The 214,279-nt window shown below is 35.9% G+C and overlaps 2 protein-coding genes across 2 annotated transcripts; one reads left to right on the top strand and one right to left on the bottom strand.

Moving 5' to 3' along the window:
* Positions 1-17,820: 17,820 nt before the first annotated feature.
* On the bottom strand, positions 17,821-201,791 carry LOC149781449 (DIS3-like exonuclease 2). Its single transcript, XM_089935531.1, has 26 exons — positions 200,795-201,791; positions 187,889-188,227; positions 185,585-185,908; positions 180,444-180,806; positions 177,332-177,345; positions 174,081-174,149; positions 171,997-172,050; positions 164,174-164,275; positions 162,513-163,046; positions 157,338-157,485; positions 150,662-150,752; positions 136,935-137,034; positions 127,319-127,472; positions 115,521-115,633; positions 106,313-106,420; positions 91,159-91,227; positions 82,147-82,254; positions 81,617-81,753; positions 76,172-76,295; positions 70,014-70,073; positions 65,718-65,807; positions 58,761-58,908; positions 37,771-37,901; positions 33,861-33,965; positions 31,367-31,528; positions 17,821-24,058 (listed from the first exon to the last, which is right to left on the bottom strand). Exons 2-26 carry the CDS (start codon positions 188,217-188,219, stop codon positions 24,020-24,022), a joined length of 3,678 nt encoding a protein of 1,225 aa, XP_089791657.1. The 5' UTR covers positions 188,220-188,227; positions 200,795-201,791; the 3' UTR covers positions 17,821-24,019.
* A 1,552-nt stretch (positions 201,792-203,343) lies between these two features.
* LOC149781448 (zinc finger BED domain-containing protein 5-like) lies at positions 203,344-204,957 on the top strand. The gene has a single exon (XM_089934963.1). It carries the CDS (start codon positions 203,344-203,346, stop codon positions 204,955-204,957), a length of 1,614 nt encoding a protein of 537 aa, XP_089791089.1.
* The last annotated feature ends 9,322 nt before the right edge of the window (positions 204,958-214,279 follow it).

Genomic DNA, 214,279 nt, shown 5'->3' with positions numbered 1-214,279 from the left:
AAATTGTTGATCTCTGTGGACATATGCAAAATGGCACAGAATGTGTAAAGAAAAGAGAACACCTGGGTTTATAATAAAAAATAGCAGGTTGGTATGAATTTGTTTTCGATGCTGCATGCTGCTTTCATTGTGACATCACAGCATCCAAAAATGTCCACATGATTTAGCATTGATTTTGCTAAACAATATTTCTTGGGGCATGTAAATAATGACCTTCCAATGGAATGTATCATGAGGATCCAAATAAACTGAATAATTGGAATTTAAAAGTATTTGTAATTAAATTCTTACAGACGACACCCATTGCTGAAGTAGTCGCTTCTTAATGCCTATATAAATGTAGCAAAAGGCAACACATCTGCCATCTGTCATTGTTTTTATATTTCCTTGCCAGCTTAAGTTGTGTGAACATAGCATGATTCATTGTATGATTGGCATAAACAATGGTGAAAGTTTTACTTGAGCTCTCCTGACCATAAGGCCTGCATCCAGCAGGCATTATCTGGCATTTGTCTATGTTGCTATTTTAAAAGTTTTTGAATAACCGCTAGGCAAATATCAATAGAGTTTGGTATCAATATTCATGGGGACATGCTCTACCAAAATAGTTTGCAGTGACTCAGCTCACAGCGATGTTGCATGCAAAACAACCAAAATGGAAATTCTATTTTCAACTTCTTGTCCAGAATGACTTTGTCAGTTTTGACCAATCTTCATACAAATGTTTGTTTTGGACATGCTGTACTAAAAGTATATTCAGCGTGACTCCCATAAAAACTTTGGCAACTGAATATAGCTTAAGTACAGCATGTCCAAAACAAACATTTCTACCAGGTTTGATAAAAACTGACAAAGCTATTCTGGACAAGAGTTGAAAACAGAATTTCCATTTTTCTAACCCTACAACAATACTAAAATCAGAAAGTAAACCACAACAAAAAGTAAACCACAATAAAATTTGTCTGCAATTAGTTTCAACCCCAAGAAAGATCACTGTGAATGCCTTAGCACTTCCATTCCCACCAAAGAAACTTGTATGAGTGGACACTGGCATTACTGTACCATATATACAAGTGTTAATTACCGTCATTAAATTAAAAGGAGGAATGAAATAACAAACCATGTGCCCTCAAAAACTAACTCTGAATAAATGTTATTTAAACAATGTTAAATGCCTTTCAAGTTGATGATTAGGAAATAAGGATATAAAACATGGGGCAAAATAGTTGCCACATGTACAGTAGCTAGAGACTGTGTATTTATGGACCACTAGTTATAACAATATAGGGCATCATTTATTTGCCAATCAATTCCAGATGGTTACATAACACACACTGTAGAATATGGTTTCTTTGAATTATGTCGGAGGGCCAGTCTTTTTCGCAAGATAATTGTAATGATTAGGATTAACTGTTAATTAGTCACACTGGCTTTCTTGTTTTCTTAAGACTAACCTTTAGCTATTGTGCAGTTTGGCCACAGCTGACCAGATTATGAAAAGAGGGCACATCCTGGGTTAAATAATGCACATCCCAGGGAGAAACAGCATATCCTTTGAGAATTTCATGCATATTGGACCCTGAAGATCAGTCAATATTTAGTGAAAATGATGCTTAAAATGCTGTGAAAAATCTCTTTGATGTTTGGTCCCAATCTCCCTATTTTTTATTATTTATACCTGGCTTTGAAAAGTTGACAGGTATGAAACTGGCCTGGCAATTCTAGAGAAGAAAAACAAAAATTGGTTTTACACTCTGTTGCTAATGAAGCCACATCCTTGCTAAGGGAGCCATCCCAGGGGAAGTTTTGATAAAGCATGTCCTAACAAATATTCTTACCAAGTGGTATCAAAATTAGTTCAGCTGTTGTAGAGAAGAAGTCATTAATAAGAAGTCACAGCATATAGATGTCCCAACTTCCTAGCCTTCCTCACAGAGTTTGTTCTGGGTCTAACAGACCTGTATCACAAGGTTTGGGACAGGATGATGATATTGTTGCAACTCTATGGTCTTAAACTAAGTAACAGAAAAGAGCAAAATCCAACAAGTTTTGTCAAAATTAAACAGTTTATTTCCCAAGAATACAAAGTGATAAAAGAACTTACATGATTGTGAATAAAATCCCAAATAGTCATACAAGTTTTATCAAAAGTACAGATGTTTGTGGTTCCAATTAAATTCCACTGGTATCCCAAACAAGTTCCAATATTGAAGGTGTTGATGCGTTGGTAGTCTTGAATATGCTTTCGTGCTTGTATAATGGATTGTGGCGATGTGCTAAGAGTCTTTTGATGTATCACAATAATAAAATTTAAAAAATGTTCTTGTCTGAATTAACTATAACTTCAAAATAATGTTTCTGTCCAAAATATGATGAGCACTTTGTATTTCTAGTGAATAAGAATTCAAATTAATAATGCCACCCAAATGGAAAACTTAACACAGCAATAAGACTGATTCTACTTCAAGATGTTAATGCAAGAATATGTAATTTCTCAAGTAAACAGCATTATACAAAAAGCCAAGACATAAAATTAGAAACAGAATGAGGGTCAAAAGTTTATATCTAGAAAATTCTATGTTGTCAGCAAGATAAGGTATTAAAGATCATGGCAAACATTGGGTACACCAGGTTTTTCCATGGGGAATTCCAATGTCCTAGACTGATATTAAGATAAACATGTTTACCTCCATTGATAATGATCCCAATATTTAACCTATACTCACAGATAAATATTAGCTATGTATTATGTTGTTTACAAAATGTCCCTAGTCAGGTGCACAGTGATCTTTATTTTGGACTAAGGTCACTTACAAATGACAAATATAATGTAATCATGGAGAAAAAAAAGCCAACAAACATTACTAATTAAATATACATAACAATATGGCCTTGTCCATCATAGTAGATTCTCAGGGATTTCATCATGAGAAGTGTGCTCACCCTCTACTCCTAGGAACTCCAAATCCTTCCCACCAAGTGTCTCGGCTGATTGAAGAGGAATATACTTGGTCTATTGACAAGGTTGTTAATGAAGCCCAACTCCCTCTCTTTTGTATACTCTAAGCCTTCAGGCATTGGTGACAAAAATTATCTCCAGTTTACAATGCCGTTCAGGGACAATGCTCTGACCAGATTTGCTCTTGCTTCTCACTCATCTATGGTCAGAAAACTTGCTCATAGGTTGGGTGTTGAGATAAAATAAGTAACAGAAAGAAGCAAAACCAACAAACCTTGGAAAACCTAACAATTTACTTAAAAGTTATAAAATGAAAATATAAGAAGAACTTAGTATTTTGAGTCCAAAATAATCCTAACAAATTCTGTTCAAGTCCAGAAGAACTGAATATTCTGAATGAATTTCAGATCCTTGAATGTACGTATCAGAATGGCATTGTCCAGAATGTCTTTGAAAAATTCACGATAGTCTCAGAAAATCTAGTAGTGAGCAATTTGGAATTCCAATGAATAATCCTATCAAACTTCTCTCAAATTATCTAAACACAGCATTAAACATATCTGCAGACCGATTTTAACATATGAAGGAAGAATCCAAAACAGGACGAATCCAGTGTAGGAATCAATTAATTGCTCAGCTTTCTCCTAATATACATCTCTAAGTGTTACAACTATATGTTGTAAAATACTCCATGTGACAGACTCTATTTATCAATATAATATTTCACAATACCTATTCATGTGACCTAACCCATCTATTGGGAAATAACTTAATTATTGGAGGAACCTACCTGACCTCACCAGCCATTGAGAAATTACCCCAAACTTGTCAACAGGTTTTTCTTATTAGAATAGAAACCTGACATCTATTCACAGATTCTATGCAGTCTACAGGCTTTGTAATGTCTTAAAATAGAATCTATTCCCACATGCAAAATTAGCTGTGTAATGTCTTCTTTATAGATAATCACTACAAATCAGAGTCAGGAAAAAAATTACACATAATACAGATACGGTCATGTAAAAAACTAAAAAGCTATTGATGTACATAACATGGGGAAAAGATAATACATGTATTTGGTGAGTCAGGAAAAGGGATGGTCAGTCCCCTTTGACACCCTGAGACCAATGGTCTTGGCATCCAGCAATAGGATTCATTCCCCTTCCTGACCTGTTAACATCCTTCCCCATGAACACCAAGCTTTGCAAGTGTTGATTTTGTCGGGGTCCATTGCTTGCCTCTGTGAAATCCTTAGAGGTTTTAGAGTCAAATGCCATATCCACAGTGACTATGCCATCATGAACTGTTATGTTCTCAGCAGTTTTCTGAAGGAAAACTTCTCAGTTGTCACTCTACAAGAGTTGTTTTAGTGTGTGACATGTGACAAACTGTTGGTCAGTTTGACTCAGTTAGGACTTATTCCCAACCTAGAAAAATCAGATCTCATTCTTTCTCAGGATTTCGTATACGTAGGAATTAATTCCCCTACCTTTCAGGATCAGATTCGTGTTTCCCTGGAAAGGATAGATACAGTCTTGGATTTGTTGAGAGCTTTTGGGAACCTTGAACGCTGCCGCAGACCTGGTATACCTGGAGAGACTACATGTACTTCCTCTTTAGTCACTCCTGTTGGTGGTCTGGAAACTACGCAGAGATTCGCTGTCAGATCGAGGATCTCTAGCGTCAAATTCTCTATACCACCTCATGTGTTGGTAAAGTCAAGAAGATTTCAGATAGTTCCTCTTCATGCCACCAAATCCCATGCCTCTCTGTATACTGACACCTCAAAATATAACTGTCACAGAAAAGTCTCCTACACATTAGGTTTGGAAATCGACCACGATGTTCTTAGTACTGAAAGAGTGCATAGATCATGTCGAGGGCCATTACATCATGGTCTCCTCAGGCAACACATTGTGGCAGCATACATCAGACGACAAGGAGGCATTCATGCTCCATCTTTCTGCATGGAAGTTCAAAAAACTCTTCGCTGGGCAGAGTTAGTAAGGAATTGCTCTCCGAGTTCATCACATTCATGCGAAGAAAAACTTCATTGGGGACAGTTTGTTCAAGACCAGCAATGTAGTTCTTAAAGAATGGTCTCTGCATCAATCACTTGCAGAATTCCTGTTCAGTATATGGGAGGCTACTTTAGTGGACTTGTTTGTAATGAAACTCAAAAGAAAAAACTGCCCATTTTATGTCTCTCCAACCCAGACTATAAGACTTGGCAGTAGGTGCCTTCAGCCTTAGGTGTGGTATTGGCTGTTCGTTTACACATTCCCGCCCTTCAGGTATTTTTCGCAGGTACTGACAGTACCCCTGTAGCATCGATGGTCTTGGTTCAGTTTCCTCCCTGACTGGCTGATAGACCAACTCGGAGTATTTCCTCAGTCAAAGAGTCTACTGTTGCAACACATGGGGAGCTTATCGGTCCCTCACTAATAATGATGATAATAATAATAATAATAATAATAAAGACTATTTAGAGAAGGTAACTCAGTTACAGAACCAATCTACCTTGAGGCCTTATATCTTTTATGTACAATATATACAGTATATACAACATGGTGTGAATAATCTGGCTTGACACTTAGTAATTAAGTGATTAAAAATTAAAGTATCAAGCCTGGAACATATGCACAGGCATCTGTGAACACATAAACATATATAAAATATCATCCTACATTGAAAAACTCGACTGTGAAAATGATGCAAAATGAGAGAGGCCTTTCATTCATGAGAATTCAAAATCACAAAGGTAGGCCTTTCATTCATGAGAATTCAAAATCACAAAGGTAGGCCTTTCATTCATGAGAATTCAAAATCACAAAGGTAGGCCTTTCACTACTTATTATACCTATCTGAATCATTTATTACTGAAGGACATTATAAAGGCTTAGGTTTTGGTCTTAATGAAATCAAAACTGAGGTGTTATTCTTCTGTGTCGAATAGTTGTGAGACATTAGTGACCCAGACTGTTGCCGTATTACATGTACATCAGTTGGGTGCCTGAACTATAAGGTGAGCAATTTAATTTTTTACTTCTATGCAGCCCATCAGCCTCCTTCTCTCCCAGATGGCATATAAAAGTATGATGTCACTATTGCGCATGGCTGAGAAAGTGACTCAGACTGGACCAATTTACATTGTTCCAGAATTTTCTAGAATGGAAGGATGGTACATCTTGGGGTGAGGATGTTTCCTCCATTGCATGAAGAAGAAGCTACACAAGCCCCACCCCTAAGAATGAACTACATTTTCTTCAGAAGAAGAAAAACAGCTGAGCCAGTTTTGGCCAAACATAGTAGGAACTTTTATTAAAGTTACAATTGTGTTTGGAGTGGCTCCCCTCACTACACTGTGGCTTCCTTTGCAGTCATATAGAAAACCTAATTTTCAACTTATATTGAACAGATGAGATAATTTTTTTATTTGTTAACATATTCTCTTTTTAAAATGATGCTGCGGGTGGCTTCTTTAAGAAATGACATGGCTTCCAAAGCAACCACTTGGAAAATAGTTTAAACTTCTTTTCAGAAAATCTGAAATATATATTTTCTTCAAACTTGGTAGAAATGTTTGCTAGGAGATGCTTTATCAAACTTAAGATCATTATGGTTCCATTAGCTGCAGTGTAGCTTCCTTCACACTCATATAAAATATACATTTTGACTTATATATATATATATAAAATAGCAGAACCAATTTTGATCACACTTGGTAGGAATATTTGTTCGCATTCTCTACAAAAATTTTATTTTTAGGATATGTTCCATCTAAAAGTATGACCAACATGGCTCTCTTAGTGGTGGTGTTACTTCCATAAGATAAATAGAACTTCTTCCTCAGAACAGCCTCGCCAGTTTTAATCAAACTTAATGTTTCTTAGGACATGCTCTATACAATTTTTGCCTGGGTTAGCTCCCCCAGTAACAATGGGATAACTTTATTCAAAATGGTGGATTATTACTCTTCGATTACCAAAAGAACACGCAATAGTATGTGTGCATTGTTGCGAAGATAGCGAAACTGCTGCAGAATCACACCTGACTGCTCCACTGATAGATACAAATTAATGAAGGTAGCAGTACTAATATTGGTAGTGGATGGCAGACTGCACTCCTTAGGAAAAAAGAATGCTCAGGTAGCTGGTATTAATATTTAAAATTTTGAAAAGTTTATCCGTTAATATATACACATTCATAATGACAGATGAACACCAAGCATGTCTTATGCTATTAAATTGAGGAACCCAAAGTCCCCTTTGACCTTTCCAAAACAAAGATCTTGATTGTATTATCATCTTCATGAAGCCAAGAAGGCATTTAAAGTTAAAAGCATCAAACCTGTCTTTAGCACATTTTGTATACAAGATAATGACCCTCTTGGACTCGGTGACCTTAACATTATGCCTAGATAAGAAATCAGAGGCAGTCTCTGGGGTTTGAAAAGCCAAATGAATGACCTACATTTAATTCAAATGATTTTTAGTTTCAGGTTTGCGTTCTTATCTAGTTGTATATAAGTACTACAGAAATGTTTAAAGGGAACTAACTCCTTGTATGTAACATCTCAATCTAACATTTCAGATCATTTGCCCAGAAGATCTAAGTCATTTTTTATGTAGAAACCAGAGAAAACAATATTTGTAACAAGACAGATTTGCAATAACTAGTCCTTACATAAAATTAAAAACTTCACACACACACACACACATAATAGTCACATGTCCTCATGCAAAACACACAAATACACTGCCTTTCTATGATGATTTATAATAAATGAATCATTAGGAATGATTTAAGGAGGAGCTACAACTATACTGACCGACACTCGACTGAGAAGAAAAGAAATTCATAAAATGTCTTTTTTATACATATAAATACAGTAAGCCTCCCCCTTTAAAATATTAAAGCTCAGCATTGCAAAAAGCAAGAAAATTAAATTAAGGATCAGATTACAGAATAAAAATACATTAAATAGTCAAAGTCACTCGCCTGTCAATTCATTCAAATTGCTTTTGTTTTTTATCACTTCGCAGTATTTTCTGCTGGTTTGGCTTTCGAGCAATGTTCTTAGTGCCATTTGAAACATAGAATTGCCCAGTGGTTGAAACTGTTTCTGTTATGTCTTGCATTTTGTTCTTCCAATTCTTAAGGAATTTCAGGAAAATTTCTTTACTGTTTTTTCTCAGTTTAACAATGCCATATTATGCTGTTGCTGCAATATGTGGGATAATTTCGGTGCAAACAGTAGACCTAATTGCTTTCACCATGTATATAGTGTTCATCTGAAATCTATGAACTGGAGTTCTACTGCTTGAAATAATAACTGAACCAGCACTGGGTATGCCGTGGCTTCCAGACACGTTTTTTTATGTACTCTGTGCATCTGTACATTGCACCCGAGACAAATTTGGGAAGGATATCTCCATAGCTCTGGTTAGGGCAGGTTCTTTTTATCTGTAGAAAATGACACATGCTTGTCTTATTTTGACACTTATGATGTTCTCAAGTTTGGCTGCAATTTGGGATAGTAATGTTCTTTATTGTCTCATACCTTGCACCTTTGTGCAAAAGCATGGGCCAAAAAATTGGATGTTCATTGGTGTATTTCCTTGTGATAATCAAATTTTCTGTATACAATTGCTGTGAGATTATTTGTCCATGTTTTATTTCTCCAATGATGTAAGTCTGTTATTTGGCTGTTGGTATATAATATGATGGGTGGCACTTTTTCTGTCTTGTATTAATCACTTTAGAAACGTATACTTCCCACACATACCAGTTATCTCTAACATCTTGTCAGCAATATTTCTTGAATAAGTGTTTTGCTTTTGCTATTTTCAGAAAAAATATTCTCAATACGTTTTTTCCTTGCTTGTTGTAAGTTCCATGGTCCATTTAAAGAGTCATCTCATTTTAATTTGTAATAAACTTTTCAAGGTTTTGAGTAGAGCAGTCTATCTGGTATTTTATCCATCAGTTTACTATTTGTTCTCATGTATGACCGATTCATATATGTTTTAAAAAAAACAAACAACACTATCTAAATGTTGTGAATAAACTACTACCCGATGACCCATGCCTGTTACTGACATTGGAAACTGGTGTAAAAAAATGCACATCTTCAGATCGATTTGAGTAACATTAAATACTTCAGGTTTGTGGTGGTTTGCAGTAAATACATGGACCAACCATCACCAGCTGAACTTTGGCATGTGTATCTGTTTGCAAGACCAGTTCACTGGTCAGTTATAACAGTGCATCCCTTGTGCACATCATCACATATTACAATGGCTTGTAGCCACAGTATATGCAAATAGTATAGGATGACACACTAGCTAAATAATGCTGATATCAACAGCAACATTTTCAATCAGCACATTGGGAAAGCCCAGGTCAAGTCAGTGATAGGGCTAGCAAATTTGTAACATGTCATCGAAACTCATGAATTCATTAATGTGTGATTACAAGGATAATAATGTGCATATTTTGTTTCATCACAATTAGCCTTGGATTTCCAAGAAATTCAAAACAGAAGAAAAATGGCCTCTTTGTGATGTGTTTATGAAATTTAATTGTGATTCTTATTCAGGAGAATATAGCAAAAGATCTGTCATCATTCCAGGCACATGGAAAATGAGCTTGTGCTAAATGACCTAGCATTTTGGTGTGATGAGCACAGAGTACAAATTTAGGGACTTGTATGAAGACAAACCTTAAGACTAATAATAATAATAATAATAATGACCTTATTTAAAGAGGGTAACACAATTAGCTAAAAACTAATCTACCTTGAGGCCCTCATACAAAGGAATTCATTTATTTAAGCTGCATCCCTGAAGCCACTGGATATATTGGGCTTGGAAGAAGGAAATAGAGTGGACATTTCTAATCTCAACTGGAATACTATTCCAGAGCAGAGTTCCAGAGTATTGGAAACTTTTTTTAAATAACTCCTTATTTGGTTTGGGAATTTTATACTGTTAGGTAGACATAGATCGCAGGTGGGGAGTATTACCAGGTAGCCTGTACTTGAATAGTGATTGTAAATATTCAGGAGCACTATTCTGAGATATGCTGTACATTAATTTGGCTTTTCTCAAACAGATTCAGTCCTTAATAGGTAATATTTTTAACCTACCAGCTAAACTTTCCTTGCTTTCTTTCTGGATTGATATTAGCCCAAATGCTCTTTTTTGAAGATGTGCCAGCTTTGCTATGTTTTTATCATTTGAATTACCCCATACTGTACTACAGTAGTCCAAACAGGGTTGTATGTAACTGTTATAAAATAGTTTCCTGTGCCTTTCAGGGAGAAAATGTCTTATCCTACTGAGAAGCCATAAACTTGAATTGACTTTTTTACTGGTATGTTTGATATGTTCAGTCCATGATAGGTTATTATCTACCAGAACACCAAGTAGCCTATCATGACAGACTATTTGCAGATTTGTATCCTTCCATGTCAGACATAGTTCATCACTATCAAGATTTGTCCTTCTTTGCCGTGTTGAGATAAGTAATATTTTAGTTTTACCAGTATTTACCACCATGCCATTACATGTGCACCAGTTTTCCAGTTTGTTTAGTGCACTCTGTAAAGAAATTTCGAGCTCATGCTTTGTGTTTTGGATGTCTGACAATGTTGTGTCATCTGCATAGAGATCTGTAGATGATATTGAGTCTCTTAGTAAAAGTGGTAGGTCATTAATAAATAAAATGAATAGTAGTGGACCTAGAATTGAGCCTTGTGGTACTCCATATCTAATTGTTTCAGGTTCAGACAGAACATTATTTATGTAAACATGTTGTGTTCTCTCATTTAAGTACAAGTAAACCATCTAATTGTTCTTTCATCACACTGGTAGATTTTCAGTTTCTTCAAAAGGATTTCATGATCCACCATGTCAAAAGCTTTCCTGAAATCTACAAATACAGTTCCTATTATTCTACCTTGGTCAAGTGCTTGAAGCCATTTATCAGTTAGGGAGATCAAGGCAGTCTCACAGGAATGGTTCTGTCTAAAGCCTGATTGATTAGGGTGTAACAGCAAGTGTTTGGTTAAATATGACATGAATGAGTCATGGACATGTTTTTCAATCAATTTTGACAAGTTTGGTAGTATTGAAATTGGTCGGTAGTTATCAGCATCATCCTTAGAACCAAATTTGTGAATAGGAGTTACTTTTGCAGTTTTCCATATTTTGGGGACAGATGAGGTTGCAATACTTAAATTAATTATGAATGTTATGCTATCTACAATAGCAAAGGCAGAAGATTTAATGAGTCGTGGACCAATCTGATCAAGTCCTGTAGCTTTCTTGGTATCAAGTTCACTGAGACATTTTTTAACAAAGTTTTTTGACACTGGTGGGATAGAGAAACATACCTCCTTTGAGATTTTACTGCTGCAGAACTTTTTCAGTTCATTAAAGTTGTTTTCTATCACTGGCTCTTTTAACTTTGTGGTAATGTTGATGAAAAAATCATTGAAAACATTTGCAATGTCAGTTTCATCAGTGACTATGGTGTCATTTACCAGAAGTGAGTGAATTTTATTTGTCTGTTTTTTGTGCATTCCTCCAGTGAGTTCACTGAAGACTTTCCAAATGGAGTTTGTGTTGCTCTTTTTGTTTTCAAGCAATGATTGATAATAAGTTTTTTTAGCTTTTTTGATCATACTTGTTATTTTATTTCTCCATACTTTATATTGTGCATGGTTTTCCATAGCCTTGAATTTGTCTCATGTTTTCATAGCATCTAGGATTTCAGTAGTAAGCCAATTAGGTTGAATATCAGTCTTTACTCGATGTACTTTCAGTGGTGCATGCTTAGATACTACATCCATAAATAAGTCAGTCCACACCCTCATGGCTTCATCTATGTCATCCAAATTTTGGATCATAGTCCATGGAACTTTATATAGGTCATTGAGAAATTGTTCTTCATTCAAAGTTTTGAATGATCTGTAAGTGATCGTTTTATGTGTATTTTTCTTATTTTTCTTGCATTTAACCATTCTTGTCAAAAAAGTAGGATAGTGGTCACTAAGACCAACATTCGGTACATTAACACAAGCCACATTGTCTGGTAGGTTAGTATAAATGTGATCAATAAGAGTGCTTGATTTTTTCTGTTACCCTTGTAGGCTCATTTACCAGCTGGTCTAGGCCTAATGATTCAATAAATTCCATCCAGTTGTTCCTTATTTGAGTATTGAGAAGGTCCTTATTTATATCTCTGAGTATATATGTTTCTTTCTCCTGTGCTAGAACATTTTCTATTTGTTTCAAAAAGTTATCATTCCAAAATGCTTTGGAGGAAGGAGGTCTATAAATGAAACCAGCTAGGAAAGATTTTGCATTATTTTGAAAAATTTCCACCCAGATACTCTCAATTTCATGTGACTCAAAGTCAAGTCGCCTTTTTACATTTACATCTTCCCTAATGTATACAACAAGCCCCCCCCCCCCCCCCCCCGCTGTCTCTCTGTCCCTATGAAATGGTTTATTGTAGCCTTGACAGTGAAATAGATCATCATTGTGGTTAGCATTTAATTTGGTTTCAGTGAGTCCTAAAACATGTATATTATTTTCCATGGAAGACAACATTAACTTAATCTGGTCTATCTTTCCCACTATACCTTGTACATTTAAGTGACCTATGTTAAAACCTTTTGTATTTAGTTTCATATCAATTACATGTATGTCATCATGCAATGGGGTACTCACTGAGATTGTCTCCATACTACTTTTATCATTCTGACATCCTATTTCTATATTTAAATGTTCATATATATTAGCATCTTCAAAGTCACACACAAACCCTGAAAATCCATTTACATTTGCATCTACAATAGTGTCCATTGAATAGTTAAGAGTCAAGAGTCCCACTGGGTACATTTAGTTTTTTTGTAAATGAAGCATTGGCATTCTCCTCTTTGCCAGCTTCCTAATATGTATACATTGATGAACAAAGTCTTTGTTTGTGTCCATATTTATGGCACCTAAAACACTCGATCTGTTTGCCATGACGGCATACCTGTGTCATGTGCCCAGTTTCTCCACAGCTGAGACAACACTCTTCATTAAAGTGCTTGAAAATAGGGGCATACATGTTAATATTTCTCAGTAGCTGAGAGGTTCCTTTTCTGCTTAGATGAATTTTGTCTCTGTGGTAGAGACTAAGGTTGACATCCTGATTCTGAATGAAGAAAGATTTGTATTGTGGAATGTACTGTAGGTTGAAATCTTCACATAAGTCAATTATCAGATCATTTATTTCTTTGGCCTTGGTGTCCACACGAGGAGGTAGTCCCGATATCATTAATTTACATGTATTTGGGCTGCAATATCTAGCAGCATACAATAAACTTTCAAAATCTGTTTTGAGTTGATTTAGTGACCTTCCCTCACAAGCATCATTTCCACCTACTAAAATAATAATTTGTTTGTATTTGGTTAGGTCACTGTTCATTATTCTGTCAGTGATGTTGTTGATTAGCCTTTTGATATACAATTAATGTATATACACAGCTCATGGGGACTGTCAAGGACTATCTCTTTTTTGACCATGTTTTGCATGGAGTAGCTATAACAATTTGTGTGCATTAATGCACCTATGGCAAAGGGTGCTGAGGTTAAGCAGGAGTCTACTGAACAGGAATTCTGCTAGGTCATCTAGAGATAGCTTGTCACATATAAAGACCATGATAAATTTACGCAGTGGTGGCATACTGAATGTGGATGAAATTCTTTGCCTTAAGCACAGCAAAATAACCACTATACTGCCTGCAACATCATAATACCTTGAGCCTATGCAACCTCCAAAGAAAGGCTGCATCTCTTTGTCTATTGGAATGACAGGAACAGTAAGAACAACTGCCAGCACAAGAGTGAGTGTCAGGCCAACAGAAATCAAGTTTAGCTAATGAAGATGTGCATAAAGAGTGAGGCAACATTTAATAAATGACATTTACTAATTTAAATAAATGAATGTATGTTTGTGCATGTATATGTGTGCATGTGTATTTGTGATCAGTGAAGTTGATGTAAGAACATCAACAGTACATTTTCTTAACACACAGAATGCCATCCATTTAGAAGTAGCTTTTTCCAGATTTTGAAGCCTTTGGGAGGTAATGTATGTACTACAGTATATCCATTTAGGACTAACCGCATACAGTGAAAAGTGTTTTAGTGAAAATCCCATTTCGCTAGTATCACCATTTCAAGAAAAAAAGTGATAGCAATCAAAGTGGCCACCATTGACCAACCATTTTAATCTGGGACTAACTATATGCCATACAAAGGTTTTAGTGAAAACCCCATATCTCTAGGATCATCAGGTCAAGTTACATTTTCAATATTGCTATCATGCCAGCCATATTAAGTTTTAAGTTCAATTTTCAATATTGCTATCATGCCAGCCATATTAAGTTTTAAATTCAATTTTCAATATGCTATCATGCCAGCCATATTAAGTTTTAAGTTCAATTTTCAATATGCTATCATGCCAGCCATATTAAGTTTTAAGTTCAATTTTCAATATTGCTATCATGCCAGCCATATTAAGTTTTAAGTTCAATTTTCAATATTGCTATCATGCCAGCCATATTAAATTTTAAGTTCAATTTTCAATATGCTATCATACCAGCCATATTAAGTTTTAAGTTCAATTTTCAATATGCTATCATGCCAGCCATATTAAGTTTTAAGTTCAATTTTCAATATGCTATCATGCCAGCCATATTGTGCATGTCATTGTCATAAGGAATCAACTACATATTGAAAGTCTTTAATTGAAATCATCATGTAACTGTGACTATAAAATTATGCAGGATCTTCAAAATGACCAATGAAATTGGAAGTCTAATTAGCATGATTTACTTTAGGACTAAGTAAACATTTTAGGAAGTCATACTGGGTGTCTGAGAGATAATAGTTTAAATTAAGACCAACTTGATATCATTAAACATCTTTCAGTGTAAACCTCATGTCAGGACGAGTAAAGTTAGCAGAATTTTCAAGATGGCTGCCATATTGGATGTCTCATGGGCACCATTTTCATATAGGACAAACTAGAAATCATGAGAAATATTTTAGTGAAAGCCACTCTTTAACAGTACAAGTTTTATATTTATTCCTTTGCAAATACTTGCTAATTAATACTTTGACACTCACATGTTTTATAGATACATCATAAATAATTATTAAAAAACAATGGAGTAATTTTAATTGGGAATGAATATAACATTATTTTCACTGGATACTTGATTGCATGATGATTGTTGTACAACATGGCCAAGCTAAGTGCATATGATAATGGCTTTTTTGTGTTTGAGCTCATACACCTGAAGAGCTTATGCAATAGTCTCTTTTCCGTTGTCAATCTGTCACCCATCATTTGTCCATTAGCCCAATTTTGTTATTGCCACTAATTCTCCTAAACTACTGGGACAAATGAAAATGTAGACACACATTCATCCCATGGTCCAAAATGAAAATGTAGACACACATTCATCTCATGGTCCAAAATGAAAATGGTGCTGCTTGGAACCCAGTATGGTGGAGACAGTGGCCATGAACATTTTGTTATCGATACTCATCCTGAAGAGAAGGTTCTACCAACTTTTGGGTCTTCATCAGACATCTAACTTGTACCAAATGAAAATGTTGCCAGTTTGATGTCTTTGATCATTTTGAAAATCCTACAATCACTACAGCTCATTAACTGATTGTCATATTGACATGGGGTTTTCACCAAAAGATTTCATACAATGTCTCATCAGTCCTTACTGAAAATGGTGCAAATCAGAGGTCCATTATGAGTAATTATATGTGGCTCTTGAGGGTCAAATATGTAACTGGGGGGGACAGGTGAAACTGTCCATAGGTTTAACAATGAGGTTACATTGTACATTGTTACATAATAAGAAGTCATTGACCTCAAATGGCACACATACTATACATACTATCCTACATGGCACACATACCATACATACTATCCTACATGGCACACATGCTATACATACTATCCTACATGGCACACATACCATACATACTATCCTACATGGCACACATACCATACATACTATCCTACATGGCACACATGCTATACATACTATCCTACATGGCACACATACCATACATACTATCCTACATGGCACACATACCATACATACTATCCTACATGGCACACATGCTATACATACTATCCTACATGGCACACATACCATACATACTATCCTACATGGCACACATGCTATACATACTATCCTACATGGCACACATGCTATACATACTATCCTACATGGCACACATACTATACATACTATCCTACATGGCACACATACTATACATACTATCCTACATGACACACATACTATACATACTATCGTACATGGCACACATACTATACATACTATCCTACATGGTACACATACTATACATACTATGCCACATGTCACACATACTATACATACTATCGTACATGGCACACATACTATACATACTATCCTACATGCTGTGTGTTGTTCTTTTACTGCCTAGCAGTTAATACTGGATATATTAAATTGTGTGATACAAAAACCTGACATGTTACTGAGTGAAAAAGCCACAAGTGAAAATATATTGCTTTGGTACCACAAGATGAAACATATCCGGTCTTTTACGAAGTAAAAGAAAATATTTTTATTATATATCAAACTTTGCTACATGATTGAAGCTAAGTATATTAAGTTAACTCTTCAGCACCCCACTCTGCATCATAGCTGCTAAATAAGCAACTCTTATCTGGCGATTTACTATCCAAATTTGGATATTGTCCCTTTGCCAACCTTCTCAAAGGTCATGTCTGTATGTTAAGATTACCAAAATAGTATCAAACACTTGGCTCCATTCCTTCATTTATTACCACTCCAGTGGCATAGTGGTTAGAGCATCTGCCTCAGATGTGGGAGGCGCGTGTTCTGACCTGGGCTGAGTCATACCAAAGACTTATAAAAATAGTACTAACAGCTGCCTCGCTAGGCACTCAGCATTAAGAGGTTAGTGTTAGGACTGGTTGGCCTGGTGTCAGGATAATGTGACTGGGTGGGACATGATGCTACATGTCTGCAGCACAATGCCTCAGTGCAGACATCACCACACTGCAGACATTGCATGTAGTGTTATGACTGAATTGTTTTTAAAGCTTTGTTAAAATCAAAGTTACACACACATACACACACTTCTACATTTATTTTTATGACTCACTATTTTAATATATCTCTTGATTGTTGCTTAAACTATTTTAATTCTTTGTAACCAGAATATGTTAACATGTATTTTTACATAAAATAAAATTGACAATGTATATTGGAGCATTTATGTTGTCAAATTTGGAGGTGCATAATTTTGCATGATGTTAAGCTCTTTAGTTTGGGAAGTAAGTAAATCCTGCATATAGTCTTCAATCCCATAATGCCTAAATAGAAGTTATCAGTTTAAAGAAACACTGGAACTTGTGAAGTTTGTACAACACACCACTTTTCGTAAATTCACCTCATTTTCATAGATAGGCTGATCATATAAATATCAGTAACTTAATAAAGTTGTAGGATGTTAAAATAAAATTTTGTAAATTAAATGATCTTAAAACAGAGATACAGTTTATGACACCAAAACCAGCTTATTTTTCAAATAGGTTTCTGGGATTTAATGTATATAGGAAATGAAAGGAGCAACACAAGCAAGATATTTACGTATCATAGCACATAAAATATTAGATAACACTGAAATAGAATCAACTCAAAAAGTAAATATCAGATGTATTACTATCTGGATTTTATATCAATTACAACAAAAACTCCACAGTTTGAAATAAATTTATTTTATCACTGCAGATGATGTTTTAATAAATGATGGTATGAAAACAATATTCACTGAGGATTGTGGAGTTATTACTTGATGTGGTTGTTGTTGTTGTAGGGTTTAACGCCATTTTTCAGCACAAGATAGGCCATATATGGCGGCCAGTATAACTGGTGGAGGAAGAACCCTGGAAAACCCAGGAAAGAACCACCAACCCACGAGAAACTACTGGCAGGCTTTCCCACGTACCCACGCTAGCCGAGCCTTGGACTCGAACATACGCAGACAGAGGTGAGATGGCAGTGATCCGGAACGGTGAGCGCTTTAGACCACTCGGCCACTCGGGGCCCCTACTTGATGTGGTACATTTTATGTTATAAAAACATTTTACAGTTTATGTTATTGTCAAACACCAACCAATTTATCAGTATATGTATTTCAAATTTAATATAATATAATAAATAAATGTTCATATATGTTGTAGATACATATGAAGAATTACATGATTGTTTAACATAATTAAATGCAGCATATAGAAAATGATATAAATTATATAGTAACATAAATAAATCAATTACAATAACAACTGGATTAATTGGTTTCTTACTGACATTAAGTGCGATACCAACCATACTAGTATTTGTAGCAATTACTGCAATTACCAATCATACCAGTGTTTGTAGCAATTACTGCAGTTACCAATCATACCAGTGTGTGTAGCAATTATTGCAATTACTATTCATACCAGTGTTTGTTGCAACTACTGGAATTTTACCAGAGATATCAAACACAATATCATAAATCAAATCATGCAATAAAGCAATATGGCTGAAAGCATACTTTTTATTTTTTTAAACATATGTGAAAGCAAACTATAAATCAGATTTCAATTATTATTTAAAAAATACTTTTGATAAAATAAAAGTTCATCAAACTACTGAAATTTATGTTGAACCATTGGAAATGTATCTTAAAAAATAGAAATTAGTGGTATCAAGAAATTAATCCAATACAGTAAAATATCAGTACATGTATACATATATAAAGGAAATATTACATTTTGATGTTAAAAAATATGAAGAAACCAAACTTCATTTCCATTACCTGATATTATCTCATTATTGGAAGAACAGGTAAGGGAAGACAAATCTATTACTAAATCTATTACTCAAACCATACTTTAACATTGATAAAATTGTAATATATACCATTAATAATGCCATTTCTTTTTAATCTAAATTGTTTATTTTCAAATATGTGTGGTAGACAGCACTTTTGTCCTTCCACCAGTAGCATCACATGTATGTGACTATCTCAGCTTTTTACCACTCTGTAAGTTGTATTTCTGATAAGATTTGGCTTATTTGCTTCATTCCTTAAGACCTTCAACAAGTCTGATACTGAGTGGGATACACATATACTAATGGAGTGGTCATGCATCTAATTTTCTGAGCTTGTTTTCACTATGGAAATCACATTTCTGATACGATTTTGATCAAATTTGGAATTTATACATATATCATCAAGCCCCTGTACAAGTTTAAGAATGAGTGAGAGCCACTCATATTATTGAGTTGACTTTGCATCTGATTGGCTGTGTTTGTTACTACTCCAGAACAGGCAGTGATCAAACATGAACTATTGTCTTATATCCCCATTATCATGGATGGGTTTGATAACTGAAGATCCACACATACTAAGTTATAGATATTGCATCTGACTGGCTGAATTTGTTATAAATCTGAAAGACATATTTTATTCAGTTTTGACCATGTTTGGAATATATGCTTCTATCATCAAGGGAGCTGTGTTAGCTCAGTTGGTAGAGCATTGGATTCATAATCCAAGGGTCTTGGGTTCAATACCCCATCCAGACAAGCCCTGTTGGCTGCCTCTGTTTGTCCTTGGGAAAGGCACTTAGTTCCCATTTCCTTATCATGATAGAGCCAATAATAGTTAAAAGTGCCATTTCAACTAACAAAACAAATTTATTATCATGATCTTGGAGTGTTTCAATAATGAGCTATAGTGATGCAGATTAGTGAGGAGATCTTGCATCTAATTGACTGGGCTTCTTGTCACTCTTGAAGCCATCTTTGATCTGATGGATGTCTTCAGACTGTACAAATTAATAATGTCTTCCTTGAAAGAATTTTTATCAGGATATAGTAAAATGGGCAAAATTAACACAAGGTTTGCAAGAGTTTACATAGAATATATTCTTACACTACTGAATAAGCCGCTTAATAAGATTGTCATTTGTTAAATTATATAAAACACGTGAACTATATTTGACCCACCTATGCCTGTTGTTTTGTCTACAGGTGAACATTTTTGTCTTAAACTAATATTGGTTATATCAGTGTCAGCAATTTGATAAGTTGTAAAATGTGATTTTCCCAGTTTTCAACAATTTTATTCATACCTGTAACCTGACATTGATATTCTGGATGATAAGCAAGCCAATTTTATTCATACCTGTAACTTGTCAGCTATTTTGGATGATAAACAAGCCAATTTTATTCACACCTGTAACTTGTCAGCTATTTTGGATGATAAACGAGCCATTCTTATATACATCTATTCAGTGTATGTAATATCTTAGGTAATCACACATTTCTCTCAGGACATATCTCCCTAAGTCCACCATCTTAACACATGGTGTTGAATTAGAATCTTGATGGTGCAAGATCAGTCAGAATATTTTAGACTTGTCCTAATACATTAATTTGTCACTGTATGGATAGTCATATTTTGGACTTGTCCTAATACATTCATCTGTCACTGTATGGATGGATAGTCATATTTTGGACTTGTCCTAATGCATTCATTTGCCACTGTATGGATAGTCATATTTTGGACTTGTCCTAATGCATTCATCTGTCAATGTATGGATGGATAGTCATATTTTGGACTTGTCCTAATGCATTCATTTGTTGCTGTGTGGATAGTCATATTTTGGACTTGTCCTAATGAATTCATTTGTTGCTGTATGGATAGTCCTATTTTGGACTTGTCCTAATGCATTCATCTCTCACTGTATGGATGGATAGTCATATTTTGGACTTGTCCTAATGCATTCATTTGTTGCTGTGTGGATAGTCATATTTTGGACTTGTCCTAATGAATTCATTTTGTTGCTGTATGGATAATCTTTGATTTCATAATTATAGAGTTGCAGCATGGCTGCTGTATTACAGTATAAAGTAAACACTTGTTGATACTGAATCTGAATGTGGTATTATTGGAAATAAAAAAAAAACAATGAGCTTAACTTCTGCCAAATTTGGAAATTAAATAGGCCTAAGGATTAGATGAAATAAGGCCACCAGCAATAGCCAAGAGTTAACATTTGCAACCAAATTTTAAGAAAAGCACAGCACCAGGGTCATACTAATACACAAACAGCTGTTGTGTATTTGATGAAGCAGAAACGTTACAGTCATGCTAAATAATTTGAAGACACAGAGCAGCTCACTCAGTTTTTGTTCCTCCACCCATCCTGGTGGGTCATTTAATTGCTCCCATACTTGTTTCACTTTAAAGCACTTCACCCACAGCGATTCCATGGGCACATACTGTGCACCTGTTGTGCCTCCACTGTGGAGAGTTTGGGAGTCATCAGTAGTTAATAGACAAATAGTCAATACATGAAAATCACCCATGGACAGATTGAGATTTATGTGAGTCAGAATTTAATATGTAATGAAGCATTGTCTTTACGTGAATTAGTTTTAATAAAAAATTCATCTGCTGACAGAGCATGTCATAGGAAACATTTGTACCAAGTTTGATTAAAATTAGTTAAGCTTTTCCTCTAAAGAAATTGGAAATATTTTCTGTATGATTATTATCAAAGTGGTACCATTGTTAGAGGATCCACCCACAACATTATTTTTGGTAGAAAATATGCTAACAAACAATCCTACCAAGTGTGATAAAAAGTTGGCTCACCTGTACAATAGAAAAAGTTGAAAATTACATTTTCCATATGGTTGCAAAAGAAGTGACACTGTTACTATGGAAGCCACCCAAGACATAATTTTAACTGAGCTGTTTTAAGAGACAATTCTCCAAGTTGTACCCAGAGCTGACTCATTTGTTATTCTGGATCAAATAGAAATAGGTTTTCCATATGATAGGCCATGTCCTATGAACATTTTTACTAAGCTTCATCCAAACTGGCACAGCCTTTCTTGAGATAAATCAAAAATAGGTTTTACACTCTGTTGCTAATGAAGCCACACAATTGCTAAGGGAGCCATCCCAGGGGAAGTTTTGATAAAGCATGTCCTAACAAATATTCCTAGGATCAAAATTAGATGCTGTTGTAGAGAAATTGATATAGATTTTCCAAATGGAGATTTTTTTTTTATTTCATTCGACTTTATTTATACATGTATGCATGTATGACAAATTTAAAACAGTTGTCCAGGTAACTACCTCCTCCCTTCATACATGTGTTAAAACTGGATAATTTTCAAACCTGTTTATTTTTAAACTTGTGAGTATTACATGCACTGATTTTGCTATGCACTTCTTGCTGGTAAATTTATCATGACATTTTTCAAGCTTCTATAAATATGTTTCCTAACCAAAGTCTACAAAAGTAAATTAAGAAGCTCATGAATCATGAAAGAAAAGAGGGACTGCAAAAAAGGCAGGTTTAAAAATGGATGGTAGTAGATTATAGGTAAATGAAGTTGTACAAATCACTAAATTAGGAACTTAGCAATCATAAGAAGAATTAATGTTATGTTTCACACTTCATTTTCTTTTTAGCACATATATGAGCATAGTTTTTAAAGATAAATACAGTAAGGCCCATTTGCATGTCATATTTCATTTTCTTGTTAACACATATATTCATTTAGTTTTGAAATGTAAATATAAGTGTGTCATTGTGCATTTATTTTTGCATAACACATGTTATTCCAATTGTCCTATAATGAAACTTGTTATTTACAGTGTGTTCAAGCTGCACTTCCTTGACAAAAACACAAATTCTGTTAGAAACTAATAGTGAACACATCACAGAATAATACAGTAGCCATCTATATCAAATATTTTTTCATAAAAAAGGCCAATCTATACGGTCTAAAAAATTTCCTTTAGGTGTTGTCCATAGAACATCAGGAAATGAGGACTTAATATCTAAATAGGATGCCAAGCAACCATTTTTTACCAGTAATTTGTATTGGGCATTGTCTAAAACCATGATTACATTATATCTGTCTTTCCTTGTGAATGATGTACCCATGCAAGCCAACAACTAATGGCATTTAATTCAGAGACTTCAAAATTATTTACCAAACAATGCATGGCACCACCATTAGCAGAAAAAAAACATTCTCTACAAGCTACAACAACAGATATGATTACAACAAGAGTGAGAATACTTCAACTTAAAGCCAACAAAAATCAAAATTAAACCATCAACAAAAGAAAGAAATATTATGATTGAATCCATTATAACTGATTCAAAATGATAATCTCCATCAAGAAAATTTAAAAAGTGTCAATTTTTAAAATTTTACAAAATTGTTTGCTATATACATCTGAAAGGTAAAATACACCACAAAGTATTCACTTATGAAAAAGAATATAAGGATATAATCTTATCAAATCTCAAAGGTATGCCCACACACACACACACACACACACACACACCAGTAAGTAAAACAAAAATAACTATTTTAATATAAGCTGCAGCCTATTTATAACATTTTTTTAAAGGTATCATTTGCTAAAGTAAATTATCTTATTGATAATCTTTTAATCTCAGATGTTAGAAAAGCAGTCTTTTTGTTTAATAAAGAACTGAGAAACTATATTAACCAATATGCTAAAAATAATTAATTAAAATTCATCATTGTTCTTAAGATTGAAGCTATGTAGGGTGAACGATATCAAGGAACCAAGTGATAATTATGTCAGACATAACATTACTTTTTTTAAGAACATCATTTGCATTTTAGATAGACCTTTCTCATGTCATTACCAAATGTATGAAATTTATATGGCTTTAATGGTATTATCATCTCCCTCTTTATAGGTAAACTAAATTTGTAATGATCAAACCCCAATATGACTTTCTCTGTCTATTTTTAAGTCTTATCCAGATTTGTCCCTTGTTCATTTCTGGAATTAGCATATCAACATATATATGGCATCTTCCATCTTCAGACTTTATACTGTATTATGGTTCTCTTGTATCTTGTGGATGCTTTATTACAGCCTGGAAAAGAATACAACCTCATTCAAGCACAGTCTGAACAGAACAAAACAGAATTTTATTGATTTAAAACATGCAAACAAGCACATAGTATATAACACACAATTGATAAACAATGCACTGTTGCATAAATGAATGAACAATGGCGATAAAAACCTATGCTCATTAATCCTGAGAGAGAGAGAGAGAGTGAGAGAGAGCACAACTGAAATTTAGTGTATATTCACCATAAGTAAAAAGCCAAGCCATGTATCTTCATATCCAAATATATTTCTAAATTGTATAGAAATGTTTGTACTCTCTAATTTTGTATGAAATCTGTCCTCTAGTTTGGTACATACCATGTCCTCTGACTATGTTCTCTACTTTATGATACATGATGTCCTCTAATTTTTTAAAACTGTCCTCTAATCTGTTATACACTATGTCATATAAATCCTGGTACAGTGAACTTATTTTCTTATTACAATTAAGGACATCTTAGAAACCTGAGAGAATGGTGGCTATATTTAAGATCATTTCTACACTAGAAAAATAATTATAAAAAGTGTACTGCTAATGGTGCATTACACACATGACCTAAAGTGTACTGCTAATGCTGCATTACACACATGACCTAAAGTGTACTGCTAATGGTGCATTACACACATGACCTAAAGTGTACTGCTAATGGTGCATTACACACATGACCTAAAGTGTACTGCTAATGCTGCATTACACACATGACCTAAAGTGTACTGCTAATGTTGCATTACACACATGACCTAAAGTGTACTGCTAATGGTGCATTACACACATGACCTAAGTGTACTGCTAATGCTGCATTACACACATGACCTAAAGTGTACTGCTAATGGTGCATTACACACATGACCTAAAGTGTACTGCTAATGGTGCATTATACACATGACCTATATTCAATAGTCCTCTGATGTTACTGTGCAGAAACCATTTTTTTGTTTCAGTCACTTTGACCTTTAACCTTCTGACACCACAATCAAAAGCCTTCTTCCTTACTCCAAGTGCAAGTCATCCACAATGTCTGGTTGAGGTAAGTCATGGAGAACTAACTTCATTATTCTCTTTCAAGATTTCATGCCAAATTTAATTGAAATCCAACAAATCATGGAATGCTGTGAAAACTTAAGTTGGGATGACTGGCTATCTCAGGCCATAACTGTGTAGATGATGTCATAGAATGCCAGAAATTTAACTCATACTTGGTCTACTGAATATAAAGTTGCATCCCAAATTGGTTAAAATCCAAAACTCCAAAGTTATGTTCTAGAACCAATTGTTTGGCAGATAGAAAATCAATGGGCATAGTAACTCTTCCAAACAAGGTCATGGAATGCTGGAAATCTAAACTTGCTCAAGATCGCATCAATACCAATACAGATGAATGCCAAATTTGCTGAAATTCAAAAATCTTTGGTAAAGTTATGCAGCAAAAAAGGTCTGGACAATGGGAAGCACAACTCTTGTGGATAATATCATGGTATGCTGAAAAATGAACTTATAAAGCAGCATACCAATTTTATTTCTAAATCCAATAAGCTATATTATATTCCTCAGTCATTATAAAATAAGCAGAGACTTGTTTGAGAGATTTTGTTTTCTATGTGTGTCAATCCTGATTAAACTGACCCTGAATCCCTTAGGGAATTTATCCCTATTACAACTGTTGACAGGATTTCTGCCCAGCCATATATTCAGCTCATGTACAGCCTATATTCACTTAAAAGAAAACTGCCAAAGAAAAGAATATTTTTCGAAGTAGCTTTTACATTTCACAGGTTGTCTCCAGCTGATGTAACACTGCAACAGCCTGCATTAATTACTCATTGCAGGCTTTCTGTGTTTTTTTTAGACCAGGTACATGTCAGATTTCACTTCAGTGAATCAGAATAAAGCATTATGATCTACAAAAGTTGAACAGCTACCTAAACTGTATTTATGGAACAAAGAAGAATGCTAATTTTAAAGTAAATTTTATGTTTCTCTGAGAATACTTACTCAATCCAATTAACATGAGGATATATGCCTACTACCACCTCCCACATCCAGCTCTACTAAAGACAAAAATTGTCTTTTCCCATCTATTTCATTTAGACAAACAGCAATAACTCTTGTCCATTACCTCCCTTTGCCACCACCACATTTTCACCAGATTTTAAGCTGAGCAGTGATAGTGAACATGGATGCTAACATGGCAGGGTGATTGGGAGGGGAATTAAGTAATGTGATTTGGTAAGTAATCATGTAGAAACATAATTTACTTAACAATTAGCTTTCTCCTTCAAATAAATTCCCCAATCACATTAATGTTAGGAGAATAGGTAATAGGAGAAGAGAATGCTGAGCATCCAACCTGTATGTACATCAGGTATCCTTCTTTGGAATTATGGCTGGAAGATAAGCCTTTTTCCTAACACAGCCTAAGACTTCATAATTGTGACATCTATTCAGTTCAGAAGATGACTATCAAAATCTTCTTACCTGCAAAATTTCACTGGGGAATCCAACTAAGCTAATAGACTGTGTTGACTATTAATTGGGTCTGGTGGTCAGTTCTCTGAGATTAAAAACTGAGAAGGTTGACTCTGCATGCCAGTGAACTGCTTATTCTATGACTTGCATCTAAACACTGCATTTGAAAATTGTAGCTTGCAGACAGTGCTCTAACCTCATGGTCTGAAATCTTCATGAGGCAACACTGACCCTGTGATATCTCAGAGTATATTGAGCATATAACACATCTCAGCCATGAAGACAGGGCTTGTGTGGTTTTATCCAACTTTCAGCTTTCACTGGAAGAAGAGCTGTTGGTGCATGCCAAGACTTTCCTTGATGTGTTTCAAGTAGTGTTTGAGATCACAAACAAGGTCTTACATGGCTGCTGCTCTCGATTTGTCTATGGAGGAGAGTAAATGTATGACAATTCTTTGATTGCTGATTGATGGTAACCTATTCTTGGCAACAAATCCTAGTTGTATCAATGGGACGACTGAGTCATCTGATCTGAACTGAAGATCAACTGAAGGGGTATGTAGTTCACTCAACCTGCATGCCAACAATAAGGCTATCAAAACATGATTATTAGCTTAAGCAAAATGTGAGCTAAAGGCTTGAAGTTATTTCAATTGAGCCATGTTAGCAGCAGGATAGTTTCCATTTGGGGAAATAGGGTCAGTGATTTTGGTTGCTGCATATCATAATGTCTGAAAGTGTCAGACATTATTGAGTGGTAACCTTTGACCAGTAATTGGAGCCTAGCTTTTCTCCTCAAAAGGCCAGAGTAAAAAGTCAGCCAGTTAGGTAAATGAGGCACGCAAAGTGAATTATCCTATTGATTTGACACAATTCTTTGAATACCTGCAATTTTCCCTCACAACCCTTCAGATTGGAAGGTCTTGCTGCGTATGAAAATCTCTCCACAACAGAAGGTTTAAATTGATGAAGGTCACATTTGTCCCACTTCACAAGAAAGCCTAGATGATGTAAAAGTGAAAGGAGATCACTACTACCCCGGAGTAGAATTAAATTTACCATACATTTTGGAGGATGTCATCCAAATATGCTGTCATTGTTGAAGATGAAGTCAAATGGAACAGATGCAATTCATAATCTTAATAAAACCCCAAGGGCAGATCTTGAGGTTAAAGGGTAGGACTTTGAACTGACAAACAATGTTGCGGCAAGCAAATATTTCATCCTTTCCATAATAGTACGCTGATTTGGAGTCAGTTTGTTGTAATGACTTTATTGTGAGTCTTGGTCTGGGTCAGCCTACATTTCTGGGTATATCATTTCAGGAGGTAAAGATGGCAATATCCTGTCATCTTTAGCTAGTTCACTCGTTCTGCTTAGAGGAAACACAGTGAATGTTAGGATGGCTGGATCAGTTGGTAGCAAGTGATTCACTTGAACAGATGGTTGGAGTACTGGGCAAAGGAAAATTAGGCATCGATGCTGGCTGTAAAAATCTGGTATGGTATTAACCATTACCAGCATTGTCAAAGGCTGGTCTGGATGGATGGATTTCCCAGCAAAATCCCTGTTATAAAAAGAATGTTGCCAAAGGTGCAGCAGGACAGATGGATCGATCATTAAGATCCCCATAAATTATACATGGCTGGGCTAGTCTATCAATCCATTCCTCCCTTGAAAATGGCTGGCCAGCCTGTAAGACTGGCTGGCCAATATAGCTGGATGTCTGGGAGCCAGTCGATTCTGTAATGACCTCAAGCATCTGGACTTACAGGTTCTAAGGTCATAGTTAAACATGTGGGGAGTCTTAGACACACTGGGCTACCTAAAATTGGGAAACCATTCACCCAAAGCATCAGAAATTCCTGTTGGAGAAAAGGAAGGAAAAGAGGAAAGCTTTGCCCTGAAGTTAGTAATTGTGTCGTCATCTCCTGTACCAGATGATGCATCTTATCAATGGTAGATGGATGTAACCCATCAGATTCAATTTTCTCCATTTCTGTTTATATCCCTATAGCTTCTTGATGTTACAATTTTAGTGGTGGTGGGGGGACCCAGGTCCCCCATAAGGCTCACAAGAGATGTTTATTTAGGGTAGAGACTTAAAACTTAACCCCTCTTGTGAGATTTGGTTCTTTTATCATTCCCTTTGGTTGCTTTTTGTAACAACACTGACTAGGTCCTACACATACTGAAAGTTAGGGAAGTGCATCTTGTGCAATCCTGTCATGGTTGTCCTCACTGGCCTTGAATTCTTTACATATAGTGCATTTGGTTGCTGGTTCAGATTGAAACAACACAAAATTAAAGAAAAGTAGCACAAAATAGTATAAGAATCAATTCAGTATGTAAATAATATTCAACTGTAACACACCAGTTACTAACATGGTACAGTAAAAATTACATTGACACGCTAAGTCATGCACAATAGCATTTTGGTATAGTGAGTCTAAAAGACTAAATCCAAATTCATCCAAACTGCAGGAGAAAATATAAAAGTAACGTATACTGCCTGTGTATAATGATTAAGGAGCATAATACTTCCAAATTTGCCAGTAGTTTGTGATAGAAATGTAGAATATTGGCTTGGATATCAGGGGGTAATTTCATGTGTGTATCAACACATTAGTATACCTTAAAAACTGACAACACCTGGCAGTAGCAAGGGAGGTAATGAGCAAGAGTTGTTGTCCTTTATCTATATGAAACATACTGAAAAAGATGATTTTTGTCTTTTATTAGGGCTGGATTTAGGAGGTGGTAGGTTTATATCCTAATGTTAATGCTATTGGGGAACATATCTGAAGGATACAAATCAAACTTATGAATTTCATCCAAGCATAGTAAAATACTGGATGAGAAGTAAAAGAGAGAAAGAGTGTGTGTATGATTTGGATTTTAAATGTAGCTTTAACAATTTTCAGTCATATTGCTACGATGTCTGCAGTGTGGCAGTTTATTGTGATGTCTAGCACTGGGGCATCATGCCGCAGACATGTAGCATGATGTCCCACCCAGTCACATTATCCTGACACCAGGCCGACCAGTCCTAACACTAATCTCTTAATGCTGAGCGCCAAGCAAGGCAGCTGTTAGTACCATTTTTGTAAGTCTATGATATGACTCGGCTGGGGATCAAACCCATGACATCCCGCATCTGAGGCGGACACTCTAACCACTAGGCCGCTGGAGTGGTGAGAGAGAGAAAGAGAGAGTTAGTTGTAAAAGATGAAATTGCTTAAAACTGTTATTTAAAGAAAACTAATTGTTAAATTAAACTATCAAGAAACAACAAAGTGCACACATGGCTGGTATAGTCAAATTGAACCACAGACATTTATACATAAATACACAATTTCAATCATCTTGGTTATTTATTCAATAGCAATTTTCCAATCTGTGCATGGGCAGAAAATCAGCTTTACTAATATACACATGTCCCAGACTAAGTCCCCATCTTAGCTGATGACTATTTCAATTACTCCATGTACTAGTATGTCACTGAGAAATACATTCCTGACCACCCTCAAGGTCACACTCCCCAGTAATACACTGGTCATCTATACTATATGTAATGTTCTATAAACAGAAAATAAAAGTTGATACATAATCTAATCGAGTAAATTTGCAGTAAAATAAATTTGAAATTAAAAAAATGAGATTGATGGTATTCAAGGTTCGGGTTGACATAGAATATGATTTTCCAGTATACATTACTCTATCATATTTGCTGTATGCTCATTGTTATGAATCTATGGTCTTAAACTAAGTAACAGAAAAAAGCAAAATCAACAAGTTTAGTCAAATCAACAAATATTTAGTTTAGTAAAATCAACAAATATTTTATTTCTCTATGTTATAAAGATAAACTTTAAGAGGGACTTACAGTTTTGTGAATTAAATCCCAAATAATCTTAAATGTTCTATCAAAAGTTCAAAAATTAAGAATAGTCCAAATGGATTCCAATATTTTTGTGCTGATTTTCTAATGTCTTGAATCTGATGATGTACCAATAATCTTGATATATCACAATGATATAATCCAGAATGACTTTGAATGAATTCACAATAATCCTAAAGTAAAGTTTTTAGTCCAAAATGCACTCTTTGCAATTCCAATGAATAATTTAAATCAATGATTCCTCTCAAATCTCTTTTCTGAACACAACAGTAAATGACTCCACAGACTAAACATAAAACAAAAATGAATAATTGTTCATTTCATCCTATATATATACTAATTTCACTTGACCAAAGACAATAAAATTCACAGGATGTGGTTCATTTTAAATGAAAAATTCCATCAAATAGTAAAGAAGTTCACTTCAAGAACAAAAAAGTTTGTACATAAGGTTAGCCCTTGAAGTCAAATCAAAGTAAACATTTTAAAAAGGACAAAAGCCAGGTATGCCAGAACCTGACCTCAATTACAGACAAAAGTCAAGCACAGAGTATCCATTAAATATATATTTGTTAACCAAATATGCTTCTTCTTTACATAAAGCCATTATTATTATCATTATTATTATTATTATTATCGTCAAATAATCAACATAAAGCTTTTCATGAGTATCTTTTGCTGATGTTTGACCAGTGTTTGGTTAACTTGAAAAGTGTCCATTAGGCATGGTCTTGAATGATCATATCATCAGATCAGCATATTCAAAGCATATTTCCAATCCACATAAATCATGTGATAAATTGAATAACAAAATTACACTTGTTTCTCAAACTTCATTACCTAGTGGCCACCCTCCTAGAATAAGATGCCATTAGGATAAATTATGTAACAAACATAAAACTTTCTACAAATAAGCTTACCATCCACTGTAATGGCACTTCTCCACTCAGAAGGACACAGTCTACAAGGGAGAAAATCTTTATATCCTGAACTAATTCTGTCCCATCGGCCTCTGCCTTCCAGGTCAAGGTCAACTTTGGTACTTTCTTGTATGTGTATGAAGAGTGCTTCAGAGGAAGTTTCTAAAAATTTAGACAAGTGTTGACTAAAAATGACTAAACAGTACACTATGCCTCACCTGTAACTGACAATATAATTAAAAGACTATAGTGTTTGTACTGTTGAATACTGTGGGCAAAACTGGTACAACAAGGTGAGCTTGCTAAGGTGAGATCAAATATCCAACAGAACAATAACCATATTCCCCCACTTATTAATTGTAAATGGCATTTAAATTGTTTTTCACACAATTAAAGTGAATACAAATACACTTAAAGATAAATCTTGTGCTAATTATTTTTATGAATGTATATCACTTAAATACATAGCATAACAGGACATGATTTTATATACTGTGACATAATGATACATAGCAATAAATTTACTGGGTACCCAATAAGTACATGACAACATCCAGTAAGTTGAATTTTACTGGATCATCCCACACAATGCATTTGCATAGAAAGTCAGGTGATAAGTATATAATTGACCTTATTCACATCTTGCAGGCGAAACTTTCAATACAAGATTAATAACACATACACAGATAATACTCTTTGTCATCACTGGTTATGGCTTCACATTTCAACTGTATCTATGAATAAATCACATTATTAAAATTACAATTTGTGTTCTGCTTAACTTTAATTATTTTACAATTAGTAAATTGAACTGAGTTTTCTTCTATTGATACATAATTTACATTATATCAGAAAACATCAACTATGGATCTCTGTTTCAATGAAGTGAAACATTGACTTGGCAAACATTACTTTAAATTTTTTGGGGTGTCTCTGACACTTAAACTTTTCTTTTCTTTCCCTAAACATTTTATTCGCTACAATGAAGTAACACTGAATCAGCATGTTCATATGTTTTGTGGACAATACTAAATGCTGGCTGATTCAGACCATGCCTGAGTTAATTGGACCTTGGCTAATTCAGTCCAAATTATGGGCTGATTCGGACCAAATTACAGACTGATTCGGACCAAATTATGGGCTGATTCGGACCAAATTACAGGCTGATTTGGACCAAATTACAGGCTGATTCGGACAAAATTACAGGCTGATTCAGACCAAATTATGGGCTGATTTGGACCAAATTCTGATTTGGACCATGTGAAATATTAAACAAAAACAATGGAACACACAAACCTGATTTACTTTAGTAGTTTGCTGTTTTCACAAGCATAGTAAGAGAATGTAAAAGGTTGAAAATTTACATTAGACTGTGATTAGCAAACATCCAAATATTTATAAGCTATTGCATTTCAATTTTTTAACCAAACTAAATTTCCAATGTTTCCATAACAATTTATTTAAAGTCATATATTTTTTCCTTAAAAATTTTCAGATTTAAGAATCTGTTGAAAGTGAGGTTGGAAGTAAAGTTAAGTAAACTAAAAAAAACAAGCTTTAAATTTTCTTACAACTTGCCTTCGGGGCCCCGAGTGGCCGAGTGGTCTAAAGCGCTCTCCGTTACGGATCACTGCCATCTCACCTCTGTCTGCGTGGGTTCGAGTCTAGGATTCAGCCAATGTGGGCATGTGAGAAAGCTTGCCAGTAGCTTCTCGTGGGTCGGTGGTTCTTCCCGGGGTTTTCCCGGGTTCTTCCTCCACCATTAATACTGGCCGCCATGCATAGCCTATCGTGTGCTGAAATATGGCGTTAAACCCAACAACAACAACTACAACTTGCCTTCAGTGCAGTTTTTCCATCTGCAATATTCATTTTACCTCTGATATGTGATGTGGGGAATTTTATGATGCCTAAGACAGTGGAAAAATAATAAAAATCCATCAAGAATGTCAAAGGTTATTACAGTCATATTAAACTTAGTCAAGACCATGATTCTCACTGCCTAAAATATAAATTTTGCCCCCTTTATTGTTTATATTTTCATCAAAATCAACACCCACATCACTGCCACCACCTGCCACTTCCATGCTGTCCATCATGTTGATCTCCACATATTAATACTGTTTGAAATCAAAATTTTAAATAATTAGTTATTATCAATGCTATTCATTTTGACAAAGCAAAGCTAACAATCCCCATTTTCTAAAATGTCAATTTTTCACATGAACCATACAGAAAACTTTGATGACAACCAATTTGATGTTTTTGCACCAGTGGAATCATTGATATCTATCTGGCACGTATGCTAAAGATGGCAAAATAAAAATGGATTCTACAATATAAAATTTTCCCACCAGAGTGTGAAAACTTACTTCATGAAAACCTTGAACATGCAAATGTTACTGATAAATATATTACCAGTGCCATTGACAGGTCAGAAATGAGACACCTTTATCTCACAATGTTCATGTGGGTAAGAATAAAGCTATCTTACATCGAGGTAAACTCGTTTGTTGACACCCAGATTGAGGACAAACACATCAAAAGCTTTGTCAAGTACTCTTATCACCATTCCTTTTTCTTCCAATGGACCCGCCATCTGTTAATAAACACATGAACATTTAGTAGAAAAGGAGTGGCAGTAGTAATGCTTTTCCTTGTTTAAAATGATCACATACTTTTAAGGTTTAGTCATCATTTGTAAAGGTATTGTGCTGACATGCAGTTAAACCCTACACACACATATACATATATATATATATACACCATGCAAACATTTCATTTTCAAACAAAAAGTAAGATATCTAGTACCTGTAACAGTAAAATCTGTATTGAGAGAGACCATCCCAACTACCCCACCCCAAAAAAATGGTCACTCAATACAGGTGGTCTCTCATAACTGATCAGTGTAGCAGGGCCAGTTTTCAAGGTTGAAATTCAATTGGGTTTAGAAAGAAAAATATATAATTACTGTACGTGTAATTTATTCTTTATTGATATTCCTTGCTAAAATATTAAATGCATTTATAAAAAAAATTGTATAAATCAATAAATATACACTGATATTAAACAATTATAGTTTTGTTTTGAGTTTATAAGCAGTATATTGGTGAACATCATAACCCTATACAAGAACAAGGGCAACAGATTCGACTGCAACAACTACAGGGGCATATCACTTCTCAGCATCGTTTTCGCATGCGTCATCCTGAACAGACTGCAGATGCTTGCTGACAGAATTTACCCAGAGTTGCAGTGCGGGTTCCATGCAGAGAGGTCCACAATCGACGTGATCTTCTCTGTCAGGCAACTGCAGGAAAAATGCAGAGAACAACACAGACCCCTCTTCCTGGCCTTTACAGACCTCACCAAGGCATTCAATCTGGTCAGCAGAGATGGACTCTTCACAATCCTGGCAAAAATTTGTTGCCCTCCAAAGCTGCTAAGCATGATCCATTCCTTCCACAATGACATGAAAGGCACAGTACAGTACAATGGCTCAACTTCCGACCCCTTTGACATCCACAGTGGAATTAAACAGGGCTGTGTCCTTGCCCCCATGCTCTTCAGCATCTTCTTCGCAGTCCTGCTCAAGCACGCCTTTGGGACATCCACAGAAGCAATTGACCTGCACACATGATCAAACGGCAGACTGTTCAACCTGGCACGACTGAAGGCAAAGAGCAAAGTGCATGAAGTAACCATCAGGGACATGCTCTTCGCAGACGATGTTGCTTTGCCACCCACACAGAAGCTGAGCTTCAGCACCTGATGGCCCGCTTTGCTAAAGCATGTGATGAGTTTGGGTTAACCATAAACCTAAAGAAAACAAACGTGATGGTTCAGGACACGGACCCCCCAAGCATCTTCATCAACAACTACGAACTTGAGGTGGTGAGTCAGTTCATGTACCTCAGCTCTACCATCACCAACAACCTCTCGCTTGATGCTGAGCTCAACAAGCAGATTGGAAAGGCATCAACAACTCTCTCCAGGTTGTCGCAGAGAGTGTAGAACAACAGCATGCTGACCCTGAACACTAAGATCACCGTGTACCATGCCTGCGTGCTAAGCACTCTCATATACACCAGGGAAACCTGGACTCTGTAAGCCTCACAAGAGAAAAGACTGAGCGCCTTTCTCATGCGATGCCTCCGATGCATACTCGGGATCACCTGGAGTGATCGAGTAACAAACAACAAGGTGCTTGAGCATGCCAAGATTCCCAGCATGATCACACTCCTCCGCCAACATCGCATCAGATGGCTGGGCCATGTACGTCGGATGGATGACGGACGGATCCCCAAAGACATTCTTTATTCAGAACTCACCTCTGACAAAAGGTCGATTGGACGGCCACATCTCTGCTTCAAGGATGTCTGCAAGCATGACATGAAAGCCCTTGATATCGATGTCAACACCTGGGAAGAGCTCGGTCTAGACAGATCAAGCTGGCGACATGTTCTGATCACTGGTCTGAAAGCCAGAGAGGACAAGCTACGCTTGCTAGCTGATGAAAGATGATCACAGAGGAAGAAGAAGCAGCTCCAACCAATGCCAGATGCAACCTTCAAGTGCAGCAAGTGCAGCAGGGACTGCCACTCCCACATTGGACTACATAGCCACAGCAGACACTGCACAACCACCAACCGGGACATCTCTCATGGGCGCAGTTGCATCGTCTCTCGAGACTAACAGATGCCAACACATTGGTGAATGACTTGCAAAGTTAACTACTGATGTAAGGTAACTCTTACTATCCTGTCTTTAATTGTAAGCTGTGATAAAACTTGCTAAAAATAATTGTTTTGGAGCCAAAGCTAAAAGTCACTCAAAACATAAATAATGCATGGGATCAAATCAGTAAATGAAAACAATGTAACATATACACTAAGGTGAACATAAAATAAACTATGACCAGGGTATTCTAAGTGTTGCATGTTGGTTTCAACAATAACAACATTGCTAAAGCACTAAAGAAAGCATCCACCTTTTCATTAATTACAGAATTAACACATCCAGAAAACACAAATAGCTTATCAAGAGAAACAAAGACAGATGCCTAACTCACCCTGATTATTATGTATTATAACTCTAAATCAAAAGACAAATTTAATGTTGTACCCACCAGGCTACTGTAAAATGGGCGACAGCGAAAATTAGCAGGGTTAGAAGATCTGTCACATGACATCAGATTGTATTTTCACATCACATAAACAAACAGTATGAACCACTGACCAATATTCATCAATTATTCCATCCCTTAAAAAAGAATTGCTTATCATAATATAAATTTTGATGACTACATCACTATGATGACAGTTTTTGACACATATATTTAAGTCTTGTTTACAGTCTATAATATATACAACTCTACCTGTTACATATAAGGAAGCCAGTAACCAGACTCAACTTTTTCCAACAATCTGAACGACCCAGTGATCATGGTTACCAAGCATTAGATAAAATAACCCAGAAATCATGGTTACCAAGGATTAAATAGAATGACCCAGAGATCATGGTTACCAAGGATGAAGTAAAATTACCCAGAGATCATGGTTACCAAGGATGAAGCAAAATGACCCAGAGATCATGGTTACCAAGGATTAAATAGAATGGCCCAGAGATCATGGTTACCAAGGATGAAGCAAAATGACCCAGATATCATGGTTACTAAGAATTAAGTAGAATGGCCCAGAGATCATGGTTACCACAGAATTAAATAAAATGACCCAAGGATCATGGTTACCAAAGATTAATAAAATGACCCAGTGATCATGGTTATCAAGAATTAAATAAAATGACCCTGAGATCATGGTTGATGAATATTGGTCAGTGGTTCATACTGTTTGTTTATGTGCTGTGAAAATACAATCTGATGTCATGTGACATATCATGGTTAAATAAAATAACCTGGAGATCGTGGTTACCAAGCATTAAATAAAATGACCCAGAGATCATGGTTCCCAAGGATTAAATAAAACTGAACCTGTGATCATGGTTACCAAGCATTTAAAAAAATGACCCATATATCATGGTTACCAGGGATTAAATAAAGATCTGTAGTGTTTATACCTGTTTTTTTTATATCATCCTTCATAGCAGTGTTGAAACATATTTTACCTCAAAATTGTGGTCACTGGTCACATTTAGCATATGGTCACCTATGTCAGCACACTTATATAGCAAAGTCAATCCATGCATTGGGGTGTAAGTGACAGGTGATTACTCATACCAGAGGTCACACAAATTAGGTTTTTCTGCATTAATATCATTCAAGTTATAAAAAAATACAAGACTTTGGGACCTAAGATTTACTGTTGATCAATTTAATTACAATTCTTTTCTCTCAGATGAATAAAATACACACTTTCAAAATTGTTAAGTTTTCTAATCTGTCTTACCTTTACAAAAACTGCAAAGTAAAGCTCTGAGCTGAGATCTTGAACACGTTTGGATGCCTGCTTCCTGTCATTGCAGTGATCTGCCTGCTTCTGGATGAACTCAGGTGTCTTGTTTGGCTCATGACAGTAATCTACAAGAAAGTAAATTATACAACAGTGGTCTGATTGCTTCAGGATGATATCAGGTGTCAGTCTTGTTTGGCTCATGACAGTGATCTACAAGAAAGTAATCAATATGACAGTGACCTGATTGGTCCTGAATGAAATCAGATGTCTTCCTTGGCTCATTACATTAATCTACATGACAGTGTTTTGTTTGCTTCTGAATGAAATGGTGATCAACAAGCAAATAAATATGATGACAGTGATCTGTCTGCTTCTGCTTGAAATTTGCGCCTTGTCAACGTTAATCTACAACGATAAGCAAATTTTTTTTAATGGGGTTTAAAGCCATTTTCAGAACATGTTAGGCTATACATGGCAACCAGTTTATTGGTGAAGGAAAAAACTTGGAAGACCCAATGAAAAAGCACTGATCCACAGGAAGTTACAGGCAAGCTTGATTACATACCCATGCTGGTTGAATTCACAAGGATAGAGGTGAGTTGTGTGAAGTGTGAATGAACTTTAAAGACAAGTTCCTCTGACCATTCAACCACCCATCCCCATGTGTGGTATTCTGCATTGTAAACTGCCCCAGCAGTTGATAGATTTGTATGTATTTAGCATGGTCTGAGAGTAAAATTCACTGCAAAGGCAAGTTGGGGGTGGGGGTGATGTCAAAGATTACAACCAATGATACTGTTTAAATCCATGTTTAAAGTGTGTACTACTAAATAATAAGGAAAGATATATCATAACACATTTTATTAAATTTACATATCAGAAGGAGAACTGGGAATGACAGACTTTATTATTTTCTCTTTAACTTATCACGATCACATGTCACTTGTTGACGCAATGTTACACTCAACTGGGACTTAATACCTTTTACAAAATATAAGATGGTGATGTGGAGTTGACAACAGTTTCATTACACGAGTGTTTGGATTGACTATAAAAATATGGAGTTGACTACAGGTAAACAGTCTACATGTTGACCAGTTTCATTACACGAGTGTTTGGATTGACTATAAAAATATGGAGTTGACTACAGGGTAAACAGTCTACATGTCGACCATTAAGTTTCATTACACGAGTGTTTGGGTTGACTATAAAAATATGGAGTTGACTACAGGGTAAACAGTCTACTTGGCTAGTTTCTTTACAAAATTGGGTGTTTGGATTAGCAGCAGAGGGGGCGAATCCGACATTTTGTCCAATCGTCATTTGGCTTAATTAATACTTTCTGCAACTCAACGATCTAGTGTCGTCAGCACCCGGTAAAAAAAAAACGACGTCGTCATCGGGGGATCGTCCAATCGTCATTTGGTTTAATTAATACCTTCTGCGCGCCGATCCCAGCGTCGTCAGCGTCCGGTAAACACATCGATGACCGCGTCGATGTCATCGCCCCCTCTGCTGCTAAGTGGCTATTTACAATGAAAATTATTTACAACTAACCGAATATTTGGTCAAGTCCGATACGATATCGTGTCCGAGGATCATGTAAATTTATCGTTACGAATCCATGTGGGGTCGACTGAGAATGACTAAAAAAGTTTCGAAAACCATTAAAGTCCATGTCACCGCCGCACCATGTCTGCCAAATATTTCGTAGCGTGTGTGTATCAACGCCATTGAATACAGCAAGAATATTACAGTTATCTCTGATTACTTTTGGAATCTGAGTGTATCGTTGAGTGACATATATCACGTCAGTGTTTTTATGCCTGCCTCTGGAAAATATCCTAGCTGGGATTTTTTGATTGTCTAACATAACATCATCATACACGACTAAATTGTTAACGTCGCCATCAATATCATCGATACCTGGTGCATCATTGATATCTGTAATAAACTCGATGACATTTTTTTTAGCGATCACTGATGCATTCTCGTTGAAATCTTTCAACACCTCGTAGCATCGTTGATCATCTACGCTAGGAGCAACCAAATACAACTTATCCCACTTCATCCATCTCATTATTAAATTGAGTAACAATTGCGTCTTGCCAGATCCAGATGGTCCGATGATAATCATCCGGATCGAGTTTGGTAACGCTGCAACATGCTTAACTGGTTCTCTTGTTTTAGTCGCCGAAAAATCAATTATATTCATATCTCTATACATAAATTATGGATCTATATTGTGTGAAGTGTAGAGTACGTACTGGCACAAATGATATGACAACCGCTACAACAAGAAATAACAGATCGGCCCTTACTGGTAAGTGTGTACAATGCGGTACAAAGAAATTTAGATTTATTTCTATTAGACCCGGAGATGTTTTAAAAAAAAGCGAGGAGGTGACATCGCAGCCAAGTTATCAAAACTCCCCGGAACCCCGTGGGCAAAGTATCCAGGAGAAAAGCACCTCCCAGGATATAGCTACTGTGGCCCCGGAACACGATTAGATATCAGACTCGATGATCAAAATCAACCCAAACCCGGTGAGTATCCAATAAACGCTATCGATAAGGCGTGTCATGCTCATGATGTTGCTTACAAAAGTAGCGATCTGCAACAGCGTCATATCGCGGACGTAAAATTAATTCACGCGTTAAATGCTATTCCTGATAAATCCGTCAAAGAAAAATTGGCCTCATGGTTGGTAAAATCGGCTATGAAAGGTAAATTAATGATTGGAAGCGGGGCTTCTCGCGCTGGTAATTGAATACGCTAGCGTTTATAATAACAACATGGAATCCATCTATTATTCTCCGAGAGGATACTGGAGGGGGAAGGCCGCAATTGGTAAGCTTGCAAGCGCTGCAAAGGTAACAAAGGCCACTGCAGCTAATTGGTTATCCAAACAGGCTATATGGCAAATTTATCTACCACCGCCTAAACAAATCAACTTCTCGCGCTTTGATGTCAGCGTACCCAATGAAGTTCATCAGGCTGATATACTATTTTTGCCGCATGACAACGGTTACAAATACGCGCTAACCGTAGTTGATGTTGCGAGTCGATACAAACAAGCGGAGCCATTAAAAACAAAGTCAGCAACTGAAGTAGCCGCTGCGTTTGAAAGAATTTATCGAAGAGGTCCTCTGCGCTGGCCAAATCTATTACAAGTTGATCCCGGTAGTGAATTTCGCGGCGCTGTTTTATCAACGCTGAAACATCATAGCGTCGCGATACGACGAGGTCATACTGCGCTACATCGTGATCAGGCAATTGTTGAACGATTCAATTGGACTCTTGCTGAACGGTTATTTGGGTATCAATACGCGAAGGAATTCATCCAAGAAAAACGATCTCGTGAATGGGTCAAAAGGTTGCCAGGCGTAATTGCAGCGTTAAATAACGAGATTACCCGAGCAATCAACATGAAGCCCAGCGACGCGATTAAATACGAGTATATACCCGGAAGATCAAAAATAGATAGCGTTTCCAAGCCGATTCTCGGCGATGTTACCGTGAGATATCTGTATGAACCAGGAGAGCTTGAAGGCGGTAAAAAAAGAGCTACTGATCCTATTTGGAGTGTTACCACACATAACATATCAACGATAACACGATCAACTGGTAGACCACCGATCTATAGACTGGATTCAACTGCCCCACAGCGGGGGTTTACACGCGAGCAACTACAAGTGATACCTGACGATACTCAATTACCCCCGCGTGGTCTTAACTAGCGCCGTTGCGTCTATTGCACTCAAGACAGGTCAACCTCACATTGTTTTTGACATGACCGAGACTGTTATCGATCCTGTCCACGGTAAATTGGCGAGTGTCTTTATCCGAATAACGCCAGCGCATTACGCAATTACAACTCGCGCAGTGATTATTCTGTTGTTGTCGTAACGCAATTATTAATTCGGCATCAATATCAAAACGCCGCTGTTTTTTTTTATCCTGTTGGCGGTAACCCGAGAGTTTTCTATCAATGACGCTTGCATCGATGACTCCGTCACTGGCTTCGTCACTGACTCCGTCAATAACAATTCTTCGAAGCTGATTTATCCTTCGTACTCGGGACACTGCAAGATAGACTAGATTTGACCATTCGATGCGATTATCAACCATCCAAACAATTGTGTTCGTGATAGTCAGCCCCTGCGAGGAATGTATTGTTGTTGCGTATCCTAGCGTCCACGGGGATTTATCAGCACGTAGCGCGTCCTCGACGACGCTGATATCAACGAGCACGATATCATTCAGCACGAGAACTTGTTTTTTTGTCCCTGACGCTGTCGGGCCCGGGATTTCAACTTCAATGTTCTGCCGCCGTGTATCCGCGGGTCTATAACATAACGGCACTGGGCGCGTTGGAAACTTTTCCTTATGCAACGTAAACAACTTCCGCTGAAGTGTGTCTCTGACTATCTTTCTACTCGCTACAATCAAATCGTTTGGTCTCCATGTTTCCCAGAATTCATTTAACGGCGTTTCCGGAATCACCTCGCGGATTATTTCACATTGAATTCTATCCGGCTGTAATCTGATTAATTTTTTAACCTCGCGCAGTTGTTCATCAAGTGCCCGGTAATCAGTATCGGTTTCTTCATAATAGTCCACAAACCCGCTCAACCAATCATGTGGACCCTCGCCGACAAATGGTGGTGGTTGGCCATGATCCCCACACATGATTACCGCTGTATTCGCGAGCAGCAACCAATCAAGAAACATTCGTAAAACATCTAACGAAACAGTACATATCTCATCCCAGATGATAACCTCAGGAATAAATTTTTCGCCCATTCGATCAGGAGTCCACTCACCACCGCTGTATCGAAAAAAGCTGTGATAAGTAACGGTGTCAACATTTCGTTGTTTTATCTCTCGCGCTAGTCTATGGGTCGGTGTAAGCACGATTATACTTGCCCGCGTTCGAAATAATTCAATTGCCCGAGTCGTCTTTCCTGACCCGCCACAGCCGCTTAAATAAACTGTTTTGTGCCTACAAATTGGATCAGAACACGGTGGTGCATTAGACCATTCTGACAATTTATCACCGCTTAAGTAATTGTTCTCAACGGTGACATCTGCTGACGGGGAATAATCGCGTCGTATTTCATTTTTAATTCTCCATGTACCCCAACTCTCGTCCGGACTAGTAAACTCGGCTACGTTTTCCTTATACTTCGCGTCTATGTAAAATGAATCAACGGCTACTCTAACCGCGGTGTCGGGAAATCTATTTATCATCGAGAATAAATTGATAGCGGCGTAACCCAGCATAGATGCCCTCAAATGCGGGTATGCCGGGCTGTCTCCATCGCTGTAGGTAACAACTGTGCCCAACTTTGTTCCATTGGACAAGAAAACTGTTTTGCAGTTCACGTATTTATTTTTCGCCACTGCGTCCTTGATTACGAAATCATATTCTGCGTCATCTATAATCAGCCGTGAGCAATATCGTTTGTAGTCGCAGTTTTTTCCACCTTGTGTGAACTTACCGATTATTCTTCTACCGAGATCTTTTGCCTCTCTGTTTCGTTGGTTGAATATCCTCCTGGACCATTCGACGATATATTCCTCGTCGGCATCAATCTGTTTTCTGGATTCGTCAATTATGCTATCTAGACGCTCCGGTTCTGGTAACCAGACTTCAGTCTGCGCCCGGTATGATATAATTGCGTCACTGACAATCAACGATACAAGCATGCTACAATCAATCATATACCGTAGCAGCGCTATTGGCAGCCACTTCTTTTCAGACATGTGTCTACCGATCCAAATATAGCAACAGCGATGAAGTCCTGCTGCGAATTCAAATGATACTATGCGAGCGAATCCGGTTAAATCAAAATCAGGCAGTGGTCCATTAATAGCAACACGAGTCATTTCATGTCTGGGGTGTCCAAATCGTTTGAAATACTCAGCGGCGGATCCATACCCGAGTAAACTCGCTGGATAACAGGCAACCATATCAACGGAAATCATAGCGTCGCGGTTGTATTCAGTGTTCCATAGTCCACCGTGATAATACTCCAAACAACTGGATTGTACATCCGGTAGAAATTCCTTGCGCGTTGGTCTCCACGCATTTTTCTTTGCTGCAACATGAGCCGCAACCGATGGAATCGTAAAACAATTTGTTAGCAGTTGTTCATCATGCTCTTCAAATTCCATGGCGGTTTTTTTCATCTTGTTGTGAAATGCTTCAGTGCGATATAATTCACCGTTTGGTCTTACAAACTGATCAAAGGTATCCGCATCGTTTTCAGCGCTGCGAAGTAACCACACTGATACAGGGTCGTTTTTACACAAACAAGCAATAGCATCAAATAGTTTCCTCTCCGCGAGAAAACTATCCTGTATAAATTCCTCGGGTATATACTTTACTGTTCTATCCCGTGGAAATATTGTGATCGCGGGCGTCCATGCGTGTTCGTTATGATCAATAATTTTGATTGGGGCCCCATTTGATTTATACTTCGATTCGTATAATACTTCACCGGTTATCGTTGTAACGGTTATTGGAAATCTCAACGATGTTTCTAATCTCGCTATGTCGCTGATGGTTGCTCCACGCTCTTTTACGGTTAGTTCCCACTGGTTGATTTTGCTACGTCGTAAATCAGTCAATTTGTTTCCTCGACATGCATTTGTAAAATGCTCTATTATTCGTTCTGCTACACAATTTATCCCCGTTGACTGTTTCATTGGTTTCAGTTTTCCGATATCAGGTTTCTTATTTAACGGGTATATTCCATAAACAACTGCTGTTTCAAGATACGCTCGTTCATAGTATGGTCTGTCAATTCCGGTTAACAACCCCGGCTTGGAGTCGCGGCTAACAATGACTGATTTCTTGTCGCTGAGAACTGGTTCAAATTTATCACGTATGATCCAATCACCTGATTCCACCCGGACAATGAATTTTACTCTAAAGAAATACTTGCTGGAGCCAAGTTGTGACATTATCGTTGCTGCGCGGTTGTCGTTCATGGTAGCATCAACAACGCCATCAATTCGAAATGTTGACCAACTGTGAGATGCCCCATCACGCTTGAATTCATTGATACAATCGCGTATTTTATTTAACAGGGTTCTATCGTTTATTAACGCTTTTGGTGCGTCCTTGAGGACTCTATCGAGATTAAACCTAATATTTTTCCAGGGCTTAATTGCTGCTAATCTCTCGAACTCATCCATATAATTAAAACAAGTATTTAAATGAAAGAATATAGTATAATGAATAAATGCAAATGGTTGATGATTGGGTCGACAACCCCGTGCAATAAATCATGTAGAGGCGAATTCTGCGGGTATCATTTACAAAGCGTTCGTAATGGTTCTCTTGGCCCCCTCCCGTGCTTGGTTTGCCACGTTGGTGTAAGAGGAAAATCGCAGTTGTGTATTAATTGCGGCGGAAAGCGATACAGGGAACTAAAACGCTATTATGACAAGCGAATTAAAAACGCCGTCATTGACCCCACCGCCTATTTCGTCATCAAAACTCCTCAAGACTACGTTGAAAGGTTCATAATTAAACCAAATAATAAATTAGACAAGTAGTATTATTATACAAATGGACCAAGAATTTCAGCCGCATCCCCTGCTCGTCAATTACGAGGCATCTCGAGACGGTGTTGTTAGAAATTGCAGGCTGAAGAAGCCGGTTGGTACCGTAAATAATCAGGGGTATTTGATGTTTAGTGCCGGAGGGAAGAAGTACTATGTTCATAGGATAGTATTTGAAGCATCGAGAATGGGCTTGTGATTGATCATATTAATAATAATAAGACTGATAATTCTCTTATAAACTTGCAAGCTATCTCGCAAAGTCAAAATACCAAAAAAGGCCAAACTGGTAAATACTCAAAGAAAGCAAAACCCGTAAAGTCATTTGATACAACAACTCACGAGGAAAAAATATTTCAGTCGATGAATGAGGCAGGAAAATATTTCGACATTTGTAGAGCCTCGATACGATTTGTTGCAGAAGGAATACAGAATTCAGCGATCTCAAAAAAGACCGGACGCAAAATTCGATTTTCGTATATAGATATGAAGTCACCGTGACAAGGTCACCGGCGCCTATGGCGCTGACGAAGTCGCCATGACAGTGCGAACGGTATCCTACGGTTAACACACCTCGGGGTTGATACACGGGGGTTTCATTTTTTTATTATTTAAAAACAAGATGTTTTATAAGAATATGAATATCGAAGACATCAATAATATATTAGCCGAGATTTCAAAATTGAAAAATCAAGGAATTGAATTATCTGATAGTCTCGACAGCGAAAAAATATTATCCGATTATGAGATTATTAACGAACAATCGAAACGGGGGCGTTTTACCCTGGCCCGCGAGTATTTTTTTATAAAACGATTACAACATACGATTAATGAAAACTTGTACCACAATGACGCAAATGCATTCATTGGACTATTTACTGCCGTTGAAATAATACGAAAAAAACTTGGACGTGTTTATGAACGACGCCGGGAGATTTCTAGTAAGATCAAAAACATTAGAAGGATTATAGACGGAGCCCCCGATGGCACACTGGGCGGGAAATTAGAAATTGCGGAGCAATTGCAATAATGGTAGGCGAATCACTTACTACTCGGCTAGCCAGAGAGCGGCTAGCAGCGCTTAAAAAGTTCATACCGTTACGAGACAGGGTCCGAGAACAACTTCAAACGCGGCAGCAACTACAAACTGATTTTGCTGTTGGAAGCGAACAACTCTTTGCCCCGGTAACTAAAGCGACCAAAGATGTTACGGCGGCAACAGAACGGGCAATATATGGAGATATTCCTAAGGAAGGCGAACGGAAAGAGGCGCCTCTTCTTCCTGTACTTGAAAAGATAGCAGCAGAGACAGAACAAACACAGCAACGGATAAAACAACTTTCCAGTGATATAAAAACCCAACGAGAGTATGAACGATTAGCTGATATTGATGATTCTGAACAGGGTGATGTTGGTGAACTTCAAAAATTTCCACTCAAAGAGGGATTTCCTTTGTAGATAAACTCACTGAAATGGCTATAACACAAATAAAACGACCTCAATTACTGAAATCCGACGATTATAGGGTTTTTGGTAATTTTGCCGCTCAAAGCTATCATTCAAGAAAAGACTTTTTAAAAGACGAGTATAAAAACAGTAATATAAAACGAGATGACTGGGTTAATTGGTTGTATAAAACGAATAAAGGGATTGATCGCTTGGATACAAAAGAACTGGGATATAAAGAATTTAAAAAAGGAATTGATGATTATGATATACGACAACAACAAGAACAGCGAAAAGGAGAAGTCCAAGAAAAACGTCAAAAAAAAGCTGGTTCTAAAAAAACAAGCGGAGAGGGGTATCCAAGTGGTAGTGGTCTAGTTGAAAACGCTAGTGTTACCTGTCCTGGTAGTGTTCTCAGTGATATATCACGGCTGGAAGTACTAATCGGAGGAAAACGAGCCGGAAATAACTCTCCGGAAATAATCAATGAGGCCGCTGATATTTGCAAGCGTTTATTTGCGGGCGGTATTATGGACATTAATGCATATCGAACGCTCATAGACGAGTTAGTGGATGATAAAAAAAATTATAAAATTATAAAATTGTCGTTTTTGTTAATTTTTGTTAATTTTTGGTCGATTTTTGTCAATTTTTGGTCGTTTTTTGTCGATTTTTACGGGTGAAAACCCCAGGAAATCATTTAGAGAAAATCGATGTTTTTCACCAAAAACCGGTAAAAACGACCAAAAATTGACAAAAAACGACAAAAAATCGACCAAAAACCGGAAAAAACCCGGATTTTTATCGAGGGTGAAAACCCCAGGAAATCATTTAGAGAAAATCGATGTTTTTGACAAAATTTATGATTCGGTGGTGGGGAGGGGGGGTTGATCAATCACTAATTGGAAAACTGGTGTTTTTATAATAAAGATGATCATACACTACAACCACGATAAACCAGTACTCGTCTACGTGGTAAACTCGCGATTGCCTGTTTACCGCGCGTACTATGGAGATGGTCTCGGTAGCACCATTGCGGGGTTATTTACAAGAATGGCTCCAAAAGTAGCGCCGTTAGCAAAACAATTAGGAATGAAGGCTATTGATGTTATTCGTGATAAGGGAATTGATGTTGCCGGAAAGGCGCTTTCAGCCGCGCGGGACAAACTAATGTCGTTGGTGAGATCCAAGGGATTTTTAAAAAGAAAACAGATGCCATCAATGACAGTGATGCCTGCAAATGTCAGTAAAGTAATAAATAACGCCGTGGAAGAAAAACTAGAGTCGTTGGCGGCGACGACTCCGCCAATGGCGACTTCGCCATCCGCCGATGCGGCAACCAACGCGCTCATGAACGCGATAGCGGGAAGTGGCCTTAAACAGAATTCAAAGAATTTACGACGAAAAAATCGCAATTGAAAACACCGACATGAATAATAATAAAATGTTTGCGCGAACCGCTGATCCCGCGTTTGATATGGATGCCCCAGTGCGCAGGGATGATTCTGTCCGTGATTATCAATTTTATTCTTATTATGCAGCGCAACCTGACCTACGATCGCGAATTGAACTTCAAGTCCAAGATACCAGTAAATATTTTTTGCCGTGTGAAGCGTTTATCGAAATTGAGGGAGAACTCGTGACAAATGCCGCCGATAATGCACCGTACGCAGACGACCCTCGTGTTCGAGTTGGTTTTGTCAACAACGGTATCATGGCGTTATTTGAGAGCGCCAGATATCTTATTGACGGGCGAGAAATTGAATCAATAGAACGCGAGGTTGATGTTGCAACGACGATAATTGGGTTAGCGAGATACTCGGATGATTATACAAGATCGGCGGGCCCATCTATGATGTTCGCAAAGGATACCACTAATAACGCTGATCATCTTCAGTACGTTAACGTGCTGACGGCAAGAGATAACGCAGTTGACCCACAGGCTGAAGCAGCCAATCCAGACCGCAGGGCAAGATCAGGCGCTGATTTCACTATTATAAAAAGTCTTAACGATAATTACAATCTAGGATTCGCAGCACGAGTAGCAATGTTGCAAAGACCACGCCGACAGTTTTCATGCGCGATTCCACTCCATCACATATTTGGATTCTGCAGAAATGTCAGAAAAGTTATCTATGGGGCTAAGCATACAATCGCGCTGACGCGAAGGGGCGATGATAACAATGCAATATGGCGTGCTGTTGGCGTCGCTGCCGGTAAAGTCATTTTAACTAAAATGGCATTGTGGATGCCGGTGCTGACTCCATCAGTTACCACGGAAGCACGATTGTTATCATTTATGGAACAGGGGGGAAAATCGTTGTTGAGTTGGCTAGCGGTAACAACTGATGCTAAAGAGGATAATGTCGCTGATACGTTTACATGGCACTTGGCGTCAAAACAGGGTGTTTCAGCCCCGCGTCATATATTCATAGCGCTACAGAATAGGGAACGATTGGGTAATCAAGAACGCAGCCATATGATATTTGATGAAGAATAAAAAGGGTGTTCAAATAGATTTCTCGGCCGCAGCGATTAAAAACATGGAAAAGACCGGCGGGATATTTCCGCTGTTAGCTGCGATTCCGGCATTGATTGCCGCGGCCGCACCAGCAGTGGCTAAGGCGGCGGCGTTGGGGGCCGTTGGTACCGCGGCGGGGATGGCATTAAAGAAGGCAACCGGGAAAGGCTATAAAAAAAACGACCCGTAGCCGGAAAGGGTCTAAGACTACCGGGAACCCCGTATTCATGGTACTCGGGAAAGGGTCTAAGACTACCGGGAACCGTTTATTAACTCCTATGTCTAATTTTGATTTAATAGACGCCGCAAACGCGTTAGCGATAAAAAACTTCAGAGGTGTTTTTATGAGGGATCAATTGCCGGCGGCACCAAGGAATATTGAAACCGGCATAATTAACCTCGATGGGTCCTCCGGAGCGGGAACTCATTGGGTTGCGTACGCGATTGATCCGCGTGCGATCGTCTATTTTGATTCATACGGGTTAGCCCCGCCGAACGAGTTCATGCGGTATATCCGGGCGTGTTCAGCCCGGGCGTGTTCAGCCCGGGTTTTTTATTCCACGCTGCCAACACAACAATTAAGTGACCCACCGATATGTGGCCGTGAGGTATTGAACGTACTCGTGGCGATTTCATCATCGCGAAAACCACCTCATGTGGTTGTAAACGAATACACTAGTGGGGTCGTAGAGGCCCGGCGGGTTAATTAGAAACACCGTTTTTTTTTACAATAATAATGATTGATATCTGGGGACGACCGGTTTCGGCGCTGAAAAAGTCCACGGAAACGCCCGCCACCGATGACATAAAAAAACTAATCGAGGATGAAATCGCTGATACGTTGAACCTAACAAGTGTTGACCCAGGTGAAATAGTCGTATTTCAAGACCGCCAGGGTAAATTGAAATCCAGTAATGTGTCGCTGGATGACGTTTTAATACGACAGCGTAATGCCGCCGAGGACACTATCGCGTTGTATACCAGCGACGGACGACTCAAACCGGGTGAACATCTATCGACGATAACATTAGTCAAAGACGGTTTTATAAGGTTGGATAAATCGGTGACCGAACTTGACGCGCAGGTGAAAAAATCTGCCACCGGGGTGAAAAAATCTGTCACCGATATACAACTCACTGCCGCTAGTTTTTTTTGGGACCCCGACGGTAACCGAACCGAATCTTGCAACAATAAAAAATACTATTTTGGAGTTTACGACGCTGTCGGGCCAATTTACCTCGTTACGAAAAAATGTTAACAGGATCGATGACAACTTTGATAAATTCCTTGGTAAAAAAAATACCAAACCGGATGAGATTACAATAACTATAAATGATATCACTGCGTATAGACAGGAAATAGAAACAATCAAAACTGATGTTGCAACGAACAAAAGGAGTGTAGACGTGCATGAACGGGAAATAGAAATAATCGGCGCTAATGTTGCAACGATCATAAATAATGTAGACTCGCATGGACGGAAAATAGAAACAATCAAAACTGATGTTACAATGATCATAAATAATATGAGCGCGCACACACAGGACATAATAACAATCAAAACTGATGTTGCAGCGGTCAAAAAGGGTGTAGACGCGCATACACAGGAAATAGGAACAATCAAAACTGATATTGAAGCGAACAAAAAAAATATAGACGCGTATTGGCGGGGAATAGGAATAATCAAAACTGATGTTGCAGCGAACAAAAAAGGCATAGACGTGCATACATATGAAATAGGAACAATCAAACTTGATGTTGCAGCAAACAAAAAAAGTATGACCGAGAATACACGGGAAATAGAAACAATCAAAACTAATGTTGCAGCGAACAAGAATAATATAGACGCGAATTGGCGGGAAGTAGGAATAGTTATAACTGATGTTGAAGCGATTAAAGACAGACTACCGAGAATGACAGAGCAACTCGAAAAAATAAAAATCCCTCATGAGAACACCATCAACACAGTATACACGATTCGGCATGGATCATTCGATTGGACTCCTACACAGAATACAGTAAATATTACCGCAACTGTTAAGGGCATTTATCGATTGACACTGGTTTCAATGATGCAGTTTAATATATTATCGTCGAGTTCATCCGGGTTTAACAATACAATATCAACAATCATTGACAAGGATGCAACTGAACGGTTTACAATTTATGCCGTTGATAGAAATTTAGCCGGGGCAAACATCACATGGTATGTGGAATTTGTAGCGGATCTAAGTAATTAAAAACACTAGCTCTTTTAAAATAAAATGACCACCAGGGTAATTGAATCAGAGGTATCACCGACGTCACATCAATATCGATTCGATACCGCAAAAGAATTCTCCGCGAATTTGAAAACGCTTTCCGAACAATACCGCGCAAAAATAAAAAAATACCGCCGAAAAATAACCGCCATCGACGCGGTCGTGTACTCGGTGTCGGGTATAGTAGCCGGTACCGGTGTTATTTTATCCACGGTGACCACGATAGCCCCGATCGCTGTTCCAATCGCTATCTCTGCGATGACAACAATTGCTGGAGTCGCCAACGCAATCACTAGGAAGATATCATCGTGTTTTCAGAAAAAACTCAACGAGTATACAGTAAAACATCAAATAGTATCCGACGCGTACTCGAAATTATCCGGGTTGATCTCGTTGTCGATTGATAATTTGTTCGTATCCGATGTTGAATTCTCCACGATGGTCCAGTTGTATAGCTCCGCGATGTCAAAAATCGAGGATTTTCAACTGGAAGCCGGAACCACTTCAATGGGTTCTGGTTGTTGAAATTAGACACTAAAGACAACGAATAATAATAATGTCGCTGAACCCCGAAGGGTTTCAATTACTTCAGCGGATCGCGGAGAATACCACTCCGGTACAAACAAGTATGATATCGATAACGTCAACGAAACCCGAATTCAGTGTGAACTTTCCATCACCGGTTCCAGTGAAGGAAATAGCGCTGGCAAAATTGCGAATATATCACAGTTGGCCTAATATCCGAGCGGACGCATTTAACGGACAACAACCTAATAACTCGCTGGTTTTTGCATGGACAAATAAGCCCGATGGGACCCCAGACTGGAAGGAGGTTACAATACCAACTGGGTCATACCAAATAGAACAAATCAATAAAGAATTTCAACGCAGGATAAAATCGATCACAGGAAAGGAATCAAAAATCGCTATTACGGTTCATGAACCGACGTTATCGTCGACGATTGAAATAAGCACACCGGGGTATATGGTTGATATTTATGGTAGTTCAATAAGAACCATACTAGGATGGCCTAAGAATCCACCTCATGAAACCCCCACGGACTTGCACACGAATGCGCAATCGTATCATGAGATTACCCCCCGGTATCGAACTGATTGGTCTATTATAAAAGGCGCGTTATTACCCAGTAGGTTTATATTTCAAGACAGGAATACCATGCAATGGCATTTTCCGTATAAGGAAACTCCTAAATTATCCGCCCTGGCCACAGTTGGTTTAAATGATATCACTGATGCGTTTGCCGAGATTAATCGTATTTGCCAATCACAACTAGAACAACTACGGGAAACAAAAGCACGAAAACACGTTGAGGTGTTAAATCAACTTATATCAGACATGGAATATATCAATGAACGAATCGTCGGGACAATATCCGCTAACAGCGATGATAATAAACAAAAATTCCTAACCGAGTATAATATCACAGAAGCCGATTTACCCAATTTCAAGTTTCCAGGATACAACGCGCCAGAACTAAGAAAGTCTCTTAATGATTTTCTCAGTCCATCAACTTATATCCTCAGACACGATAACGGAGAGGATGGTAGGCATATTGCTCCATACAACGTAAATATTGCATCGGTGATAGCGATCAATCTAGTGTGTGATGCTATCGAAGGGAGTTACCAGGTGGATACCAAGCAATCAAATCAAGCTCAACAGGGATATATCCTTTATTCATTTTCACCAACAGCCCCTCCGGGATTTTTAATCGTTGAGAGTCCAATTAATCCCGTCTATATGCGATGCCATAATCGGTTTTTAACGAGAATTAATTTTAGACTTACCGATCAGTAAAATAACCTAATTGATCTACAAGAGGAGGAGTTAGTGATCACTCTGTTTGTAAAATCATAGCAGCAGAGGGGGCGATGACATCGACGCGGTCGTCGATGTGTTTACCGGACGCTGACGACGCTGAGATCGGCGCGCAGAAGGTATTAATTAAACCAAATGACGATTGGACGATCCCCCGACGACGACGTCGTTTTTTTTTTACCGGGCGCTGACGACACTAGATCGTTGAGTTGCAGAAAGTATTAATTAAGCCAAATGACGATTGGACAAAATGTCGGATTCGCCCCCTCTGCTGCTGGATTGACTGTACAAATATTGAGTTGCAGACTACAGGGTATACAGTCTACATGACCAGCTTCATTACATGAGTGTTTAGACTGGCTATACAAATATGGAGTTGACTACTTGGTAAACAGTCTACTTGGCCAGTTTCATTACATGGGTGCATAGCTGGATTGACTATCCCTTTACCTCATAGAGCATAGTTACAAAGTGCAGTGCACTATAAATAGAACACCTGTTACCTATTCGACTCCATACGCATAGGCCTGCCTCTTAACTGTTAAGCATTGTAGTGTATAATGTTACGTTTAACAGCAATTTTAACCATTTTACATATTTGGTACACATTTATTATGTGTGGAAAAATTTAAGAGTAAAGTCCAATTGTTATAGCTGTGTAATTATTTTTCATGGAAGAATTTTTTATGTGCTTTAAAATCTTGAGAGAACTTGTTCACTGTCATGTCAGTGAGACCATGTGACCAACAGTAGCTGCCATTTCTCATACTTGAAATTTACAAGTTTTTTTGTCTGCGTCTACATCACTAAGTCATCTGAATTTGATAATTTATAAAAACTAATTGCTGTGTACATCAATATCAGAGCCTTTACCTAAGTTAATGAAGCTTTCATAGTTGTGATTCTAATCATGAAAACTTCGTAAATACTGAATGAAATCCACGACCTCCATTTTGGACAGTGTAAATTATGAACCAGTTACTTTAAATAGCAGATATTGACCAGAGCATAAACAGTGACCACGTGATCTGAATGTAATTGTCATTCGCAGATATAAATGTAGTATTTAATAGGGGGGTTTTCCCCGAAGGTGGTGCTATGAAAACCGGCTTAAAATGGCTGATGTTTACAGCAGACGCTTCCATGCAAATGGAGTAGACACATCAAAAGGCGCTTTCATCAAATGGAGTAGAGGTGTCCAAAGGCACTTGCATGAGGTAAAGGGCTATACAAATATGGAGTTGACTACAGGGTAAAGTCTACTTGACCAGTTTCATTACATGGGTGTTTGGATTGACTATACAAAAATGGAGTTGACTACAGGGTATACATTCTACGTCATCAGTTTCATTACATGAGTGTTTGGATCGACTATACATATGGACTATACATATATGGAGTTGACTACAGGGTAAACAGTCTACATGTCAACCAGTTTCATTACACGAGTCTTGGGATTGACTATAAAAATATGGAGTTGACTAAATGGTAAACGGTCTACTTGGCCAGTTTCATTACATGGGTGTTTGGAATAATGACTGTACAAATATGGAGTTGAGTAAATGGTAAACAGTTTACTTGACCAGTTTCATTACATGAGTGTCTGGATTGACAATACAAATATGTTTATGAAAAGTAAACACATGATCCAAATAGCAATTGCACATCAACTTACTGAGGAGTTCCACATCATCCTTCAAACATTCTGGCAAAAAATCCATAAATTTAACTCACAATTACTTGTAATATATCTCAATAACATAATTTTTCATGACTTCGCTGAAAATGCACTATTTTCTCCTGACTTTGATCAATATTTGCAAACTAAAGGGTTTTTCCAGTCAGGAATGAACCTATTCTTTCTCCTTGGATTTTTCCCTACATACCAGTAGCAGTAATCTACATGACCAGAATCTGATTGGAAGAAATCTACCACACAGTAACCTACATGACCAAAATCTGATTGGAAGAAATCTACCACACAGTAACCTACATGACCAAAATCTGATTGGAAAAAATCTACCACAGAGTAACCTACATGATCAAAGTCTGATTGGAAGAAATCAACCACACAGTAACCCACATGACCAAAATCTGATTGGAAGAAATCTACCACACAGTAACCTACATGACCAAAGTCTGATTGGAAGACATCTATCACACAGTAACCTACATGATCAAAATCTGATTGGAAGAAATCTACCACACAGTAACCTACATGACCAAAATCTGATTGGAAGAAATCTACCACACAGTAACCTTCATGACCAAAATCTGATTGGAAGAAATCTACCACAGTGTAACCAACATAACCAAAATCTGATTGGAAGAAATCTACCACACAGTAACCCACATGACCAAAGTCTGATTGGAAGAAATCTACCATACAGTGATCTACATGAAACTTAACATTTAGGTAGTAGTCATAATGAAAGAGTTATTATTTAGCATGAGTAATCTAACAGATGAGATTCCATAAAGGAGTATTCTATATAAATTTAATCAAGGAACTCAGCAAATATTTATCAGTTCAAAATCATGAAAAGTTACCAATGGTTGAAACTCCATATATCTCATCTAAATTCAAAAAGTCTTTTTAACAATGTACAATCTGCATATCACCCTTACTACAGTACTGAAACTACTCTTCTAAAAGTAGTTAATGACATTCTCTCTGCGTTGGATAGTGGAAAGATTACAGTCCTCACCCTCCTTGATTTGTCTGCAGCATTTGACACAATAGACCATGATATATTACTTCACTGTCTCCAGCATGTATTTGGCATTCATGATACAGCCTTACTGTGGTTCAAGTCCTACTTGGTCAACAGGACACAGATTGTGTCTGCAAATGGAATACACTCCAGCCCAGTGATCTATGTTGTGGTGTTCCACAGGGGTCTGTTGTTGGACCTGTTCTCTTCATTCTGTACACTCAGTCACTCTCAAGTGTCATAGATCATCATCCTGTGGCTCACCAACTGTACGCTGATGACACCCAAATATACAAATCTAGCCACCCAACTGAAGTTGATGCTACCATCCAAGGTGTAGAGAGGTGCATTTCTGATGTGAAATCATGGATGACATGTAACAAGCTGCAGATGAATGATGATAAAATTAAGGCCATTCTGATCACAACACAAAGACTTTCTCATTCACATCCTTTACCTCAAACAATAAATATCAGCAACACCAACATTAAATTCACACAATCAGTATGAAACCTAGGTGTTACTCTGGACAGTACTCTCACATTGCACCAACATGTCATGAACATATGTAAGGCTGCATATCTTGAGCTGAGACACATCAGCTCAATTCGCAAATATCTTTCAGTTGATGCCACTAAAACACTTGTGTGTTCATTAGTACTTTCAAGACTGGACTATTGTAACTCAATTCTGTCTGGTTCATCTCAATATCTGCTCCAGAAACTTCAAAAAGTTCAAAACACAGCTGTTCAGATCATACTTAGAGTACCACGATCAGAGCACACATCCCCGCTGCTCTGTACCATACACTGGCTATCCATTCAATCCAGAATCAAACACAAAATTTGTTCTCTGTGCTACATTTCACTGTCGGACTCTAGTCCAACATACCTATCCGACCTCACCCATGTGTACACACCAGCAAGATACTTATGCTCCTCTTCTGACAATCGTACGCTCATTATTCCCACTATGAAAACAAAGTCATATGGACAGCATTCTTTTGCATACCAGGGCCCAGCAATGTGGAATGAATTGCCCACTTAACTTAGACACAAAGACACAGTGATCACATTCAAGAATGCTCTCAAAACTCACTTATTTCGACTGCAAGAACAAACTTAAAGACTGAATAATGTTTCCTACCTTAAATATTCTCAGCATGTTTTTTAATGTTTTCTAATTTCATGGTGTTTCTTTTTGTAATCATAGCATTATATGTTTTTTATCTTATAGGTGTTGTCTAATATTGTAAAGCGCTTAGAGCTTCTAAAGATTAGGTGCTATACAAAGTCCTCATTATTATTATTATTATTATTATTATTATACTGTAATTAAATAAAAAAGAACAAAGGGACAAAGGTTATTCAAAATACTGTGTCTTGTGTTATGTATATATAATTTATATTGTGTGCCTAACTTTTGTATATGACTGTATGTTGTAAACAGAATGTTTACATAGCAAGAGTTCAAAGTCTTTTTTACAGTTAGACTTGGATTTTCCATCGGAAATCTTCAGATTCTGTTGTTATCATAAGGTCAAGCAAAAATGTGTATACATAGGGATTTTATAAAGAAATAATTCATTCTGTGTCAAAACAGTCTGCCAGATATAAATTGAGATGAATTATTTATTTAAAATATTCACTGGAATTACTAAATTACTCACTGACTTTTGGATTAATACATTACGTTAGATTTTTATGAACTCATTCAAAGATAAAGATGTGTTATATCAGAACATTTAGGACTACTGGAATTCATTCAGAACAATCCATATTATTGGACTTGTGACAGGACATTTAGGACTACTGGAATTCATTCAGAACAATCCATATTATTGGACTTGTGACAAGACATTTAGGACTACTGGAATTCATTCAGAACAATCCATATTATTGGACTTGTGACAGGACATTTAGGACTACTGGAATTCATTCAGAACAATCCATATTATTGGACTTGGGACAGGACATTTAGGATTACTGGAATTCATTCAGAACAATCCATATTATTGGACTTGGGACAGGACATTTAGGACTACTGGAATTCATTCAGAACAATCCATATTATTGGACTTGTGACAGGACATTTAGGACTACTGGAATTCATTCTGAACAATCCATATTATTGGACTTGTGATGGGACATTTAGGACTATTTGGAATTTATTTCACAATGTTGATTTTACTTGAATTGTGGTTTCATTTTCTTTCTGTTTTAAATATTTTAGGACCTAGAGTTGTAACGCTTGAACCAGGAACCATGCTACACTCCACTCCAAGACTTTCCAGTAATATTAAACACTGAGCCCACTCCAAGGCTTTCAAATACAGAAAGTGTAAAACATTTATTCAGAATATATGTACATGTATTTGATAAACAAAAATTTAAAAATAAAGATACAGTTTTATAGTTTTACCTCCAACCTGCATATAGATTATAACCAGTTGTTACTGGTATATACTTTATAAAATATATTCTGGCTTTATCAGTTACTCGGATATGGATAATTGCATTGATATTAAACTGTAAATTAATATTTTTTCACAATAAACTGAGCTTTGTTCTGTGTAAAAGACTTCTGGACAAGCAACACATTAAGTGTAACAATAGTCTAACCTTACCTAGAGCTGCAGCTAAAAGTCTGTGCACAAGGATGTCTGGATAACGTCTGATAGGGCTGGTGAAGTGTGTATACAATGGAACATTCAAGGCATAGTGATGGTACAGGTTTTCATCATCCAAACTTCCAGCACAAAAATACTTCGCATTCTAAAAAGGCATCACATGGTTGAAACAGCTGTTGCAAGGCAATATTCACAAAGTCTGTGAAATAATTGCTGATTAAATTAGGTTAATTCAATAGTCATATCTGACTACATAAGAACAAGAATACCAAGACTTACACCATTGTCTGCCTGCCCCATGTTTTACAGTCCTCTATGTGGCTACTAAGAGGGCATGCTTGAGTCTGACCAAAGGGTTTCAATGACCTGAACTTTAGGTCAAGTTATGTGGTCTTACAGTTCAGAAACAATTTATTTTCTGATTAGTATTGCTATGACTATGACATCAACCTTATATCCCAGAATCAATAGATTTCTCTATTGTGCTCAAAGAAGGCCATCTGCAATGTTTTGTTAACTAACTTACTCTAAAACAGACATTATTCTGCAAAAAGACAGGTTTCATTGAACAAAAATTAACCTAACCTTGATTTTTATAACCCCAAAATCAATAGTCCTCTTACGTACCTTATGTGCTAGTCCTCCACAAATGTAGGTCATGTGCATAGTCTATGCAAAAGCATTTTCTCTACTGGATGCAGTGACTGTGACCTTTGATTCCTAAAATCAATTTCAGGCTTCTTTCATACACAATGTGCAAGTCATCCACAAACTTCAGTGAATGTACTTCACAGATCTAGAAATCTTTCTATAGAAATAATTTTTCTTTTTGTTGCATTGACTTTGAATGTTGACCTTTTGACTTCAAAATCAATAGGATTCTTCCTTACCAAAAGTGCAAGCAATCCATAAAATTTGTGACGTGGACACAAGTTTTCTTCTTTCATTCACATGACCTTGACTTTGTATTTTTTAAATCCCAAATGGAAGCTGTCCACAAAGTTTGGTCTGGCTCCATGATATGGAACTAATGTTATTGTGTGAAATTTGTTTAAATCTTTCAATCACTGTAATCTTTAGTTTTGACCTCTTGGTGCAACTTTAATAGGCTTCTTCACCACCTCATTGCAAACCATCAACCTAGTTTGGTCTGGATATGTGAAAGTAGAACCAATGGTAATGTTATTTTGCAGAATCATTTCTCTTCTTTCATTCATGTCAGCCTTGACCTCTGGCCCCAAAACTGATAGACTTTATCCTTATCTCAAGGGCATCTACAAAATTATTTCAGGTATAGAACTAAAGTTAGTATGCGAAAAACCATTTTCCTTCTTTTAGTAACAATGACCATGATCTTCAATCCTTTGGCCAAATCATTTGGATTCTTCCTTACCCAAGTGCAAGCCATGCATTAACTTTGGTAACTGCAGATGGTGCAGAACTTAAATTAATGCACAAAAACAAAACTGATAACTGATGAACATCACATTATAACATACTCAACCAAACAGCATGTTTTCTAGAATGTAATCAACTATTAGATAGCTTACCTCTATGAGTAGTCTCCAGTACAACCATTAATTGTATCAAACAGAAATAATACCATACAAAAATGTATCCACACATTGAAGTCTAGACTGTTTTTCTAACTTTGTGTGCCTTTATATCTCTGCATTGTAAATTGACACTATATTGCATGCATTGTGCTAACATGACACACACACACACACACACTGGGCATACAATACATAAAACAACAAAAAGTACAAACCATCATTTTTTTAAATATCAAAGTAGAGGTAGGATAAAGATTATTATAAACAAAATGAATTTTGGGTGACTGCCAGTATTACACCACACCACAGATACCAGATTTTACAGGGTGAAAGTCATAGGCTTTGTGTGACTGCCAGTGTTACACCACACCACAGATACCAGATTTTACAGGGTGAACGTCATAGGCCTTGGGTGACTGCCAGTATTACACCACACCACACATGCCAGATTTTACAGGGCGGAAGTCATAGGCTTTGGGTGACTGCCAGTATTACACCACACCACAGATGCCAGATTTTACAGGGTGAACGTCATAGGCTTTGGGTGACTGCCAGTATTACACCACACCACAGATGCCAGATTTTACAGGGTGGAAGTCATAAGCTTTGGGTGACTGCCAGTATTACACCACACCACACATGCCAGATTTTACAGGGTGGACGTCATAGGCTTTGGGTGACTGCCAGTATTACACCACACCACACATGCCAGATTTTACAGGGTGGACATCATAGGCTTTGGGTGACTGCCAGTATTACACCACACCACAGATGCCATATTTTACAGGGTGGAAGTCATAAGCTTTGGGTGACTGCCAGTATTACACCACACCACACATGCCAGATTTTACAGGGTGGACGTTATAGGCTTTGGGTGACTGCCAGTATTACACCACACCACACATGCCAGATTTTACAAGGTGAACGTCATAGGCTTTGGGTGACTGCCAGTATTACACCACACCACAGATGCCAGATTTTACAGGGTGAACGTCATAGGCTTTGGGTGACTGCCAGTATTACACCACACCACACATGCCAGATTTTACAGGGTGGACGTCATAGGCTTTGGGTGACTGCCAGTATTACACCACACCACAGATGCCAGATTTTACAGGGTGAACGTCATAGGCTGTGGGTGACTGCCAGTATTACACCACACCACAGATGCCAGATTTTACAGGGTGGAAGTCATAGGCTTTGGGTGACTGATAGTATTACACCACACCACAGATGCCAGATTTTACAGGGTGAACGTCATAGGCTTTGGGTGACTGCCAGTATTACACCACACCACAGATGCCAGATTTTACAGGGTGGAAGTCATAGGCTTTGGGTGACTGCTAGTATTACACCACACCACAGATGCCAGATTTTACAGGGTGAACGTCATAGGCTTTGGGTGACTGCCAGTATTACACCACACCACACATGTCAGATTTTACAGGGTGGAAGTCAAAGGCTTTGGGTTACTGCTAGTATTACACCACACCACACATGCCAGATTTTACAGGGTGAATGTCATAGGCTTTGGGTGACTGCCAGTATTACACCACACCACACATGCCAGATTTTACAGTGTGGAAGTCATAGGCTTTGGGTGACTGCTAGTATTACACCACACCACAGATGCCAGATTTTACAGGGTGAACGTCATAGGCTTTGAGTGACTGCCAGTATTACACCACACCACAGATGCCAGAATTTACAGGGTGGAAGTCATAGGCTTTGGGTGACTGCTAGTATTAAACCACACCACACATGCCAGATTTTACAGGGTGAACGTTATAGGCTTTGGGTGACTGCCAGTATTACACCACACCACACATGCCAGATTTTACAGGGTGGAAGTCAAAGGCTTTGGGTGACTGCTAGTATTACACCACACCACAGATGCCAGATTTTACAGGGTGAACGTCATAGGCTTTGGGTGACTGCCAGTATTACACCACACCACAGATGCCAGATTTTACAGGGTGGAAGTCATAGGCTTTGGGTGACTGCTAGTATTAAACCACACCACACATGCCAGATTTTACAGGGTGAATGTTATAGGCTTTGGGTGACTGCCAGTATTACACCACACCACAGATGCCAGATTTTACAGGGTGGAAGTCATAGGCTTTGGGTGACTGATAGTATTACACCACACCACAGATGCCAGATTTTACAGGGTGAACGTCATAGGCTTTGGGTGACTGCCAGTATTACACCACACCACACATGCCAGATTTTACAGGGTGGAAGTCATAGGCTTTGGGTGACTGCTAGTATTACACCACACCACAGATGCCAGATTTTACAGGGTGAACGTCATAGGCTTTGGGTGACTGCCAGTATTACACCACACCACACATGTCAGATTTTACAGGGTGGAAGTCAAAGGCTTTGGGTTACTGCTAGTATTACACCACACCACACATGCCAGATTTTACAGGGTGAACGTCATAGGCTTTGGGTGACTGCCAGTATTACACCACACCACACATGCCAGATTTTACAGGGTGGAAGTCATAGGCTTTGGGTGACTGCTAGTATTACACCACACCACACATGCCAGATTTTACAGGGTGAACGTCATAGGCTTTGGGTGACTGCCAGTATTACACCACACCACAGATGCCAGATTTTACAGGGTGGAAGTCATAGGCTTTGGGTGACTGCTAGTATTAAACCACACCACACATGCCAGATTTTACAGGGTGAACGTTATAGGCTTTGGGTGACTGCCAGTATTACACCACACCACACATGCCAGATTTTACAGGGTGGACGTCATAGGCTTTGGGTGACTGCTAGTATTACACCACACCACAGATGCCAGATTTTACAGGGTGGACGTCATAGGCTTTGGGTGACTGCCAGTATTACACCACACCACAGATGCCAGATTTTACAGGGTGGAAGTCATAGGCTTTGGGTGACTGCCAGTATTACACCACACCACAGATGCCAGATTTTACAGGGTGGACGTCATAGGCTTTGGGTGACTGCCAGTATTACACCACACCACATATGCCAGATTTTACAGGGTGAACATCATAGGCTTTGGGTGACTGCCAGTATTACACCACACCACACATGCCAGATTTTACAGGGTGAACGTTATAGGCTTTGGGTGACTGCCAGTATTACACCACACCACAGATGCCAGATTTTACAGGGTGGAAGTCATAGGCTTTGGGTGACTGCTAGTATTACACCACACCACAGATGCCAGATTTTACAGGGTGAACGTCATAGGCTTTGGGTGACTGCCAGTATTACACCACACCACACATGCCAGATTTTACAGGGTGAACGTTATAGGCTTTGGGTGACTGCCAGTATTACACCACACCACATATGCCAGATTTTACAGGGTGAACGTCATAGGCTTTGGGTGACTGCCAGTATTACACCACACCACACATGCCAGATTTTACAGGGTGAACGTTATAGGCTTTGGGTGACTGCCAGTATTACACCACACCACAGATGCCAGATTTTACAGGGTGGAAGTCATAGGCTTTGGGTGACTGCTAGTATTACACCACACCACAGATGCCAGATTTTACAGGGTGAACGTCATAGGCTTTGGGTGACTGCCAGTATTACACCACACCACAGATGCCAGATTTTACAGGGTGAACGTCATAGGCTTTGGGTGACTGCCAGTATTACACCACACCACACATGCCAGATTTTACAGGGTGAACGTTATAGGCTTTGGGTGACTGCCAGTATTACACCACACCACATATGCCAGATTTTACAGGGTGAACGTCATAGGCTTTGGGTGACTGCCAGTATTACAGGTACAGTTCATAGTTTTATTTAGCTTGATTAGCCACTACATCTGAGATCAGTCCACTCATCTAATAGTGTCTTTAGATCATGATGTCAGTTTGTATGTGCCATGACATTATATCAGTACCATTTATTAGAGAGTACAATGACATCGAGCTGTTCAATTTATATTTGATTTATTATCCTTAATAATGACATGATCTACACCAGCCAGTTCAAAATATTTGTTAAATGAAGCCCATTGCTTGCCTGACAAAATTAGACACTGACCAGTTCTTCATACAAAAGTGTTCCTGAAAAAGCTCCACTGAACAACATTATTCCTAATGCACTCGCCATAACTATATATAGTTAACAACTAGCTGTAAAACAAGGCAATGACAGAGTGTGAGCTGCATAATTTTTAAAGCCATACCTATAAAGCAAATAAATGGATAAAACTAGGGCATGGGCCGGATCCAGCCGGCATGCTGTTTTTGGCCCATCCCTGGTGTTAACTATCAGGATATACAGTAGAGTAGTTAACATATCAAGTTTGACACTGAATAAACATGGTTGGCCTTTAAATAATATTATGCTGTACAAAGCATGGTGGAAGAATATATGTCAACACAAATACTTAACCTATCTTATTAAAACATAAAATATAGGTCACAGTGACCTTCTTTGGTTGGAATGAAAAAGTACTAGCAGAGATGCATCCTTGTCATGATTTTAATCATGAACATCACCCAATAAATGAACTTTAAACACAAAGTCAATGAAGCATGAAATATAGTTCCCAGAGAACAATTTTGCAATAAGCATGGCACAATCCTGAAGATGTACTGCTTTGCAAGATGTCCTGATTATAGGTATGTTATTATTCAAAAAGCATGCCAGAAACTAATGCGGTCATGATCTCAATGTCACCAAAGCCATTAAAAGATATTACAGAGGTAATGATTATAGGTGTGTCACTGGATAGTTATACATGAGAACTAAGCAGGACTGTTTACTATTAATGGATATATATCATTGCTATAAAGAAAAGTATCTCTCTACCTCTCTGTCTTCTACTGTTTTTCTTTGCTAAGATTGCTAAACATTGTTTTTGAAAATATCAGGGGTGGGGTTGGTTGGTTAAAAAGTAGTTTTACATCTGACATATCATGTTATGGCAGATATAACTGTTTAGAGGTGAGCTAAAAATCTCATTTACAGATGACTTATTTACATTTCTAATGTGAATATTTACATTGCTGCATCTCTCATCTAAAACTTAATATCTGCACTAGGGTGAATATATAGGGAAATTTTGCTGGGTTCCAAGTCTGGGTACCTGGCTGGGTCAGTTTTTAATGGGTTGGGATTCTCCACTCCCATTTTGTCCAGTTTACCCCCCCCCCACCTCACCCTTATTTTTGTCCACCAAAAATCAAGGTGTTTTTTTTATTACTGCTAGGGATGGGGGACCAACAAGGGAAGATTACATTTTTATCTTAAAACCTGGCCAGACCAGGTATTTCTAGTAAATACAAACCTGGTCTGGTCTGGGTGATCAGGAAGAGTACTCAACCATCCCTAATCTGCATTAATGAACCTATAAGATATGAGTTGTTCCTTTTACCTGCATTGGTTTAGCACAAAGTGAAACCATAACCTGCATGCGTGCCACTGAGAACTCATCATCTGGGTTGGAATAGCTCCAAAGTGTTCGCTGAAATTCAAATAAATACCAGAAATTACTCTGTAAATCATGCAATTGCAATGTATGTGTGAGTGTGTGATTTGGATTTTTAATGTAGCTTTAAAAACATTTCAGTCATATTGCTACAATGTCTGCAGTGTGGCAGCTTATAGTGATGTCTATCACTGGGGCATGTAACATGATGTCCCACACAGTCAAATTATCCTGACACCAGGCCGACCAGTCCTAACACTAACCTCTTAAAGTCAGGTAGCCGTTAGTACCATTTTTATAAGTCTTTGGTATGACTCAGCTGGGGATCGAACCCATGACCTCCCGCATCTGATGTGGAAGCTCTAACCACTAGGCCACTAGAGCAGTCAAATTGCAATGTATAAAATAAATCTCAAGAAATTTTAAGTATGAGAAAACAAGTGTTTTACAAAATGTCTCACTTGTGAATGAAAACAAACAATGCAGCAAATATAACTTTCAAAACCTTTATACAGGACCTGAATATTGCTGATGTAGCAGATATGACCATCACAATTTTTAACACAGAACCTGAAAATTGCTGATGTAGTAGATATTACTTTTAAATATTTGAACACAGGACCTAGAATACTACTGATGTAGCAGATATGATCTTCAAACACTTGAACATAGGACCAGAATATTGCTCATATAACCAGGCTTCATTCCAGAAATTGACAAACTAGGCTCCAACCTCCCTTTCTGGGTAAAGAGTGGTGCCATTAAGAAGGAAAGAGGGGTCACAAAGTTCTTACCTAGTTGATTGGCTGTTTTATTTTTACCTAGAGTCTAGGATTTTCATCTGATAAATTGGATTCCATGGAGTTCAAACAAAAACAATTAATCATACGTTCTCAGTTAATTCTAATTCCAGAAATTTATAACTCATTTACAGTAACAGACACAGTTCATATCCCTGAAGAGCAGTACTAACTCAAGTTGAGAACATTCTTCTGTCCTTCTATCCTGCAATGCTTTGGTGCACTTTCAAATTGGACAATATAATAATAATAATAATAATAATAATAATAATAATAATAATAATTTTTACAACTGCATGTGTACATATATAAAATGCAACATTTTTACAAGATGAGATGTCTGACTAGACAACAACAAAAAAATGCTGTTAAAAACTAAATAATTGATCTCCTGCTACAATAAAATAAACACAAGGCTTTTAAGATGAGTACATACAGGATTCATAAAAATAGTAGTAGCAAACGTGTAAAACATAACAGGTGAGTACATGGTATGACAAAGTTTTAAGGAGTAGTAGTTCTGAATTAAACAAAATCAAATAAATGATGGTTTCTGTAGATGTTGACTAAGAAGCCTTTTGAAAGCTTGGCATGAGTCAGCTGACTTTATATAAGGTGGTATGGAATTTTATAGTTTGGCTCCAGAAAAAGCAAACTTTTTTTATAAAACTTTGGATAAACTGTTGTTTGATATGGATCTTTGCTCATACATGTGTATAGTTTTGACAAATTTAAAGTTACATTTAAGATAACCCTTTTGAAGCTGAGTTCTCTGTGGAAATGGAAGCCTCTTAGTAGTGTAAGAAGATTTGTTTATGGTGTATCTAAATCAGCATCAAGAATAACTCTAGCTGTTCCTTTTTGTATAACTTTAAACAAGATCTGAATATTGCTGATGCAGCAGTTATGACTTTAAACATGACCTGAATACTGCTGATGCAGCTTTTTAAACAAGACCTGAATATTGCTGATGCAGCAGGTATGACTTTAAATATGACCTGAATATTGCTGATGCTGCAAGGTGAAAATGCACGATATTTTGTAATATACATGTATCACTGAAATGATTTCACATAAGTTGATTGTTACATGTTTAAATTTGCATTTTTTATATGTTCTGGCTTCCTGTATTAGGGGACAAAATTTTCAACTTGCATCTCCTGAAATAACAGTGTAATTGCTAAATATCTCCATGCAGGAATGGTAATTTAGTGAACCTATGATAAATGATGAAATACAAGTAAACCTTTTGTTGGCATTGGCAATTTTCCTTCTAACATTTCCATCAGATTTTTTAGACATTTAACTTTTATTATCAATAAAGTTTAATACTTTAATTTGATTATTATTACTACAAAGAAAGTTTCACCAAAAGGTGGAAGGAACACTTCTCCAACGTACTGAACATGCCCTCCACCGTAGACTCTGCAGTGTCAGATGCAATTGTCCTGAAGCCAACTATCTTGGACCTGGACTTGCCCCCTACCACAAAAGAAGTTGAGTGAGCCATCAAAATGATCAGTTCTGTTAAGGCACCAGGCATGGATGGAATTCCTGTTGAACACTTCAAAGCAGCTGGTCCTAAGGTGCTTGAGGCACTGCACAGCATCCTGATCAGCATTTGGGAGGAGGAGTCCATGCACAGGAGTTCAAAGATGCAATGATTGTCACCTTATACAAAAACAAAAGGAAAAAAGCTGACTGCAGCAACTATCAAGGCATATCACTCCTTTCAATTGCAAGCAAGAAGCCATACTGCCAGAGACCCAATGTGGCTTCAGACCATCTGGTCAGTAATGTCTTGGAAGCTATACTGCCAGAGGCCCAGTGTGGCTTCAGACCATCTGGTCAGTAATGTCTTGGAAACTATACTGCCAGAGGCCCAGTGTGGCTTCAGACCATCTGGTCAGTAATGTCTTGGAAACTATACTGCTGGAGGCCCAGTGTGGCTTCAGACCATCTGGTCAGTAATGTCTTGGAAACTATACTGCTGGAGGCCCAGTGTGGCTTCAAAAGTGCACTGAATAATACATGAACTTCTATGGTGTCTTCATAGACCTCATAAAGGCCTTTGATACAGTTAACAAAGATGTACTATGGGTCATCTTAGCACGACTTGGTTGCCCTAGGAAGTTCATTAAGATGATCCGACTTTTCCATGACAACATTATGGGACTCATTCTCTACAACAGGATGTCTCTAAGCCATTCAACATTTCTAATGGCATGAAGCAGGATTGTGTTCTCACCCCAGTGTTAAACCTATTCTTCGCATGTGTCCTGAACCATGCTACATGTGATCTCCAGAAAGGAGTGTTCATAAAGTACAGACTATATGGCTCTCTCTTTGACCTTCACAGACTGAATGCCTACTCCAAAACAATGGAGAAACTTATTATTCTTGAAGCACTTTTTGCAGATGACTGTGCTTTCATGGCACACATGGAAGCAGATCATTGTTACTCACTTTGTGGAAGCCTTGAGACTATTTGGACTCAATATCAGTCTGAACAAGACAGAGGTACTTCACCAACCTGTCCCAAGCACTATAGCTCTCCCCCAATTGTGTCTATCAAAGACATCCAGCTGAAAGATGTCAATCACTTCAAGTACATAGGAAGCATCATATCTTCTGATGGATCGCTAGACAAAAAGATAATGGCATGCATCAGTCAATCACTAGGATGTCTCTGCTCTCGCATGTTGAGTCACAGGAATATCAAGATAAAGGTATATAAAGCAGTTGCTCCTATATGGATGTGAGACCTGGACAACATACAAGAAGCAATTCAAAAAGTTTGAGTGCTTCCACATGAGAGCCCTGCACTGAATTATGGGCGTCAGATGGCAAAACAGAGTGACGGACCTAGAAGTGCTGGATAGAGCAGGCTTAACCAGTATCAAAGCGATGGTTATCAGAGCCTAACTCCGGTGGACAGGTCATGTCATCTGTATGGAGGAGTCTCGAATTCCACATCAGATTTTGCATGGAGCTCTATCTAGTGGACACAGAAAAATTGGTCGCCCAAAGAAAAAATTCAAAGACTCCATCAAGGATAGCCTGAGATGTTGCTCAATATCTTTGACAAACCTTGAGTCCTGCACCAAGGATAAACCTGGCTGGTGTGCAAATGTTAGTAATGGGTGCAAAACCTTTGAGGATGCCCGCAGAACAAAAGTTGATGACACCAGGGAACGCAGGAGGGCCTCAATGTCAAGAAATAACCCATGTCTCCATTGTGCACACTGCTCCAGGACATGCACATCTCGTATTGGACTCATCAGCCACATGAGGACCCATCAGCAAAGAGCAGCAAAGGATTGACTTCATCAAGCCCCAATGGCCAATCAGCAAACATTACAAAGAAATAAGAGGTGTCTGTGTGTATTATAATACAGAAGCCTTGGTTTAACTCTATTTCTATGTAATAATGACAATTTACCTGCAGATCTCTTGCACTGCTTATATCGATGGGGACTCCAAGATTTTCACATAATTCTCTCTGAAAAGAAAAAGTTATAAAACAATGAATAAGAAATTTTTAAGAAACTGGAAAAGTAGAAAAAAAAACATTACTGATTAATTGTTTTATGCTTATGTTATTTTTGTTTTATGATAATAAAAAAAACAACCAAAATATTTGACTCCATGCAATATAGTGGGAGTCAAAAGGGTGAAATTTGATCTTTAAGGCTTCTTTAAGTTTAATGGGCAGACATGGAAAATAACTACATTTTATTGCCCTATCTAAATGGGCATTAGACTGAAAGTAAAGAATGGAGGAGGGAGGGGACATCATTAGTGATTTTGACCTTGAAGATAAAACATTGACTGTAATGCATAAGATATCATAAAAATGAGAAAATGTATCATTGGGTCATCTCTGTACCTCAAACAGTATTAGTGTAATAAGGTCAAAATAAAAGATATCTTAAAATATTGGCCTCTGATCTTGACAATAAAGACATGATATGCAGCACATCTTTTACTGATGATATATAAATATGCCAAGTTTCATCCAATTGTTTTAAAGAGATTCAAGTTAGAAAACACAATGGAAAATGGGATTGAAACTTAAAATGCTGGCCTTGACCTTGAAGACCTGACTCTCAGTGTGGAACACAATGCACCTTCCAGTAATGATGTATAGTTTAAACAAGTTTCATGTTTTCATCTCAAGTGGCTCTGAACGTAAAGTGGGGAAAGTAAAGTGTAATGGAAAATGTACCACATTACACCTTGACATTGACCTTCAGCATGGTTTCTGACAAACTTTATAATGATGTCATACAGTATAATACAGAACATACTGTAAGTTGTATCCCTTAATCTCAACCAGCTCTAGAGTGGAAAGGAAACATAACATTTTTAGTCATGATCTTGGCCTTGAAGATGGAAATGCCAAACTGGTTTAAACATTCCTTTAATAATGATATATCAGTGAACCAATTTTAACATCTTAATCTCACAAGGCCATAAAGTTATAGCCTGAAAGTGAAAGTGTAATGGAAAACTTAAAATACTGAGATGTGATCTTGATCTTCAATAAAGAATTTGAAAGTAGAATTGCCTGACATACCTTTTCATGATGATTCATAAGTATACAAAGTCACACCCCTTAATCTCAACTAGCTCTCAAGTTACAGAGTGGAAAAAGTGTGTTGGAAACTTGAAACCTTGACCATGAATATAGGTCCCCCAATGTGGTATGAAACACATTTTTTGCAAAAAGGTGGGGGACAACAAATTAAAGTGACAAATCAATAAACCCCTCGTGCAAAGTATCAAAGTATTAGACAGGTAATTTTAAATTAAATTTTCCTGTGCAACATTAATGCATAATAAAGAATTATTTTCCTCACATTCCTGAATGAAATATTTGGATCAAATACAAAATGGCATGTTGTCAGTACTGATACAACTTTCAAACAATAAATTGCCCACTGAAAGTTTCCTCACCTTATGACTGTCCAAGTAATTAGGTTTCCATGGAAAAATTCAGCAGTATAAGCAGTCCATTAATCATATATTAGCAGTAGAAGCAGTCAGTCAATCATATATTATCAGTATAAGCAGTCAGTCAATCATATATTAGCAGTATAAGCAGTCAGTCAGTCATATATTAGCTGTATAAGCAGTCAGTCAATCATATATTAGCAGTATAAGCAGTCAGTCAATCATATATTAGCTGTATAAGCAGTCAGTCAATCATATATTAGCAGTATAAGCAGTCAGTCAATCATATATTAGCAGTAAAAGCAGTCAGTCAATCATATATTAGCTGTATAAGCAGTCAGTCAATCATATATTAGCAGTATAAGCAGTCAGTCAATCATATATTAGCAGTAAAAGCAGTCAGTCAATCATATATTAGCTGTATAAGCAGCCAGTCAATCATATATTAGCAGTATAAGCAGTCAGTCAATCATATATTAGCAGTATAAGCAGTCAGTCAATCATATATTAGCTGTATATGCAGTCCATGAATCATATATTAGAAACAGGAGTACCATGAATTGCACATTATACACCTACACTTTTTTCAATAGTTCTTTATGTGTAGGTACTAGTAGGATGTGACTGACTCAGAAGAGTATTGAGAAATGGGTCTCATTGACCTAGACCTTTGGTAAAGGTATGCAGACTTCATTGAAACTTACTGTGCAGAATTATTTACTTTTATAGACATATTATTATAATGACATCTGACCACCCAATCCATGGGTTTCTTTATTACCTTACTGGTAAGTGTAAGCCATCCACAAAATTTGATCAAGGAGCATAAGCTACAGTATATGAAAAACCCATTTTTCATTGAGCCAGAAAGACTCTGACCCCTGACTCTTCCACCAAATTCAACAGGCATCTTCCAAAATTGAAGTGCAAGCTCTCCACAAAATTTTGGAAAAGGTACATACCTTGACTAAAGTTATCATGTGAAAACCAAGTTTATTTTGCAGTCATAGTGACATTCCACTTTGACATGTTGACAAAATAAATTGATATGATTCTATTTTTCCCCAAAACTACAAAACCTCCGGTGAAAGTACATGGTCATCAAATGAAATTTTTTGAAGAAAAAAGATCATTTCTTTCAGTGACAGTGACCTTGATCTTCGACCCCCAAATGAATAGCCTTCTTCCCCACCCTGCAAGTCATGCACAAAGTCATGTAACTGTGGATGGTGGAGAACTTGAGTTATTGTGCAAGAAAATGTTTCTTCTTTAAGTTGGAGTGGCTTTGACCATTGCTTTTTGATCTCTAAATTGATAGGGCGCTTTACTATCCCAAGTATAAGCCATCCATTAAGTCTGGTAAGTGACTTTATTTATTCTTGATGGGCTGTTGGGCCAAAGGCTCATCTCACACAGGGTAAAGATGCATTAAGATATATTGCAGTCATATTGTGTAAAATACATGAACTGCATAAGTTACAGACTGGAGATAATACCCAATAGATTTTAAAATATGGCAAGCTGTTTATAAAACTACATTATTTTGGATTAATACAAATGCTGTATTTTGTCTTTAAAAGCAGCAATGGCTATGCCTCATTTCCTATCTTTATTTTAAAAACCACTGTATGTAAAGCTCTTTTAAATATTCGAGTTTTAGGACACCTGCCTACCTCCTACAACTGAACAACTCAATAACTGCCTGTGTTCATTGCTCGACAAACATGCCCCAGCCACCAAGTGCAGAGTATCAATTCAAAAGTGTTCTCCTTGGTATAGCAGTGTTAGGGACCAGCTTTGCATGGCTAAAAGAGACTGCCGCAAAGCTGAGAGGCTCTGGCTTTCCAGCAGACTCACTATTCATAAGCAAATCTATGAAGCCGCTAAGAAGAACGTCACATAGTCCATGCAGCGAAATCAGCCCACTACACTACTAAGATCATGGGAAGTTCCAGCTGCAAAGAGTTCTTCAAGACTACTAACAAGCTAATGTCAAGGAACAAATGCACACCACTTCCAACTACCTTCTCTCCAGCTGACCTTCCTGACCTGTTTACAAATTTCTTCCGTGACAAAGTACACACCATTAAAGATATTAGAGATAAGCTTGACAACACAATTTCAATTGACTCATTGTCACCATACAGTTGGAATACAAAATTTCAGTGGCATGGCAACCATTAACAGCATTTGAACCTGTCACTATGGATTTAGTATGTACAATCATGATAAAGAGTGCACCAAAGTCATGTGAACGTAATCCAATTCCAACAACACTGCTGCTTGAGTGCTTAGATCCAGTATTGCCTTCACTAACTGATGTTATTAATACCTCTCTCTCATCCGGGGAATTCCCATCATTTTTCAAACTGCCATTGTTAAGCCCCTGCTGAAGAAACCAACACTCAACCATAATAATTTAAAGAACTACCACCCAGTTTCTAATTTCCCATTCATATCAAAAATCTTAGAAAAGGTTGTTCTATCCCAGTTTGTATCTCATGTGAATTCAAACAGTCTTTATAGCCATGTACAATCTGCATATCGCCCTTGCCACAGTACTAAAACTACTCTTCTAAAAGTAGTTAATGACATTCTCTCTGCGTTGGATAGCAGAAAGATTACAGGCCTCATCCTCCTTGATTTGTCTGCAGCATTTGACACAATAGACCATGATATATTACTTCACTGTCTCCAGCATGTATTTGGCATTCATGATACAGCCTTACTGTGGTTCAAGTCCTACTTGGTCAACAGGACACAAATTGTGTCTGCAAATGGAACACACTCCAGCCCAGTGATGTATGCTGTGGTGTTCCACTGGGGTCTGTTCTTGGACCTGTTTTCTTCATTCTGTACACTCATTCGCTCTCAAGTGTCATAGATCATCATCCAGTGTCTCACCAACTGTATGCTAATGACACCCAAATATGCAAATCTAGCCACCCAACTGAAGTTGATGCTACCATCCAAGGTGTAGAGAGGTGCATTTCTGACGTGAAATCATGGATGACATGTAACAAGCTGACAACATATTGACAACATTCTTTTGCATACCAGGGCCCAGCAGCATGGAATGAATTGCCCACTGAATTTAGACACAAAGGCACAGTGATCCCATTCAAGAGTGCTCTTAAAACTCACTTATTTCAACTGCAAGAACAAACATAAAGACCTAATCATTTTCCCTACCTTAAATATTTTCAGCATGTTTCTTTGTTTTTTTTAATCTCATGGTGTTTGTTTTTTTGTAATAATATCACCATATGTGTTTTTTGTTAGAAGTGTTGTCTAATGTTGTAAAGTGCTTAGAGCTTCTAAAGATTAGGTGCTATACAAAGTCCTCATCATTATTATTATTATTATTTTAGGAGAAAAGCAAGAATAAATTATGAATTTTCAAAACTGGAGTAAAAGTATTCAGTGAATCTGGTGCCAAGTTCTTTGAACTTTGTATCTATCTGCATATATAAAAGTTGAAAATTCTGATAATGTCACTGTAATTAAATTTTTGTAAATTTGGCCTTTAAATATTTCCCAGCTACCCTAAAATTGATCTCAGCAATGTGGGAGCTCTGATCATATATGTACAAATTTAGAGACTGAAGTTTGCTTTTTCCCCTGTCTAGTACATAGTGTACAAAAATTATTTGTGTGCTCCTATACATCGCATACTCTTGCTGTATGATAGCTATGCCCCTGTTCAAGGGAGCAAGTACACAAGTTATTATGTGGAAACATTTTCCTTCTTTCAATCCCTGCGACTTTTAACTTAGAACTTTTAATTAAAAAGTTAGTCTTAAATACAAGCAGCTTACAAACTTTAGTCAAGACATGTGGTACAGAACTAATGTTTTACAGAAATAGTTTTTCCTTCCTTAACTGTCTGTGCCCTTGACCTTTTCTTTCTTTCCTTGATAAGCAAGCTGTGCACAAAGGTTGTTAAAACAGACCTAAAGATATTATACAATTTTCACTATGACCATGCCTAATCATCTTTTCCAAAATCATTTGATGTCTTTTCTTGAAATATCCCAAACAAAACACATTTACAAAGTTTGGTTCATGTATATGGTACCGTGTGGAAATATTATACCATTTTCAGTTTCAGTATCATTGTCATTTGACCTTTTCAGCTCAATTATGACAGGTTTCTTTCTTACCCCAAATATAAGCTACTTACAAGTTGGTAATAAAAGATGGTGTAGAACTTTTTGGAAACAAAATACAAAACAGATGGGTGAAGATCATAACATAATATTTCACTTTCATGCCTAAAATAACTGCCTTTGATGGAGGATTTCAAGATAAATAGTTCCTTCTAATGTGTAATTGTAATCATGGATTAACATAAAATATCCACACTCTTGGATTATTCTTTGATATATCAATAATCTTGGTTTCTCCACTGATGTGTCCACAACTATGATGAAAATTTCACATAACATAAAAGAACTGTACGTGTGGCCATCCTACTCAAGTGATTCTCCCTATTTTCATAGTACTTTTTAAGAGACGTCACACTCACACACACACACACACACACACACACACATGATTCAACATCTTCATTTTACTTTGACACATACTAAAAATATGGCCCTGAGTAGGTACTGCATATTGCCAGTGCATGGCAAGCCTTACCAAATCTTCAGCCATTTTGGACTTGGGTGGAGGGTGTTGTCGCAGGAGGGCTTTTTCAGGATATGCAGAATTGATTTTGTGGGCAACAGCCATATTGGCCAGCAGCATAAACTCTTCTATCAACCTGAAATAATTAATTTTACCTGTCTCGTTAACTTGTATAGAAAATGAAACCATTCATTTGGATGCTATAGTATAAATATTAACCATTATAAAAGTGTCTCTTTAGGAGGGGAATCATTAATTTGAGTAAACAAATTTCAACAATAAAAAATATCTTCTTAACTTGTATAGAAAATTAATTTTTTATACTACAGTAAAAAAAATCACCATTACAAATGTGTGTGTGGATGTGGCTGGGTAGTGCAATGGTCAGAACATATGGTGTGTGTCACTGCTGGCAAAAGATCCATATCGCAAACCAGCACATGTGAGACTCGTAAGTGGGATGCTCTACATCTTCACTAGCCATGATTTTAAAAAGTTAACTTTCTACACTTTGGTGGATCAATCCAACATTTCAGTGCTTCGGGTCAAAGAATTTAAGTGCATGCAGGGGCAAAGTCACCGCATCCAATCAAAATCAGGTTGTAAAAATTGAACAGTGTTCCTCCATGTTTGAGACAAGGGATGCACACAGATGGAATAGACTCATAAATAAGTGATTTTCCACTGCTGGTCCATGTTTGCACAAATACATCCTTTCCCTAAAATACACCTATATTGGTACGTAGTCAGGCTTTCAATATTAAACTTAAGAGTAACCTTTTGAAGTTGATTGCCTCCACCATTTTTGGCCGATGTAGAATGCACCACTGTTATATGCTATTGGTTAGTATTGGCATTAATGGAGGCAACTCATAAATGCATTAGATTTACTATTGCAAAGCACTGATATATCAGATTGATCTGCCAAGATGCAGAAAGGTTAACATAGTAGCTCATGAAGATGGAAGCTCTGTAGTAATCCTCTAACCTTAAAACCATATCACACATCTGTACTATCAAACCATATCACACATCTGTTCTATCAAACCATATAACATTAAATAATATTTATTTGTAACTTTTCAAGACTTGTCAGGTCTAGGACTTTATTTTATTATAAACTGAACAATACTGTTTTACTTTACTTTGCCTACACAAGAACATTTATGTGTAAATGGTATATAATGATAAATGTAGTTAGACTGCATTTAGGTTCAACTTGTTAAAACTTTGGGCTATGTGAACACTTTCTTCTAGAATAGGGGTGCTCTCTGTTGATTATGAAAAAACTTACTGGAAATGAATACTGTATTGCAAAATTAAATCATTAAGCCATAATCTTCATGTAAGTTTTGACATTAAGCTTTAACCTATAGGTAATGTCTTGACAAACCAAAATGTAATGTCCTGGCATTAAGCTATCACCTATACACAATGTCCTGACATTATGATGTCACCAATATGTAATGTCCTAACATTAAGATGTCACCTATAAGTATTATCCTGATATTACACTGTTACCTATATGTATTGTACTGACATTAAGATGTCACCTATACATAATGTCTTGACATTAGAATGTCATCTGTATGTATTGTCCTGACATTTTATGGTCATATTACACTGTCACCTATATGAATTGTACTGACATTAAGATGTCACCTATACATAATACCTTGACATTAGAATGTCATCTGTATGTATTGTCCTGACATTTTATGGTCATATTACACTGTCACCTGTATGTATTGTACTGACATTAAGATGTCACCTATACATAATGTCTTGACATTAGAATGTCATCTGTATGTATTGTCCTGACATTTTACAGTCATATTACACTGTCACCTATATGTATTATCCTGACATTACACTGTCACCTATATGTACATGTATTGTACTGACATTAAGATGTCACCTATACATAATACCTTGACATTAGAATGTCATCTGTATGTATTGTCCTGACATTTTACACTCATATTACACTGTCACCTATATGTATTGTACTGACATTAAGATGTCACCTATACATAATGTCTTGACATTAGAATGTCATCTGTATGTATTGTCCTGACATTTTATAGTCATATTACACTGTCACCTATATGTATTATCCTGACATTACACTGTCACCTATATGTATTGTACTGACATTAAGGTGTCACCTATACATAATACCTTGACATTAGAATGTCATCTGTATGTATTGTCCTGACATTTTACACTCATATTACACTGTCACCTATATGTATTGTACTGACATTAAGATGTCACCTATACATAATGTCTTGACATTAGAATGTCATCTGTATGTATTGTCCTGACATTTTATAGTCATATTACACTGTCACCTATATGTATTATCCTGACATTACACTGTCACCTATATGTATTGTACTGACATTAAGGTGTCACCTATACATAATACCTTGACATTAGAATGTCATCTGTATATATTGTCCTGACATTTTACACTCATATTACACTGTCACCTATATGCATTATCCTGACATTACACTGTCACCTATATGTATTATCCTGACATTACACTGTCACCTATATGTATTATCCTGAAACACTGTCACCTATATGTATTATCCTGACCATACACTGTCACCAATATGTATTATCCCGATATTACACTATAACCTGTATAAAATGTTCTGACATAAATATATCACCTATATATATTGTCCTGACATTTAGATGCCACCTATATGTATTGAGCTGACATTAATGTCACCTATATGTATTGTCTTGACATTACATTGTCACCTATACATAATATCTTGACATTATACTTTCATCTATATGTATTATCCTGACCATACTCTATCACCTGTATGTATTGTACTGACATTAAGAAGTCACCTATGTATATTGTAACGACATTACACTGTCACCTATATGTATTATTCTGACATTACACTGTCACCTACATGTATTATCCTGACATTACACTGTCACCTATATGTATTATCCTGACATTACACTATCACCTGTATAAAATGTTCTGACATAAATATATCACCTATATGTATTGTCCTGACATTTAGATGCCACCTATATGTATTGAGCTGACATTAATGTCACCTATATGTATTGTCTTGACATTACATTGTCACCTATACATAATGTCCTGACATTATGCTTTCACCTATATGTATTGTCCTGACATTAAGATGTTACCTATATGTATTGACATGACATTATGCTGTATTGTCCTGGCATTACACTGTCACCTATATGTATTGATCTGACATTATGCTGTCACCAATATGTATTGTCCTGACATTATGCTGTCACCTATATGTATTGACCTGACATTAAGATGTAACCTATATGTATTGACCTGACATTAAGATGTCACCTATATGTATAGTCTTGACATTATGCTGTCACCTATATGTGATGTCATGATATTAAAATGTCACCTATATATATTGTCCTGACATTACACTGTCATCTACACATGATGTCCTGACATAAAGATGTCACCTATATGTATTGTCCTGACATAAGATGTCATCTGTATGTATTGTCCTGACATAAAGATGTCACCTATATACATTGTCCTGACATTACTCTTTCACCTATATGTATTGTCCTGACATTAAAATGTCACCTATACATAATGTCTTGACATTAGAATGTCATCTGTATGTATTGTCCTGACATTACACTGTCACCTATTTGTATTGTCTTGGCATTAAGATGCCACCTATATGTATTTTCCTGACATTACACTGTCACCTATACATAATGTACTGACAGTATGCTTTCACCTATATGCATTGTCCTGACATTACAGTCACCTATACATAATGTCCTGACATTAAGATGTCACCTATATGTAATGTCCTGACATTAGAATGGCATGTGTATGTATTGTCCTGACATTACACTGTGACCTATATGTATTATCCTCACATTACACTGACACCTACACATAATGTTCTGACATTAAGATGTCATCTATATGTATTGTCCTGACATTACTCTTTCACCTATATGTATTGTCTGGACATAATTATGTCACCTATATGTTTAATAGTTCTCAATGTAGGGCATGGTTGACTCTAGAGATCACTAATCAATGGATCTCAGAGACCTTGACCTTTGGTCAAGGTACATGATTTTCACCTAAAAGTACTGGAAAGAAAATATTATTTTCTTATTAGATGTCCCATCACCATGACAACTTACCTCAAGACCACATAAAAGATAAGTTTCTTATTAGCCTGAATGCAAACCATGCACAAACTTTGGTTAGGGACTTTATTCTAGAATAAAAATGTATTCTGCAAAACCATTTCATTGAGTCACAATAACCTTGACCTTCCACCCAAAAATCAATACACCTCTTCCATGCCTCAGATTGTAAGCCTTCCACAAAAACTGGTCAAGGTGTGTTGTTAAAAGTGAAGTTATTATGAAGTAAAATATATTTTCTTCTTTTAGTCACTGTACCCTCGACCCTTTCAACCCAAAATCACTAGGCTTCTTTTTTTACCCAATCCACAAACTTTGGTGAAAGTACATTGTCAAGAACTCAAATTTTGGTTCAAAAACAATATTTCTTCCTTAGTCAGTGACCTTCACCTTTGACATTTTTCATCCCCAAATGGATAGGCTTTGTCCTTACCCTAAGTGCAAAACTGATCCAGGACTGTGATGCAGAACCAATGTTCTTGTCTAGAAACTATTTTCTCCTTTCAATGACAGTGAGCTTGATCTTTGACCTATTAACCCCAAATCAATAGACTTTATCCTTACTCCAAGTGCTAAAGAACATAAGTTATCCTGTAGAAAAGGAAAATTTCATGTGTAGACAGTCATAGTTCAATTGTGCCTAATCTCAGCCTGACACCTGATTTATAAACTTCAGAAAAGGTCAGCAAGCACTATTTAAGATGTATTTATTGATTATTCATCAAAACACAAGTCAGTTCTTGAATGCAAATGTCTACAAGGAGCTGCACCAGAGTATCCACAGGATTTATTCAGGCCTTTTTAAATACATTACAAGATGAGATCAACATCACATGGAAACCTTTATCCACCAAGACTAAGAACGGCACGATTTAAGAAATGATTCCAATACTCTGGTACAGTTTTTGTGAAACAAGCTTCCACTGCATTTAGTATCTAAGAAGAGATATCTGATGTATGTTTGTGTTACCAATACATTATAGTAATTTATAATACTAAAGATATGTGAAAATAATAGTAATTATAATTATCATATGTACACTGTTATACTTTCCTCTCAAGTGGACTTCAAGGAAGTTTAGCCCTTGACTAAACAAGTCACCCTCTATAAGAAAATTATTATTATTATTAGTATTATTTATTATTTGTTTTACAGCCACTGTGCATAAAAAGTTGCAATATACAGTGATTCAATTTCCAGGCCTCCTAGCTTGTAAGATCCTAAATCTGTGACTGGTATACCTGTTACTGTCTTTCTTCTGGTAAACCCAGTAACCATTTGGAAGACCAGTCTGTGCATCCAGGCTGTACTGAAGCTTGACCTGGTCCAGTTCTAAAGCACCACTGTCAAACCTCTTCTTCCTCAGTTTCTTAGCAATCTGTAAATAAATAAATAAATAAATAAATAAATAAAATAAAATTGGTTAAACTCAACAACAATAACTGTTTCCTTTATCATTGACCCCAAACCATTAGTGACATGGGTAAAAGTGGAGGTTTCCAATTCTGAGATATCCAGTTATTACTGTACAGTAAATACAATTAAACATCACAAATCTCAGCCTAAGTTAGGCCTCAGATTGGAATGTATAGGAACCACAGCCAAGGTGTACATCAAAGACTGCTACACTGCTATATGGTATTAATAATTAAAACAAAAATATTCTACTTTCAATTTAATACAAAATGATATGGCTATGGCCACATAAGCCAGTAGTGGCCTTGCTATATGAGGTACTTAATGATAAAAATATTAAAAACTACATACAAACCTTGTCTAATATCAAGACTCTGTCCTTGATGTCCTGTACAGAAAACCCCTCTGTAATGGGAGGTAAGAAATCTCTTGTCCAATCCCTCTTTGGCGCCTCTATGAATCCCTGAGTAAAAAAATAATTTTAACAAAATCAGACTTAAATATCTAACAAGAGTATAATAACTGGCAAATTATATGCCACCCCAAGAAATACCCACATTTCCATAATGCTGGTATCATACTATTTTGACTCTTTCTTTTGGTCCCCTATTTTCTGGTCCCCTTTTTACTTGATATAATCATTTGTTTCATTAAAAGTTTTTCCATAAAGCAATTCAGGAAACAAACTTTTAAAAAAAAACTATCTCGCTGCTTAGTGGTCCAAGATCAATATCTTAACCAACATCATTGTCACTATGGGTATTTTGTTTATGTTTCAATCTAAATGGGACATTATTTAGCAAGATGACCACCATATTAGCATGCACAAGTTTATAGCTTTAGATGAAAGAAGTCTTAGAGTTCATCATCTTTGATAAGCTTTGAATATTTCCATAAATTTTCAAGACTTTGGGAGTTAAATCATTTGAACCTATTCACATAAGGGTCACACCACTTGTCCATTTTCTTTTGTTAACATTTTTTGAGAAATATTAAAACTAGACATAAAAGATATGGGATGCAGATGACACAACTTTTACCTATTATGTATGTGTGATTCAAAGAACCTCACACCTTCAATGAAAAGGGGCCTTTTTAGGAAATGTAAAAGGTCAGTGACCAGGCTGGTTCTTTACAATACAAATTCCCATATGGTGAAATGCAAACAAACTAACAGTATTGAGGATTGAATGTTGACAATCTGGTTAGAAATTATAAATTAATGAGTGAAATTACTAAGTTTTGTGCATTTTTAAAATACCCTTTGTGTTTTTCATTATAGCAATGTGGATACAAATTGCTGAAGGTGTATACTAAAGCTCTCATCATAGTCGATGTAGGTGTATACTAAATCTCTCATTATAGTCGATGTAGGTGTATACTAAATCTCTCATTATTGTTGATGTAGGTGTATACTAAATCTCTCATTATTGTCAATGTAGGTGTATACTAAATCTCTTATTATTGTTGATGTAGGTGTATACTAAATCTCTCATTATTGTCAATGTATGTGTATACTAAATCTCTCAGTATTGTTGATGTAGGTGTATACTAAATCTCTCATTATTGTCAATGTAGGTGTATACTTAATCTCTCATTTTTTTTATGTAGGTGTATACTAAATCTCTCATTATTGTTTATGTAGGTGTATAGTAAATCTCTCATTATAGTCGATGTAGGTGTATACTAAATCTCTCATTATAGTCGATGTAGGTGTATACTAAATCTCTCATTATAGTTGATGTAGGTGTATACTAAATCTCTCAATATTGTTAATGTGGGTGTATACTAAATCTCTCATTATTGTCAGTGTAGGTGTATACTAAATCTCTTATTATTGTCAATGTAGGTGTATACTAAATCTCTCTTTATAGTCGATGTAGGTGTATAGTAAATCTCTCATTATTCTCAATGTAGGTGTATACTAAATCTCTTATTATTGTTGATGTAGGTGTATACTAAATCTCTCAATATAGTCATTGTAGGTGTATACTAAATCTCTCTTTATTGTTGATGTAGGTGTATACTAAATCTCTCATTATTGTTGATGTAGGTGTATACTAAAAATCTTTCATTATTGTCAATGTAGGTGTATACTAAATCTCTCATTATTGTTGATGTAGGTGTATACTAAATCTCTCATTATTGTTGATGTAGGTGTATACTAAATCTCTCATTATTGTTGATGTAGGTGTATACTAAAAATCTTTCATTATTGTTGATGTAGGTGTATACTAAATCTCTCATTATTGTCAGTGTAGGTGTATACTAAATGTCTCTTTATTGTTGATGTAGGTGTATAGTAAATCTCTCATTATTGTTGATGTAGGTGTATACTAAATCTCTCATTATTGTCAATGTAGGTGTATACTAAATCTCTCTTTATAGTCGATGTAGGTGTATAGTGAATCTCTCATTATTGTCAATGTAGGTGTATATTAAATCTCATTATTGTTGATGTAGGTGTATACTAAATCTCTCATTATTGTCAATGTGGGTGTATACTAAATCTCATTATTGCTGATGTAGGTGTATACTAAATCTCTCATTATTGTCAATGTAGGTGTATACTAAATCTCTCTTTATTGTCAATGTAGGTGTATACTAAATCTCTCATTATTGTCAATGTAGGTGTATACTAAATCTCATTATTGTTGATGTAGGTGTATACTAAATCTCTCATTATTGTCAATGTGGGTTTATACTAAATCTCATTATTGTTGATGTAGGTGTATACTAAATCTCTCATTATTGTCAATGTGGGTGTATACTAAATCTCATTATTGTTGATGTAGGTGAATACTAAATCTCTCAATATAGTCATTGTAGGTGTATACTAAATCTCTCATTATTGTCAATGTAGGTGTATACTAAATCTCTCATTATTGTCAATGTAGGTGTATACTAAATCTCTCATTATTGTCAATGTAGGTGTATACTAAATCTCATTATTGTTGATGTAGGTGTATACTAAATCTCTCATTATTGTCAATGTGGGTGTATACTAAATCTCATTATTGTTGATGTAGGTGTATACTAAATCTCTCATTATTGTCAATGTAGGTGTATACTAAATCTCATTATTGTTGATGTAGGTGTATACTAAATCTCTCATTATTGTCAATGTGGGTGTATACTAAATCTCATTATTGTTGATGTAGGTGTATACTAAATCTCTCATTATTGTCAATGTAGGTGTATACTAAATCTCATTATTGTTGATGTAGGTGTATACTAAATCTCTCATTATTGTCAATGTGGGTGTATACTAAATCTCATTATTGTTGATGTAGGTGTATACTAAATCTCTCATTATTGTCAATGTAGGTGTATACTAAATCTCATTATTGTTGATGTAGGTGTATACTAAATCTCTCATTATTGTCAATGTGGGTGTATACTAAATCTCATTATTGTTGATGTAGGTGTATACTAAATCTCTCATTATTGTCAATGTAGGTGTATACTAAATCTCTCTTTATTGTTGATGTAGGTGTATACTAAATCTCTCATTATTGTTGATGTAGGTGTATACTAAAAATCTTTCATTATTGTCAATGTAGGCATATACTAAACTTCTCATTATTGTTGATGTAGGTGTATACTAAAAATCTTTCATTATTGTTGATGTAGGTGTATACTAAATCTCTCATTATTGTCAATGTGGGTGTATACTAAATCTCATTATTGTTGATGTAGGTGTATACTAAATCTCTCATTATTGTCAGTGTAGGTGTATACTAAATGTCTCTTTATTGTTGATGTAGGTGTATAGTAAATCTCTCATTATTGTTGATGTAGGTGTATACTAAATCTCTCATTATTGTCAATGTAGGTGTATACTAAATCTCTCTTTATAGTCGATGTAGGTGTATACTAAATCTCTCATTATTGTCAATGTAGGTGTATACTAAATCTCTCATTATTGACAATGTAGGTGTATACTAAATCTCTCTTTATAGTCGATGTAGGTGTGTACTAAATCTCTCATTGTTGATGTAGGTGTATACTAAATCTCTCATTATTGTTGATGTAGGTGTACACTAAATCTCTCATTATTGTTGATGAAGGTGTATACTAAATCTCTCATTATTGTCAATGTAGGTGTATACTAAATCTCTCATTATTGTTGATGTAGGTGTATACTAAATCTCTCATTATTGTTGATGTAGGTGTATACTAAATCTCTCATTATTGTTGATGTAGGTGTATACTAAATCTCTCATTATTGTCAATGTGGGTGTATACTAAATCTCATTATTGTTGATGTAGGTGTATACTAAATCTCTCATTATTGTTGATGTAGGTGTATACTAAATCTCTCATTATTGTCAATGTAGGTGTATACTTAATCTCTCATTATTGTCAATGTAGGTGTATACTAAATCTCTCATTATTGTCAATGTGGGTGTATACTAAATCTCATTATTGTTGATGTAGGTGTATACTAAATCTCTCATTATTGTCAGTGTAGGTGTATACTAAATGTCTCTTTATTGTTGATGTAGGTGTATAGTAAATCTCTCATTATTGTTGATGTAGGTGTATACTAAATCTCTCATTATTGTTGATGTAGGTGTAAACTAAAAATCTTTCATTATTGTCAATGTAGGTGTATACTAAATCTCTCATTATTGTCAATGTGGGTGTATACTAAATCTCATTATTGTCGATGTAGGTGTATACTAAATGTCTCTTTATTGTTGATGTAGGTGTATAGTAAATCTCTCATTATTGTTGATGTAGGTGTATACTAAATCTCTCATTATTGTTGATGTAGGTGTATACTAAATCTCTCATTATTGTTGATGTAGGTGTATACTAAATCTCTCATTATTGTCAATGTGGGTGTATACTAAATCTCTCATTATTGTTGATGTAGGTGTATACTAAATCTCTCATTATTGTCAATGTAGGTGTATACTAAATCTCTCTTTATAGTTGATGTAGGTGTGTACTAAATCTCTCATTGTTGATGTAGGTGTATACTAAATCTCTCATTATTGTTGATGTAGGTGTACACTAAATCTCTCATTATTGTTGATGAAGGTGTATACTAAATCTCTCAATATTGTTAATGTGGGCGTATACTAAATCTCTCATTATTGTTGATGTAGTTGAAGAAATGAGTCTGCAATGTTATCTAAGCAAGAAAGGGAAACTTGATCAAGCTTTTACAAATAAATCTAATGAACCCATTTCAAAGAAAAATAAAGAGTATAACAAGACACAACAGATAAAGCTAACACTATATGCCCCTCCAAAGATATGATGGGATGGACTGGTACATAATGCTATATTCCCCCTGTAAGGGCATGACAGAAAATGGACAGATACAGGTAACATTATATGCCCCCCCACCTCTAAAGACATGACAGTAATTGACAGATACAGGTAACACTATATGCCTCCCCTTCTAAAGACATGACAGCAAAATGGACAGATCAGGTAATATTGTATGCCTCCCCTCTAAAGGCATGACAGGAAATGAACAGATCAGGTAACATTATATGCCTCTCTAAAGACATGACAGTAATTGACAAATACAGATAACACTATATGTCTCCTCTTCTAAAGACATGACAGGAAATAGACACATCAGGTAATATGCCTCCCCCTCTAAAGGCATGACAGGAAATGAACAGATCAGGTAATATTATATGCCTCTCTAAAGACATGACAGTAATTGACAAATACAGATAACACTATATGTCTCCTCTTCTAAAGGCATGACAGGAAATGAACAGATCAGGTAACATTATATGCCTCTCTAAAGACATGACAGTAATTGACAAATACAGATAACACTATATGTCTCCTCTTCTAAAGACATGACAGGAAATGAACAGATCAGGTAATATTATATGCCTTTCTAAAGACATGACAGTAATTGACAGATACAGATAACACTATATGCCTCCCCCTCTAAAGACATGACAGGAAATGGACAGATCAGGTAATATTGTATGCCTCCCCCTCTAAAGGCATGACAGGAAATGAACAGATCAGGTAATATTATATGCCTCTCTAAAGACATGACAGTAATTGACAAATACAGATAACACTATATGTCTCCTCTTCTAAAGGCATGACAGGAAATGAACAGATCAGGTAACATTATATGCCTCTCTAAAGACATGACAGTAATTGACAAATACAGATAACACTATATGTCTCCTCTTCTAAAGACATGACAGGAAATGAACAGATCAGGTAATATTATATGCCTTTCTAAAGACATGACAGTAATTGACAGATACAGATAACACTATATGCCTCCCCCTCTAAAGACATGACAGGAAATGGACAGATCAGGTAATATTGTATGCCTCCCCCTCTAAAGGCATGACAGGAAATGAACAGATCAGGTAACATTATATGCCTCTCTAAAGACATGACAGTAATGGACAGATACAGGTAACATTATATCCTGCCATCCAAGATAAAGTTCATGAAGTGGAACAACCCAGTATACTTAAATCAGAGAGATTCTTAAGATGCATGTTGATGAACAAAGGTTATTACATATCACTGCCTTTCATGAGAATGTTTAAGCCCTCTGTATTAAAGATTACTGACAATTTTGTGAACAGTGGCAACAGTTCTTTGATGGTGGATTTTACTCCATGTATAAATTTCACTTGTCAGAATAGTGTTCAAGTGTAATTCATTTCTGAAGGCAATTCATGAAGCAATTAACTATTAGCAAGGCAAGCAAAACCCAGCAAAAGTAAACTTCACAACTTCTGTTTGATAGAGTTTTATTTTATGAAGCACACCAGCAAGTGGGGGTGGAGTATATAATTCTTTGCACACATTGCAAACAAAATATTAACATACACCATTTCTGTGTATACAGTAATTGTGGAAATAATAGAACCAACTATATGCAACATATTTAATATACTGAACTGAACATTCAGATTAGTTTTTTAAAACTATTATTCATTATCTTAATCTTGTTAAAATAATAACTATTAATTGACCCATGCCTTTCAGGATGATTTTAGGCATGAAATGGATTGACTGAAAGACAAAAACAAGCACATACTCATGTCTGCACAGCTGTTGATAACACATTAACACCCATACTGGACAGAGGCATTTATTACAACCTGTAAAGCACCAATTAAACTTTAAAATATTATGCCCGTCCCCATTCCCACAATGAGATAAATGTGATGCATATTCATTTTTCTATAAAGACAAGCATACATCATTATCAGACTACATCAGATACAGTTTTGGCAATGACAGTTTTATGGTCATCCAGAACAACTTGGTTCATTCTGACCAGGATTCACCCAGCATTATTGTCAAATCCCCTGTTGAGAGTAGCAGATCAGGTAACATTTTATTCCCCCTCCAAAGACATGACAGGAAATGGACAGATCATGTAATGCTATTTGTCCCTTCCAATGATGTGACAATTAATAGATACTGGTAATACTATATACCCCTTCCAAAAAGACATGACAGAAAATTGACAGATACAGGTAACACTATATGCCCCCTCCAAAGACAAGACAGGAAATGGACAGGTACAAGTAAAGCTTTATGCCACATCCAAGGACTGGACAGGAAAAGGACATGATAAAAATATCCTCTCAAATTAAAACTGAACAAACACTGCTTCCACATCAGGTGTTAAAATAGGAATAAATAATTCTGATGTAAACAACCTAAATATATAAATCTAAGACACAATAAGAGGACCACAATGCGGATCAAAAGTTCATTTCCAGAACATTCTAAGTTATAAATAAAATCAGGTCTTTCACTTAAATTTTGGTAAAAAACATGGCACACATCAGGAAGACCAGGAATTCCCAAGGGGAAAACCAATATCCTGAACTCAAATCCAAACAAACATGTTTACCTACAAATAATTATCTTAAAATATAATCCACAATCATAGATAGAAATTAGCAATGTAATATGTTGTTTGCAAAATAAAGACATTAGGTAGGCCCAAACTCCTACCCTCAATTATAGTCAAAGGTCAATCACTCAATACAAAGGCCCAAACTCCTACCCTCAGTTATGGACAAAGGTCAATCACTCAATACAAATTAAATATACATAACATTAGTCACTGTTGTCATGTTGAAAAATGTTGCAATATTTGTATTGTGCAGGGAGAGGGCTAATTTCAGTTGTTAGAACTTGTGTCCAATCCCACTGTATCATACTGTGACAGTTAAATATGTTTAAACCAAAGACATGACAGGAAATGGACAGATTAGGTAACACTATATGCCCCTCCTAAAGCAAGCCAAGAAATGGACAGGTCAGCTAACACTATATGCGATCTCCAAAGACATGCTAGGAAATGGACAGGTGTGGTAATATTACATGCCCCCTCCAAAGACATGATAGGAAATGGACAGGTGGGGTAATGCTATATGCCCTCTCCAAAGACATGATAGGAAATGGACAGGGGAGGTAATACTATATGCCCTTTCCAAAGACATGATAGGAAATGGGCAGGTGAGGTAATACTATATGCCCTCTTGAAAGACATGATAGGAAATGGGTAGGTGAGGTAATACTATATGCCCTCTCCAAAGACATGATAGGAAATGGGCAGGTGAGGTAATACTATATGCCCTCTCCAAAGACATGATAGGAAATGGGCAGGTGAGGTAATACTATATGCCCTCTCCAAAGACATGATAGGAAATGGACAGGTGAGGTAATACTATATGCCCCCTCCAAAGACATGATAGGAAATGGACAGGTGAGGTAATACTATATGCCCTCCCTCCAAAGACATGACAAGTGCATCAAACAATTAATGTAACTGGGGGAAATGTTTTTGTAGTGATAATACAACACTTACCATTAAGACATGTAGAAATGTTCTGAATGATTTTAGGTGGAAACATGCATATGGGTTGTGCAATGTTTTCAAAAATAATATACAGTAAAAAATTTCCACATCAAAATCATCAATTCATATGTTTAGAATAACTGTTTATAAATCATCAGTGAACACCCCCCATTGGTGGTGATTGCAAGGGAGGTAACTCATAAAAGTAGCCCTTCATGAGCAGACATTGGCAGGAGATTCAAAATCGACAAAACATTTGGCGTCAATAGTTACTCCTATAAACATCTTGATTTAATTATATTGTTTTAATAGGAAAACACTTCTGAAATACATCAGAAAATATTATTCCACTTTGTTTTGTAAACTGCTTATGACAAGGACATGAAATACTATCCTATGTCCTGTGATTTTTCCACCAGCCCTCCATTCTTGTACCATGCACTATTTTATAAATTAAGGTAATACTGACCAGATGTCCATCTACAAAACAAAAGTTTAAAAATATATTTATTCCATTTCTGTGAAGTCTCTAACCTGAGCATGATCATAACTCAGCTTAACACAGGACCGTATGACAGATCTACCAAACCACTCTTCTTTTATCTGAAAAATTAAACAATAAAAGCCTGTGACAAAAACTAAAAAGTTTCACAACCTTAAATTTCTGCAAATATATTAAAGAATTATTGAATTGGAAAAAGAATTCATTCATGGTAATGACTATGAAAGAAAATATTATTCAGTGCATCAACCAGTATTAAAATGATTTTGTCATGCATGTACTACATTAATTAAATTTGGTGAAAGTTTAATGAGACTCATTTACATTGGGACTATATTTCAGACTTTTTTTCATACAATCTTAACATCATGAAATTATGCAAAATGACATGTCCAATATTTTACTTTTGATCTGAACATCCATTCCACAGACACAGAGGTAACCTAGTGCCTGTCAGGATAATTGCGGCCAAGTTTCTGAGTACTGTATTTAAATTTTTGTAAAAAGGACATTTTTGCATTACCAATTGGCAAAACAATCTAAAACATACAATAATTATAGATAGACCTGCTAACACTAAAATGACTTTCCCAGAAAGGCAATGTTATGTATATCTATATTTTTTTGTAACTCTTGGTACATTATTACAATTAATTTTGTTAATTTTTATTCATTGCCTTATTATTAAGATTATTATTAGTAACTGTCAACATATATGTCAGCATCTATTTATAGATCCTAATGGCACCTTTGAATTAATTTCTCATTGGCTGATGCAGTTCAGATGAATTCAGTAACATCCCAATGGTTGGGCTAGGTTACATCATAAGCTAGTTCAAAGCAAAATGAGTAGGAAAATCTGTCAAGTGGGGTATTTTGTGAAATATATTCACAGTTGAAGGTGTAAATAAGGAAAGAGCTGAGCAATCAGATTCATTCTGATTTTGGAGTCATCCTCATTCTTGTGTTCCTGTTGTAAGTCTACAGACATGTTTTATGTTGTACTGTACTTAGATATTATTTGAGAGGAGAAACATTTGTTTGGACTGTTCAGTGGAAATAGAAAGTGCTCATTATTTGGACTATATTGTTATTCTGGAACAGTTGTGAATTATTCATAGGAGTTCTGGACAATGCAATCTTGACAACATCAAAATTTTTGGTGGACCAGTACATTTCCGGTTTTGAAATTTATACCAAACTTTTAATTTATTTGGGCTTTCATTGAACTTTGTCAAGATTATTTTTGGATTCACTTCATAATACTTTAAGTTCCTCTCACATTTTCATTTTGAACTTTGATAATTAATTTATTTGTTAAGCTTTACAAAACATGCTGGTTTTGCTTCTTTCTGTTCCTTAGTTTGACACCTCAGAGTCTTAACAGGCAGTCAATACTGTTCTGAAAGTTATAATGACCATTTTTCAGTCAAGTGTAATGAAACATCATATACCGCTACTGTTGACTTGGAAAAATTGCATTTGAAAAGTTCAGACAGTGTGGTTTGATACAGTGAACTAAATCATGATTCAGCCTAAAAGTTGAGACAGTGTGGTTTGATACAGTGAACTAAATCATGATTCAACCTAAATGTTGAAACAGTACCCTTCAGCCGCAATGTTCTCCAGTTCAATCAGTGAAAAACTGAACACCAGTGTGGTGATTAACTTAAACTTGTTGAATAACTTTATAATCAATGAATACAATACCTAAGGTTCTAATGCAAGATGGCCCCTAGAGGAGACTGGGATGTGATGGACATAAATAAAATCATACATTGACTTGTAGGTGACTGGAATCCTAAGATAGTGCACAACTATTCAATTGTTTTGGATGGTTTGGGCTAAATGATGCATCATCTGCATGGAAAGAAGGACACTGTTCATTTCTCCCAGTGGAGTAGAAAAGCTAGTGAAGAACTAAAAATGCCATCATAAATGAAGTCTGGTCCTTTGGCTATATAGAAACTAAAACATGCAGTCTTCTAAACTCAAAATTAGACATAACAGCAATAATTACTATGATAGTGTCTAACAGTACTACCATTAGGCTTTGAAAGGATATGACTTATGTGCGAATCAAAACAGAAAACACATGAATGCGTGCATAAATTCAGTGTTATCAATGTGGTAGCTTTGGCCAGAAAGTCTTAAGCTCATGAAATTCTCAATGGATAGGGTGATAGCATCACAACAGTACCACAAGATGACCACTATCAAGTACTGTCATGTGCATTCCATTCAAAAATGGTTGTTATCCTCTAGATAATGGACATGTTTTGAATGTGGTAACTTATTAATTACTTGCATGTTTAAGTACTATTTGTTTTTCAACACCATGAAACTTCTGTATCTGTGATTACAACAACACTCAAACCATCTCAAAACAAACTATTAGTACATGTAGTTAAACACCAATCAAACTATCTCTATGCAAACTTCTGTATTAGTGATTACAACACCACTAAAACTGTAACTGTATAAACTTTCTGTAAGTATCTGCATGCTTCAAATAACTGTACAAATATATCATACATACATCTCCTTGAGTACCTTGGTAGTCAGGTTTGTAGTAAGAAGGGTCAAGATCTTCATACTGGACACTCATATGGACCGCCATGATAATAAGCATGTATGGACAGACATGATAATAAGCATGTATGGACAGACATGATAATAAACATGTATGGACAGACATGATAATAAACATGTATGGATAGCCATGATAATAAACATGTATGGACAGCCATGATAATAAACATGTATGGACAGTCATGATAATAAACATGTATGGACATTCATGATAATAAACATGTATGGACAGCCATGATAATAAACATGTATGGACAGCCATGATAATAAACATGTATGGACAGTCATGATAATAAACATGCATGGACATTCATGATAATAAACATGTATGGACAGCCATGATAATAAACATGTATGGACAGACATGATAATAAACATGTATGGACAGACATGATAATAAACATGTATGGATAGCCATGATAATAAACATGTATGGATAGCCATGATAATAAACATGTATGGACATTCATGATAATAAACATGTATGGACATTCATGATAATAAACATGTATGGACAGCCATGATAATAAACATGTATGGACATTCATGATAATAAACATGTATGGACAGTCATGATAATAAACATGTATGGATAGCCATGATAATAAGCATGTATGGACAGTCATGATAATAAACATGTATGGACATTCATGATAATAAACATGTATGGACAGCCATGATAATAAACATGTATGGACAGACATGGTAATAAACATGTATGGACAGACATGATAATAAACATGTATGGATAGCCATGATAATAAACATGTATGGATAGCCATGATAATAAACATGTATGGACATTCATGATAATAAACATGTATGGACATTCATGATAATAAACATGTATGGACAGCCATGATAATAAACATGTATGGACAGACATGATAATAAACATGTATGGACAGTCATGATAATAAACATGTATGGACATTCATGATAATAAACATGTATGGACATTCATGATAATAAACATGTATGGACAGCCATGATAATAAACATGTATGGACAGCCATGATAATAAGCATGTATGGACAGCCATGATAATAAGCATGTATGGATAGCCATGATAATAAACATGTATGGATAGCCATGATAATAAACATGTATGGACAGCCATGATAATAAGCATGTATGGACAGCCATGATAATAAGCATGTATGGATAGCCATGATAATAAACATGTATGGATAGCCATGATAATAAACATGTATGGACAGCCATGATAATAAACAAGTATGGACAGCCATGATAATAAACATGTATGGACAGATATGATAATAAACATGACCAGCTAAGATTAATTTTCATCAAATGATGATAATGTACATGATAATGGTTTAGGACAAACAAAACTGAATGAAAATGATTGACTTATTACTGATGGCTGTGCCATTCCTATTAGAAGCCACTGAGGTTCCAAATTTAGATTATATCATACATCAATGTTCTTATGATTATGTACTGATGCATCCTGCAAATATTATTATGGCCATTCAAGTTGATAACCTAGGTTGCAATATATCCTTTTCTGCCAAAAAAGAACACTAGCATGATAATGTTTCAGTGTTCTGCATTTGTTTTGCTTTTTTCTGTAAACATGTTACTCTGACAAAAAATACCTCTATTCTAATTATCTTATGGTCATGGTGTGGCTCCCAAAATTTCATATATTCATTCACACATAAAAAAATATTTTTTGGTCCAAGTACGTGAAATAGTGTATAATAAATTTATTATCATTTTGGGGAAGAGATCATATATGAATCTGAATATAATACGATCATGCACAAGTATTTTTCTTGTACAGGGAATTTTTTATTTTTTTAAGTACAAGAAATAGTGTGTAAAATGTTTATTATCATTTTGAGGAAGAGTTAGCGTATGAATTTTAATATAATATGATCATGGCATAGCTTCTGAAATTTAACAATTTCACCAGGTTCTTGAAGTGTTATGCCAAAATAAACATAATCAGAAATGTTACTTATAACTGTTCCATGAGTAAAGTCAGTAAGTCGCCTTTGTGATTGTCTTCAATTAATTCTGTATACAATCGTTGCTCAAACAATAGCTGATAGTGTTTCTTCTTTTTTAACTGCATACACAACCAAGCAGCATACAATGTGGTGGTTGATAAAAGATTCTTACAATTTAATAAACATCAAAAAATGACAGCCGCCAACATCTTTGTTGGGCTTGGCGATGTTATTAGACGCAAACAGTTGACCAGTAAATAATGTCCACTTTCTTAGCTGGAAATTGAAATGATATGAAATTGTAAATGCATTCAGCTTATAAAATTTATAAAAGTGACTCGTGACCATTGCAGGCCTACTGCACTTTAGTCATCTGCTTTTACATGGGTATGGTGTTTGTTTATGAACTTGTTATTAATTTCCTATTTTTCAAAAAAATATTTTACCATTATGAAAAAGCAAGTTCAGAAATGCAAGTTGTTCTCTGCACTTTGCACAATGATTAGCATAGTAGTTTTCACATGTTTCTTTCGATATTCACAAAATCTGAAGTAAAAGTTATATCTAAATTGTTTTACCACAATTATCACATTATAGCTTGGTTTCACTGTACTTCTATGTTAGAGATTTTAAACCCTTATCAGAAATTATATAAATCCAGTTTGTTTTACTGGAAAAGAGGAAAACAAGGATAATAACCTTCATATACAACTTGCACACAATGGGGTCCACAAACATGGACCGCACTATAAGCGAGGCGCAAGTTACCAAGGGACCTCCAGAATTTTTAAAAATTCACTTTGACATCGAGAAAACTGTGGGGGGGGGGGAGAGAGCGGTGTTAGGGAACTGGACTGTTTATTGACTGAATCCTCATTTTACAACCAAGGTGATAATAATTTTGAATAATGTGCTTTTTCTAATGAAGTTGTTCGTTATTCTGTTTAATTAACATTTGTTTTCAAAATGTCCAACATACAAAGATCGTTCCAACTGGTTTCAACAACCATCAAGTGAATGCTTGCAAAATATGTGTATTATGTCATTGCTTTTTGTTTTCTTGATGAGTCTGGTTTCCATAGTGGTGTTTAATATTATCCTGCCAAATCATGGGTCCACAGAGCAGGGAACTAGACTAACTGTTGTATATATATTTATATTTCTCCCTTGATAACTTACACACTGTGGGATCCACAAACATAGTCCACACTATAAGTGAGGATGCAACCTATCGAGGGACCTCCAAAAATAGAAAAAAATCTGCTTATATAATGAGAAAACTGGGGGGGGGGGCAATAGGGAACTGGGCTGTTTAATGATTGAATCCTCCTCTTACAATCACATTGGTAATATAATTTAATAATGCACTTTTTCTAATGAAGTTGTTTGTTATTCTGAATAAATAACATTTATTTTCAAAATTTAAAACATGTGAAAGGTCGTTCCAACTGGTTTCAACCACCATCACGTGTACATGAAACATGTGTATTATGTCACTGCTGTTTGTTTCGTTGATTGGTCTGGTTCTCGGAGTGGTATTAAATAGTATACTAGTAAGTTGGGAGTCGAAGTAGCCAGAAACTAGACTATCTGTTTTTATACCACCAAACAAGAATACTTTTTTTCAAAACCTGCCCACATTTATTTCATGAGACAATTGCCTAAGTTAAACTCATTAAAATGAGCGATACATCAAAGTTTCTGTTACCAATTTTGACTGAGATTTTCTTCAAGTTCAACAAATAGGGATCACTTTTGGGGGTATTTTCTGTTTAAAAAATGGGATCCATGCCTGACCCAACGTTATAAGCGGGTTCATGAGTGATCAGGGTGTGAGTTATCGAGGGAGTTTGTATATTTCAACACTTTATATTACACAAGTTAATCCACTTTGGTGGGATAGTAATTGATGTGCATGACTGCTCTGTCTCTCTTGTATGCTCTCTGTGGTAAATATAAAGCTCAATGAAATGCTGTTGAACATTGATTTTAAATTTTTCAGAGTTAATTAATTCCACCAAGTGTTTCAAGATGAAGGGTTGTTTTTCTTCACCATTACTTTTAACAAGCTGTGGCTTGCATTCCTTAGGAAACTGCTTCATAGTGAGTTGTGAAGCATCTCTGCTTTTTTGTTACTGCTTATTAATAACACCTTCAGATGCCAACCATATGAGAAAACCTGTTTTGGCCTTGACATAATGATAAAAAATATCAGAACAAATAATTCAGGACTCTATTCTTATTCCTTGTATTTTTTTTATCCTACTGCTCAGGCAACAGACCAGAAGTGATGGCATCATCTGTATGTCATCTGCCAATTAACACAATGTATTAGTATTACTCCTAAACAACTGGAAGATTTGCATTGAAATATTATACAATCTAAACCTTAAACACAGAGTTATTTCAGAAAATGTTTCCATAATATCTAGTTCACTCATTTGGAATTCTAAAAGGAATAAGGGAAAATTCAACAACAAACTCAATTCACTATTATCTGATAAATTGGACGAAAAGTTTAACTTCCTGGTTGGTACTTGACTTTCGTTTTTGTTGCTTAGCTATGATGTATAAATAATGTGGTCATGTATAAATATAATGAAAATTATTTTATTTGGTTTATCACCATATACAAAAAATACATGATACTATTTAATATGAAATATGCTTTCCCTTTAGCTACATCAAATGCATGTGAAAGAGGTGCTCAATAATTATATGAGTACTTGTATAAATATGCAAATAAAGGTGGGCCACAAGGTAGATTAGTTCCATAAAACTAACTGTGCCACCTTCTATGAAGAAAAGCTGTTATTGTTACATGTATTATCAGTTCAATTTCAGAAACTGCAGTTCTAAACCCATGAAGGCTCAGCTAGGTAATCTTATGCCTTTCTAAATTCAGGTTGCAGCAGCTATGATCTTTTCTGCCATGAGCAGTACTGAAATTGACACAACACAATGTCCAATCAATGAAACTGTCATCTTTCCTGCCATAAGCAGTACTAAAACTGACACATGATGTAACTGTCATCTTTTCTGCCATGAGCAGTTCTAAAATTGACACAACACAATGTCCAATCAATGTAACTGTTATCTTTTCTGCCATGAGCAGTACTAAAATTGACACAACACAATGTCCAATTAATGTAACTGTCATCTTTCCTGCCATAAGCAGTACTGAAACATACACATGATGTCCAATCAATATAACTGTCATCTTTCCTGCCATAAGCAGTACTGAAACATACACATGATGTCCAGTCAATGTAACTGTCATCTTTCCTGCCATAAGCAGTACTAAAATTGACACAAGATGTAACTGTCGTCTTTTCTGCCATAAGCAGTACTAAAATTGACACAGCACAATGTCCAATCAATGTAACTGTCATCTTTCCTGCCATAAGCAGTACTGAAATTGACACAACACGCTGTCCAATCAATGTAACTGTCATCTTTCCTGCCATAAGCTGTACTGAAACTGACACATGATGTCCAATAAATGTAACTGTCATCTTTTCTGCCATAAGCAATACTGAAATTGACATATGATGTCCAATAAAGGTATTAACTGACACCTATTCTGTCTTTTCTCCAAGCATGTACAAGTATCTGAATATTTTTTCCTACTCTGTACCGAATGTTTTAAACTTTTCAAGAGACTGACCTGTCCACTTCACCTTCAATGTGTTTTTGTTTGCTTTACCATGTTTAAAGTTAGTCTCATTCCCTGACCAACTCCAGTAAGTCAAAATCCTGGATCCAGACCAAACCTAGACAAGCTAATATCCAGACTGGATTGCAAATATTGCATTTTCACATTCTGTCAGTACTAGGCTCTGAAAACTGTGTGTCCCAAGATAAGAATTAAAGAGTTTCTACAAGGAACTGAAGATCTATTGTCTGAAAAGAACTTCCAATAATCTAAGATAGGTGTGTTTAAGGGTGTACTTTTATTCTTTGCAACTGCTGTGTATTGAAACAATTTCTCATATTCTTGACGAACTCCAACATACCAGGTCTTTAAAAAAAATATTTTCCTACATTTCTGATTTAACAAGTTTACAAAATACCTGTAAATGAAGTACAACATTCTTTGTCATGGCCTTGGACTATGGATAGAAAATTACTGGAATTATCTCAGACAATCTCAAGAGCTACTCATATGCTAAGTTTGGATAATTCTATAATTTGAAAAAGAATAAAGTCATTGAGGTAGCATCAATCAAGGTATTCTTCTAATATATCCACAAATTGGGCTGGATAAAAATTCATTTACATGTCTTTGTGTTATCATGTTTACATGTCAGTACAACATAAATGCCAAGTCCAAGACCTTTGACCTTAAAATTAATGTCAGACTGCTATCAACATGTTTACTGGAATGAACTAAATGCTATGCAAAGTCTGGTGAAAATGAACTTGTATATGTCTTACTGTGTTCTTAAACTCAATATAATGCACTTGTATATATATGTGTCACTGTGTTCTTAAACTCAATACAATGCACTTGTATATATATGTATCACTGTGTTCTTAAACTCAATACAATGCATCTCTATATATATATATATATATATATATATATATATATATATATATATATATATATATATATATATGTGTGTGTGTGTGTGTGTGTGTGTGTCACTGTGTTCTTAAACTCATTACCATGCACTTGTATATATATGTCACTGTGTTCTTAAACTTAATACAATGCACTTGTATATATATGTGTCACTGTGTTCTTAAACTCAATACAATGCATCTGTATATATATATATATATATATATATATATATATATATATATATATATATATATATATATATATATATATGTGTGTGTGTGTGTGTGTGTGTGTGTGACTGTGTTCTTAAACTCAGTACAATGCTCTTGTATATATATATATATATATATATATATATATATATATATATATATATATATATAAGCATCACTGTGTTCTTAAACTGAATACAATGCTTCTGTATATATATATATATATATATATATATATATATATATATATATATATATGTGTGTGTCACTGTGTTCTTAAACTCAATATAATGCACTTGTATATATATATATATGTGTCACTGTGTTCTTAAACTCATTACAATGCACTTGTATATATATGTGTCACTGTGGTCTTAAACTCAATATAATGGACTTGTATACATATGTGTCACTGTGTTCTTAAACTCAATACAATGCATCTGTATATATATATATATATATATATATATATATATATATATATATATATATATATATATATATATATATGTGTGTGTGTGTGTGTGTGTGTGTCACTGTGTTCTTAAACTCAATACAATATATATATATGCATCACTGTGTTCTTAAACTCAGTACAATGCACTTGTATATACGTGTGTCACTGTGTTCATAAGATCAATACAATGCACCTGCATATGTATATGTTACTATATTCATAAACTCCATAAAGTAAGTTGAAGAAACAACCTCTAACTTGGCACCAAGATCAATTAAATTTGGTTTTCAAATCCTCTTCATGAAAGTGGATATACATTGGTTGTGAGATCTGCACTATTTTCATTCAGAAACAAGATTTTCCAGATGGCCACTGTGTTGCCATATTGGAGGTCAGATGAGAACAATTAATTACATATTGTTATAGTTCAGCTCCAGAGTTTTGAAACATCTAAGAAAATTGGGAAGGCACTGGGCAAAGCTGTATCTCTACAACTCTCACCATATTGAGAGAGTTAACATACACAGCAATGAACTGTATATACCAAAAACTCGTCAGAGTATTTCAAAAATTGTTTTGATTAAATCAATACAGTTTTATGGAAGAATTTGCATCAAATATCTAATGTTTCATCTTAAAAATTATACCTTGGCAAATATTTTAATGAGCAATCCTGATTTTACAACTGCATAACATTGTACACATATTTATGTAATGAAAGTATTTTATTTATAATCTGTATTAGGTTTATATTATATTTGTATTATTTAATGCAGTAGATATTAACCTTGAAGATTTCTTACTAACTGAATCAATATTTGTTTTAACTGCAGGGCCATAATGTAAACTAGTGGTTAGCTAATTATGTAAACTAGGACAACTAAAGAATATTAGTTGTAATATTATTGTTCTTTATATTATTATTATTATTATTATTATTATACATGTCTTTTCTCAACCTGAATTGACATTTATTTTTATTTCTATCAGGTAAACCATGTGATGACTGAAAATGATTGCTTCTGTGAAATTTACTTGAAATAGCATAAGGAACATTAACTATGCATGTATATGAAATAGAGATATTAAATTTCACAGTACAGATATTACTATTTGCTGAAAGTGTCTTTAAAAATATATTACAATATTTTAAAAAAGCATAATATGCTCAGTTTTAACTATTTATCACTAAGTTCAGTAAGTGAATACAGCCATGCAGAGCTAGCAATCTTCAGTAAGCTTCACATCAGAGGTAAGGCACTTCTCTATACTCTAACCCAAATCTGTATATTAAAATTTAAAAATGAACTAGGCTGTATAAACCTCCCCTAGGATAAACATACTTTGTTTCTGATAACAAGGATTACCAGTGAGGAAAATATGGAATACCTTTTCTATAAGTTCTGAACCCTGTACAAATATGCAAAACTCCAAAGTGGAACCTTTTGTGCTTTACTGAGAAGAAAAATAAAAGCATGACATTGGCTTAACCTTCTACTAACCTACATGAGTAAATACTCCTACTGTAAGTGTAATTGCATTTGTTTTCTATGCCAGTTATGTTGAGGCCATTGACATACTTGCAACTGGTAAATTCTGCAAAGCAATAGTAGCGTAATATGTTACTGCAATTCAAATGTTTCAGGGTGGGATAAAACTGAAATTAGTTATGTAATACTTATGTAATCACCACTGGGAATGTGTTCTCAATTCAGGCCCTCCAATTGGTGGAGTAAAGATTTAGCTTGGGCTGGGGACTAGGAGTCCCAGAAAAGGAAAAATGATGCAATAATTGTAGAAGGTAATTATTGCATTACTGAAATTAGTTTTACATCCCCACCCCCATCTCACCCCAAGTACATTTTGTATCATATATATTTTTTTCTCACTTGCAAAGTATATGCAAGACATGAGTGTCACTGTCCCTATGGCATAGGGCTCAACATTAAGCTCTTGCAATTTAGCTCTGTTTCTTGGACACTGTGTGATGGGTGTATTCAGATTGGAGTATACTGTGTTCATTATGGACAAAAGTATGTCACAATGACCAATCATTTCATGCTCCAATAGTTATGTGTTTGCATTTAGCAGTTTCTCTGGCAGTGTTGTATCAAACCTACCATTCTCATTATGGGGGTTTCTCAGACATTAGAGGGGCGGAGAGAAGCATCACTGCAAATGGCACTCTAGTGCACCAAAGATTGAAGGCAGAAGGAAGAGAAGGAGGTGTAAGACCACCAGAAGGTGGTTCTCATAACTTCATTCAAAGCAAAAACAAGAAGCTGAATCATTTTTATCACTTTTCCATGGACATGACATGAAACTTGCTACTTCTTTTCACTGACACTCAAGACAGCTGGAAAACAGTCTTATAGGTAAGGTTCTCAAAGGAAGCTTTACTCAAAGGTTCATAAGGAGGTTTTGACAATGCCCAAAGAATACATAGCAGATTCCATTTAGGCATTAGTGAGTGAGATAGTGGTCTCTAAAACTCAAACAGAGGAGATCAGACAGAGAAGGGTCTGACCCATTAGCAGAATCTCCAGAGAACTGAAGAGTGTCATGAAGGGATATCCTATAGCCCTTAAAAATGGTCACAGATCATTTTTTTCTTTAAAAAAATAGACAAAAGTCTGCAACTGCATTTAAAGGGGAATAGCTAGGATCAATGTGTTTCTTACTGCACCAATCATATAAGATTTTCCACTTTACATTGTAAACCATGGAAGTAGAAAGCCTCTAATCTTAAATGCTGAGTTGGTATCCTGTCTCAAAATTGGCCCTGGCTGATCAATCACTTGAGAGGAATCAAGCATGATGGTGCAGAATATGTGGGCTATTGTAGATAAAAAACCTGTGCTACAATAGCAGGTCACTTATCTATGGTAATCTCCTCAGGCTTGTCCACAAACAGGTCAAGTAGGTGGTCAGTTTTGGAGGAAATAACTCTCTGAGGAGGTTCTGACTTCCACATGCAAACAGAAAGAATATAGGTAATTCCCTGACACTGTAGGTACACCACTACTGACATGTTGTTCAAGGCAACCAGAACAGAATGATGTCTTATAAAGCTGACACATAGGCATGGAACACTGAATTTCCAAGATGTTTATATGAAGGATCACTTCTTCCTGAGAACAGCATCCCTGAAGAACAATGCCCTCTGGCTCCAGGTGGGTACCCGATCTGGAATCTGATGCATTTGTGCACAGAATGGAGCTGGTACAGAGGTGTGCATTGGAATTCTAGTCAGAAACTAGTCCTGATCTAGTCACTGACACATGTGCTAAAAACAGCCAGGTCAGAGGGGAATCTGAGTTGATAACAGGTCTTTGTGAAGTCTCAAGTTTATTAGAAGAGATAAAATTTGTTTAGTCCTGTCCAGAGGAACATAAACCCTCCCAAGGAAGGAAATTCATTTCCACAAGATGAATTCCTGGAAAGGAATGAGTTCTGATGTCTCTAGGTTGGGATAAGACTGAGACAAATCAGAGTGAACCAACAGAAGGACAGGTCCTTCCTATGTGTCAACCAGTCATCAAAATATTAGTGGATAGGGATTATTAAAGACCTCAAGTGGGCTGCTACTATTCCTATCACCCTTGTAAATGCTTTGGAGGTGACATGGCTGAACAGAAGAGCTTAAAACTGAAATATCTCATGGTTGAGACAAAGCTGGAGGTATCTTCTGTGTGGTGAGGAGATGGTCTTGTAAAGGTACTGGAGACCACTGGGTCTAGGGTCTCATTCCCTCATTTCTGATCAAGGTGGTAGTCCCCAGCTTGAAGCATTCTTTCCAAAGAACTCTATTCAAGGTAAAAAGGTTCATGGGAAGTCAAGACTTTCCACTTTTTTCAACATCGGATAGTTCAGGGAATAGAAAGTTGGAATTTGGTTGCTTTCCATCCTCTCATCTATGCCACTCCACATAATGGTGTGTACCTCTTCTCTTATTTCAGTCAGCTTAGACAGATGGAAGAAAATGGAGGTCTGTGATAGGGGAGACTGTTCCTGGAAATGAAGGCAATATCAGTTCTTTAAAGTGGTACCAAGCTGCACATTGTCCATGATGCCAGACCTAACCCCTAAAAAGAGGGTTTGATGTGCACCTAAGTCTAATATGTATGAAGGGACATCTACATGACAAGTCTAATATGTGTATGAAGGGACATCTAGATGACAAGTCTAATATGTGTAGTGTATAAAGGGACATCTATATGACAAGTCTAATATGTGTAGTGTATGAAGGGACATATAGATGACATGTCTAATACGTTTATGAAAAGACATCTAGATGACAAGTCTAATATGTTTATATGAAAATACATCTAGATGACAAGTCTAATACGTGTAGTGTATGCAGGGACATCTCGATGACAAGTCTAATATGTGAATGAAGTTTCATTTACATATTTTTAACAAATTGTGAGTTTTTCTCTAAAAACAAAACGTGTGAATAATGAATCAATGGATGAACAGTAAAATGGATAAAAATATTGAAATAAGAACTGTGAATTGCAAGAGGTACATCATAAAGAACTGTGAATTGCAAGAGGTACATCATAAGAACTGTGAATTGCAAGAGGTACATCATAAGAACTGTGAATTGAAAGAGGTACATCATAAGAACTGTGAATTGCAAGAGGTACATCACAAGAACTGTGAATTGCAAGAGGTACATCACAAGAACTGTGAATTGCAAGAGGTACATCACAAGAACTGTGAATTGCAAGAGGTACATCACAAGAACTGTGAATTGCAAGAGGTACATCACAAGAACTGGTGTAATATGTTTGTCAAGCTTCAAAGAGATATCTTGAATGGCAAAGAGCATAAGAGTTATGCTTCAGAAACATGGACTCACTGACAGACAGATGGACAGACAGAACCCATGCATGTATACTCAGGTTGACTTGTAGACCAGGGAAAAAGAGAAAACATGTTCCTTAGGAGTTCTGGCATGTTTGCCAATATGCTAAATAATGCAGCTGTCAGCAGACTTAAAGATACTTGTGTCTTTGATCTGGAGGTTTACAAATTTGCTGTTTTGAGATTCCTATTCCATCATTTAGAATAATTTAACAGTATCTGAATAACTCTTAACACATCAATATCATTGACTAGCTCAAGAGGCCACCAAAATGTTTCCCTTAACCGTTTTATTCCCCTTATTTTACAAATGTAACAAGTCTGGACAGGAAGCAAGATTAAAGATCTGATTTTATTAAAAGTTACTAAGTGCAAATAAGCACCTCTCTATACTATACTGTGCAGCTTCCTGAATCTGAAAAGTGAAATGCTGTCACTTAAAACATACAAACACAAAGTCAACATCATATGCTATCACTGACATAAAGAAATCTGAAATTCAATTACCTCTCCATCATCTGTCATTTTCCAAACCACCGAGAAAGTTAATCTGTCTTCATCAGGATTCAAACTACAGAGCTGTTCACAAAGTAGTCTAGGTAGCATAGGAATCACCTAAAAAAAAGTGGTAAAGTCATAGGGTATGAGAGAACATACATTTGCTTTAGGGTATCTCTGATAGACCTAAAAATTTACATGGTGTTGAGAAAGTGACTGTGACTAAGTGCTCTTATTAATAAGTGTTCTGTGGATCCAAGATGACTGTCAGTATATGCAATACACCTTTATCAGGCATTTGGTGAAAATCGCATGTATTGAACATGATAATTAGTAACAAGATGTTCAAAATGTTCATTGTCACAGCCATCTTTGAGGACAAAAATTTTAAAGGCCATCTACCACATAAACCATTTTATAGTTGAAATCTACTGCTTTAGAAATAAAAGATTTAAAAAAATAATTTGTAAGCATTCTATACCCACATTAACAGAAGCCAGCAACAACCAGTCTGTTCGGGACCAGAAATGTTATACCTGTGCAATTATGTTTCGTTGAGTAATTGGGCTAACATGTGTATGCAATGATATTTGGCTGTTAATTGAGCTAACATGTGTATATACAATGAGCTTTTAAATGATTGCTTTACTGTTGTAATCTGGATAGTTGATTTAGACCAAATGCAGAATGTTGAATGAGGTGTTAATGTTGTATGTTGTATGAGGTGTTAATGTTGTATGAGGTGTTAATGTTGTATGTTGTATGAGGTGTTAATGTTGTATGAGGTGTTGTGTTGTATGTTGTATGAGGTGTTAATGTTGTATGAGGTGTTGTGTTGTATGTTGTATGAGGTGTTGATGTTGTATGAGGTGTTGTGTTGTATGTTGTATGAGGTATTAATGTTGTATGAGGTGTTAATGTTGTATGTTGTATGAGGTATTAATGTTGTATGAAGTGTTACAAGTAATAAAGGGATTCAATTGATGACTTTCAAGTCGCTGAATAGCCAACTTTTGTCACAGGTAAGATGGAGAGACTGACAAAAATAGGATTTTGGCAGAAACACATGAGTTAGTATTTTGAGTTTTGTGAGTTGTTATTGATTTTTTTCAAGATCTTTTTAGGGCAGCTCATATATTTTTTGTTTAGTTCAAAGCAAGTTCTGAAATAAGTGCTTCCTCCCAATACTAAAAAAAGTACTGGCAAAGAAATATGAAACTCAGGAATACATGTAAGTCCAACTCAAGAACTTCCTCCTCAATTAATACAAAGTGATTGAAGGGAATCTGGACCAGAGAACTATTGAGAGCAAGTACGAAGCTTAATAATCACAATGAATGTCATTAGTGGTCACCAGTCTGTGATCTTCATGATGAAGAAAACTAGAAATGCTTGTGTATTTTATAAAATAACAATTTGTAATGAACAATACAACTCATCCATTTTATTTAATTAACAATACATTGTCTGGTATTACTGTAACATTTTCCATTAGAATCTGATTCATGTTCAAAACTTACCGTTTTATTATAGAATAATGAGAATTCATATTATGTCAAAAAATCCATGTTTTTATTCAATCCCCTTAAAACACATAAATTTTTATGTCAATAAAAATATACATGCCACGTCACATGAAAAACACAATTTTGGATACCCTAACCAACCTCACATGGTATATTTTATAAAAACACAATTTTCAGGAATCTTAGCAAAAACAAGAAAACACTATCTTTCTTGACCACTGTCTTATATGCATGTAATCAGTAGTATTTAGAAGAACAGCAAAAAACGCTCAAAGCTCAGATAAACCTATCCTGAGGGCATGCAGCTGATACAAGGCAATTAAAAGTTAAGGTGGTCAGAGATAACTATCATCTTTTAGAAATTATTTAATTGGCTGACAATAAGTAGGGTCATGCGTCATGTCAAATTCTGATGCATGCAAGATCATTTAGCTACTTTGCATAGGACCAAAGTCATCCAAAGAATAGATATTATTGCAAATTACTTTGGTGAATGATAATGTTAAAGATAACTTTAATAAAGTTTGTTATCAGTTTCTTTGAAGTCAGATCTTTACCTATTATATAAAGTGCAAACATGATTATTTCAATTTTTGAAATAGTGTTCAAATGTGATTCATTTTAAAGGGTGTGATTCTTGAAGCAATATACATGTACTATCTCCAAAGACCAGCAAATATAAATTTCAAAACTCCAGGTTGACAGAGTTTTAAATTGTCATGCACAACGGCAAGGAGGAACACTTAATTCCTTTCACTGTGATACTGCAAACATATCAACAAGAAGTATACAACATCTGTCAAAATTGGACCACCACCTGTAATAGCAATTTGACATGCTGAATTGAACATTCTCTTAATTATTATTCATTATCTTTAAGACCCAATATGCTATCTCCATGATGATTTTTTAGCCATGAAATATTATCTTTAAGACCCAATATACTATCTCCATGATGATTTTTTAGCCATGAAATATTATCTTTAAAACCCAATATGCTATCTCCATGATGATTTTTTAGCCATGAAATATTATCTTTAAGACCCAATATACTATCTCCATGATGATTTTTTAGCCATGAAATAGACTTATTGAAAGACAATAAAAACCACACACGTACATACTTTGAAGAAAAAAAGACAAGTTAATTGTTTTATTCAGATTTGAACTTCCAATCATTTTCCAAAGGCTTATATGAAAAGATAGCTTATTCTCAATTGGACAATATCACATTTTTGGGTTAAGTGCACTGATGCCCCCCACCCCCACTTCAAAACACCTTTTGAGTCACAAATCCCCCAACACTGACTGGGGATAAGGCAGGAATTAATCCAACCTGGTTTCATTCTATTTCAATATCAAGTCTGAAAATTTAAATGGATATATAGGATTCATCAGTGTTGATATGTAATTAATACGTGTCCATGCCAGTCTTCACCACATTATGTCTATCTAAATATCTGTCTATCTAACCAGGACATCATTTAGAGTGATATTTTCTCGGACTGTGAACATAAATGATAACTGCAACAACATGATTATTTTATAATATTGACAGAAACTTACAAAAATGCAGGACAAAGAAAGTCCATATTTCCTGAAAATCCTGTTTTAAATAAACTGGGTTTGAACTGAATGTGTCAACTTCATGGCATAGAGATTAAGGTCAGATGTTTATACCAGTAAACTATTATGATTTTGGTATAATTCATTTACATTGAATTATGTCTCAACTTGTATATAAATCATACTTATTGATAAAAAATAAAATGAAATAAAGCAATACAAAACTGTGTTTGTCTTTTTTACTTGACATCATAAATCAGTTGAGCTTATGGGATGGACTGTTGTCCATCACTGGTCTTCCAACATCCATCCATAAGCATACGTTTGTTATCTCTACTCCTTCTAAACTACAAAAAAGGAACATACATGCACATTCATTCTCAGGTTGGTCCTCAGAACCATGGTAATGAAGCTGGTAGAGTGTTGGAAAACATAATCATAGGGTTAGAGGCAAGCTTGGGTCAGCAGCCTTGGTGAGTCTTTGGGAAGGAACTTAGCTCCCATTTCCTCAGCATGACATAGCCATGTTAAAAATGCTGTTAAACAAACTACCAAACAGAACTAGCTGGTTCTAAATGTAAATGGTGCTTCTCAGACATCCAACATCACCACGGCAGCCATCTTGAAAATATTGTTAATGCAACTTATCCAGAATGAATGGCCATATCAATATGGGATTTTCACTAGAAGACTTCTAATGATCTCTAATTTGTCATGCCAGAAAGAGTGCTGATATGATGAACATCTTGAAAATCTTGTTATTTCTTCTGAATGGACAGTCACCTCAATGAGGCATTTTCAACAGAAGACTTCTTACAATGTCTAGTTGGTCCTAATTGAATATGTTCCATTCAGACCTTCAACATGCCCACCATAGTGGCCATCTTGAACATCTTACTGCTACTCCTCCTGAATGGATAGTTATGTCAGCATGGGGTTTAAATACATTTTATGAAGTCTACATGGTCCTAATGAAACTGGTACTGCTTTGACATCCAATATGGACAACACAGCAGCCATCTTGAAAATGTTGTTATTGCTACTCATCCTTTGCAGAAAGTCATTTCAGAATGGGGTTTTCACCAGAAGACTTCTTATAGTGTCTACTTAGTCTTAACCTTTTACCACATTGCATCTCTTACTATGTAAGCTGTCAAAATACATGTGCCAGAGTCAACTATTTATGTGCCAAAGCCAAAAAGTGTTACATAAATGACTCTGTGAATAGTTCTGTCTATAATGTCAAATTGGTGTACTATATGTTAAGTTCCAAAAATGTTACCATTTTATCTTTATTATATATATTTGTCATGATCTGTAGACAGATTTAAGAGTAAAGTCTGACATATTTGTATGATTACTTTTGACTGAAAAATTTGTTATATGCTTAAAATATTTTGAGAACATGGTCAGGTCAGTGAGCTCAACCTCAAAATCGTTGCTTCATTGTCTATGTCTGTATCACTAAATAACCTGAATTTCATAAACTATGAAAAATCAGTGTTGCATACATCAATGTTGGAGTCAACTTACTGAAACCTTCTTAGACATTATTCAAATGATCCAAACTCAGCTGAATGAAATACATGGCCTCCATTTTGGAAAATAAAGAATCCGACCCAGTTACTTAAACAACAGACAATGATTATATCTTAAATAGCAACCACATGATGTGACAAAATGGTCATTTACCTCAATGCCTGTAGTATATTAGGGGACTTCCCCATAGGTAGTGCTGTGTAAACCATCTCAAAATGGCTGAAGTTTACTGATCATGTTGACAATGTGTTTCTATGCAGATGGCATATTTGCCTCTAAATACAACTGTATGCAAATTCAACAATGGCATCAAAAAGCTCTTCCATTGGAATGCAGTAAAGACGTCTAAAAGCTCATCCATTGGAATGCAGTAAAGACATGTAAAAGCTCATCCATTAGAATGCAGTAAAGACATGTAAAAGCTTTTCAATTGGAATGCAGTAAAAACAACTAAAAGCTCTTCCATTGGAATGCAGTAAAAACATCTAAAAGCTCTTCCACTGGAATGCAGTAAGGACATCTAAAAGCTCTTCCACTGGAATGCAGTAAAGACATCTAAAAGCTCTTCCATTAGAATGCAGTAAAGACATCTAAAAGCTCTTCCATTGGAATGCAGTAAAGACATCTAAAAGCTCATCCATTAGAATGCAGTAAAGACATCTAAAAGCTCTTCCATTAGAATGCAGTAAAGACATCTAAAAGCTCATTCATTGGAATGCAGTAAAGACATCTAAAAGCTCATCCATTGGAATGCAGTAAAGACATCTAAAAGCTCTTCCACTGGAATGCAGTAAGGACATCTAAAAGCTCTTTCATTAGAATGCAGCAAAGACATCTAAAAGCTCTTCCATTGGAATGCAGTAAAAACATCTAAAATTCTTCCATTGGAATGCAGTAAAGACATCTAAAAGCTCTTCCATTGGAATGCAGTAAAGACATCTATAAGCTCTTCCATTAGAATGCAGTAAGGACATCTAAAAGCTCTTCCATTGGAATGCAGTAAAGACATCTAAAAGCTCTTCCATTAGAATGCAGTAAAGACATCTTAAAGCTCTTCCAGTGGAATGCAGTAAGGACATCTAAAAGCTCTTCCATTGGAATGCAGTAAAGACATCTAAAAGCTCTTCAATTATAATGCAGTAAAGACATCTAAAAGCTCTTCCATTAGAATGCAGTAAGGACATCTAAAAGCTCTTCCACTGGAATGCAGTAAAGACATCTGAAAGCTCTTCCACTGGAATGCAGTAAAGACATCTAAAAGATCTTCCATTGGAATGCAGTAAAGACATCTAAAAGCTCTTCCATTAGAATGCAGTAAAGACATCTAAAAGCTCTTCCATTGGAATGCAGTAAAGACATCTAAAAGCTCTTCCATTAGAATGCAGTAAAGACATCTAAAAGCTCTTCCATTAGAATGCAGTAAAGACATCTAAAAGCTCTTCCATTGGAATGCACTAAAGACGTCTAAAAGCTCTTCCATTAGAATGCAGTAAAGACATCTAAAAGCTCTTCCACTGGAATGCAGTAAAGACGTCTAAAAGCTCTTCCACTGGAATGCAGAAAAGACATCCAAAAGCTCATCCATTGGAATGCAGTAAAGACATCTAAAAGCTTGTACACTGGAATGCAGTAAAGACATCTAAAAGCTCTTCCATTAGAATGCAGTAAAGACATCTAAAAGCTCATTCACTGGAATGCAGTAAAGACATCTAAAAGCTCTTCCATTGGAATACAGTAAAGACATCTAAAAGCTCATCCATTGGAATGCAGTAAAGACATCTAAAAGTTCGTCCATTGGAATGCAGTAAAGACATCTCAAAGCTCATCCATTAGAATGCAGTAAAGACATCTAAAAGCTCTTCCATTAGAATGCAGTAAAGACATCTAAACGCTCATTCATTGGAATGCAGTAAGGACATCTAAAAGCTCTTCCATTAGAATGCAGTAAAGACATCTAAAAGCTCTTCCAGTGGGATGCAGTAAGGACATCTAAAAGCTCTTCCAGTGGAATGCAGTAAGGACATCTAAAAGCTCATCCATTGGAATGCAGTAAAGACATCTAAAAGCTCTTCCATTGGAATGCAGTAAAGACATCTAAAAGCTCTTCCATTGGAATGCAGTAAAGACATCTAAAAGCTCTTCCATTAGAATGCAGTAAAGACATCTAAAAGCTCATCCATTGGAATGCAGTAAAGACATCTAAAAGCTCATCCATTGGAATGCAGTAAAGACATCTAAAAGCTCTTCCATTAGAATGCAGTAAAGACATCTTAAAGCTCTTCCAGTGGAATGCAGTAAAGACATCTAAAAGCTCTTCCATTATCATGCAGTAAAGACATATAAAAGCTCTTCCATTAGAATGCAGTAAGGACATCTAAAAGCTCTTCCATTGGAATGCAGTAAAGACATCTGAAAGTTCTTCCACTGGAATGCAGTAAAGACATCTGAAAGCTCTTCCATTAGAATGCAGTAAAGACATCTAAAAGCTCTTCCATTGGAATGCAGTAAAGACATCTAAAAGCTCTTCCATTGGAATGCAGTAAAGACATCTAAAAGCTCTTCCATTATAATGCAGTAAAGACATCTAAAAGCTCTTCCATTGGAATGCAGTAAAGACATCTAAAAGCTCTTCCATTGGAATGCAGTAAAGACATCTAAAAGCTCTTCCATTAGAATGCAGTAAAGACATGTAAAAGCTCTTCCATTAGAATGCAGTAAAGACATCTAAAAGCTCTTCCATTGGAATGCAGTAAAGACATCTAAAAGCTCTTCCATTGGAATGCAGTAAAGACATCTAAAAGCTCTTCCATTAGAATGCAGTAAAGACATGTAAAAGCTCTTCCATTAGAATGCAGTAAAGACATCTAAAAGCTCTTCCATCGGAATGCAGTAAAGACATCTAAAAGCTCATCCATTGGAATGCAGTAAAGACGTCTTGAAGTTCTTCCAGTGGAATGCAGTAAGGACATCTAAAAGCTCTTCCATTGGAATGCAATAAAGACGTCTAAAAGCTCTTCCATTATAATGCAGTAAAGACATCTAAAAGCTCTTCCATTATAATGCAGTAAAGACATCTAAAAGCTCATCCATTGGAATGCAGTAAAGACATCTAAAAGCTCTTCCACTGGAATGCAGTAAAGACATGTAAAAGCTCTTCCACTGGAATGCAGTAAAGACATCTAAAAGCTCTTCCATTGGAATGCAGTAAAGACATCTAAAAGCTCTTCCATTGGAATGCAGTAAAGACATCTAAAAGCTCTTCCATTAGAATGTAGTAAAGACATCTAAAAGCTCTTCCATTGGAATGCAATAAAGACGTCTAAAAGCTCTTCCATTATAATGCAGTAAAGACATCTAAAAGCTCTTCCACTGGAATGCGCTAAAGACATGTAAAAGCTCTTCCACTGGAATGCAGTAAAGACATCTAAAAGCTCTTCCATTGGAATGCAGTAAAGACATGTAAAAGCTCTTCCACTGGAATGCAGTAAGGACATCTAAAAGCTCTTCCACTGGAATGCAGTAAAGACATCTAAAAGCTCTTCCATTAGAATGCAGTAAAGACATCTAAAAGCTCTTCCATTGGAATGCAATAAAGACGTCTAAAAGCTCATCCATTATAATGCAGTAAAGACATCTAAAAGCTCTTCCACTGGAAAGCACTAAAGACATGTAAAAGCTCTTCCACTGGAATGCAGTAAAGACATCTAAAAGCTCTTCCACTGGAATGCAGTAAAGACATGTAAAATCTCTTCCACTGGAATGCAGTAAGGACATCTAAAAGCTCTTCCATTGGAATGCAGCAAAGACATCTAAAAGCTCTTCCATTATCATGCAGTAAAGACATCTAAAAGCTCATCCATTGGAATGCAGTAAAGACATCTAAAAGCTCATCCATTAGAATGCAGTAAAGACATCTAAAAGCTCTTCCATTAGAATGCAGTAAAGACATCTAAAAGCTCATCCATTGGAATGCAGTAAAGACATCAAAAAGCTCGTCCATTGGAATGCAGTAAAGACATCTAAAAGCTCTTCCATTAGAATGCAGTAAAGACATGTAAAAGCTCTTCCATTATCATGCAGTAAAGACATCTAAAAGCTCATCCATTGGAATGCAGCAAAGACATCTAAAAGCTCATCTATTGGAATGCAGTAAAGACATCTAAAAGCTCTTCCATTGGAATGCAGTAAAGACATCTAAAAGCTCTTCCATTAGAATGCAGTAAAGACATCTAAAAGCTCTTCCACTGGAGTATAGTTGAGGTTCTGTGCAGAACATGAATTAACCAGTGAGAAATGTGAGCTGTGAAGGAATGAACTGAAGTTAAATAAAATGTACTTTAATTACATGGAAAAATTAATTGTAATTAATTACTTCAGTGTGACAGATTATTGTAGCTGTAATCGACTACTATTTTTATAGTAACTATAATTTTAATTAAGTGCCGATATAACAGTAATCTATCCAACACTGATAAGAAGGGTGTACAGAAAGTCAATGGCTGTATGGATGGAAAGATAGATCAACACACTGATAGATAGAGAGATAGAAAAACATATATTTATTACAAGTCTTTGGTCCTATATACCTTTTGTACAAGGTATACACTGGTAGACCTGGAGGCAGCTATTCTGTCCAGTACTGTATCCTCCTTCACAAAGTAACTGACATCAGCAATGTGGACCCCAACCTCATACAAACCTGGAAAACAGTATTGCAAAGTAACTAACATCATCAATGTGGACCCCAACCTCATGCAAACCTAGAAAACAATATTGCAAAGTAACTAACATCATCAATGTGGACCCCAACCTCATGCAAACCTGGAAAACAGTATTGCAAAGTAACTAACATCATCAATGTGGACCCCAACCTCATGCAAACCTGGAAAACAATATCAGAATATGGTGGTCTTGATGCAATAAAAGTCCACCATAAAAAACTGATGCATGTATTAGCTAATAGATTATACCAAAACCTTTTTTCTGCCTCATGGGGTTTTCATTGTGGGGAGGGTAGAGGAGCAAATACAAACAATGAATGAGGAAAGGTAATCAACAGAACAGTGTCTTCAAATAGCAGTACCTTATCTCACATTTCTTTCCTATATTTGCTGTATGTTGGAAAAGTTTATGCCATGCAGTTTTCTTCATACTATTTACAGCATGACCTGATTTAGCAGACACCTACATATTAACACATAGTAGTTCACATGGGACAATGTCCTGTACATAGTAAACACTTGTCTAACATGGACAAGAGAGTGTTTTTGGTCAGTTAAGATGTACATAATGGACAATGTGACCTAAAAAAGATGTGAGCAAAATTTAACTGCCTTGCAGCTTGACACAGGTGCTATTTATTGTACATAGATTTATATATCCCAGGAAGTTTTCATAAAATTATAAATTCACTTAAGATTGAATTTATATCTGCACTACTACTGATTAAGGTAGATCAAAAATAGTACATTTACATTGCTGGTCAGCCTACTAACAAACAAAATAGCAGCTCCTAACAACTCATATATTAAATGGTCCACGAGTGAGTTTGGCTGACTAGATCTGGTTAAAAATTAGTAAAATGTTAATAGCATCAGCAATTAAAATTCTTACCTGTGAAGACATGACAAAAAATGCTGGCTTTATTGATGAAAGATTGTCAACTTCCAGCTTATTTCAACCAGCATTACAAAGCCCATGTTTTTTCTGTTGCTGTTTTTATGTTAATGCAATCTTTGCTTATAAAGATTGATGGTAACAAATATTAGCCGATAATATGAGTGACAAGAAAATCACACTTGATGACACTACTAAATACAATTTATTTTAATTTTGAAATTATTTTGTTGGTAATCAGGATTATTGTTTATTTGTGAGTTAACATTTTCAATAGAATTTTCATTAAACTTTTAGCTTTCATTGTTTAGTTTCTTTGCAACCAGATTATGACATTTTCAGTGCTGGATTTTCTTTATGGGTAATTTGTTTGAACAAGACCCTATCAGCCTATGAACCTCTATTTTTACACATCATATTCAAGACTCAACAATCATAACTGTACAAGCTATAAAGCAAATCTAACATACTGGTCCTGTATGTAAAAGACACTTATCTCAAAAGGATGATTTTGTCATGTCCTTTCACCATTCTTTACATACAGGTTTCAGTGTAAATATTTTAAATAAAGTAATATGCATCTTTCCCAGTGTGTTTCAGCATGTATTCATAAAGACATGCATGTTTTTCCAGTGTTCCAGTGTGTGCTCATTTAGTTATGCATGTGTCCCAGTGTTTCAGTGTGCACTCATATAGACACACAGGTATCTTTGTGTTTCACTATGTTCATATAGACATGCACATATCCCACTGATTCATTGTGCACTCATATAGACATGCACATATCCCACTGTTTCATTGTGCACTCATATAGACATGCATGTATCCTAGTGTTTCAGTGTGTTCATACAGACATGCACAGATCCCACTATTTCAATGCAAACTCATATAGATATGCACATATCCAAGTGTTTCAGTGTGTTCATCTAGACATGCACATATCCCAGTGTTTCAGCGTGAACTCATATAGACACACATGTATCCCTGTGTTTCAGTGTGTTCATATAGACATGCACATATCCCAGTGTTTCAGTGTGCACTCATATAGACATGCATATCCCATAAAAACATGCATGTATCCCAGTCTTTCAGTGTGTTCATACAGGCATGCACATATCTCACTATTTCATTGTGCACTCATATAGACATGCACATATAAATTGACATGTCATCACCTTAAAGACCATTCTGATCACAACACAAAGACTTTCTCATTCACATCCTTTACCTCAAACAATAAATATCAGCAACACCAACATTAAATTCATACAATCAGTACGAAACATACCTATCTGACCTCATCCTTGTGTACACACCAGCAAGATACTTACGCTCCTCTTCTGACAATCATATACTCATTATTCCCACTATGGAAACAAAGTCATATGGACAGCGTTCTTTTGCATATACAAAGTCCTCATTATTATTATTATTATTATTATATCCCAGTGTTTCAGTGTGCATTCATATAGACATGCATATATCCCAGTGTTTCAGTGTGCACTCAAATAGACATGCATGTAACCAACTGTTTCAGTGTCCACTCATATGGATGCATGTATCCCACTGTTTCAGTGTGCAATCATATAGACAAGCATGTATCCCAGTGTTTCAGTGTCCGATCATGTTGACATGTATACATTTCAGTGTTTAAGTGTCCACTCATATGGACATATATATTTCAGTGTTTCATTGCACTCGTGTAGACATGCATGTATTCCAGTGTTTCAGTGTATGTTTATACAGTGACTGTCATAGATGTATCCCAGTGTGTCTCAGTATGTACTCTAATAGATATCCATGCAAAGTATGAACACAAGATTTATAAGTTACTGCATTTGTATGGGAAAATATGAATGAGTTTTTTGGATGGAATACTGCATGACCTTGGGAGTGCTGTATATCCATCTGAGAAAATGAGTTCATATTTTCCCGTACAAATGCAGTAACCTTTTTATTATGTGCTTATTTTCTTATTCTACCAAAGGCCTAATTATATAAACAAAATGTACTACAAGAAACAAAGTAAATGAATGTATGCCATATTCCAAACTAAATACACTAGTGCAGATTCATCATTACACAACAACAACAGTATTAATGTGCACATAACTCCGCCCAGATAAATTTGAACTTGTCGCATGCCAGACATACATTTCGGGGAAAAATGGCATTTTTGTCTACTTAAAATTTAAATTTGGAGTCACATTGTGCATGAATGCACATTGCAACAAGTTTTCCATTTGATTTGGAATGAATAGATTTTGATATTTTTGTAGATTCTCCAAAATTTCATGATTATGGACTGGATTCATCTATGCAAATTGTACATGAAATACATACAGCACAGGAGAAATGTGTTTACATCTGCAAGTGTGTTTGTTCTGTCAGTGACTATCTGAAATCATAATGTGGGAAAAATATGAAGTGTTTCAATTGCAATTATCAAAAAGACACTATTGAATTTAATATTAATTTCATTTTGAGTGCAGTACCCCTTTACCTCATGCAAGCGTCTTTGGATGCATCTACTCCATTCGTATGGAAGCGCCTTTTGACGCCTCTACTCCATTCGCATGGAAGTGCCTTTTGACACCTGCTGTAAACATCAGCCATTTTGAGCTGGTTTTCATAGCACCACCTTCGGCAAAACCCCCCTATCAGATACTGCATTCATTTCTGTGAATGACAATTGCGTCAGATTACGTGGTTCTTGTTTATGCACTGGTTGATATCTGCTATTTAAAGTAACTGAGGTCGTAATCTCCACTCTCCAAAATGGTGGTCACGGATTTCAATCAGTACTTACGAAGTTTTCACAATTAGAATCACAACTATGAAAGATTCAATAACTTAGGTAAAGGCTCTGATATTGATGTAGGCAGCAATTAGTTTTTATAAGTTATCAAATTCAGATGACTTAGTGATGTAGACGCAGATGAAAAACGTAAATTTCGAGTATGAGAAATGGCATCTACGGTTAGTCACGTGGCCTCACTGACATGACGGTGAACGAGTTCTCTCAAGATTTTAATGCACATAAAAAATTCTTCTGTGAAAAATAATTACACAGCAATCAGACCTTACTCTTAAATTTGTCCACATATAATAGATGTGTACCAAAAATGTAAAATGGTTAAAATTGCCATTAAACATAACATACACTACATTGCTTAACAGTTCACAGGCAGGCCTATGCGTATGCGGTCGACTAGGTAACAGGCGTTCCATTTATAGTGCACTGCACTTTGTAACTATGCTCTATGTGGTAAAGGGGTTACTAAGGAGGATGTAATTGCACTTGGAATATAGTCGAAATTACAGTACAATTGCAAGATGTGTAATCAAGCTTGAGAACTCATGACACGGCTCATGTAATTCAGATTTGCAGAACTAAGAAAGTACATTTTGAGGAAATTCAGAATGTAAAACTGCAAGTATATTTTTTGCCATTCTTATTACTAGCTAAAGGAGACAGTTCATGCCTTTATAACTTGCATGTTATTTATAGGTACCAAGCAATTTTATGAAATCTGGCATCTATTGCCAAAATCCAATACATTGTATCAAAAACGTTAAAGTGGAATGAAGCAAAGCAGCTGGTATGTGGCAGTCCACAAAACATCTGCTTTAGTTCATTCAGAAACAAATTTAATCAACTAAAACATAAAGTGTCTGCTAACTGAGAGTACATGATTTGTTTACAAAGTAGTTCCTAATATACTATTGGGCACACATGTCCTGCACATGAGTGCAATATGAATGTGTGCAATATCATAAAATACTGAACGATTCTGACAATGTAAAGTTAACGGAGAAAAAATGAGCATATAATAAATACTCATTTCTTGCATATGCAGGTGTTCATATTTAAACTTGCTCAAGGAACTGCATGTGTGTGTGTGTGTTTAAGAGACTGACAGAATCAGATACTTTTTGAAGTCTATTATATTCTTTAATTCATTCTTTATTTGGTTTATAGCATGCATTATTACTGGTGCTAGCAGTTTGCTTTTTTGCGTGCCAGATCTAACTCTGGTTTCTCGACAGTAATACTGCATATCTTATTAGTCACACCATTTCTATGACCACTGGGACCTGTGGTTTGCTGCTCTTGTGAGATAGATTTCATTGGGTTGTTTTTACTTTAGTTGTGGGGTTCTTATTTACCACACTATCATACTGATTGCTATTATCTGCTTCATTCTCTCTTTGGGTGTCAGCACACATGGGTTTCGAAGGCATCATACCTTTTAACCTGGTTTTGCCTTCTGACCATATCATGTAGATTTGTGTATAAACCATATCTGTGTCTGTGTATAAACAATATCTGTGTCTGGGTATAAACAGTATCTGTGTTTGGGTATAGACAATATCTGTGTCTGGTTATAGACAATATCTGTGTCTGGGTATAGACAGTATATGTGCATGAGTATAGATAATATCTGTTTCTGGATAAAGACAGTATCTGTGTCTGGGTATAGACAGTATCTGTGTACAAGTATAGATAACATCTATCTGGGTATCTGTGTCTGGGTAGAGACAGTATCTGTCTTTGGGTATAGACAGTATCTGTTTATGAGTATAGATAATATATGTGTCTGGATATATACAGTATCTGTGTATGAGTATAGAGAATATCTGTTTCTGGGTATAGACAGTATCTGTGTTTGGGTATAGACAATATCTGTATACAAGTATAGATAATATCTGTCTGGGTATCTGTGTCTGGGTAGAGACAGTATATGTGTTTGGGTATGGACAGTATCTGTGTATGAGTATAGATAATATCTGTTTCTGGATATAGACAGTATCTGTGTTTGGGTATAGACAGTATCTGTGTACAATATAGATAATATCTGTCTGGGTATCTGTGTCTGGATATATACAGTATCTGTGTTTGGGTATAGACAGTATCTGTGTTTGGGTATAGACAGTATATGTGTATGAGTATAGATAATAGCTGTGTCTGGGTATAGACATTATCTGTGTATGAGTATAGATAATATCTGTGTCTGGATATAGACAATATCTGTGTTTGGGTATAAACAGCATCTGTGTACAAGTATAGATAATATCTGTGTCTGGATATCTGTGTCTGGGTATAGACATTATCTGTGTTTGGGTATAGACAGTATCTGTGTCTGGATATAGACAGTATTTGTGTTTGGGTATAGACAGTATCTGTATACAAGTATAGATAATATATGTGTCTGGATATAGACAATAACTGGGTTTGGATATAGATAGTATCTGTGTACAAATATAGATTATATCTGTGTCTGGGTATCTGTGTCTGGGTATAAACAGAATCTGTCTGTATCTGGGTATAGACAGTATCTGTGTCTGGGTACATTTCTTGCAGCTCTCAAGTTGTTATCAGTAACAGAAGCCTTTTGGCAACATGAACAGAATATTTTCAGATCAAATCCTATGTTTGACAACTTGTAAATCCACATGGAATAACACAACACAATGTCCTGTCACCATTTCATATTTCATTTCTACATCCAGCTGTTCTATCGGATCTAGCAGCCAATCAGATGTGACTTTTGCTCATTTGAAAGTTTCAGCTGCATTGGTCATATGAATCAATTCAATAAATATTATCCAATATTATTCTTTTTATTTTATGTAATCATGTAAATTAGCAGAACTGAATTAGAATTATTTTAACCAATCAGTCTTTCATTTATGCCATGGGACTGCCCATTATAATTACATATTATAAAGTTTCTCAATCTAACTCGTGTACAGTCTATACTGGATGCCATATATCCATACTGAATGTTGGAAACCAATATTTATATACCTATAATTATTTCCCTTGCTAAATATTTTATTTCCAAATTCTTACCTGTCTTGGTTCACTAATTTTGTTTTACATAAATATTTTGACACTATGAAAGTAGCATTAACCCTGTATTCTTTAAAAAAAGTTATTTCACATATTTATTTTATTTTGTCTTGAAGACAAATGGTGGAGTATATATCCAGTAATAAATAACATCTCTAAATGTGACAAGTATTAACAGAATGATTTATGCATAAATTATCCTTCTACATTTACTGCTAAATCTAAATATGGATGCCTTTTTCTCACAATTTTAAATTTTATGGCAGAATATGTTTTGTTTATTTACAGTACATAATTAGTTCAGGGAGAGGGACAATATAATCACTGGTATATACAAAAAAAAAAAATGACAAATGTAATGAAAAGACTAATAGTAACAATATCTACTACCACACAACAACTAAAACAAAAGCAATAACATTCAATACTAGCTACTACTACTAACTTTTCTAAGTATAAAAAATACAGAAAAAGTTGCAAAGTTGAAATTTTGCCTTTTTTGAGTACATAAGTATTTGATATAGTGTATAGCCAGACATAGAAATGAGCAAGCTATTTACCCCCCCCCCCAACAAGCATGGTGAATAATTAGTGTAGACTGTGTAGGTGTAAGACTGAATGGTCAGAAGACACTTGGCTATTAAAAACAATATGGGATAAATAGTCACACAAGATTTGGTTGTTATGATTAATGAGGAATTAATGGTCATACAATATTTGGTTGTTAAGATCAATGAGGAATGAATGGTCATGAAACACTTGGTCATTAAGATCAATAAGGAATGTATGGTCATGAAACACTTGGTCATTAAGATCAATGAGGAATGAATGGTCATACAAGATTTGGTTAAGGTCAATGAGGAATGAATGGTCCTGAAACACTAAATCATTAAGATCAATGAGGAATGAATGGTCATGAAACACTTGCTCATTAAGAATGAGGAATGAATGGTCATGCAAGATTTGGTTCTTAAGATCAATGAGGAATGAATGGTCATGAAACACTTGGTCATTAAGATCAATGAGGAATGTATGGTCATGAAACACTTGGTCATTAAGATCAATGAGGACTGAATGGTCATACAAGATTTGGTTAAGGTCAATGAGGAATGAATGGTCCTGAAACACTAAATCATTAAGATCAATGAGGAATGAATGGTCATACAAGATTTGGTTAAGGTCAATGAGGAATGAATGGTCCTGAAACACTAAATCATTAAGATCAATGAGGAATGAATGGTCATGAAACACTTGCTCATTAAGAATAATGAGGAATGAATGGTCATGAAACATGTGGTCATTAAGAACAATGATGAAATGAATGGTCATACACAATTTGGTTGTTAAGATCAATGAGGAATGAATGGTCATGAAACACTTAGTCATTAAGATGAATGAAGAATGAATGGTCATGAAACACTTGCTCATTAAGATGAATGTGGGAAGAATGGTTATGAAACATTTGGTCATTAAGAACAATGAGGAATGAATGGTCATTAAACACTTGGTCATCAAGATCAATGAGGAATGTATGGTCATGAAACACTTGGTCATCAAGAACAATGAGGAATGAATGGTCATGAAACACTTGCTCAATAAGATGAGTGAGGAATGGATGGTCATGAAACACTTGGTCATTAAGATCAATGAGGAATGTATGGTCATGAAACACTTGGTCATGAAGATCAATGAGGAATGAATGGTCATGAAACACTTGGTCATGAAGATCAATGAGGAATGTATGGTCATGAAACACTTGGTCATTAAGAACAATGAGGAATGGATGGTCATGAAACACTTGCTCAATAAGATGAGTGAGGAATGGATGGTCTTGAAACACTTGGTCATTAAGATCAATGAGGAATGTATGGTCATTAAACACTTGGTCATCAAGATCAATGAGGGATGTATGGTCATGAAACACTTGGTCATTAAGATCAATGAGGAATGTATGGTCATGAAACACTTGGTCATGAAGATCAATGAGGAATGTATGGTCATGAAACACTTGGTCATTAAGAACAATGAGGACTGAATGGTCATGAAACTTTTGGTCATTAAGAATGATGAGGAATGAATGGTCATGAAACATTTGGTCATAGGAACAATAAGGCATGAATAGTCATGAAACACTTGGTCATTAAGAACAATGAAGGACGAATGATTTGATTAATTTCTTCCATATCCATGAATTGTTTTATTACATATTAAACTTAAAATAGTGTGAAACTATTCCAGTGTAAAGTACAATTTAATTGTTAATTTTTAATTAATGATGAAACTTTTCTTATAATACAGGAAACATAACCTTAGTTCATTTGGCTATGCAGAAGATGCAAGCTTTATTGTTTTTAGCTCTATAGTGCTAAGAATATTTGTTAAACTCATAACTCATTCAAACTAAGACTCTTGGTAAGGCAGCATACCATACCTATGGGAAGATACATCCCTGCTAACCTTATGGGAAATATGAAAAACACAAGCAGGATGACTTTGACTAGGGGTCCAGGGGCAATGCCCTGGTGAAGTTCAAAAAGCACCTGGATAAAAAAAATTTTTTTTTTTAGCATATTTGAATATAACAAATGGCTTCTTCTGAAATATTTAGTATGATTTTGTTAATACAGTTTCAAGACAATAATTATAAAAACTGTATTTAGTAGTTCCTGCAGTACAATAACATGTTTATTGTTATTTTTATCAAGTTTTCTGGTATCATCTGCCAATGCAATCACACTCAATTATAATTTTTTTCTCATTGCCATCCAATACCTTTCAAAAGGATATTAAGTTTTGGAGCTCAAATTTTTCCTTACATCTCTTCCACAGCAAATGGCTATATATACATGCTACAATCCTAGTGAAATATCTTATCAGAGAACTGCCTATGATATATGGAAACATGTCAGTATACACATTCCTGTATTTCTGCTTAACCTTAATTAACACTTTTTGATCTTCTGAAGGTCCCTTGTTTGAAACATGCTCTGCCTGCAATTAGACTTTAAATACATACATATAAAATGGTGATTCTTGTACAATGGTCCATGCATGAAGAAGGATCATGAGGTAAGTACATTGTAGCAAGATTCTTAATGGAAATATGGCTGTGTCTATGAAAATAAACACTGCTTTCATGAACTGTCATTGTGTTATTATTTTATTGAAATCGTCAATAAATAGAGGATCTCAAATGAGTAATGATTTAATACTGAATTTATGAAACAAGTTGAATTATGTCTAGCCTTTGCTCACCAAGGCTTGCAAAAGCTGGACATTATTTAATGAGTTTCATCAATTTAATATTAAATCATTACCCATTTTAGATTCTTTTTATCACATAGTTTTTATTTCAGTGCAAATTGTAATGTTATTTGTTATTGAAGAATAATTGCAGAAGGCATTCTATAGTATTTATTAAATACAAGACATCAATACAGCTTGGAAGGGGAGTAAAGTCTGCCCTGAGTGTAAATTTCCCATGGTACTTAAACCCTAATGACTGTATAACATAAACCAGCTGTTGGTGTGTATCAGTTCTAGTCCAGTGTGGGATATCTGATTACTTTTACTGTCAAGTGATATTTCAAAGCTAATTAGATTAAGGATTACACTACAGAAATTATTTGGATAGAAAGAAGAACAAATAATTTTGTTTATTCTGACAGACATTATAATTTTTATTTGTTGTGTTCAAAAAATAGTCCCAAACAAAGCGGAACTAGAATTAACATAGATTTCTTACAATCTATAAGTCAAAGAGCAAGCATCCTTCCAAATAAACAACATTTTACACAAATAAAATCATTTTCCAACACAGAATGTCCAACACTCATGATGTCACACTGTTTGATGCAGTACCAGTTAGAATGTACTAAACATAATACACTGCAATACTCACTTGAAAGACGATTTCCCAGATGCAGAAATTCCCATATTTACTGTAATGTATTTATGACTGGATGCAGAAATTCCCATATTTACTGTAATGTATTTATGACTGGATATTTGCAGTATTTGACTTGGAACAGCAGACTACAGAATATGTAAACAAATTTCATTTTGAGCTGGAATTGCATCATATATTTACCATATAAAAATGCAGTGGATGGATAAACTTCTGTAAGTTTGGAGCCCGGCTTATGCCCACGTACTTCTGTGAACAGAGGTGAGTTTACTTACTTCTGTAGGTTAACATTTAAACCATGCTTATATATAGGGTGGATTCCATGCTTCAGGTTTACTGCCCCTCTTCAACCCCAACTTACACATTTGCTATAGAACTGAGCAATACCCTTAGTTTTACTTGTTGTTGTTGTTGTTGTTCTTGTCTTGGGGTTTTAGTCATTTTTCATGTTATACATAACACAGCAAGCCCCTGTGATGGTAAATTGGCCATATTCAGACAGATGAGACCATTTTTTCCCCCCAATTACATTCGTGACTCGAGTAAAAAAAATGTCGGCCAAAATGTTTATTGACAATAAAACATTAGAGAAAGCAAGGTTAAAAAATATTTCCCACAATTGCAGCCAATCAGTAAAAAGAATACTGCACAAAAATTTCATGGGCTTATTTGGACCAATCAGAATCACATAAAGTGATATGTTCACATGTTATAATATCAAAATTATGAAACTGCACACAGTATAGGCAAAGTGTACAGACTATGTGATAAACAGTTCAAAATCAAATTTCTGGTTTCATATTTGGAATTCAGAATTCTGGATTAAAATCAGTATGATTCAAACCAAATCAGAATGGTTGGCAGGTTTGCAGGCATCAACCAAAACACCCACAAGAGTCATGCTACTGGAGAAGGATTCTAAGTTAGGTCTGGCCTAAAATATCACATCTATCACCTCATAAATTCTTCAAAAGTCACACTCAATACCTATTTAAAATACTTGCCATCATCCAGCTGTTCCACAGATACAGCATCATCCAGATCCCTAGCTGTGCTTGGGTCGATGGTAAACACACACTGCTGACGAAAATCTCGTCTTCTTGACATCTCGTCTGCTGGTATGCTCCATGGTGACCCTTTGGGAAGACTTTCCAAAGCCTAGCAAATAAAAAAGTTAATATTAGCCTTGAAGCAAAAAAATGTAACTTCAAAAGGCAATTAAGCTTGCCAGTATGCAAGTTTTTTTTAAGCAAAAATACTTTATTTCATAAATAGGTCAAAAGCATGAAGAGTAGGTCACTGTGACTTACATTTGGTAAAAAAGAACAGCATACCTAGGGATGTATATTAATATGAATTTCATAAAAGCACATCACAAATTGCAAAGTCATAAACCTCAGATCATAGCCTAATACTGTCACCAGTTCCTAAATAGGTCCCATGAACCTAAAAAATTGCTATGTTAATGTTAACAATTAAATGAACTTTGACACAAGATACAATGTGCTGAAGTGGTGTGTATGAGGGATGACCTAAAAGTTCATACAAATAAGACAGTTCAGGTTACATGAGTGAGATTTTGTAGATTTGAAATGTATTATTTCTGACATTATTTTGACTATCTGACAAACAAGGACATATCTTTGAGATCTGATTAAGGGGCAGCTTCAATCTGATGAGCTGTGTCATATGACATGGGACAAAAAGTTACATTACAATATCCCTGAATCCACTGTATAATTCTACTCATATCTTCCTGCATCAGATCAAAGACCTAAATTCTCATAAATTCCATAAATATTAATGCACATCAGTCTTCCTTGCTTTTCATCAGGCAATGCTGTTCATGCCAGTAGCATTCATTGGACATTGGACATTCAGCTTTTTGCATCATCATCTACAGATAACATTTCTTTCAGGTATCATCTGTGCCAATTTCACACATGAAATCAGCATATATCAGGTTTCTCTAAAGTGATGTAAACACATTTATGTGTTTCATTCAATGAGTCCATCAGGGTTACCCCTCCAAAAAACAACTGGGTTGGTAAATTGTGCAATTTCCTTCTAATGCCATGTTTTTGCATAGATTTTGTTTTGCAGAGACACATTAGATTAAATTAAACAATTTACTCATGGAATAAGTGCATCATCATGAAATATAACATGACTTTCCATACTGGATTTTACTTATGCATTTAATGCTTATATCTAAATAACTTTCAACATGAAAAAGTTCATATTTCTGCTGTGTTGGGTTATGTTATGTGCCTTCACTTTAATAGTTATAAAACAACTCAGCCCTTTTTCACACAATTTTGATAATTTCTTTGAAAATTATTACAATGGCAGAGCTAATCTTCATTTGTTATTCTACAACTTTAAATCAACCCTTGCATCAATAAAATGCAAAATAGTTGACAAAAATTACAACCAAGTTAAGAAATAATTTGTAAATTTTATGTTATAATGAACTTCTCCTTGCACATTTACAAGAATTTAACCATCCAGATTTTTTGATGGACATGCAGAAAATAGAAAATGTTGGAATTTGCAACCTTGATATATAAAACCTATGCAATGCCTGATCTTGTGGATTAGCCAGTTGTCAGACTGAAGTGTCAGATTGATTCGAGAACCTGCAACAGTTAGAGGGATGACTTAACTTCCAATGTAGACATGGTCTTATTGGTCATGGACCTGAGAAGGTTATGGGTCAGTGGAGAAACTCCAAATCCAATCATGCAGGTTACTGTTGTGTGCTAAGAAGTTAAAATATCAAGGTCAGATACACAGTCAGCTGGCTGGACTTTCCAAAAAATTTAAAAACAATAATTTTTAAAATACAATTAAAACAATAATAACAATTTTTAAATTATTTAAAAAAACTTCAGTGAACAAAATGTTGAAAATAACATATCAAACTCTTAATCCAATGTTTGATACCTGGTTGGGACCCCAAGTGACAGAGTGGTCAAAAGCACTCACGTTACGGATCACTGCCACCTCACCTCTGTATGCATGGGTTTGAGTCTCGGGTTCGGCCAATGTGGTAATATGAGAAAGCTTGCCAGTAGCTTCTCGTGGGTCAGTGGTTATTTCTGGGGTTTCCCCAGGTTCTTCCCCCACCATTTATATTGGGCGCCATGTATAGCCTATCTTGTGTTGAAACAATGGTGTTAAACCCTATAAAAATAACAATGACACCTAGTGAGGCCAATCTGATTCAGTTGTGTTTTTAGCTCACTTTTCTTTGGCATTATATAGCCAAAAATGCATTCAAAGTGCCATTAGAAGGCTCTTTTATCTGATGTATCAATTACAGAGCAAGTGAGAAGAACACTAAAGGCTCCTTTAATATGTCTTGGAATGAAGGTGCATAAATAACCAAGATGAAAACAGAATTATAATAAAAAGGCAGAAACTCATGCAAGAAAATGCAAATAAGTACAAATTTAATAGTGGTAACAATCAAGAGATGCATAGACTTTGTAATGGCACTGAAACATACCTGAGAAAACAATTGGTCCCTTGAAGGGATCACTGTTCTACTGGATGAGCAGAACTTAAAGGAATTCAATACAAGACCATTTGTTCTTTTTAATTGTTGTGTGTTGAAACCATCTATTTTTTTTCAGCCATAATAAAATTTTCAGTGGAGTTGCCATGTATGTCATACTCACACTTTTTTTCAATTAGGACAAACAAGACATCATTTAGACCCACTAAAACATAAGTTAAGACCAACAAGACATCATAAGAAGTCCTCCTGTAGAAATCACACATTAATATAACTGAATAAATGCACAATAATTCCAAAATAGTGTTTTAATTGAAAAGGTCAGTGAGTTCTTTGTAATTCCAATAAATAATTTGAATTAATGATTCCTCTCAAATTATATCTGAACACAACTAAGAGTGATTCCACAGACTGATATTCAAATAGGAATGAAATTTTTTGTTCCCCACAACCTTATATAAAAACCTATTACCCAGCAAAATGACCAGTATATGAATCACAATGGACATTTTAAGTTTGTAAATAAGGCTAGACTTTGATGAACTCAGTAAACACTTATCTATAACTTAAAAACAAGACAAGAATCAGATACTCACAAAAACTCCATCCTCAATCATGGACAAAAGTAAAAAACATAATATAAATTAAATATACATAGAAATATATTGTCATATAATAATACTACATATATGCCTCTCCCTGCTCAACCCAAATAATAGCAGCTACCCCAAAAGGGATACAACTGTCTGAATGCCAGAGTGATGTCATTTTCCACTAAAGGAAATAGTTTTAAATCTTCAAACCTGTGATTTTTTAATTAACCCGTATCTCAGACTAGTGAGTTTTGAATTAACCCAAATATATATTGTGGATGAAGCATCCATGAATAATTGAACTTCATCTGATATCAACTATCTGGCATAAAATGAGGAAAACTATTCCATTTAGTTAAACAATGTTGCCACATACATTATAAAAGTCATCAATAGTACAGGATGTATTGGTTTTCTGATTTGTGTAGAGGTGGATGAGGTACAAATGTAATATCCTGTAGTCAGGTAGGAAATTGACTTGACCTAGTAAATGGAGCAGTTCTTTTTTGGTATCCTTTATTTATTTGTCAAAATCTGTGTCATGTAGTCAACAATAAGCTTTACTTTATCATGTGGTAAATGAGTGTGGACCTCAAAACTCTTCTAAATATTCTTTGATATTTAAACGACCAAGGTATTATGACTCATACTGTCTTAATATTCATACTGTGTTATGATATATACTTACTGTGTTATGATTCATAATGTGTTATGATTCATACTGTGTCAATTTTGAATGTATATAAGATACTTTGATTGGTGCTGTGTCAAGACTGAAGTCAGTAATGCAATAGTTCTCTCAGAAAAATTCATGGATATTCTGCAACACCTGTAAGGCTGTAGTTTGGATACAAAGGAGAATAGACAGACTACAAAGCCTGTGTCATTCCTTTTCCAGTAACTGATTCACAACTGCATGCTGTTTTACAGTGGCAAGCACTTTTGTCTATTCTTATGTAGACAACAGAGTATGAGGTACTAAAGCGTCAAAACCTCAATGTTTTAAACATTCAGATAAATCAAAGTATAAGTGATAATGAGGATGCTTGATGAGCTCATCCTAGTTTTCAATCAGTCGATCAGTAATTGCTTGGCCAGTTCAGTCTTGTTACTGTGCTGGATGATGCTGCCGAAGTTTGAAAATATTATGGTATTCATAGAATGTAACAGAGGGCAGAGGCAATTTTTATGATGAAAACATCACACATATGAAATCCATGATTTTTTCTTGGTTACACAGTGCATATGATCTAATATTTGTGAATTGTATCTATGTAGAGATGGATGATAAGTTGAGTTCTTGTATTGATGTGATCCATTAGACCCTGAATTTCAAGATGAAATTGTTTCAAGACACGTTTTGTGAGAGCAGTATTTACTTTGATGCCTATCAAAGGTATATTGGCATATGACTCAAACATTTTATCATTATCAACTTATTTTGGTTTTTGGTTTTAATTCTTTAGGGATTCAGGGTTTTATGGATAAATAAAAACTGTTCATTATAAAAAGTCTATCCTGGTAAAATGCATAACTAATCATGTATATGCACGAACCACTTCAATACCTTTACTGAATGAAATTCTAATAAAGTTTAAATGTCCCTGTGATTCAATACCTTCACTGAATGAAATCCAAATAAAGTTTAAATGTCTCTATGATTCAATACCTTCACTGAATGAAATCCAAATAAAGTTTAAATGTCCCTGTGATTCAATACCTTCACTGAATGAAATCCAAATAAAGTTTAAATGTCTCTATGATTCAATACCTTCACTGAATGAAATCCAAATAAAGTTTAAATGTCTCTATGATTCAATACCTTCACTGAATGAAATCCAAATAAAGTTTAAATGTCTCTATGATTCAATACCTTCACTGAATGAAATCCAAATAAAGTTTAAATGTCCCTATGATTCAATACCTATGATTCAGTACCTTCACTGAATGAAATCCAAATAAAGTTTAAATGTCTCTATGATTCAATACCTTCACTGAATAAAATCCTAATAAAGTTTAAATGTCCCTGTGATTCAATATCTTCATTGAATGAAATCCAAATAAAGTTTAAATGTCCCTGTGATTCAGTACCTTCACTGAATGAAATCCAAATAAAGTTTTAATGTCTCTATGATTCAATACCTTCACTGAATGAAATCCAAACAAAGTTTAAATGTCCCTATGATTCAACATCTTCATTGAATGAAATTCAAATAAAGTTTAAATGTCTCTATGATTCAATACCTTCACTGAATGAAATCCAAATAAAGTTTAAATGTCCCTATGATTCAATACCTATGATTCAATACCTTCACTGAATGAAACCCAAATAAAGCTTAAATGTCTCTGTGATTCAATACTTTCACTGAATGAAATCCAAATAAAGTTTAAATGTCTCTGTGATTCAATACTTTCACTGAATGAAATCCAAATAAAGTTTAAATGTCTCTGTGATTCAATACCTTCATTGAATGAAATCCAAATAAAGTTGAAATGTCCCTATGATTCAATACCTATGATTCAATACCTTCACTGAATGAAACCCAAATAAAATTTAAATGTCTCTGTAATTCAATACCTTCACTGAATGAAATCCAAATAAAGTTTAAATGTCCCTGTGATTCAGTACCTTCACTGAATGAAATCCAAATAAAGTTTAAATGTCCCTATGATTCAATACCTTCACTGAATGAAATCCAAATAAAGTTTAAATGTCCCTGTGATTCAATACCTTCGCTGAATGAAACCCAAATAAAGTTTAAATGTCCCTATGATTCAATACCTATGATTCAATACCTTCACTGAATGAAATCCAAATAAAGTTTAAATGTCTCTATCATTCAATACCTTCACTGAATGAAATCCAAATAAAGTTTAAATGTCCCTATGATTCAATACCTATGATTCAATACCTTCACTGAATGAAATCCAAATAAAGTTTAAATGTCCCTGTGATTCAATACCTTCACTGAATGAAATCCAAATAAAGTTTAAATGTCCCTATGATTCAATACCTATGATTCAATACCTTCACTGAATGAAATCCAAATAAAGTTTAAATGTCTCTATCATTCAATACCTTCACTGAATGAAATCCAAATAAAGTTTAAATGTCTCTATCATTCAATACCTTCATTGAATGAAATCCAAATAAAGTTGAAATGTCCCTGTGATTCAATACCTTCAATACTTTCGAATATTTCATCTCTAAAAGTTAGGAAATTAACTTTTTCAAATCTTATTTTAAGTTTATTACATGCATTTACCATCTTCAGTTGAATTTGACCGCTTTCATGGCCTAGTGGTTAGAGCGTCCACCTCGGATGCGGGAGGTCATGGGTTTGATGCCCGGCTGAGTCATACCAAATTCTTACAAAAATGGTACTAACAGATGCCTCGCTTGGCGTTCAGCATTAAGAGGTTAGTGTTAGGACTGGTCCACCCGGTGTCAGGATAATGTGACTGGGTGGGACATCATGTTGCATGTCTGTTGCATGATGCCCCAGTGCTAGACATTGCTATAAATTGCCACATTGCAGACATCATAGCGATATGACTGAAAAATTGTTAAAGCTACATTAAAAATCCAAATCACATCACATCACACACAGCTGAATTTGCATGATAAATTCTCCTGATATGCTAAAAGTGGTTCAATCTTGTGGGGTCCATTAGGATATGGAAGGTTCGTTGAAACTGGAAAATTAATTGATACATACCAAGTTGATGTTTGATGATCATTGAACCTGTAGTACTGTTAGGGATCCACCCTGCCTATGTCTCATCTTGTATCCTGTGACCTATCTAAAGAGTGACTAGGTACGAGACCCGTTCATCATCTCATGTGATCCTTATCATTTAATTTTCCAATCAAAGTGTCCATGTGACCAAACAGTGGCCTATTACTACCATTCGCAGGAAAAGTGTTAGGCTTTTACACAGTTAATGCATTCAAATCTGTGTTGTCCAGGAATCATGTACATTTGCATGAATAAACCAGATACACTGTACTGTTTTAGCTGTGTAGTCACTGGCACATGACAAACACTTCAGTCTTATCCCTTTGGGGTGACCAATTTGCACATGGCCATAAGAAACTCATTGCAATGGAGCTTACAATAGGATGTTTAGAGGTTCATGGTAATAAATCCCTTGTGATCTGCAAATGCTGGCTATGGGTAACAGTTCTTATTATGCTTATATTTTGACACGATGAGCAGTATTTGCACAAGCAGAAAAACTTGCACTGATACTAATAATTGTGTGATCAATCAAAAATATAATTTAAAAAAAACTTTAGAAATAGCAAACAAAACTCTATAATAAAATGCTGATCTTGTAAATTCAGTGATCAAGTTGTCCTTCACTATGGCCATTTAACCAGCTAACTGACATTATGGTCTAAAGCCTTCAGACAGTTCATACTGCTACCAATTTCCTGACAAAGAATCAAAGAATAAACTAGACTTTGTTATCTCTGAACTAACTTTAGTTAGCACCACCATTACTGATTCTCCAATAAAGAAACAATTTGTAAACTATACATAAAAAAATTATAGACAATTTGATATAACAAGCTGGGATACCCTATGATCAGGTACTCTGGCAAAGTCAAAACATTTGAATTGGTGGTCACTGTCTGGCAAATGCAGGCACTTAGTGACTATATATATATATATATATATATATATATATATATATATATATATATATATATATATATATATATATATACACACGCACACCTCTCCCTTAATAATCCATGCACAACTGGGTCCACAAACATAGACTGCACTATAAGTGAGGGTGCAAGTTACTAAGGGTCCTCCAAAAATGGAAAAAATTTGCTTTGACAACAAGAAAACTGGTGGGGGGGGGCAACATTAGGAAACTGGGCTGTTTAATGACTGAATCCTCATTTTACAATCATGTCGATAATAATTTTTAATGATGCGCTTTTTCTAATGAAGTTGTTTGTTATTCTGTTTAAATAACATTTATTTTCAAAATGTCCAAATGTGAAAGATCATTCCAACTGGTTTCAAAAACCATCATGTGTACATGAAAAATCTGTGTATTATGTCACTGCTTTTTGTTTTCTTGATGAGTCTGGTTCCTGTAGTGGTGTTTAATAGTATCCTGCCAAATCAGGATTCTACCGAGCAGGGAACTAGACTAACTGTTGAAACACCACCAGACAAGATTCCTTTTTTTCAAAAACACATGACATTTATTTCATGAGACAATCATCTATGTTGAAACTCAATTTTTGTGTTGTTCAATTAGTACAATATTGATGTCATGATTTCTTTGGAAGTAATAATGAAACTTCTTAACATCCTTGAGGACATCTCTAAGTGCCAGTTCAAGAATTCTCTGAAACTCGCTTGCCCACAATGGTCCATATTTGTGAAATCGAGCTCTTAACTTTATGAAGTATTCATTTCGCTTGGCTGCCTTGCTATCTTTGATCACAGTTATGAAAGAATCAATTAACTTAAGGTAGTTTATGTTACTTACACAATAACATTTATAACAGTGTTCAACTAATCAAATGAAGTGAATTCACCCGACATATGACTGGGGCTGTTAGATTTTAAGTTTGTAGGATTTTCATGCCTTTTAACTTTTCTTTTATTCCATCTCCTTTGTTTGATTCAAAAGACATAATTAATGTGATAAAAATACAAAGGAGGTCAGCATTTAATTTAGTATAACAATATAACAAATACTTCCACAAGTCAGTTATCAAAACACGGTTGGCACTTAATTGGGTTCTCAGAGAAATGCTTACGGACATAGCTGTCATGGTAGATTGATGCATTTTACATTTAATTACAAGAAGATACATTGCATTTATGATGATTACACTTAAAAGGAACTAAAAGATAGAACTAGAACACAAATTTCAATTGAATTTTTTTATATTTCATTTGTATTTATTTATCCAAGTACTACCTCCACTCGGTGTAAGTGACATTTTCAATTGATCAAAATTTTCTTGCATATCGTTAATTGCGGTGTACTAGGAATGTCGTTTGGAAAGAAAATGTGAAAAATTGTATGACCTTTTTTTAAATTTGATATTTCATAATGTTGATTAAAATTTCCAGGTCCTATCTACTGTTTTCAATGATAAAACGAGTGATATATCAAAGTTTCTGTTATCAGTTTTGATTGCAATTTTCTTCAATAAATAAGGATCAATTTTTGGGGTATTTTCTGGTTTAAAAAATGGGATCCACACCTGACCCTGTGTTATAAGTGGCTTTGTGAGTTATCAGAGGCATCAATTATTGAGGGAGTGGTGTATATATATATATATATATATATATATATAGTTCTCAGTTCTAGGTTTGAATTTGGCTGGCAGGCGATATAAGTGCTTATATGGTCACATATTTGATCAGAAATTGTTCCCCAAATTTCCTCTTTTTCAAGACCATGGACAACCATGGCATGTGTTCTCCTGTCAAACACATTAATCATTCAACCACACAGACCAACCTCTTTTGGAAATTCATTGTAGTCCACACCATTCTCAATCAGTATCCCTTCTGTCTCAGGCTCTATTTCACCAGCCTCGCCAAGACTTCTGGCTATATGTCTGAAAAAAGTTTCAATTTTTTTGTTTTGAATAGTCTGTGACTAACATCAAATCAGTGCATAATGAATCACTCAAAACCCCTCCTCCATAATTTGTGACATTCCTATTGTGATTCTTTGCTGGTATACAAAATAATTTTATATTAACTGTGTATTAGTTGAGTCCATATATGTACCAATACTGTTTACTACTTTAAATCAACTGATACCTGAGTTACTCATTCATTATAAACAGAAGCTTTGTCCCAGAAGATGCTCAATTCACACAAGATTTGTTAGTATGAGAGTGCTTATGGAATACCCCTCACAATATATATATATAAATATATATATATATATATATATATATATATATATATATATATATATATATATATATATATATACAAATTTTAACAATTGTACAATGAATTGCATATCATATGCTTACCTCATTTTCAATAGTCCATTTTGCACTTGTTTGCACACAAATTATTTTTCTTCTTTCAATCAGAGTGATCTCGACTTTAGACCTTTTGACCCCAAAATTAGGAGGCTTCTTCCTTACCCTATGTGCAAGCTGTCAACATAGTTTTGGCTGTCTTTAATGAACCATTTTCTTGTTCTAGTCAGTGACATTCACCATTTACCTTTTGACCACCAGCCTTCTTCCTTACCCTATGTGCAAGCCATCCACAATGTCTGGTTAAGATATTTTGTACAGAACTAATGTGATTGCATTGAAACCATTTTTGTCATTGACCTTGTCCTTTCAACTTTTAACTCCAAAATCAATATGTATTGTGTTTACACCAACTGCAAGCCATCCACAAAGTTAGATAACTGTTGATGATGTAGAACCCAAGTTATTAGTTATTGTGTAGAAACCATTTGTCTTCTTCATTCAAGGTGACCTTAACATTCAACATTTTGAGCCTGCAATAATCAGATTCTTTTTATATTAAAAGCATGCTCTCCACAAAGTTTAGTAACTGCTGATGTTGGAGAACTTGAGTCATTATGCAGAACTTATGTTTATTCTTTCAGGCAGTAAACATAACCTTTGAACTTTTGCACCTAAAATAAATGGAATACCTCAAAAGAAGCCATCCAGAAAAATCTGGTATCTGTTGACCTTGGCAACTAAAATTATGCAGAAATCAAACCAGTTACAGACAGATGGACAGACAGACAAATGGATGGTGGTCAGCTGTATGTATGGTGCCATCCATGTGCTATTATTTAATTCCATCCAATGGTAAAACTTGCTGACATGTAGTTCCGACTGTTGTAGAGCTGAAGGTTTCAGTAATGAGGACTAGCTTTGTGCTTCCATGAAATTATTGCCAAGTTTGCTCACCAATATATGCTACTAATAACTGAGTCTATCCTCTGAAATGCTGATGGTCTCAGGAACCAACAAACATTGTGCACCATGAAGCTCTTTGGTGAGTCATCTGTACAAGTGCAAACTGTTTGAGTGTGGGAGGTTTGATTGAGTTGGTAGGCTGTTCATCATGACATAGCTATAACGGTTGTTGGTTTTGAGGCAGATAACCAGCTTGTTGGATTTCACTGTCATAGTTTGGGCACATTTAGGTGTTTGTTTTTGCATGAGACCACCTCACTAATGAGATATTGCCAATGTTGTCATTCTCATTGAGTTGCAGCATGTTGTCAGCAGCTTTTGCCTGGTACCTGTGATTTTTCATAGGTCATCCATGCTTTTTCTGCTCAATCTCTTCAGTGAGACTTTTTATGGTGGCATTTGCATGGGCAACCAACTGCTAGGGCCCAGTTGAGACCATAGCTATTTTTTATGTCTGTCAGCAGCTTGTGCCTGGTACCTGTGATTTTTCATCCCTGCATTTTCTGAGTCTACCTTAGTAATGGGCCAGGTTGAGGCCATAGCTTTTTAATGAGGTGTGAGAGAATGTCTCAGGCAGGTCTACCAGTAGAAGCACATTGGTCTTGAGGTGTTGATTTTGAAAGGCAAGGATGTTTTTGCATATCTCCGGTAAGGACACACACTGGGACTTTTGGACCTATACTGCAGCAGTATTTTCTGTGTACTTCCAAGGAATGCCTGGCTGAAGACTTGTAGGCACAGGTGGCAGACATACTTTTCCTAATTGTTTTTTCTGATGTCATACCAGATGGCTTAGGTTCTTAATCAAAAAATGTTACCAAATGTTGCCTTGTGTTCAGCAGTTCCTCACTGATACATATCTGGTACAGAACTTATTTCTAAGCAATGTAACTAATTTCAAATTGTTGGATTTTGTTGTTCAAATCTCAGCATCACTAACCTTCACAGGAAAGTTAATCCTAGCAAAGTTTAGCTTATTAATATTTTAACCACCAACTTGAAGGCCTACTCCAAATTGTGGTTGTCATTGTTCTTCACTCTGATAATGCATCTCAGAATATAGTTCCAACTGTGTAACAGGCAGAACTACAACACAGTGAGGTCAAGCATTGGACAAATTCCCATCAGAACCCCTCAAACATATCTTCTTCATTGAGACTTATTATGGTGGCATTTTCATGGGCAACCAACTGCTAAATCTCTTCAGTGAGATTTATTATGGTGGCATTTGCATGGGTAACCAACTGCTCAATCTCTTCAGTGAGACTTATTATGGTGGCATTTGCATGGGCAACCAACTGCTCAATCTCTTCAGTGAGACTTATTATGGTGGCATTTGCATGGGCAACCAACTGCTCAATCTCTTCAGTGAGACTTATTATGGTGGCATTTGCATGGGCAGCCAAGCTCAATCTCTTCAATGAAACTTGTTATGGTGGAATTCGCATGGGCAACCAAATGCTCAATCTCTTGATTGTTCAGTGCAGCAGTGCAGCATTAAAAAAATGGGACACAACATTAATGATATATGCAAGCTGTTTTTTTTCTTTCTCCATTGTAAACATTAGTAAACTTGGTGAGACTTCTCCAATTTTGCCATCAAAATGAGGTGTTTAGCCATACAGTCCTGTAAGTTTGTTAATATGAACATCTTGCTCCTTAGTGCCATATCATCAAGAAATGCCAAAGTGTTGGATTCCAGCCAGTGTCTTTTTAGCATTGTTATGCAATAGTCTTTTACAATCACTTTTTTGTACTGTCCCAGTTTTACAAAGGTTGGTAATTTATTTGCATTTTTGACCTAATGCTTCTTTGTGGCATTGCTGTCTCCTGTCCAGATGGATTTGTATTCACTGGCTTCTCAATATTAAGCAGGTTATCTATAAAATCATAAAATATATCATTTGGAGCAGGTCACCTAACATTATGACCTGGTGTTAAAATTGACTTCTAGGTTAAAACTTTGAGTTGTGTTAAATTACAACAATTGAACAAATTTCCATTTTTAGATTATACTAAAATATGCACATTATCTCATTTTACCAGTCGTTTCTCACTATTGTCTCATTTTACCGGTCGTTTCTCACTAATATGTTGTCTTTTATATTCTCCTTATACAATCATTTTTAGCATCATTCAGCAGATCATCGTCTGGATTATATTTGTGGCAGTCCTCAATGCTGTTGATCTTAACAAATAGGGGATTAACATTGTCACATAATCCTATTTCCATAGGGTCAGACTGAATTCTCCTTAGAGTGAAGGATGTCCTTTAAGAGTCCATGCTGGAATGTTGACTCATTAACCCCACTTACACATGATGAGCATGTACCCTAACTGGAAGCTCCATAACCACACTTATACATCACCAGGATGTACCCTACTGGGAGCTTATTAACCACACTTATACATCACCAGGATGTACCCTACTGGGAGCTCATTAACCACACTTATACATCACCAGGATGTACCCTACTGGGAGCTTATTAACCACACTTATACATCACAAGGATGTACCCTACTGGGAGCTCATTAACCAAACTTATACATTACAAGGATGTACCCTACTGGGAGCTCATTAACCACACTTATACATCACAAGGATGTACCCTACTGGAAGCTCATTAACCACACTTATACATCACCAGGATGTACCCTACTGGGAGCTCATTAACCACACTTATACATCACAAAGATGTACCCTACTGGGAACCTATTAACCACACTTATACATCACAAGGATGTACCCTACTGGGAGCTTATTAACCACACTTATACATCACCAGGATGTACCCTACTGGGAGCTCATTAACCACACTTATACATCACCAGGATGTACCCTACTGGGAGCTCATTAACCACACTTATACATCACAAGGATGTACCCTACTGGAAGCTTATTAACCACACTTATACATCACCAGGATGTACCCTACTGGGAGCTCATTAACCACACTTATACATCACCAGGATGTACCCTACTGGGAGCTCATTAACCACACTTATACATCACCAGGATGTACCCTACTGGGAGCTCATTAACCACACTTATACATCACAAGGATGTACCCTACTGGAAGCTTATTAACCACACTTATACATCACCAGGCTGTACCCTACTGGGAGCTCATTAACCACACTTATACATCACCAGGATGTACCCTACTGGGAGCTTATTAACCACACTTATACATCACAAGGATGTACCCTACTGGGAGCTTATTAACTACACTTATACATCACCAGGATGTACCCTACTGGGAGCTCATTAACCACACTTATACATCACCAGGATTTACCCTACTGGAGCTTATTAACCACACTTATACATCACAAGGATGTACCCTACTGGGAGCTCATTAACCACACTTGTACATCACAAGGATGTACCCTACTGGGAGCTCATTAACCACACTTATACATCACCAGGATTTACCCTACTGGAGCTTATTAACCACACTTATACATCACAAGGATGTACCCTACTGGGAGCTCATTAACCACACTTATACATCACCAGGATGTACCCTACTGGGAGCTCATTAACCATACTTATACATCACAAGGATGTACCCTACTGGGAGCTCATTAACCACACTTATACATCACAAGGATGCACCCTACTGGGAGCTCATTAACCACACTTATACATCACCAGGATGTACCCTACTGGGAGCTCATTAACCACACTTATACATCACCAGGATGTACCCTACTGGGAGCTCATTAACCACACTTATACATCACCAGGATGTACCCTACTGGGAGCTCATTAACCACACTTATACATCACAAGGATGTACCCTACTGGGAGCTCATTAACCATACTTATACATCACCAGGATGTACCCTAACTGGAAGCTCCATAACCACACTTATACATCACAAGGATGTACCCTACTGGGAGCTCATTAACCACACTTATACATCACAAGGATGTACCCTACTGGGAGCTTATTAACCACACTTATACATCACCAGGATGTACCCTACTGGGAGCTTATTAACCACACTTATACATCACAAGGATGTACCCTACTGGAAGCTCATTAACCATACTTATACATCACCAGGATGTACCCTACTGGGAGCTCATTAACCACACTTATACATCACCAGGATGTACCCTACTACTGGGGAGCATCATTAATCACACTTATACTCTCACAAGGATGTACCCTACACTCTTAACCACACTTATACATCACAAGGATGTACCCTACTGGGAGCATCTATAACCAGGATGTACCCTACTGGCGAGGCCATTTAACCACACTATACATCACAAGGATGGAACCCTACTAGGGGAGCATACTGGGAGCTCATTAACCACACTTATACATCACAAGGATGTACCCTACTGGGAGCTTATTAACCACACTTATACATCACCAGGATGTACCCTACTGGGAGCTCATTAACCACACTTATACATCACAAAGATGTACCCTACTGGGAGCTCATTAATCACACTTATACATCACCAGGATGTACCCTACTGGGAGCTCATTAACCACACTTATACATCACAAGGATATACCCTACTGGGAGCTCATTAATCACACTTATACATCACCAGGATGTACCCTACTGGGAGCTCATTAACCACACTTATACACCACAAAGATGTACCCTACTGGGAGCTCATTAATCACACTTATACATCACCAGGATGTACCCTACTGGGAGCTCATTAACCACACTTATACATCACAAAGATGTACCCTACTGGGAGCTCATTAATCACACTTATACATCACCAGGATGTACCCTACTGGCAGCTCATTAACCACACTTATACATCACCAGGATGTACCCTACTGGGAGCTTATTAACCACACTTATACATCACCAGGATGTACCCTACTGGGAGCTCATTAATCACACTTATACATCACCAGGATGTACCCTACTGGGAGCTCATTAACCACACTTATACATCACCAGGATGTACCCTACTGGGAGCTCATTAACCACACTTATACATCACAAAGATGTACCCTACTGGGAGCTCATTAACCATACTTATACATCACAAGGATGTACCCTACTGGGATCTCATTAACCACACTTATACATCACCAGGATGTACCCTACTGGGAGCTCATTAACCATACTTATACATCACAAGGATGTACCCTACTGGGAGCTCATTAACCACACTTATACATCACAAAGATGTACCCTACTGGGAGCTCATTAACCATACTTATACATCACAAGAATGTACCCTACTGGGAGCTCATTAACCACACTTATACATCACCAGGATGTACCCTACTGGGAGCTCATTAACCATACTTATACATCACAAGGATGTACCCTACTGGGAGCTCATTAACCACACTTATACATCACAAAGATGTACCCTACTGGGAGCTCATTATCCACACTTATACATCACCAGGATGTACCCTACTGGGAGCTCATTAATCACACTTATACATCACCAGGATGTACCCTACTGGGAGCTCATTAACCACACTTATACATCACCAGGATGTACCCTACTGGGAGCTCATTAACCACACTTATACATCACAAAGATGTACCCTACTGGGAGCTCATTAACCATACTTATACATCACAAGGATGTACCCTACTGGGATCTCATTAACCACACTTATACATCACCAGGATGTACCCTACTGGGAGCTCATTAACCATACTTATACATCACAAGGATGTACCCTACTGGGAGCTCATTAACCACACTTATACATCACAAAGATGTACCCTACTGGGAGCTCATTATCCACACTTATACATCACCAGGATGTACCCTACTGGAAGCTTATTAACCAAACTTATACATCACCAGGATGTACCCTACTGGGAGCTCATTAACCACACTTATACATCACCAGGATGTACCCTACTGGGAGCTTATTAACCACACTTATACATCACCAGGATGTACCCTACTGGGAGCTCATTAACCACACTTATACATCACCAGGATGTACCCTACTGGAAGCTTATTAACCAAACTTATACATCACCAGGATGTACCCTACTGGGAGCTCATTAACCACACTTATACATCACAAAGATGTACCCTACTGGGAGCTCATTAGCCACACTTATACATCACCAGGATGTACCCTACTGGGAGCTCATTAACCACACTTATACATCACCAGGATGTACCCTACTGGGAGCTTATTAACCACACTTATACATCACCAGGATGTACCCTACTGGGAGCTCATTAACCACACTTATACATTACAAGGATGTACCCTACTGGGAGCTCATTAACAACACTTATACATCACAAGGATGTACCCTACTGGGAGCTCATTAACAACACTTATACATCACAAGGATGTACCCTACTGGGAGCTTATTAACCACACTTATACATCACAAGGATGTACCCTACATGGCAGTTCTATAACCCTACTTACACATTGCAAGGGTGTACCCTACTTGGGAGCTCTACAACCCCACTTACATATCATGAGGGTGTACTACTCTATTTAGGATCTCTATAACCCTACTTATACGTCACAAGGATGTACCCTACATGGGATCTCTGTAACCACACTTACACATCATGAGGGTATACCATACTGGGAGCTCTATAACATTAATATCATTTATGAGACACCAACGTGGGTGGACTTACAGAAAAGGAGAAGAATGTAGTTCTACAATGATACCAAACAAATCAATAAACATAGACTTTCAGACAACTTTTTAAGGCTAAAAATTACCAGTTTAGGAACCAATGTGTGTGTCCAGATTTTAGACCTTTTGGCCTTGGATCTAAAGCAGACTGTGGTCCAAACTGCACACATATAAGTGAAACTTTGCAAACAGTAAGGTAAGTTTGAGTTCAGGAGTAAAATGGGGCACATGAGCAGAAAATCTGAGGCCAATATGCAAAAAAGCCCAATTATCACCCTTCTTCACATTAGGTAGGCAAATGAAAATGTTGTTTTTACAGCTTATCATAAGTCTAAATAAAAATCTCACAGAAACAGTTGTGTTTGGATTTATTCAAAAGTAGCCCAGGTGAATTGTGTTTTCTAAGTCTTTTTCAGTTGAACATGAAAGTAATCATCAGGGGACAATGAGTCAATACAACTCTACTGAGTCCACCATGAAGATTAATTGTTTCCATCCTGTGGATAGATTCAGGTTACTGTCTGTCTGCCAGAAAGTCTTAAGACTGCTGTGTCTGGGTCAAATTGGGAGCAGTCTCAGAAACTAACTTTGTATAACAAAATAGGTTACTTCAATAAAACTTATGCCATCATAATGCCTCAGGAGAACTACTACTACCTTGCAAATCCAGCCTGAAGCTAAAAGTTATCTGCCCATCTAGGTGGAGGTTAGATAAAGTGATCTAACCTTGATACTTGGGTTGGCACCACATTCTGTGAAATTGTCATTTACTGTTGGAGTGGAAGTCATGCTCTCTATATGGATATAAGCATGGGGAGGCTGAGAAGGCACATGTGTATTATGATTGGGCAAGTATATAATTGGTTTCTTCTTAAAGTAAAGAGTCACACACATATATATATATATATATATATATATATATATATATATATATATATATATATATATATATAACTATGAAGTGGACACTAAGCAGCAAACATTGTACTGCATTATTGAATGAATTCTCTATATCATGCACCAGACCTGCACTTATTAATATGGTTATTGCCATGTGAGCGGATGGCATCATGACCCATGCAGGTAACTTGTGAATATGGCAAAGTGATAACAGTGAAAAGTTAGAAACATTCTCATCAACAATAAAAACACCCAGAAAAGTTGAAAAGTTTATAGTATACTTCTCTTTGAAAATGAAACTTGTCCAACTTACTTTAAGGTAGAAAACTTCTAAGCTGCTTGTATGGATTTTGCAAGGACTCTTTGTCTGTAGTAAGTGTTGTACTTGGCATGAGCAGGAGTAGCAACTGACAAATTCACGAGATATGGCAGCAATCTTGGTGTCAAGAGTAGATCACTCTAACTGCCATCTAGGTGGACAGATAATGCTTAGATTCTTAGCTAAAGTTTCAATCTGGGAGGGCTGGATTTGTGAGGTAGTAGTCATTCTCCTAAGGTATTATGACTGGGTAATGTATGTGAAGAAAAGAATGACCTAAATGCAAACCCTAATATAAGGATTTATGCCAGACAGACAGACAGATGGACAGGTTTATGCCAGACTGACAGACAGATGGACAGGCATAATCAATCCATAATATGCATTTGAAAGTGTTACAAACCTGGATGCTTTTTGTCTAATGTTAACAACAATAATAGTGAATAGTCTCAAAACATATTATTGCACTGTTTTTCTATTTTTAGCAACAACACTAGATCACAGCATTTGTACCAACTTAACAACATACAAGGATGCTTTTAGTTAAATTTGGTCTAAGTTGTGTTGCTATTAATGTTGGCCATATCTGAAGATAGATCAGCATTTTTTGTGTGCCTGATACCCTTTCTGTCCAATTTGGTAGAATTCTACTGAATATTTATGAGAAGTCAGTTTTCTATATTTATTTTGATCACAGGTGGGCATAGTTTTGTATAGACTTGAAGAGTCTTCATTGCAAACTTGGTTGATAATAGTCCAATGGCTTTTGCTGGATGAGGGACATGTTATGAACTCACCAGATGAAACACATTTAATGCATGCTGGATGCAGGGACATGCTATAAACTCACCAAATGACATACAACATATAATGAATGCTGGATGCAGGAGCATGTTATCAACTCAACAAATGACACACAACATAAAATGCATGTTGGATGCAGGGACATGCTATAAACTCACCAAATGACACACAACATACATGTATAATGCATGCTGGATGCAGGGACATGTTCTAAATTCACCAAATGACACAGCATATAATGCATGCTGGATACATTGATATGCTATAAACTCACCAATTGACACACAACATATAATGCATGCTGGATGCAGGGACATGCTATAAACTCACCAAATGACACACAACATATAACGAATGCTGGATGCAGGGACATGTTATCAACTCAACAAATGACACACAACATACAATGCATGTTGGACGATTGGACATGCTATAAATTCACCAAATGACACATAACATATAATGCATGCTAGATGCAGGGATATGTTATAAACTCACCAAATGCCACACAACATATAATGCATGCTGGATGCAGGGACATGATATAAACTCACCAAATGACACACAACATATAATGAATGCTGGATGCAGGGACATGTTATCAACTCAACAAATGACACACAACATACAATGCATGTTGGACGATTGGACATGCTATAAATTCACCAAATGACACATAACATATAATACATGCTAGATGCAGGGACATGCTATAAACTCACCAAATGAAACACAACATATAATGAATGTTGGATGCAGGGACATGTTATAAACTCACCAATTTGACACACAACATATAGTGCATGCTAGATGCAAGGACGTGTTATAAACTCACCAAATGACACACAACATATAATGCATGTTGGATGCAGGGACATGTTCTAAATTCACCAAATGACACAGCATATAATGCGTGCTGCATGAGGGACATGTTATAAATTCACCAAATGATACACAACATATAATGCATGCTGGATGCAGGGACATGTCATAAACCCACCATATGACACACAACATATAATGCATATTGGATGCATGGATATGCTATAAACTCACCAAATGATACACAACATATAATGCATGTTGGATGCAGGGACATGCTATAAACTCACCAAATGACACACAATATATAATGAATACTGGATGCAGGGACATGTTATCAACTCACCAAATGACACACAACATATAATGCATGTTGGATGAAGGGACCTGTCATAAACTCACCAAATGACACACAGCATATAATGCATGCTGGATGCAGGGACATGTTATAAACATACCAAATGATACACAACATATCACGCATACTGGATGCAGGGACATGCTATAAACTCATCAAATGACACACAACATATAATGCATGCTGGATGCAGGGACATGTTATAAACTCACCAAAAGACACACAACATATAATGCATACTGGATACATGGATATGCTATAAACTCACCAAATGATATACAACATGTAATGCATGCTGGATGCAGGGACATGTCATAACTCACCAAATGACACACAACATATGCTGCATACTGGATGCAGGGACATGCCATAAACTCACCAAATGACACAACATATAATGCATGCTGGATGCAGGGACATGTTATAAACCCACCAAATGACACACAACATATAATGCATATTGGATGCATGGATAAGCTATAAACTCACCAAATGATACACAACATATAATGCATACTGGATGCAGGGACATCCTATAAACTCACCAAATGATACACAACATATAATGCATGCTGGATGCAGGGACATGTTATAAACCCACCAAATGACACACAACATATAATGCATATTGGATGCATGGATATGCTATAAACTCACCAAATGATACACAACATATAATGCATACTGGATGCAGGGACATCCTATAAACTCACCAAATGATACACAACATATAATGCATGCTGGATGCAGGGACATGATAAAAACTCACCAAATGATACACAACACATAATGAATGCTGGATGCAGGGACATGTTATAAACCCACCAAATGACACACAACATATAATGCATATTGGATGCAGGGACATGCTATAAACTCACCAAATGACATACAACATATAATGCGTGTTGGACGATTGGACATACTATAAACTCATCAAATGATACACAACATATAATACATGCTGGATGCAGGAACATGTTATAAACTCACCAAATGACACACAACATTTAATGCATGTTGGATGCAGGGACATGCTATAAACTCACCAAGTGACACACAACATGTAATGCATGCTGGATGCAGGGACATGTTATAAACATATCAAATGATACACAACATATAATGCATACTGGATGCCGGGACATGTTATAAACTCACCAAATGACACACAACATAAAGTGCATACTAGATACATGGATATGCTATAAACTCACCAAATGATATACAACATATAATGCATACTGGATGCAAGGACATGCTATAAATTCACCAAATGACACTCAACATATAATGCATACTGGATGCAGGGACATGCTATAAACTCACCAAATGACACACAACATGTAATGCATGCTGGATGCAGGGACATGTTATAAACATACCAAATGATACACAACATATAATGCATATTGGATGCCGGGACATGCTATAAACTCATCAAATGACATACAACATAAAATGCATACTAGATACATGGATATGCTATAAACTCACCAAATGATATACAACATATAATGCATATTGGATGCAAGGACATGCTATAAATTCACCAAATGACACTCAACATATAATGCATATTGGATGCAAGGACATGCTATAAATTCACCAAATGACACACAACATATAATGCATGCTGGATGCAGGGACATCCTATAAACTCACCAAATGATACACAACATATAATGCATGCTGGATGCAGGGACATGTTATAAACCCACCAATTGATTCACAACATGTAATGTATGCTGGATGCATGGATATGCTATAAACTCACCAAATGATACACAGCATAAAAAACATGCTGGATGCAGGGACATGATATAAACTCACCAAATGATACACAACATATAATGCATGCCAGATGCAGGGTCATGCTATAAACTACAAAAGACACACAACATGTTATGCATGCTGGATGCAGGGACATGCTATAAACTACAAAAGACACACAACATATAATGCATGCTGGATGCAGGGACATGCTATAAACTACAAAAGACACACAACATGTAATGCATGCTGGATGCAGGGCCATGCTATAAACTACAAAAGACACACAACATGTAATGCATGCTGGATGCAGGGCCATGTTATAAACTACAAAAGACACACAACATATAATGCATGCTGGATGCAGGGCCATGCTATAAACTACAAAAGACACACAACATGTAATGCATGCTGGATGCAGGGCCATGTTATAAACTACAAAAGACACACAACATATAATGTATGCTGGATGCAGGGCCATGCTATAAACTACAAAAGACACACAACATGTAATGCATGCTGGATGCAGGGCCATGCTATAAACTACAAAAGACACACAACATGTAATGCATGCTGGATGCAGGGCCATGCTATAAACTACAAAAGAATATTCTGTATCTCTAAGATGTGAGAATGATATTTTGTTGTCAGTGATGCATGTAGACATGAACTTACCCAATGCTTTCACAGAGCTTTCTGGCCAATCAGTTATTCGCGCTATATACAGTGTGTTGGCATGAACATTGGGTCTCCTCATGAAATCTGTTTAATAAAAGGAATAAGTTACCAATTGCTAAATAATCAATGAGTAAGAGAAAGCCACCACAAATATAGGCACCTTTTAAATTCCTGCACTCTACCCTTTTGCTGTAATCGTGATTTGAAACCTTTGCTCTCAACCTTTGCTTTTACATTCATGACAAATGAATGTAAAAGCAATTTTCAAAGGTAAAATATATTTTTTCTATTATATTTATCCAATCATAATATGTATGAATATATTCAGTACATGACAAACAAATCCCTCCCAAACTAAAAAAGACATTAGAACCCACTGTGGCTTCATTAGAAACACTAAATTGTTTTCTTCTTGCCTAAAAAAGAAGTTAGATAAGTGACCTCTCATTGGATACATGGCTAAAATTCCTGATGAAAACCCCTAGAGTCATCAGTTACTATTAGAGTAGAAGTGCAAGCTCTAATGGGATGAAACTGGGGCATGTTATAAACTTATTTTTGGAAGAAACATTTCATCTTCAAATGAGAGGTCTCTGAGGTAGAAACTTGAATGGTTGACTCTGACCTCCAACAACCATTTTGGATTAAAGAGGCAAGATTATGCTGACCAACCTTACCTCATCATCTAAAACTCGTATAAAAATTTCAAGTTAGTACCTTATCTGATGAGCATATAACCCAATGTATCAAAGATGATAATCCCTCTTCTGCCTTTATCAGTGCATTTGAGGTACTGCTTCAGAGCCCAGCCATGACTCTGTAGATGCCAGAGAGATGAAGGGTCCATAGAAGAATGTAGTTTTTAGATGTAAGATTGATTGCCAATGAATGAGATCCTGTTCTTGGTAACAAAGGTTGGGATCATCATAAGGAAAATTTAACCATCTTGACAGAACTTTAGATAGTTTGGGTCAACCAAAAAAGCATGAAGCTTGTTGATTCTATCTGCCATTTGCAGGGAAACTATAAAACATGTCTTGAATGAGATGTCAGTTGCTGAAATAGATTCCGATTCTGTCTTGTTAAACCGTATCAGGATCCATGGTATATTGCATGTTAGACCAATGTGATTTGGAGAAAATTGAAGCTGACTGGAAGGTTTGAGAGACCATTGTTAGGCCACTGTTTTCTCTTCCATGATGCATGAACAAGTCCAAAATCATAGAATGGTAGCCCTTGAGGGGCATGGGTTCTAGTTTTCTCTCTTCAACTAGCTAGAGAAGACAAGGAGCCATCTGCAGCATTGGGACTTTCGGCAGGTTTGTATGATTTTATTTGCATCACACTTCACTTGACTTTGTAAAGTCTGAGAAGTTGGCATTCTAGCTCAAGTCATTCTGTCCACCACTTGCTCTGAGAATAGGCTTTTTTTTTGAGGGTTTGCTTGATGTAAGTCATGCATGCTGATTTGTTATCTTCAAGTTTAGATGGAAAGTCTGCATGCATGGCTGTCTGAGAAGAGTATATAAGATTCTCCTTTTGATCTGGAGAAATTGAAGATGACCAGAAGGTTTGAGAGACCATTGTTTGGCCTCTGTCTTCTCTTCCATGATGCATGGACAAGTCCAAAATCATAGAATGGTAGGTAGCCCTTGAGTGGGATGGGTACTAGTTTTCTCTCTTCAACTAGCTAGAGAAGACAAGGAGCCATCTGTGGTACTTAGGCTTTTGGTGGACTTGAATGATTTCACTTGTATTACTGATATCACTGTGATTCTCTCCACCATTTGCTCTGAGAATGGTTTCTTTCTGAGGGCTTGCTTGATGTGAGTCATGCATACTGATTTGGTATCTCCAAGTTTAGATGGATGCATGCATGGTTGTCTGAGAAGAATATGTAAGATTCTCCTTGGAATCTCTGCAGCTAGGATCAAAAGGTCAGTAATCTATGACTTTTCCTACCTGAGGGGAGCAATCAGGGCAAGTCAGTACTCTAATTCCCTCACTTTCTGCAAGATTCTTGGAATCTGAGGGGCTCATAGAAAGGTATAAGCAATGAGACTATTCTAGTTCAGGGAGAGCTAAAATTCCTGATGATAATTATTTTTCAAAAGCTAATGTTAGTGAAGCTGATGTTTTTGATATGCTAATTAAGGTGAATATTAATAAATCCTATGGATTGGATGGTATTTGTCCAGGAATTCTTAAAATTGCTGCACCGGTAATAACAAAGTCATTAACACAAATCATAAACTTAAGTATAATGAGTGGTACTTTTCCAGAAACATTGAAATGTGCAAAGGTTACACCTATCTTTAAGAAAGGGGAAAAGGACGATCCAGGGAATTACAGACCAATATCAATTCAATCAGTATTGTCAAAATTATTTGAAAAGCATGTAGTGATTCAGGTCTATAAATATTTTGGAACATACTCTCTATTTCATAAAGCACAATCAGGATTTAGAAAGTATCACTCATGCCAAACAGAACTTACCAAATTAATTGACCTTTGGCTGAAGGAAATGGATTATAGATGTATGACTGGGATTGTTTTCCTTGACTTCAAGAAAGTTTTTGATCTTGATGATCATGAAATTCTGCTGCAAAAATTGAACTGTTACAGGGTTGACAATCCTTCTTTAAACTGGTTTAGATCATACCTAAACCAAAGGTCTGAACAAGTAAGCATTGGCTATATTAGCTCTCAAACTTGCACTTTTCATTCAGGAGTCCCTCAAGGCTTAGTTTTAGGCCCTCTCCTCTTCCTTATCTATATCAACGATCTACCATTAAATAATAAATCCACAAATACAGATTTGTCTGCAGATGATGCAACCCTGTATACATCTAGTTCTGATATTGAAGTTATCCAAATGAGATTAAACTCAGACCTTATTAGAGATCAAAACTGGGCACAACAAAATAGAATGGCAAATAATGACGGTAAAACAAAATGCATGATTTTAGGGGACATCACAAAAGCTACACAAGCCAGGGAACCCAGAACCATCTCTTGCAATAAATAATCATCCGTTAGAAAATGTCAAATATGAAAAGCTTGTAGGTGTGTCCATAGATAATAATTTATTTTGTGATGACCATATTGATAAGCTTTGTAAAAACACTGTCATCCAAAATTAGTCTACTCAGCAGAATCAAGAAATATTTACCTATGGAAACTCAAAATCTATACTACAAGTTATATATTCTTCCAACAATGGATTATTGTTCAAATGTATGGGGAAACTGTGCTAAATCTGAGCTTGACAGGATTTATAAACTTCAGAAACAAGCAGCACACATGATTTTTGATGCATCTATTGATCATCCTTCAAAAGCTTTTGTTGTTGTTGTTGTTGTAGGGTTTAACTCCATTTTTTTAGCAAAAGATAGGCTATACATGGTGGCCAGTATTAATGCATTGTTTACAGAACTTAAATGGTTCACAGTATGTTACAGGATAGATCAAGGCAGTTCTTGTATATAAATGTCTACATGGAACTGAAACAGAGTATTTTCAATACTTATTCAAGCCTTCAAGCCTTTTGCAACCCAATACCAGTTGAGATCAATATCACATGGAAACCTTCTAGAACCAAAACCAAGAACACAGAAATTTAAAAAGAGCTTCCAATACTCTGGTACAGTTATGTGGAACAAGCTTCCAATACATGTAAAATCTGCTGAAAATATTAGAGTATTTAAGAAGAGATATCATGAGCATCTACGTGTTTCTAATAGATAATGGAATTTAGTATCTTAATACTAAACATGTTAAAATAAACAGTAATTACATGTATTGCTCTCTTTATATACAGTGTAATGTGCATTTTTATACTCTCCTTAAGAGGGCCTCATGGGAGAATAGTCCTTGACTAATGACTCACCCTCTATAAATAAAGCATTATTATTATTATTATTATTAGAAGACAAAAGTTCAGAGTTTAGCACTAAAGTTCTTTTCAAATAATTCTCCCTGCATACCACCTCAAATGAAGCAGAACGGGCTTAAGCCTAGGTGATAATCCATTCCATCAGCAGTATTCTTGACAAAACACGTGATGCTATGCTTAGATTACTGAAAACTATGTAAAACCTTGATATCATCATTACAATACTTCAAAGCAGTTCATGCATATCGAAGAAGGGCTTCTGATTCGTATGTGTGGAGGTGGAGGAAGTATGGATCTCCCAGGCCTACAAAGTCATTGGCCAGCTGGGACTGAAGATGAAAGGTCAGCAAGTGTGTCATGTTGCATGCTGGGTTAAACATAGGCTGGACTGCTTAAGTTGTTGGGAAAACACATTGATAAATGTGCAGAAGTGGAAGTATTCTCTGGACATTAACAAAAAGGAAGACAGCACTCACTGCCATGACTCACTGTGAACAGAAGAGGGGAAGGAGAGCCCTCTATGAGCAGTGTACGGTGACTGAGTAGCCAAAACTAGCTGTGGGATGGTAAAAAAGGCATGGTTATCTGTGTTTAGATACTGTTATCTCTAGGTTCACTGTGTGCAGAATCTGTGGTCCAAATCAAGTATTTGGGCCCAAGACTAGGATGTGACTGTTTTCTGGTACAAGGTCTTGACAGGTCTGAAGATTAGTGAGAAACTGTCTGGTGCCAGCATAATATGCTTCCTTGAGACTAGTACTAGGTCTAATTGTCTCCCTCTTAGTCATGCTCCATTACCCATGTCCAGTATTGTTATCTGGGACTGAGCCATCACCCTAGGTTGTGCCAGGACACTTTGGATGTGGGACTAATGATGTACAAACCATTGGCATTCCCCAAACTGTGTCATGTGTCTAATACCATGCATTTGGGATTGGCCATTGCTGGGTCATAGTGGAGTTAGAATTGGTAATGGTCCCATCCATTGTCATTACCCAAAGTATCATAGTTCTGGTACCATCCATCTGACATTGGATCATCACTTTAGCTGGACCATGATGGAACCAGGGTCCTGATGGACTAGTTCATTTTCAATCAGTGACATTATACTGGGTATAGTGCCAAGCATTTGGAACTACATAATGATGGATCCAGTCACTGTTTGTATAGTGAAGCCTTGGTATTCTGTGAGCAAAGATCACTATACCCAGTCCCTGAAGTTGAAGATCTCTCACAAGGCTGTGCTAGTGCTGAAGCTGAGCTAATCCAGAACAGTTTTGGGGGCCAAGCTGACAACCAGTATCAGCTACATATCACCATGATAGGTAGATGTCAGCTTTGTCTGGGCAGTCCTGGGACAAAGTCTCAGGATTGATCACTGTACCCAGTACTGGGGATACTCATGTCTTGTTTGGTTTCTGTATCAAATCAAAACTGGTCCTTGGGGTTATGCCAGAAAATCACAGAACTTCTCCCTCCAAAGACATCTCAAAATTAATCTCTCTACACAGGCACTGGTGGCAGCAATACTAATGGTGTGTGAGTTTCTATTCAATATTCACTGACCCACAGAAAATGACTGGCAGAGATCATTACTCATATATTTTTCCATTCATTGTATATATATGCTGCTTAAACAGAACTGCACCATGTACAATAAATGCAAGTGGTGTGATTATCCTCTGCCAGCATGAAACACTTGGCATTGCAATACTTAATCCTGCACAATGTTCCTTCACCTGAAATTAGAGGCAGCAAAACAAAGAAAATTAGTCAAGCATCATGTAAATTACCTTTTCATAGGATGCTAAACCAACATAACAGTTTGGGAAAATTAATAAAATTGCACTAACTTCCAAACAGTAGAGGAACAAAGGGATTTTTATTGGTGACTCTATAAAGCTCAAGAAGAATTGTTTTGCAACTATTCATGATCAATGTAAGCAATTAAAATTATGCCATTTGAATTATTATGCCACAAAGGTAACAATTAATTTGATAAATATTCATCAGAGGTGAAAAGAGAATGACAAAGGTAGAAAACAGGTGGAGTATACCACCCTTCAGTAAGGAAACTAAAAGATTTTGCTCCAGTGGCAGAATGGCACTGGAAGAGAAACTTGTAAGACCTTCATGAAAAACATGCATTCCAGTAAGAGTAGAAGTAATAACAGTGACTATAGGGTTTATGGTGCCAATCCCTAATATGCCCACTTTTATCTGACTCCCCTTTCTACTATCATGGCTCTTACCAAGCCAAAGACCATTCTATCATCTTTTACCTATCGAAGGTTGGATTTGTATTCCTAATGTATTAGGATCTGGTAACTTATATAAAAAATAAATATCACACTAAATATGATAATCTTCCATCCAACAGTGTAGATTGCACTTGAAGTTACAAGAAGAACCCATATTTACTACCTATGAAAATGATACACTGGCAAGTCTGTGTTCAAATGTACCCCTCAAGGATGGCCATTGCTCTAATGCAGCTAGCATATTATTGTAAAACTGTCAACAGATAAATTAACTTAATCAATCCAAATGAGGTAAGTAATCCTACTACTTTTACTGCTGTTGTGTTCCTGATATGTTAGTTTCTGCCATAACTGTTTGTAATTATAAACTCTACCAACTTTCAATATTGGCAGAAAAATATGTATTATATGCAATATAATGTACACTATTAGTTTCAGAAGAAATTTTGAGAAAGTTACTAAAATCAGGGTAAGGTTTCTTGGTTGCTTAACATATGTTGATTTAATGAATACCTGGAGGGCAGTCAGACATGGGCACCAAAATCCTGGGAAGTCGGTGGTCATTAGGCCTGAAAAGAGCCATGTTTGGGTTATTGTCCTCAAGGGGACGGATGTGCCCTGCACAGACACGGGTGTGCTTCTTCTGAATAATGGCCATGACCTGCCAATGAAAACAGGGATTCATACCTGGTTATATCATTTTTTTCTGTACATTGGTGTTACATTTTACACTGACACTAGTATGTAAATCTTGACATCAATAAGTGTTAAATAGAACAAGACGATCAGAATACACAAATTGACTTCTACAGAATGCTATGTCTTACCAGCTTCATTAATGCATATTCCAAAATGATTAGTAATGACAGTGAAAGTGACAAGAAGGTCAACTTCCATCTACACGTAGCAAGCAGCACCTTCTATGATAATAACGGTAGATGCAACAGTGTCGGAGTAACTGGGCTAAATGCAAAAACCTAATGGTGAAGCCAGCATGAATGTCAATGACAACAGTCACAAAAGTAATATATAAGAGCATATATGTATCTTGGTGTGGGATTGAATAAACAAAACATCAGTCAAACACACAGTAATAAGCTGGTGGTTAGGGATCATAACTGCTGACTATTATAAATGAAGCTTGTATAGGAAGACTGTGTGCATGTGTGTGTTGGAGTAAGAGAAAAATAAAGAAAATGCCAGTCAAATATATAGCAGTAATGCGGTAGTTAGAGGTCCATAACTACCAAATGCATTATAGTATGTATTTTGTGTCATAGTATGTATTATATTTAGTCTAGGACAACAGTATTTTGTGTTATGGTATGTATTATAGTTAGTCTAGTACAACATTATTTGTGTTATGGTATGCATTATAGTTAGTCTAGTACAACAGTACTTGTGTTATAGCAGGTATTACATTTAGTCTAGTACAACAGTATTTTGTGTTATGGTATGTATTACATTTAGTCTAGTACAACAGTATTTGTGTTATGGTATGTATTACATTTAGTCTAGTACAACAGTATTTGTGTTATGGTATGTATTACATTTAGTCTAGTACAACTGTACTTGTGTTATGGTATGTATTACATTTAGTCTAGTACAACAGTACTTGTGTTATGGTATGTATTACATTTAGTCTAGTACAACTGTACTTGTGTTATGGTATGTATTACATTTAGTCTAGTACAACAGTATTTGTGTTATGGTATGTATTACATTTAGTCTAGTACAACTGTACTTGTGTTATGGTATGTATTACATTTAGTCTAGTACAACAGTATTTGTATTATAGTATGTATTATATTTAGTTTAGTACAACAGTACTTGTGTTATGGTATGTATTATAGTTAGTTTAGTACAACAGTATTTTGTGTCATAGTATGTATTATATTTAGTCTAGTACAACAGTACTTGTGTTATGGTATGTATTACATTTAGTCTAGTACAACTGTACTTGTGTTATGGTATGTATTACATTTAGTCTAGTACAACAGTACTTGTGTTATGGTATGTATTACATTTAGTCTAGTACAACAGTATTTGTGTTATAGTATGTATTATATTTAGTCTAGTACAACAGTATTTGTGTTATGGTATGTATTACATTTAGTCTAGTACAACTGTACTTGTGTTATGGTATGTATTATATTTAGTCTAGTACAACAGTATTTTGTGTTATGGTATGTATTACATTTAGTCTAGTACAACAGTATTTGTATTATAGTATGTATTATATTTAGTTTAGTACAACAGTACTTGTGTTATGGTATGTATTACATTTAGTCTAGTACAACTGTACTTGTGTTATGGTATGTATTGCATTTAGTTTAGTACAACAGTACTTGTGTTATGGTATGTATTACATTTAGTCTAGTACAACTGTACTTGTGTTATGGTATGTATTACATTTAGTCTAGTACAACAGTACTTGTGTTATAGTATGTATTATAGTTAGTTTAGTACAACAGTATTTTGTGTCATAGTATGTATTATATTTAGTCTAGTACAACAGTACTTGTGTTATGGTATGTATTATATTTAGTTTAGTACAACAGTACTTGTGTTATGGTATGTATTACATTTAGTCTAGTACAACAGTATTTGTGTTATGGTATGTATTACATTTAGTCTAGTACAACAGTACTTGTGTTATAGTATGTATTATAGTTAGTTTAGTACAACAGTATTTTGTGTCATAGTATGTATTATATTTAGTCTAGTACAACAGTACTTGTGTTATGGTATGTATTATATTTAGTCTAGTACAACAGTACTTGTGTTATGGTATGTATTATATTTAGTCTAGTACAACAGTACTTGTGTTATGGTATGTATTACATTTAGTCTAGTACAACAGTACTTGTGTTATGGTATGTATTATATTTAGTCTAGTACAACAGTACTTGTGTTATGGTATGTATTATATTTAGTCTAGTACAACAGTACTTGTGTTATGGTATGTATTACATTTAGTCTAGTACAACAGTATTTGTGTTATGGTATGTATTACATTTAGTCTAGTACAACAGTATTTGTGTTATGGTATGTATTACATTTAGTCTAGTACAACAGTATTTGTATTATAGTATGTATTATATTTAGTTTAGTACAACAGTACTTGTGTTATGGTATGTATTACATTTAGTCTAGTACAACAGTACTTGTGTTATAGTATGTATTATAGTTAGTTTAGTACAACAGTATTTTGTGTCATAGTATGTATTATATTTAGTCTAGTACAACAGTACTTGTGTTATGGTATGTATTACATTTAGTCTAGTACAACTGTACTTGTGTTATGGTATGTATTACATTTAGTCTAGTACAACAGTACTTGTGTTATGGTATGTATTACATTTAGTCTAGTACAACAGTACTTGTGTTATAGTATATATTACACTTAGTCTAGTACAACAGTATTTGTGTTATAGTATGTATTATATTTAGTCTAGTACAACAGTATTTGTGTTATGGTATGTATTACATTTAGTCTAGTACAACTGTACTTGTGTTATGGTATGTATTACACTTAGTCTAGTACAACAGTATTTGTGTTATAGTATGTATTACATTTAGTCTAGTACAACAGTATTTGTTTTATAGTATATATTACACTTAGTCTAGTACAACAGTATTTTGTGTTATGGTATGTAATATAGTTAGTTTAGTACAACATTATTTTGTGTCATAGTATGTATTATATTTAGTCTAGTACAACAGTATTTGTTTTATAGTATATATTACACTTAGTCTAGTACAACAGTATTTTGTGTTATGGTATGTATTACATTTAGTCTAGTACAACAGTACTTGTGTTATAGTATGTATTATAGTTAGTTTAGTACAACAGTATTTTGTGTCATAGTATGTATTACACTTAGTCTAGTACAACAGTATTTTGTGTTATGGTATGTATTACATTTAGTCTAGTACAACAGTATTTGTATTATAGTATGTATTATATTTAGTTTAGTACAACAGTACTTGTGTTATGGTATGTATTATATTTAGTCTAGTACAACAGTATTTGTTTTATAGTATGTATTATATTTAGTCTAGTACAACAGTACTTGTGTTAAGGTATGTATTACATTTAGTCTAGTACAACAGTATTTGTGTTATGGTATGTATTATATTTAGTCTAGTACAACAGTACTTGTGTTAAGGTATGTATTACATTTAGTCTAGTACAACAGTATTTGTGTTATGGTATGTATTACATTTAGTCTAGTACAACAGTATTTGTGTTATGGTATGTATTACATTTAGTCTAGTACAACAGTACTTGTGTTATGGTATGTATTACATTTAGTCTAGTACAACAGTACTTGTGTCATAGTATATATTACACTTAGTCTAGTACAACAGTACTTGTGTTAAGGTATGTATTACATTTAGTCTAGTACAACAGTATTTGTGTTATGGTATGTATTACATTTAGTCTAGTACAACAGTACTTGTGTTATGGTATGTATTACATTTAGTCTAGTACAACTGTACTTGTGTTATGGTATGTATTACATTTAGTCTAGTTCAACAGTATTTGTGTTATGGTATGTATTATATTTAGTCTAGTACAACAGTATTTGTGTTATAGTATGTATTATATTTAGTCTAGTACAACAGTATTTGTGTTATAGTATGTATTATATTTAGTCTAGTACACCAGTATTTGTTTTATGGTATGTATTATATTTAGTCTAGTACAACAGTACTTGTGTTAAGGTATGTATTACATTTAGTCTAGTACAACAGTATTTGTGTTATGGTATGTATTACATTTAGTCTAGTACAACTGTATTTTGTGTCATAGTATGTATTACACTTAGTATAGTACAACAGTATTTTGTGTCATAGTATGTATTACAGTTAGTCTTGTACAACAGTATTTTGTGTTATAGTATGTAATATATTTAGCCTAGTATTTTGTGTTATAGTATGTATTAAATTTAGTCTAGTACAACAGTATTTTGTGTCATAGTATGTATTGTATTTAGTCTAATACAACAGTATTTTTCATGTAACAAATGCATTCTTGATCAAATGAATTACACTGAAGCAAAAATGAAACTCAGCAAAGACTGAAGTATGTTTTGCTTTATGTAGTGATGTATATTTACTGAGACATCACTGTAACAATGTAATTCACTATCTACTCTTTAGTGCCATTTTCTAAAACATTGTCATGTTATCTTACATACATGTAACAGATGATTATATTGGATGATTTAAAAATATTATCCACTCAAATCAACACTTCAGGAATAAAATATTATGAGACAATTCCAAGTGCTTCAACCATTTAACAAATGTTAGTCAAATGGTTAACTCAAAAGTATCCAGTAATTGATGATTGCACTTCTTATGTCCTACCCTTCCCCACCCCCTCCATAACCATATCAAATTTGTTCCAAACTCAGAAGAAACTATTCAGTGTGGATTCACTCAGAAAAACTGATTTCAACTAAAAAGCAGTGATTCTTCATGTCTACTTATGATCTCAAGGATTATGGGATTGCTTTTAATATGTACTGGATTGACTAGTGTAGAAAAACTGCTCTAACCTGTGACAAGCTCAATGCTGTCAAAACTTAAACAAACAAATCCTCATTTGAAGATTTCTTTTTCAATCTCTGAGAGCAAATAACAGAAAACTGTCTATTATAAATTTGTGTCTCATACCTTGCCAGTCCTAATCAGTAATTTCTGTGTGGATTGATTCTGCTCCTTTGCTAAAAATAAGTCTTTGACTGCTGGACTGGCTACTGCCATTGCATCCTTCAGACTGGTATGCCAATGTTTCTGTGCCATCTGCTTTGAATTCTGCTGTGGTGTCTCTTTGTCTCGAGTCATCTGCTTTGTATCATTTCCTTTCTTTCCATCACTCTCCTTCTTTTCCTTCCCATCATCAGACCTTTTACCCTGTTTCTTTGAGTGACTTTTCTCTTCCTTTTCTTTCTCATTCAAATTGTTTTCTATTTCCAGACCCTGGTCCCCATTTTCTCTTTCACATATTCCTTTGTATGGATTTGTTGCTCTATTTTCTTCATTAAATGTGTTCCTTACTATGCCATTTTCACATTCTGGGACTGGATTTTCAGACTGAACAACTTTCAGATCTATCATTGTCTCACTTTCTATGATGACTTCAGTGTCAGAATCAGGATAGCTTTGGTTGGATGTCTCCTCTAAATACTTTAGTTTATTGCTGTTTATCTGAAACATGAACAAGATCTTAGAAACTGCAAAACAATATTTGTACTTTACATAACTAGGTTGCAGGAAAGGAAATAAAATTGTTCACATGTTGACCAACTTGTTGAACACAATGGATAACTAGAGTTCTTTATATTTGAGATAGCCTTTTGTTGCATTATGTAAAATTGTTTTTTTTTGTTTTTGACTGAACATCAGTATAGGTATAAAACAACCTATGCAGTCATCAGTTCATGTGGAATATGGATGACTGAGTTTAACTTTAGAATTAAAAGAAACAAATTTCCAACACAGTAATTTTGTCAAATTTCATGGGAGACCTCTTTGCTACTAAAATATCTACCCATAAGAAACAACCAAAACTAAAATAGATAATACAAAGCTCATCTCTTTTTTGTGCTTCATATATTTCATGTGATAAGCAGTAAGTTTAGTTATATAGGTTGATAGATGAGATAGGTAATGTGGGAGCATATCACATCAACTGTGGCTTATGGTATGTGTATCCCAGGCCAGTGATATTTACCCTTATAACTCACCTATGAACCTATATAATGAATCCATCACCCTGCAGAACCTTTGTTCTCATTCTGAGAGTACTTTGTCAGGGGTCATGCTAGGTGCCAATTTAGTTGATATAGTTACCTTTGCCCATGAAATTTAATTTCAACATTCTAGGTAAGCAAAGTGATTTCACTTTGCCGTTATCATCACCATCACCTATTTAGAGATGTGGAAGAAGTCCCTTTGCCCATACTTTAAAGTCCAGCATTGTAACCCCATCATACATTTATGTCATAAGAGACATAAGCACAGTAATTATATTTGCATTTTAAATGTTTCATTAAACATCATTTTCTGTTGAATATTCAAAAAATAAAACATGACAATTTTGCAAAATATGAAATAAAATAAATCTAGATGGTCACATCCATTAATACAGTGCATGAAATATATTGATTGCAACAAGTTAACTTTCTTTCATATCACATTACATCCATAATAAGGTATACAAAAAGTCTTGTATTCACTGAATGCCTACAGATATATGACATTATATAAATGTGTGACTGACCATTCTAACTGGATGGATTTTATTCTGTGGTGTAACAACAGTATCTATTTACCTTCCATTTATCTCTGTCATACAAAAGAACAGCAACTTCATCACCAGTCAGAGCTCTGTTCCTATCCTTAATTCCACAGATAAAGATGTCTGACTTACCATCCTGAGAACAAAAACAAATAATACAACAAGTTAATATGACCATATGCTTGAAAAAGAGAAATCAAAACATCTCCCTAATAAAAGTCTATGTTTATCATTAACCATTTTCATGACCAATTACATGGTTAGTACTTCTGTTAATGATACCTGATGACATTTCCCTGACTTATCATATTTTTGCAAATAAAAATCCTAGGAGCATTGCAATTTTCTACTAGAAAGGCATATTTTAGAATAACAAATTGATATAGATTTTAGTCTAAGGACTTGCCGTTTTACTATTCTATAAGCTTCTTTAATTATAAATTTAGTTTCAAGTAACCCTATCTGTATAACCCAAGTTTTATATCCTGCTTGTATTGAAAATGTATTTTCATTCTTTTCAACATGGCAATTCCTTTTTGTGTTTTTGTTGTAGCCAACTAGCAGAAAAATGCATCAATAGGACACAGACAGAGTGTGCGAAAAAGGAAAGGTGAGGGACATTTCTTTGGAGAAATTATGGTAGGGGTTCAACAATGAAGGTCTGATTTTAGGTTGCAAACATTTATACTTCCATGACCAGCTATACTACTGCTGCCTTGGAAAAGATATAAGCATGTCAAAATTACAAATGTATTAATTATGTAAAAATGCCAGACTCCTATTCAGTCTCATTGTGACCAAATAGTGAGATTGAATAGTTAGAAGGAGTTCTGAAAGTAGAGGCCTCAGCCAGTTGCTGTGGAAACCAAAGTTGAGATTTTGGGCAATAATGGGCCATAACTCTTCTAAATGATGTGGAATAATGGATATAAAACTCATTTAACTTCTCATCATCATAAAACCACATAGCAAACTAAAACTTGGTAAAGCATTACAGCAGAAACATAGCAGTAAGACAAGCAATCAGTGATAATAAGAAATAACAGAAATTAAACTTGCTCAGGCTCTCATCAGTATAAAGCTGCATACCAAACTCTAGTTGAAATTCAACATGTAATATTTTGGAAACCAAAACCTGGAAAATTATCAGTCAGGGGACATAACTCCTTCAAATAGTGACATGAAAGGCTAGAAATTAAACTTGTTCAAGGTGTCATCAATATAAAGTAAAAGACCAATTAATATCCAATAATTCTTGGTAAGATTATGCTGCAGAGTCCAAACTTAGAAAGAGAGCAATGAGGGGGAGGAGTTATTCCTCTAAATAATGTCATTAAGTACTGGAAATCAAAACTGTTCAATATAGAGCCATATGTTGGTATGGTTGCACTGTGAAAATGGGGGGACAAGCAAACAGAAGAGATAATTCCTCTCAGCAAGAACATCTAAGGCTGGAAATATTATTGATTTGATTCATGTAAAGCTTCATCCCAATTTTAAAGGCAACATTTCTACTATATGTAAAGATATCTTGCAGGAACCAAATTGTTGGAAAGCAAGGCAATATAGATGTTCAGAAGAATGGATTTAATTACTACTCAAACGAACCTAAATATCTTTTTAAATTTTTGTAGGGTTCATAAATAATGGATAATTAAATTTACTTTTCTGTTTAAATTGACCTTTGCAAAACACTTAATACACAAAGATTATAAATCTCAGCAACATTTGAGGATTAATCATTTCTTATTTGAGGAGTGAAATTTGAGCACAGTACAAAGATTAATACCAAATTATCAACATATAAGGTAATATTCCTGTTTAAGTGATAGAATAAAGCCCTAATTACCTACACTTTGTTACAAACTATAGGTAGTGTTTATGGTTCATCATAACAGTTGCTGTACCAAATGAAGCAAGATAGAAATCAGCCAGATGTGTAAATAACAGATGCTTGTATTGTGGCAAGTATTGTCTTGAATGCCACTCAACCAAATATACTCTGACAGGGCACAACAGACAACACAATACCAATAACATACTTTTATACAATGCCAAAGTAGATGTACTATATATAATAAGTTAGAAAAAACAAAGATTAATCTTGTTTTCTTTTCTTTTAAAATCATTGTTCTTAACATCTGCTTCAGAAGTTATTATCATTGTCCACAGACCCCAACCCTGAAGATGCCAGATTTATTTGGTGACTATCACAAACTTTGTCACTGTCGTGATAGACGGTATAAGAAGCATAGTTCATGCATCAAAAATTACCATCTGTGGTATTAAAGGAAAATAACTCTGTTCATTATTGAAATTCATTTTCTCATTCACGTGTACAATCCACAGTTATTTTGTTAGGGATAACCTACTAGCACTGACCTAAATATCCAGACACATATAAAATAATTTCTTTGTACTTATGAAAATAATAAATATTCCCAAATATTTTGTCTGCAAAATTAACATCTTTCCTGTCATGACTGTATTTTCCATCAAATGCCAGTAAGAATAGTTATATAATAATGTATTTTCATTTACAGAATTATTTCTTGTGTTTACCAGTATGTTTCTGTTCATCATGTATATATATTTGCCACTGGTGATACAACTATATACATTACCTGTTCTTCCACCTTAAACTGGTTTTAACCATGTGAAGAAAAAACATATCAACCACTATATCACTCTACACCATCATTTTATGATTTAAAAGACTATTTAACCAAACAAAAACAAATAAAACAAACAAAAACACAAAAAACACATGGACAATACATGATACTATTTCTGTATCATGATCCAGCAAGTCCAGTTGTATACATAACTATCAATAAACTCAAGTAAAAAATTAAATGTAATAAGAAAATTATAAAATATTCTGAACTTAAAGATTGGTTATGAGCAATATATATATATATATATATATATATATATATATATATATATATATATATATATATATATATATATATCACACAAGCAAGCTAGGAAAAGTTCTAAAATGGTTTATGTTAGTCATGTACATAATGAGTTTCAAGGAAGACATTATTGACATGAAAAATAAATGAAATGTTATTCAACCATTTAACCCTGACACCCTCCCAATAATTCTTTATCTCTCTCCCTCCCCCTCTCTCTCCCATCTGTCAAAATCCATCTTTTTCTTAATTTTTCAGAGATACCTTGGTAACTCACACCCTTGGTTCAGCATGGTGTACATCTTTTGGACCCTTGCATGTGAGTTTTTGAGTGGGAGGTATTTTGTAAAAATTCTAAAGAAATAAATTCAGAAAAGAAAGTTGAACACTGCATGTGGATAAATCCAGATCTTATAAGAACCAATCTCAATACAACTTTACTAGACTGGGTTAAAGCTGAAAAATGTCTGTATTCATTGTTAAAAAGCAATGAAAACAAATGATTTTTATGCAAATTAATGTTACAAATATATCAGCAGAACATTAATAGAGACCAACAAAACATAACATAGACAAATACACAAAATGGATGAAAATATGCAAAAAGAGTGACTGAAACAGAATGAGCAATCTGCAAGTACCAGCAAGCCAGCAAACAAGCTCTATAAAAACGTTCATAAGACCAACTAGAGTTTGTGTAGAATAAAGAGACATGCATGTAGATATGTTAATTGTAAACAATGGATAAATATTGTGGGACAAAAGATTTATAAAAATTATTATCTTCAAAACTAAAATAGAAACATTTTTAAAACAAAATAAGTTTTCACATCATTATTCTGAGTTAAATACAATCTCATAAAATGCCATGCAATAAGAAAGAGTGTGTGTGTGATTTGGATTTGTAACGAAGCTTTAACATCTTTTCAGTCATATCGCTATGATGTCTGCAGTGTGACAGTTTATAGTAGCATGTAGCATGATGTCCCACCCAGTCACATTATTCTGACAGCAAGCCGACCAGTCCTAACACTAACCTCTAATTTTCTATATACTGGTTGTACCAAAAGAGTCAGAATGGGAATCACTTTGCTTGAACGGGGTCAAGGAAGCATTGCAACAGCAGCACATATTGCTATAAAAATAAGACTTTTAAGATAGGAGTAGCAAGAAGAAGAATTCAAGGTGGTTTCTGTCTTCTGGTGAAAACCTTATGTCAATATGGCTTTCCAAAAACAAAGATGGCTGCCCTACTGGCTTAGTAGCATCTACATTTAGGACTAATAAAATATCACAAGTAGTCTTCTGGTGAAAGCCCAAAGTTGATGTGACTTTCTATATAAAAGGAGTAGTGAAAAGGTTTTCAAGGTAGCCACTCTGTTGACCATACTAGATATCCAATTAGCACAATTTTAATTTAGAACCAAGCAGATGCCATGACAATCTGTACAGGAGAAGTATCAATAACAAGATTTTCAAGATGGTGGCCATATTGAATTGCAAATTGGCACCAGTTTTATTGAGGGCCAACTAAAAATCATAGAAGTCTTTTCATGAAATCCCCATTGCTGATATGATCATCCATTCAGGAGGAGCAGGCATAGCAATTTTTAAGATGGCCACTGTGGTGGCTACATTGGATGTCATGGAGAACCATTTAGATCCAACTAGACATCATAATGGTTTTATTTGTTGTGAAAATCCCATGTTGTTATTAGCATCTATTCTAAATCAAATCCAAATAATTATAGATGAATATCTATTCTGCCAGAGATGATTCTAAACATATAAATAGTTATCTTTCAAAGTATGTGTACTGTTTCCTTAACTCACCCCAATCAGGATTTAGAGGGAAGCATTCCTGTTAACCTGTGTTAACAAACTCATTAATGATGACTGATTGTTTGCTAAGAACAGTGGAGTGGTGGTTGCAACTAATTGTCTTAATTTTATGAAGGCTTTTGATTTAGTTGACCATAATATGCCTGTGCTTGCATGGAAACTTGAAAAGTACAAACGTTCTCACTTATCACTCTCATGGTTCAAATCATACCTACCTAACAGAAGCCAGCAAGTTGTTATTGATAACATTAAATAATATCCGATGCTCATCAACAAAGGAGTTCCACAGTGATCTATTTTACAGCCTGTATTATTCATATTGTTATAAATGACTTGTTGGTGTATGTACAACAGTCAAACACTGATCTCATACTTGCCAAAACACGTCATGCTAAAAACATGATATTTTACTCCCAATCCCACTGGCACAGTTGTGTTTCAAGAAACATGATTTTCAGCAGTCTTCAAAAATAAACAAACAAAACCAAATCACTACTTCAATATATGCCTCTAGCATGTAGAAATGGTACATAGTCCTGCTTAGAGCTCATGTAAAACTATCTTTGGGGCAGTTGAACAGCTGATCATCAATTGTCGTAGAGACGCTTAAAAAATAAGGGGAGTCAGGTATAAACAACCACCATTTCACATAATACTTAACTGGCTGACAAAAGCTAGTGTGACATGCTAATTCCTTAAAGACTGATGTGGGGGAGCCCACTGTGCTAATTTGCATAGGTAAAGTTTACAATTTGGAACAACCTAATTCATTTTAAGTAATAGGTGAATCAAAGAAGTGCTAGATGTGTGTTGAAGAACAAAAGTTATTATGTATCAATGCCTTGAATGAGAATGTTAAACCATCTGTATTAAAGATTATTGACATGTTTGTGAACATCAGCAATAAAGATCCTCTGAAGTAGTATTTGTTACCTTATTTAAAATGCAATGCATGATCATTTAAGTTGTTGGAATAGTGTTTAAGTGTGATTCAATTTTAAAGGTGATTCTGGAAGCAATAAACTATCAGTGAAGCAAGTGCAGCTCAGCAAAAAGTAGTTTCAGAACTCCTGGTTGATGGAGTTTTACTTTTTGAAGCACAGCAACAAGGGGGAGAATTTAATTCTTTGCACGTACTGCACACAACATGGCAAAATAAGTCACTCTGGAATGTAGGATGTCCATCAAAAGGCAGCACAACCAGTATAAAACATATTTAACACGCTGAATTGAAAATGCAGATTAGTTCTATTTATTATTAATCATAAACGTGGAATGAATTGCCCACTGAACTTAGACACAAAGACACAAGAGTGCTCTCAAAACTCACTTTTTTTCAACTGCAAGAACAAACTTAAAGACCTAATAATGTTTCCTACCTTAAATATTCTCAGCATGTTTTTGTTAATGTTTTTTAATTTCATGGTGTTTGTTTTTGTAATCATATTATTATATGTTTTTTATCTTATATGTGTTGTCTAATGTTGTAAAGCTCTTAGAGCTTCTAAAGATTAGGCACTATACAAAGTCCTCATTATTATTATTATTATTATTAGCTTAATCTTTGTAAACAATACTAATTATTAATGGACTCATACCTTTGAATATGAATTTAGCAATGAAATAGATTGATTAAAATACAATAATAAGCACACACTCATGTTTGCACAGTTGATTTGTGAAATAAAGCATTAACATCCATACTGGACAGAGTCATTCATTACTTCTGTATCACCTTGGTTATAAAGCCCCCATTAAACAGGAAAACGTTATGTTCCCTGCTCCTGTTCCCTTCCCCCAATGAAATGGCCAGTCCCAAATGTGATGTATATTCATTTTTCTATGGAGACAAACATACCTCATGATCAAATTGCATCAGATACAGTTCTGACACTATGGAGACAAGCATATCTCATGGTCAAACTGCATCAGATAAAGTTCTGATGCTTTGGAGACAAGCATATCTCATGGTCCAACTGCATCAGATACAGTTCTGTCACTATGGAGACAAGCATATCTCATGGTCAAACTGCATCAGATAAAGTTCTGATGCTTTGGAGACAAGCATATCTCATGGTCCAACTGCATCAGATACCATTCTGACACTATAGAGACAAGCATATCTCATGGTCAAACTGCATCCGATGCAGTTATGACACTGCTAATGTTATGGTTGTCAAGAACAACTTGATTCTGAGGAGGTGTAGCCATAACAAGATTTTTAAGATGGCAACTGTGGTAGCTGTGTTAGATGTCCAAATGGAACCATTTTCATTTTTGACCAACTATACATCATAAGAAGTATTCTGATGAAAGCCCCATGTCAAAATGACTTTCTCTTAAAGAACAGTAGTGATAAGATTTTCAAGATGGCTGCCACCATGGCCATATTGGACATCAGATCAGTACCATTTTCATTTAGGATGAAGAAGACAATATAAGAAGCATTGTAGTGAAAATTCCATGTTTATATGGTCATTTAACAAAAGGAGTAGTTAGTTAGAACAAGATTTTCTAGATGACTACTGAAGCAGCCATATTCGATGTCTGAGCAACAACAGTTTTATCAAGGAACAAGCAGATTGTAGAATAAATGTGTGTGAAAGTTTCAAGTAATTTAGGATGAGTAGTAGTAACAAACAGGTTACACCCTACACTCCTCTGGTCTATGACCAAAAGAGCTAAAAACTGAACCAAAGTCAGTAAAAGAAGAAACTAAGGGCACAGGTCTTATATTGTATGGGTGTGGTACTCATAGAGATGCATATCAGTTTCATGACTCTAGCATGAGCAGTACCCAATAAATAAAAATCAAATACAAAATTTAGGCCAAATCAGTAGGCATATATGGGCCACAATGACTCATACCTGCCATAACCCAAATATCCAGACACAATTTTCAGTAATCTTCATAGAGAAAAAAAATGACCACTTCAGTATGTACATTTAGTATGTATAAATGCTTAACAGTCCTACATAGAGCTCATGTAAAACTATCAATGGGGATCCTTCATCAAGAAAGCTAATAAAGGCAAATGCCTACTAATCCTTTGCCACATCAACTTTCTTTCTTCTTCATCCCATGCATACTTACTGGATGAGGAACATAGCTTTCTTCATAATTTTTTGGGTTGGTTCTTAGTGTACCCTGTATAATAAACAAAATAAAAAGAAATAAAGAAAAGAAATAAACATTTCAATCCATATATCTGTTCTTTTGTACTCAATTGTAAATTAACTTTATTCACATTTATTTAAAGACTTACATTAGTGTGGCTTCACAAAGTAAGAAGTGAAATTTCAATAGCAAACTCATGTTTTGCATGATAAAACTAGATTTGTGCTTGTATAACTCCTACACACCCAATGCAGATGAAAAAGTCCCCAGAAAGTAAAATATGAATCAAAACTGAAATATTGCAATAATGCCATGAAAATCAAATCAGGACATCAAAACATGCGTATAATAAATTTCATTTGGCTTTTGCAAACAAGGTCTTCACAAAAGTCCAAAAAGACTACAAATGCAACAAATAAGTACCTCAAAGGGACTGATGCTCTACCAGCTGAAGGAAATTTCAAGGAATCTATCAGAAGACCATTTCTTTTTTCAACTGCTTAAACCATGTCAGATATTCTCATATTTCCTTTGTTAAATTGACCATTGTTAAATTCACCATTCATTCCTGATGAGAAGCAATAACAAGATCTTTAAGATGGCCAAAGTATGCTGGATATACTATTTCCACCATTTTCATTACAAACAAGTTGATATCATAAGAAGTCTTTCGGTGAAAACTCAGTATCTCAGATTGGCATAATTTTCATTTAAGACCAAACAATGGCAACATAAAAATTCAGGAGACAACCCCCATGTCAATTTGTCTTTCTATTTAGGAAAAACAGCTATAACAAGATTTTCAAGATTGTTGTCATGGTGGTCATATTGGATGACACAAAGCCACTATAATAATTGTTTCACTGGAAACCCAACGTTCATATGACCATCCATTACTGATAACAAGATTTTCAAGATAATTACTGTAGTGCTCATACTGGATTTCCCAGAAACACCATTTTCATTCAGGATTAATTAAATGTCATCTGATTAAACACTACGTTGTGATAATCTGATGTTCTGGATGAGTGGCAATAACAAGAATTTTAAGATAGCTGCTATGGTGGACATATTGTGCCTCAGATTAGCACTGTTGTCATTTAGAATCAACTAAATATTATAAGACATTTTTCATTGAAAACCCAGTGTTGAAATATTTTTTCCATTCAGGAAGAATAATAATAACAACATTTTCAAGAGGTTGCCATCACAGTCATGTTGAGTGTCATATCAGCACCATTTTCATTTAGGACCATTAGACATCCATGAAGTCTGTTGGTGAATATTCCTTGATCATATGATTTTCCATACAGAAGAAGTAGCAATAACATGATTAGATTGAAAAATGTGTTTTTAAAAAATTCAAAATTTCTAAAGGCATGAAAATCTAATGATTTCGTCTCCATATGGAGTTTGGTTTGTCTACATTAAGTAGTTTTTGCCCATTGTTGTTATCAGTCTTTTTAGGACAGACAGAAGGATATAAGGGCATTGCCACATCAAAATGCCATTGCTGCAAATCTTGCATGTCAAATTAGGCTAAAGATTTGCCTCAGTCTTTCACAGTTCTACAATTAAGTGGAAATAGGACACAAATGTGCATTTTATCCAAGACATTTTTATTTCATACATGTATACATAACAGAGTAATGGAGCAATTTTAAAAAGCACAACACAACGTGTGGCTGGAATACACAAAAATTCTTATATGACTATATCAAATGTTTAAAATAATTGGACCTTATCCAAGATCTTGATGAAATACATCTTAAACTTGGTTTAAATCTGAAGAAAAAAATGTGAACTGCAGTGTCATAACAGGGAATGTTATTATCTCCATCTGGCCTGACAGTCCTTCATCAAATCAAACAACATGTTGCAACTAGACTAGGAACATGCTAAGTCTCATAGTTATCAGATAATGAAATAAATGTACACAAGCTGTTATTATGAAAACCGTAAAGCATAATCTATTCAAATAATAAGATTTTTCATCCATTACTAAATAAATAGTTATATTTTATTCAGGCACCAAAGACTTAACCCTGAATGAAGCCTACCTGAATAAGCAACCCTCTTCTGAGTCCATCCATGAGTTCCTTTTGACTAATGTATGGCTCAAAGAAAATCTGACAAACAGTAGATATATAAAAAATTAGTAATACAACAAATGATACCATTAGGCTGCACCAAATAAATTGGTAGTCAGAAAAACAAAAATGGAATTAATGAGAATTTATTTTAATTTTTTTAGATTGAAATATTTACAGAGGAAGGAATCAATATTGTGCTTGTGTTAATTTGTTTATACCCTGAAATGGGTAATTTTACTAAAGAGCCAATAACCTATTGCACAGCAGATCTCTGGAATAAAAACACAGCAAGAGTCCCTTGATGAGACAGATGCTCTACTGACCAAAACGAATTTCCAGGAATTGAAGATAACACTATTTATCCTTTTTAATTGTAAAGCATGTCTGATATTCTTTAGCAATAACAAGACATTAGCCACTGTGGCAGCCACATTGGATGTACAGATTGACACCATTTTAATTTATGACCAACTATACACCATTATAAGTCTTTGGTAAAACCCTATGTAAACAGAACCATCCATTATGAAGGAGTAGCCATAGCAACATTTTCAAAATGGCTGCCATAGTGGCCATACTGAATGTCAAATCAGCACCCTTTTTATTTAGAACTAACTAAATATGATAAGATGTCTTTTGCTAAATAACCCCATTTTGATATGACAATTGATCTAGAAGTACATGTAGCAATAACAAGATTTTCAAATTGGAGGTTAGATCAGCACCAATTTAATTTAGAACATATTATGTATCATAAGAAGTTTTTTGGTGGGGATTTAACCAGCAGACTTCCCAATCTAAAGGTTGCAATAAAACATTTTCAAACTGATGGTCATATCAGCACCATTTTAACTTAGAACAAATATATATATCATAAGGTGTCTTCTGGCAGAAATCCTATGTTGATATGACTTTCCACTGCGTCAAATAGCAATAACAAGACATTCAAGATGGCTGCCATGGTGGCCACATTGGATATCAGATCAAAGCCAATTTTTACTTAGGACCAACTAGTCATCATAGGAAGTCTTCTCGTGATAACCCCATGTGGATATGGCTATCTGTTCAAAAGATGTAATGATAACAATATTTTCAAGATGGCTACCAATACATCCATACAGACAGATCAGCACCATTTCTTTATTTTGGAACAACCAGTCATCATAAATTAATTCAAGACCCAATTTGTATTATTTATTCAAGCAGAGTAGCAATAATAAGATTTTCAAGATGGCCACTGTCAGCCATATAGGACATTTGAGCAGCCAACAGTTTAATTCAGAATCAACTAGACAGCATGGGAAGTCTACTGGTTAAAGCCCCATGTCAGTATGACATTCTGTTGAGAATGAATAGTGATAAGATTTTCAAGATGGCTGCCATGGTGCTGTATTAGATATTAGATTGCCACTATTTGTTTTTACTTGAGACCAACTAAACACGAAGTAGCTGCTTAGTGAAAATCCACTGTCAATATGATTTTCCATTCAGGAAAAGTAGGAATAAGATTTCTAAGATGTTTGAAATAGTGGCAAAAGTGGACATCAAATTGGCACTATTTTCATTTAAGACCAAGCAGACTTCATAATAAGTCTTTCAACGAAAACCCCATTTCAATCAGACATGCTATTAAGGAGGAGTGGCTGTGGTTTTATTTTTCATTTGGACAGCCAAAGGATGAACAGCATACCATCCCATAAGTTCCTCTGGTCTATGATCATTACAGCAAAATATGTTGCATAAACCCATCCAAAAGGAAAATAAAATTATACAAGATATTGATGAGAAGATATGAAAAAAATAGAACAATGAGAGTAGGAATAGGAAGATGAATAGAAGCATAAAATATTGTTACCTCCCTTTAAATGTAAATGGACTATTTCATTTTAGACTATACAAAGAACTAACATCAATATTTTCTGGACAGGATTTCTCATTAATTTCTACATAGGTGTAAAACATAATTTTATTTATATGCTGCTTTTCTTTACTGCATATGCCAGTAATAGTTACCCAAAAGACCCAGACAATTAATCAAGTAGCAATATACAAATATATGTAATATTGATATTAGTACATCTCTCCTCCATTATGTGATTTTGGATATATCAAGGCACAACTATGGCTCACATTAATGTACAACAATATGGATTGAAAGAAAACTTGAAATTTAGACTTATATCTTCATTTCTGTTTCAACACCATTAATTAGCAAATTATGATAGTGCCTGCTATACCACTGTTTATTATATTAGGCTATTCTCAATAGAATGTGGTTCTGTACAAAACAGTCAGTAGTTCTGGACCCCAACTACTGCATTATAATGAGGGAAAGCTGTACAAGAATGATTAGTATCTTACCAATAATACATCTTCAAGATACATTCTTGTCAACTGTATACACACACAGCTGAACATGTAAATTCATACTTTGAATATTGAGCTTTTAAGTGATTAGATTTACAAACAATTTGCACTGAAAGAAATAATAATTATAAGAAGATAAAGCAGCTACCAATCAATGTGAGACTAATGCAAGGATTCTACATTTTGGGAGAATAATGCAAGGGATCTAAATTTTGGGAGAATAATGCAAGGATTCTACATTTTGCTACAAGGAGCAAAGAAAAATAAACCATGTAAAGCAATTTAAAGGAACAAGGAAAATAAGCTTCATGATGACAAATAAAAGCTTTGCTTAAGAAGCATTCCTATGACAGCAAGGGAAGCTACTGTTATGTTGCACGAACATCTATTTCATCACAGACTCAAAGCTAAAGGGAACATAGACTAAATCCATGCAAGCAACAAATGAAGTGACACAAGGACCTTTATTTATCAAATGGTGAAATTATATCCTGCTTTTACATAAACCAATTACAAACATTAGATACATGACAAACTCTTAACATTCCATGATATTATTATTCCAGCAGGTAACTGAGGCCATTAACTGTTTAAAATAGTGAAACCTATACATTCATTTATTTTGGAGAAAAGTCTGCAATTGACAAAAGTTTCTTTCAAAGTAGTTCACACTAAATAATAATAATAATAATAATAATAATTAATTAAAATCTTATTCACTTACTTCAATGTTTTTATTTGTTTATTTAATCGGAACAGAAGACATATTTTATCTTATCAAAGGTGTACCTTGTGCAAATAATCAAGACAAAACAGAAAGCTTCTACATCAATAATACTTTAAATACTTACAACATTCCTCTTGTCTGAAAATAGATAATTAGTCTGTCAAGAATCTAAAGAAGTTATTATTAAAGGTCAAATATGGAGGCTTCTATTTAAACTTATTTTTTAATCTTCCATATCTGAAAACCCAATATTCACTGTTGTCGTAAATTGTTATACCACTATGAACAATTACATTTAAATAAATGACTCTCACAAAAGTTGGTGCAGGTGTTAGCTGTTCCTGATATATTCATAGAAGCTATGTATTAATAGAACAAATACAGCATGTATAGCAAACATAGAGAATTTGCAATGGTTATGAAATAAAGAGTGATCACGTGAAAATTTAAGAAACTCAAACTACTCATTCTATGATTACATTAATAAATAGATCATGAAAAAAGACACCTGCTGGAAAGAATTATGAAAATAATGTGCCTTAAAAAGAGAAAAGTAAGATTTCGGTATATTTTCAAGCTTTTATATTACATATGCCAAACTGAAAAAATATGTCCGATTTCTCATTTAGTCAAAATTATGTACAATAACTCTTCCAAAATAAACTGCAGTTCTTGTAAATGTTACCCATTTTAAGGTGTATATATATATAACCATTTCTCTCTTAAGATAATATTTCACCATGTTCTAATTTATTTTTGATACTTTTATTTCTCTCTCAAAAATCTATATGCCAATGGTGTTATGAACACATATGCTTGCAGTACTAACTATATAAAGAGATGACTTTTTCAATATCATCTCTGTGTCTTATTCCTACCACCACCACCAATGATTGTCACAATGATATACCTGAATTTAAACATTTGTATTGATTTGTGTTGTGATGATTTGATCGCTTCATACACTTGGCGAACAAAATTCAATAAGTAGCTAGGCATACCAGTTTGAGATATGTACTTTATCTAATCCCAATTTTCTGCACTGCTCTTGATTTAGAAATTAAAAAAGGAAAAACAATGGCCCATTTTCAGTTCTTCATCACAATTTATGACATATACTGCACAAAATCTATCATTTTTCCCCTTGAAATGTCTGCACTTCTAGATTATTTGCTGGTCAGCTTATTCAAGAATGACATCACACATCATTGCAATGCAGTCTGTAATTTTGGACAGTCCAACTCTTAATTAATTTTAGCAGCAAACTTTGGGAATTCAACTGAAGTAAAATTTACTGGCAAGATGTAAATGTTTCATGAAAAATGTTCATTTTTATGATTTTCTCTATAACTGATCCTTAATCAAATTCTCATCAATTTCATTGTCATGATTTCTGACCTGAATCAAATCTCATTTATGTGAAAGCACAATGTAAAAACAGAATGTAAAATGTAACTTTACATTTTTCAGCAAACATAAAAAGATCAATTATAATTCTCTTTTATTTTTATTTTACATATGGAATGGAGTGAGAAATATGATGAATATAATCATGACATATACCTTGATGGTGAATTGTGTATTAAGTTTACACCATGGTCAATTTTTAAATCTTTAACTTTTCTTAAATTCCAAACAGCTTTTTCAACCATTGTTATTTTTAACCATACATCAAGATTTTTTTCTCTGATTTTGGTTTGCAGTTTTCTACAGATGTCATAAGCAACCTTTCCCCTTTCTATCTTCACTGGAACTGGCATGTCAGTCAAAATTCATTTTTCTGGTATGCCATAAGTCTGATTATGAGAGGTTCTTAATTCAATCTATGAAATGCATTCACATTTCTCACCTATGCGACAGAGAAATCTAGCAGTCTTTGCACCATTTTCTTTTCAATAACCAGATCTATTTTAAAAACACTTTTCACCATTCTTTATGTTTTCCTCTGGGTACAGTATTCATTTTTTCACTATTTACAAAAGAAGATTTTATTTTTGTTCATGTTTTTTCAAGGACAATGATTTTGCCTTTAGATTTTTTTGCAGACTTATTAATCTATTCCAGATTCCAGATATTTATTTTGCATTCCTTGAGAATTTCATCACTGGTGTCTCCAAAATAAAAAGTAAACCATAAGCTATTTGCAATAATTAGTTGTCAAAACAATCAAACAATTATTTCAGCACAGGCCATTGAAATTATATCACTGTAGTAAAAAAAAGTCAGAATATGCAAGAAAAAAGGGAGGACAAAATAATATACAGAGAATGCCCCCAAAAGGGAAGCACATATATATATATATATATATATATATATATATATATATATATATATATATATATATATATATATATATATATATTTGCTTCCATTTTAGGGGTAATTTCTGACATTAACTTACTAAAATGATAGAATTTTAATGGCATGTGATTGAAGTGTGCATTTTTCCTTTCGTTTACACACATCAATAGGTTTTATCAACAGTTTCATTAATTCTTATCCAGTCACGTTGTCTCTCTCTCTCTCTCTCTCTATCTCTCATAATTTCATTCAAATTGTCCTCTCACCATTTTCATTGTACTGGTGCTATCTCTCTTCTCTATCGTGGTCATTTTCATTCTACTGTTTCTATTTATTTTTTCAACGAGATAATAAAGATCACTTTTTCTCTAATTACTACTCGTACATCAATTCATAATCACATTCATAATCATTACCTAGGGGTAATATTTTTAGAAACCTACCATTATAAAACACACTTACATACACTCATTTGCTTCTTCAACAGAACCTATTTTGTATTTGGATTTCTCTTTATTACATCATTCGGTTACAAGAAAATACAAACACATCAACAATCATCCAGTTTCTTATCTTAAAATTTGGCCACTCATCACGACATATTGCAAAAATCCATTTTCTACAAAGCTCCATCTTCTTTACTGGTGGAATATGGTGGAAGCTTAAATCTATGTGAATTCAAACATTAATGTTGCACAAGAGAACAAAGCAATATTCGTCAAAAATTTTTCTCTTGCCAGTAGCAAATGTAGCAACCATGATTGTGAGGTAAAATGAAGCTGGTAGCTAGCTTAGCCTCCTTTTGGATTAATTGACCGAGGGTCACATGAATACATGAATACATTCAGAGAATGGTCTATATGCCCCTGATATCAGTCTATTTATACCTGACATCTGAGTTTGTCTACATGCCCCTGATATCAGTCTATTTATACCTGGCATCTGAGGTTGTCTATATGCCCCTGGAAGTAGCATTTGTCTCAGTGAGCTACTTTGGGATGTCTGGCTTGACATCAATAATTTTTGCTGCTCTATCCTTAGCTGTTGCCATAACATCATTAGCTGTTGCTGCTGTTCCTGGAATATTGGCTGTTGCTCTGACAATATGAGTTGTGATTGGGACATCATGACCTGTCCCTGGGACTTGATGGGCTGTGGCTGGGATTTCATGGGCTGTGACTGGAACATTGTGGACTGTCCCTGGGATTTCATGGGTTGATTTTGTTGATTAATGTAACCTTGCTGCAGCAAGCAATATGACTGATTGTTCATTCCATGGTTTGAGCCTATAGACTGACCTGAAAAATGATAAAGAATTTAATCAAATGTACAATTTTAAACTAATTATTAGATTTATTCTTGAATAGTCAGTTTGTCTGAAATGTTTGTGATCATGATAAAACCTTGATTATTGCTCCTAATAATTATAAGGACAAAACAAGAGTACCATTGATATACATTATATGCCTGTCCCATGTTTAATATATATATATATATATATATATATATATATATATATATATATATATATATATATAAAAATATACTTGCGAACCCGCTTATAATGTGGGATCAAGCATGGATACCATTTTTTTAAAACCCGAAAACACCGAAAACACCAAAAACAAACTGATCCCTATTTCTTGCAGTTGAAAACAATTGCAATCAAAAGTGGTAACTGAAACGTTGATATATTGCTTGTTTTATGGTCAAATATGGTAGATATGACCTGGAAATCTTCAATAAGATTTTGAAATTATCAACTTTTAATAAGAAGTCATATAACTGGTTACATTTTCTTTCCAAACAACATTTTTAATACACCGTAGTTACATGTAATTATATTCAAGGAAATTTTGATCAATGAAAATGTCACTTACACCTAGTGTAGGCAGTACATTAATATTTAAATGCCAACTAAATAATTTTTATTAAGTAAAATTTGTGATTTAATTCTGTCTTTTAGTTTCACTTAAGCATAATCATCATAAATGCAATGTGTATTTAAATGTGTCAATCTACCATAACAGCTATGTCCACAAGTGTTTCTCTGAGAACCTAATTAAGCGCTGACCGTGCTTTGATAACTTACTTGTGGAAGTATGTTTTATTGTTGCATTGAATTAAAAGCTGGCCTCCGTTGTATTATCATGCTAATTATGTCTTTTGAATCAAAAAAAGGAGGTGGAATATTAAAAAAAAGTTAAAAAGCATGAAAATCCTACATACTTAAAATCTAGCAGCCCAATTGTATGTTGGGTGAACTCACTTCAGTTGATTCATCAAACACTGTTATAAATTTGATTGTGTATGTAACATAAACTACCTTAATTTAACTGACTCTTTCATAACTGTAATCAAAGATAAGCAAGGCAACCAAATGAAACGAATACTTCAGAAAATAAAGGGCTTGGTTTCACAGATACAAACCATTGTGGGCAAGTGATTTTCAGAGAATTTCTGATATGGAACTTAGAAATATCCTCAAGGATGATAAGAAGTTTCACTATTTCAATGAAATCATGACATCAATATAGTACTAACTGAACAATACAAAAATTGAGTTTTGACTCAGGCAATTGTCTCACGAAATAAATGTCGTTAATTTATTTTAAAAAAGTAATCTTATTTAGTGGTATAAAAGCAGATAGTCTAGTTTCTGGCTACTTTGACTCCCAACTTGCTAGTGTACTATTTAATACCACTCCGAGAACCAGACTAATCAACGAAACAAACAGCAGTGACATAATACACATGTTTTGTGTACATGTGATGGTTGTTGAAACCAGTTGGAATGATCTTTCACCTGTTTTAAATTTTGAAAATGTTATTTATTCAGAATGACAAACAACTTCATTAGAAAAAGTGCATTATTAACAATTATTATCAATGTGATTGTAAAAGGAGGATTCAGTCATATAACAGTCCAGTTCCCTATTGCCCCCCACCCCCCCACCGATTTTCTCAACCTAAAAGCGGATTTTTTTTCTATTTTTGGAGGTCCCTCAATAAGTTGCATCCTCACTTATAGTGCAGACTATGTTTGTGGATCCCATTGTGCATGAGTTATTGAGGGCTAGGTATATATATACACCACTCCCTCGATAACTCACACCCTGATAACTCACAAACTCACAAACCCACTTATAATGTGGGGTCAGGCATGGATCCCATTTTTTTACCCAGAAAATACCCTGAAAATTGATCCCTATTTGTTGAACTTGAAGAAATTTGTGATCAAAATTGGTAATGGAAACTTTGATGTATCACTCATTTTATCATCGAAACAGTAGATAGGACCTGGAAATTTTAATCAACACTATGAAATATCAAATTAAAAAATAGGTCATACAATTTTTTACATTTTCTTTCCAAATGACATTTCTAGTACACTGCAATTAATGATATGTAAGGAAATTTTGATCAATGAAAATGTCACTCAAGCTGAGTGGAGGCAGTACTTTAATAAATAAATACAAATTAAATTTAAATTTTTTTTATCTATCGATTGAAATTTGTGTTCTAGTTCTATCTTTTAGTTCCTTTTAAGTGTTATCATCATAAATGCAATGTGTCCTCTGGTAATTAAACATAAAATGGGTCAATCTATCATAACAGCTATATCCATGAGCATTTCTCTAAGAACCTAACTAAGTGCCAACCATGCTTTGATAACTGACTTCCGGAAGTATTTGTTATATTGTAATGCTGAATCAAAAGCTGGCTTCCTTTATATTGTCATGTTAATTATGTCTTTTTAATCAAATAAAGCAGGTGGAATAAAAGAAAGGTTAAAAGGTACGAAAATCCTACAAACTTAAAATCTAGCAGCCCCGATTGTATGTCGGGTGAATTCACTACATTTGATTAGTCGAACACTGTTATAAATGTTATTGTGTCAGTAACATAGACTACCTTAAATTAACCGACTCTTTCATAACTGTGATCAAAGATAGCAAGGCAGCCAAGTGAAATGAATACTTCATAAAATAAAGATCTTGATTTCACAAATATGGACCATTGTGGGCAAGCAAGTTTCAGAGACTGGCACTTAGTGATATCCTCAGGGATGGTAAGAAGTTTCATTATTAATTCCAATTAATTAATTCATGACATCAATATTGTACTAATCAAGCAATACAAAAATTTAGTTTCAACGTAGACAATTGTCTCAGGAAATAAATGTTGCATGCTTTATAAGAAAAGGAATCTTGTTTGGTGGTGTATCAACAGTTAGTCTAGTTCCCTGCACTGTGGACTCTCAATTCAGCAGGACAATATTAAAACCACTATGGGAACCAGACTCATCAAGAAAACAAAAAGCAGTGACATAATACACAGATTTTTTTTGCGTACACATGATGGTTGTTGAAACCAGTTGGAATGATAATTAATACATAGCATGCACAGCCCGTATAGGAAAAACTGTTTAGTTCCTTGTGACTTTATCACAGACCAGTCAGTTTCAACAGCCTACAGAGCATAACTAAAGATTGAAATAAATGTCAGTTTACCTATTAGGATTTGTCTTATTTATTTCATTTATTCCAGCATTTACCATAAATGTGAATACCATGGCCTTGGCAAGTCTGCAGTCTAAATCATTGTTAATCAAATGAATGTTAGCATAATTATATTTAATCCAAAGTTTTGCCCTAAAATGTTGCACCATTTGTCACAAAGTATATTAGATCTTTATTACATTATGGTTTCACTGGTAAATCATCCATTTTAGGGTCCGTAGCACAATTCAATGCCACATAAGGTAGACATACAAGATTTGATAGACAATTCAATGCCACATAAGGAAGACATACAAGATTTGATAGACAATTCAATGCCACATAAGGTAGACATACAAGATTTGATAGACATATTAATGCCACATAAGGTAGACATACAAGATTTGATAGACAATTCAATGCCACATAAGGAAGACATACAAGATTTGATAGACAATTCAATGCCACATAAGGTAGACATACAAGATTTGATAGACAATTCAATGCCACATAAGGTAGACATACAAGATTTGATAGACAATTCAATGCCACATAAGGTAGACATACAAGATTTGATAGACATATCAATGCCACATAAGGTAGACATACAAGATTTGAGAGACATATCAATGCCACATAAGGTAGACATACAAGATTTGATAGACATATCAATGCCACATAAGGTAGACATACAAGATTTGATAGACAATTCAATGCCACATAAGGTAGACATACAAGATTTGATAGACAATTCAATGCCACATAAGGTAGACATACAAGATTTGATAGACATATTAATGCCACATAAGGTAGACATACAAGATTTGATAGACATATTAATGCCACATAAGGAAGACATACAAGATTTGATAGACAATTCAATGCCAAATATGGTAGACATACAAGATTTGATAGACAAATCAATGCCACATAAGGAAGACATACAAGATTTGATAGACAATTCAATGCCACATAAGGTAGACATACAAGATTTGATAGACATATTAATGCCACATAAGGTAGACATACAAGATTTGATATACATATCTGCATTCATACTTACATGATATGATAAGATTTTTGTGCCAATATAGTAATTCTGAAATTTTATTTTGACACATTTTTAGACTTCAACATTTTTTGACAGAATATCTTGATAGCAGGATCAAGCACAAACCACATGAGATGTAGACAAATGAACTCTTGTATTGCTATGCATATCTAACCTAGATTTACTAGCCAATATTTGGGGCGGAATTTTTCTAGATTTGCTAGCCAATATTTTGGGAGAAGTTTTGTAGATTTGCTAGCCAAACTTTTGGGGGTATTTTTCTGACTGAGACTTTCTCTGTACAGTATTTTAAAAACACAAATCTAATTACTTTAAATTTGTTACTTTCATTTCTTGTTCCAAAATAGATGGCAGGCTGTGATCATAAACTTTAGAATATAAGCAACATTACAAAAGGAAAATCTACTGTCATCAAAAATATCAATTTAACATTGACTTATGGAAGTGCGATAGTCTGTGTAAATTTATACGTATAACTATATGATATCAGTCTATTTTGTACCTGGCGTCTGAGGTTGTCTATATGCCCCTGTAAGAAGCATCTGTCTCAGTGAACTACTTAAAGGTGTCTGGCTTGACATCAGTAATTGTTGCTGCTCTATCATTAGCTGTTGCTGCTGTTCCTGGAACATTGGCTGTTGCTCTGACATTATCACTGGCAGTGGTTGGGACATCATGGGCAGTGGTTGGGACATCATGGGCTGTGACTGGGACATTGTGGACTGTCCCTGGGACTTCATCAGTTGATTTTGTTGATTAGGGTAACCTTGCTGTTGCAAGCGATAGGATTGATTGTTCATTCCATGGTTTGAGCCCATAGACTGACCTGAGAAATGATAAAGAATTTAACCAAATGTACATTTTTAAACTAAATATTCCATTTGTTCTTGAATAGTCAGTTTGCCTAATCCTTTTCTGATTCTGATAAAACTTTGACCATTCCATTTAATAAGTAATAGGGAAAGAGTGCCATGAATGTATATCATATACCTACCTCCTGTTTATACCTATTTTTTGGACCACTACTATACATGTATAATACATATCTGAAACATGTAGTCTCAAATAAACAGTTCTGCTTAGAGCTTATGTAAACCATTCTAGGGCCACTTAAGTTTATACATGGAGTCAATTATAAGGGAAGGCAGGCAGATATTGTAAACAACCACCATTTCAGTACTGATTACTTAATTGGCTGAGAATAGCTAAAAGGATGCTTTATCAAGTCCTTACAACACTAATGTGGGAGATCGTTAGATGAATTTGAAATCTGATATCACAGAGAGGTATAAATTTAACAGGTCAATTCATTACAGTTACGTACAATAATAGAGATGTGCATTGAAGAACAAGCATTATAACATCACTGCCTTGAATGAGAATGTTGAAGCCATCATTATTAAGGATTATTGGCAAGGCAGTGATTAGTGGCAGCATTTCTTCAAAGTTAGATTAATTTTTACTCCATATATGAAACACACTGACACAATTATTTCAATAGGTGGAATAAGTGGCTCACCTTTTAAGGCAAAATGTTGAGATGCACCTGTGATTTAGGAAAAGATGATCAATTTGCAAATTTTACAAATTCGAGCTGAACTAACTTTCAGAACTCTTCGATGGAGTTTGACTTTGTAAAGCACAGCAACAACAGTGAACATTTTCTGCAAATTAAGACTGATAACACCATATTGACATGAGTCCTTTTGGAGTGTAATTGACATCCATCCATTGACACAGCCTTACCATGTCTGCCGTTCCCTCACAGCAATGTAGTTGCAGAAATGAACATTTACTATGCTGTGAAAAATTCAACAAGATCTGTGGAGAGTTTGAACAACAGTACCATCCAGTCTGAAATGCATGCCAAGATGAATACAAACAATATTTGTATTACCTCCAACCCCACAACCTTTGGGAGAAGCAAAGCCCACATGTAATTAAAAAATATTCCACAGTCCAATGGATTTAAAAGACAGACACATGGTATATCTTTATTTATTTATTTAATGTTGGTTTAATGTCTGTGCTTTTGTACCCCTGTAGGTATGCGCATGTGTCTGGTGATGATATTGTACAATACTAAGTCTACCAGCATGCTTTGCTGTTTAAATATGTTATATATGCATATATACCTCTCTGTGATTACAATCTATTATATACCTGACATCTGCATGTATGTATACCTCTCTATGATTACTGTAGCCTATTATATACCTGATATCTTCATGCATGCATGATCTCTCTGTGATTACAATCTATTATGTACCTGCACAGTTGCATGCATGAATACCTCTTTATGATTACTGTAGTCTATTATATACCTGATATCTGCATATAATTTGTATACCTCTTTATGATTACTGGTTTATTATGTACCTGATATATGCATGCATGTATACCTCTCTATGATTACAATCTATTATATACCTGACATCTGCATGCATGTATACCTCCCTATGACCTGACATCTGCATGCACCTCTCTATAATTATTGTAGTCTATTACATACCTGATATCTGCATGCATGTATAGCTCTCTATAATTACAATATATTGTATACCTGACATCAGTATATATGTATACCTCTCTATGACCTGATATCTGCATGCATGTATACTTCTCTATGATTACTGTAGTTTAATACATACCTGATATCTGCATGCACATATACCTCTCTATGATTACAATCTATTATATACCTGACATCTGCATGCATGTATATCTCTCTATAATTACTGTAGTCTGTTATGTCTTGATATCTGCATGCATATATACCTCTCTATGATTACAATCTATTAAGTACCTGTTTCATGAGGTGGTGTGTATGCCCCTAAAGAGAACATCTGCTTCATGGAACTACTTGGGGATGTTGGGAATGACATCATTGATTTTTGCTGTGACATCACAGACTGTCCCTGGGACATCGTAAGTTGATTTTGGAACATTATTTGCTGTTGCTGGGATATAATAGATTGTGAGTGGGACATCAAGGGCTGCCCCTGGGATGCCACATAGTGGTGCTGGGATAGTATTGCCTGTTGTGACATTATGGCTGGTGACTGGAACAACATCGGTTGATTCTGTTGATTAGGGTAACTTTGTCGTTCCTTATTCATTCCGCTCTTTGAGCCCATAACCTGACCTAAGATATGATAAAGAAATGAAAACAATTTGTTCAGCAATCCTCAATACAGGCACTTAAGTAGGGAATATTTTACTCTGGAGATTACTGACAATGGCAGCCAAGTCAAAATCATGATAAGAGACACTGGGGTGCTATCTGTTAATGAAAACCACCCAAGCTGGTACATGCAAATTTTCATTTACTGAACAATTGAAATCAATCACAATATCAAATGGGTTCCATCCAAAATATAGTTATGCAAACTTCCCATACATAGGTCAAGCAATTACCAACACTAAAATGCATTAATTATGTTTGAAACAAAATAGGGTAATAGTTTCAAGTACACACTTGCAGTGAATACAGCAGCCTAGAAGTACAAACAGTCATAAGGTATAACAGTACCAATTGTGCAGTCCAGGTGGGTGGAGCTTAAAGTGTAGGGAACATTGCATTCAGAAATAAAGAACAACTCTAGCTGTGATTGGTGCATTATGTAAGAGTTGTACTTTCTGTTAGGCTTAGAAAAAGAGTTGTGCCTCTTGGCAACATGTGTGATTACGTTAATTCATATCTAGATCATATTTTGTATTTTTTGATTTTTTTTAAAATGTGGTACACATGGCTGAAACTGTCTGTTGTGACCAGATAACTCTTATCCCTGTCTTGTTCAAGCATAGTTATCTCTCTTAAATGCAATGAAGTGCCTGGTTTTGTCCTTGCCAAATTGACAATTTGGTATTGTTCTCTATGACAGTGTGTGACACGCATGCTGAGGTAGGATAGAAAGTATATTTATTTCACAAAACATTAGCATTGAGGTATATGGAAAAACAATTGGTACCGTGAGACCTAAAGGGAAGAACAGCTTCACAGTATATCCATAGAAATGCATACATGTGGGCGGCATTTATGAATTGTACTAGTTTGATGTAGGAAAATAAATGGATGCTGAACAGTTCTGGTCAAATATTGAAAGTCTTTTAAGAATAAAATGTATGAAATCTGCAGAAAATAGCACAAGTTGGCTTTGGATGGGGACTTTTGATAATTATAGCTATGACAGATATAGACTTGTGTTGCCTGGTGCCTTTACATCTGTGTTGTCAGTTCCTAGATTGGAATACATGCAACAAAAGAAGTTATATAAACATAATATAGTTGAATTTGGCCAAATATTGACTATTTTACCTGCAAAAAATGAAAAATCATGTGTACAAAAAACAACTATTTTGTTCTTGTAAGGCATGCCATAAACCAGGATAGAGAACACGTAGATAGATCACTTGTACCATGTAGGATGTTCTGGTATGAGTAAATTTAGGTAATTTATTAAAGATATGGTATTCCTTCCCACTTTGATTTTAATTGTCCTGCTCTAATTGTCCATTTTGTACATTTTCCTGCCTTGATATTGTCCATGCAGTTTATTTAGAGAAGTTCTTTTGCATTTCATTTGTTGAAGTAGCAGGGAATACCAGCAGACAAGAGCAGTTTCTTTAAGTCAGCATTTCCTATTGACACTTGTATAAGCCAAATTATAACCTACTATTGACTTTCAATTAATTCTATTTATTTCTGTCCAGCTGTTCTTGTGGAATTTCCATTTTAGGTTAAACATTCCTGAGTGATAACCATAATAGTTACAGATGGCCCATTCCTTCCATTCAAGTCAACACTGTTCTTCAAACTTTGAATCCCATCGCAAGAATCCAAATTGGCATGGGACCATATCTGCATGTTTATGGAAGGCTGCACTCCACATGCCAGCAGTGTAGAGAGAACAGTAAATGTGTGATAAAAAAAAGTCACATCATATCACAAAGCAAAATTACATCAATCTTGAGGTCTCCACTACATACAGAAACCTTAATGTTAGGTTCTCACTTTATTAGTAATGTATTTTGGATAATTTAATTGCATTGAAGTTAATACATGTGTTCATGAACTCATCTATATTACATGGATAATATATTGGAGTAATTACAAATATGACACTGTCACGTTTGCCTGCCAGCGATTACGTAAGTCAGGAACAAAGGAATGGGTTAGTGCACTGAGTATGTCGACCCTGCACGGTTGTGGCGATTTGTGTTTGTACAAGAGCCGCTCCCTTAGATGCTAAAACTCACATGTAGACATTGAAAGCTTTGTTCTAAGAACAAAGAACCCTCGATGCTATTGTAAATCTCTCTGCTTTGACAGATGGCCTGAGGCTCATCTGTTAAGTTGGACCGACTGGGGGTAGAATTGATATCCAATCAGAACTGAGGAAGGGTGGGGCCATCAATTCGAACCAGAATTTAACAGTCATTTGGATTGAGAACGAATTAGTCATTGTGAAACATCGTGCTGACAAGTTTAGCAATAACTCTGGGAACCACTCATGATTTGGCGGGAAAAAAACCTTGGTACATTCAAGGACAGAAAGCTTCATAAAGGTCAGTGAGTTATTTGCTCGATTGTTGCAGAATGTTACGGCATTGTAATTTAAATTATGTACAGTATTTATATTTACTTACTAGAATTGTTAGTACGTAGAATTACCTTTGTATTGTTTAATTTACATGCATGCTTGAGAAATGAGCTATGATTATGTAGATTGCTCGCTCGTCAGAATTAATATTGTAATTTGCTATTTAGTTACTTCGTGGTAAACTGTACAGTAAGTGTATTTATTTATGTGATATTCTAGATTTTGCAATTGTTGAATTAAATTGTAACTTTGGAAATGGTTGCAGTGTGTAAATTTAAATAATATGGATATTTGAATATTTGTGTACACTTGTGGGAGTGTAATGTACAGAAATGCATTGGATTGTTGTGATATTGTTGAGAATAATGAGATTAAGAATATATATATATATATATATATTGATATGATGCAATTTAGTGATTTCTCTATGATAAGTAGGATACCACTCTTATTGCAATGTTGTTTCTATAAGAACATGTGGTTTTCGATGTGCACGAATGCGTGACCAAAGATGTAGATAACCTTGATCTGATGATTGATTGATTGTTGATTTAGTGTGAGCAAGATGGCTAACACAAATGCTAACGTCCTTGTGTTTTTCGTAAAGGAAGCTTTTGGGGACAGACTACTGGGTAGTCAAGTCCCAAGTCTCAGAGAGACAGGATTTACGTAGGCAGAGAACAAGCCTCATTGAAGGAGAAAGAGAGAAAGAAGGAGGAGGAGAAAAGGAGACAAAAGGGGAAGAGGATAGGAAGAATCGGAGAACGCCAGAAGGAGGAAAGCAATTGGCGGAGTAAACACAGATGAGTAGAAACCAAGTACAGGGGAAAGCCATCTCACACTATAATCATGTGATGAAATAGGTTGTCACATGGTTGAGAGCAAGAAGATTGGTTGAGAACTTAATATCGTTTAATTTGTATTAAATTGTTATTCTTTTGGATTTCACCTTTGTGTTCTTAATAATTTAATTGTCGGTATTGCTGACTGGGGGCTCGGAGCTTTACCTCTCTCTATCACTAATATCACTTCCTACAAAAATGAGCCAGGGTGGGAATTCCACAGTAATTCAAATAAATATTGGGAGCATCCCACCCCAACGCATAACAGTGAGTCACATAGAACTTCACACACACCTTATGTATATCATTCAGTTATCTCCCTTACACCAGACATAACATTTCAAGAAATAAAAACTCACATTTTCAGTGACTGGTCAGGAAAATTGGTCAGGAAAATAAAGAGAAGATTTGCGAAGTATTGTATTAGCCCTCAGTCTTGATGCAAATGTAAGTATTTTAATCATTCCTCGCAGCAAAGTTTACATGTTTAAAAACTGATAAAGTATGTTTTGTTTGGTTTAGTTTTTTTCTGCATATTATTATTAATTTCTTACATAGAAGCAATATAAATGATATTCATCTATATTATCTACATTATTCACCCTTTTATATTAGATGGGAATGAACACCACTTCACCTGAAATTTTGGTGCCTGCAAGGGATGTTTTAGTACAGGTGCCTTCACACTGTCCTTGGACCTATGGGGCACTGCCTCCAGATATTGTCCAAGGTAAGGTCATCAAACGTTAACTTCTCATTTTTCTCATTGCTACTTTTGTCTCCTTTAATATCCTTTATCATCAGCTACATCTCCCTTTTAGATAGACACTTTCCTCCTGTTTTTAAACTCCATTTGACATGCTATACTTATTGTTTAGATTTGGCATTTTTCTGTATTTTATTCTCTAATTTCACCCCCAATCCAACATAATTGCTTAAAAGCTATGATCTACTATATTTGGTGACTGATTGGCTTACTGAATCAATTTTATTCACAGCACAAAGGAGGAAAGCTTTCCATCTGTATTACAAAGAGGATTGGTAGGTAGACCTTTGTGTGAGGACTGTGGATTAGGGACCTCATGTATATGCAGACATTGTAAAGTGTGAGGACTGTGGATTAGGGACCTCATGTATATACAGACAGTGTAAAGTGTTCAGCTTATACTTTATAATAAGATTGGGTCATGTCCATCTGTCTCTGATGTTAAGTTCTGCATCTACCAAACAAATATAAATTCCTTTCTTTTAGGTGAATTGTACTTTTTGAAGCAGGAAAGATACATACTATTTGGTACATTGACCTTTGACCTAGTTATTACATAATATGATATAATGTGATTTATCACATATCGCACATGTGAAGTTCAGTAAGTGCTGATATGAATAAGACACAACAAATAGTTAAAAGAATTCATTTTATTTCAAAAGATGATTTTGCTAGTATTATATAGCAAAAGTATGAAAACAAGAGTTCAAACAGCTCAATGACATTTCTATACACATTCATATAAGACATAGCTTAGTACCTCATAAAATTGTTTTTCACAAGTGAGACTAAGTACATTTGTTACTATTATACAGTCCCGAACTATTTCACAGATTATTGGAAAAATTAAGGTTTGCTATAGGTATAACAGTACCAATTGTGCAAGTCCAGGTGGGTGGAGCTTAAAGTGTAGGGAACATTGCATTCAGAAATAAAGAACAACACTAGCTGTGATTGGTGCATTATGTAAGAGTTGTACTATCTGTTATGCTTTAAAAAAAATTGTGCCTCTTGGCAACATGTGAGATTATGTTAATTCGTATCTAGATCATATTTTGTATTTTTTTATTTTTTTTTTAAATGTGGTACACATGGCTGAAACTATCTGTTGTGACTAGATAACTCTTACCCTGTCTAGTTCCAGCAGAGTTATCTCTCTTAAATGCAATGGAGTACCTGGTTTTGTTCTTTCAAATTGACAGTCTAGCAGTGTTCTTTATGACAGTGTGTGACATGAATGCTGAGGTAGGATAGAAAGTATATTTATTTCACAAAACATTAGCATTGAGGTATATGGAAAAACAATTGGTACCATGATACCATAACAATATTGAATGTAGACAGTGTAAATCTACAAATCAAACATGACTTAAATATCAGTTTGTTTCAATAAATCACAAAGCATTGTACCTCAGATGATCAAATAACTCTGAATTTGCTGACTGAAAATGCACAAATTATTTCTCTAAGTGCCCAGTGCCAGAATCCCATGTAAGATGTTGTTCTTCAACCCTAACTAGAAAGGAAATGTGAAGACAAGAAACAGTAGAAGGCAATGGAATCAGCCATAGTCTACCTGGTGTAGTCACCTTAAATGAGGCAGACAGATAATTGCTTTGGAATATACAAATATGGAACCAACAGGTGATGCTCTACACATTGCAGATGATGACAGCATCTTTGTTAGGAAGACAGTCCATCAGTGAGAAATTAAGGGGGGAGAAACACACAGTCAATAAGAGATCCAAGTAGGTCATAGATCATTCACCTGGCTGACTTTCCCTAACAGCCAAATGCAAAGGGCAGATGGCAGAGTTACCTGGCACAGCAGGATGCTTTCTGTAAATTTCTTCAAACAACTACCAAACTTTTCAAACAACATCCATATGTTTTCTGATTATTTTGTTGTATCTACAGCCATATTTGATTGAAGACTGGCATAAGTTGCATACCATTGGACAGCTGTCACATCCAGATGCTTCCTGTCAAATTAGGCTGAATTATTTGACGGTTTGTTTTTTGTGATGCTCTCTCAACGATTTTGCTATTTTTAGTATTGGTAACTCTTCTGGACTGTAGTAAGCATCTTTTATACAAACGATAAAATCCCAGTGCTCTCTAGTGCCTTTGATCAAATTCTTTTGAGTGGTTTTGAGAAGTTATTTTGTTTTATGAAATGGCAGCTATGTTGGACGGCAGATCAGCATCAGTAACTGTGAATTCATTTATTTTTGTGGATACTAGTTTTCATGGTTTTGAGAAAAATGTAAGTTTTCCTTGGTACTTAAATGCTGAGAAAAGGGATTTACTGATGACAAAGAATCATCATTTTTCAGTTGTTCTTTAACTCATAGTTTGCAGCATCCACAAAGTCAATGAAAACTGGTACCCCACAAAATTAGTCAATTCACAGTACATAAACTGGAAAGGCCTTCTTTCTATCAAATCTGGTAACATTCTGTTTATCAGTCTTTTGCTGAAATAGTGGAATCATCAGCCACCATAACTGATGACATATTTTAGCTTCAACCAATAAGCTGTTCTGGTCAATGACCTGAACAGCTAAGAAACCTTATGATGGTGCTCTGCTCTGACACATATTCAATGAATGATGAACTTGCAGTGAAAGCTAGACTGCTGTCCTTCTTTAAATATGGTACAGTGTATGTTAGTTTAGGATATAATACAAGTATATCCACAGTATTATAAAATCTGATCGACAAAAAAATGAATCATACTGACCATGGACCAATTATAGCCATAAGCTCTCATTGTCACTTGGCATGTTTGTTATTATCTCTGCAGTCTGCCATCTCACCTCTGTCTGCATGCAGTGGGTTTGATCAATCTTGAGCTTGGCTAACATGGGTATGTGAGAAAGCCTGCCAGTAGTTTCTCATGGGTTAGTGCAGGTTCTTCCTGGGATTTTTGAGGGTTCTTCCTCTACCAGTTATACTGGCTGCCATGTATAGTGTATCTTGTGCTGAAAAATGGCGTTAAAACCTACAACAACAACAACAATCTCTTTGTCACTTGGCATGTTTGTTAATCTCTGCAGTATGTGTTGTCTGTATAAGCACTCTAGTGTGCATTGAACATAGCTGCATGGTTATAATATTTACAGCACTCCCTTAATATAAAGTCCTATATTATAACACAGTTCCTATTATAAGAAAGCATTCTAAGGCACTTATATGATCTATGATCCCCATGGATAGCATTATAACGAGGAAGTACTGTATAATGCACTTAATTAGAAGGTGGTCCCAGTGTAGGACAGTATACTCTGATTCCTATGGACAGCAGTACAATGAGGGAATACTGTATAATGTACTTCATTATAAGGCTGTCTCACTATAATGCAGTATACTCTATGACTCTATACATGGGGTGTTGTTCAAGTTATTATACCCAGTAATGGGCTGGGTAATCAGTTTGCCAGTCCAGATATGAAGCAATTGTAAATCGGTAATATCCTTTGATGTAATTGATACAATTGATGAACAGAAAGTTTAATGCCTTTTTGAACTGGAAATGACCCAGAACTTACAGCAGCAGTTAACATGTACAGGGTATTACAGAAGTTACAGCAGCAATTAACATGTACAAGTCATTACAGAACTTACAGCAGCAATTAACATGTACAGGGTATTACAGAACTTACAGCAGCAATTAACATGTACAAGTCATTACAGAACTTACAGCAGCAATTAACATGTACAGGTCATTACAGGATTGCTTTTCTGTGCTATAACAATATGATAGCTAATTCTTTTATTCACATTTAGGAAATTCTAGATGGCCAATAGGTTTATATTTTTTTTAAACAGATAATTAGATTTTTATATAGAAATGAATATCACATTAGAAATAAATATTTTCAACACCATGTATTTGCTGTAGAAGATGGAATGACATTTTTTCTAGCTTACTATTTTTTAAAATTAAATTACAAAATGCGATGAGTGCCTAATTGTATTTTTTCAACCTGTGTCTGAAATGGGGATGGGCTTATTTTATCTGACTTTTCAGCCTGGTCATATCATAACAAAATACAATTTCTTAGTTCCACAAAATGTTCAGTGTCCATACTGTTCAAAAAACATTAATCCAAGACATTTCTTCTGACAATCGTATACTCATTATTCCCACTATGAAAACAAAGTCATATGGACAGCGTTCTTTTGCAGACCAGGGCCCAGCAACGTGGAATGAATTGCCCACTGAACTTAGACACAAAGAAACAGTGATCACATTCAAGAGTGCTCTCAAAACTCACTTATTTTGACTGCAAGAATAAAATTAAAGACCTATTAATGTTTCCTACCTTACCGGTAAATATTTTCATCATGTTTTTTTAATGTTTTCTAATTTCATGGTGTTTGTTTTTGTAATCATATCATTATATGTTTTTTATCTTATAGATGTTGTCTAATGTTGTAAAGTGCTTAGAGCTTCTAAAGATTATGCACTATACAAAGTCCTCATTATTATTATTATTATTACTTATATTGGTTAACTGTCAAGTTTTGACATACAAAAACCAGATGCACTAGAAAAAAACGGAAATAATTACATGAGATGGACCCATATTCCCAAAACTGAACACCCCCGCAAAAAAATCAATACATTCTGCAAGCTCAAACTATTGAATCATATGCATTTTAAATTCATATATGCAATGTACCCTTTTTATAAACAAGACAGTATACATACCATATATTTTATGTCTTTTCTAATTAAGCATATAATATTACTTTGTATGATTGTCAATCATGGGGAAGGCTGTATCCACATCTGTGTCCACACAAATTATTGCCATTCATAGAAAATAATGATTGTTCTTTATTTCTCATGCTTTCCTAATACAATCACCTTTTCTTTCAAACTGTTTGGATTCATTATCTGTTCTTTACTGCATACTAGGTAATGTATTATAGCAAAAGTAACTCACAGAAAATCTCAATTTCTCATGGCAAACATCTGAATTTTTTACATATTCCTGTATACTACTAATGAGACTTTGTTGTTGTTGTTGTAGGGTTTAATGTCATTTTTCAGCACAAGATAGGCTATACATGGCAGCCAGTATAAATGGTGGAGGAAGAACCCGGGAAACCCCCAGAAAGAACCACCGACCCACGAGAAGCTACTGGCAAGCTTTCTCACATAACCACATTAGCCGAATCCGAGACTTGAACTCACGCAGACAGAGGTGAGATGGCAGTGATCCGTAATGGTGAGCGCTTTAGACAACTCAGCCACTCGGGGCCCCACTAATGAAACTAACATCTGAATAGAGTTATCTTGGGTATCATATCTTTTTGACTGAAAGATGACTCCTAAGGTGGTCATATTGGACATAGATCAGCACCATTTTCATTTAGGACCAAGCAGTACCGTATTTTCGCATATATAAGACGCGTCTTATATTAAATTTTACTTACCCCGCACCCAAAGTGCGTCTTATATTCGTGGGCGTCTTATCTAATTATTTTTTTACACAAACGAAAACTCAGTCAACAATTTTTAAAATAAACATTTGCTAAAAATACTGTTTGTCTTGATTTAAAATCAATCTAGTCATCTTCATCGTCATCAGTTTCTGTTTCAAATCCATTGAAACTTTCATCGAGTTCACTCTTGTCGCTGAATACCTCAATAGCTGCTGCTAATCGATCCTCATTGGTGTCAGTGATATTGGATGCATCCAAGTCGTCGTCTGAAGAACTGATATTGGTGGCCAGTTCTGGAATTATTCCAAACTTCCTGAAGCCATTGATGATTGTTGTTGTTTTCACTTTCTCCCATGCCCGGAGAAACAAATTACACACCTCTACGTGCGTTGCACGATGTTGTCGACCAGATGGCGTGAAGGTGTGCTTACCGCTGGTCATCCAACGATCCCATTCCTCACGAACAAAAGTCTTAAATGGATAACTGACAGCAACATCCAAGGGCTGGAGCTTACAAGTCAGACTACCTGGTATAATGGCTATGTGGGCTCCAGCATTGTTGATGTGTTTCTGCACAGTTGTCTCCTTATGGGCAGCCATCGCGTCGAAAATCAGAAGAGATTGCTTCTTGAAAAATCCGCCTCTTCTTGTTCTGAAGCACTTATCCATCCAGGTCTGCAACACCTCTGTATTCATCCAGCCTTTTGTATTGCAGACAACAACAACTCCACCTGGCAAAGTTTCTCTGGGCATGGTTATCCCTTTAAAGATAACAATGGGTTTCAGTTTTCCTCCTGCAGCTGTGCAGGCCAACACAACAGTTAAATTCGTTCGTTCGTGTCCCGTGGTATCAACCGCTACTGTCTTTACTCCTTTCTCTGCCACTGATCTGCTAGCTGGAATATCGAATGACATTGGAACCTCGTCCCTGTTGATGATGTCATCATCTGCCAACTTCAGTTCAGTTATTTCCTTCTGAACAAAGGTGTTGAAAACATCCAATGTATTCTCCCAATCATCTGGAAGCTTCTGTCCAACAGTTGTACATGCCTGGACTGCAAGGTTGTTCCATTTCATGAACTTGTACACTCAGTTCACACTGCCACAAAAGTCCATGATCTTCATTTCTGTAGCAATAATTCGAGCCTTGAGTTTGATTGATATCATTAAAACCGCATGGTTACTGTCACGTAGCGAATGTACCCAGTTGGCAAGATTTTCTTCCAATTTCGGCCATCTTGCCTTTCTACCTCTATGAGCTTGTTTCCTTGGATTCATCTTCTTAAGCTCCTCTTCCTCTAACTTACACTCACGTACTTCTTCTCACTGCAACTAAATTCTCTTCCAGCGGCTCTGTTGCAATGCTCCTTGATAACGTCACATTTAAAATCGGCCGTATATGATTTTCACTTCGTCATCGTGAAAATTTTATAAAGAGATTGAACACTCATTTATTTATAACAAGAGATTGATCCCATGTATACCCTATATACTGGTATATACTAACCCCAGCCGCTGAAGCCTAGGCCTAGCTGCCTAGAGGAAGATAAGATCAAACGATAACCGTTGCAGCCCTGCCTCAAACAATTCTTTGAACTCCAGCCAAAACGGTTAATGAAGCCTTGTTTACATCAGGTGAGTGATCGAAACATTGGAAATATTTGCGTTTATGACAAAGGAAAGTACCGGTAGTCACTTTGATGCACGTGGTTTGAAAACGGATGTTTACCGGTACATATTTGAATAAAACAACACACATAATTATTCAAAAGATTTGATTAAACTTTATTGGAACAATAATGTAATAGTACTTAACACAATAATATTAGATACAGATCAATACCATAAGTAACTTCTAAGTTATTAAAAAATCAACGCTATGTCATCTGCAGTCAATATAGGGTTTGCTCAGTTCGGCAGATGGTGAGGCCGAGTGCGTCTTATATTCGTGGGCATCTTATTTAAAATATTTTTTACACAAATCGTCAAAACCAGCGTCTTATATATGGGTGCGTCTTATAATTGGGTGAGTCTAATATACGCAAAAATACGGTACATCTTAACCCAGTGATAACATCAAGTCAATTTACCTTTTTATTCAGGATGAGTAGCAATAAGATTATTATGATGGTTACCATGGTGGCCATACTAAATGTCATTTTAGTACCCTTTTCATTTAGGGCTACTAGTCACCATAAGAAGCCTTCTGGTGAAACTTCATACTCTCAAATTTCTGAAATCCATTGATCATAAAAAAACTAAATTTGCCTGGCGTAGCTTTGATCAGTGTATAGTTTTTTTGAAACACCTTCAAATGAATGTGGTTAGAATTCTTTTATATGAAAAGTATGTAACGGCCAAAAATAAACTTTTTTCGCATTAACTTTTAAAGATCAAGTAAAGTACAATAAATCATAATATACAAAGTTCAAAACAAGCTGAAATCAGATTGTCTGAATATGTTTACTCCAGTTTCAGAAATTCATGGTTGAATGATATTCCAGAAATTCATGGTTGAATGACATTCCAGAAATTCATGGTTGAATGACATACTTTCTACTAAAAATCAACTAAGTATTCCAAAAAACACAGGACTGGCATTTTTAATAGAGTTTTACATATCATGTTGCTTTAATATAGAATATCTTACCTAATGATATTAAATCGTGTGCAATCCTCTTTAATATTTTTTTTAAAAAAGTACCCGCTGTATTATATTGGTTCCAGCCTGTGATAACATTTATTTTATGTGCTACATTATACACAATTTGATTAGTGTACAGTTTAAGGCATGTTGACACTGTGTGAGATGAACCATAGGCCCAATAGTCCACTGAGAATAATTAAATGTTATTATTATTATTATTATTATTATTATTCATTGAAATCTGGGAATATTAAAACTTGCCCAATAACACTTAAAACGTCCTCACCACTGTCTTCTTCATATACAACGCAGAAACCATGACTAATCAGGAAGATTGATATATTTTGTTAAAAATGATCTTAGATAAAAGAAATTAGTAAAGATGATGTGAATACCATGACATCAGCCTGTTCTTGTGGACCTCCAGATATCTCCAACTTCTGTTAAAGAAAACCTTACAATGGACAAGGAAAGAGGACTGTTGGTAGATAGGTATCCCACACATCTAACGACATAACAATCTGATAGGATGCAAATGTCATAATCATGTCTGCTGTTCTCACAAATCACTTTTCTTTTCCTGGTACAATGTCCTACCTTCTTTTCAAATAATATTTGTTTGGAAAATCATCTGACCCAGGTAACAAATTCTGTTCACTCGTCTATCATGTTACTGTAGAAAAAGATACACAATATGTAAATTTCCACAGTCAGCTGTTCATCAATACCGATGCTATACGTTGCTTCTTGACATTTTCTTACTTTCATTATAATATTTTCCTATTAACCATTTTAATATTGTCTGACTTTCATTTTAAAATCTTTTATCTAGTACTTCCTGATACAAATTTATGAACAGGTATGTGGACTGAACTAGGAAAAATATGTATACATTATCACATGTGTACAATTAGGATTATATCAAATTTAAAAAGTCCACCATTCAAACAAAAGTCACTGATATTACCACAAATGTCCTACTTTCAGTTTTCAAAATGAATGTGTAAGATATATGTATCCCTTTCCTATTTTTCTGTTATTGATTCTTAACATCATTTCCTGCCTCCTTCCCCAAATCTTCACTTCCAACAAATGATTAAAATTCCTTACACAACCTGCATCTTTAATCAGATCTATGGCTAAGCAAATATTTTTTGGATTCGTTTTTTCTGGAAATATGACTTGGGAAAAAATATCACTTGCCCTACATATTTACCACATGTCCCTGCATACAAGTAAGTCAGACAATACAGGCAGTTTAGTGATTTACAAACTCAAGTACTCTAGTGTTACTCAAGTGTTACAGTTTAGTTAGTCACATTTTCTTGCCAAAATAGAGCCAATGGGTACAGTCATCCCCTATACAAATTTATCAACATATATGCTTGAGGTTCAAAGAGAGAGAGGACCATGAATTAGATGAATACATAACTATTGTACCCTGGAACAAGGATGTAGTATACAGAACATAGTATTACTAGAAAACTGATCCATTTCTTCAAAGAATTTGTAATATATACCTGTAAGTCAGGTCCAAATACACACTAAACATGTTGAAATAATATTAATTACTGTTGTATGACTCACATTGTTTTTATTTAAGAGGGAGAACAGTCCTTGACTAAATGAGTCACCCTCTTGAATAAATTATTACTATTATTATTATTATTACTAAGCTGCATAGACTCAGATCTACCAGCACATTATACACCAGATGATCTGGGTCTATGCAGTTTGTAATCGGTTCAGATTTATAGAGTTGATCCTGATTCTTGTTTGATGGAAAATAATTACAATATTGAGGCAGTCCATCATTTTAATAGCAACAGGTTTTTTGAGTCCAAGAAATATGGGAGTGAGCCCTGTTTCCTGGAAGGTTGTTGCAAAGGGTAATACATAAATGGATAAATCTTCTTGTTCAGAGAGAGGAATTATGAGCATTACTCCTGAAATGTTTTCCTTTTTCTGTTTGATTGCAAATTTTTAAAATCCTGTTCAAAGTCAAAGGCTGAAAATCACATCTAAACAAGGTCATTTACCTTCAAAGTCATAGGCTGAAAATCACATCTAAACAAGGTCAAGGCTGAAAATCACATATAAACAAGGTCATTTGCCTTCAGAGTCAAAGGCTGAAAATCTCATATAAACAAGGTCATTTACCTTCAAAGTCAAAGGCTGAAAATCACATATAAACAAGGTCATTTACATTAGAGTATACATAGGGGTTTCCTTGTCTAAAACTAGAGCTCCACCAAACTAATATGGTTTTGTGACAGCTCACATTTGGTAGTCCCAGACACAAATGACAAACAGACATAGTGATAGTATATGATGATGCTTTTACATTCATTTCTGTAATAATAAAAGACTATTTACTGCTGTCGCCGATGGAATGAAATAGTTTTAATGCAGAGCCAAACATTCTTCATGGAGTAAAGCAATTCTGAACACCTCTTTTTAGAAACTTATCAAGCAATTAAATTTTTTTTTTGTAATGGGCTCAAAGTATTACTAAGTAAATGTTTATACCATATCCTTTCTCTCTCTCTTTATGCCATATGAAATATCCTCTCTCTCTCTCTATGCATTATGCCATAACCCTCTCTCTCTCTATCTCTTTATGCCATATCATCTCTCTCTCTCTCTCTCTCTCTCTCTTTATGCTATATGCCATATCCTCTTTCTCTTTATGTTGTATGCCAGTGTTTTTCAACCGGGGGTTCCGCGAAACCTAAGGGTTCCGTGATCGCCAGCCAGAGGTTCCGCCGGTGGCCAGTAAAAATATAAAAATAACGGCCGAAATCGCCAGGGACCAAGTCTGGCAGTACCGGAACTGTGCGGTAATTAGTCGTTGTTTATCCACTTAATTACTGTTTCAGTTGTTGTCCTCATGAGCGTTTTGCGTTTGAATTAATTTTCATAAGACTGTTGTTTTTGCGTGACCATGGACCGATTTATTAAGAAGAGAAAATTAGACGATGCCACAGCTGACGACCAAACTAAAACTCAGGAACAGTCGACTGAAGCTACAGCTAATACCGCGACATGTGAGCCGAACGTGCCAAAAATTGACGTTGTTGATCGGAATCTTAAAGTTCGTCAGTACAGTGACAATTACTTAGCTATGGGATTCACTTGGGCAGGAGACCCAGACTGCCCTTTACCGCTCTGTGTTGTCTGCGGGGAAAAGCTTGCCAACAGTGCCATGGCAACAGCTAAATTGAAGCGACACTTGACAACTAAATATCCGGATGTAGCGCACAAGAATGTGGCGTACTTCGAGAGGGCATTAAGCTTGAATAAAAATCAAACCGCTACATTCGAGAAAAAGTTCAAGATAAGTGACAAAGCTCAAGAAGCAAGTTATGCTGTCGCGGAGATCGTTGGAAAGAAAATGAAATCGCATACCCTCGCCGAAACCGTAATCTTACTTGCATGCCGAGAAATTGTGAGAATTATGTTTGGCGAGAGTGCCGTATCTGACATCAGTAAGATTCCACTGTCAGACAATACGATAAGCAGACGTATTTCAGACATATCCAGCGACATTGAAAGTCACGTTTTAGCGAAGATAAAGACACGTGGATTCTTTGCACTGCAGTTGGATGAAAGCACAGATGTCAGCGGTAAATCACAGCTTATGGGGTTTGTACGTTTTATTGACAATGGAGCTATTGTTGAAGATTTTTTTTTCTGCTGTAAGGAGTTACCAGAAAAAACAAAAGGACAAGACATATTTGACGTTGCCAATTCATATTTGCAGTCATGTGACTTGAACTGGAAAAACTGCGTTGGCATTCGTACGGATGGCGCCCCTGCCATGACGGGAAATGTCAAAGGTTTTGTCTCGCTGGTGCGACAGATGAATTCAGCTATCATGGTCATGCACTGTTTCATCCACAGAGAAGCACTAGTTGCTAAAACAGTTGGAGCCGAGTTAAAGTCTGTGCTGGACATGGTGGTGAAAATCGTTAATTATATGAAGATGAGACCTCTGAAATGTCGCCAGTTCGCCAAACTTTGTGAAAGCATGGAAGCGGACCATATCACACTCATTCAACACGTGGACGTACGATGGCTGTCTCGCGGAAAAGTTTTATCTCGTTTCTACGAGCTGAGAGAGGAGATGCCGATGTTCTGTTCTCGTGAAAACTTGAAGGATTTTGAAGAAGTACTGAGCAGCGAGTGTTGGTGTTCCAAACTAGCTTATCTGGCCGATATATTTCATGAATTGAACATTTTGAACAGTGGAATGCAAGGCAGACATGAAAACGTCTTGACTTCAACTGACAGAATAAACGCATTTCTGAAGAAATTGGTAATTTGGAAGAAGCATGCATCTGCTGGAAATTTGGAAATGTTTCCCAGTGTTGTTCAAAAAAATTACCAAGAAATTCTTCCATTAAATGTGACCCATTTAGATGCTCTGTTGAATAGTCTCAGCAAATATTTTCCGTCGATGTTTGTTGACCAGTACGACTGGGTTAGAAACCCGTTTGTGGAATTTGAACCGTGCCAAAGACAGTTTACTAATGAAGGAAGAGGAGGAGCTCGTTAGCGTTGCGAGTGACAGAACGCTGAAGCTAAAACATGCAAAGTTGAACTTGGATGCGTTTTGGTTACTAGTTGAAAACGAGTACCCGGCTATCGCTGAGAAAGCTCTGTGACCTCTGTTGCAGTTTTCAACTTCTTACATGTGCGACTTCGGATTTTCTGCTATGACCACCATCAAACACAAGAAACGAGAACGACCTTTGTCTGTCGAAGATGAACTTCGGGTGTCTCTCTCGAACATTCGGCCACGAATTCAACTGCTTTGTAGAAATCACCAAGCACAAGTTTCGCACTTTTTAGCTTGTTTTATTTTTCTCTCTTCCTCTGCGTTTTGAGCTCCCTGCATGACAGCTAGACACCAGCTGGAACGGTTGTTTACACAGCTCTCCCAGTCGTTGACATTGATGTTTGCTGTCTTCATATCCTTCTTGCAAACATCTTTGTAGCGCAGATGTGGTCGTCCAGTTGGTCGTGCACCTTCTGCTAACTCCCCATATAACAGGTCCTTGGGAATGCGGCCTGGGTCCATTCACTTGACATGGCCAAGCCAGCGAAGGTGCCTCTCGCTGAGAATGGAGAACATGTTGTTCATGTTGGCGCGTTCTAGAACCTCTGTGATGGGTACTTTGTCCTGCCACTGGATGTGCAGAATGCGCCACAGACATCTCAAGTGGAAGCTGTTGAGTTTCCTCTCGTGTTTTGCATAGGTGGTCCATGTTTCGCTGCTGTAGAGAAGTGAGCTGAGCACGCAGGCTTGGTAGACACGCAGTTTGGTCTTCTCTGTGAGGTTGGGGTTGTTCCAGACTCTCTGGTTAAGTCTGGCCATCACTGCTGCTGCCTTGGCAATCCTGCCTTTCACCTCAGAATCAGTGGAGAGTGAGCTGGAGATGTTAGACCCGAGGTATGTGAAGTTCTAGACAACTTCCAAGTTGTACCCATCGATGGTGACAGAGGGAGGGGAGTCTGCGTCATGCGCCATGACGTTCATTTTCTTCAAACTGATGGTCAGTCCAAATTCCTTACAGGCATAGGAGAGGCGGCATACTAGCTGCTGAAGTCCACCTTCCGTGTGTGATGTCAAGGCTGCATCGTCAGCGAAGAGCAGTTCACGGATGAGTACCTCATTGACTTTAGCCTTAGCACGGAGACGGGCGATGTTGAACAGCTTGCCATCAGCCCTGGTATGGATGTACACTCCCTCGCTGTAGTCCTTGAATGCGTACTGGAGAAGCATGGAGAAGAAGAGGGCAAAGAGCGTCGGCGCATGGACACAGCCTTGTTTGACTCCGCTGATGACTGGGAATGCTTCAGATGTTGCGCCATTGAAGCACACTGTAACGTGCATGTTCTCGTGGAACGACATGATGACAGCAAGCAGACGTGTGTGTGTGTGTGGGGGGGGGGGCAGCCGATCTTCTGCAGGAGTCTGAAGAGTCCACTCCGACTAACCAGGTCAAACGCCTTCGTCAGGTCTATGAAGGCAATGTAGAGGGGCATCTGCTGCTCGCGACACTTCTCCTGCAGCTGACGTAGTGAGAAGATCATGTCTACAGTTGACCTGCCGGCTCGAAATCCACACGGGGACTCTGGGTAGACGCGAGAGGCTAGAATCTGCAAGCGCGCCAAGGCAACACGGGCGAAAGCCTTTCCGACGATGCTGAGGAGGGAGATGCTCCGATAGTTGTTGCAGTCGCTATGGTCTCCTTTCTTTTTGTACAAAGTGACGATGTTGGCGTCACGCATGTCCTGTGGGATGTATCCCTTTTCCCAGCAAAGGCAGGGGAGTATGTGTAGGGGCTGAAGCAGTGCTGGTTTTCCGCTCTTGAGGACTTCAGGCGGAATGCCGTCGCTTCCAGGAGCCTTCCCACAGGCAAGGCAATAGATGACTTTTCCGAGCTCTTCCAGGGTGGTCTGTGTGTCTAGCTCCTCCATGACAGGCAGGTCTGGAATGGCGTCCAGGGCAGTTCCAGTGACATTGTTTTGGGTTACATATAGCTCGAGATAGTGCTCAACCCATCGCTGCAGTTGTTTCCCCTGGTCTGTGATGACTTCGCCAGTCTTGGACTTGAGGGGGGCGGTCTTGTAGCTGGGGGGGGGGGGGCTGTCGCCTTTTTGATACCCTCATAGATTCCTCTTGTATCCCCGGTGTCAGCAGCTGTCTGTATACTGTTGCAAAGGTTCAGCCAGTATGTGTTGACACAGCGGCGGGCGGTCTTCTGGGCGTTGTTCCTTGCAATCCTGAGGGCTTGTAGTGTTCTGGGGCTAGGTGCAGCCTTGTATTCCAGGAGAGCTTTCCTCTTTGCCTCAGTCACGGGCTCATCTCCTCCCAGTTTGCCTCATACCAGTCGACATTCTTTCGCTCCCTCTTCCCATAAGCTGTGATGGCTGAATTGTACACAGAGTCACGGATATGGGACCACTTGGAGTCAATGGTGTCATCAGGTGTCACTTTGGTGAGGGATTCCTTCAGTTTGCTGATGAACTGCTGTGTTTTCTCTGGGTTGCTTGCACAGCAGGTGTTGATGCGTGGGTGATCCTTTTCTTGGCGTGGTGCAGCTTCTTGCGTAATATTCGCACCTTGCTGGCCACGAGGGAATGGTCCGTGTCACAATCGGCACTGTGGTATTTGCGGGTGAGGAGGACACTGGCCAGTTCCGCACGCCTGGTGATGACGAGGTCTAGCTGGTGCCAGTGGCGTGAACTTGGGTGTCTCCACGACACCTGGTGGATTTCCTTACACTTGAAGAAAGTGTTGGTCACACATAGGCTGTGGGAGCAGCACATCTCCAGCAGTCGATGACCATTCTCGTTGATCTTGCCCCTTCCGTAAGAGCCGAGACAGGTGGACCAGGCCTCATGGTCAGTTCCCACTCTAGCATTGAAGTCTCCTAGTAAGTAAAGGCTTTCGTTGTTGGGCATACTGGATATTGCCTGATCCAGAGCCTCATAAAACTTGTCTTTCTCCTCGTGGGTGGAGCAGAGGGTTGGGGCGTACACGCTGAAGATGTTGACCGGGCCTAAGGATGTTGACAGCCGGAGGGCAAGGATTCTCTCAGTACCGGATGATGGAGGTTCAATGTAGCGATTAGCGTGTTCTTTACGGCAAAGCCCACACCATGCTGCCTAGGTTCAACTGAGGGCTTCCCCTGCCAAAACGTGTAATTAGCTTCCCTGATGGTGCCGCTGTCAGCCAGTCGGGTCTCCTGGAGGCAGGCAATGTCGATGTTCAGTCGGGAGAGTTCTCTGCCAATGACGGCAGTCTTCCGTGCATCGTCGATCTGCTGTAGGTCAGCGGTCAATCCAGGACACATGGTCCTGATGTTCCAGGTTGCAAAACGAGGAGTTGGAGTCTTCTTATTTCTTCTTTTAGTCTTTCCTGGTGCGGAGTTTTGTGGCCAACTTGTCAAGATGGTTCTCTAAGCTCCACGCACCCAGTGAAGCAGGCAGGCCATGGCGGTCAGCACCTTACTGACTGTGCGCTGCCCAGCTCAAGGCGGGCGGTAGCTGTCCAGTGAGACCTGGTGATCTCTCCCACCGTCAGAAGTAACCCCTGGCGCCAAGCTCTATGCCAATCGAGCTTTGACTTAGAACCGGTAAACTGCTACTTCTCGTGTTGTGCCGACGCCGTACGACGACGCTGGCGTGTCCTCTCCAGTGGAGCTATGAAGCCTGGGCAAGGTGGTATGGAGAATCAGCTGTTGTCCATGCAGCAGATCCCCCCTCTCCATGCAGCTGGTGGGCCCAAGGGAACGATGAATGCCGATACAGCTTGGCACCAACGGCATCGCAGGAGTTGCCAGAATGAAGTCAATGTCAGACTGCCTTAGGGACTCCATCTCCGGATTTTCTGTCGGGGTTTACTCCCTTAGCCTTTCCCATGAGTGGGTATAGCAACAAGGCAGCAGAGGTTTGGAATTGGAGTTTTCCTTCTCCTAGATGAGCTACCATCCAAGGTTTACGAGTCCCATCTACCCGAAGCAACTGGTTTTAAGGTGTCATTGGCCCGCCTTCACCCCTTCTCCTGTTAGTAGTCTGCCGGTGGTCTGCCGGACTTCAAATCTAAGTCACTCATGAAGGCCAGGAGCTGGATTTTAGTTGACAGAGGCAATCAGAGACGCAAGCCGTATGGGGCATTTTTGGAGGATTGGGGCACTTGTCTTCCACTCCCACCCCAGGCAATGTCAACCTTAGACCACTGTAGCGCATATGGCAACTATATAAAGAAATTAGATATACAGCATTCTCATTCTATTCAGTGTTATGAGAGGGATTTGATTTATATGTACCGGTAATCTGTTCAATGATATTGCAGAGCTGAAACATTTGTTCTAAACAGACTGTACCTTACTGGGTTATTGTGAATTTATTCAAGGACTTATGTAAGGAATATGTAACAATTTTGTTTGATTAACATGAAACATTCAAGGACATTTATGACATTCAAATTTCATTGGATTTACCTTGAACAGGAAAGACTTTTGGATATTAGAACAGTGATTCTTCTGTAGCTCTAGCACATAAGCTGACTGCTCCAGTGGTTTAATGGTTAGAGCATCTACTTCGGATGCATAAGGTCGCAGGTTTGAACCTTGGCCAAGTCATACCAAAGACTTATAAAAATGGAACTAACAGCTGCCTCATTTGGTGCTCAGCATTAAGAGGTTAGTATTAGGACTAGTCAGCCTGGTGTCAGGATAATGTGACTGGGTGGGACATCATGCTACATGTCTGCAGCATGATGCCCCAGTTCTAGACATCACTATAAACTGTCACACTACAGACATCGTATGGATATGACTGAAATTCTTTTAAAGCCATGTTAAAAATCTAAATCACAAAATGCACACACACACATATTATCCCTATCTACACATTAATAAGGCTTACTGCACAGCTATCAAATATTATTATAATATTCATGCTGTACCTTGCTCCTCAATCTATGTTTCAATTGCTGTATATCTTTTACCTCTTATTATGACAGGATTTAGTTTGTAAGACATGTCTTTGTTGAATATATCTGAATATTTAGGTAAAACATCCCAAGAATCATGGTAACAGAGTTTCCAGTCACTACATTTATGTACACGATGAAGAAAATTGATAATGAATATGGATGTACTGCCTGGACTTGCACATAGGCTGTTCTGTACAATGACTAAGAAACTCTGTAGTGGCTTGCAAACTTGAAATGATGTTTCTCCAAAATAAAATATTATTAATGAAAAATTATGTTAACAGACATGTTTATCAAAAAGTAAAATATATATTTTAAATACATTTTTATCAGTAAATTGACTTGACTGTAATGTGTGATAGCCACATTTTATGTTAAACATATTTTAAAACAAAATAAACGTCAACAGAAAAGTCCTACTAAACGGTCCTCCTAAACAGAATATGGAAATATATAAATTCAGTTAGAATGGAAATTCTGGCATCACTTACAGCCACATATAGAGATCTTTATTGTCATGTTGACCAATTCTGTACAGGCTATAAACAAAACAAAGCCATTTACACATGTAAGTGTGGGAGTCTTATGAGTTTATATTATCAAGATTTTAGATAACTTTAGTTATGACCATAAAACTATGCATACTAATTAAGCCTTTATGTTTAGAAAGATTTAAAAAAAATTAAATTGTATGAAATAATAGGGGTACAATCAAACCTAGATAAATTCATGTCATATTCTTGTACACTAGAGTCATCCATAAGAAGGGGCTCAAAAGATATCCCTACTTATGTGGCATGAGTCACTATCTTTGATAGTGGCAATATAACTATGGGATATAGGTTATACCATTGCAGTTTTGGTGTGTAACATAACTAAATTTCCAATTGTGCTTGACATGCACATTTGATGACAATATGTATAAAAGATGTTATAATTTGAGCAAAGACACCATCTTTTAAGCGGTGTTCAAAATCCCAGAAAAGAGGTCACCTCAAATCAGTTTGAATGTCTGAAATATTTTCATTCTGATTTGCATTCTTAGTGTAATTTAGCAACTACAGGTAAGAGACCTTGGAAATAGAGCAAAGAAATAATTGTAAACACTTTTGAAATGTAGGTCAAATTCATCCAGTTTTAGTGTATGGCACATGCTTATCACAAGATACACAAAAATGTAAGTTTAATGTTAATCAATGTTGTGGTCTAAAATACAAACCACATACAGGAAATATGAACATAATACAGCTGTAAGTAGAAATTATATTAAAAAAACTTTAAAAGTAGGCTACAGTCACCTACATCTGGGTTGATCCTTGCTCATCCTAAGTTGCACTCTCAGTGCAAGTATGGTTCTAATAGGTTAGGTGGGCATTATAGCATGGATACAAGGCATAAGCAGCTGTAAATAAATTCTGGAAAAGCAGGTTCAGTGACCCAGTTTTCATGTACAATATGTTTATCTCAAAAAGCACACACAGTGCAAGCTATAAGAAATAGGTGTTACAGACAGGACAGGAAGGATGGACAAAACTTTTAAGTTATTCTAAATAATCCTGGAAATTAGGTCACATAATTCCTGCTTTTGTAATCCATTCAAATCCATCTTAATATGCACCTTTAGTGTAAATTTGGTGGCAGTAGATGAAAAGATGGTTGAATCCATGCCCATACATATTTTTAGTAACTGGTTTAAAAATAATGGAAAGCAAGGTCACACTGACCAAAATTGTGTGCATTGACTCCAAGTTCACCCACAGTAAAGTTTGATGCTAATAAGTGAAGCAGTATAAAAGTTATAACCTGGGTAAAAAAGACAATCAGCCAGATAGACAAAGTAAATCCCATGTATCAACTGCCTGATCACCCAAGCTTCTTTTAACTTCAAATGCTGGCAGTAAAAAGCTCAGTATCTTTGATGCATTATACTTCATTGATATTGGCACAGCCCTATGGTCTTAAACTAAGTAAACAGAAATGAGTGAAAGCCAAAATGGTTTGTAAAATTTAAATCAATAATTTATTTCCCAAGAATACAACCTGAAAATTTAAAAAGAACTTATGCGTTATGTGAATTAAATCATTAGTAATCCTAAAAGTTCTATTACAAGTCAAAAAATATGGAGTATTCCAAATGAATTCCAGTGGTGTTCCAAATGAATTCCAATCTTGAAAGTGCTGATGTAACATTAGCTTGGGATAGTGTTGTGATAACAGCTGTGATTTATCACAATGATATAATCCAAAAATGTCTCTAAATAATCCCAAAAATAGTGATTAAGTCCAAAAGTCAAACAGCACTTTATAATTCAAATGAATAATTCAAATAAATAAATCCTCTCAAAGTTTACTGAAACACCTGAAAGACTAATTGTACTAGCAAATGTTAAAGTAGGAGTAAAGAATTTACATTTACTTCTCCTTTATAGAAAACCCTAAGTCACAATATGAAGAGCAGGCTGAGGGTCAAAAGCTCATTTCTATAACATTTTATGTTGTCATCATGTCTACTACCAAAACTTTAGTAAAGAACATAGCAAACAGCAGGTACACCATGAATTCCATGGGGAGTGCCAATGTCCTGAATTCAACTCCAAGTAAACATGTTTATGTACAAGTAATAATTATCCTAATATGTAATCTACAATCAGAAACAAAAATTATCTATGTTATATATTGTGTATATTTAACAAAGTCATTAGTCAGGCAGGCAAAAACTCCATCCCTAAATTATGAACAATGGATATCACACAATACAAATTAAATATACATAGCACATAATCTTGGGCATAAGCCAACACACAATACAAATTAAATATACATAGCACATAATCATGGGCATAAGCCAACATACAATACAAATTAAATATACATAGCACATAATCATGGGCATAAGCCAACACACAATACAAATTAAATATACATAATAAATATGTTTCTTCATTAACACTAATCCCAATCATAATTCACTTAAAGAAGGCGATGAGGGATATCCGTAACCATAATGATTCCCCACTATCTAAACATTTTAGCCAATCTGACCACAACATTATAAGATTGTGTTAAGTATCAGATAATAAAAATTATTAAATCTGATCCAGAGCTCTCTAGTAGCAACATTTATTGGAAAGATTGCGAACCTTTTTGGATACACCAATTACATATTCTACAGCCAGTAGGAATTAACATCTCTGTTTAAATAAACTCGTATACCTCCAGGCTTCCCCAAAGTCACATCCATACCAGTAACAGCCTAAGTGAGTTGCAAAAGGTGCAATTGCACTGGGCCTACCAGCTTGGGGGGGGGGGGGGGGCTCAGACAATTTTGGAGTTTGCTTAAAACAGACTATAATTAAAGTATATTATTTAAAAATAATTTTCATTTTGAAAAGAAACCTGCATTTTTCTATGAATATTTCAAAGAATTTCTTCAGTGATATAGATATTAGATTTTGGTGGCCCATAGTCCTCATTTTGCACCTGGCCCACACAGCTCTTAAAACCACTGTCCATAGCAACAGCATGCATCCCGCTCTAGTACAGTAAGTGAAGTATTCATGATATTTGGTGCCAGTCCCTATGAAGGAACCTCACTCTACCACCTAGGTGGGCAGTTATTATGATCAGAAAAGTAGTATTAAAGAAATATATTTGTCTTTAAAAAGATTGTTTCTATCTAATCAGGGACATTATAATTTTTTGGGTAGAGAGGTAGTCATCATACATGCCACCTTTCTGACATTTGCTTGAGGCTCCAGCAATTTTTATCTTTTTCTAACCATCCCCCAACACACCTGTCAGTGAAACAAGTGAGACAATATGTCCAGAATTGTAAACTTTGTACCAAAATAATGTTACTGGTGAAAGATTTAATATACCATTGATGATACATTTAATAACAACAATTGATGGACCTAGTTGTGTCCACACTTGTCATTAAAGTCAATAAATTCTTTGTTTTATTGTTGAATAGGTATAAACAAATTATAAGGAAGTCAGGTGCTGAAGATATATTGTCAGTGAATTTTTGTTTTGGAAAATAATTTCCAGCAAATTTGTTCATTCCACTTGCTAGTGTTGAAAGCTGGTAATCTCCAGTATATCATTTCTAAGCTGTTAGATGTGTGCTGAATAACAATGGTTGCGGTCAACATGGCACATACATGTATGTACATAGAGGCTCAATCAGAAGGGAGGTGCCATTTGTCTGAGGCCTCAACCCCTAAATGGCCTCAAAAAGCAGTTTTACATAAACATTTCTGAAAAAAATAAATATACTTCATTGGATACTTAGTTGTCTTTTAAATCTTTATATAGCAAATTATATGGTAATCCAAATTTCAATATAACCATGCCCTAGGGGACTTAA

The sequence above is a fragment of the Sinohyriopsis cumingii genome, chromosome 15, assembly GCF_028554795.1.
Source record: "Sinohyriopsis cumingii isolate HCF-2022 chromosome 15, ASM2855479v2, whole genome shotgun sequence".
Taxonomy (NCBI): Eukaryota; Metazoa; Mollusca; class Bivalvia; order Unionida; family Unionidae; genus Sinohyriopsis; species Sinohyriopsis cumingii.
The sequence above is the reverse complement of the archived record's forward strand: the minus strand, read 5'-3'. Positions and strand labels throughout refer to the sequence as shown.

What these genes read in the sequence shown, in the direction of transcription:
- LOC149781449 (XM_089935531.1), bottom strand. Translation starts at nt 188,219, where the DNA reads ATGGGCTCAAAGAGCGGAATGAATAAGGAACGACAAAGTTACCCTAAT. An exon ending in AAAGCTATGTTCCTCATCCA is followed by an intron (nt 164,276 to 171,996) that starts GTAAGTATGCAT and finishes TTTTGTTCTCAG; the next exon opens with GATGGTAAGTCAGACATCTT. An exon ending in CAGAAGAAAGACAGTAACAG is followed by an intron (nt 76,296 to 81,616) that starts GTATACCAGTCA and finishes TAATTATTTCAG; the next exon opens with GTTGATAGAAGAGTTTATGC.
- LOC149781448 (XM_089934963.1), top strand. Translation starts at nt 203,344, where the DNA reads ATGGACCGATTTATTAAGAAGAGAAAATTAGACGATGCCACAGCTGAC.